The 288,358-nt window shown below is 39.6% G+C and overlaps 8 protein-coding genes and 1 long non-coding RNA gene across 16 annotated transcripts; 6 read left to right on the top strand and 3 right to left on the bottom strand.

The window, feature by feature from the left end:
• The first annotated feature begins 12,270 nt into the window (after positions 1-12,270).
• On the top strand, positions 12,271-18,126 carry si:dkey-19b23.8 (low density lipoprotein receptor adapter protein 1). Its single transcript, XM_039823201.1, has 3 exons — positions 12,271-12,591; positions 14,306-15,037; positions 16,368-18,126. Exons 1-3 carry the CDS (start codon positions 12,576-12,578, stop codon positions 16,451-16,453), a joined length of 834 nt encoding a protein of 277 aa, XP_039679135.1. The 5' UTR covers positions 12,271-12,575; the 3' UTR covers positions 16,454-18,126.
• Positions 18,127-18,332: 206 nt separating this feature from the next.
• On the bottom strand, positions 18,333-21,525 carry si:dkey-19b23.7. Its single transcript, XM_039823200.1, has 8 exons — positions 21,307-21,525; positions 20,821-20,892; positions 20,603-20,674; positions 20,284-20,483; positions 19,694-19,757; positions 19,442-19,607; positions 18,966-19,163; positions 18,333-18,789 (listed from the first exon to the last, which is right to left on the bottom strand). Exons 1-8 carry the CDS (start codon positions 21,319-21,321, stop codon positions 18,665-18,667), a joined length of 912 nt encoding a protein of 303 aa, XP_039679134.1. The 5' UTR covers positions 21,322-21,525; the 3' UTR covers positions 18,333-18,664.
• Positions 21,526-22,938: 1,413 nt separating this feature from the next.
• man2b2 (mannosidase, alpha, class 2B, member 2) lies at positions 22,939-29,072 on the bottom strand. The gene is given in 20 exon segments (XM_039823394.1): positions 22,939-23,249; positions 23,345-23,462; positions 23,593-23,705; positions 23,826-23,972; positions 24,059-24,251; positions 24,371-24,386; positions 24,388-24,476; positions 24,553-24,796; positions 24,884-25,075; positions 25,486-25,763; positions 25,978-26,114; positions 26,211-26,382; positions 26,532-26,722; positions 26,836-27,034; positions 27,185-27,362; positions 27,509-27,624; positions 27,867-28,039; positions 28,128-28,233; positions 28,531-28,677; positions 28,827-29,072. Coding segments are annotated over 20 exon segments (3,039 nt in total). The 5' UTR covers positions 28,953-29,072; the 3' UTR covers positions 22,939-23,145.
• A 47-nt stretch (positions 29,073-29,119) lies between these two features.
• Positions 29,120-30,586, top strand: smim20 (small integral membrane protein 20). The gene is made up of 3 exons (XM_039823395.1): positions 29,120-29,312; positions 29,917-29,973; positions 30,378-30,586. Exons 1-3 carry the CDS (start codon positions 29,204-29,206, stop codon positions 30,419-30,421), a joined length of 210 nt encoding a protein of 69 aa, XP_039679329.1. The 5' UTR covers positions 29,120-29,203; the 3' UTR covers positions 30,422-30,586.
• A 31,292-nt stretch (positions 30,587-61,878) lies between these two features.
• On the top strand, positions 61,879-118,771 carry rbpjb (recombination signal binding protein for immunoglobulin kappa J region b). 5 transcript variants are annotated; one of them, XR_005641649.1, is made up of 12 exons: positions 61,880-62,095; positions 96,253-96,291; positions 105,165-105,260; positions 108,876-109,041; positions 109,226-109,400; positions 110,126-110,263; positions 110,539-110,651; positions 111,364-111,504; positions 111,911-112,066; positions 112,188-112,291; positions 113,886-114,237; positions 116,343-116,457. XR_005641649.1 is itself a non-coding variant. In XM_039822623.1 (11 exons), the coding sequence occupies exons 1-11, from the start codon at positions 62,076-62,078 to the stop codon at positions 116,665-116,667; spliced, it is 1,473 nt and encodes a 490-aa protein (XP_039678557.1). In that variant the 5' UTR covers positions 61,879-62,075; the 3' UTR covers positions 116,668-118,771. The 5 variants fall into 5 exon arrangements, 4 of the variants coding, with proteins under 4 accessions (XP_039678557.1, XP_039678558.1, XP_039678559.1 ...); XM_039822623.1 differs by lacking the exon at positions 113,886-114,237 and having other exon boundaries at positions 61,879-62,095; positions 116,343-118,771; XM_039822624.1 differs by lacking the exons at positions 61,880-62,095; positions 113,886-114,237 and adding an exon at positions 92,601-92,619 and having other exon boundaries at positions 116,343-116,667.
• A 1,920-nt stretch (positions 118,772-120,691) lies between these two features.
• Positions 120,692-128,073, bottom strand: cckar (cholecystokinin A receptor). Its single transcript, XM_039822627.1, is given in 5 exon segments — positions 120,692-122,988; positions 123,794-123,921; positions 124,347-124,631; positions 126,971-127,226; positions 127,735-128,073. Coding segments are annotated over 5 exon segments (1,395 nt in total). The 5' UTR covers positions 127,862-128,073; the 3' UTR covers positions 120,692-122,389.
• Positions 128,074-129,941: 1,868 nt separating this feature from the next.
• tbc1d19 (TBC1 domain family, member 19) lies at positions 129,942-148,625 on the top strand. The gene is made up of 21 exons (XM_039821851.1): positions 129,942-130,153; positions 130,325-130,397; positions 130,531-130,576; positions 132,649-132,724; positions 132,904-132,978; positions 133,314-133,377; positions 134,411-134,457; positions 134,808-134,918; positions 135,051-135,123; positions 135,836-135,874; positions 137,958-137,989; positions 140,791-140,865; positions 141,199-141,261; positions 143,941-144,025; positions 144,225-144,269; positions 144,499-144,531; positions 144,686-144,795; positions 144,935-145,026; positions 146,245-146,360; positions 146,556-146,626; positions 147,495-148,625. The coding sequence occupies exons 1-21, from the start codon at positions 130,058-130,060 to the stop codon at positions 147,567-147,569; spliced, it is 1,497 nt and encodes a 498-aa protein (XP_039677785.1). The 5' UTR covers positions 129,942-130,057; the 3' UTR covers positions 147,570-148,625.
• A 3,932-nt stretch (positions 148,626-152,557) lies between these two features.
• stim2b (stromal interaction molecule 2b) lies at positions 152,558-195,883 on the top strand. Of its 2 annotated transcripts, none has more exons than XM_039823136.1 (12): positions 152,558-154,076; positions 175,854-175,984; positions 185,497-185,608; positions 187,529-187,640; positions 189,488-189,603; positions 189,782-189,959; positions 190,120-190,297; positions 190,748-190,909; positions 192,073-192,173; positions 192,888-193,126; positions 193,230-193,419; positions 194,591-195,883. In XM_039823136.1, exons 1-12 carry the CDS (start codon positions 153,944-153,946, stop codon positions 195,216-195,218), a joined length of 2,280 nt encoding a protein of 759 aa, XP_039679070.1. In that variant the 5' UTR covers positions 152,558-153,943; the 3' UTR covers positions 195,219-195,883. The 2 variants fall into 2 exon arrangements, with proteins under 2 accessions (XP_039679070.1, XP_039679069.1); XM_039823135.1 differs by having other exon boundaries at positions 152,559-154,076; positions 193,230-193,473.
• A 2,120-nt stretch (positions 195,884-198,003) lies between these two features.
• LOC120573415 lies at positions 198,004-200,882 on the top strand. Of its 3 annotated transcripts, none has more exons than XR_005641722.1 (4): positions 198,004-198,059; positions 198,380-198,530; positions 198,649-198,729; positions 200,627-200,882. It is a non-coding gene; the product is annotated as an uncharacterized LOC120573415 (long non-coding RNA). The 3 variants fall into 3 exon arrangements; XR_005641724.1 differs by lacking the exon at positions 198,004-198,059 and adding an exon at positions 198,096-198,226; XR_005641723.1 differs by lacking the exon at positions 198,649-198,729.
• The last annotated feature ends 87,476 nt before the right edge of the window (positions 200,883-288,358 follow it).

The raw sequence follows: 288,358 nt of genomic DNA, 5'->3' as shown, positions 1-288,358 counted from the left end.
ATATGGAGAAAATCAAATATCACGATAATTTTGATCAAATACCTTGATATCGATACTGCATGATATTGTAGTATTGACTATTGGTGCTTTCACAAAATATTTACACAATAAGATTTTAGATAAATAATCATCAGTAATGTGGATATAATGACTGAGTGGATATAGGCAAATAATAGAACAGTTACAACAGTCTGGGAAGTTCAGAAAATGACATCACTTAACTGTAATGCAGCCTTTAAAACCAGGAAAAGACAACACTTATGTCATATCACGATATTACGATATCCAAAATCTAAGACAATATCTAGTCTCATATCATGATATCGATATAATATCGATATATTGCCCAGCTCCAATATTAATACAACTTATTAATCCTTTACAATGGATGATTTATTATAAAGTAGTACCTTATACATTTTTAGGTTAGTGCCATCAACCAATTGCTGCCTATGACTAAGTCATATTGTGGCTTGATTTTTCTATAAAAAGAAGACACCCCTGATATATATATATATATATATATATATATATATATATATATATATATATATATATATATATATATATATTCTGTTTTGGGTGGTATGAACTATTTTTCCTACAAATTAAGTTATACTCTGGCCTAAGGGTGGCGCTGTCAGTCAGTCATTCGGTCTGTTCAACACTGAATTTATATTCTGGGAAGGATGATTTTTACCTGTGAAGTGCCACTGTTCGGTCAAAGTTTCCCCTTGACTTGTTACTTGTTGACCCCCTGATCTTTTACTGGGCCACCGTTTTGCCACATTTTCAGGCTACCCCTCCATGGCGTTTCCTCATGGTAATATTTACAGTAGTATTCTGTTTGCTCCATCTGCTCCATCCAACACTTCAGTTGTGTGGTGTGTAATTAACATTGCAGCCTCTAGGGGGCCCTACCAAGACTTTTGGTCTTGTTATGTCTCTGTGCAGATCAGATAAATATATGCACATCTGTGGGACCAGTAGTAAATATGGTTCACCTCCTCCATTGCTAAGGCTTAAATACTTTGTTCTCAGTAGCCAAATCATTTCATCATTCATCATTTCAGTAATACATAATACCATTGTATTCTAGAGAAGATCTTAACTCTTGAGTGGAGCTGCTATGATCTAAACACTGAGTTATTATTTCTAAACACAAGATTATTTTTTATTCATAATGAGCATGATACATACTGTAGGCCTCTGTGCGTCTGCATGGGGGGGGGATGGCTGTTTCATTATACTCTAAGATTTATTCGTTTTCCCATAGTTGTCACTACCGGAGAGGTTATATTTAGTTAAACTCACTGTGATGACGCCCACTGAATATGTCATCAAAGGGAATGAACCTAAGAATGATCTCAACCATAAGAATGATCTCATGCGTTTACAGTGTTCTCACACAGACATAAAAGTCCCCACCAACCAGAGTGCTAAGTTTGATGAACTGAAAATACATTGGGGAGAGGTATTTGCAAAGAAATTTACCACATGAATGAATCATTTGGTCACTATCGCTAAAGAACTACGTATATCTGAATGAAATTAATATAAAAGTAAGCAGTATATCTTAATGATATAACTAATGTGTCTTTCCTCGTGAAAGCCCGTCAAATAAATTTCCCTGACTCAGACATCCAGTTTGAGACAAAAAAAAGAAATTTTCTCATAAAAAGAGAAGCGGCTCTATCAAAATACCTCATTTATGACCTCATTGTTTGACACCAGCTGCTACATAATGAGCTTCAGCAGGCATGTCAGTAGACTTGACATGACATCACTCTGTGTTTGTCTGTTGGAAGCACGAGTATTATCACTAAATTATGACATTATGATACAATGATAATTATTCAGTTTCAGTCTGAAGACTTCATTGTTAGGAAGCCTATCCTTAATCAGTATAATTTGACATAAAAATTGAAAATTAATAAAATAAAACATAAATATTTTTGAAATTGTTTTTTGCTATTCTTTGCCTATTTGAAAGTAGCAAAGACAAACAGGAAACATGGTGTTCCCAGCTGATGTTAAATAATATTGATGTTGCTATTACATGTAATGCATCTTATACCTTGAGGCCACGGAGACGCTCTATAAAAACAATCTTTTAACTCCAAACTATGTTTTGAGACCCTTATTGAGAAGCCAAGGCAGTGACACCTGTCTTCAAACCAAACTATTACCCTTAGGATTAACATTTTCATTCACAGCTATTTAATAGAATAGCCTACAGCTTAAAGAATAGGAATAGTCAAAGCAAACTCAACCTGTAACCATATCACAGCAGACCATGATGCATTTTTATTGTTCAACAGTGTTTATGACCTACTTCTTGATGTATTTTCACAGTTATATCTCTTTATTAAGCCATGGAGCTCCAGTTGGAGATAATTTTCTCTATGGTGGTTAAAGAGTAGTGTAATGATTCTGAGTGAAACCAGACGACACAAAAACCACAGCTGGTTAAGCCATGTGTGAAGTCTGGTTTGAACAAATAATTGATGAAAGATTCAGCCGTTGAAAAATGTTTAGAATTACAAAAAACATGCTAATAACTCTACCTCACTGCCTTTGGTTATTTATGTGTTAATTATATACATAAATCACAGAATAAATAGAAGACTGTGTTGTGCTTGGGGCTAAAAATACATTTATAAGAGAATTTTGTCACAGTACACGGCATTCTGCAGAGCGGAGGGTGGGGAGGAAATGAACAGGGGAAGGGGGGTTTTGCTGGGCTGGCTTCAAATACTCCTGCCAGCTTTCTCCTGAAAAAATAAGGCTGTCTTCGAGGCTATTAATAGCTCCAGCAGGACGGTGTGGCTCTTTAAGACTGACTAACGGCTCCTTCATACGACGCAAGCAGAAAAACCAGAGCTTTGCCACCGTTTTCATCAGCCAGCCTCTATGGCGTTAGCTGATGACGTGCGTAAGACACCCCTGACAGTTTTTACAGACGCACTTGAGGACTCGCAGGCAGCTAGAAGCAGAAACACTGTAGACAGTATTAGTCAGTGGATTGTGAGTAAGAGAGAGTGGGGCCTCATACTAGGCTATGCACATCTGACAAATGCTACAAAAACCCAGAGAAAATGATTCTTGGTGTGCAAGTAAAGCACAATTCTAGTGTTTTTGTAAATTCTGTGATCTGCTGCTGGGACACAATGTATAAGTTGCCAGAGCGAGGGTGTCAGATGTTGAAAGCCCCAAAATACCCGATTACCCCAGGTTAACATCACTGATGATGTGCCAAAGTTCACCATATGTATCTCAAAATCAAAAATAATTTATCATATTTATTGTAAACCCCCTTAGCTTACAAGAATATTCGACATTTTTGGAAATACACTGATTCGCTTTCTTGCCAAGAGTGAGGTGAGACGATACTTCAGCCAGCAGCCGCTTAGCTTAGCATAGCATAGCATAGCATAGCATAGCATAGCATAGCATAGCATAGCATAAAGACTGGAATCAGGGGGAAACAGCTAGCCTAGCTCTTTCCGAAGGTAACCAAATCAGACTGCAAGTGCCTCTGAAACAAACAAAACAAATGAAAATGTTAAATCAAGTTAAAGCAATAAAAAAACGAAAGTGTAAAAAATTTGTTATGATTTGACAATTTCTTGGCCAGGAACTGTGACTTCCTGAAGTCTTGTTGTCACCGTGATCAACCAAAACCACCGTGAGAAAATGTGCTCGATTCTTAAGATAAATTAACAATTTAAAAACCCATTGGATTATCTGAAAAATGCTAATTTATATTTTATACCGGTATTTATATTGAATTTTTGGGTTTTAACTTGAGTATTTAGTTCAAATACATCATTTGACCTGAGTACTTTTTAATTTTGTCAAGCTATTGTTTCTCAGTTCACTGCTGGATTCAGTAGTCATCTCCTTCAGGGCTGGACAGGAAGCCATCTCCTCTTCCTGTTTAGTCTAGATTCTGATTGGTCCCTGAGCTCGAGCGCATTTCAACAACAAAGCAGTCAACACCACATTAATCAATTCCTAAATAGAGTTAAAAGTGTCAACAACCAAAGAAAATGCAGTGGAAAGAACTGAAATACAGTCAAAACAAAAGAGAAGTCGCTGCTGACATCTTCCCCCCCGCCCTCCTTCAGCTTCCATAATTTCCATTTTTGGACATTAGTTTGCTTTTTAATTAAGTACCCTCCATAACTACCTACTGTACCCAATTAGTGTACATGAATACAAAGCACAACCCAGCGCAGGGAAAGCATTGTGACAAGAGCTATTCAAGTAGCCTGACGCCTTCTTATCATGAATAGCTCACTCTGGGAATAAAGTGGCCTCAAGAGAAAACAAAAAAATAATATTTTTATTCAAGGATGTTACATAACTGCTTGATCCCTGTTTGGCATACAGTTTCCTGCTGCTGGCTGTAGTAATCACCTATTTCAAAGTTATTATCAGAATGACTTTAAAACTTGAAAATAAGTCTCATGAGTTAAGAAATTCCCCCAGAACCCTTCCTCCTGTCTGGCCTGCTCATGTTATTACACCTAAACCGCAACCAGTTAGCTCAGCCAGACAAAGAAAAAAAAGAAAGGAAATTAGCTCATCAGCAGACTGACGCAACCCTCGTGTAAAGATAACTAGAGGAGAAAAAAGCAAACGCTGTATGTCATACCCTCTGCCCCACTGGCCCATTAAAATGCCTTATTAGGACTTTTGCAGCTGGTTGTCAGGCTGACAACTACTTTTTGTTATCTTTTTTTTTATTTGGTCAGCCCTCATAACGTCCCTCAGACATTCTGAGTCATGTGATTCCTGTGGAGGTCTGGTCATTTGGCCACTTGCTCGTTATGGGACCTTGGCCAAGTGGGACGTGCTGTAGGAAATTAAACAATAACATTTTCGGTAAAGATAAATAGACAACTAGCTTTCCTGTAAGGAAAAGGCAGAAGTCAGTGTCCAGTTAAATATTCTTGGAAAAGGTACACTTCACTTTCTGAAAGCTATTGGAAAACAGCCCATGTGTGCTATCAATCTAGGATAAATTACAGAACTCAAATAAAAAGTGTTATTTATAGACCTCATATTTCTAATCCACTGATAACACCTAGGCCTACATCTTCCCTTTTTTATCCCAGGTCTGTGTGTTGGAAAAGATATTCTGTCCTGTTTTAGCAGCAGGGCAGGTGAAAACTGAGGTCAACTGAAGTTTGCAGACAACACAGTTTTACATGTAAACCTTGTGTACGTGCAAATAGTTTTAAAGCGTAATAATACTCCTACGAGCCTTCGGGCTGCTGGTCAAATGTTGAGCTGTCTCGCATATTTGCACACAGGTAAGCATACATATTAGCACTTCCTGATATAGACATTTTTAAACTTTAAAGATCCCATGGCATAAAAATTTCACTTTATGAGTTTTTTAACATTAATATGAGTTCCCCCAGCCTGCCTATGGTCCCCCAGTGGCTAGAAATGGCGATAGGTGTAAACCGAGCCCTGGGTATCCTGCTCTGCTTTGAGAAAATGAAAGCTCAGATGGGCCGATCTGGAATCTTGCTTGTTATGAGGTCATAAGGAGCAATGTTACCTCCCCTTTCTCTGCTTTGTCCGCCCAGAGAATTTGGCCCACCCATTAGAGAGACATCATGGATTTCAAACGAGCAAAGTGGCAGTTGGTCAAGGCCACACCCCCACCCTCCACCTTGCCCCCCACCCCCCGTTTCCTCCTCCTTAGTTACAGACACAGAAATGGCACATCCTAAGGAAAGCTCATTGTGGGACTGGCTCTAGAGGCTGTAATTCTGCACCAAGGCTGAATTTCGGGAAAGAAACTTCAGATACAGTATTAGGACCACTAAGGTCTATATAAAAGCATCCAAAGAGCACCATGTCATGGGACCTTTAAAAACATGAACTTTCTAAATGCGTCCCACTTTGTTTGTTGTTGCTGATACCAGTAGCTGACGAGAGGTTCAATTCAGAGTCAGGCAGTTCCCAAGTAATAAAAAGGTTCAATAGAAAGAAAAAACAGACTCAAAGATTTTAAAATCATGCTAGCAGCTCTGTGAGGCTGTATTTTGGGCACAGCTTTGAGCTAAATGCTAATGTTAGCATGCTAACATGCTCTCCACGTCAATGTTAATGGGATAATGTTTAGCATGAATAATGTTTAATATGTTCCCCTTCTTAGTTTAGCTTACTAGCATGCTAACATTTGGTAATAACAAGCACCATGCCGGATTCACGTCATATGGGATTAGTCTATATCCTTTATGTGACACTTCCGGGATTGCTCTGGTGCCGCAGGAAATTCCGCTAGATGCATGTATTTCTTTGTGTTGGGATTTTATATTCAGTGAATTAATGAGGACTATTGTTGACTGCTCCTCAGATATCTGCATGGTAAAGTGAAACAGTTAGTTAGACTATCTGTCCAATCTGAGTTTTCTCACGCACAACTATTTTGCAGAAGCTCTGTGCGGAGGTTAGCTCCGCCCATGACGATTCTGATTGGTTTAAAGAAATGCCAATAAACCAGAGCACGTTTACATCCCATCCCCGAATGCTATGTGGAGTAGCCAGACCCTTCTTCAGCGTGCTTTGGAGGAGGGTCTGGCAAAGCGAGACTATATGGGATAAATGGAAAGAAAAAATATCCCATGTTAACAGTCTGAACCACAAGTGGTGGAATAAGCCACACTTATTTCAAATTATTATAAATTCTGGATGAAACAACTGCATTGGATTGAATGGAAATGTATGATGATATTTTATTATCCATGCACATGTCCTAAAAATACACTTTCAGTATTTGATACCTATAAGGGTACATTTTTAATCACCTGTTTTATTTTTTCATCTCTGCGGCGCATACCTAGCCAACATTCTTTTATGTTCACATTCCGCAAACAGTAAACAAGGGGAGATACATCAGATCCACAACTTCCTATAGTTCCACAAAACCAGCAGCTTGTGAAATGTACGTAGTGTATCTAAACTCCAAGCACACAGAAGCACATAAGCTACTGTAGCAACATCCTGAGGAAATCGCCTCTCCTTTAAAGATTTACTGTAAAGAGACATCAAAGCTCCAGCTGCAGCCAAAAAATGGGATGTGTGTGTGAGCTTTAGAAGGGTTTTAAGGTGGCAATAATGCTCATGTAAAGATATAAAACCTCTCAGACTGGGAATTCACAATTTATGAGAATATCTAAGTTATCAAATGTAGCAGCCACCCATCTCTTCTCTTTCTCCTTCATCATCGTCATTTCCTCAGATTCGATTCTTTGAATTAAGGCGAATAACAGGAAAACCTGACTATGAAGCCAGCAGATACAATGAACCCCTACCAACGACGACTTCTCTCTGAGTAACTGAGCCATTTCCTTCTATGAAACCAGAGGCCCGTTGTACTTGTTCAGGAAGGTGTAACCAGGGAGCGGGTAAAGACTTTGATTTATATGACTGAATCCGGTAACTTTCACTAGAAGAGCAGCTATTGTAACTTGAGTGGATTCAACAAAACTCTTACGGTTTCACATAATACCAACATCCTGTATTATCTATATTCTTCATAACTCCAGTTAGGATATGTCATATTTCCGACACTGAACTTGTGATCCCACCAACTTACTGGAACTTCTGCATTGTTTTCTGTAGTACTTTGCCATGAAAAAGCTAAATTATGCTCACAATTGAGACATGTAACAGCTAAAAATTAACAGACAAAATTATGCAACACACCTATGCTGTGATTACGAGGCTTGAATTGGATGACTCTTTAACACACTTGTCATGCAGGACACTTCATACCATTGTCATACCACACAAAAAAAAGAACTCCTCCCATAGTGTTCTCTATTGTAGTAGATATTTGAGAACAGTGCAGAGTGCCCCATAAATCTGCAGTTACCATTCCTGTTTTCATATCTCCACGCCTTGTCCAACTTCCTCCTACAGGTAGACGCTCTGCTGGAACAGACTGTACAGGTGTGTGTTGTATTTGAGTAAATAACAACAAAAGTGACAAGTGACAAGAAATGAGGCTGGAAAATGACTTGCCAACATCATGTCTGACAGTTATAATCAGACATGATGTTGGCAAGATAAACCTTTATTGTTCCCCTGTGGATCAATAGAGATCTATCTTATTTGGCTCAAATGTGGCAGTTTGTAGAAGGACCATGGTTTGTACATAAATTACAATATTTTCTATTATTCTTTCAGTGTAATTTAATTTATTAAAAACCATTTAAAAATCTCACTTTAGGTGTGTCCTGGCCAAGAAAAGCAGCAGTAACAAGGAGTTACAGACAAACAACATAAGACGGTAACACAAGATATGCCACAAGGTCAGAATTAAACAGAAATCAAATCTTCAATAAAAACAATTCTAGAAACAACCTACCTGTCATCTTTAAACAACCCAAGAGCTGTCTAACCATAAAAATAAATAAGACCAATAACTTAATGACGCTAACATAGCCACATATATGTTTTATTATCGACTTCCAAAATGGCAGCTGTAAACATTTCAATTATTTCAATATTTTTATAATGTTTACTTTGCTTTATACATGGTGAAACATATTCTGAGTCTACTGTTTATTTGTTCAGTAGGTACGTTAAGAAGACTAAGAGACTACAGCCATGCTCTGTGAGGCTGTATACATCAATGGACCTTACTGTAAGCACACTGGCACTTATAGCTTAGCTTAAATGCTATGCTGACAATGCTAACGTGCTACTGTTTAGCAGGTATAATGTGAATGGTATATAGAATGGTATATTGTTCACAATCTAAATTTAGTGTGTTAGCATGCTAACAGTTTAGGACAAAGTACAGCCCATGGGGATATATTTTTTTCACACTAGCAACGTAGCTAAAACGTGATTGACAGCTCTGGTAATTATCATATGAAGGTAAAAGTTCATGACATTCTTTTTATAATAGCACTGGTTGTAATGGTGCCAGGCACAGATAGTGATGTGCTTTTTGCTTCAATAAGACTCGGAGATAGCGAACTGGAATGTTGCCTTCATTGTTGACAAGCTGCCTTCATTATTAACAAGCATAGCTACTGTAGATATCAGTAAATGCCAATGAAAATTGATTTACAGCAGTTTAGAAAAAAGGAACTGGGCATAAAACATTTCTAGCACGGACGGGTGGGAGCCTAGGGTCAGTTTACTTCCTAAATTGTATGTATTTGCTTTGCTTCCAACAATAGAAGTATTACATCCCTGTTTCACTTTTCAAGAAACTGTATGACAACCAAAACAGAGATCACAACCCTGTTAATGCTGGCAACTGTTCTAAGAAGCCAGATAACTCAATAAACCAGCTTCTTAGAACAACACCTCTGGTCTTTAAGTACACTAGAGGTGTAATAGCCTTTAGATCTGGGTCAGTTATTCCCTTTGTTTAGTATGAATTAGAAGCTAATCTCATCAACAAACGCTTAATTTTCCGCTCTCAGCGACTTGCTCCTGTCTTGTCAAAGGCACTCTGTGATCTTGTTCCTTGAAATCCCCAAATTTCCACCAAGCTCAGCTGTGAACAGTGTTGACTTTGACTATTCAAACAGCTGATTTGTCATTAAGTGTTGCTTTCTTAAACCCTCCATTTTCCTTCACCCTGCCTCTTGCTGTAGTCCGAGATTGTCTTTGTTTCCCCACAATGAATATAATTACCTCCTGAGAGGATTAGAACCTTGGTTGGTTTCATTCCCAAGTAGCAGTCGAGACATTTTAATTAATGGCTGCCAAATAGTTTCTGAACAATTGGGTGTGTCTGTAATAGCACCCACACCCACTGATACTAATGTCTTGTAGCTAATTGTCAAGTCTAAAAAAAGACTTTCTCTCTGATTCTGAAGGATTGACTTTTTAAAAATAATGGTTTATATAGCTGCAAATTCTTCTGCTCCATGAATATTTAACAAAACTACAGCCATTTGTGAGACTGTACTTAGGCACTGTGGTACTTTAAGCTAAATGCTAACATCAGCAAGCTCACATGCTCACAATGACATTGCTAAAATGCTGATATTTTTAGCAAGACAAGTTAAGATCTCAGCTTGATGATTGTGATAGATGAAAAGTCAAGGGTTAAACATAGTTATAACATTTCATCTTGATGGGAACATTAATATCTGTCCTAAATGTCATGGCATAATAGTTGTCGAGAAATGTCACTGAAAAACAAACCTCATGGTGACACTTTAGGAAAAGTCACAGGATCACTAAAGTTATTAGGATACATTGCCTGGGAACCATAAATATATGTACAAAATTTGGTGCAAATTTCATGGGGGGAAAAAAGAAAATTGAATGTCAATCCATCCAAATGGTGGTGCTAAAGGAAAAAAATCAGGGAGTCACCAAAGTCGGTTGGATTTATCCTCTAGGGAGCATCAAGTATGTACAAAATTTCACATCAATCTATCCAATAATTGTCGACCAACATTCCCATTCAGAGGGTCTTTAGCAAGATGCAATATTGCTAAAAAAACAAAAAGGGCTCTAGAGCTGCATCTACACTCCTGCCTGTGCCACAGTTTGGATGCTGACTCTGTTCTTGCTGCCTGTTGTGAGATACGTATAAAGGGTGGGTGCCTGTATGAGATGGTCCATTATGTCACCGGTGCCCCAAGAATAGTTCCAGTGTGTCCTGCTAGGCATGAGGCGAGTGTGACGTTCAGAACTTAACTGTTGTTGGGCCAAACCCAGAAGAAACAGGGGCCCTACTGTTTCCCCACATCAGGCACACCCAGCCAGACACACACCCAGCCAGACACACACACACACATACACACACACAGATACACACATGGAACCGTTTAAGGTTTTCCCTCTGCCACTGTTCAAAATGCCCCCAGAATAAACAGTTAAAGCAGATCTGAACCAGTGAGGCCAGTGATCCCCATTAGAGACGGGCTGTGACGCAATGTGAAGGCAATGAAAGGTACTGGGTTTCAGATGTTTCCTCTAAGCCTTGTGTTGGATATACTCACAGTAAGACTTTCAGTTGGTAGAGCATGATGCCATGGGCTTGTGACATGAAGACAACTACTTGTCGTAGCCTACATTTAAACATATTCATTAGTTATGTAAATGCAAAAATATAAAATGTTATCAAAATTCATTTAAACAAAGCTTTTTAATTAGTGCTGAATGATTAGTCAATTAATCAGTTGGTTGATTGACAGAGAATTAAATAACAACTTTGATAATCTGTTAATCATTTAAGTTATTTAAAAAAACAAATGTCAACGAATCGTCTTCTCTCACACTTATATCGCTGTATAGATCTACTTATTGGGTTTTGAAATGTTGATGGACAAAATCAGTTGTTTAAAGATGTCAGCTTGGGAAAATTTTGATGGCTATTTTTCAATATATTCAGTTGTTTTAATAGTCCGTAATAACTGTATTGATGGATTCATTGCCTTACTTCTTTCATTGAGGTATTTTAAATGCATTATGTGGACCCCATGAACTCCTGGGGATTTAAATAAATATGTGTATGTTAGATGAGCATTTACCAGTGTTTATTTTTACATGCTAAATGGTATTAAGTATCACCTCGCAGAAGTCAAAATCAGGCTGTGTTGCAGCTTTTGTTAAATGAAGGGTGATAAGTCAAAGACAATATGTTGTACACATTACTTAAAGTGGGCTAAATAAGACCACATATGTTTAAGACTCAATGTGCAGTCAAACATTGTTCAAACCCACGCAAATGTAATTCAAGTTCTAGTGGAGAGCCCAAAAAATACCAAACATGTCAGGCTGAATATTTTGGGGAAATTTTAAATGCTGCACAAGACGTCTAGAACATTTTAATTTTAAGGAACCATAAAAGCCAGTTGTCTTGTGTTTGAATATTTTACTCAGTGTAAACATCATTGCTTCAATGAAGAGCAAATACAGCACTATGCCATAATACTGTCACACAGTTTGAAATTAGTAGATTTTAATCTTAAACTATGATAAGGGGGAGTGTAAATATGTAGCCTACATAAACAAGGTATACCATAGGCCTACATTTCCCTTAAAACACCAATAGCAGTATAAAAACAAAATGATTGTTATATAATTGTTATCCATCCTGCCATGTAGCCTAATGCAAATCTCTCTTCTATTGTAAATCTTCACTTCTTTTCCCGTCAGACCTCCCTCTGCTCATACATCAACAAGCCCTCTCTCACTGCTCTGCTCGTCCACGTGTGTGACGAGCTCGCGCCTACGCTGTTTTAAAACGGTTGTCCCGCGAGCACCGATTCACTCAACTCATTGACGTCGAGCAGGGAGGGAACGGAGGGCATGATTCAGTGTGTACATGAACGCTCTCCGTCTGTATACGTCTCGTTTATTTGCGCACGAGGAACACTGAGCTTACGGAAAACCAGTTACCGGCAGTGCGCTTAATCGATTAATTGTTTATATATACCTTTTAATTGACAGTTAAACGGGTTTAGTGTGAACGTGCAGGACAGGAGACTTCCTCCTGCCCAGTGTATGTTTAAACAAAAAATATCACTGAACTCTGCGGTTCACCTGAGGCGCACGAGGACATCGTTTGCATGAAACTGTGGCCAGGTAAGACGCGCTTTTGAAAAGTTCGAAATCATCATTTCATTGATAATGGTAATATCGACAGAGAAATGTAGCTACCTGGTTTTCGACTGTGACAGTTTTACGTGACCCTTCGGTACTCGCCGAACAACACTCTTAAATCTGCCAATGTAAAGTTATCTCGCTCATTTCTGAGACTATACGTCGCACAGCACATTTCTTTGCGCTTAAGTAATCCCTTATATGATGGTTAATTCGGCATACAAGGAAGGAGAACATGACGTGAAGGATAAGCGTTTTAAAATGGTTTAATCTCAAGTTCTATCTTGTATGGTGCATCCTGAAATTAACAATAGAGCCTTAATATAACCTGTTAGCTGACATTTGCCTGTACCATATTTGTGTGTTTGCATCATATTAAGTATGGGGCAAGAATCTCTCCATGTTTGTTCTACAGAAAAAAAAAAGTGGTAAATACTGTATAAGCAGAAATGTTCTGTCCACTTCCAAAGGCTCCTTACAACAACATAATGGACTGTTTGGATGTGACAGCTCTTTGCACATGTTAGATTGAGTATAGTTGTTTATTCAAATCACATTTGAAATTATGCACATGAAGCCTTACCTGGATGTACATTTTGGTTGTATTTGTTTTGATTTTTATTTGTGTGTGTGTGTGTGTGTGTGTGTGTGTGTGTGTGTGTGTGTGTGTGTGTGTGTATGTGTGTGTGTGTGTGTGTGTGTGTGTGTGTGTGTGTGTGTGTGTGTGTGTGTGTGTGTGTGTGTGTGTCCAAGTGAAAGTGGTGTACATGTTTGTAACCCACACGTGTAACTGTATATGTGCATGCTCTGGGTTGGCCGAGTCTCTAGGTCAACTTGCATCTCTTTTGTGATGTGACAAACTCACAGAAGCATGCCATTGTTTGTAGGAGAAATATTTAGGAGGGGAATGCAAAGCTGTTTCCTGCACAGGGGGTTGATTAACAATGGCCGCCACCTCGGAACAGTCGGTGGTTCTCTCTTCCAACTCACTTCTGAGGAGCTAGGATGTTGAAAGAATGGCCAAGAAAAGAGAACAGGGAAAAAATAAAGTTTTAACACAATGGAGAACAGGCAGTTCTGTGGGTTTGTAGGATGGGAGACAATGGGAGGCTAGATGTGGACGTTGTATAAGACTGGAGTTGGCAAGGTCACAGAATTGTGCAGTAACTAAAAGCATGGTGAAATGAATGTTTGTAATACTTGGCACAGGTTTGACTTTGAACATGGCTATGTACCTGGGGTAACCGGTGTCACTTTTATGTGTTACGGTAACCTTTTAATTTATTTTGACATGTTTCCATTCATCAGTGTGTTTGCATGCCTCTTAAGGGTTCACTGCTTTAAGGACAAAGCCCAAACCAGACTGTAAATATTTAATGACTGGTGTCTGTGGTGAATGAATATTCCTCACATGCGTCACCTTCGTAACTGGTCCTGTTTGGTGGCCTTTTGTTTTTCCATGCTGCGGTACAAGGTGTGCTGACTGCATGTTTGTTTGTTTTTTTCCACATCATAGAGTTGAAAAGAACCATAAAAATGAAGAGTTGCTTTATATTGAGGAGATAACTCAATGTCAAAACAACCCATTTCTAAGAGAAACCCTGTCCTTGACCTTATTTAAATCGGAACAATCTGTTCCGCTTAATTATTCCTCTGCTAACTTAACTCAACATCACTGTCTTTTTTTTCATTTCAGATAAAAGCAGTGGATGCAACTGTGCTCCATTTATAGAAGAAAAGTGGAAGAGTGGGAGAGGCTCTGAAGAGGACCAGCTGACCACCGGCAGATACGCCTCAGCTAAAATTTCCTCCAAACCCAGCCTGAAACGTACCATGTCTCTCAGCACATTTCACCTCATGCAGACTCTTAAGAACTCTCCGGCTGCGCTACGTCGCCGCTTTCGCCGCGACCGCACAGAATCCTTATCCCACGGCGACCCTCTTTTTAAGGTCCACTACCTGGGCACAGAGAAAATCTTCTCCCTGGATCGAGAGCAGGCCCACGACGCTATTAGCCGCCTGCTGGAAGGTATCGCAAATGGGAAAAAGCTGAGCAAAGATCACGCCCTGGTGGTGCGCCCAAGGTACGTCGAGGTCAAGGAACTGAGTACAGGTCGGCAGCTAACTAAGACGTACCTGCAGGACATTGCGTACTGTGCCGCAGATGCCAACCGGCCCAATGTCTTTTTGTACATCTGCAAACATCAGGGGCAGCAGCTGCAGTGTCGAGTGTTCTGGTGCAGCCGTGCAGAGCGGGCACTAGACATGACGGCTTGTCTGGCACATTCTTTCCAGCGGGCACTGAGCGACTTGCAGGACGGCTCGGCCACGCTGCAGCCAGGAGAGGTGAAGGGGAAACGCGGAGAGGAGTCGCCCAAATCTGCCGCCATCTCAAAGAGCTCTACGCTGCCATCCAGTCTGGGAAAAGGTGAGACTTTACAAAACATGGAAATACTTGTTCAGCTTTCTTGTCCATTTTAATCAATGAGTTAGTTTACATCTAAAGGTGATGAATTAAAGATGGCTTCGCCACATCAGATCATGTGAATAGCACTAGAGTCAGAGGCCGCAGGTGTCGGTGCACGATCCGTTCTGCACATGCGCAAAACGTTCGCATGCGCTGTTGTACGAGGATTTACGACACTGCACGATCTGTTCCCCGCTTCCGGTCGACAGCCAAGCTAACGTTAGTTTAGGTAACAGTTAATTCGGCTAACCGCTAGCTGAGACAGCACGTAATAACTTTAAAAGACCCTCAAAATAAAACGTAAAAATAAACGTTAACATATATAACAGCTGTTACGTCAGTTGTACTTTGCTTGTGCTAATTTAAAATCCAATCACTCAACACTTGTCTTTATTGTTATTACTCTAAAGTCTTAATGTAGCTGTAGCCTGCTTTTCCCATTAAGTTTGACTTAACGTTATTTTAGACTGAATCTAGCTGTCAGCTAGCGGTTAGCTGAATTAGCTGTTAGCTAAACTAACGTTAGCTTCCTGTTGGAGGCTAGCCATAGGCTAGCGTGGAACAGATCGTGCAGGTCGTAAACAGTAATATCTTGCGCATGTGCAGAACGGATCGTGCAGGCAGAACGGATCGTGTACCGACAGCAGGGATGGCACTTAACTGCTACTCTGCTAAGCTAGGCTAATTCCCTTTTAGCTAGTGTAGTGTTACTTTTTTATTAGATTTACTGCCTTATTTATGTGGCATAATAATAAACTCAATTACTAAGATGTTTGGGCATTTTTCATTTAGAAAAATTAAATTAGCTGCCTTGGTTTTCTACTAGATTACGATTTTTCACCCTCAAATTAAAATTGTTTTTTATAGCAAAATAAGTTTAATATTTTTAACAGATGTCAAGAAGTTGATTTGACTTAATTTTAACGGAATATGTGGTTGTTGCATTTTGGCTTTGTAAGGCAGAATATTTCTTTGGTGTAAGATTTAAAGAACCATTTCCCTGATTCGTTGTCCTTAGCCTACATTCTGCTTTTGCTCTCAAAGTTTTTTTAGAAAGATAAGATTGCTTAAGGCACCATTGGCACAAGCACATTTAGTGAAAGTAATGAAAACCAAGTGCTGAAGTAGTTAATGAATTACCTCACAAGGGCACTTTAGAGTCTCAGTTGACAAACTAGTGAGGCTGGTTGGATGCTACTAATTAACATTTTAAACACCAGTGTTCACTTTTCATTTGCAGCTGCCAAGCTAACACCACTGACTCATCACTGATTGTGTCTTTTCTTTTCAGTTCGCTGGAAGAAGAGGGGCTCTGTGTCCCACAGCCCTCTCCGAGCCATCACGAGACGAGGATCTGCCTCAGACAGCTGGAACTGAACTTTTGAATTTTACCCTTTTTTAAACATGGGACCGCATTAACCTGATGACGACCTCAAAGATGACAGCACTGATCGGAGGGAGGGAGTGATTACGAGACAGAAGGACAAAGGGGATGAAGTGGGGAAAGTCCATATTTGGATGTATGAGGACTTGTGAGATGATGTTGCCATAATCGGTGAGCGTTTTGACTTGAAGGTTTTTGACGCAGCAAAGTTGTCCGTTGACTTTTGCAATTGTGGCGTCTAATGTAGCACAAAATGCTGTTGACTGCTGTCTTTGTTCACCTGCCAACAACTATGGTAGGACTCGTGACTGGCTGCAAGCCATTTGTGGACCAGACTGGATCATTTCCGTACTTTTTTTTTTTTGGGTTGGCTTATTTGTTTCTAAGTAGTCTACTTGATACTTAAGCCACCGAAGAGTTTAGTCTGTTGGAATAGGACAATTAAACCAACCATGATAGCAGCTGTTGGCCAAATGATCAACAGATGAAAGTCAAAAACTGGAAAAAGACAACAAGGTTTTTTTTTGTTTTGTTTTTAAGGCTGACTTTTATTTAACTGGCATTTGTGACAGGTTGTGATTATCATTTTATTGTTTTTAACCCTGTGGCACTACTAGGTTTCTCTTCCTTTTTTTAATTTTTTTTAATTTCTTTTTAAATTGAATGGACAAAACCACCCTTTTAATCTATGTTAGAGTTTTGGCAAAGATTACACAGATGCCAAGATAGAGAGGGGGAAAATGCAGGCGTGTCATACAAAGTAAAAATGATTAGTCTGTAATGAACATAAATGCAGTTAGTAATTTCTGAGCACTTTGTCAAATTTGACATCTGAACACATCAGTTTAATTCCAAATGTCTTACGTTTTTAAGAGGTCAGTAGCAGCAGCACCTGGATTGTAGATGGAAAAAATTGACCCTAGCAGAACGTGCAGAGTCGACAAAATCCTCCCCTCATCCTGCAAAAACAAAAAACAGATCCTATCTGTCCACTGCGATTCATTATTTGCATTTATGTGGGGTAAAGCACACTCTGCCATGACTTGCGTTTTGTTTGCGTCCGAACACTGGGAACGCTGTGTTCCCATGTGAAGCCTCTGTGTGGAATGCGCAGCCATGCACCTGCATTCCAATAGGAGGAGGAGGAAGGGGGGGGGGGGTTGTGAAAATGTCCAACCATGACTTTGCATATAGAGCAGCCTCTTCAGTAGATGCTACAGTGTGCTTCTTATGCTGAGCCCTCGACTTGTTCGCATTCCCAAAGCCATAAAAGGTGCCTCAACTACCTAAGTTAAAATGACGATTATAGGCATTGATACGTGCAGTATTGCATAACGTGCTCTCATGATGGTGATTTCTGTCTTATGGTTTACAAATGAGAGACTTGATGATTAGTGGTACACCCTGAGGCTACCATTCATTTTGTGTTTTCTGACCAAAACTAAGCTAGAAATGTTGCCTATTTTATTTTTTTAACCGGAAAGACGTTTTTGACTGATGTGCCACAAGGTTTTTATCAGTTAATTTTAACATTTTGTACTCGTGATGTGTTGTAATTACAAACGGCGCAGCCCCAATCTCAGAAAAGGGGTTCAAGTGCCTGCTCTATTTTATTGTACATATTTAATTATGTATTTTATGAAATATTAAAACCTTTTATACAACACTTGTTTGTCTACATGCTTTTTCATTCTGCTGTAATTTTCAAGAAGACTCATATTTAACCAGCTTCAACTTCTGCAGCTTTGACCCTGATAAATTATTCGGTTTTGCTCAACTTGTCAAAATGTTATATTTGGCCTGAAGCTGTTAAGAGGGTTTGTGGGAGAGCAGGATTGAAGAGTTTGGGGGTGGCAGGGAAAAACATTCAGAGAGGTCCTGGGATGTTTACTCTCAGTCATGTGAGTCATTTCCCAGGGTTATTTCTCCAGTGTTTTCACATTTTCAAAAACTCATGCATGTGACCACTGTTCAACTGTAGTAAATATACAGATACATCTCCAACTGGACTGTGTAGCCTTAAAAGAAATAGGTTTGTACAGTGTGTACTGTATGCTATATGAAAGCGACAAGACAAATAATTACTTAATACAGTCATTCTGATGACATTTCACACATTTAAACCTATTTTCTATCTTTATTTTTTTTATTTTTTCCTCTCTACAAGAAGTCCGTAAAAGTGGATCAAATACAAACAATTCAAGTCACTCCTCTCCAGAAGAGTCCTGCACTGTGGGACTACCGGCCAGCCCCGAGCTCTCCCTGTGTCGCTGTAACTCTAGCAGGGACTGGACGTGAAGACGCCTCAGAGGCTTGACCTCCTCGACCACTGAAAGGAGAAACCTAATGTCAAAAACAGTCACTGATACCTCAAAATTCAAATGTGGAAGGGCTATATGTTGGATTTCTTTGTAATGTAGCTAAACAGCATCACCTGCTGGTCCCAATAATAATCCTAATAGTGATGTACTGTGTAGTTCTCTAGGACTTTCCAAGATTTCCTACCTTTGTCATAGTGCAACTCGTCCCGGTTTCTGTAAACCACGTACATCTCCAGGAAGTTGAGGAGAGCGCCTGTGACGAGGAAGCGGTCAGGGAGGGGAAGACTTTTGATGTAACGCATGTCCAGGGCGAAGGGGTTGGAGGGAGACGGAATGGTGCACAGACACACCAGCTCACTGATGATGTCCCACACGCGGATCCCTAAAAGAAATCAACAATAACAGAACAGAAGACAGAAATGCATTTTATTTTTTATTTTATTGTACTAAACATTTGTAAAAGTCTAGCAGAGTATAGTAATGTCGAAGCACCTAGAGTTTTTTTTCCACACACCTAATCCACAACAAACCGTTTCTATGAAGGGTAAACTCAAGCAAAGACATCTGTGTCTGATTTAACTCATGGAAAGTGTAATTATTAAATCTCTGCAGGGAAACAATAGCTCTTTCATGTTCGGATTCCTCGCATTGTTTCCATACCTCCTGTCTGCCAGTCTGCGATGGACTTGAGTTTCATGGGCGTGTCCTTAACCATCGAATCGGTGCCTCCGATGTTGACCAGGCGCTCGTGATTAGAGCGTATCCAGGCGTAGGGGCGTCCGTACTTGACGTAGCCGGCCAGTAAAAACAGAGTGCAATTCACCTCCTGTTGAGGGACAAAGTCGAGGCCATGAGACTTGAGTGAGCAAGTTAGCGGTTGGAAGAGTAAGACTGGCCGAAGGTAGCACTTACAGGCACGGCTATCTCTCTTTCACTGGGAGAGGCTGGGAGGAGATGCTCCTCACTGCTGGGGTCCCTGAGGAGAGAGGTCAACCGATGTGTTTGTGTCTAAAGTCTGCCAGCAAGACATTAGATGGACATTAAAAACACTCTGCTTGTTTGTTTTTTTCAATCTCAATCTAATTTACAATCCTCTATAAAATTGAGAAAATCAGCTAATCCTTACATTTAAGAAGCTGTAATCACTTTGTTTCCCGCTTTTTTGTTGTTGTTGTTGCCGATCAACCAATTGATTTTCAGCACTTTAGTGACGTATTTATTCAAAGTGGAACCATTCTGCTTGTCATGCAAGATGGGCAACAGTAGTCAATTCTAGGCTACATAATTGCCATATCAAAGCATCATTATAGTGAGTATTTTGTTCTGTACAAAACTAAGAGGAAGTGATGCACCAATGGATGTCAACATGCTACTTTATCAAACTGTTTCCCAATTTCAGATTTGAAAACATTACAAATATGTCACAATCACCGTGAGCTTTCCCTGAAACTAAACACATATACAGGTTTCTATTTCCAGACACACAACGTGACATCAATCACCTGACAGTCTGTGGCTGTGTCTTGGTGGGTGTGTGCAACGGAGGGTCTTTTGGGCCTGGACGCTCCCCGGGCAGAGGAGAGCTGCTCCTGCTGTCCAAGCTGGGGGAGCTGCTGCTGGGGGAGACATCGCTGCTGTTACAGCTGCTGGTGGAGGAGTCGGAGGAGGCTCTGGAGACCACAAACCCTGGGGAACGCCAACCCTGCAGGACAGGACAGGTAGGGGGGAACAGGGTCATTCCTGCAGTCACTGATGATGATAAATACATGAGGACTACATGCAAGTGAGATGTACTGTATGTGTTTTTCTACAGAAACTAACCAGATCCTCATTAACGACTGTCAACAGCAACTCCTCTTTCCCTCTTAGCCAAGGCTGGAAGTATTTAAAGCCCTGCAACACAAACAAGATTATTTGCAAGAAATAGTTTGACCATGTTAACTGTGTGTGTGTTTGTGTGTGTGTGTGTGTGTGTGTGTGTGTGTGTGTGTGTGTGTGTGTGTGTGTGTGTGTGTGTAATCATCTGTGCATTCACTAACCTGTAATGATCCAAGTAAGGCCAGGTCACTTAGAAATCGCTGCAGTTTCCTCCTCTGCTCCCTCTCTCTCTTCTATTTACACATCACACAGACACAGTCACAGAGGATGTAAAAGGCAAGATACACATTAGCTAATTATATTAATATAACTAGTATAATTAGCTATATATATATATATATAACTTAATTTTTCTCAATTCTGATATAAAGATTCTTCCATCAGCCCCTCCCAGTCTAGTATCCTAGCAACACATGCAACGCCTCCTCACAGCATCCAGCATCTTGACAATAGTCGTTATATTAAACGATGCACAATATGGACAATGTAGAAATTGAGTGTAAAAAGGTGACATTACATGCAAGAAAATGCATCAGGCCGACTCGCTTTACATAGGCCTATAATCTTTCGATTATATCGATTAATCTTTTCGAATTCAAAATCCTGCAGCAGATAGAAGAGCACATTATGAAGGAAAGAGAACTCACGCTGCCGCTGCTCATCTTGTACCAAATTGCAAACAACGTCGTCTCGTTCACATGCGATCATGGCGTGCTATATGCAAATACTAAAACCTTACATTGTGCTGAATTATTTTCCTGGTCAGCTGCTATGGTGATACACAGACAGGCCGAGCCGGGGTTTTGTTCTCCTCGGGTGTTGTCTTTTTGATGGTCACTGTCGCAGCATGAAGTTGGTTTGGTTCTGGGGATGGGACGCCCCTAGCGGCCATGTTGGATGACTACCATTCAAAGCTTAAATCTGCAATAGCCTACTACTCAAAATCTGACCGCAAAAACGATGGTTTCACTTTGTTGCAAAGCAGCAAAATATAATTTACCATTTAAAGGTCCCATATTGTAAAAAGTGACATTCATGTCTTTTATAATTATAAAGCAGATCGAGGTGCTATAATACTGTTACAGTATCAAAACGCTCAAACCACGGAGAAATGCACACCCCATTTTCTGGTCTACATATCCCTGCCTCTGCTGAATTATTTTTATCCCTGGTTGGGACAAAATGCCCCCCCTCAAAGTGATCAATGCTACTTCACCAATAGACCATATATTATATACCTAATATAGAAGTATTTTAACTAAGTAAAGCACTGTAGCGTGAACACATTGCCATAAAAGATAAAATCTGAGTAGCAGTTGCTGGTTGTATTTAGCCGCTACAGAGCTCCGGGACGCCGGCTACCAGCGGCAGTTGTTTAGCCGCCAATAGGTGACTGTGAGTCGGCTACAGGCACCACCAGATGACGGTCTTTTCAGGGGCCGTGGTAGTAGAGTTTAGCCAAAGTGAGCGTCATGCGGCGATGATAGTTAAGTTTAGGCACTAAAACGACTTGTTAGGTTTAGGAAAAAGATTGTGGTTAAAACACTCCCGAGGAATGAACGAGCGTTTCCTTGGTAAAAGTATTTTGTTCTTGCCGCAACCTCGCTACCCGGCTTGAAAGCGTTGCGTTTTTTGTTTACATTTCATTGTTATTCATCGTTGTGAGATTATTTTCCATTGGATATTGGTAAGTGCATATTTAAGTGTTTTGGCATGGCTGGCCAAGTGGTACTATACCCATGGTATTGGAAGGGGGGGATTTAATTATTGCATGTTTTGTTGTACATGATCAAAAAACTGCCATTGCAGTCATTCCCCAGCTGCAATGATGATGCAGAGACTTCGAGACAGAGATGCGGAAGACCTGGAAACACCGACCAATCACAGCAGACTGGGCTTTTTTGGGAGGGTGGGCTTAAAGAGACAGGCTCTTATTAGCATAAGTATTGGGGACTTAACTCCTGGGAAAAAATAACTAATACATCTTCTTATAGTTGGATTAAACAACTGAGATAAAACATGTAAATTGATTAACTTTAGAAGTTCTATTAGTCTTTTTCTTTTCTTTTCCCCTGCTTCCAATTGTTATGCTAAGCTAAGAAATGCAATACATGGAGGTGAAAATTCCTGCACACCTGGCTAGGCAGGTTTCTAATCGAAATAATTTCGATTTTTTGGGGATTTCTCATCCATAATTTAATACAAACGCCCAATTTCAGAAATTCTTTAATGGGGTGTTGGTTGGCCAGTGTTAGTGAAATCAGACATTTGAACAAACATGACAAAAATAATCATTTTATTTAGTGAGAGTCAACAGGGAGTCAAAAAGAGAATGTGCACACCTAATCAACACATCAGTGCTTCTCAACAAACTGATGTTATGTGCAAAAAGAGCATTAATTAACAGTGTAGCAAAAAATCTAATCTTTAAAAGCATTGTCATATTATTTCTAAAGATTGGCTGTCTTCACAGAAGACAGTTCAACCTAAAAGTTCCTGGAGGCAAAGTGAATGAAGAAGGTCCTGATCTCTTTGGGTGAGATGGTCACAGTGAAAGCTTCATCTCCACAACTCCAACACCTTTTGTTGTCTTAGAGAAAACAAAACAAGGTATGTAAAAAGGATGAGGAAACTAGTATTGTACATCAGAATGTTTGCCAGTGCCAAAAACAAAGTATTTCTCACTTGTTTCTAAGGTATCTGCAGTCCTCCACTTCCACCTCTGCAGACTGGTGATATTCCAGGTTCCTGTGAGAGAACGCTCCTCCAGCAATTCTACTTCCCCTATGCCCTGCAGAACATCCTGTTCACACAGGACCATTGACCATTAAAAAGATTATTTCAATTCTTTTTTTTTTTATTATCGCAATGCAAGGCTTTCCTTTTGCAATACGGTGACATTATTATGTAGAAATTAAGTATTTTTGTTGCACCTTCAAGTTTATGGTGACTGGCTTCGAAAGCTCGGGGTCTTCTCCCTCCTCAAAGAGATGCATGATTCTCAACAGGACCCGATCGTAGTCTGGCTCTGAGTGCAAGTCCTTACCTAGATGCAAGTCATACAAAATGTTTTACACTTTTCAGAATTTAATTCCCAGGATGAACAAAAAGGTCTATCAATTAGCCTGAGAAAAAACTGCACAATATAACCACCAGTTTTTCTGACCTGAGTGAATGTGGCTGAGGTGAACATCATGATCAGAGCTGTAGTTCCATCCAGGAATACTGAGGCTGAGCAGGTGGAGGTTGGGTGGCAGGACCACTGAACGCACAGGAGACCTTCCTCTAGGGTTCTCCACCTTCAAGGGCCTCTCTAGGTGTGCAAGAGGGGAAAAAACAATTGTAACCGCTACAAACGAAAGAAAAAACAAATTGTTTCTGATGTCTTGCAGCCCTCACGTGGTTGGTCTATGGGCATGATGACAGGTCTGTGCTGCAGCTCTATTGCCTCCCTCTGGTAGAGCTTGGAGGTGGCACTGATGGAGCCCAGCATCATCCACAGGGTGGGCTTTATGACCGAGCTGTCGTTGAGGGTCAGGTTGTAGCCGAGGTTCCAGGGTAAGTTGTTCCAAAGACGACGATGGAGCATGACCTGGGGGACACAGGATGTTAACATGTGTTTCTGTTTGTGATTAAACACCAACTGAAAAGGGATTTATATATATATATATATATATATATATATATATATATATATATATATATATTTACCTCTAGTTGTCCGTTGGCTGGACACACCGTGGGCTCTGTCGCTGACGAGCACCAGTCTGCTTAAGTCATCCTCAATGTAGGCTGTCCGAACCATGGGGAAGTAGTTCTGCAAAATGCACATTATATATGGATTATTCTACATTCTCCAGTATTCTAATAATACCGGTTTTCTTTTGACTTACTCTTGCTAAAGTGTTATTAGTGAAATTCCTGTATGTCCTCTGCATAATCTGATAGCCATTGTCATCCGTGTACAGGGTCTGGTTGTTCTTTAAGGAGGAGCTGGTTCTGAGGATGACTTCTGTGTTGAGATGGAGGGGACCCAGCGAATAGGTCTGCTCCAGCCTATGACACTGCAGTCTTCTCCCAAAGCAATCTGGGACTCGGGTGGTGATGGAGTAGGTGTAGTCCTTATCACTTTCCTCTCTAAAAGATTCAATATATCAAATTTTAAGAGTGAATGTCACATTTAGGGTTCATTTTACTGCACTACAACCGGTTCATTTTCCCCACCTGTAGAAGAGCTGCCTGATCTCAGTCACAATCTTCCCAGGGATAATCTCCATTTCCACAGCCTTGTAGGCCCGCACAGCAGAACTGTTAGCGCTGAAGATGTAGTTATCAGAGATGGGCCCTGCTTTTACATCTCCGTTTGCGTGGTATTCCCAGAAATCCTGAGTCATCCTCACGGTCCTTTTTACTTGACTGTCAAGAATGACAGAGATCAAAGGGTTACACTGGCATGAGGGGAACAGTTTTTTTTTTTTCGAGCCACAAGATTGACAAGTGATAAATGGAACTAAAACAATATTTTCACTATGGAATTATCTGCTGATTATTTTATTGATTAACTCGTTAATCTTATGGTCTTTAAAGTGTCCGAAAATATTAAATAATGGCCATCGCAATTTCTAAAAGCGTGGATTTTCAAATTGCTTGTTTTGCCCAAAGGTTCGAAATCCAAATGTGTTCAGTTTAGTTTGAGAAGTTTGAACCAGTGATTTTTGCTTAAATATGACTTGTCTGTAAACGATACTTTAACTACTCCCTATGTTTAGTGAAAATACTACCTAAATATATCTGCATGGGGTGCAACATAATCTGTTCAATCTTACAGATCAGTGATGCTGTGCAGTAGATTTGTATCCTGGTCAAACATCAGCTTGTAACATTCATTCAGAACAGGCAGGAGCCTCCTCCCCGTTTTCAACCAGTCCCGGATGTTCCGTCTCTCGAACAAAACCCCTTTAGCTTTATAAGTCTGGCCACACTTGGACTTCCCAGAGCAAAGCTTCTCAGAGAACTTAATCAGGTATTTCCTGTGCTGAAGGCCTCCAAGTTCCACCATCATGAAAAGATCGTAGGTCACATTGGAATGTGCGGACTTCTGGATCTGTAAAAGACAGAAGAAGATATCTTTATGGTATATTATATAGATTTCCTCATGTCTCTACGTAATGGTACCATTACCATATGATTTACCATTTCTCACATTTCCAGTAACTGCCTCATGTAACTACTACAGTTCAGCAAAAGTTACATAGTTCGTCTTTAAAGACATAATTTGTTACCGTCAGTTTTCTTGAAAAAATAACAACAACAACCACCTGTGCAGGCACAGGTTGTCCATCATCATCAAAGACGGCCGCAGTGGGGAACTTTACAGTGATGTTGATGATAGTGGTGGTGTTCCAAGCTAATGGGTTGTAAGCGATGACATGTTGCTCCAAAGACTGATGAACACCTGGCATGAGGAGATTAAGGACTTAGTTAGTATTAGCTTTTACCTCAAAGCACATATGATAGCCTGCTAATGTAAGCTGCAGTCCCCTTCAAACACCTTTTCTGTGGTAGCGGCTGTCGAGGATGCTGGGTATGTTGAGGTTGTGCGGCAGTAGGAAGAGTGCAGCCAGAAGCTCATCCACTCCCATCGCGGCCTGCATGAGATGCTGCAGGTACATGTTTGCCACCTTGGGAGACTCCGTGCCAGTGATGCCATCATGGTGCTGGACCTAAATACACGCAGTGCATTTCAGGTGTTAAATTGGCTTGATCACAAACCAGTTTAATTTTGTAATCTTTATCATGTGTTTGAACATTGGCAGACACTACCTGCTAGCTTTATTTTCTGATTAAGGAGTCAAATATTTTGACAAATTACCTCTGAGACAGCCCAGCGAAGCGCCCTCAGTTTATCCAGGGCCCAGTCTTTAGCTACAGGTCCGTCAGGGAAGCTGATTCGGTACCGGGTGAAAAGAGTCTCTGCTGCCTGCAGCTGGGAGCTGGCCTGTCGTGCCACTCCTTTCAGAACATTTCTGGAGGCGTAAAACCCTGTCCATGCCTGGTGTGGTTCTAAGAAATAAATTGGCCACAGTAGATGATTTCAACAAGAAAATTGTGTTTCTTTGTCCTTTCATGTGAAGTAGGTGATGCTTTGTTTTATGTTTTAGAATACAGATTCTCACCAGTGGAATATGGCAGAAAATCTTCACTCCCACGGAGCTCCCAGACAAGCTCTGATTGGTAGATGGCTTGGAAGTATTCACTAAGAGTAGCATACTGGACTGTCACCCCAAACTCTTTGCTGTTCTGGTTGATGTACTTCATTAGAGGATCCATGTTGTTGAACTGGACAGATGAGTTGTAGAACTGTTTGTCACAGCCCTGAAACACGAGGACAGTGCAGGACATTTTAGTTACACGTTTATTTACTAGAGAACAAAAAAAGCAAGGGTTTGTCAAATAATTACAATAACTTTAAAAACTGATGCTTTGACATTCAATAAAAAGCATCACAAGTTTCTATTTACTCACCCATGGCCAGAGCACATGGTTCGTCCTAAACCACGCAGCCCTCTGCTTGATGTTCTCCACCATAGTCTTGGCGTAGGCTTGTACTGTATCCTTGGTGACGGGCAGGCTCATGTTAGGGTAAACTCCGTTTTTAGGGGGATCAGGGAACATGGCAACTCCATTCCAATAGAAACCAGAGCTGAGACGTAAGAACAGGTTTCCATTTGATGAAAAAAGTTTATCAATACAAATATGGATATGGAATAATGTTGATATTGAACTGAGTAAGTCAAGAGTTCAAGGCATTTCTGTCTGTTACCAATAAATAGTCTAAACATGGACTACCTGTTGGAGAATGGCAGTTGGGATGGGGTGCAATAGCTAAACTGGTCCATAGTGTGAGTGAAGATCTGCTGCTTCTCTTTTAGAGAGGGAGAACCTCTCCATACAAACTGTAGTTTCTGTACCAAAAAAATAGATAAACAACATGCTGTAACTATTATGTAACATTTTAAGGTTAGATTGACAATGCCAATTTATTTTTCTGATGAAAGTGTATAAGAACAGCTCCGAAAGAAATGTGTTCCTTGACTTGTCAATGTGATCTGTGGTGACGTTTGTACAATTTAGGAATTTTTAAACAGTATAACAGTATTCCCTTCACTGATGGCAGTAGTATTTGGACTGAAGCATCAACTAATACCTTGTTTTTCTGCATGGCGTCTTTGAGGTCGTAGTCAATGCGGGAGATGAGGTGGGCGTTGAACCCAGCCAGGGCAAAGAGGACTGGCGTGGTCGCAGAGGCTCCAAATGGATCCACGTGCCATGAAAACTGAGGACGCACCCCGAACGTCTCGTAGAGAAAACCATGACCCTCTGAGAAAGCACAGAGAAAAAAAAAGTCTACTACATACCTCATTCTCTCAAACTGACATTTACAGGGGCAGGAAATGTGTTGCGCTACCTGTCATTTGTAGTATCTCATCGTCTAGATCAGTTACAGCCTCGTCGTGCATCACTTGGCCCCCGATGATGAACTCAAGTCGACCGTCTTTTACAAGCTGTCGTACCTAGAAAGTCAACCAAGCCATATCACATGTTAAATTATAGTTACTGTGTATTTAAAGGGTCACTCCAACAATTTGGTCATGGGAAGACCAACTTAGCCTGTAAAAACAGGAACTAAAATCAGGATATCTTGGCCTCTGATGCACTCTTTTTGTAATATGTTTCTTGCAAGTGCCCTAACTTTATGAAAGTGCAATACAGGAGTATCCCTTTAAGAGAATCTTGTGTAAGTCATTTATCAAAACTATCTTGCATTATTTTATGTCAGTACGGAGTATTGACCCATCATGTGTCCTTACTTGTTTCTTATGGGAGTCTGTAGCCACAGTATCCCACCACAGTCGAAAGAACTCCTGCTCCACAGCGATGAACCTGCGGTCTGCAGCCTTTGACAGCTCCTCAGTCACAGTGGTGTACACATTGGCTGCGTAGGCGTGCATGCTCTCCTAGGGAGAATACACACTCATTTGCATGATATAAAATGAAAAATACACACACTCAGTGATTCGGTGACAGGAAACTGATAAACAACAGGCTGTACACTATATGCTTGTAAAGTTTGAAACCTTATAAAGAACATGGTGACAGAACCTACCTGAATAGTGTACACCCAGCCAACATCCATGTGACTGTGAGGAATTACAAATGTTTGAATTGGCTTGTTTTCTTCTGCTGAGTAACAGCAGCAAAGAAAACACACAACAACGACTAAAAATCTCATTTCTTTTTTTTTTTTAGCCCATCTAAGAAGAGAAGCGTTGGTTAAATAACTTCTCAAATCATCTTCACCCAGACTTCCTTATTATTGTTGTGCTGCAGCATGTGACTATTTCAGTACGGAAGCTCAGAAGAACCAAACTACCTTGACGCCGCCAGCCGCTTTTGGTTGACGCGTGTTTGGTGACCTTTTACACCGGAAACATTTTATGTAAACACTGCGTTCACTTGGAGGTGAGCCGATGCAGAAATAAAATGTCAAAAAACAAAAGAATAGCGTTGGTGTTTGGAGGCTTTGTAACGGCTGTTGCCGTTGCGTTTTACCCCATATTTTTCTACCCGCTCACGCATAAAGACGAGTACAGTAAGTAACATCTTTCCTAACATTTCACTTACACTATCAGACAGTTTACCAATGTCGTTTAGTATGTTGCTGCGTTTAAAGATGTTGTGCTAATTCTTTCCTGTTGCAGCTGTCGAACTGTTGCTTTACTTGGCAAAGGGGCAATACACTTTAATCTACATGAATTGTTTCGCTAAATGTGGCCAAAGTTAAAAGTGCCATCCACCTCGACTTGCAAGCACGCAATAGGAGTTTTAACTGGACACCCAGAGGTTTCCCTTCCACTTTTCCAAAACCATAAACATGTAGTTAAGCCAACTAAGACAAAGATAGAGCGGTGCCAGGAAAATCCATTCAGTTAAATAGTTGTGGTTCCAGTTTGTTTCTTTGTACAGCCAATCCACTTACTGGACAGTCTTTAATCTGAGCCAGTTCTGGCCAACACAGATGGAAAGCTACAGTCCGGACATGCAGTAGAATAATGTGGATACACTTATTCCAATGTTACTAACAGTGCAGACCCCCCCAAAAAGCAAACATGCTTTAATGTGAAAAATCTTGTTCATGACAGTGATTTTTACCATTAACATCTTCTGACAATACTGTACTCTTCTCTCTTTGCTAGGAGACGTCCAGAAGATGAACCGGGCAGGTGTGAACCAGGCAGATGTTCAACCCGTAGGTAAGAGCACATAGTAGATTTATGTACTAAGTTTCAGTTACTGGTATACTTTACAACGATTTATCAGGTCTTTCATACACAGATTGACTGGCTCAGTGCACTGCTATATTTCCTTTTTATTTTTTGTCTACTTGCCAACATATGTTGTTTGTTTTACTTAGGGAGCACCAGATGTAAGTAGTTTACAATATCAAGATAATATTAATAATCAGCTACAGTACTTCAAGTATGATAAATGGAAGTCTGATTTTAATTGCACATACAGTTGAAACAAGTGTAGAAAAGTGGAGTTACCACTCTATTATGTGTAATTCAGTGCCTTAACAGTTGTGTAATGTGGCAGTTACATACATGCTGACACTGTTTATTTTGTTCCATTTTAATATTTTTTTTTTTATCTAAAGGGGTGAAGATATGGTCTGATCCATTCAAGCCTGCAGGCAAATGATGACCAATGACAGCTAACCTTTCACTAATTCCACTGATGCTGATGAAGACTTTGAACGGAGAACGCCTGTTTGATGAGTGCTTGGTGTGCGCGTGAGTGAATGCTTTTGGATGTTAAGTGATTCCTTAAATCTTATGAATAAAATTTAAAGCTCTTATAACTAAATGGTTATTCTTTGAATTACTTGTTAATATAATATTTGCTTTAATGGGTAATGTGTTGTGATGACAGACAGAAAACAAAAATCTGCCTGTGATGGAGACTACCCAAGTAGCATAAGGTTTACTTTCTACCACAGTTCACCAACAGAAAATGCAAGACTAGGTAATGCTAGTTTTTGTCCACAAGGGGGTAGGGCATGCCTATCTGTTGCCCTGTCACTGGCCTGTGTAATGTTTTGTTTGTGCATCATAGATATTTTGGAAAACCTTTTTTTATTTTATTTTCATAAGCCTTGCTCTGGTATGCAGCCTGTAGGAAATTATAATCAAATGCAGTGGTTTGTTTACCCATCCTATTCACAATAATCTCTTTTGACATTTTATTTTGATTTAGTTGATATAAAAGTCATAAAAACGGTTCAGCAGATGAGGGACAATGTCCACTAATGTGCAGTATCATCTTCCAAAGTGGAAAAGGTAGAGACAGAGTTATTCCAGGACACATCACTCCGTATTATCCTCTCACTGTCACAGACAGGGTTTAACTGTTTCTCCGCTGTTTAAATGGAATGTTACTCTTGCTGTGTTTTGCCCATAGGCTGAAAAGACAGGTCGTCTTGTTCAAAATCCTACTCGATGTGATCCAGACTCCCTTTACGAATCCATGTGTGCTGTAAAAGCAGTGAATTCCAAAACTAAATTTTTTTTTTCCCCTGTACTTTTGTGGTTTCCTGACATTGACCAGCATCCCCTTTCAGAGTTTGGTCCATCAAAGTCCTTTTGGAGGAAAGATAGATTAAGAAAGAACTAAAGCATGTGTTTATGGTCCTTCAGAGATGGTGCATTTTTAAAGTTTCCCTTAAATCTTTCACAGTCCCCCTGTGTAGCCTGTACTTTCGGACATTAAGGACCGTTCGTGAGGCCTACTGCCAGCAAAACCGACTGCACGGGCCAGGAGCGGCCACTCTCCCTCTCAACCCCCCAATCAACAAGCCCCATTGTTTATGAGAGGTTGTTATTGTTGGGCAGCATTCAGAAACAAGAGAAAACTCAAGAGGCCGGCTGTGCAGAGGCGTCCAAAGTAAAGAGAGCAAGGGGTGAGGGGGTGGTTAAGGAAAAACGAAAAGCAGAAATTCCTCTCATTCCCCGCTGGTGTTTTCCAGATTCCTCAAGCGACAGCTTCTCGGCTGTGTGAGTGAAGTAAGCAACCAGAGGGGAAATTGAAGCGAACGGCGAGAGGAAGAGAACCACATTCTTGAGGGGACGCGTCACCTACACACAGAATAGAGAGACACTCAATATCTGTTACTTCGCCTGGCAAAGTATGTAACAGGTTGTGCAGCATGGCCTTTAGCTTTTAAGTCTTGCTTGGCCATGAATCAGTGTTTACATCACTGTGACATTTCATTTCAAACGCAAACTTGCTCCTTACGTCTGTCTTTTCAGAAGCAGGCCTCAAGTCTGCACCAGGCTTTTATGGCTCTTTGTTGTCAAGTCCTCTTTTTGTGGTCCTTGTCCCATTCAGCTGAATATGTAGATAGACACCCATCACTATAAAACATTCAATAGGGTCAGCGCGCACTATAAACCAACATGAACTCAACAATGTCGCCTCCGCAGCACTTTTACTATCCTACTATTAACCCGTCACACAAATCTCTCCCAGCTATTGAGGCGGTCTTTGAGCGGTTTGTCAGGTGGGTGTTCAAGAGCGGCAGATAATTGGCCAACGCTTCTAACTAATTGCCATGGGAACAAGGGTTGACAGACAGGCCACGGGGTTGGAGCAACAGCAGAGAGCATTCAGGAAGGGGTGGGATGTACACTAAAGTCAAATGTGGAAAAATAGAAACAGAAAATAAACAAGCATAAACAAGAAGTCTGCAGAGCTCTAAAGAGCCTCTTGATGACACACACTGTGATTGAAGTCCGAGAAATGTGGCATTCATTTCTATTTGAAGTGAATGAATTGGAAGTGTTACAGTTAAGGAGGATTTATTGTTCTTTTTTATGTTTATTTGCAAATACACAATGAGGTGCATGTAAACATTAAAGTGAGGGGGAATATATAACTATATAATTATTTCATAGTTTTATGGATCAATGTTTTGTTACACATTGCCCTCTAAAAGACAAAAAAGCAGTTTACTCTTGATTGACTTATACAGTGTATATCATAGATGATTCAAAACAATGAAAGTGAACATAAAAAACAGTCCATAGAGAGGTAATTCATTCATAGCTTAAAAAGATTTCATCAATTACAATAACATCAATATGCCCACATTATAACAACCAGCAAATACAAAATATCCATATGCGTATAATCATGCAGTATTTCTACAAAAGGATACAGATGTGCATCTGTCAAATAAAGGAAGAGCAAAGCTCAGTGTGAACACACGCTATTTGTCAGTACACAACATGGTCAAGTTTAAAACACCAGGATTTGCAAAACCAAAATAACAGGGTTTTAAATGAGAAACAAAAGGCTTCGTACACACATATGCAGTAGTACTCAACAAGACCTGTAAACAGATTTGATGAGTAAAATCAGTGTAACAAAACTAATGCCTAAGTGTGTATCCCTCAAAACCTAATGCATATCACTGAAACAATGACTACATTTCACCAAAGATGTCGCCAAAACTAGACTATCACTATTTTTTACTTAAAAACAAATTTAGCGCACACACACACACACACACACACACACACACACACACACACACACACACACACACACACACACACACACACACACACACACACACACACACACACACACATTTCTCCCACAAAACAAGCAAGAGTCTACATTTCACATCTTAAATATGCTGCTTAGCCTTGTAAAACAATGTACTGGAGTGCTGTCCACATTCTTGGGTCAGCAGGCGCACGGCTGTGGAAACAGATAGTATAAGTCTGAAGCAATGTCTAGGAAAAAAGGCTCCGGCCAGGTTCGCAGCAAGCAGGCCAGGCAAACTGCCCCAGTGACAGTGTGGTCTGGAGTGAGCTAGAGTTACACTTAGTATGTGTGTGAGTGTGTGTGTGCATGTGTCATTCAGGAAAGAAAGCAAAGAAGTTCAGCTAAGAGGAACCCAGTATCCCCTGGAGACTAAACTGTGGTTATGGAACTTACTGGAACTCCAAACATCGTGTGTGTGCTTTTGTATTATGTTCATATTTGCCCGAAGCAGGACCACAAATAGATAATTATGGTTTGTTTTAGGTTGCATCTCCGTTGCCCAGTCGTGAAGGCATTGCAGTTCGTTGCTGCGGTTTGTCAGTTCTTGTGCATAGAGAGCCAATGGATAAAGGGCAGATGATGCAATGATGGTTTGTCGGATCGCTCCTTGTTGCTGGCTGGTGTAATTTAGACCCTTACAGGAACTTTCAGTTAAAGTCTTTACAGCTATTTGGCTACCCAGCAATGCATGTGTGAAAACATTTTAATGCGTTTGTTTGCCTCTGTTTTTAGCTGAGCTCATTTTAACTTTCATCTAGTAATTAAGAGGTTACATTCGTAACATGATCATTTTCACAATATAAGAACAGTAATTCGCAGGATTCTTGTTTTTTAGTTTTTATTTAATTGACACGTTACTGGTGCTGAGCAATCCTTGCTGTTTTAGGTTAGCGTGCTAACATGTTGTTAGACATGCTAAAATCCTGACAGGCGAGACTACGAGCTACGTGGAGCACAAGGATTTTTCTATCTGAACTATGACCAGAACGCACACTTTTAACTTAACTATAACGAAAATTGAAATTGAAATTTGGTACTCACAGTCATGTTCCCCTCGGGATGAATTGTAATAACTGTAGTGATGCCTTAACTGTTCATCTAGCACTATCATCATGTTGAATATTTAATTTGTCCAATATTGCTTTATTACCAAATACCTGCAAAAATAATGACATTCCCATCAGCCTCAGTAGTGCTTTACGCTTTATGCTCATTAGCAAATGTTACCATGCTAACGAGCTAAACTAAGATGGGGAATGTATTAACCACTGTGCCAAGTACAGCCTCACAGAGGTACTAGCGTGGCTGTAGACAATAAGCATTTTGCTGAAATCTCTTGGCAAAAAGGCTGTAAATCACAGGACAAACAGAAAAGATGAATGTCGATCACGACTCCACATCACTTTGTCACAAAACATTACCGTTTTATCATTGTATGTTATTGCCTACACTTTATTTTTTTGCCTGTTATGCCAGCAAATCAATGATACACATACCTATCTGTTGCAACTTTTGTTTTTCACCACTTAAACAGGCGTTTTTTTGTTTCCTGTAGAAAATGAGGCCAGTGGAAAGAGATTCCACCATATATAGTAAATAATTACAGAATAGATCTACAGAAACACGTTAAAGGAACACCAAGTTGTCTCTACTGTGTTCATGGCTAAACTCAATGGGGCCGTCTTTCTTCACAGCTCTTCAGGCAGCCAGTGAATGTGATTAAGCAACACCTCTGAATGAGGTAGGAAATTCTCCAATGTGGCTTGAAGCGTGCCAAAAGGTTGTCGCTTGGCTTATGTCCACATATGGATCTGTAGAGGAAATGTTTAAGCAATTAGTCTGAGTTTAAGGTTGGAAAAAAAACAGTTATTATTCCCTCCATCTTTTTTGGTTTTCAATGGGGAGGAAAATCTTTGTTATGGACCGACCTCATCGGGCAGACCATCTTTTCCTCTTTTAACGTGTTGTCCCATGTTCCACATTCTATGGAACCAAAATGTTGAAACCACAATTACATTTGACTCAGGACTGTTTGATTAACAGAGTCCTACCAAACCACACACATGCATGCATGCATGCACGCACGCACACCCACTGATTGAAATATTATTGTCACCCATACTAAACACACGCCATTACAGCACCGCCGCCTGAGCCTCGTGCGAGCCTCGACCGTCAATCACGTTATATAGCAGGTTTCCGTTTTACAGTCCCATTACAATCTTTAAAATTTCTTATGCACTAAAATAGCAGCAAGGCTGTTGATTTAGGCAAGGTTACTGACAAAGAGGGCCAGAACTGTAAGCAATCATGCTGCTCTTCCAAACCTCTCTGAAAGGCTAAGAAAAGAGGGGAGCGGAGAGTGATTTATAAGGCACCTTAATACTTGACACGTTCATTCGTGAAAATAAGTCTGCGGCCTATCAAAGCCATTGCTTACATTAAAAACCCATGGAAAGCTCTTTTAAACAGCTTTTTTTTATACTCAGTGGGCCAGTTTTCATTCATATTTCCTGGCAAGGCACTTTACTCCCCCTCAGTCTGAGGGACTGTATCAAAATAAACAGTTTAACCCCAAGACAGCATTTAAAAATTATAATGCAGTGAACAATACGGAAGGTATGCAATTTCACAGAGCTGTTTAACAGCAGGAAGAGAGTAAAGATTGATAAAAATGTGTAATATTATGATCTAATATGACATACTGAGTTTAGTTGGACTCAATGTACCAGTGGGCTGAATGATTCACAGTGTTGAAAATACTTGCAATGCCTTGCTATTTTCATGCAGCTAGATGAACTGTATCCTGTTATTAGTGGGTTAGACACAGAGCGAATTAATTCAATAAGTCAAACCTATATCCTATGGCACAACAGCAGCTGTATAATGAAACTGCTTTAATGGATATTTATCAAGCGCAGTGGTGCATGATGAGTCATCTGTGGTGTGTACTTTCATTTTAGTGTAAATGGCGAGTGGGTGAGCGAAGACGTTGTGCTTCTGTGTTCCTCGTGGGATTTCATTAGGGCCTTGTGGATGACAACAGAATATATGACTTGGCTGCGGATGGGAATTCGGGGAAAGTCATGGAATTTTGGAAGCCTTGACGGAACACAGGCTGTCCGCTGTTGGCCCGTTCCCCACCGAGGAGGAGGAGGAATCCTGCTGCAGTGTGTGTTTGTGTGTGTGGTGGTGGGCCTTAAGGACATCCTCAGGGAGCTGACCCAGAACAATGACAGGTTTACAGCACAGCACCAGGCGGGCAGACTCACATGTGGCTAAAATCAAACAGAGACCAGGATCGCTCTGAGCGCAAGAGCAGATTTGACACAACCAGATCGTCTAGATGATTAGTAAGGCTGGTAATCTGTATTTCTGCCTTGCCAGGGAATCTACTGTATCTGTTCAATGCATCTACCTTCCTCACATAGTCAAAAAAAGGCTTTTAAGAAGAAAATCCATGAGGAATCACTCAGTCTCTTGTATTTTGGACCATACTGCCTTTTTTTTTTGCTGATGCACAGCATGCAACATTTTTCAAGAACTCCTTAAGATGTATCAATTTAAGATGGCAAAAACTTGCTGATATGATACCCAGAGCTGGAGACTTGAAACAAATGAGGACTTGACTTGGAACTGACTGCTGTGAGACTTGACTTACTTGAGACTTGGCCTCACCTGAGACTTTAAATCAAAAACCCAAGTGTCAAGTTTTGACCTAGTAAAATCTAGAAAATGTTTAAGTGTCATTTAAAGGGCCAGACATGAAAGACTTGCAACTGACTTCCATGTAGCCAATGAAGACTTGATGCTAATGATGTTAAGACAACTCGGGACTACAGGACTAAACTTGACTTATCTCGATTGACTTGGGGCTTGATCTCAAATGTCCTGTGACTTAATGTGAACCTAGTTTCACTATAACAATATTTGGGATTTGCCCTTAAGGACTTGAGAGCTGACCTTTGACTTGCTATAACAAGACAAGGCTTAACTTGAGTTTGCTCTAAATGAGTTAACTCGGTCCTATCTTGAATTAATAAATCAGACTTGCTATTATAAGACTTGAGACCTGACTTGGATTTGTTTCAAACTTGACTTGAGACCTACTATAACAAAACGTGAGACTTGATTTGAACTTGACCATAAGCACTTGAGACACTTTAAGACTCATCATCACAAAACTTCCTCTGACTTATCCCAAATGATTCTAGACTTGTACTTAAGGACATGAGACTTGGCTCAAGACTTGGTATTGCAAGACTTGAGATCTGAATTGGTCTCAAATGACTTGACGTGGACTTTTCTCAAAATTAATTGAGACTTAGACTTGGCTCAAATGAATCGTGATATGAATAGGACATGTCTGGACTTGATTACATTACAAGACTTGAGACTTGACTTGAAATAGTCTCAAATGACATGTCATTTGACATAAACTTGTCTGTTAGAACTTGAGACATGACTTGAGACTTGCCATTATAAGGCTTGAGACATGACTTTGACTTGTCTTGATACTTGTGACTTGACTAGGACAAAAGCAAATCTGACTGCTTGTCCGATTTTCGCAATATCCATATCCAAGTTGCTTAGGACAGCATCATAAATCTGAAGTTAAGACTGTGGAAATTGTGTTATCATATCCTTCTTGAATAGCTTTAAAGCCTTGGAAAGGATTTTCTTTCCACAACTGCTCAAGAACTTCATTATTTCCTACATTTGTTCGCCTCGGCTGTACGTGCAATGGAGGGTCAAAAATAAACCTTGGTCATGTCGTGTGCATAACCCTAAACCTAACCACAGGATTAAATAGCACCCATATGCACTGATGTCAGTTGGAAATTTGCAAAAACGATTGAATTGCATGCATAAACCTCATCCTCATATTCTGTCCGAAGGGTATACTTCTGCTATTTAATGCCATCCACACAAGAAAGCCACACCGACATGAAAGCAGAATCATATCCCACCTGAGCTTCAAATGATCTCTCCCTTTGGGCTATGAACTTACTTTGTGGTCTCCCTTTTCCCTGCTCCCTGCTCTCTTAGCCATCCATCCCTCCGGTGCTGCTCCATTCAGAGCGAGAGAGAACAAACCACATGTTTCAGGGAGGAATCCTGACCGGGCAGCATCCCAGACCAAAGTACCTCCAGCTCTCCTGCCCCATGGCATCACTTAGCTCTACCCTGTCATTAAGGACAGGGTTGGATGATTTGTGTTGGAACGCAGCCCTTTGTCCGCGTAGGATGGGTGCAGAAGGAGAAAGACAGGGAGTGAGGGGTGAGGGTGGAGGCGTGGGGGGAAATGATAGGGGAATGATGTCATCTCAGGTCGGTGCTGGAAGTGGGCCGAGACCTGTGGTGGCAGGAATGGTGTTGCCTTTGGGCTTTGGTGCAGGGAAAGACAGATGGAGATGGAATGATGTGGAATATGGTGTGTAATTTGGTATGTGTGTATCTGGATGCGTAAATATGTGTATTTTGTTTTGTTTTGCACTGTGCACGGAACTTTCAGTGTGTGTGTGTGTGTGTGGGGGGGGGTTTCTAGTCTGTGTGCGAAGGCATGTGGTCGGAAAAGTATAGGCTGTTTTATGTTGCGTTTTCTCTTTGTTTCAGTGTTTCTTTAGTGGGTGGATGGTTGAATGAATCATTTGGACAGAGGCTGAGGTATCAGAAAGAGTGGTTTGGCTTGGGGGTGAGGAGGGGGGCGAGGGTTGGGGGGGGAAGGGGGATGAAAGAAGGAAAACCAACTTGTACTTGTGGCTTCTGGATTCCTAATGCACACTACTGAACAGTGATGTCTGTCTCCCTCCTGCTACCTACTAGTATGTAGTGTGGAACATATCAGATACACCACAGACAGCAAGGACTGCAAGTAATTATCCAAAGTATTTCTGTACAAGTATAGTGCTGAGCTCGTATTTTGTTTTACTTTGCCTTAAAAGATAAGCTGGGTCTTGTTTTCATAGTTTTGTTTTGCCCATTATTCCTATCCGTGATAATAGCATTGTTACTCACGAGTTAATTGCTAAGATCTGGGAATGCAGCAACATTTCTAAAAAAGATATCAGCCAGGGCAAGAAACACAAACAGTCAGACGATAATAAAGGTTTTAAAACAAACCTCCAAGTTAGCCAGTCTTATTTGGAAGAGCAAATGAAGGTGAAAAGTGAAATTATTACCCAATATTATTACAGATGCTTCAGGTATGCTCACTTTCCATTTGTCATCCAAATAAAGTGTTTAGATTATCTAAAATGTATTCTTATTTATGTGATAAATATTATTAATGTCATGTTATATGTATGAAATAATGGCAAAAAAACTACGAAAGTGAGACTCAAGCTGAAATTATCCTCTTTATCTTATTTGATTCTCCGGTAGTATACTGGGTTGTTTTGCCTCTTTAGGCTTCAAAATATGATTCAAATGATATAGTATATTATATATAGTATAGTATAGTATAGTATTAACTCTTATATTATAACTCTTATATTATATTAAACTCTTTGATTTGGTATAACCTGTGGCAGGCATCACAGTTAGTCATTGTTTGAGGAGTCACAAGCATAAAAGGTTGAGAATCATTATATAAGAGCAAATATAAAATACTGTAGAGTACCAGGAGGAGTTACAGGATGGGATTGATGAACTTGCTAGAATGCGTTATAGTTTATAACATAACACTGCTACTTTTTATTATTATATTTAAGTTGTAGGCATTTACACTTTATCTTCTATTTCCCCTGCACTACATTTGTGGGCTGTGTATATTATGCCTACAGTTACAAGTTGCTTTTGCAGTGAAAACCCAACTTCAACAAAAAGATGATGCATCTTTTGACTGTTGGCCAGCTGTTAGAGCAAGCAATCAGATCAACCATAAATGGACCGCAGACATTTTAATGCCTTGTCGGATTTTTAATGGCTTTGAGATGAAAATAACTTTTTATCAACCGTGTTCTTTTCAATGTCATTCACATCAAACTAAAACCACTGAATTTTGAATGGAGGACTTTTATTCATTTGTTAAGCCATTCCACTGAGCCAATAGTTACATATGCACACTTCACATATTAACACATTCATTTCAATGTAAAGTGCTAAGGAAGCAGACTTGCTGTGCACTCTTTGTTATTTCACATATTTATTGCAACTTTTATTATCTCTGCCTCCAATAATATTTAGATGGAAGGGGACTGATAGAAGCAGAGTTCCAATAACAGAGATTAAGTGCTCTGGGGGTGATTGTGCAGCGTTTTTGAGGAGAGAGGCATCTGCCTAAGTAAACTCAGCCCAACAGTGAGGAATTGCGCTTTGGAACGTGGTGGTGTAACCGGAGCGCCGGTTTGGGAATAGCCCAAGGGAACTGAGCTCAGTTTTCCAAAAACCTCTATCTCCTGCGATATGTAGTGTGATTTGAGGAGAGGCAAGGATTGTGTGTGTGTGTGTGTGTGTGTGTGTGTGTGTGTGTGTGTGTGTGTGTGTGTGTGTGTGTGTGTGTGTGTGTGTGTGTGTGTTGTGTGTGTGTGTGTGTGTGTGTGTGTGTGTGTGTGTGTGTGTGTGTGTGTGTGTGTGTGTGTGCGTGCGTGCGTGTGTAAGTGGATGGAGGGCTTACAGAACGGCTAAGTCAGGAAAACAAGTCTCAGGAAACCCTATACATCACTCTGGCACCAACACAGACGTTCTTTCTTTCTCTTCCTCTTCCTCTCTCTCTCTCTCTCTCTCTCTCTCTCTTTCTCTCTCTCTCAGCAACTCCTGTCTTGCTGTATCTCACTCGCCCCTCTCCAACTGCCTGTACTGGAGAAAAGAGGAGTGAAAGCAACAGCAGTCAGCCCAATAACGGAACAAAAGCCACCCTTGACACTCGGTGCTTTTAAGAAAACAGCGATGACCTTCTTGGGAGTTGAAACCTTGTAATAGCAAGAATCTCTTTTTTCCTTTCTTTGCTGATTCTTGGTGCATATTTGAAACATCTATGTTTACATCTTCAAGAGAAAACTACATAAATATGACAATACAATAAAATATGACATTACAATATGACAATTAAATTACTCCTTGGCGCTTGAGATAAATAAAGATAAAGATTTGTTTTTCTAAAAGAAAATAAGGATAAATAGTCAAAATGGATAGTTTGGGGTTATAGGGTAACTAGGTATTTTTTCAACATATTTAGGGCCGGAGCGCTGACAGTGGCGAAGGCCCTATTGAAACTGAAGGAATTATTGTTTTTCCCGTCAAATGAATTGGCTTTTTGAGGGGCTTAACATATTCCAAAACTCACCAAATTTGGCGGTCGCATCAAGTCTGGTGACAATTTATGTATTTTAAGGGTTTCTGGAATAGGCGCACAAAAATGGCTCGCTAGCGCCCCCTAGAAAGTTAAAAAATGTAGCCCCTGCAGTGCATTTAACGTAGACTCACGAAACTTGGTACACATATGTAACATGTCAAGATGTACAAAACACTTCATTAGAACCATACCCTAAACCAAACAGTAAGTCTGCTATTTTGAATTGAAAGTTCGAAATTAGTGCGATTTTGGCCATTTCCACATGTCGTACTTTAACGAACTCCTCCTAGAGATTTCATCCGATCAACTTCAAACTCGGTCTGTGCCATCTTAAGATGTTAAAGATGAAAAGTTGTTAAAAGAAATACTTTTCGTCATAGGGCGTGGCAGTGGCGGGGCGGCCATTTTGTGCGTTTCGCCGCCGAAACAGGAAGTGGGTGTAACTCGAGTGTGCGTTGTCCAACTGGCTCGAAACTTTTTTTTTGTGTGATTGTTGCGGGCAAAAATCCTTGATTATGCGGCACGTTTTCTTAAAATATGCAATGGAATATGCGGGATATTTATGCAATTTTATGCGATGAAATTGCGGGAACTTGCAAAATATGCGGGAACTTGCAAAATATGCGGGAACTTGCAAAATATGCGGGAACTTGCAAAATATGCGGGAACTTGCAAAAACTGCGGTTTGATGAAAAAGAGAAGAAAAGGTGATTCCCCCAACACCCTGCTTTTTTTAAACTTAATTTCCAAAAATATTTTACAGATATTCAGTCATTGCAATAAGTAAACAAATAAGATACAAAAATATATACAAATAATATAATATTAAAGTAAAAATAAAAGTAATAGTCTAAACAGAGGGAAATAAAAGATACAAAAGAGACAGACTTTCAAAAATCGTTAATATAGACAGCAGGAGCACTTAAACAAAGAAATTTGAGTAGACATCAGATATTAACATAGGTTTCTTATTGGATACCAACTTAAGAGACTCAAAGTACATGTCAAATTCAACTTCCAACACCTGCTTTTCAATGATGTTCACGTCGAGTAATTACGTCACTTCATAACGTTCCCATGGCAACAGGGGAAAATAGATGCTCTTGTGTGAAGTAAATGCAACATTTTTTTTCTGCTACGATATATGTGACTTTTTTGCAATGAAAATGCGGGGATTATGAAATCATGCAAGCACCGCATATTTTGCGCGGAAATTGGCAATTTAATGCGGCGAAAGTGTGGCATATTTGAAAAAATGCGGCCCCCGCATGAATATGCGGACTTTGGCTGATTATGCATTGAATTATGCGATCGCATTATTGCGTTTTTCTGGAGGGACTGATTTACTTAAAGTCATAGCGCCCCCTAGTGGCAACAGGAAGTAGGTCTAAAAGTCATGGTGCTATACTTTAACAAACTCCTCCTAGAGATTTCATCCGATGGACTTCAAACTTGGTCTGTACCATCTCAACACCTTAAAGATGAAAAGTTATTAAAAGAAAAAAAATTCGTAAGATGGTGTGGGCGTGGCGTGGCGGCCATTTTGAGTGTTTAACGATGAACAAAGAAGTTGTTGTAACTTGAGTGTACGTTGTCGTATCTGCCCGAAATTTCTCACGTTTGACAAGGGTCCAGGCCTGAGGACACCTACAAGCCAAAACTGACTTTTGGTCATAGCGCCCCCCCCTGGCCACAGGAAATGCACCTTATATGACAAAGATCATCCGATTTACATGAAACTTATAATGTGTGGTCTACATGTGATACTGAGCCGCCCCCTATGCTTTAACCACGCCCACTTACTCAGGCCACGCCCCCTTTCATAACATTTGAACCGTTTAAGGTAGAGTCTTGTGTGAGGTATCATTGAAGTCAGCACAGAGTTCCTTTTTAATTGGTGATGGTTTGGCCCGCCCCCTATGTTCAAGCCACGCCTCCTTTCATAAATGCTGACCCATCTAAGGTAGAGTCTTGTGTAAGGTATCATTGAACTCAGCAGAGACTTCCTTCTTCATTGGTGATAGTTTGGCCTGCCCCCTATGTTTAAGCCACGCCCCCTTTCATAAATGCTGACCCATCTAAGGTAGAGTGTTGTGTGAGGTATCATTGAACTCAGTAGAGAGTTCCTTTTTAATTGGTGATGGTTTGACCCGCCCCCTATGCTTTAGCCACGCCCCTTTTCACAGCTAATGAACCGTATGACGTAGAGTCTTGTGTGAGGTATCGTTGAACTCAGCAGGGAATTCCCTTTTCATTGTTGACGATTTGCGGTGTCTGAGTGCCGTGCAAATGCACGGTCGCAAGGAGCGGCGTCCACCGGTAACCCCGACGCGCGCAGAGGCGCAAGGGCCCGTCCATCGCTGCTCGCAGCTTTAATTTCCTATGTTTTTGTGTGTAAGAGACTGATAGGAACAACAATCTTTGAAATTGGTCCAGTATTAACCGTGAACGTTGTAACCGGCAGCAACAGACCGGGCTACAATGTAACCCTATGAGGCAAATGTTCTGCGTCAGTTTGGTCCACTAAAAGGCTCAGATTATTATTCTAAGTGTCTGACAACATTATGGAAAGGATCCCTACAGATATAGACCTTTTTAAAAACCTCTTTGAGACCTTTCTGTTTAACCAGAAAAAGCTTTGAGGTCGCTAGCTCTAAACCCACCAGACTTCATTTAAAAGAACAGTACTTTTAGCGTGTATAGAGCCAACATATTTTCACATGTAAACTATGTGTTCATTTCAACCAAAACTAGAGTTGTGATGGTTGGAAAAGTGGAAAGACAGCCCAAAACGGCTTTTCATAGTTTTATTTTGTTTCTGTGTCAACTTTGAATGAAGTGTATTTTACGATACAAAAATTACTGTTTATTTAAATGGAGTCTGGTAGGTTTAGCGAACGCAATTTCACGGATGTTTTTATGTTTAAAAAAAGGATCTTATTCTTTAAAGGAACACACCGACTTATTGGGACTTTAGCTTATTCACCGTATCCCCCAGAGTTAGACAAGTCCATACCCTTCTCATCTCTGTGTGTGTTGTAACTCTGTCCGACGGCCCCACCGGTAGCTTAGCCTTAGCTTAGTGCTTCGCCTTCTGAGAATATAGTTCCCAGTATGTATATGGTTAGAAGATGGCTGTGTCTCATGTGACCTTGTTATTTGTACACGCTGTGACTATACAAATAACAACATGTAAATAGGAACATGTTGCCGTTATTTTGTCACTTATTCGGAGCAGTAGGCTAGATGGAACTGTTACCTCCAGGATCTGTGCTAGGCTAAGCTACCGGTGGGGGCGTCGGACAGAGTTACAACACGCACAGAGATGAGAAGGGTATGTATGGACTTATTTATCTCTGGGGGTTACGGTGAATAAGCTAAAGTCCCAATAAGTCAGCGTGTTCCTTTAACAGAAAGGTCCACCTCCTTAGAAATCCTTTCCATAATGTTGTCAGACCCAAGAATATTAATCTGAGCCTGTCGATGGTAAAACAAACACTTTTGTGAAGGTAAATAAGCTGCACGATTGCCCTATTAACTTACATTGTAAGCTGTTTTGCCGCTGCCAACTGCAGCGATCTCGCGTAATACCGGACCAATGTCAAAGATTGTTGTTCCCATCAGTCACTTAGACACAAAATCATAGGAAAATAGGGTACAGGTTGTAAAAAAAATGGTAGTTACCCTTTAAGTGTTAAAGCTGCAGTTAATCAATATTTTGTGTTTACAATGCATCAAATAACTATGTGTATGAGAAATGTATAGCTCGTAGTGACAAGCCCACAGAGAATAATCACCGCCTCATCTCTACAGAGCTAGCTTTTTTGTCCTAATTTATATGATACCCATCATGTGAATAGAAGCATTCAGGTGCATACAATGCCACAACCATTCCACTACTGGCTGCTGCAGTAGTGGGCCAATCACATGTCGCATTAGACCGAAGAACGCTTGCTGTGATTGGCTGCGAGTAAAACCATACAAATAGTCGTTTTTTTTTCTGGATCTGTGTACAAAAAGGATCAAATGCAGGTATCATTTTTCTGGAGAAGTTTCGATACTACTGGGTACTGGGTTATTTTTGTTGATACCTTAAAGGTGTTGAGGACCGATACCCAGCTCCATCTACTGCAGGTTTAACAATACACAGGGCTATATAGAGTATGACTTTTTAGCTTTTGAACAGGATTCTGACCTCTATTTGGTTCCATTTTCTTTTTCACTCTTTCTCAGATTTTCGCTTTTCTGGTATCCTGACTTATCTCTTCTCTCTTTTGCATACAAGTTCTCTCATCTCTCCATCAGTTCAATTAAAAGATGCTTTGTATGTCCTCAAACCAATAATGTATATCACATTAGCTATCTATCTTTGTCTTTCTTTGTCTCACCCTCTCTCGGCCTCTCAAGCACGTACACACTTCCCCTGCCTGCACTCCTTTATCTTATCCCTTTTCCACTATCCCTAAAGCCTGTCTCTGTCACCCCCCCCCCCTTTTCCTTTTTCAAAAACACTTTCCACTGCTGTTTCACTCTTTTCTCTGTCTCCCCCCTCTTTCATCATCTCTGGACCCCTCACTGCACCTCCCACAACAAACACACCTACTTATAACACACCCCAGTGATCTTTCTTTCATTTTTTCCATTTGTTTGCTTCCAACTCTTTTTCCTTTAAACCTCATTCTCCCTGTCTTTCTCTTTCTGTTGTTTCCTCTATCTATCATTATCAGCCTCTGTTTCCTTGTCCCTCTCAGCCTCCACCTTATCAACACGTCCTTTCTCTGCTCTCTCCCACAGTTCTTCCCCCTGTCTCCCTCTCCTCTCCTCTTCTCTTTCTCTAGCCTTCCCTTTCCAGCTCTCTCTGTGTCCTTGGTGTGTGTGGGGGCAGCGTGTGGTCAGGCCTGCAGGCATCAACTGCACAGGGCCACTGCCTCGGGCTTTGTGTGTTTTGTGTGTGTGTGTGTGTGTGTGTGTGTGTGTGTGTGTGTGTGTGTGTGTGTGATTGGCACAGTGCCCAGACCTACCTCCTGTGGTGAAACCCACTCCTTTTCTTCTTAGCTGCCTGGACTGTTGCCCAGACTGACCCAGATACAAGCATGCAAACACATTCACAGATAACCTGACATGCAGATGTGACGCATTAATACACACAGTAACACACACAGATTAGTCTCAGAGAGCAGAAAATCACTATTTCTATAACTCTTTCAGTTGGCTTCTATTAACAGTATATGCATGGATTCAGATGTTTCTGTTACTATTTGCCTCCTCTTGTAGATATGCATTGTGCCAACAGTGTGTGTTTATGTGTGTGTGTTTGAGAATGTATTGGCAGCCACTGTGTATGCATGTCACACACAATAGGCCTGACTTCCACCCACTCCCATTCTACAAATTGATGTGTATATCATTCAATTTACGATGTTTGCATTCGATTAACTTGTATATTTCCACACTAAAATAAATAACTAATGAAAATAAATAATCTGGAAGTAAGAAATGTACTGCACAAAACTACAAAAACGGGCAAATGTAAAGTGTGTAAGAGTGGATTTTTGTAAAAGTCAACAGGAACTGGTTAAGCGTTGACTTTAAACTGGATTCATAGGAGAAGCAGTTGGTGTTTTATCAGTCCTCTGGCACATCTTGCACAGCCGTGTCACTCTTTCCATGTCATGGTCAACTAGCGTGTGGCTGCTGGCCTCCGCCCTCTCATATCTGCTCCTTGGGGCCTTCGAGCCAGTCTCTAAAAAGCGAAAAGCTGTGTTATTTATTCTCACTGCCTGTTGCGGTCTTGGTGTTGCTTTTTTTTCTTCTTGTTTTTCCTCGTGTCCCCATCTTTTAATAACTCCATTCCCTCTTAATGACTCCCTACTCATTTATCCTTAGAGTAATAGATAGAAGAGTAATAGATAAAAAGACAGATGGATAGAAACATTGAGAGCTACCACAATTTGTCCCAGATCCTTTCCCCAGATGCAATGCAAACGAAGGCCACCGCCAGGCCAATAGCAACCCCGACCACTTGTTCCCTGACACTTGGATGCCAGCTCCTCTGTGGTTTCAGCCAATGAGCTCACCCCTATTGAAAATAACAACAGTGACATCACTGTTTTGGCCCATCGCAGCTCCCACCCAGTCAGGAGTCAGAGGTAACCCGCAGTGAAGGCAGAAAGAGGCTAAAAGTGAACGGAAAGAATAAGAGAAAGGGGGGAAAAGACTGGAAGATGGTTTTTATTTAAAGGTAATAATGTTGGTTTATAGTCTGAAGAAGGGGAAGGAGAGGGTGAGGCCGGATTGAGCACAGACAACGGAGACACATATACACGTTTATAAATAGATGCACATTTTTTTGTTGGCCTCAGCCTCGTGTTTTGGCTCCATCTTTGTCTATGTCTACCAGCGTTTAACTTCTGTTGGAGCGGTTTTGTTTCAGCGAGGTTTCATTTTAACCTTTATACCATACTGTCTGCCTGTCTTTCCCCCGCTTCTTTTTTCCCTCGAGGGTGATGCCAGCTGGTGTTCATGACACTGCCTCACGTTGATCTCCTGACCTTTCAACTTTGACCACTGTAAGAACCTCCCCCCCCTCACACACACACACACACACACACGCGCACACACACACACACACACACACACACACACACACACACACACACACACACACACACACACACGTACATACACACACATACACATACACACAGATATACATACACTCACACACACTCGATTTACTGGCCAGTTAGCTTCATTCATACCAACTGACACACATTTACATTTACATGAGAACACGTGCGCACAATAATTAATTATTTCTAATTAGCTTCTCTTTCTTTTGCATGGATGAATTTTCAACATGACAATATGGGAAAGAGGTCTATTTAACCATAAAGATCTGCAGCCAGATCTCACCATTGCAGGTACAGGAGTCAGAGTCAATGTTGGACTTAATTCATTTTATACAGAAGAAATCAGTGGCTCCAACTTCAATTCCTGCTGAAATTTATTCCATCTGAGTGGAGCAAAACATTGAAACCTCTTTTTCCCGAGCTTTTGCATTCGGGACCCTCCAGAATGAGACACTCCTGAATGAGGAGCATGAATTAGTTTTTTTGTTGTTGCTCTTTTATTTTGTTTGTTGTTTTTCATTGCATTTATTGCCGGAGGGAGATCAGTACCAGCTCATAGTAAGACCTGAAAACTGGATTGTAGATTACCAATGACCAAGTAGAAGCTACTGTATACAAAATGGTATCATCTGCATAAAAATTATGTTTTGAAAGTTTTACAGAGGAACAGATCTTTTTAATGTATAGATAGAATAGCAGACGGCATCAACAAATATGGAACTGTCCTACAAGAGGAAAGCATCTGTCGTTTCAGCAAGTGCCCCAAAACGACATATGTTTACGTTCCGCCCTCTAGCAGTCATAGTAATTGTGACGGGAGCAAAGGAGGAAATCAGCTGATGTTATTGTAGAACGACAACAGCCATGTAGGGAGGAAGTCAGGGTGGATGAATTAGTCAACAAAACACGGGACTTTGATACAGGAGACTGCTGTTTGTTTCCTGTTTCAAACTGACAGTCGGCATTCGTTATTGTCACCATGGCAATGAAGCTCTCTAAGCGAAGTAGTTATTTTAGCCCAAACCACTATCCTTCCCTGCACTTAACCAAGTCATTTTTGTGCCTAACCTTAACCAAAGCATTGTCGCATTATAAAACTGATTTTGTGATGGGGGCGTCAGATCAGAAAAGAGGGCATGCATTTTAGTAGTTTTTAGTTTAACTGAGATCTATTAGTAAGGTAGCTTCTAAACCAGGAAATCTCAGTGCCATCAAGACGAAATGAGCAAAGTATGTGAAGGAAATGTGTATGATCAACTGTATGAAATGCTTTGCTTAGCTCAACAAAGAGGCCAACACGGTGTTGTTTTTCTAAGCTGAATAACTTATTATAGCAGCTACTGGGTAAAAACTTGAACCACAATAATTCACAATGTTCCCCTCGTTGGGAGCACGTGGAAAATGTTCGGTCTTGGTATGCCCTGTGAGCATTTGAGATGATTTGAATCACCAGCCCTTGCGGTCACAACCTCACTTCATTAACCTTGAGAGGGTTAGTGTCACCCTTTTCTCCCTGTGATGTCATGTTCAGTGATGGGGCTCGGGAGGGGGCTCAAAGGGGATCTGTGTTTGTCTGTGTGTTCGTGTGTGTGTGTGTGTATGTGTGTGTGTGGACTTGGTGGTAGAAGGGAAGAGGAAGACAAGGGGGATCCTATTTGTTTGTTTTGCCCTCCAGACGTGTCCGCGAGCAGATTAAGGGATTTAGCTTGAGGGGGGAGGGGTGGGGCTTAAACTCCTCACCCATCTACATCCATGGTTGATGAATACATGAATACACACACAAATGCACTGAGGAGGTCAAAGAAATGAAGAAGTTTTGTTTTGTTTAAGATAAAAGCGACAGCAGTGGGAGATAATTGGATGGATGGAGGGATAGGTTAGACAAAATGATGAAGGGATGGTGGAAGGGGAAAGAAGACAAGAAGTCGTGTGTTGACACAGTGATACCTCTTCCAGCCATCTGATCTACTCTTGTTTGAGTGCTAATCCCTACCCTTAAGTAGCAACAGAATTAGGGACCCTAAATCTTGTAGCTTTGTCAGGTCTCGAACACAATGGCTGTATTAGAGAACAGAAGCTTGACTGTTAGCACGTAGAAACATGCTCCACTGTTCTACAGCGCCAAGGCAATTAATCATGTTTATTTTGGCATGATTTTAAAATATTATGCATTTAAGTTCAAATCCAAAAAGGACTTTTGTGAAAGCTAAGTACATTTTCTCAGCGTATTACACTTAAATACAATTCTTAGGTACTTTTACTTTACAGGAGTATTTTCATTTAATGGTACTTTATCCTTAAACTCCACCCCCTTTCAAAGAGCAATACAAAAACATATAATCAGTTTAAAAATAGGTTGCACCATTATAGATTGAACTATCCAATAGTATATAACGCTGGTAGTATTAGGTCCTCAACTAACCTGTTATTGCATATATAATAATAACACTATTAACATACATTTTTCTAATACTTATAGACTTTTAAGTCAAGTTTTGAATGCAGTACTTCTTCTTGATGACTGTTTTTTTACATTGTGGTATTGTTAAGTTTAGTAAAAGGTCTGAATACGTTTTATACCACTAAAAACAGATTCTTTTATGAAATAATTGATTAATGGAGCACAAGGTGATGTCTTTGAATAGGTTTTTTTTTCTTTCCAACAATCCAAAGAACAAAGATATAACATTATTATTTATTAATCAATTATCAAAATAGTTAATTTTGCATCTGAACACCACCTCCTAACACCAGCTTGCCACGTGTGCATATGCGTGTGTGCGTGTGTGTTTTTGTGTGTGTGTGTGTGTGTGTGTGTGTGTGTGTAATTTTGGTTGGGTTAAGAGGAAGGGGGTGGGGTTGAGGGGGGTGCAAACTGCAAACAAACGAATGAACGCCAAGCTCAAATTCAACCGCAGGTCGCCGAGGCTGGGCCCAGGGCCTACCGTGGTGTGGCTCTTTTGTAATGTATATCAAGTTCACCAAGGGCCTTTTCATCTGACAGGCCATTGTTAAGGGAGGCTAGCCGGCGTTCTACTCCCCTCTTAACCCCACCCATCCGACACAGGAGCAGGTTGGCTTGCAATTGTTTTATGGAAATGCATGCCGGCCTGGCCGGGTGTCTGCCAGGCGAGGACGGAGGGGAGGGGGGATACTGCATCTCTGTATGTGTGTGTGTGTGTGTGTGTGTGTGTGTGTGTGTGTGTGTGTGTGTGTGTGTGTGTGTGAGTGAGTGGGTGGGTGGGGGAGTGGGGGGAGATGTGACGCCGACCCCAGCAAACGCCCCTGACCCTGAGCAGATGGCGAGGCAGGGTCTCTCCGCTGAGCCAGAATTAATAGCGTGTGCCATGTCACATTGTCTGAGACGGGCCTGCTGAAAGCAACCCCCCCCGCCTCCCACTTCTATCCTGATTTTTGCATCCCCCTCTCTCCCCCTATCTCTCTCTTTCTCTCTCTTACCTACCTTTCTTTGACAGCTCTTTCGCCATTTCTCTCTGCTTCTATCCTTTTTTTTTCTTGTCTTCCCCCCTCCTCTTCTTCTGGGCCTTTTCTACCTCCTATACATCACATCACTTGTCTCTTCCTTCTCCCCCCCCCCCCTCCGCTGATCCCGCACTACACATCCACAATCTCCTCCAGCTTCCCCACAGAGTGCTTACCCTTCCAGGCACTCGTTTGCTCATTCAGTCACTCATTCATTTATTCACGTGCGCCTAATTCATCCTTCTTTTTAACAGACACTCATTCACAGGATTGCCCACTTGCCGAGGCTTTATTGGAGGACAATTAAGGCACCTGCATTTCTAAAGCTTCCCCGCTGAATGCCTGCCACCCCATTTCCTCACCCGTCTGTTCACACTACTACTACTGTTCACTCGCTCACTTGTTCTCGCATCCGGCCTTGCTCACCCGCTCATGTACAGAGTACAGAGAAATCAGAAAACACACCTCTTTTCATCAGTGTTGGTCTTCCATTTATACTAAGACCACAGAAACATTTTCAAAAATGCTCCCCAAAGTGGATACATCTGAAAATCCTGGTCTCACATTACAGTGTGGATGGGGAGTTTTTGTCAAGAGGTGATTTATGATCATCACGTGATGCATTTTTTTGTTTTTCTGTTGCACATGCTTGCAAAACATTTCCTCAAAATTGATGAAAAGCCACTTGGCGGAAATGTTACAAAAGTGCTGGTGCAAGCTCAAGTGGCCAAAATACAAAAACATAATACACCATATACAGTATATGATACACAACATGGGAAAGAAGGACTCTCCAGACTTTCTAAAGGACCACAATGGAAATAAGCGCTTGGGCTTTATTGTGTTTTTATCATTTTGACAAATGTACAAAGGCTGCTGTGCATTTATTATTTATATAATGTATATCATATATTTTTATATTGTCAATAAACAATTTCAATCAATCAATCAGACAAAAAATCTTGACTCAAGGCACCACTTACTGGCTATTTTTTAAAGCTTTCAATCTGACCGAGTTTGCTAGATTGTTATGGTAACAGTGGTGTAAACTACTGTTTTCAAGATCAACTTTCATACTGCATGTTTTAGTTTAGTGTAGTAAATGTAGGAGGTAGGAAAAATGTATCCATACAATCACATACAGGGTTTCCCACAGAAAATGTGTTAGTTAAGGTGGTAGGGTGGGGTTTGCCGTCAGAACAGCCTGCTTGTCTCAGAGGAAGTGTAACGTCAACAGCGACCGCTTTCGCCTCTCCATTAATATCATATCGCATCAAACGCTGTCTGCTTGAAGTTTTTAAAAACTGTAACCACACTTGAAACCGCTTTATCGGGCATTGCAGTGACTCACTCTGACTTCAACAAAACTGCAGAGTCGACCTAGTTTGCCCACACCTCCGCATGTGTGTGTGTCGGCGGTGTGGTTTGGAGTAATTTCACCCTAGGGTCCTTTGCACCATGACCTCGAGCCAAACACCCCCCCAGAAGCTTTTTTCACCTGGGTCGAACATTGGGAGAGTTAGCGTAGTGTAGCGTTATCAGCTGAATAGCTTAGCGCAGGGGCTAATGGACCCACATTTGTATCTCGTAAATGACCCCACTAATAATGCCCGAAATAATACCAAACGTCTACACTAGTACATATAGGTTATGTACTCATAAAACGATGGATTGGAAAGTTTGTAAGTACACCAGAAGGTTATGTAAATAACACTTGCCTGCTGGCTTCTGCTCTCTGTTGCTGCTGCTGTTGTTGTTGTTGCTGCTACCTGCAGTTAGACGAGTGCTTAGGGCCGTCTACAAATTACTACACCGAAAAGAGATACAACAAAAATATTTATTAATTTAATGATTAAATAAGGTAATGTCTCCAATATTTTTGTTGCATCTCTTTTCGGTGTTTGTGAAGCCCTAAACACTAGTCTTCAATAACAACAACAGCGAAGCATTAGGAAGCCAGGGCTTCGGTTGCAAATTTCCATCCATGTTTTATAATTACATAACCTAATACTAGTGTGAAACGTTGGTTAGCATTGAATGGTCATTAGACCTAAGCGTGGATTAGCCCTAACGTCATTCAACTGATACTCTACTAACCTCTCTAGACCAGGTGAAAAGTTTGGGTTGTTTGCCGAGGTCATGTTAGGTTGGAATACTCTGAACCATCACTTTAACTGCAAAGTGCTGTGGGAAACCCTGATATAAGTAAATAGCTTCAGTTTAAAGAGAAGCGGGGGGAAAAGGACAAAATGTGGATGCCAAAGAAAACTGTCATTAAGCATAATAGTTGAGCTGTTACCTGAGTATCAGAGGTAAAGAAATAAATAAGACTAAGAGTCTACAGCCATGCTAGTGGCTCTGTGAGACTGTACTTAAGCTAAATGCTAATGTCAGAATGCTGACAGATCTGGGCTGACATTCAAACATGGTCACAATGCCCATGCTAACATGCTGATATTTAGCAAGTATAATGTTTACCATGTTTACCATCTTAGTTTAACATGTTAGCATTATCGCTTTTGCTAATAGGCACTAAACACACAGTACAGCCAGGTCATAAAATAAAGTATTACCAAATTCCTGAGAGAAACATGAATGTCTGTCCCACATTTCATGGCAATCAACACAATAGTTATAATTTAATCTGGGCCAAAATGGTGTGGATGTGCACTATCTAGTCTGTGGGTGTGGATCCATCACAAATATTTGCAGGGCCTTCCTCTCTCCCTCTTTCTCTCCTGGAGCGGCAGGGTGGCTGCCAAGAGTGGATAAGAGGGTCAGGGGTATGTTCAATCTCACCCCTTCTCCTTGTTTCCATCCCCATGCTTATCACCAGTCCTTTTCCTGATTCCCCCCCCCCACCCCGGCCTCCTTTGACTCTATCGGCCTCCAGACAGACAGCCTGGGAGATGGAGGACGAGGAGGACGCAGAGGGTCACGGTCTTAGCGTTCAGGCACTTGGCCAAATAGTGTGTATGTGGGTGTGCATGTGTATGTGTATGTTGCACTGTATCACCTCTTCCCCTTTGCGTGTGTGTCATAGAATGTTTCCTATTTTTGCACGCACTGCAAAATGTTTGCTAGTGTGTAAATATATTTGTGTGTGTGTGCATGAGGAGAGAGAGAGTGTGGGCGTTAAGAAGGCAAAGGTCAAGGTTTTAGAGGCTCACTTGGCTGAGGCTCGTTCCCTCCAAACCCCCCACCAGCCAAACATGCTGCACTTAACAAAGTGAAGCTGCCTATCTAAACACTATCTCCTAAACAATTGCAATAGCAGCCCAGAATTTCATACAAATGTACAATATATCATGTTTTCCAAGTTCAGTACAGGAAAAAATGAAGGAATATTTTAATAGAATAGGTTAATAATAGCAGGAGCAATTATTAGTTTTCATTTCACTGAAACAATTTATTCTAGATGTCCTGTCCAGAAATTTCTTTGGGTTTGGGTTGAGCTGACCAAAGTACTTTGTACCCACTAATAACTGTCCATCAATCTTTTTGTCATGATATAACACAGCCTGTCACTCGCTCTTGTTAAAAAAACATTAACGTTCTGTATTGTAACATTATCAGGCTGCTTCTGCTATGAGCTTCGACTCTAGAAGTCTTAACTGACAAGGGCGGCAGGCCAAGCTAAACGAGTTATGCTCTTAGTTTACTGGATGTGAATATCCCAGGAGGGTTTTCACAAAGTGGAGAGCTTTACTTATGTTGGATAGTTCCATTGTTATGACATTTTGACCCTGTTCCTGATTAGTCTCTTAAGGGTTTGAATTTTGGAGGAGTCTTTGCTCTTTTTTTCTGGGACAAACCCCCTCTAAAAAACACTGGCTCCCGGCCTAGCCGACCGCAATACCAAATCTTTAGGCTCAGGAGATGATGTTTCAACCACATCCTGACAACAAACAAAATAACTTGTTGAGGTTAGAGGATTCTTGCAGCCTTTACTCCTTATATCTTCCATAAATCAGGCTTTGGATTCATGTGCATACAAAAGGGGTCAAGAGGAGATTTTGTTTGGGGCTGCATGCATCGACTCATATTTTCCGAGGTGGAACGTGGATGTCAGTCACAGTAACACACGTCCAATGAAGCACTCCAGAAGTGAAAGTGACTGCATGCATCACAGCTGAGTCACCAAAGAAAGCACCGATGGAGTCAAAACTACAAAGACAAATCAACTCAGATTTCCCCTTTGCGTGTTTTATGATTAACTTGACTCTTTTGTATCGCTCTCACTTGTCTGATGTTATTAAGGTTTGTGAGATGATTCTAAAAAAAACTAACTGACATAAACTAATGAATTTTGGTCATTTCAGCTCTCCGACTCATGCTGATTCATCCTGGGAGGGGTCAATGAGTGTGTTACAACACCTTGTTAAAAAAATGTTTTTGAGTTCCTGTGCTCTTTGGTTAACAGCTACACTTGAACAAATTTGATTTATGCTCAATACACTGCTTAAGGGAGTCTTAGTGGTAGCTGTTAGGGGATTGGAGAGCATTGCACATTTCTTTTCCGCACTAACATTCTCCCATCTGTACTGAGAATTGGAACCAGTTACCTTTAAGATGCCTGTTTGGCTTATTTTGTAGTGCTCCTAATGCTCCTATTTCCTGATAGAGCAAAATAGTGTTTTAGGACACTTTTTTAAAGGACGAGCTTGCTTATTTGTTGTTATTTCTTTACAAGAATCAATATTAATATTGTGTCTGTGCACTAAGTACAGACCTAAAGACAGGCATGGTTAGCTTTACATAAAGACTGGAAGCAGGGTGAAACAGCTAGCCTGGCTCTGTCTGAAGTTAAACAATTGGTGCTACCACACACAGTTTGGAGCCCAGGTTATGGTATAGGTCTCTGATCAGCCACAGTGGTACCAAACCTGGAAACCTCACGTATGACAAGACTCTGAGAGGCTGCGCACAATCACTGCACCCAGCTGTTGTTTGCCAAGAAATAGTAACTCAACATAACTCCAACTAAAATCACAAATTGTTGTTTATACGCTTCTGTTTGTGTGTGTGTATTACGTATGCTTCAGAGTTGTTAGCAGGCATTTATATTAACTTTGGACAGAGAGAGGCTAAGCAAAGCTAATCAGCTGCTGGATGGTTAGCCAAGCCCAGCATAGCATTACTTGCTTCATATTTACCAAACAGACACGAGCGTGGTATCAATCTTCTCATCTAGCACTTGGCAAGAAAGGAAATAAGCGTATTTCTCAAAATGTAAAACTATTCCTTTAACCTACAGATGTTAGGTCAGTCTCTTCTTCTCACTCTTGATGAAAGAGATCATTTTAATGATGATGCTAAAAGAAATCCTCATTATGTATTTTCAGGGCTTCCGTAGAACTCTGTAGATATTTGTATCTTCCAGTGAAATGTTACGATACAATGTGTTTCATATACAGCAAATCAAAATATACGGTTGGATGCCCACAAATGTGGGATTTCACTTCATTTAAGCCCACTGACATACATTAATTCCAAATAAATTCCGCTCTTATAATGTCACATCTTTCACGGGACAGTTTGCAAGCATAAATAAAGGCAACAAGCTGCTTTTATACTTTCCATAACATAATGCATTCAACAGCTCATGAGTTCTGCTTTTTTAATCAAAGTACAATACCCTGAGGCAAGCGCTGATTTAAAAAGATGGCGACAAGAAGCAAAGCCAAGTTGGTCCAGACCAGACCTGCACTCATATAACTTTTTATGAAAAGGCTTCCCCCTCGTGAAAACTAAAATGAAATCTGCTGTGTACAATCCTCAGCAGGACGATTTGAGAAGTGCTATAGTTGCAGAGCTGACATCTCTCCTCTGGTAACAGAAAAAAAATGCTGTTTTTTGCTTTTTGTATCTATCTGTGCTTGCTGTTTCTACTGATAACCATCGCACTAATGGATTTATGGGTCCTTGTGATTGTGTCGTCATGGCTGTAAAAGTCTATAATCTAGCTCTATTACAACAGTATGAAAGACTGTCAAAACCCACACACTGCATGTGGATTGATTGCTCCTGATTATAAATTGGTTGTGTTATCCGGCGAGCTGAGCTGATTATAAAGGCTTTCATTAAAAGCAATAAAGTATCTGTTTCTAAAAGTAGACTCTATAAAGCCACTACAAGTCAACAATATATTGCTTATTTTCCAATGTCATATACAGGCTATGTCACAGCTGTCAAATAGTGTGCCTCTGCTGTTCTCACCCAATATATTTGTGGCAGCTTGAACTCACTGTGAACCGTACAGGTCCAGAAAAGGGGAAACGTCTCTTTCCTCATACCTCCGATTCACCTCTTTTACAAAAGATTAGGGTTGCAAACAGGCGCTTTAGCTCCCTTGACAGTCTGCAAACTTATCATCCTGTCATTCTTTTTTTTCCCGGCTCTGTGATGTCTTTGGGACCTACTTGTAATGACAGTCATGTGATAAAAAAGTGGGAGGCTTTGAACAAAGAGCGAGAGGGGAGTAAAGGCGTGCCCATCTCGGATCGATCGTGCTCTCCATTTGTCAAGCTGTCTGCCCTCGTCCACCCCTGGGTTATCCCGTGGGGCTGGAGAGCAAGACAGATGGACATAACGGACGGATGGACACCCTTCCCTCGGCTGTGAACTCAGACTCACACGAGCCAGACTTGATTCATTTATCTTGTGATGTTCACTGAGAGAATATGATATCATGAAGTTGCTGCGTGGCTTGAAAAGTTAGTTTACTGCGTTAAATGTATGTAGGAGTTGCACGAGGTGTCACATTCTGATTTCCTGTCTCTGTCTGGCACCCAGCTGATCCACCATGTATCGTCTCATCTGTCCGCTTACCAGTCTAACATTTGACCCAGTGTCTCTTGACCCACCTTCTCTGTCTGTCACTCGTTCTCACTTTGATTGTGTGTCTGCTTATTTCAGGAAGTTTCACCACCCCCTGGTCGTATCAAATGACTTTGAGTCAAAGAGCTGCTAATCAGGAACCTCAAACTGCACTTCCCTAATTGGCTCGCTTTCTTCTTCGTTGTGTTTTTCACCCCTCAAATCTGCAGATAAAAATAATTTCTCTCTTTATTTTTTATAATAAGTGCTAGCAGTGCTTAGATTGATAAGCAGGATGTGAAAATTGCCTCGACCACAGAACAAAACTTGTTAATTCCACAGTTTGAGCTTAGCACTCAAAAGAAATGAATTATGAGGCTTTACTGTCAATCTTTGCAATCACAAAGTTGCTTCATACGGTGACCCCTTAACCTTTTTACAAACAAACAGCAGTGTTGGATAACAAACAATGCATTTGACAAAGTGACAGTATGTAGGCCAAATCTATATTGAGATAACACAGATGGGATGATCTACTGGTGAGGGCAGTTTCCACATGGGGACAAGAATCTTTCTATCTCAATCTCCCTTTCATTCTGATCCATGAGCTTAAGCAGTCAAGTGAGTGGATTTATAGACCTGAGGCTTATGGCTTAGTCATGATTGCTTGAATTGGCTGCATCTCAATTAAAATAAATGGTTTTTACTCCTAATGAGAGAATGGCACATGGGAGAAGATTGAGACAGCTGTAGAAACTCACTACTAGCTCATTGGTTGGAAAATAACTGGAATCTTTTTTCAAACAAATCTAGAAAAATCGTGTTGCCAGACGCAAAAGATATGCAAATGGTAGGGTCTCAAGGAAACTTTAAATCATTTGTTTGAGTGTTCTTTAAAGCGTGTTATAAGTTTTACAACAGCCAAAAAGGTCAAAGTTCAAATCCTGAATACCTCTGAATTTAAAAGTTAACACATTCTCAGTAAAGGGGCTGTTGTCCTTTCCCCTATTTCGCTCCCATTTTCTCTGAAAAGAACTTGCACTTGTGTAGCCTTTTTTTATTTTTTATAGTGTTCAGCTGTAAAACATTTGAGGAAACTTTATGCTTCCCCATTCAACTCTGAGGGTAACTGGAGGTTCTCCGCCGACTATAAAAAAAAGAGAGGGAAAGGAAAAATGGTTAGGGGCAGGATGAGGTCCTCGTCTCTGTGTCTTCATAGTGTAGGCCGCGGGCCAGGCACACTCTCAACCAAAACCTCATCCATGCAACTCTTTTCTCTTGATTTTTTCTCGTCCTCTTTCTTTCTGGCAGAAGAGTGAAGCTCCATAAAAATGAATTATGCATCTAAAAAATATGAAGTGTGTAGAGTGTACACTGGAGAAGATGGCATCTGCTACTTTATAGAGAGAAAGTGTCTGTGTGTGGATAGGTAGGCAAACATTCTTTTTTTAAGCATGCTTGATTTGTTCCTTTTCATATAAACTTAAAGGAACAGTTTGATGGTTTGTAAAGTATGCTTATAAGCTTTCCTGCCAAGAGTCTGTATGTTATGAAGCTGGAGCCAGCAGCCGGTTAGCTTAGCTTAGCACAAAGACAAAGGGAAACAGCTAGCATGGCTCTGTCCAAAGTTGATCAGCACCTTTTAAAGCTCACAAACTAATATGTTCAAGATTCAAGATTCCTTTTATTGTCATTCAGCAAAACACAGAAATGTAAAGCATGCACGAAATTACAAGCATGGCTCCTTTTAAAAACAACGATAAAAACAGGGTAATAAATAGAGCTCTGAATATATATAAAAAACAGAATAAATAATTTCCAGCAGATGATTTTGTACGTATAGGCTACGACTATGTGATGTATTGCGCTTGTAAATAAATAAATAGTATTACAATTTGCATAAAAGCACAGTTTAGTGGTGTTTAGTTGAGTTTATTAGTCTGATAGCAGCCGGGTAAAAGCTGTTTTTTCAGTCTTGTCGTGCTGCAACGTAGGTTGCAGTATCTCCTGCCTGAAGGCAAGAGGGAGAACAGGCTGTGACATGGGTGGGTGGAATCTTTTAGGTAACTGGTGGCTTCTTTCCCGTTTGTCTAATTTGTATAAAAATGGGACTGTAAAAACAACAGTTTCTGGTCTCATATAATTCTCGGCAAGAATGCGAATAAGCGTTTTTCCAAAAAATGTCCAACTCTTTTACAGTCTGGCCCAAATATTGCAAAAAAAACAAAAAAACAGCTTAGCTTGTAGTTTGAAATATTAAATGCATTTAAACATGGTGGCAACTCTGCCAACTATTTGTGTTGTATTTGTTGGTGTTGTTATTTATTCATTCAGCCAACAGCTGCTTTTCCATACAAAACAGCCTCAGGCAGATCACACACACAACATCTAACAAATGAGAGCATTGACTCGCCATCAGTGTGGTCTCAGAAGCCTTCCCTTTTTCTTTGAAGTTTGAAAAACACCCACAAGAAAAGTCACTTGTAAGGTGAACAAAGCTGCCACACCAATTAGGGACAACAAAACACAGACCTACATGAAGGTTTACGGCTCTCTGACCCCTCCCAGATAAACAAGAATGACCTGACTAGTTTGTGGTGGGGATGATATAAAGACACACTTTTGCAAATTGCACTCTGGCTGGGGGAGAAACTGAGGCAAACAGAAAGGCTAATAAAGCCCATGCCACATTTCCAAGCATGATCATTCTAAATAATAGCCTCCCTTGTACTTTGACTGAGGTTTTGGCTGTGAGGAGGGTGGTCATGGGGCTCCCCAATGTGATGGCAATGCACTAATCTGCCCTGTATGGCCCATTCACATGTGTTCACACCATTGTTTCCAGTTCTAAACAGGAACTGCAATGTTACCCTAGGGAATAGCAAATTTGGTGTGCAGCAAGAAACCCTTTAATTCCTAGTCTTATTTAAAGTCAGCGTGTCCTTGCAGTCTCATCCCCTCTCATGCTTGTTGTCTACTATTGTGAAGTATTGTAGAATAAAAAGGATATTTTAGCTGTAATTACATGCAGCTGTTAATGCTGAATACTGCAGAGACGCCATGAGGATGCATACTACAAAATCTGTGTGAGCCTGGGAAAACCGAGGGTTTCCTCACCACTAAACCGATCGGTGCAGTAATTTATTACCCGGTAAACACGTGGGAATAGTATTTCAGCACCACAAGATAAACAACTTATCCACTTCACGTACATCTCGCGATAGGGGACGCTCCCTCTATGCTCGCCTATTGTGAGAGTTTTCCAAGCCTCGCGTGATCTGTGAAGTTTCCCACGCCTGTTGTTGTGGCGTCTGCCCTTTTCGCTCACTCTCTCTCTCTCTATTGCTGCTACCCGCCGCCTCCCCTTTTTCTCTGTCTTCCTCACCCACCCCCTTTCTCTCCGTCTCCCTCGTCCCTACACCTCCAGTCTGCTTCTGTTGTCTCGGCGGATTGTTGGACTGTGGGAGAGAAAGGATATCGCGAGTATTGGAGTTTTGGTGAGAGTTTGTGGAAGATGGCGCCTGTTGTGACAGGGTGAGTCTGAGATTCGGGGCTGGCGGTGGGGTCCACCGTGGGGAGTGGAGTTGAAGAGAATACAAGTTATTACCATGAAACAGCTTAATTGTAATCCATGTGTTGTAGCCTGGGTATAATACAATGTTTTGACCACCGGTTTACTCGCTGGAAGTCGTTTCTTTGTCTCAATGTGTTTGCGTGCGAGTGTTTTTTTTTTTCTTTGACCAGTTAACGTTACTTGCCTGAGCCGACTGTTGCTGCAGTGTTTTGTGAGCTAGCCCCAGCTAAGCGATACTTCACCCTCGGTGGTCTTTTTCCCAGACAACGGCGAGCTGTAAGCTAGCAGGCTAACCAGCGAGCTAAACACAACCAGCGAGGCATGTTTTAGAAAAAATATTAACACGTATGCCGTCTCTTTCCCCCCGAGTGGCTTACGCTGAAAGCTGGTCCTGTATTTGTTTTCGAAACGTGCTCACCATTTAGCCGGGCAACACGTTTACGAACTGGATTCACGACTCAACACAGCTAGCTGTCCGATAATAGACATTAGCTAGCGGTATCTGACTGAAACACGTTGCGGCTTTGTGAGCAAGGCATCTCTTTTGGCAGTGTTTTTAAAATGTTAACTGCATTTGTGAGATAGTTTTCGCTTTACACGGCGTGCTTGCTGCAAATCTTTAAACTTAGCTAGAGCTACCGTACACAGTGACTAGCGTTTACTTTTACGACTTCAGCCCCCTGTAAGTGGACGACAGTGCTGGAAAATAGTATCTAACGTTGCTACTTACAGCGATCTGCATCTCTATAACATTAAGCAGGTTGCTAATGAAAACTCCAACCTAACACTGCAGTGCATCTAAGGACAAAATTCACCGATAAACACCCATTATAGTCATATGTGCTTAACCCTATTATCATTGCAAAAATGATCCTACTCTTTCAGTTACAACGAGCATTTGATTAAGTTTCTCATTTACAGTCTGGTGGTCATAAAAGTGACGTTTTTTGCCCCGAAGAACACCGAAATTATACCCCATGATGAGCTCTAAATGTTAGTTAACTAGCTGCTAGTCTTGAAATACTTTTTTGTCAAATTTAGTTTTTATCTCTGAGATGGATAGAATTCTAAACTATTTAACTAGGCTTGGTGCACCTTCAGTAAATGCTACTAAATAATACATCTGTGATAAGATGAGACTTGTGATGAGTGTTTGCTGTGCATGTTCATTTGGGGCTTTCCAGCAGACCTGAACTGATTTCAGTTGAAGGGGGGTGGGGGGAAGCAAGCTAGAGGGCAGGCGGGTCAGGTCTGGGTGGCTGGCCACCTGTCCAGATGATATCTCCAGATTCATGTGTGTTTGGCTGTGAGTGGGGGGTCAGTGTGTGTGTTAGGAAGATGGGTGGGTGGGTGCTTTGGTGAGAGGTTTAACAGAAAATTAAAGTGCCATAAGGAGTCTTTTTTGTTTTTGTTTTGCTGATGGCTGGCCATGTTCACAGTAACGGTTGGAGGCATCACAGAGCCTGACCACGGCCCCATGCCCCATGTACTGTTTGAATGGTTCTGGCTTTACACAGGGAGGGGCTCCACAACCACATGGTTGTTACTGGTATTATGACTCTCTTGTAAAAAGCATTACAGAGAGGCAGTGGTTGTATGTAAGTCTTTGAATTAGAAGTTGTAGGTGATACTGACTTCACTGTCCCTTCAGTTGTAACTTTATGTGTTGCACATAGAGACATTTCTATTGTGTTTCTGCCTAATTTAGTTTGCTGCTTGGAAATCTTTTTATTTGTATCTATTTTATTTTGTTCTTAACAATAGAAGATCATCAAGTTTGTGTCAACACCATTCGCACTGTGGTGTTTTATACTGGATGTGCATGATTGCAGATGGCAGTTGCAAAATTTGTCTGACAATACATTTTTGCTTTTATGAAACACTGCATTTGAGTGCATTTTATTTAATGTACAACTCCTGTAATTGCCAAAGAGTTAGCGCTTCGTAGTATGTATTATGAAACACATGATAGCTATGACACAATCCAAAATCTACTGTATATTTCAAGTATTAAAGGCTCACTCCCTGTAGGCTTTAAAAGGTGGTTGTGAAGAGAGTTGTAGTTTGCTGGGTGAAATTAAAGTGGTCTTTGCTTAGGTTTCTGGGTGCACAGCCACTGACATCACTCACTTAAGGCACCCTGCCATTCTCGCTCTAATTTACGCTACTCTCGTATAGGGATGTCACGAGAACCGGTACTTCTCTGGTAAATTCTGAAAAGTGACGGTACTCGTTTTTCTACATTACCGTAGGTACCGAGGGATGCAATTCTTCCGGACCTAATGGGGGCAGTATACACCTACAAGGGCTCTAGTCTGCTGCTAAACGGCACAGAAAACAGAATAGCACCTCATCTCCATGCACGTTGCCCGCTGACGGCTAGACTGCATTCAGCCTCTGGCTTTACTGTTACATTACATCTACAGCAACGGCTTCACCTAGAGCTCCCAACCAGAAAGTAAATCTGTTTCTCTGCCGTTGTCTGTCACAGCCTAGCGTTAGCTTCGATAACTGACATTAGCTAACTTAAGCGCTTGTTTTAGTGGCCTTGTGGCCTTGACCAACTGCCACTTTGCTTGTTTGAAATCCATGATGTCTCTCTCTCATGGGTGGGCCAAATTCTCTGGGCAGGCAAAGCAGAGAAAGGGGAGGTAACATTGCTACTTATGACCTCATAAGGAGCAAGATTCCAGATCGGCCCATCTGAGCTTTCATTTTCTCAAAGGCAGAGCAGATACCTAGGGCTCGGTTTACACCTATCACCATTTCTAGCCACTGGGGGACCATAGGCAGGCTGGGGGAACGCATATTAATGTTAAAAAACCTCAAAGTGACCTTTTCATGCCATGGGACCTTTAACAAGAATCATGAAATATCACTGGTATTGGTATCAATGACCTTTTTTTTTTTTCCCAAACACCGTGGTATCGACTTTGGTATCGAGTATCGTGTACTTTTGGTGGTATTGGTACCGACTACTAGATTTTTTTTGTTATTGTGACAGCCCTACTCTCGTAATGGACGTTGCCGTACGTTGCTTCTTCATCCGCAGTAAGCAAAAATCTATACCGTCCGAGCCCAAGTTGCTTTCATAATTTTCCCTCATTTTTTTTTTTTTCTCTCTCTGCCAGCAAAACTGATTGCGATATCTGAAAGAGCAGCACTGTTCACCTGGGATGTTAAAAGCATGAATCACTTATTTCAACACTGCTTTGCCTTTGCTGTGCCTCAGAGGGACGGGATTTCATTTTGCTAACCCCCCCGCCCCCCCTCCATCCCTTTTGACAACAAAAAAAAAAGAACGATTGAGTCTTTCAGGCCAAAAGCCAAGCGTCTCTGTGCTGGTGTAATGATACTACTGAGCCTTTCTTTGAGACACAAACCTTGTGTTCTTGCATTTCTTATTATGAGCAAATGAGCGTGCAGTTTGAGCTCTGCGGCTGTGTTGACGGTGATCAAGTGAGTGCATGTGGAAGGGAGAGTGAGTGTACCTAGACATAAAAGTTGATCTGTCTGTGTGTGTGCACGTGCATCCATTCCCCAGGGTCCTCTCCTCTTCCCTTTTATGAAAGGAAAGGTTCAGAGAGAGCAGCAGATGTCGAAGTGCTGACCTTTATGGTGGCAAAGGCTCAGACTAGAGTTAAAAGACATGCCGAGTTACCCCACCCCACTGCCCCTCAAAGCATCAGCCCCATGTCCTCACACACACACACACACACACACACACACACACACACACACACACACACACACACACACACACACACACACACACACACACACACACACACCACTACCTTAGCTGCAGCACTGATGTATAGGTTAACAACAGAGATGACACAAGCTACCTGATCTGTGTTGTCACCTCCAGTGTTCTGCGGCCTCCAAAGCTGCCCTATATCCACCCAGAGCTGTGAAAATCTTCAGTTGTGTGGTGTGTGTGTGTGTGTGGGGGGGTACAAGCCAAGAGGGAGCCGTACAGAAGTCGCAGGCAAAGCACCAAAGCAAATGTGCCACCGCCAGACATCTTTAGGGGGATTTATTCTTGTGCATACTGTAGCCTATTGTTTTGGAAGTTCATGCATATCCATTACTTCACATGATTGAAATATCCCCCCAAGCCTATAGTTCCATTTAGGGTTCAGATTCAACTTTTGGTCGAGTGATGATGGGCCTCTTAAAGCACCACACGCCCTGGTTGAGTCAGTGTCTTCATTCTCTTGTTTCCCTATTCAGTCTGTTTGTGTCAGTCTGTCTGTTTCAGGAGAACAACCACAGGAGACACCCAAGGGGATAGAAATGCACATTTTTGCGTAATTTGGCTTGGATTTCCGCCAGCTTGGCACTCCTGATTCTTGGTTCTCAGCCACATGCTTAAGTGTGCACAAACCAGATATACCATCATAGCATGTCCCTCCTGCTTATTCATAGCAAGTGGTTCCCTTTTGAGGGTCTTGCGTTACCTCATTTCTCCAAGCCCAGGCCCTGATAAGGGGGTTGGATTTCTCACACAAAAGCCACTTACTTGTGCAAGACTTGGAATGCGTTAGTCTGAGCTCATACTTTTTTTTTTTTTTAATCTGTGGCTCTTCCAAAAATCTTGCTGCTGTTTGCTTCGGCGAGGATGGGACGGAACATTCTGATGAAAATCTGAAACCAGTGTGGTTTTCAAAACAGCCCTGCCGTCATGTTTGATGGAGACCCAAGTCCTCTTGGAGTTGTTGTTGGCATCGGCGTCACTGCTTAGCTAACACGAGGCAAATGCAGTGGAAGTACGTACCTGTCCGCTGACTTGTTTTGGAGCGGCTTGTTGTCTTTCTCGCATTTACTCCCCTCTTCCAAGAGAATTTCCTCAGCCCCAGCATTCCCCTTTCCCCGCCCCTGTTCCTTTACTGTTTGTAGCGATTACAGCTTCGCCAAGGGAATGTTGGTTTCTACTGTGTCAGCAGTTTTTGCTCCCGCTGTCCCTCCACATTCAGGATGTTTCATTCAGAAAACATGAACTAATTCCCCCCTGTCTGACTCCTGTTTGCTTTCATTCGGCCTCAGTGAGCAAACTCTTACCTACTTCTTATGTTGGGGCAGCTGAAATTGAGAGGAAAAAATATTAACTCTATTGACACTTGTCTGTTTGTCCCTCTTTCTCCTTAGGGGTGACAGAGGGGGATCTGTAGTTTTGAAGTTGACTTTTAAAAGAGGACTTATGCTAGCCCTCTCATATATTTTACAATACTAGATTATGATGCGCTAAGCTTTCAGGAGAATTCACCAGAGAGCCATGCTTGGAGAGAGAAGCTTATTTTATTGGCCCAGGTCATTGTCAGCTGTGGTAGTGAGGGCTCCAAAGCATTGTTCAAGTGTCTCGCTGTTGTTAGATCGTTCTGTCTGTTCTCCGACAACCACTCTGGGCCGGTTCATCCATTCAGAGGAAGGTTACAAATATACACAGGATCTCCCATGTTGGGAAAGCCCCTAACAAAGCCACCTCCCACAGCTTAAAGCAACTGCCACTATTACTGTATTAGATGAGAAGGGAGTGGCAAGCAGTGAGCCTGCCTGTAGTAAACCTTCCTGAAAGAAATGTTGTTGTAGCGTTGGGACTGTTAGCATCATATCAAGTCTGCTGATAGCCACAGAGCAGTATTTCACTCATATCCTCTTTAGGCAAATGGCTCATGACTCTGATGTAAACATTCCTTTGCTGTTGATTGATCCTTGCAAGCCTTTTGAATTGACATTTTTACAGGACCCCATTGTCTTTGCTACAACTAAGTATACCAGTGCAGGTTTAGGAATAAGACTTGGTTTTTGGTTGGGACCATGTCAAACAAATTTGACATCAGACAGATTCTGTGTAATCTTTAGTAGGGCTGTGCAAATCGTATCCCGATATAGGTCATTTCATATCTTGATAACAAGATACATCACGCTATATAGCATGCTTTCTTGTAATTTAATAGATAAATACGAAATAAGCACATGGTAAAGCCTATTATTGTATACTCCTGTGTGAATGAAATACTTGACAATTAATGTACTGAGTATTTTCTCATTTTATGAAGAACGTTGTGCAAAATGAACATATGTGCTATATATTTATATATTTTTTTTTTTAGCAATGTTGTACAATTATGCACCAAAATGGACAGATACATTCAGCATGTCATGTTTTTAAACCCAAGTGTGTCATATTTCAAACCATGATTTCTGCAAGCCATCCTGCAGGGACACTGCTGTAGGCAAGTGATGGCAGCCCTGGGGTGACAGGCAGCCTACATCCCCCTCTGATAGAGAGATATGTTGGAGAAAGAGCCATAAGGGCACAAAAAGGAGTTATTAAGTGTCGAGAAAATATTGAAGGAAAAGAACAAAGCAAGAGAGCAAGAGGGGTTGGGATTCCAGGAAAGGCACACTGTTATCTCCAAATGTTTCTTTGCTTTGTCTGGTTGTTTAACTAAGGCTGCCGGAGAGTTTTACTGAAGAATCCGCCTGGTGGCATTCCTGTGGCTGTTGACGTCAGGAGGTTTTGGCCTTTGCTTAGGATCACAATGAAGTAATGGGCATGTGTGTCATTTTGTAGCACAGTCTATTGATTGTGGTTGAGAAAACAATGCCTTTTTTTTTCTTGAAGAGAGGGTTGTTCATGCTGTGGTTGATCATCTTGCACTTGTGGCTGCAGTCTGATGTTCTCTACCGTTGCCATCCTGTTGGAAGCACTGCTGAAGAATGTACGTGAGGTTTCACATGAGCTCATGGGAGGAAACCAACTTGTTTTCTTTATATCTACTGGGTTAGCCTGAAAAGTCACCAGCAAAGTCTCTCTATTTATCACCCTACTGGATTTATTAGAATTGGGCCTCAAATATTCTAACCTCAACCCCAACTCGCCAAAGTGTCTCGTAGACAATTTGCCACAATTCACCAGCTCACCTCCCTGCACGAGAATCTGACATATTGCACTTTATTATATTTTTAAGCATACTAGTTTCAAGACGTGTGTGTGTGTGTGTGTGGTTAAGATTCAGAAAACCATATCTTGTCTCTCACATCTAGTTAATGACAGAGAATATTATTTTTGGAAAAGATAGCATGTTTTAGAAGAGGAACAAGTAGCAGGAACAACAACAACCCCCTTCCTCATCATGACAACAGCACTGAAACCAGACAGTAGTCCTAAGCTGACAAAGTCATTGCTAAACTGCACATACACAAGAAAGCGTGCCATGGTCTCTACATTTGGCTTGGTTTGCTGAGGATCATCTCACAGCATGTTGGCTAAAGGTCTCTCTCTCTCTCTCTCTCTCTCTCTCTCTCTCTCTCTCTCTCTCTCTCTCTCTCTCTCTCTCTCTCTCTCTGTCTCTGTCAGAAATTCAATTGTTTTCTCTTGTTGCAATCTAGTCAGTCCTTTGGGTGGTTTTGAGGCAAGGGCAGGGCAAGACAGTGGTTAGTTTGCCTGAGGTGATAGATGTCCAGAGAGACTGCGCTTAATCTTGGATTCTAGATAGATGCAGTCACATTGTTGTAGAGCTGAAATGAGTAGCCATCTCATCGATTTGTCAATCGGCAGAAAATGAATCTGCAGATATTTTGATAAATGTTTACTCATTTCTATTATATATCAATCAAAATGTAAATCATTCTGTGGTTGCAGCTTTTCCATTGTGAAGTGTTGCTGATTATCTCTGTCTTGTGTCATTGTAAACTGAATATCTTTGGGGTTTGGGCTGTTCAGGATATTGTGAGTAAAAAAACAAAAAAAAAACATTGTTAGATTTAGAGCTGAAATGATTGGTTGGTTGCAGCATTGTTGCCTTTTGAATTGATATTCAGTATATTTATTTACACTCAGGCATGTGCCAGTTTGATAATTGTATGTTACAATTTCCTTGGCAAAATGTATTTATATTATATCTGTACTGTAAACCTTGTAGTGTGCAGATTGAGTCTGCAATGTGAGTAAAGTAACAAAGCCACAAGGCCACCCCACTGGTTAGATTATGAAGGAAAGTTCCTACTTTGTAAATCCCCCAAAAATGTATTCAGTATTCCAGAGGCTGCATGCTATGAAGCACCTGGGTGCTCAGCTTGTCATTGGCGAGTGAGAAATGCTGACCCTTCTGGGTTGTTTAAGTTTTGGTTAATCAAGACAAAAATACAAGAACTGTTCTGTGCAGTGTAATCAATGCCTGGTAAAGAATTCAGTAAGTAGGCAACAGGGTGGCATAGTTAGTAGGAGGACCACCTTTCAACAAGGAAACCTGTGATGACATGCATCTGCCTGCTGAAATGCTGAAACCCCACCAACTCCAGTGTGGCCTGTTTTTTTTTTTCCTGCATAGAGAAAGTTTTGGCGCCCCCCCAAAGAGGTTTTAGTCAGCGCCAAAGGAAAATCACTCCGACTGCTGTCTGTCCGCGGCGGGCTGCACTGCCGTCTATCAATTACCGTTTCATAACCTGTGAAAACGTCTCGTAGACGTGTTTAATAGTAGTCCGGTTCCGTGTTTTGGTACAGTTGGTTTTAACACCTGATGTGAGCCGTACAGGAGTACGCATGAAAAACACAGTTTCGACCGCTTTATCGGTATTGACCTGACTCCCTGCAGAGGTGGCGGAGGCCCGTTCAAGTAACATCGGCAGTTAAACTGTAGGCTTTTTCACGCTATGATGGTTAAATTAATCTGCGGTTCACATGCATGCCGAACTGTAGGGGCGGTCCGTTACACTACTGTATATTCAACATCTCTGACAATTTATTGATCAATATTTCAAAATGGAAAATATTACACTAACATTTTGTATTCATAACACTATTGTATTATTGTACAAATTAGCGACAACAGTAATAGCAGTTACCTTATGTAAGTCACAACTACAATTTTCAACTTGGGAGCAAAATGTGCTGCTTGTGAAAAAAGTTAGCATTATTGTTTTGTCCCAGGGCCCAAGGTGACATGTTTTAACTGCTCATTTTGTCCAACCAAAGAAATTGAATTATCTATCATAGGAGAAACAAACCGCAGAATCCTCACATTAGAGAAGCTGGAACCAGATAACGATTTAATCAGTTATCAAAAATACTTGAGTTTGAAATCCAAGACATTCCAATAAGGATCATTTGCAATTGAAACACAATGCAAACCACAAGTTCTGCATTTTACTTCAGTTACAGAAATAGTGATTGGCCACTCTTATCTTTGCAATGCAACACAGATAAAGAAAAATCCAAAACCCCATCCAAACCACGCTAAATAAGACTGAATTGTTTGTGTCCTGGATATTGCTTTCCTTTGCAAATCAATAAATGAGAATGTGAACCATTTTCTTTGTACTGCAGTAAATGTGTCTGAGCTTTGCAAGGCAAAGCTGCGCCAATGCATGCTTTAAAAAAGGGAGTCAATGACTGTTGACTCTTTGACTTGTGGTCAGCACTGCGTTTCAGTAGCAAATGTCTGCACGCGGGCTAAAGGCCCCGAGTTTGATCCTCAGAGCAGCCAGTGTGGTTATCAAATCCTTTACCAGAACCGCTACCTGCTCCCTCATCGACGGCTGTTCTGCACAAGAGCGTGAGCTACAGTATTGTTGCTGCGGTCGATCTCGACTCCTCACAATCCCTCCCCCTGGGTTCCCTCTTGTTCCAGCAGTGAGTCATCAGCTCAGCAGAGAGTGAGAAGGGGGAAAGGGCGGTTCATTCAGGGTTCAAGGCTCCCTTGCCTCTTCTCTTTTCTGACAGTTTCCCCGAGCACATGACCCTTCTCAACCCTAAACCCCAGCCGTCCTATGTGGGCTACAATCACACTTGTCACTTCACTGCAGTTTTTATGATTATGAATGTCTAATTTTGGGAGGTAACTTTGCTGCATGTCTTTGCAATTGGCCTGAAAATTTCTGTTCTGTGTCTCCTGTGGCTGTATACTTAAAACAGCCCACATGACTTTGTCTTCTTCTTTTTTACATTGCTAATGTGAGTAAGCAGACATGCAATCTGTAGGCTAGTCGGGACTTTTATCTTGTCCTCCAGGTACTTTTTGTTTGATTTTTCTAAAACTAAATACTGTGGTGGTTGGATTGTGACCTGGCTATGTACACTTTCAGTCCAATACAAACCTATCACTTCCATTTTTTGTGTGTGCAGGCATGTTTTTACTGTACCCTGGCAAGATTGAACAGTATACATCATGTTGAATTTATAGTAGTCCTAGAAGACAGTCTGTGCAGGTATACATTATTTTTCTTTTTTTAAATGTTTAAATAACAATCTGTTCAGGGCATAAATCTTTTCACTTCTAGTAAATGCAAAATTAGAATAGGACATTGAAAGATTTTGTTTACTTGCCAAAGTTGCAAGTGAAGAAAATTTCACTTACACGTAAACCACACACATATTTGGTATCGGACTATTATAGTGAAGAGATTCCTATGCTGTCTGTCTCTATAACCTGTCTGAGGTGTGATAATGCAGTGCTGCATACCTCTTGACTGTTTCCTCTATCATCTGTCTGCCTGAACAAAGAACAACAAGCCCACTCATGAATTCTAGCCTGAAAATGTGCCTTGACCAGTTTCATTTTTACATCCATTACAAGTATTTAGAGCTTGAGCTCCCTCAGACATAAGTGAAGTGAGTTAACCTTGTGTTCAGTAATTTTGTGTTCTCTATTGAATTTTTGAAATTGAGGCAAATCAGTTCAGTGATGACCTATGTAGATCCACTGCGACTGGTCAGAAGTGTCTGTGACTATCTCAATTTAGGACACGTTATCCGAGGACTGAATGGAGCCAGGTGGCATGCAGTATAGAGAAAACCGAGTCAGAGCTGCGGGATTCACAAAGGAGACTTCATTAAAGATAGAACAAGCATCAAGGGAGTGTGTGTGTCTGTGTCTGTCTGTCTGTCTGTCTGTCTGTCCAGGTTGGCTCCACAGCACACACTGGAAATTTCATTACTTTGTGTTCAGGACATATTGTGTGCACAAGTAATGTACTTGCTCAGTATGTTCCAACCTCTGCGCCAGATTACACTCGTTAATGTGTACAGTTGGTGTGCAAGCGATTGTACGTCTAGAAGTCTTATTGATAGTGTGCCAGGCCAAGACGAGGTTTAAAAAGTCTGTCCATATGGAGCATTGATGTTGGAGAGTGCGGTCAAGAAGGAGAGAGATGGAGGGAAGGAAAATGGAGAGAGAGAGAGAGAGAGAGAGAACGAGAACGAGGAGGCCTTTTCTGCCTCTGTCATTAAGCTCTCCCATGTCAAAGACAGATGGTGTGTGTGTGTGTGTGTGTGTGTGTGTGTGTGTGTGTGTGTGTGTGTGTGTGTGTGTGTGTGTGTGTGTGTGTGTACTTGCAAGTGCAGACTGATGCGACCCACCCAAACACACACACCATTGAGCCCTGCCCTTGATTGTGCCTCCAGCGGGGCGTCTCAGGGCAGCTACCAGACCTCTGCCATCTGCAGTCAGTCAGCCTTGAGGGTCGGACAGCTCATCAGCAGTCCGTTAACTCAGTCAACTTAAGTTCTCTCGGTTTCTGCTCATGCAACATTAAACTTTTATTTCTTATAAAAGATAATTTTCTGGCCTTTTGGGATTCTTCTGATCACATCATCCTTCATTCTTTCGTTTCATCTTGCCCTTCTCTCATTGCAATTTTTAGGTTTGCAACCAGAGTAGATTTTCAATGAAAACACACACTTACAGCAATGTTTGACTCATTTTCTGTCAGTGGTTTGCTCTCAAAATTAACATTTAAGCATTACTTTACATGTACGGCAATACTAAATATGGATTTAAATAAATTAGGTTGAAGTACACTAGATCGCTGAGGTACTATCTTTGCCTAACTTTGAGCTGGAAAAACTCAGAAAGCATGTAAATAGTGCCATCCACAAGAAAGCTAGTGCATTCCCCCTAAAATTCAAGGTAAACATGATAATTAATACTGAGCCAAATAGCAACAATCATGCAGTGTGCCTTTTAATTTAGTATTTGACCTACATATGTATTAAGAATGCTGCCGTTACTGTCATATCCAAGTAAGGTTTCTTTTTTTTTTTTTCAAATAATATTCTCTCTAAAGAAATCACTTTAACAAGCTCCAAAAATGTAAATTCAGTAAGAAATTGAACCTGCAAATTGGTCTTTAACTGATCATCCTCTGTTTCTTTGCATCCTTTTCTTCTCCCCTCATTGTGGATAGTTGTGGATGCTACATAGAAAGTTTGCTAACAGGCAAGCTTGTGAGAGTATTTGTATTGACTCTGCCCTCACCACTCCTAGCTGGCTGCTGCAGTTGTTGGCATGTGTTGTGGCACATGCCAGGCGGCGGTGCCAAGCACAGAGCGAGCCTCCAACTCGAGACGCGTATCTCCGTTGTCTTGGTCAGTTTCTGTCCACTCTTCTTTTCCTATTTACAGCTTTTTCATTATCCCTCCTGCCTCCTCCTCCTTCTCCTCCTCCTCCTCTTTGAAACACTTGTCAGGGGTTGACTTATAATATGACTTCAGTGCCCAAACTTGGCCGCCGTCACTGCAACAGTTTTTCTCAATGATTAAGTATGTGCTTGAAAGACGTGCGTAATACCCCTGCTGCAGGCCACACACAGCATGGCGTGTGTGTGTGTGTGTGTGTGTGTGTGTGTGTGTGTGTGTGTGTGTGTGTGTGTGTGTGTGTGTGTGTGTGTGTGTGTGTGTGTGTGTGTGTGTGTGTGTTAAAGGAAAAGACTGATGTTTATGCTTGGTGTGTGTTTTAACTGTGTACTGGGGCTGTGACATCAGTATGCAGGTATTTTTCAATCGGCAGCCAGCGGGCTTGAATATCAAATTTCTCTCACTTAGTCCCCTCCACACAAACGCATTCACTTGCTTGGTGAGACATGTTATTTCCACCCATTTTTCTCTGTCCGGTCTTGAAAGGTGTGAATACACGTCATGCACATCTAACTGCAGCAAGGAGCATAGTGTCTCAATCGCAGCCTGTTCTTGTCTTTCAAATAGTGCTAATTTTTGACAGGGCTTCACCAAATACAGCTTGCAGGCATGAGTTGGTACACAAGTCTTTTCTAAGCTCAATAACAGGTTTGCCTTGCCAACTCTAGCCCATAATTTTGCCTTTTATTTATTGTGTCTGGCGAATATCAATAAGCTTGTTGACAGGTGTCAGTTTATGTAGGCTGTACAATAGGAGGTTGTCAGTTTCCTCCTCTCACACGTCAACATGGATGCCTCCTGCACCTGACTGGATGAATGCACCACTTGCTAGAAGGCCATAGGTCTTTGTTTCTAAAAAAAATAAATAATTCATGCAGTTGCAGAGTCATACTTGATTTTTGAAAAAAATATTTTTAACACTTTGCTTTGGTTTAGCAGTATAATATCTGTGTTAGAACCGCTGATAGTACAGTTGTAGACAAATTGCTCAGCAAATGTTTAAAGGAGAGTGAACGACTGCAATTGAAATGACATTTTCCTGAGTAACTCTCTGTATAAGCACATTGTTTTCAGCTATAGTTACAGCACAGTTCATATATTTAGCGTTACTGAGACGGCCCGTGGCTATGGAGGCCAGTGGAAGCTGTGAGCGAGCATGGTGTTGATAATGAGGTGTACAGCCCCTTGGAGGAGTTGTGATATCTGCTATCAGCCCTCAGGCAGGGAAACCAGACACCTTTTTATAGGCCTAATCCCTCTTCCCATGCCTCCTCCTCTCCTTACTCTGCTGTTTGTGTGCACTGTCCTGGAGCTTGGTGTGTATGTGTTAACGCAAATGCATATACACAGTCAGATTTATGGTCTCATGTTCACCCAGAGCCTGTGTCGGAAAGCGCAGTTGAACCCCGCAGTTGAATACCTAAAAGTGTGTTTTAACAGTTTTTATGTTGTTATTTTTCAGTTGATGTAATATCTACATTAAATCCTAACATGTGCTTCTTTGTTGACAGTGTAGGCAGATGGAGCCTTGTGCATTTGCTTAGCACCTCATACCTCATTTGAAAAAGTAAATAAGTGGTTCAGTAGGTCACTGTTTGGTACCACATTTGCCTTAGTTTGAGCCCAAAATATCCCCAGTTGTTAGACTGTCAGACTATCATCGTTTGGTATCTGTGCGTTGTGTTTTGGTCTCCTGGGAAGTACTAGGTCTACAAAAGATAGCTGTATGTGTAGGGTTGGGCATTGTTTGGATTTTTACAATTCTGATTCCAATTCCGATTCTTCCTTTAGATACCGGTTCTTATCGATTCCGATTCTTTTGAGGGGTGGAGTTGAAACGGGTCACATGCCTATTTTCACAAATAAGAGGCACGTTTTATTTTTGATTGAGTGGTGATTTACAGTTTTACAGGACTTTTTCAATGTAAAATAAAGCCACACTAGAGCGCTGATTACTGTGCTCCAAGGCTGCAACACAACAAGCGAAACCAAAACTTATTTTTGTAACCGTCAAGTATCAAAAACTGAGGAGGACACGCTGTTGGATGCTGTCCTCTTCTCCTAGTCTTTCTTCAATGGAAATTGTCTGTTTATCTTATGACATATTGCAGTAGATTCCAATGAATCTTAACAGTTTTATTATTACGGGAAAAAAAAAAGGTGACGTTTTTTATTCTTGTCAACTCACTGTGATGCATAGATTATCATCGCTCTCTGGCCAGCATTTCCTTTAATCTCTCTTTCAGATATTTTGTAATCTAATATGTAGAGCATTTACTGCTGCTGTTGCTGAGCCACAACAGCATTTCACAAACAGGTTTACGGTATTACTAACACCCAGGTTGTTCGTTAGAAGTCACATATTTTTGAGCAACACAGAAAAGCCCAGTAACTTCACATTAGTTAGTAATTTAATGTCATCCGTGGTGCAGAATAATTAGGTTTTACCGTGATCAATCTCACCTTTTTTAAGAACAATCATTTTAATCCACTTCACATATTCCTTACATTTATATAGCTAGTGAACTTGAGGTAAGAACATGCAACAAGACAACCAGATAGGCACCAACTGTCAACCTTTTGTCAACTTTGCCTCTAAAATTGGCAACATGGCCTGTAGTTTCTAATGCTTAAGTTGTCAGTGGTGTTACAGTGCCTTATTTCCTGTGAGGGGAGAAATAGTTTCCTGCGTTATGTCTCCCAGTTCCCATGAAGAGGAGGGTTTCGTTTAGTGTTTAGTGTCTATGGGGAGATGAGTTTAGGGATTTATGCTCTGTGGTGATTGATCACTTCTCTTGCTTCTGGTACTTATAGTATTTGTTGCTGGAGAAATAAACATGGAGAAGGTTGAAGAAAGGATCAGCAGTCTTTTTTTGTTATGTTTTGAAGGACAGATTTGAATGTTGTGATCTTGCAAAGCTAGCTATTCTCAGTGATTCTCAAAGCTTATCTTCACCACAGTTGTCGCTCTTCATCAGTATAGATGTTCCAATACAATTATTTTTTTTCCCCTTCCCGATACCAATTGCGATACTGAAGTTGCGTATTGACCGATACGAGTACCAATCCGATACCAGTGCATTAAAAAAAGTATCTATATTGTAGAGCTGCACAATAGAGGATGGACACCCGAACCAAGCCCGACGGGACCTGGCGGTACCCGACAGGCCGGGCTGGGTTCAGACAGATATTTAGAAATTATGTTTGGGTTCGGGTTGGGCTCCGTCACATCAGCGCGATTAAGACATTGGACATTTTAAATAAACGGCTTATTATGTTGTGCGTGCTTGTGTTAACGTGCACTTGTTGCCCCGTGTGCGCTCATCTGTTGACATTTCCGAATGTTTTCCTACAGTTGCTCAATAAAATCTGGCTTTCCACACAAACAAATATAGGCTACATGTGTCATTAGTATGAGAAAATTTTTTGATTTGAACTGTGTCGGGTTTGGGTTGGGCTCGGACATAAATATCTTAATTCCTGTCAGGCTCGGGCCGGGTTCGGCTAATGCTCTATCGTACATGGGCCGGGCTAGGACAGAAAAATTTGTCCCGATCCGCCCTGTACTGAACAATATATCGTTTTTTTTATTGTCATTGCAATATCAACTGGCACAATACACACGAAAGGCTGTAACATATCGCGAAAGACACAGAGATTTTTTCTGTTAGTTGAAAGAAAATATCAGCAGATAACTGCACTTTATAATGTAAAGGATTGTTTTTTTTAGTAGTGCATTTTATATTCAGTTCAATGTCTAATAAAAGAATGTTGGAAATTATTACCTTTTTCATTTGTTTTAAATTCAACAAGCATTTGTTGTATTTTAGCAGAATACTGAAAACCGCAGAAACGTAGAACTGAATTCACTTTAATGTTTATTTATTTCAAGTACTATTACATGTCATTTACATATTACTATCATTATCGCGATATAAATAACGGTAACACATATTTTCCTCATATCGTGCAGCCCTACTATATTATTTTTTCACAGCTGTATACTACTAACCCTGTATGGATGTGATATGATTGCTATCCTTGTATGGCCTGGCTCAAGTTGAACCCTTTGTAGAACATTAACAAATGCATACAGAGAATGACTAGCAACAATTTTACCTATGGTGTATATAGTATAGTAATGCATAGCTCGCTAATATACATCACCTTCATCTAGTCTAGAACTATAGCTCAGTTCCTACTAGGGATGCATATTTTAAGATGTTTCTTAACTTGGTTATTGTCCAAATGTTAAATGTTAAACAAAATGTTGGTTTACCTAACCTGCAGAATATTGCTTCTTAAAGCTAATATTGTCTGATAACATTAATCTGGCCATATTGTTATTGAAAACTAAACTTTGCTCCCTTCTAATATATTGGCGATGAATCGGATATATGCCTGAGCAACAGAGTAAAAACTGTATGTGCGTTTGTGCACATTTTGCTGAGGACATGTCAGGGTGTGTATTTCGGTCTCTTCTGAGCCTTCGGGTGTTGATGTGTTTTTTTTTTCTTCCCAGCACTGTTTGGACTGTCAGTCACAGCTGTCAAACACATCCCCGCATGAACGGCAGGCTGGCTTCACACTCTCAATCAACCCCCTGTTGCGTGTGCATGTGTTGACGTGTGTTAACGTGTGTTTGTATGTTAGCATGGGAAGGTGGGTGGTCGATGCTCTATTCATAGCAACTGCCATCCTTCTATGTCACCAGTACCTCATATGTCATACTACCTGTCAAAGAACGATGAGAGAACCCCCCGCCCCAAGTTTTCCCTCGACGCTCCATGCAGGCAGAGGTTAATTGTTTTCCATTTCCAACATATCTGTGCATTGCAGATGCACTAGCATTTAACTGGATGAGTCTTCTGAAAAGTGACTAACCAATGAAAGCTATGCCTTAGTGCTACATCATAGAAATAGTTTGAGAATACAACAGACAGTTCCTGATTCACATTTCCAAATAATATAGCAGAATGGTCAGAGCGGTGCCCATTTTTATGCATATTGTTGCCATTGCAAAGAACTGTGACCGTTGTAGGTCTAGAGAGGTATTGATGATTGCTGGATTTAATTGCTTTCATATTTCTATTGGCAAGTCATCAAATTTATTTATTAAATAGATAAAATAGAGTTCTAAAACTAGTGAGTGTGGCATGCTTTACAGCACAGATGGCATGTGGTTTCACCAACTAACAACTTCACTAACAAATCGCCAATTTCAGTTCAATGTCCGTTTCTACTTCTGTGAGCTACATATAGTGTTAATTAGTTTGTCTTGCATAGCAAAGACAGGCTAAACATAAACCTTTCAGGAGTCACACCGTTAAACTTTAATTAATTTAAGCTTATTAACTTAATAACTTTGAACCAGAACTTTCAGTAATTGGATGAAGTAGCTTGTGGAAAATGTGTGTGTGTCTACAGCTGTTATTTCAATTAAATCAATGCATACCTATCATATCTGCTGCTATGCATATAATTATATATAATTATTTTTTAACCATGTATACTGAGCATCTTTTGCACAAAAACCTATTCCTATGAATTTAGTTTTTCCTTCTCTCATTTTCAGGTAGTAGTTTAAGTGTGTACTGGGCAGCTGTGTCTTTTAGGTTAATATGAGTATTATAGATATAGATCGGGATATCGCCAATGTTTGACTTCAGTAATTTCTCTGCAGGTGCATGCCAGATAACAGTTTTAAACAACAAAATTAAAGTAGTTTTGCACATTTTGATGAACAGTAAGCATATGCCAAGGTACATAGCTAAGGAGTTGTTACCTCATATGTATGTGCTGCAACATAACAAACTAAAGTATTTGTTGTGTTGTTGAGTGATTTTTCTTTTTTTGAAATTTCTAGTAGTGCTCTAGTCCTGACCGGTTGTAACATTTCGGTCTAAAACAGGGCTGTTGTCCAGGTCACCAAATCCGGTACAAGGTGGAAAATGTAATTGTATTTGAAAATTCATAAAGCTGCATGCACATTTCTAAATGTATTTTGTTGTTGATATAAAAACATTATCTACACACATAATTGTGGTTGTCATATTGCTGGCCAGTGCTGCTCGATTATGGAAATAAATCAATATTGAAATCACGATTATTTAACACGATTACTCATTGACTTTTGGAAAGATGTTGCAATTATTGAACTTAAAAAACAGTTTAAAAAAAGTTCAACAAATGAACAGTTTGAAAACACCTAGAACTGTGAAATTTCCCTAAATACTTTTCCCATTCAGAATACAAGACAATAAGCATTCTACTTGGAAAACGTAATGTGCAAAATAATCTTTTTACTGGATTATTCATTTTTTGTGATCATTAGGAGCTGAAATCGTGATTAACATTTTGATTAATTGCACAGCCCTATTGCTGGCTGCTATTTACATGTGTAACCAACCACTAACCAAAATTTTCAGATCGAATAAAGATATAAGGCAGTGCCTCCAGGATTTCGCTGCCTTTTCTTGTTTTAGATTGTTGCGGCCCAAAATGCCTGAATATGCGGCAGCTTTTGTAAAAAATTGCAATAAAAGTTTTGATGTCTTTTGTATTTTTGTTGGGAGAAAGTGAAAATTGCAAAAGAAAGTTGCGTTTTTTTGTTGTTGGTATACTTCTTTAAAAATAAAAGGAAACTTGTTTCGGTAAACTATTCTGGGCTGAGTTTTCCTAGTAACCTTACCACAAAGGCTCAGGATGCTGCAAATGTTGGTATAATATGAAAATGGGTGGTGGATTTAAGACAAAAACTTATAATTTATTGAATGAATCAAATTTGAACATGTGTGTCAGTGGCTTGTTGATCTTACATTGTTTGTTAATTTCCTATCCTGGCCTGGGCTGGGCTGGGACACACATTCATACGGTTTGATAAAGTACTTATTGGACTTTAACTTATCATTGCATTTACAATAACGAGCGTAGCTGTCCTCAATTTAGGTCATCGTGTATGTCTCATCTCCAATTTTTCCTGCATCCACCATGTGTGTTTCTGTGTGCACGCGCGGTGGGAACTGAGCAGTAGCCCCGCCCGCTGCAGAGAGCCGACAGGAAACAGCAGCAGCTTTCAGCGACTTTAGAGTAAAAACGGCATTTTTGTATGTATACAGGTTGGCAGGATGGTCTGAAATGTTATGCACGGTCTTTCGCTGTACGTTTTGTTGGTAAATGTGAGATGTTCGAGTCACACACGTCTTGTCTTCATAACCGAAACAAGGAAATGAATTTGGCGTACGTGTGTTACGTCAACCCGTTCTCACTCCAGCTTGGCCAGTGGCTCTCAGCGTCACATACTGACGCAAAGTCTGGCACGTGGTACTGCTTGGATTGGTTAAAGTCGCATGAAGGAGGTTATTAGTCAATTAGTCATTTGCGGTAAAGTTGTGGTGATTGGTCAAAATTGCGAGTCACACTGAATCCACGGTGAATGGTTGAATTTGCGTGAATTGTTGCGATCGCGACATTGCGAATTCCTGGAGGGACTGATAAGGCCTCAAAACTTTGAATTTAAAAAATGGAGAATGTTTATTAATCCTGATAAACTGAAGAAGAAAAGCCTCTTCCCCCCCTTTTCACTCTGCTAGGCCTCCCTTATGATTTCTAAATGACTGGATATCTGAGGCTTACTGTCAGCTCTGGTTCAGATTTGACAGATTTTATTTCTTTTCTTCTAAGAGATGCTCACTATGACTTAAGTGTTTGTGGTGTTCTGTGAAAGAGGGCTGAGGGGAGGTTGGGTGTGGAGTTTCACTTTGAGTCATATCTGCTGCTGGTTAGAGGTGTTGGGTTTTTAATAAGCTACCACAAAAATATGGTCTGTCACCCTCTGGCTGCTCTTGTGTTCAGACTTTGAGAAATTAAAGTGTCAGACATGCATATTTGTGGACATCTGCATGTTTACTCTGAATCGGCCAAATTGATTGAAAAATGTATTTTTGGGGAGTAGGTAGGCAAAATAAACCATTTATATTGGCAATATTAGAAAAATCTATTGCATGTTAAAATTGTCTTGGGAACTGATAATGATTACATCACATTTCTGGACTGGCATGCAGTTTGAAAGGTCATACCTGTATGTATGAAGTAAACCTCCTGAACGACAATAAATATTCAGTAGCCTATATTTCGACATTGTAATGCTCTCATACTTCCAGTAACATTACAAGCATTTTATTTCCCCCTCAGAATATTGTTGTTGGCAGGATGGAGGAGCTTTTATCAATTTTCCCATGGCTCTCAGGCTACAGTTTAGTTCCAAGTACTGTAGCCTGGAGAACAGTTTGGTTGGTGATAGTAATTCATCGGTGTCAAAGAGAAGCTGACAATCTCGGTTTGCAGAGTTGCATCACTGTCTCAGATGAATGTGTGCGTTCAGGCAAACAAACAGGTGACATGACTGCAGTGTGTGTGTGTGTGTGTGTGTGTGTGTGTGTGTGTGTGTGTGTGTGTGTGTGTGTGTGTGTGTGTGTGTGTGTTACTTCCACGTTCTACTTCTCTGATTTTTCTGTGTCTGAAACTTTCACCCAATGGCTAATGCTATCTGTTGTTCTGTTAGGACCCTCATTCTGTCAGTCACGAGCCAGTCAAGCCAGCAGACGAGGCAAAGCACAGTGCTTCTGCCAGACATAGTCCATACAATTAAATGGAAAAGAAATGCTGAATTCAGACAGTTACAGTTTTAAAATCTCTTCTTCACTGGAACTGCCTAGTTACCTTTAGTCTTTTTGAGAGAACATCAGAAAATATAATAGTGATAAACATGTACTTGTAGGCCTGTCGCAATATGCAATAAATCAATTAATCGCATGATAAATAAAAATGAGCTCGATCGTTTTTAAATGGAAATTATCGCGGCCGGAAAAATTTCCATTTTTATTTATTGTTTTTGATTGTGTTTGGTTTTTATTTCAGTGCATTTTTTATTAACGGAGACTGAGAGTCCATTTTATTTATTTAATTTTATTGCTTAAAGTGCCCATATTATGAAAAAATAACATTTTCTGGGATTTGGGGTGTTCTTTTGTGTCTCTGGTGCTTCCACACACATACAAACTTTGAAAAATATCCATCCATGCTGTTTTGAGTGAGATACGGTTTCTGAATGTGTCCTGCCTTCAGTCTCCTAGTGAGCTGTTCAAAATCGGCTCGGACTGTGACGTCACAGTCCGAAATGAGCTAGCTAACCACAACCGTTAGCTCGTTAGCATGCTAACCGTTAGCATTAGCATGCTAACGCTAATGCTAACGCTAGCATGCTACGTCGTTCTCAATAGCAAAATCTGCTACAACACACACAAGTTCACCATAATCTACAAAAGAACTACTTACATGTGTGCCCTCATTTAGAAGTCTCCCAGCTAATCCTGCCTTGTAACTGACTGAAGTTGTAGAAACAGCCTTTCTTTTACTGTCTCTAGAGTTAGCTAGCTGACATGCTCTACATCTGAGCTACTGAGCATGTGCGAGTGCAATCAAAGATAGTACAGAAGAAGAAGATGAAAAGAGGTCTCACTCTGTAGCTAAAACAGAAACCAGGTGAAAAAAGGATCTGCAGCAGTGAGAGAGAGCTGTGCAGTACAACAAAAATATGGTGTTTTTTGAAAATTAAACCATGTAAACCTATTCTGGTACAACCTTAAAATACAGTTATGAACCTGAAAATGAGCATAATATGGGCGCTTTAAATTGCATACAATAACAGGAATAGATGCTAATATTTTTAAGCACTGACTGCATTGGCCACCCTGCCCCTAAATTAGGTGGCCAAAGTTAATTTTTGGTGGCCTAAATGTAAATCTTTTTCATCCCTCTTCCCCTTCATGCCTCTGGCTTTCACACTGCATACACAAAGGCTGTTCACTAAGCCCAGGCACATGTGACTGTACAGAGCTTACAGCAGGGCTATTCAACTATACTGTACTGTTCTGGGGGACACATTTTCAGAAGACTGATCTGAGTGAAGTTTAGAAAGAATGAAGACTGCGGACATCGTTGGCATGGTCCGATGACGTCATCTACTTATATTAAGTAGTCATGGCAGGAGGTGCTGATTAAGAGAATTGGGCTGGTTTGTCTCCGCCAGCAGTTAAGTTTACCCACAGCTTTCGTTTTAGCTTGTTTTCTAAAAGAAAATTGCTATTTGCGTAGTAGCATGCTGTAATTGTGAAAAACACTGGACAATAGACTGCATGCAGACGTTAACGTTACCTTGTGTAACTTGTCTGCTCCGTGTTGTTTTTTTAAGCTTAAAATTATCCTAAACCTTCTGTCGTTTTCTCCGCCTGTCTCTTCTTTTAGCCCCTCACTGTTTTCGCTCTCTTCCTTCATTTTGTAATCTGTGCCGTCAGTCTTCACAGCATGTGTCAGCCTGTTGTGCGACAGTTATAATCATCCGTGTGGAAATACATCGGTATACTTCAAGGCAAAGAATTTAGCATCGAGGATTTTTAATAATCAAATTATTCGAGTTACTCGAGGAATCCTTTCAGCCCTACAATTTATCAAGGTAGTTACACTAGTTTGTAGATTTGATAAAATGATTAGTTGAGTAATTGTTAAATTGTTAACTCAACTGTTGGATCATTCTGACTGTCTGGTAGTGTTGTGCCAAAGCTTCAGCTTTCCTTATCTTTGCTCAGTTGGCAGTTTGCACTTTAAAAGACATAATGGTGACATCATAATGTAAATGTTTGTCCTGCTTTAATATTTGGGTCAATGACGTGACGCCCATTTTTTTGTGTCTATAAGGTTAAATTAAATTTAAATGTATTTAATTAAAAAAAAAAGCAAATTACGTTTTTTAGAGGCCATATTTTAAAGAGTTTGGTTTTAATTAATTTTAAGAGAATAATAGGCGATTAATGGCAAAAATGTCTAAGTGGTGTAACTGTCAAAACTTTGTACCAAAATGTTTATCTTGCTTAAAAAGGTCAAATTTCCCATTAACTACTTGGGCATTAACCTAAATTAAAGGTTATTATACATATTTACAATATATTTTAAAATTATGCTTATATTTATTTTAATAATTTAGGGAATCCTGTCAGTCATGCTAGCTTCCTGAAATGTCAAGTGGTGTAACTACCATTTAAGGTGCCATTTTGTTAAAATCAGCAAGAAGACCACATGACAGGAAGTTACATCAAGGACCCCTGATCAGCATAACTGCTGCATCACAAGGTTAATAACTCTCTGATAAATATAAGTTAATAAGACATTTTTAGTTTAAATTCAGTTCTTTAGTTCACATGTCAAATGGTATGACCCAAGTAAAACATTGAAAAACATTCTTTTGAATAAAAATTTGTATTTAGTGTAAAAACGATGTTTGATTATTTACACCAAGGCCATATGCTGATATGTGTCCATTATAATGCCTGACAAATTTGATTTTACATTGAAATGTCAAATGGTGTAACTGGTTACTCCTATTACAAGCCTCTCAATTCTTGGCCAATCTTTTCAAATATAACTAGTTCAGTTACTGTTCCAAGAGGTTATATGAACTTAATTACTATTTAGAACTATTTGTATGTGTTCATTGTTTGAATTTTTGGAGGTGGAGGTAATTTATCCAACCCTTAATTAAGATAGCTTATTTAGCTAGGCTAGGCTAAATCATTAGAGTGTAAGGCCTTAGTGTTTAAAAAAGTTTTACCCTTAAAATAAAATTCCTCATCATTCCTTTGCAATGTTACAATAATTTCTTAACAATTTAATAACATAGAATGAGGCAGTTGAACTGTGACCCCTAATGTGGTACAAGAACAGCAGCTTTAAAATACCTAAAACATTCAAGGATTATTTAATTTAAGTATAAAATGTTACTTAAATATTAAAAGTGCCATTGAAAAAATGCAGTTTCTCAAATCGAATTCAGATAAATGCACCAGAATAAGTTAAAGAGGTTTCCAGGTTAATAATTGCATTTAGAGGTTGTACCAGAATAGTTTTACATGGTTTAATTATCAAAAAACACCATATTTTTGTTGTACTGCACATTGCTGCAGCTCCTCTTTTCACCCTGTTTGTTGAGCTCTCTGTTTTAGCTACAGAGTGAGACATCTCACTTCTATTCCATCTTTGTTGGGAGTCGCACATGCGCAGTAGCTAGGTAAGGACTACTAACCAGTCAGAAGCAGAGTATGAGGGCGTGCCACGCTAGCAGCTAGGCGAGCATTATAACGTGTGTTACAAAGTGACCCACGTTCGTCTCTGAAGTAAAGGCTGGACTACAGTAGAGCTGTTTGGAGCAGTTTGTGAACAGTGTTTTCTGTTTGAGATGGTAAGTCCCTTTGGGGAGGACTTTGGGCTGGTTTGTGTCAAATGATGTAACCAGTATGTTTCTTGAAAAAATGATGCAGGTAAATTAATGTTTGATAAAATGTAATACTCTACTCCACTGTAGAAACAAATTTTTAAGACTTTTTACACAATTTGAGATTATTTAGAAAACAAATGTTTCCAGCACGTCTACCACTTGATATTGCAATAACAAATATAATTTAAATTTAGAAGTAATCCTAATAAAATCTATTTTTGGCTGAAATAGGAGTTATATTTGTATGAGTGCACTCACAAACAATGTAGTGGATGAAATATTAAATATTAATCATTCCTTTTGTGGTTACACCACTTGACATTTTAGGTCCATTTGGTCCTACCTTTGTTAAAAAAATTGTGAAAATCCTATTTCAAATGAAATAAAATGTACAATAACACAAAATATACATGTAACGAAACTCAAGGATGCCTTTTTCAAAGCTTTTTTAATTTTTCATCTGGCCAACCCTTATTCGTCATTGACCCAGTGTCCTCATGAAACAAGTTAACAACTTAAGACCCAAGTGCTAGTATTTTGGACACGGGCACAACACAACCGCCACTACGCTGTACCTCTGCAAGCCAACAGTGAGCTCACTCTCACTTCCCAGTGAAAGCCCAGAGTCCAGACATCCTCTTCCACTGCTTTACATCTACTGTTAATGGAACAACGGTCTGTCCCATCTTATACCAGTTCACTGGCCTTGGCACACATACCCATTAGTAACCATGCCAGGGTAAGCTAGCAAGTTGGCTTAGCAGCTTAATGGGCCTATCAGGTTCCTAAAAGGATATTGCCAAAGTAAAAAAAAAGGCCTCATTACAGGGTTCGTAAACACAAAGGGATAAGACAAGTTATGGAACTGGGTTTGATAGTTTACAAGTCTTGAGGCAGAGCGACTCAGCAGAGGTTTAGATTAGTGTGTGTGTGTGTGTGTGTGTGTGTGTGTGTGTGTGTGTGTGTGTGTGTGTGTGTGTGTGTGTGTGTGTGTGTGTGTGTGTGTGTGTGTGTGTGTGTGTGTGTGTGTGTGTGTGTGATAACTAAAATGCTTTATCCTATGGTGTTGACATTAATGACACTCTTCCATTATTTGGAGGCAGGTATGTTGGCATAGAGATATTCATATATATCCTTGTTGACAAATTAATTTCGATGCATCTGAATATTCAGCTTTGACTGGAAAGATGACCGTGAAGATAGGGGAAATTATGCTTTTACATGTTCAACTTCAACCAAACTACTGGAGTAGCTTGGTAGTTTCGTTAAATAGATAGAATGAACTTTGCGAATGATTGCTTCCCCATATTTTGTTTTTAAGTGGCAGAAATGCAGTCAATTCATCAGTTTCACAACTTCTGACATACATTTTAAAAGTGCAGTGGTAGGCAATGTCGAATGAAGAAGTTTCCAGTTTTGTATTATGCTTATTTTAGACATTTCCTTGACACTCTCAAGTGTTATGATATTCACTGTCAAAAAGACACCCTTAAAATGTGCTGCTTTTCCTTTTATTCTTTAGTACAAAACCGCCTTGAAATAAATATAAAATAAAACTACATCAATTAGTTCTACAGCCTTATGTTAGTCTGTCTTTCTCTCCACATTGAAACTGATAAATGTCACATATTGTGTATTGGCAAGAATATTACGGTACGTATCACGATATATGGGTCATGATTAAATATATTGCAATATATTTCGATACTGTACATAAGGCGATATATTGGGATTTTTTTAAAGTATAATTTTAGAAAAACTTATTTAAAAAAAAAAAGGACATGATGTTCATAAAAGTCAAAGAAGTTTACTTTAGGTAAACAATTCAGTACACAGAAAATCAAACTGCCAGTTTGGGATTGTGGTTCACAGGTTCTTAGTGAGCTAATGTTTATATGCTAAAGTAGGCCAAAGTTCAGCCATAGCTACATTGTTAGCTTCTAGTAAAAAGTAAGGCACAGTTGGGCACTGTTAGGCAAGGACACTAGTGGTGCGTCTCAGCATAGTCATCTAGCGGTAGGGGGTTTAAACACAACATAAATGTGAACCACTGTCTTACATGAATATTTTTGAGCGTTTAGAAAAAATTAAATAAATCAATATTGTCTTTTTGAAAATTGATACAGTATTGCAAAATAAAATATTGCGATACTCAAGTTTATCGATTTTTTTCTCTTCTTTTTTTTTTTCTTACACCCCTAGTGAGCTTAATGCTAATGTGTCCGGTCTTGCTGTTTATTTCTCATTCTAGTGAAAATACTAGGGCTGTCAGCATTAACGCGTTAATCGCAACGCGATTAAGGCCCGGGACACATTAACCCGATTATCGGCCGTGGGACAGTCTGGCGAGGTCAGCGACTCAAATCTGTCCGGTGTGTCCCGTGCTGTTGTCCGTCTGGGGGGCTGTCAGCGTTCATTTTGGCCGACCTGACATGTTCGGTCGGCAGCAGGGAAGTCGGGACTCACCCGGAAATGACGAGCGCAATAAGGTGACTACAGTCTCTCAAAATCTGATGAAAATCTTTTAAACTGACCTTTGTTGAGCTGAAATGAAGACAGATTCAGTAACTGCATGGCCTATTTCTCGCTTAAAATGTTTTCAGAAACACGTTTCAGTGAACTATTTTAGTACAATATGAGATCACATTCTGAACCGCCATGACAGTCTGGCTCTCAATATCGGAGAAAACAAACCCATGTGATGCGTTCGTCCAATCAGCTGCCGGTTTTCATTTCTTGGGCAACATTACAGATTAGCACCGCCTGCTGTTATGGAGATGTATTACGTCTCGTCTCTTCTCGTCTTTTTGGTGTGTTCTGTGGCAGTTTTTTGGACCTCGGGGACGCGACTGATCATATCGACGGGGTTTTCTGTCAACGGTCGCCCGTCGGCTATATGTGTCCCGGCCTTAAGGGCCGAGCATAACGCGTACATTTTTTTTTTATCTCATTATTCGCATGCTGTCATTTATAAATTTATTTTCACTTCACTCGGCTTCATGTCGTGCCTAACAGGCTACTATTTTGACCCTTTGCCGCACCTTTACTTATCACCAAGCTGTCATACTTCCTCCTAACACATCCTCCTGCTGCTGGCTGCAGGCATGATGGAGAAAAGCAGCAGCAACACAATTCTGAATGGCGCTTTTCATTTCCCAAAACTCCCGGACGGCTCGTAGACAAGTCGAAAGCCATAGGCACATTGTGTAAAACCATATTAAAATATCACCGAAGCACGTCAAGCTTGAGCTACCAGCTATGAGCTAAGCATAGTACAGTGACTCAGGTTGATGCTAGTGGGCTCAGGCAAAGCACTGTTTTTAGAGTGCTACTCGCTGAGCTGTTCTTGAAACCAAAGTGCAAACGCTGTCTCATCAACCGGTGCTCACTGGACGTCAGTGAGTAATCACAATTATTTATAAGTTACTGCACACTATATTGACTCTGGTAAGTAGGTTTGGGTACTGAAACGTGCCGACCTAAACGGTAGTAACGAGACCGACTAAGAACGAAAATGTATGTGCCTCATTTCGGTGCCTGACTTTACACTACGCCTGACAGCAGGTAACGTTAGCATACCTTTAGCTAGCAGCTGGATTAAACAGGGATAAATTGCTGACAGCTAACGTTAAACAGTGTAAAGTGTGACTGTATTTCATGTAGAGTATTCCAAAATCGGGACCTAACAGTCTGCTCTGCAGCGCAGCAGCTGCCATTGTCGAAATTAAACAACACAGACGGTGCGTTCACTTGCAGCTGCCGTTGTCGGAATTAAACAACACAGACTTAAAACAGGTAGCCTCGTGGTGCATTCAAAGTAATTGTAAAATATCATTTTCCCATCTGGTGGTTGTTTTTGTCGTTCAACAGCAATTTACTGGTGAAATAAATTATTGTTATAGTTATTACATTATTATTAAATCTTTAATGTTGACCATGGCCTTAACAATAAACAAGTTCCTGACTGTTGTTTAGTACCCTTCTTTTTTTTCTTTTGTTTACAGTAAATAAATAATAAACTAATACAAATCTTAAAGTAAAGTTCATAAAGTAACTTTCTTTGCATTCATTTGATTCCCTATCAAGATACACTGGTAAGAATTGCTTTCCATTATTATGTACTTAAAAACAGTTCTGAAATGCAAAATAATAGAATTGTAATCATGTGATAAAACATGCGATTAATCGCGATTAACTATAGAAATTCAGCGATTAATCGCGATTAAAAAAATTGATCGTTTGACAGCCCTAGAAAATACTATTATGTTGCCTGATTTCTTACCAGTGCTATTTGGCTGCAGTGTTTGGCACCCTCATTGTGTCCAGAGGAATCAGTGATAGTAAGCAGGAAGGGAAATTAGTCAGTTTGGAGAGCAAATCGGACGAAAGTCCTTCTTACAGAGCTTTGTTTTCCTCCATTAACCTCTGGTCTGATTTTAGTGTGTGTGTGTGTGTGTGTGTGTGTGTGTGTGTGTGTGTGTGTGTGTGTGTGTGTGTGTGTGTGTGTGTGTGTGTGTGTGTGTGTGTGTGTGTTAGAGGGAAAACAAAATCCGTTTTAGCGCTCAGTTTTCTGTTTTTGGTGCTGCAGAACACGCCAAAGGGCATCATTTGCAAAGAAATATAAATTGAGAAATTTTGTGTTAAAATGTTTAAAAACAACTGTTACAAAATGATATAGGAATACAATAACTTCAAAATTGTGATTAATGGACTAATTTTGATATTGAACTTTTGTGAACTTTGCCATCAAGCATGCGATTTCAGAGAGTCAAGCTTACCTGAAGAAATTGCAGATGCAAGAGTCAGTATGTCTTTGTTTTTTTCTTTGCAACTCTACCTATTGTGGTTTCCTGTGTTTAGTCCTCTTTTCTTGTTAGTGTTTGTGTCTCGAGCGAGTGTGTTAAAGTGAGCTCATGGAAGGGATATGTATATAACTAAACGGTGGTTTTTCACAGAACTTGCAACCCCAACTCTTCTGACCGCCTTCATCGGTCTTTTTACACATCACTTCTTCGCAGTAAGCCAGTCTTACTGTCTGCAATATAAAGTAGGCTACTTGAAGCTAGGTGAAATTATTGATGTGCATTTTGATACATGCACACTGTAGAAACACATAAAAGCATTACATCCAAAAATAGCAAGTAAATGCAGCCATGACTTTCATGTTTGTGTGCAGACATAGCTTCACCACCTCCTCCTTAGTCTCCTTGTGTTATCCACCTATAAATCCTTGCACTTCAACTCTGAGTAGATCCCATTCTTCCTCTCTCCACAACACGCCATCCACTTCTTCTTGCCTCGCCTTTTAATCTCACCCCACACTTCGCTTTCCCCGCAGTATCTTTTCCTCTATCGCTCCCTTTTTAAAGGGGCGCTGTGAGGTTTAGAAGGAGGGGAGGGGAAGGGAGAAGCCGTCTGGAATCCATTAGCTAGTTGAGGCATCAGTGTTTCACTGTGGGAACCTTATTGATTGCCCTCCTTTATAATTATTCCACCTCCACTCCCTCTTTCTGGCTCTTGCACCAATCATGCTTTCAGTTTATCTCGCTTTCTCCTGCCCTTTATCCCCTCATTGCCTTTTTTCCCATCGCCTTTTTGCTATTTTCATCCCTCTATTTTTTTGTGTGCGTCCTTTTTTTTATTTTTTTTTATTCTTCTTCAAATTCACACAGTGCCTGCGTGCCGAAACCCCTAACCAACCGAGTGACACACATCTGTGTGTTTATTGATTGCATGTAAGATGTATTGACATACTTATCAGCAGCATGCAACGCTACCGCATCCTGCACAAGGAGAAAATCTGACTCACTTACACTCTCTGTCTTGTAGACACATACATACACACACACACCTCTCTGTACAGTCACATCCACCTGCTGCATACATGTAGGCCTACCTCCACTTTATACCAGTCATGTACCATACGCTGCATGTAACTGTAGTGCCTTAATAGATCAGATGAACATAGGCAACAGTTTGATTTGATATCTTACCAGGTTTAGGGTCAATGTTGTCAATGTTTTTTTTGTCACAAAGGATTTAAAAACTGAACAGTCAGTGGTGCATTTCTGTAACAATTAAGGAACTGAAAACGTTTGCATATAGTCTGTAAGCAATCTGAAGAAAAAAAACAACCTTTGCAGTGTTATTTTCGCTGTACTACAAAGCTGTGTGCACTGAAGGAACATTATAGTGGTGCTGAAGAATGTGTCGTCTATGAGCGAGTATGGTCACATATCTGCAGTGATGTGCGCTCAGATAGTTTGTTATTGCTGCAGCAAGAGGCCGATTGAACGCTCTGGGAAAGACTTTCATCCGGGTATGTTTTTAACAAGCTCTAGTAATGCATGTGTTTGATAGGGGTGAATTTAGAGCTGCAACGATTAGAAAATGTATTAAAGAAAATAAGCCAAGCATCAGCTGTTTCTGGCTGTCAAATGTTACGATTTGATGCTTTTCTTTGTCATACATGACAAAAAACTGAATCGTTTAAAAGACATTTTTCACATTAATTGATTAATCAAAAAATAATCAGCAGATGAATTGATAATGAAAACGGTTAATTGCAGCCCTAATTTGATTTGATTCGGTTTATTGATGTCACATTTTAATTCCGATTTGAGTCCCAATTCATGAAATGGGGAAAACGAGGCACTATGTTCTGGCTCTGACCTTGATGAAGAGACGTCTGACCAAAGTAAAACAGCAGAGTAACGTGCAGAAGTATGCACCTTTTTTCTTTCAGAAAGTTAACCACAACAATTTGGAGGCATGTTAAAGTCTTCTGCCTGTATGGGAATAAAAATCGACGTCAGCTGTGAAATGTTGCAGGGTTTACAGCCTTTTTTACTATACGTGTGGTCTCAGCAGTGGTTTCCTTAACATGCTGACTGAGAGTTCATGTATGACTCAATCACAGTTCAGCCTCCTGGAAGCCTGATGAATCAGTAAAGTCGACTGTCCACTTTTAGGAAAGGGTCTTTGGAATGAGTGAAGGTATATGATGCTGTCATAATAGTGGGAAATGAATGATTAATTGGTGGTAATGTCATGAAGATCCAGCAAAATGAGCGGTTATGCGTGTGTCATCCTCCCAGTTTTGGATTTACATGACATAGATCAGCCCTTGCTTTCTTTAGATCTAAAGAGGGTCGGGGGGCCTCAATGCAAACCCTCCACCCGCTGCATGACGCACACTTTTACTGTCAAATAGGTTGATTTAAATACTTAGTGGAAAGTTGAACTAGGTTTCCTATGTGTCAAGTCGGGTAGCTGTACACCACGGAGAGGCTGCAGACTTTTTAGAAAACACCTGAACAGTGAGTTCCAAAAATGTCTTTTCGGGCAGCTGCAGGTCTTTTAAGTTTCCATCTAATAATATTTTATTTTAAAAGTTTTAATTAATTTGACAACCCTTTCATATAACGATGTGTTGTCAGCAGTGCTGAATGAGTAGACACTTGTTTGTGGTTGTCTCATTTTTAGACAAAAAAAAAGACTTTTGTCATGTCGGTGTCATAGACACATGTTCAGTTGGCAGCTCAGCACTGTGCCCTCTGCTTTTAATAATAATTTTTAAACATTTCAATTTAGTATATTCTGGCACACATCCCTGTGAATTTGCATACACATGTAAATGACTCAGTCTCCTTGTTAAAAAGAGAGCTTTTTACAACCAACTGCCCATTTTTAAAGCACTATGTCGTACCTCACATCTAGAATACAGAAGTGTTTACCCTGTTAAAACCCAGCGGTATCTACTTTTCAGAATGCTGCATGTTGCCTCAGACCAAGTGAAATCTGCCTTCGGCTATTCTGAACTATTGAACTGAAAGCAGCGTCAGGAAATTATCAATTCAGATGCATTTTTACGATTCAGATTAGCACACGTGAAGCCTAAAAGCTATTGTTATCAGTTTGTAGTGTTCCAGACTTAATGGATTTAGTGCCATGTGGTCAAACAATGAGGTCTGTATCACCCCCACATCTATGACTTATTAGACATTTAAAGCTGTAGGTTTTAAAATCTTATAACCAAGATAAGTATGTGTAGTCACTGTAATATCAAGCCTCCACTCCTTTATTGTTGGGTTTCATGTGGTGACACGCAGCCTGTTTTTTAATGTGCCATTGGCAAGTATTAGTTTGAGTAAAGTTCAGTGTCTTTTCACCTGCTTTAACCTGCCTGCTGACACCGACACGTCCTGCGACTTACCTTTATTTGAGCACTGTGCCACTACACACTGCGTGTGCGTGTCATTGTGTAATGCAGTGTTAACTAGGAGTGGACCGGTTCGCAGCTCAGTTCATATCACAGTTATGGTTTTCGGTTTTAACATGCCTTTCCTTTATTTATTTATTTATTTATTTATTTAGCAACATTTCCGGCTAAGAAAATAAGGAACATAAACACTTCTTCATTGCCAAAATTCTATTTAAAGAATAGGTTTTCTTATTAATGCAAACAAAAAAATGCAGCTTTGTTATTTTTTATATATATATACAAATGGCCCCATTATAGTAGACTAAGGCCATCAACATAAGGCCATCAACATAAAGTGAAGCATAAGCTCAAACAGCACAAGACTTTTTTTCTTTCTTTTTTTTTTTTTTAAAAACAGTAGCCTACAACATGTCAATTCTTAATGGAAAGATTAGTTTTCCACTTGACATTAAAGTGCAGTATTTAAAATACAATGAAAAGAAAAGTGCTTATCAAAAAAATTGCATTAAGTGCAACATAACCCAAACACACACTGTCCACTGTTTTCAAAACAACAGGGCAACTTTAAATCTTTAGTGCGTAACTTTTTGATATTATTGAACGTCCGTTATATTCAAGCCATTGCCAAATAAGTTGCTACAAAGCTAATTAAGACTATCAGCTCCACACAGCTCTCTTTGTATTTCTCAGTATGGCTATGTTCAGAAGATTGTGTTGTCCAGCGACTTTCCCGCGCAGAAGCTCGAGTGAAGATGATTACCTCTTCTGAAGAGTCCATCATGTTTTTTTTAAATCCTCCGTGTCCTTCTTGGCTATTTGCAACTGTGTGGAGGAGGGGGGGGGGGGGACGTGGCGCGATCACAGAAGGCTTGTATCATGTGGACGCGCCGACAGTGTTGTTGTCATTACTTAGAATTCCTCATGGGGGAGACAGAAACTACGCTCTATATAGCTTTAATCATATGCTGTAATTCCGCATCCTCCACAACTGCATATCTTTGGCGATAAACCCACCCGAACTGTGACTAGCGGACAAAACGGTTCAGATTTTTTACTTGAACCGTTCTATCCCTAGTGTTTACGCTGTGTGTTTTGTGGTTAATAACCAGCCCACTCATGTTTTATTCTCCCTTTGTCTTTGCAGGAAGTTCGGGGAGCGCCCTCAGCCACTGCGCCTAACGAGGTGAGTGTGCGCATACACGTTTAGACACTGAATGTATTCTTCCCTTAACTCCTTTTGTTGTTGTGGTGATATTTGTATGTCTACCTATGTGTACTACTCACCCCATTTCTGGTGGTGATGCAGAAAAAGTTAGAGCTACATCTGTAATGACCACAGAATAAATGTAGATGCCGATTTGCTGCATGTTGCCACGATAACGACAAAAACAACAGCACGTTAATGTACTAGGGATGTAACGGAATGAAAATTTAACCTCACGGTTATAGTGACCAAAATTATTACGGTTTTCGGTATTATCACGGTATTCTTAAAAGTGTGTTCAATATGTTCAGAAAGCACTGAAACAAGCTGAAATAGTTTCAAAAACAGTAACAGTGTTTATTATATTACAAAAATATAGGCAATAGGCTTGTAAAAACTATTGAAAACCGCTGTAGGGTGTCCGGTAAGAACTTGAACTGGAGATGTCTGACTTTGAGATCCAGGAAGATTTATTTACAACTCGAACATGAAGTCAACTATGAAGTTGTATTTGACATTACATGTGAAGTTGGATGTGGTTCTGAAATATAAGCAAATAATAATGCACATTAATAAGCATCTTACTTACTATGAACATTATTTACCAAAAACTAAATGTTATAGCCACCAGCATATAACAAGAAACAATACTAAGATTTACATTCATTTCTCTGTAATAATTAACATAAATGTAACATATTGCTCAGTAACACAAACCGTGAATAAGCCACATCTATTACAACACACATATCCATAACACAACCTGAATATCAACACGTGGCTGCACAAGTAATATTAAACAATCGGAACATCTGTCAGCTATGCGATAAGAAACAGCAACAGCAATATTGTCAAGGCGATAATCTCTCTCTCTCTCTCTCTCTCTCTCTCTCTCTCTCTCTCTCTCTCTCTCTCTCTCCCCCCCAAATAAATGTCACTTCGTAACACGGGCTAAACTTATCCACATTGTAGCAGGACACTTATTGAAAAATGAATAAGTAGCTTAAACGTTTCCACAGATAATGAGGCAGTAAAACTCATGACAGTTTAGCAAGCTACAGAATAGTTTAAACTTACATTCTGGGCTATGCACATCCCTTCAACAAGTCCGAAAACGGGAAAGGAATGATAAAGAAAAAAGTCCATTTACAGCCGCTGTTCTGTCCCCTTCTCCTGTCTGAGTGCGAGTGATTGGCAGGAGATCAAAGCGATGACTCACAGTGATTGGTCAATCATCTCAGGAGAGAGAGCAAGTGTTACTATGGCCTTTTTTACGAGGCTGATAAATGTCCTGACGGAGCGCTGTCATCTCCTCCCTCCGCCGTAATTCCAACTTCAAGAAACGCACTGTAGGCTACGCAGTGCGCCTGCTCGGCAACTTCAGGAGACTCGGGTGAAGCTGGGAACACGCGGTTTCCACACCGTGGTAATCCACCGTGATAATAATGGTATTTTAAATGAAAATGGTAATTGTTATCTTCAACATTTTTACCGTGGTGTACCGTTACACCGGTAATCATTACATCCCTATAATGTACCAAACAACAACGTTGCATGCGTAGTTTTACTGTGTGATTCTGGCCTGATCGTCCATACTTCCACCATTGGACAGCTGTTATCGGTTGACCCCCGCTGTATTACATCATTTTTGTTCTGCTATTGATTGTTCATGAGTTAGATCTCTGTAGTTTTTCACTCTCTGAGACATGCTTGTATATGCTTGTATTAAAAGCTCATTTTAACACAAGCAGTTGTTTGTAGGCAAGGACTTTCACTCTAAAACTCAAAGCCCTACGATGTGCCCTGCATTCAGCATAGCTTTGACTAGCAGCGCTGCAAGTTTTTGATTATTTTGTTCCTCTTATGTTTGTTCCAAGTCATTTGGAGCAACATTTGGTTGAACACATAATATTGATGGATGTTGTGGCTTGCTTCTGGGCGTGTGTGTGTGTGTGTGTGTGTGTGTGTGTGTGTGTGTGTGTGTGTGTGTGTGTGTGTGTGTGTGTGTGTGTGTGTGTGTGTGTGTGTGTGTGTGTGTGTGTGTGTGTGTGTGTGTGTGTGTGTGTGTGTGTGTGTGTGTGTGTGTGTGTGTGCACTTGTTAGCTTGTTGGTGTTTCTCATTGTTGCTGGGAATGGGTTTGCGTGTGTGTGTGCTTTTCCTTTGCACGTGGCTCTTGGTGGGGAAAATAAGGGGTTGCATACTGCCTGGAACTGCCGAGCATGGTTTTGGAAAAAAGAGGCCCCAGGACCTTTTGATGTGTCCCCTTCTTCATTCATGTGCTGCCAGTCCGCTGGCTTGCAATGGCCCTTCTATTTGATGGTTTGGATGGCCAGAAATATGACTGACACAAAACACTCTTAATCGAGCAGCTGAAAGGCTGAAAACACAACTCCTTTTAGTGTGTATGCATCTTTGTACCCCTGTGTATCATGGTGTTGTGTCTCTTTGTATCTGGCTCAGTGTCCTCATGTCTGCATGTTCACTCACACAGTCACACTCACTTGAAACAACAGCAGCCCCTACGATTTTTTTTGTCAGGCAGCAGCACGGACAGCTAAAATAGTGCATCGTTCTGCAGGGGCGTTTTTAGGGCAGCTAAAGCCCTGGGTCCTGTAGGGCCGCTCTGTCAGGAAGGCTACTCGACTGGAAATACAATACATGACACACATACACTGGAAATGAGCGCACACAGACGTGCACAATCATACACACATCTTAGACACACAGGTACACGTGCACAAATCTACACACAAACAGACGCAACACCACATTAACATATAGGCTGGATAAGCTGCCTCCTATGTTAGGGGAGCAGCCCCTTCGTGTGTGTGTGTGTGTGTGTGTGTGTGTGTGTGTGTGTGTGTGTGTGTGTGTGTGTGTGTGTGTGTGTGTGTGTGTGTGTGTGTGTGTGTGTGTGTGTGTGTGTGTGTGTGTGTGTGTGTGTGTGTGTGTGTGTTCTTTTACAGGGGGGTCTTGTGACAGTACCGCTCTGCTGTAGACGCTGTGGCAGATGTACAGGACAGATGCCTGTCTGCTCTGCTGCATCTGTAGCCTGGCTTAACCCAACCCCACACACACACACACACACACATGCCCAACCCCTGCAGTGCCTGCTGTTGAATGGATAAATTGAAGTGGCCATTACTCTAACTTCCTGTCTCTGATGAAATAGGGCATTGATTTCCCAGTTTGCAGTGTATATTTTTTATTAATTTCTCTCCTGTGCTCTCACACAGACACATTTTCTTTCTCTCTCTCTCTCTCTTTCTCTCTCTCTCTCTCTCTCTCTCTCTCTCTCTCCCTCTCCCTCCCTCCCTCCCTCCCTCCCCTGTCCTTAATATTTATATGCATGTTGATATTCTTTTTATGTATGTCTTTATGTTTGTCATTTTGTGTGTCTGCACACTACTCGCATAGGAAGTGGAGCTGTGCACTGGTCACTGTCTCTCTCATTTCTCCTTCCAATCTTTGGCTCTCAGAAAGACACCTAATCTCTATCTTGCTCTCTAAATGTCACTTCGTCTCATAAAATCTTGTTGCCAAAAATGTAAAATATGTTTAACCTTTTTGCAATGTTGCTCATTGCTGGAACTATTTCCATTTTTATTCATTCATTATTGTATCACTGTCCTTAATGACTTTTTACTAGTTACTACTCAAACATATCTTTGCACAAGCATACAAGACTATGCTTATTAGTAAATTCTGTGTAGATGATGAATTGGCTGGTTGTGCTGTGAATAGCCTTAGTCATTTTGACTACAGTTTATATGCCTACATTATACTCACCTGCATGTTATGCACTGGGAGTGTCATTTAAGTGATTGTTTTTCCCTCTTATATGCTTTTAATCTTTTGAGGTCTTGATTTCACCCTAAATTTCCCCACCTACATAAAAAAAATATTCCATCTGTATGACATTGTCATGTGCATATTAGGGGTGGCACGGTTCACAAAACCCACGGTTCGGTTCGTATCACGGTTTTAGGGTCATGGTTTTCGGTTCTGTACGGTTCTTGTTATTTTTTCTTTTAATCTTTAACACTCCAGAAATATACTTCAGCATATGATATATAGCTTAATTATCCACAATGTAGGATACAGTATTAAATAATGATATAGTTATATCATGTAATCATGCACAAACTTGACTTGACTTTAAGCACATTATTGGGACCATCTCTGAGGAAAGCTTGGTGAGATTTTGATACAGCAAGAGAGAAGACATTGATGATTTCAACAAGCTTTTCATTTATTTGGCAAAAAAAGGAGAATGTGTGTTGCCATCTACAGGAAATTATGTTCTTTTTTAGCCCATGAAGATTGAAATATTACAGAATATCAATTGAAATAACTTTCAACAACTTCAGTGTGGCTCTTACAAAAATGGTATCCTTTAAGCGAGGAACTCTTAAAGCTCCGTCTTTTGAATAAGTCAGAATACGTTAAACATAAAAAAAAGTTTACATTGTTAGTTAATTTCCTATCTTGGCCTGGGACACACATTCATACTGTTTGATAAAGTACTTATTGGACTTTAACTCGTAGCTGTCCTCAATTTAGGTCCTCCTGTACGTCTCATCCACCGTGTGTGTTTGTGTGTGTTTTGTGTGTGTGTGCGCGTCAGTTGCGGGGGGAACTGAAGAGCCCCGCCTGCTGCAGAGAGCCGGCACGATTGAAACTGCAGCCGCTTCAGCAACTTTAGAGTGAAAAACGTTACAGTCTACATTGATGATAAAATGTATACAGGTTGGCAGGACGGTCTGACATGTTTTGCACGGTCTTTCGCTGTACGTTTTGTTGGTAACTTGTCCACACCGCTTCTTTCGCGCGAAAGGGAAACACACTGTCTGAGGTCACATACGGGCACAAGGCTACATTGCGCATGCGTCGAACCGTGTGGCACACACGCGCTCCGAACCGAGACAAGCGGACCGAACGGTTTGTATGTTTTTTTTCATGAACCGTACCACCCCTAGGATACCATGATTTTTATGGCTGCAACATTATGTCTGATGGAAATATTTTAGAGCATCATTTTATACGCATTTGACCTATTTGGTATCTTTGTAATCCTTGGCTTCCCCACTAGAATTAAATCTAAAATTCTGCGGGTTTCAACAATGCTTGGCTACACAACACAAGTTTGTAAAGATGGACCCACCACTGGGTTTATATAATTCATTTGATCCCAGAGTATTCTGTTTCATTTGAGTGCTGCCACATGTGGGACATCTTTGTTATCTATTCAGGGGTTATTTATGGGTAGCTGTGAAGTGGATAGCAGGGCATTGCAGATGACAATACACGAAGAACCACTGTGAGTGAAAGCTTAGGCATATGGTGGAGCATTTCTGTCTTGATGGGGGAACCGTCTCTCCCCAATGTAGCCACAGTGGTCTGGAACTGTTTGGTGAGTAGTGAAACAGTGTTAACCACAAGCCAGGGCTGTCGCACGAAACCTAACCAACGCTATTGTGAGATTCTTGGGTCATAAGATAACTATGCATACACCAATGTATTTTGAATATTTACTCACTGTCTTGACCCGCATATAAGATGACATCGATTTAAGAGGCAGAGGTATGTGGCTGATTCAACTTTTAGCTTTTTGGGGGAAGTGATTAACAATGTAATATTTAGACTTTGCAAGGTGGTGTTCAAATACAGGGCATATCCAGCAGGGCAGTTTAGTTACCAGCACACTTGGAAATAAATGGGTTAGATTGTTTGCATATAAAGCTGAGTTTGGTTTTTCCTTATTATTAATCTGCTGCTTATTTTATGGATTCAGTGATTTATTGTTTGGTCTGTATAAAATATCTGAAAAATGCTGTTTATTTCCCTATAACGTATGGTACCATTTTAATACTGCTGGTTTTGTCTTAAAACTCAATTGTATTCATTGTACTGCCACATATGTCAAAGAAAAGCATCAAACCCTCATATTTGGGGATCTGGAAGGTCAAATTTGGCATTTTTAACTGCGTCAAGGTGCCCCAGTGTGTGTGTCTGTGTGTTGTTTATCTGGGATGTCACCCTTCTGGCAAATGTCGCCGGTCACAGGCATCATCAGAGGTGTCCAGTGACATGTGCTCTGCAGGTTTGAACTGTGTGTTCTCCATATAATCAATCATAGATGTGAGCTCAGGAGCCTCCCTTGGGTTATTGTGTCTGTATCGGAGTATGATACTGGTGAGTGTATCGTTCACTTTAGCCCCAGAGGGAAGATTAGGTCAATTAATGTAAACACTTTTTTTTCCCCCCTGGCTTGATTTAAGAAAAGAAACTAATTTTCTCGATGTCGTTCATAAATGGTATCAGACTGCATCAGATTGGTTAGATGGCCTCAAATGTTTGGAATTCTAGGATTGTACCTCCATCGTTATCGTTTTTCAGAGTAATTTAGAAAATATTGAATAAACAACAGAACATAATTTTATTTTGTGCGAGACTTAAAGGGGTGATAGAATGCAAAACTGAGTTTACCTTGTCATAGTTGAATTACGACAGTTCGGTGGGTAAAATAGGCATATATATATATATAGAACCTCAAAGTCCCATTGACACCTATTTCCTATGCAAATCTCACAATTTGAAACTACTGCTGAAAATGGGCGAATCTCAACAAAGCTCATAGTTGATGTCAACACGGTGGCTGTACCTTATTTGGCTCTAGTCTGTACCTTTGTCACGCCCCAACATTTACGTACAAACCACTGATCTGAGACCAGCTGGTCTTCTGAACCTAGGACGCGCAGATCTCAGAAATTTTTAAACATTGTTCGTCTACTATTTCATTACTAAATTCACTTCTGAGACTTTTTTATGTGAGAAATCAACTATGTAGAGCTCAAATATGGGCAGTTTTGCAAATTGGCAAATTTTCTACGACTGTGTCGGACTCGAGAAGCTCCACAGTCTGACGTGACAGCGGCCGGTGCCTGCTGACTCGCGGACAAGAGACGTTTATTACACACACATATCCATTGTAAGATTAACTGGAACCTGTGGTTTTTCAAAGTTAAAATACTCCACAAGAGATTGCGGGTGTAAGCTCGCTGACCGCGCTCTCACTCGCACACACCAGCCATTTAGCAGAAAGAGGGGAGGGAGAACAGCGAGCTGCCGGGCGTGGACCTCTGTCAGGGCAGCGGCATTTGGTAGTCCAATAACCCAGAAGCGGTGACTTTGCGCTGGGTATGGAGGTATGGCTGTGATGGAGCTCCAGCCAGCTCACAGCGGGGTCTGTGAAGGACGACAGGCCGGGCTGCACGTCAGACCGTGGAGCTCCTGAACTCCGGCGCAGTCTGACCAAATTTGCAACTAGCCATAAATTTTTGTAAAACGTCCCATATTTGAGCTCTATATGGCTGATTTCTCGCATTAAAAAGTCTCAGAAGTGAATTTAGTAATGAAATAGCAGATGAACAATGTATAAAGTGTGTGTGTGTGTGTGTGTGTGTGTGTGTGTGTGTGTGTGTGTGTGTGTGTGTGTGTGTGTGTGTGTGCTTCAACCAACCAATCAGTGCGCAGCTCATCTAAATATTCATGAGGATACCATAAGAAAAGCAGAAAAGCATTTTTCATCCAAGTTTCATCCAGGGCTTTTTCACAGGGTTGCATTAGGAACAGCAGCCGGGCCATTTTCAGCCCAACCAATGTTACGTATCCTATTAGGAGACCTTAAGGAACGGTGTGAAATACCCTATATAATCATTCTATCACCCCTTTTTAAATTACAGCTTTTATCCCGAAAAATAATTGTCTCATCACACAGTGAGGCGAGGAATTAAACGTTTCCCAGTCCATTATGAAATGGATGAACCAAAATCCCTCTCAGCCTTCCTCCTCCTCTTCTGTACCCCTGCTTCCACACACACACACACACACACACACACACACACACACACACACACACACACACACACACGCACACGCACACTGCGAGGGGCCCCTTGCTTTTCATAACAAAAGCCCTGTCCAACCCGAGCGTGCGGCCCAGCATTGCGTGGCAGAGTGGAAAGCTGTGTCTGAGTGGGAAGCCCTCTGAAGCACCCTGGCGTGTCAGGTGTCACTGACATCTGTGCATGTGCGCGGGTTGGGTCAGGGTGTGTTAATGTCCGTGCGTATGATGCGTCTTAACTGTGCATCTAAGCCTGATCTTTGACTTCTTGCTTTTCAGACCAGCATAAGCTCTACTGGTCTCCCAGATATTCAAATAATTTGAGGCTTGTTTGTGTAAAGGAGGTGTGGGAGGGTTTGGAGTTGACAGAAGTAATTGGAGCGCGGACCTTGCAACATTTTGACACGAGATGAGGAATCTTTGCTGGTGAGCTCAGCTCTGTTGTTTTTGTTTTTTCAGCTCTGGTGTTTTCTTTTTCCTTCTCTCTTTAACCCCCAACCCCTGCTCTTCCTTGTTTCCTCCTCTCCCCTCTCTTGTCCCTCATGCTCCTCACTGTCCCCCTGAGCCGGTCATTAACGTTTCAGCCCACCCCCACCTCAAACTGACCCAGCTGGGGGAGAACATAGCTTTTTTTGGCTAGCAGAATGTGCCGGCTTTCCAGAGGTCATTGCGAGTGTACTGTATGTGTGCATGTGTGTTTCTGTATGTTCTCATTCCATACTTCACACGTTTTTAATTTTATTTTTTACACTAAAGTGTTGCCTTTTTAAAACCTGCTCGACGATACACAGTGGAACCCCCACACATCAAGCCTTGAGGCTCCCTTTGCTTCAGCTTTAAGTTTCCACGCACCCAATATCCCCTCATCTGCTAGATCACAAAATGGCTTGTTAATGGACAACTTTCTCTCTCTTTTTTTCCTGTTTCCCTCTTTTCATCTTGCAGAGAAGCGATGAGGAATTACCTGAAGGAGCGAGGTGACCAAACTGTCATGATCCTGCACGCAAAAGTTGCACAGAAATCCTATGGCAATGAGAAAAGGTATGACCCTGGTATGATCAAAGTTACCTCAGGCCTTGATATTGGAAGTTGTTGGATTTGAGAAAATAAAGTAAGGCTGAGAATGTTTTTGAAGGTTTAACAGATAGATCACCATCAGTATGTGTAATCTCTCTGGCTGTCTGGGTAGGAGTAACACTTCACATTCAGAAGACGGATTTCCTTTCACTCTCGGAGGAATAGTTAATCATTTTGTGAAATTTGCTTTCTTGCTGAAAGTTAGAATAGAAAATTGACACCACTTTCATGTCTCTTCAATAAATTTGAAACTATAGCAAGCACTTACTTAACAAAAGGCAACAAAATCTATCTACCAGCACCTCTTAAGCTCACTAATTGACTAGGTATGCCTTATTGTTAATAACAAACTGAAATGTAGTTTTACAGGGAGTTAATTGCCAGACTATTTTTTGGCCGGCAGCAGGCTAGCTGTTTCCCCGTTTCCAGTCTTTATGCTAAGCTAAGCGGCTGCTGGCTGCAGCCTTAAGGCCCTGACACACCAAGCCGACGGCCGGGGACTAGTGGCAACGAAGGACTACTGTGATGTCGCCTCCCGTCGGCTGTCGTCGCCTTTGTCTTGGCCAAAAATTTGCAGTGGAACACACCACAGAGGCTACAGCCGGCAGCCAAGTACCATGTATGTGCTGCGTCTGCGTGAGAGGAAATAACTCTCCCAAAAAAAAGGGGCGTTTTATATATATGTCTCACTGCAATTTTGATTTCTTGTTGTTTTTTTCAAATAAGGGGTAAAAATTCACTTGTGAGAATGTGTCAACCTCTTATTATAAATGCTGTTTAACAAGCCTTTATACACACTGACCTATTGTTGAGGACACTGATTGCAAACAGCTAATCCTTAAAGGGTGTTATTGGCATCATGTAGAAACACAAGCTTGGCCGCCTTCATTGCATTCAGGCTAAGGGGTGAATGGAAACCACACATTCCAGCTTGCCTGCGCACAGTGTGGTTACCTGGACCTTTCTGACCTCCCATAGCAAAAGGTCAGAGGAGGAAATGAGTGGCGACCTCGTGTGTGAGGCCACGTTCAGGTGAAGGCCACAGAGAGGCGGAAGGAAAGGGCGCAGGGAGAGGGAGTTAGGGGCGATGGGAATATAGGGGAGATAAAAGGCTCTCGCTGGAATGTGCTGGTGAAACCATGAAGCATTTCGGTGTAACAGGTCTCAGAGGTATACGGTGCAACTTACCCTGTTGCTGTCTGTCTTTGTTTGCGATTTCCACGCAATTGCAGGGTGATCACTTTTTTTCTCTCCAACTCATCTTTTCTGCCTCAAACCCTTTCTGTAACTCTGCTCTCACCTTTTTACCTCTCACTCTCAAACTTTTTATAGCTTTTTCCTCCCCCCTCTCTCACTCATTATGCAACTCTCTTCAGCTCTCCATCCTCCGCCTGTTTTCTTGGCCCAAGCTGTAGCGCTGCTTGCTATCTCATCAGGCCTATCTCTTGGCAAATCAGCCGTTGCGGGCCAACTCTGAGACACCTCAGAGAGTTGGAGCACAACAGGAGAGAAAGATGGCGAAAGGTTGAGATTGAGATGAATTCCTCAGATAAATTGTAGCTGTCTTGTCCACTTAAAGTGACACTACTGAGGCAAATGGCAGTGAGAGGAACCATTCAACCACTCTTGTCACATGCACACTTGTACAGGTTCAGTGCTAGTGTTGCTGGATTGTGAGTTGCTCAATGCCGTGCCAATGCAAGACTGAAAACCACATATTTATAACCAGTAGAGCGTCCATCCGGATCACAAACAAGTGTCTGAATGAGTGTGCTCAGCTAAAGGGATTTCTGGTCGATGACAGTCACAGTACGTCTGTCTCGCACCTCTGATTACTTCTGTCTATATTGTAATAAGGGAGCCCAAGAAAGTGGGTGCACGGAGAATGCAAATGTGCTGTCTCCCTCTTTCTGTCTGCGCTTTTTATAGGAGGTGAAAGTAGACAAACACCCACAGAGACAGACAGTGGTGTTGCGAAATAGGTCCCTTTCCAGTTCCACACTGACGCACATGACTTTATTTGAGGTTATGCTGGTTCAGTAATGAGTTGATTTAACATTTTTGACAAGGCTTAAGTTGTCATTTTTCTTAATGAAGTTCTGTACTTGACGTTAGAAAGCATTTCAACGGAGAAGAGCAAAAAAACTACGAAATCCCGAAATGGAAAAAGTTACCTTTTTTCTTGAATAATTGTTTATATTTATTTCATCTGACTGCTCATGTTAACATCTGCTAAATTAGGCTTGAAAGCTTGAGGAAATAGTGCTTATTTCAATTGTATATAACAGTATGATGATGAAAGTTTCTGATAGTCTTGTTGAAGTTTAGCACAGGTCTGCCCTCTTCTGGTGTAAATTAAGAGATGCAGTTTGTCCTCTTTTATTTATTTTTTTGTTTCTCACATCCAGACTAAATTGCTGTCTTGTCCAGTGGTTGTGTCCTTGAAATGTACTTTTCAAAAATATTATTACGGTACTCTGATGTGTGTTTTTCTTTTTTAGGACAAATAATGTCAAAGTCCATCTTAAAGCCATGCAGATGTTATTTTTTCTTTTTCGTCCAGTCAAGTGGAAATAAAAACATACTTATATTTAAAGTAACGGACTAAAATACAAGTTACAGGGGCACAAATTGTTGCAAACATTTGGACCCATTCAGCTCAACAGGTAGCCACAGTGTTTTTTACATTGGCGGATGCTTAAAGGGATGGTTCGGAGTAATTTCACCCTAGGGTCCTTTACACCATGACCTCAGGCCAAACACTCCCCCAGAAGCTTTTTTCACCTGGGTCTAACATTGGGAGAGTAAGCGTAGAGTAGCATTATCAGCTGAATAGCTTAGTGCAGAGGCTAATGGATCCGAAGTGTCTCTTAACATTACCCCACTAATAATGCCTGAAATGATACCAAACGTCTACACTAGTACATATAGGTTATGCACTCATAAAACGATGGATTGTAAAGTTTGTAAGTACACCAGAAGTTTATGAACAGTTGCCTGCTCTCTTCTGCTAGCTGCTGCTGCTGCTGCTGTTACTACCGGGCAGTAAGACGAGTGCTTAGGGCCGTCTACAAATTACAACACTGAAAAGAGATACAACAAAAATATTTATTAATTTAATGATTAAATAAGGTAATGTCTCCAAACTTACCTCAATTATAACTTGTCTCCTGCTAGTTATTCTACAGCACTTACTTTAAAAAATAAGTTAAATTTATAAATATTTTTGTTGCATCTCTTTTCGGTGTTTATTTGTAGGGGTGCCAAGCCCTCGTACTGCGTCTTCGCAACAGCAAACAGAGCAGAAGCCAGCGGCAAGTGTTATTTACATAAAATACTGGTGGTACTTAAACTTTACAATCCAGCTTTATTAGTCAGCCAAACTCTGTAATGTTTCGAGATCGCCAGCATTCTTCAGCTTCTCAGTTTTTAGGTAATTGAAAGTTATGGCGAGTCATGTTGCAGAATGAAACTCTCAAACTCACTAAAGTGAACATCAATGAAGGAGAAAACAGCGCATTTTTCCGATGGTCTAAGGATTCGAGCCCAAAATTCATAAATATGTGTGCATGTGTCCAGGTTCTTCTGCCCTCCTCCCTGCGTTTACCTGATGGGTAGTGGCTGGAAGAAAAAGAAGGAACAGATGGAGCGAGACGGCTGCTCCGAGCAGGAGTCGCAGCCTTGTGCCTTCATCGGCATCGGCAACAGCGACCAAGAAATGCAACAGCTTAACTTAGAGGGAAAGGTACAACACACACACACACACACACACAGTGTGTAAAGAAAATATAGGACTGTGAACTGTGTTCTTGTGTCACTTTGTGTGTATATCTATTTTAAGAAAGGTTTCACAGAATTAATCATTTGCAGCAAGAAAAAAGAAAGATCTAATGTGTTGTGATTTCTGCCTCCCCACCATGTCCACCCAGAATTATTGCACTGCCAAAACCTTGTACATATCCGACTCCGACAAGAGAAAGCACTTCATGTTGTCTGTCAAGATGTTCTACGGCAACAGCACTGACATCGGTGTCTTCCTCAGCAAGAGGATCAAAGTCATCTCCAAGCCCTCCAAAAAGAAGCAGTCCCTCAAAAACGCTGACTGTAAGTTTGCATTTGTCTGTGTCTTAACGCACATTTTATTTGTCAGTTACTCGTGCCGGGGATACTGATGAGTTTTGATGGTCGTGTACACTAATCTCTTTTGTTTGTCAATAGCTGTGGTGTGTTGTAGTACAAAAATGATGCTGACATCTTTACTTTGTGGTTATATTCTTCAGTCAAATTTATGTTCTTGCGATAGATTTCACATCTGATAGCAGATTTAAGAAAAAGGATAAAAAGTGAAAGTGTAGCACAAAACAGAAAATTAGGCACTTAAAAGGCATAGAAACTCATTGAAAAAAAATAAACTATGGAAAGCACTTGCCCTTTTCAGCCTTTAAAATGTCAGTAATTTGTTTTTTTTATATTGCTGACTGATTTACTTATTTCACTATGGAATTTATTTAAATCTTATTTTATGTATTTTTATTTAATTTCTTTACTTTTTATTTATTTTAATTACTTTATTTGCTGAACATTTTTCCTATTGTTTTTAAACAGGTTATTATTATCATTATTATTTTTCTAACCACTAGAGGGCAGTGTAGCTTCACTTAAATGTGTCCAGTAACCCAGTTATGTCACAAGTAGCACACCTGTAGTGTACACATCACCTCTTCTGCTGAGATTATCACCCTGTTAGCACAGCTGACAGGGTAATGTAATGTTTGGGCTGTTATGTAACCGGGCCGTCTTTGTGTGTTCTTGTTCATGTTTGTCCACAGTGTGCATTGCATCAGGGACCAAGGTGGCACTGTTCAACCGGCTTCGGTCCCAAACGGTCAGCACGCGCTATCTACACGTGGAGGGCGGCAACTTTCACGCCAGCTCCCAGCAGTGGGGCGCCTTTTACATCCACCTGTGTAAGTCTCATTCAGCCAGAGCTGTTGCTGTAACACAAGCACAAACACATCACGTTAGAAGGGCTTTAAATCACACGGAGTTAAGTGAGGAATGTGGTTTGACAGCTTGTCACATTGTCTTCATGTAAAGTAACCCACGCTGTATTATAATAATTACACAGCTCATTCCTCATGGACAAAGAAAGAGATTGATTGAATGTGGGTTTGAGTATATAGAAAATGTTGAAGCTTTGCTGCAGCACTGACCTTTTTTGTCCTGCATGGTGCTTTTTCAGTGGATGACGAGGAGTCAGAAGGAGAAGAGTTCACTGTGAGAGACGGTTACATCCACTACGGCCAGACAGTCAAGCTGGTTTGCTCTGTCACTGGCATGGCCCTGCCCAGACTGGTAAAAAAAGAACAGAAATAGAAACTTTAATGATCCTAGCAGTGAATGTTGGTTCATTACATCATCAGCTAAGAGAATAAAATAAAGGGGGAAAAAAACCCAAATCATGCAAACCATTTAAAGGAATAATTTGAAACATTAGACCAACTTTTTTGGGGAAAATCTTTAACAAAGTTCTTTATGTTGTCAATACATTTGTTTCTTTTTTATTAAGATTACACAAAAAAGATACTTGTTAATTTCAGAATTTTGGTGCTGGTATTTGGATTTTGTAGCCAGGCTAGCTGTTCCCCCGTTTCCAGGCTTGGAGATGAGAGTGGTATCAATCTTCATCTTATATAACTTTTGTCAAAAAAGCGAATAAGTGTTTCCCAAAATGTCAAAAATATTAATTTAACATAAATATAAAAGTAACATGTTTGTCCAAAGAATGCTTTCCTGGCATTAATCTCATGTTCCTTTACAGTTAGTAGTGATTTAAAAAGGCACCTACTGAGCTTTCTTTTTGCCTTCCCTCTGTCCATCCATCTTTCTTGACTGTTTTTCTCCCACTATTCTGTCTTTTTCATTCCCTCATTCCTTGCTGACTTTCGTCCCTTGTTTTCCCTTTCCTGTCCTCCCCCCTGCTATGTTTCCATCCTTCCCTTTCCCCTCTCTCCATTCTCCCTTCTATCTTACAGTCGTCTAATCCCTCTCCTTCTTCTCCTGTCAGATCATCCGTAAAGTGGACAAGCAGACTGCGCTGCTGGACGCCGATGACCCCGTCTCCCAGCTCCACAAGTGTGCCTTCTACCTGAAGGACACAGAACGCATGTACCTGTGCCTTTCCCAAGAAAGGATCATCCAGTTTCAAGTTAGTAGCACTTTATTATATCTGACATCTCTTCACGTGGAGACATGAATCCATGGATGAGGTCACTTCACCCTCAAGCGCAATTAATCCTACACTGTTCACAGGATGATTGCTTTAGCATTCTGAAATAGGGTATTGGAAGTCAATTTGTGCTCAATTCTGCATCTATTTTTCGTCTTTATTATACGGTACGGGGATGTTCAAGAACAGGGTGCTATTTTGCTCTTTGAAGAAGAGTGTGCAGTCCACTCAGCTCTAGCATTACTACTTACTTTGAAGGTTGTAAAGATGGACCTTTTGATTGCTGTCTTGAGGAGAGTAGTCTTGATTGGATGTAACCGTCGGTGGTTATCTCTGCCCCTGATGTGCTTTGAGGTCATGTCTCCCCTTCTTCCCCTTCTGCCAGGCCACTCCATGCCCAAAGGAACCAAACAAGGAGATGATCAACGACGGCGCCTCCTGGACAATCATCAGCACAGACAAGGCTGAATACACTTTCTACGAGGGCATGGGCCCCGTCCACTCGCCTGTCACCCCTGTGCCTGTGGTAGAGAGCTTACAGGTACAAACTGAAGAGTCGTCCCCCCCACCCCCCCCACCCCACTTTCCTGAACATAAACACAGTGTAGCATGTGTTGAGTCCTATATCAGCGAGGTTACTAAATGATATTGTTTGTCTGCAGCTAAACGGTGGAGGCGATGTCGCCATGCTGGAGCTGACAGGACAGAACTTCACTCCAAATCTGCGGGTCTGGTTCGGAGACGTTGAGGCCGAGACCATGTACAGGTGTGTCTTTGCATCCATTTCCATTTTCTTAAAGGTACAAGTTACTTTACTCAGGTTCAGGTTACTTTATTTATACCCGTAGGTGAATTTGCTGCGCAGTTAAAAAGTGCAGGGCATCCAAAATACATAGAAAAGGAAAAACTAAATAAAATATTCTAAAAAACAATTAATGAATAAATAATAGACACACAAATACTAGCCTAATTACTAGCCTAATTCTAGGTAAATTTACTATGTACATTTGTATTGTTTCTTCCCCTGCCTCTGACTCTTTATTCACACTGTAATTCACCAGTCTACTTGAAGGACTCTTTCCATTTCTTGGCCAAAATGAGATCCATTGTCTCATTAGAATCTTTCTTTTTTCCTCATTAGCATAGAAATAGTCCATTATGACTAATTTGAGGATTTATTAGGCATCATACAGTCATAGAAAATGATTGAGTTTAGTTTCAATGAATATAATGAAGATATTAATAAGTTTGTAGTTTTATTTTAAATTCATAAAAGCTTTCAAAATGCTCTCTGTCAGACTTAATGCTGCAGATTCTATGAATGCATGATGGCCTAAATCTTATAAATCAAGTTGTGTACGGCATAATCCTTCTGCTTCAAACCTGTGGTTATTTTTGACAAGACCTTTTTAAAACCCCCCTTGGAAAATGCCTTAGCTTTCCCTCTGTCATGTTGAGTTTTATAGACGGATTACATTTTCTGTGTTTATCAGTACCACCCACCAAGCAATAGTGAGTCAGAGACGATGTGGGAACATGAAAGTCCAATATGACCACTGTCAGCGAAACAGTGGGACCTCCCTGACTGCAGTGCTTTTGACCTCTGAGATGTTATTGTTGCTTCATATATAATAAGAGTATCTGTTCTGCTGCATACATTTGGCCATTTGACAATTTGTCAACCGTCAGAATGTGGGCAATGTTGCAAATCAATTAACAGCTCTGCTTTATGGAAATATTGGATCTTTTAAGATGCCCCAAGCCTCTGAAGGTGAAGTCAGTTTCCCCAGGTGAAGTTTGAACACACGTTTAACTTGAAGTTACATTTGTAATGAATGTAATTTATGCCAATGGCGATTCAGCATCAACAATACCCGCACGTCTGTTATTGTTGGCCAAAAGTCAAATCGCTCCCTCGTGATTTGTAAGAGCATTCTGCCCTCTGATTAGTTTTGATTTTAGCAAAGACAAGAACAGCTTAATACAAAATATTAAAAACTGTCACGTTTGAATTCATAACGTTTACTGAGGGTTGCCGTCAGTGGCGTTACGTTACAACACACTACACATTGCTTGATCATTTGTGTTTGATTAGTTAAGCAGTAGGACTAATATAAAATCCACTTACTCTCATCTCATATCGCAGCAATAAGGCTTTACCAGGTAACATCCTTTACTGTCAAACTGGGAAAACAACAAATACAATGGGATTAAGTAGGCTAGTCTAAACATAACTGGTGTGTGCATGTGATACATTTTTCTGATTTTATATTTGGTATAGGCTACTTATTAGCTACATGGCCCTACAGTGTAATGTAATACAAGGATAACCAGAGCTTTTCACATCTCGACTTTTGCAGGCCAGAGTAGCTGGAGAGATTAGCTGAAGCCAAAAACTGAAAAGGAAAGCTAAGAGTGGGGATCTTGCGGTTGTTTTGCAAAGAAAATTGAGAAAAGTGCACAGGAGGAAGAGAAGGAGGGAAATGAAGAAGGCAGTAAAGTGCAGAGACCAGGAGGGTCAGAGCAGGAGAAGACCACAGAAGGAGATGGAGAAATAAGTGAAGGAGAAGAGGAAAAGGAAGAATGGACTGTGAGGGATGAAGAGGAGGCTGCAGATTCAGAGAGAGGGACAGAGGCAGGGAGCGATCAGGAGGAGGCAGAGGAAGATGACAGGGAGGAAGAGGGTAGGCCTGCAACTCCCTGGACCACATGGTATGTTTTAATTCTCCTTCCATATACATTGCAGTACAGTAGCATACCATGACATATCCCTCAGTAAAATGACATGTTTTCAGTTTTTGGCTATTTATATTCTGTTGTGTATGTTATAGGGTTAGATACGTATGTAAAGATTTACATATATAAATAGATTATCTAATGATGTTTTATAGTTTCTCTATCATAGAATTTGTTTGATCAGAATTACTGATCAAATAAGACACATTATATTCTATTTGCTATTCTATTCTAGTCAGTAGTTGCAGTAGATGCAAATGCAGAACGGGCTGAAACAATCACTGAAGCAGTTGGCATTTACATTGGCATATTATATTACATTAAATATTATCTTATCTAGCCAAGGTGGACCTAATTGTAACACCTCAAAATGCACACTTTTTGTTTTTTTAATCTTCTATTTATTTTGTATTTTTAGTTTCGTAGCATAAGAGCTCTTCATGCAACAAGTACTTTATTATCTTATCTTATTAGAGTACAAACACCTTACAAAGATATTGTGAATTAAATATGATTGTGGAGGATTATAATAAAATGTTTTATTAAATTCAGGTAACATTAAATGGTCAATAATTATTTTCTCTCCACATATATTTCTTCATTATATGGAAGTGAAGTTGGCATTCAATTTCATCCTAGGTGGTATTAAATTTTGGTGATTTTTGAATTTAGTGAATTTTCAGATTTAGTGTTTTCCTTTCAGAATTTTTTCCTACTTGGTAAGCTCAAACTATTTAAAACCACCTTGGATAATTAGAAAAATGTACACATTGTCACAAAGCTGAAAACGTGACAGTTTTTCCTCGCTAACGTTGACATTCTTGGAGATACATGGTTTTCATAATTCCCTCCAAATAATTTTTTTTATTAAAGTGCAGGGTTTGTTTCTTAAGGCCTTTTCACACCTGAAAGTCCGAACCAAGGTCCGGACCAAGGTTAATGCTTTACATCCTCTGCCCATACTTGTAATCGATTGGTTTGTAGACGGGCTTCCCCGTCCTCTCGTATCCTCTCTCTGGTGTCTGATTTTTTTTTTTCCCAGCTGACTGCTGCTCTCCCCATTCTTACGCTGCTCTTTTTGTTGCATTGTTGAGAAGCAAGACACAGGAATTTTAATTGGGTTTTAAAGGAGCGGCAGCATTTATTTAGAGACAAACCGAAACCTACACTGTACATTTACAGTGTAGGTTTCACTCACAGCCATCTTCTAACCCTAAACAAACCGGGAACTATATTCTCAGGCGGAAGAATATAATACTTGGGCGGAGTGATATGCTCGCAGCAAGCCTGTCTGAGAATATAGTTCCCGGGTTGGTTTAGGGTTAGAAGATGGCTGTGTCTCATGTTACGTTGTTTTTTGTACACGCTGTGACTCTACAAATCACAACATGTAAATAGGAACATGTTGGCGTTATTTTGTCACTTTTGTCACAATTCGGAGCAGTAGTTGGAACCAGTTACCTGCAGGATCTGTGCTGGGCTAAGCTAATGCTGGAGCCGTCAGACAGCTTTACAGCACGCACGGAGATGAGAAGGATATGTATCGACTTGTCTAATTCTGGGGGTTACGGTGAATAAGCTAAATTCCCAATAAGTCGGCGTGTTCCTTTAAAGGCGCTTTCCCGGTCTTATAACACGACGATAGCCTGCCAGAGCTTTCTGTATTTGGTCTGAAAGTCCGAACCATCCAACAAATGCGAACCAGACCATGGTTCAGTTTGATACGGACTCAGACTTCCTCTTTTGGGCGGAACAAATTTTGTCTGTTTGGTCCGGACCGTGGTCCGCGGGAGGTTTCGCACATGTAATTTTGGTTTGGATCAAACTGAAAAGTTTGAAAGTCCGTACCAAACGAGGTGTGAAAGCCCCCTTAGAGTCACTCATTTGGTAAAAGGTAGTTTTCTCCATTTTATCATCAATCGACCTGTAAAGAGAATCTTTCTTAGGGCTGCTACTAACGTTAACATAGTAGGTTTAAATGCAAATTGCAAAAAGTGACCCATGTCTCTGTATCCTAGACAGAATCTGATAACTCTAACATCACTCTGTGTGTTGTTTCCTGTCCACCAAACGCTGTACAGGTGTGCAGAGAGCATGCTGTGCGTGGTGCCCGACATCTCCGCCTTCCGCGAGGGCTGGCGCTGGGTGCGGCAGCCCGTCCAGGTGCCCGTCACGTTGGTTAGGAACGACGGCATCATCTATTCCACCACACTGACCTTCACCTACACGCCGGAGCCCGGGCCGCGGCCACACTGCAGTGCCGCCGGGGCCATCCTGCGGGCTGGAAACTCCAGCCTGCTCAGCAACAACAGCCAGGAGGCCGGCCCCGGCATCTACGGCCCCAACAGCACCTCCAACGCAGGAGTTACATCCTCATCCTCCACCGCCGCAGCTGTGGTCTCCTAACGCACACAGGGGGCCACTCAATACTATATGCCTTGAGAGCAAATGTACCACAAGGTATATAACGACTATGGGAAATAATAACAAAGACTGACTCACTCTAAAGTGCTGCGTATTAATTTTGGATACAAAGAAGCTGAAATGGAAAAATTGGTGGGAGAAAGTAGCAAACGCAGGGGGAAACTGAAGGAGTGACATCACAACGCTGTCAGCTAACGGGAATAAGCGAGAAGTGCTCCTTGAAACGCCCCCTCTCCTGTGGTTACTGTCGGGACCTGCCTATCCAGTTCTGGTGTTTTGGAATGAGTGAAATTCCTGCAGGCTCAGAGCACCAGCACCTTTCTACGGTTGTTAGAATGGAAACCACCACAACAATACATCCACCGTGTACAAACAAATCTCTTGAAAGGAAAGTATATTTTTGCTCCCAACCCCCTCCCACCACTTGTTTTATAATTATTCCTTTTTTTTATTTTGTGTTATTTTGCATCTATTTGTGGTTTCCTAAAGGGGGCTGGATGTATTGTTGTTGGAGGGAGCGCAAGGATGCAATGGGACACACCTAAAACGTGACGATAACATAGTTTTTATGGACCAAGGATCTTGTATAAGCTTTAGTAAAGGTACATTTTTCTCCATACCTTTTTTGTATTAAACATATAGTACACTTTTGTTACCAAATAGTTTCTATTCTTCCTTTGAGCTTGGGCTTTGTTTTCCCCCTTTGAGGTCCAAAATCACAACCTGTATGTTATTGCGACCTTACTACAAATGCCTGCTTTGTCAGTCCTTTGGATTGGACTTTTTTTTTTTTTTTTTGATACTCTTGCTTCTTCTGTTGGGAAAAAAAGAAATCTGAAGTTTGGGTTGTTTATTTGCTTAAGCGAAGGTTAATTATTATTATTATTTTTTTTAATAGGGGAATAACCTCAGAGGGCCTATGTTTTCTCATTTGGTTTTTATGAAGTCTTTAAAAAGAAAAGCTTTAAGCAACGCCTCTGCCTTGCCTGCAATACTCTATGTACGCTATGTCTCCTTTGGAAAGTATACACATCAGTACATCTCAACATGGAGCCATAGCAACATTTGCAGAATACATGAAAAACTAGACTTCCGTAGTTACAAAAACAAGTCAGTTTGTCATTTTCAAACTAATGTAACAAGCGTAGTCATTGACTTAAAAGGATAGCCTTAGTACTGTATATTCTTCCTGTGTACACAGTCCAACCGCTCACATATCTAATATCCTGTATCTGTTGCTCTATTGGTCACTGTTAACGTATCATAATGTAGTCAAACTTAAAACTGCAGCTAGCTAGATTTCTTCCAATGTGTGCTGTAGTTGTGGTGGCATTTAACTCCAGTGGTTTTCCAAAAAGACGGACACTTTTCAATTTGATGTGGCCTTACCGAGAACTTCAATTACAAAAAAAGTACTTCACCTTTTCTTATCTGCTTGTTTACTCACCTCTGAAGAACCTGTGCATAGCACAAAAACAAGCTAATGCCTCGCTTCTTGCCACAGGAGCTCTGCTGTTTTGAGCTCATTGCCGCGGCTCCAGAACCACCTTGTCATGCAAAGTAGCCTTCTGAAGGATCTGTCAGCCTTTGGCTTCTTTTGGGTGTTCCAAGTACAATAAGCCCGTTTTTTTATTCTCATGCGGTGCCCAGCACCTTTTCACTTTTGGTACAATGTCTCACGAGCGCTGTAAGCTCTTTTCAGCCTTCCTTTAAAAAAAAAAGAAAAAAAGAAAAAAAAAATCTCCTGTGGTTTATTATCTTTGCAGAAACAAGCCTGTGTACATACTCACTGTCCGAGTAGTTGCACTCATCTTCATCATCTGTGTCCATGGCGACCGCGTCTCCTGTAGGAGTATAAAGGCCTTCTAAATGTGTATTATTGAAGATGTGCATTTCCACAACAGAACAGCAATATTGTACAGGTCATTTCATCGTTTTTGTCTGCCTGAGCACTAGTTCACCAGCCAGCAAATATGTGTATGTGTGTGTGTGACTGTCCTATGTAGTTGCTGTAATGGAATATTGAGTCAGACTCGCTCCATTTCAAAGTGTGTTCCAACTGCTCTCCCAAAAAAAAAAAAAAAAACTGAGATTAATGGGGTGTTTCTGTCTTCCACCAGGATCCAAATGTCTAATAATTGTGGATAAACATTCAAAGGCAATACTTGTGATCTTAAGTATTACAGTACAACTGTATACATGTCCGGGGGGGGGGGGAACAACACTGTAACTTGAATGTCTGCTTAATGAAGTATTTCAGAATTTCCTTACAAACAAACCCTTGAAATAGGAACAAAAAAGGATTCGCTTGCTCCATCCTCATTGTAAAAAAGATTAAGTTATGCCCCCATTTCGCCACCCTGGCCCACCTGTCATTAATGTCAAATGTTTTATATTGTAATATTGATATTTTTTAAATTATTGGTACAAAGTCTCCCCTTGTCTTATGTCAAAAAGAAAAAGAAAAGTGCTTTATTGCCCGTGCTGCCTAGGTTGGCCTGGGAGTGAATTTTTTTTTTTTTTTTTTTCTTTTTTTTAAAGAGGCCACTTCCTGTCTGTCCTGGACTCGTGGAGGAGTTGGTGCTGCAGCGGCAGTGTAGCGTCCAAACCCAACATTTGCGCTCCTTCACACTGAACTCTTGTGCCGAGCTGCATGTCAACCTGAACCCTTTACTCTGCAGGATGGAGATCACAAAATCTGAACTGTAGATTTTTAACTTGAGTGGGTTTTTTTTTCTACTAGCTCTAAATTCAGCAAGTTTTTAACATAGCCTCTGCATTAGCATCACCCGCTCCCCCCCCACACAGCCCTCCTTCCCCCTCGAGCTTGGATATTTTTAGCTTTTTGTTTACATGCTGAATCACCTCTTACGGCTAACCACCCCTGGGTTCTCTACGTCTCCTCACGCGAGTCTGAACAGAGCAGCTTTGTCACATTAGCTCAAACTAATAAAGGGGGGTGATGCACGCTTTTAAAAATGTGTCGCCTAGACAATCGGAGCTGGTTTACAGTTTATTTCTCTCTCAACACGTTGAGAGATAGGGAGGATACAGAATGACTTGATAACATGCCTCACTCATAAAGGGGATGAACTATCAAAAGGGGTCAAAAAACAAATGTTACATGCCTTCTTAAAAAACGCACGCTGTATTAACCTGGCGACAGAGAAAAAAAAACGCCATCTCATTAGCGATGCTTTTACAAGATATCGTAACCGGTTTCTTTCTCTTGTGTGTCTGGTCATATTTGTTTTACTCTTCCAAAAGCAGCTGTCCTTGTGTTGGTTTGTTTTTTTGTTTTTTTATAATGAGATCTGAACAATGTATCCTCTAATATGCCAAATGTCTTTTATAATGTAGTTTTCATGCACTGCTAAACAAAACAGGGCAGAGTGAGAGGCAGCTTTAAACAAATAAAAAAAAAAAAAGGAGTGTGGAGCCCTTCTCTGTCGCACTCAGCCTTACTTCTCCTTAATACTATTTGGCTGTTTGCACTACAGAGCGCTAACCTTTCTTTTTCTCTCACACATTTCATTCTCACTCTTTACCGCTCATGTTTATGTGTGTACATTAGGACTTTTCCCCCCTCCCTTTAGTTTTTAACATGCAGCCTGTTATGCTTAGCTTTGCTACGGTTGGATCACTTTTTTGTTGTTGTCATTTCCCCCTCCTCTCCTTCTCCATGTCCTTTGACTCTCACTGTATCTGTGTATTATTCTAGTAAATGGTAAGCAGAGGTGTCATTGTGGTAGTATACTCAGTGCTCAAAAGGTTGCTGATGGTAGAAACCTGTGCCGTTTGTAACATTTAGCAATAACGTCAAAACAAAGGGGACGTTTTTCTTTTTTTTTTTGATAACATATGTTAGTTTTGTTTTTGTACATATTGCAGCTCCAGATCATGCTCAAATCTGTATGTCCTTAAAAGAAGAAGAAAAAAAACTAGAAAAAAAACTTGCAATATTGGCATAAAAATGAGAAATAAAAAAAGTGATATAAAATCTCCCTTTGTGTTATGTTTTTAATTGTCATCAGAAGCTTAAGCATGTACTTTAAAAAAGCAAAAACAAACACTTTACTCCAAATAATTCAGGTTTTAGCGGAAAGAAATGAATAACCCAGATGTGTGCATCTTCAGTGACAGCATCTCCCAGGGCTTTAGCACTCTACCAAGCCCACGTGGAGCTCTTATCCTTGGGAAGAAGTCCCAGCAGATTCCACCTTTTCTTTCATCCACTTGTCTGGGCCCTAATGTCCTCTGTTCTTTGGATCCACTTTTATTAAAGCCGTTAAAAGCTCCAAGTTACTCTGCCCCCAGCCTTTGCAGACGCATTTGCACACCGGGCACTCGAGGTCTTTATATGGTCAACCAGACGTTGGTTATTCGGAGATGGCTTGTGTGTCTGTACATTACCAAAAGAACACCGCACAGTCCCTAGAACCAATTTCAGATGTATATCAACCTGTAAAATCCCTGGTTACATTCAATTATGTGCAGGTTTAACAGGCCTTCCATCAAATTAGGCACATTATCATGCAAAAAAACAAAATGCCAAAATATCTCCATTAATGCATCAAACCCTTAAGTAAGAATGTATACAACAATATTAATATTGCAACATATTGATACAGTAAAACAAAATGGGAATAAGTTGCTACATAAACTATATGCTATATTTAATAGTATGAATCGGTGGAAATCAGGTGGGTAATGCCGGGAATTCGCTTTGAAGAGGAGGGGATACAGGTGTTCAAAGTCCCAGTAAATGATAAGGCCTCTCCAGTTGTAGTACACAGTACAACCCCTGTAGACACACATACACACACACACACACACACACACACACACACACACACAGTGGGTTAAGGACAAAAGCAGAACTATTTGTGACTGTTTCGAAGCTGCTGATTACCGTTTCATTGCAGTGTGACAGGCAGCTGCTGCTGAAGATGACAAATACAAGCCTGTTTACAAATATAAGTATGTTTTTTTTTTATGTTTCATGTATTAGCCGTTTGCCTACAAATCATAAATAGTTACATCACTGCTGACTATTTTGTGTTTACGATTCTTTTTACATGTATTTTCCCGACTTCTAGGCAATTGTCATCAACATTTTATTCAATTTAGGTGAAGGTGATCTTGGTGTGAACTGTTTTCATGACCGGTAAGTAAGAAAATATATAATTTTTTTGTAATTTGGACGAACTAATCCAATCGTGTAGTCTAATCCTTCTGGCACGGATTGTGCTTTTAGATATTTCTCACCTGGTGCACATAGTTCAAAACAATGAACTGTATGGAAAGACTATTTGGTCTCTGTAATGTGTTTAAAAAGGGTATATGGAGAGCGGTAATGAGATTAATTGGCATTGTGCTTCATAAAAACGCTCCCTTGCTATGTCTGACTTGAGGCCCTTCAAAGCTTTATAAGATCAGGCATTAGTCAGCCATCCAGGACGCTGCAAGCTTTAGGGAAACATCTGGCAGTGTTGATCTGCTGTGAGAGCACTGAATCTACTCCGCTGCTCCACAGTCATTACCTATTGCACGTTGCCATGTCACACTTGAAGCTAAAGCAGCATATCTGCTCATAAACTAGTCCTATAAGCACTGTGAGGGCTTTACGTTAAAACAACACAGCAGATTCCCTCCAAGTGTTTGCACTCAGGCCAGAGCTCACACACATACGCATCACTGCAGTTTAAGTCAGCTCACTCCAGGCTGATGCGCGGATGCCAGTGTAGGTGAAGCGTGTGCTGGCTCCGCTTGGCGGGGTATGACCATTCTGCTCAGCGGTCTTTGGCCCTGTTCTTAATCTGCCCACTTCCCCTTTAGCCACCCCACTTCCAGCTGACCTCCCCAAGCCGCCGCTCCCTCCACCGCTCCTCCTTAAGCAGCTGCAGCAGGTGAACGTGGCCAGCATGCCCTGGCGGAAGCGCTTGTTCATGAAGCAGTAAATGATGGGGTTGACGCAGGCCGAGGTGTAGGACAGCAGGTGGATGAAGGAGATGGGCGCCCCGGTCAGGCGGTAGGCCGAGCGCCGGTCGAAAGCCTGCCACGCGTTGACCACAAAGACGGGAGTCCAGCACAGGAAAAAGAGGAAGACGATGACCAGGAGCATGCGGATCACACGCTTCTTGGCCATCAGGTTGGCTGTAGAGCTGCTGCTGGACACACGGCCCACCATGGGCTTGCTGCTGGAGGTGCCTGTACTCACTGTGATGCTCTTCTTTTTAGACGGCTGCAGGTAACAGCCATCACTGTCACCGGGCTTGATGCTTCCAGTGCTGGATTGTCTTTCTGCCAGAGGAGAGAATATGAAAAGCAAAGACTGGAGTGTAAGAGTGCAGCGGTATAAAAATATGCAGGACGTGACCAGGAAAGTTGGGGTCATTTCTGCCACTTAAGACCTACAACGAGACAGGGCTGCATTTCCAAACGATTAGCACGTAAATGAGCATATTATATGTCAAGTTATAGAATAAATCTAGTGATATTCAATATTTTGTCAAATGTCAAATCAGGAAAAATGCTAATTCAACAACGAATTGATCCTACTTACAAGGATTGTCTGTGTAGCCAATCCTGACAGCTTATTTTTCTTGCCATAAACCTTCATTTCTTTTTCCAGAAACTATTTAATAAACATCGAAAAGCCAAAATATTACACTGGGTGCCATGTTCCATTCCTTTTGAGTACCTGGGACAGTGTTGTTTATTTTGACAAATTTCACAAACCTGCTGCTCACTTAAACACCAAATGTGAATCAATCCGCAGCTGAAAATAGTCCCAAAGAAATGTACAATGTTTTACTCCTGTTTGTGTAATGTTTGCTAAAATCTACAGTGCCCAGCTTTTTGGGGAATTATTTAGCCTTTTTGTTAAAACATGGAACTATATACTTCTGATGCGTTTTTAAAGATTTACATTTTCAGTAGAAATGCCACAGACGGATTTGGGAAGTCCTAAAGTATTGAGACTGATTTTGGTTTTGGTCTTTTCATGGAAATGATTTCGAGAAAATATGGCAAAATATAGAATAAGGCCAGCCTTATCCTTAAAAAGAAAATGCTTTGGATCACTTGCTATGTTTCATTTTCATACCTCTGCTAGATTTCCTGCTGGACATCTCAAACGTGATGCCGCGGAAGAGCTCCAGGCAAATGAGTCCATAGGCTGTCATCATGACGATCCCGGGGATTAGGAAGAGCAGCAGCAGCAGGGACACATACCTGCGAGGGACACATCGTAGGGGTAAGTATGCAAATGAGCAGTCAGTGTATCTTATTTAAATCAACACCAGAGTCAAAATGCTTTGCTAATATTACAGTCCCCTGCCTTTGAGTCTGGACTAATATCATCATGATAACATGACTGTTTATATTGTATTTAATGTGTAAGAAGTTGTTTTTTTTCATTCGGTCCCGAATGCTTTTATTTTGAAGGGTAAGCTCTGTGTCATGCCAGAAGATTTCCCCAAGTGGTCGTCTCTCACCAGCAGCACCAGACTGAGAAAATCAATACTGTAGAGGGTCCATCTGAAATTAGCAAATGGGCTACTTTAGCTGCCACACAATCGGAGCACATCTGAGTGTGAAGACACCGCGCTGGGACAGTAGAAGTACCAAGATCCCTAATGCACTTATTTTCAGCTCACCAGGACTGCTGGATGACATCGTTGGGCCACACCAGGCGGCACATGTGCCCGGTGCTGTTGTTGATGCGGGTGAAGGGCTTGAGGGTGCTAGAGATGGGGTACGGCAGCATCAGGATGAAGGACGCCACCCAGGTGGCAGTGATGACCTTGGCGGCGTGGGATTTGGTTTGCCACGCCCTGGAGGTCAGTGGGTTGCAAATGGCTTACATATCGATATAGATTAGCATGATTTTTGTAAGGAATAGTTCGACATTTTGGAAATGCAAATTAGATGAGAAGACTGATCTTACTCTCATGTCTGTACGGTAAATGTGACGTTACAGCCAGAAGACGGTCAGCTTATCTTAGCATACAGACTGGAAATGGCTCGCTCCAAAGGTACAAACAAGGCTGTAGCTTCCTACTAACAGAAAGACATGAGAGTGGTAACTTCTCATCAAACTCTCAGCAAGAAAGCAAATGAAGTGCATTTCCCAAAATGTCGAACTATTCCTTTAATTAGGTGACACATCCCTCCACCCTGGTCTCCCCCTGCCATGGCCCACATGTCACCTTGTTTACTTCAGTGCCTGTGATGCTATGGCACATTCATTTGACGTCCCATTAAATTTCATTGCTGAGCAGCCACAGGCACATCCTGCACTGCCTGTTACAGCGTTAACACACTCAGTAACAATAACAACAAGAACTATAAATACATTCAAATGATCGCTGTGTACAATGCGAGGGGAGTGACAAATACACAGATAAACACGGGGACAAATGAGGTAATAATTGTGGATGACAGCGCTCTGATCTCACTAAATGGAGCAACAGGAAGTATGGAGAAAAATGAAAATGAAATTTCCTAGTGGACCTGTAATTGGATGAGAATGAAATATTAGTAAAGGTGCGCCATCTGTAGGTAATGACTGCACATTATTACAAAGCTCCCAGCGGAGGCTTTCTGAGAGGTTAAATAAAAAGATTATGGAATTTATCACAATCAGAAAGCAAATTAAAGCCAAGAGGGAGGGAGTTGATTCACATCCTTGATGTGATTGACTGTCTGTGGCCTCTGCTGTTGATCGTGGGAGAAACAATGGAAGTAATTTAACTTGGGAATTGGCATAAAAATGGACAAGTAATCAGTGTTGTTGTTTCTAAATTTTGTGCTTGTAAAAAAAGAAAAGTCTGTCCACTGCCACAAATAAGCACACACTCGGCAGTATGATATTTAGAAGGAGTTTGCACAGGTGTAAAGCAGGCATTTTGGTGGCCGGGTTGGTTCAGTGGTAGAGCAGGCGCACATATACTGAGAGGTTTATGCCTTGACGCAAAGGTCCAGGATTCGAATACGACCTGTGACAAATTTTCTGCATGTCTTCCCCCTCTCTCTCTCCCCTTTCTCACCTAGCTGTCCTGTCAAAAATTAAAGGTGGAAAAGCCCAAAAGATAATCTTAAAAAGCAGGCATTTTGGATTGGTTGTGTCCTAATTTTGGTCATAATAACAAGATTATGTTTCTTTTCTGCACAACAACGAAGAGATGAAGAAAATAGCTTCAAAGGTATCCATAACTCCATGTTACGGGACAAATACCCATACATTCATGACCTCAGATTCAACGTGAGCGCAGTGAAACGTTCACCCTTCAGCAGATGAATGTAAAAACAGCCTTTCGTGGACATGCATGATTCTGCACAGTGAATCTCAAACATCTAAGTGACGTGACAATAAGCAAAACACATTTTTGAGTGTAAAAGTTGACTTTAAAGTTCCGTTGATAATGGCCCCAAAGTGATTGAGATTTGTACAGATTGAATTCTTCATTTCCAGTTGGTTTTATTACCCATGTCAATCATGAATATACATTTTTTTATTGTGACTCTGATTATAGACAATGTAATTATTCATGGGGGAGAATCTACTGTAAAATAAAACAGGAAAACAACAGCCTTATTGCACATAAAAACTCTATAGTAAATATAGTAGCAGGAAAAACTGTACTGGTCCTGCAAATATAGCCTCAGGTAAATCTACACTTTCTGACTAATTGTTTCCTTTTTGACTTGACTTTAGAGCTGTTTTAGCTCATTTTTAGCTCATTAAAGCACCAGGAGCATATGAACGGGGAAAGGAACCTTGTGCAGGACATGGCCTAAGATGACTTCAATTATCATCTCTTAGTTCAAAATACAGTTACCAGTGCGTAATAAAACACATTATTAACGCACGATGTATACAGAGTTGAATCGTTTTGCATCGGGCCCGACAGAAGTATTAGGAGATGGCAGAAATGGATTTGAATTAGAAGGCAACAGAGCACCAGTGCAAAACTGTTACACATTCAAATCAAACTTGGCTGCAAAATTTGAACTAATTTGGCAAATTCTGTATGTGTTAGTCATTTGCACAGTTGTTGTTGTTGTCAATGATAAATTGAGATATCACAATAAAATTTCTATCTGGATTTCAACAATATTTGGGTGATACGGTCAAACATTATGTAGAGACATTTGTCATGAAAGTTCATAAAATGGTATAACTTAATTGTGAAGGTAGATTTAAGACCACAAAAAGACAAGCATTAAGATACATCACAATTCAAAGACAACCAAAACAAACTTGATATCATAATTCTACTCACCCATGAAGTACATGACCAGCTTGCACATGCCGGTGCCGAAGACAAAGTCCCTCATGAGGTTGGGGATGAGGGTGAAGGGGATGCAGACCAGAGAAACCATCAGGTCGCTGATGGCCAGAGACAGCAGAAACAGGTTGGTGACGGTCCGCATGCGCCTGTTCCTCACCAGGACTGCGATGATGAGGCTGTTGCCCAGGACGCTGAGGAGGAAGATGAGGCTGTAGAGGACGATCCGCACCGTCTGGTTGATGTCTGAGAGGAGTGGGAGACACATGGGTGCACACACATAAAGTCTGGTCATGTCATTCTTAAAATTTGTGGTATTTTGATTCACCCTCTCTCTCTCTCTCTCTCTCTCTCTCTCTCTCTCTCTCTCTCTCTCTCTCTCTCTCTCTCTCTCTCTCATTTAAACCCTAAATAACTAATATTGTCATTCCTATCTAGTGACTGTGTACAGCCAGTATCTCTTGGAGTATTACCATAATAAGCCTTAATGGATTTTATCCGCATAAATGTACGAGCTGTGTGCCATTTAATCCAGGGCACACTTTATTAGCTTTGTGAAGTCCCTGAGCCATATGCGTAATGCGCACTGACGCAAAACATGCCCATAGCAGTCGCTCTTTTGGCACAAACTAGAGACAGTGTGTTGCATTTGGAATACAAATAACATCATCAATTCATGAATACAATTATCTACTATTGGGCAGGATGTTCTACAGCATGTGATAGTTAAAAAATATGAATACATTTACTGTACCTTGAGGTTCGGGTGAAGGTTCCTGCTCGCTCTCGCACTCCGAAATGTTCTTGATCCCAAAATTACATAAAATCTTGTTCAGGTCAGTTGAATTCATGAGCATGTCGTGTATTGTAAATGTCTCCATTTCGCATTCTCTCCTGTAGCCTCAAGTCAAATCAGTCATATGAACAGCATTCGTCATGCTCTCGCAAAAAAAAAAGAAAATGAAGGATGAGTTTTATTACAATTGTAGCTATATTTCCTGTCAGCCAATTAAAAAAAAGAAAGAAATCAGAAAAATAATACTATTGCTCTCTACAAGTTTCCGTGCGCTCCCAGTCTGGTGCGATGCGCTCCACTCGTGGCCAGCTTCTGACAAAGTGTGCGACGGGTCGCATTCTTGAGTGCTCAGCCCGCCTTTTGGGTCTGTGCAAGTCAGCATCTCTTTTTTTTTTTTTTTTTTTTTTTTTAAAACATAACACTGAGTCATAAATCATTGCAGTAATAGTAGGCTAGGTAATACAGTAGCCTATCTGCATTAAGCATTATTCTTGCTTCTTTATTAATACCTCTAATATATCTAATTTCCCGGATAATTTATAAGTGAGGAAATACTGAAGCCAAAAATTCAAGGTGCATAACTGGAATAACTTAATTTAAAATGTCCGGGGCCAGGAGGGTTCTGTGCTTCATCTACTGTAAGGCTATATATATGTCCACGCTTCCTTGTCACATTTCAAAGCATGATATTGAGCCTGGCATTTTATGTGAACATGTCAGCAGCAATATGGAAGCTCGTTGACTCGTGCTGTAATTGTTGTGATGGGTGGAGAGACGCGCTATCATTAGTCTATAGCTAGTGCCCCAAACAACAACGCCATTGCCATTGGAATGAGTCACATATTGAGCTTTAGTGACTATTGTCTTACTCCGTGAAAGAGACAAGAAATTATTAGCACATCAATGTTATTATGAACTGAAAGCCTTGGTAGTGAAGCTGTTCAAGAAACAATAGGTGACATTTTTAAAGGCTGTTGTTAATCAAATACAAGAGATAAGTGGCTCTTAGTGACACAAGTAAGTCCATGTCACAATGTAACATGGTTCAGCAGTCTTTGGACATCACTGTGATATTAGTAAGAAAACACTATTTTCACAACAGAAACACCTTAATTGCATTTGCCTGGGTGGGAATACAAGCACACACTGTAATTGCTCTAATTCACCTCTACCAAACTGAAGCAATAAGTGGCTTTTTGTGGTAATTTCCAGTTATGCTCCATACAAAAAATGCACTTGTGGAATTCATGTAGGCTAATGTCAGAAACACACATGTGGGCTACCTGTATCATGTGACTCTCTACTAAAACCACGTTATTGTAATCACACTTGAGTCTTTACTTAAGTAGCAATGGCCTACCAGAATGTAAATATATTCCATACAAGTAAAAATCCTGCATTCAAAATCTCATTTATAAAAGTAGAGGTATTATCAGATAAATGTAGCACTACTCAAAGTATCAAAAGTTTAAACATTCAATCTGCATCTCTTTGTGTCAGAGAAATTATTCTAGTTCTCTTTGCAGAGTCGATGGTGTGATGAATCAAATCTCTTACTTCATGCAGCATGGTTAGAAGACCTGAACCTGTCGTTCTCTCCAGACAGAGAGTGAATACAGATAGGCTGATCAGTACCTGACTCTCATCTGACAACCTCACAACTCACACATATAATCACAGGCTTCACCAAAATCAATACTGTACATTGAGTACTAAATCTAAATGTTTATTTCCCACATAAAGTTTATAATTGTATATTATGTTATTGAACTGTAAATACTGATGCATTCAGCAACATTTTATTGATTGTGGTATAGTTGGTTGAGGTGGAGCTATATTAACTACATTATAAGATTATGGGTAGTTTGATTATAAAATGTGTTGTAATCTGATCATACAATTACTATACTAAATGTAGTGAGGTAAAAAGTGCAATATTTCCATCTGAAATGTGGTGGATTAAAAGTGTAAATACTCAAGTAGGCCTATCTGAAAACGGTGAATACTTCCATACATGTACTTAGTTACATCCACCACTAAAATGTATGTTTTAAATGTGGTATTATTTATGAAACTGAAGTTTACGTATTTCACTGTCGGAACAGAGATTTTTCATCTCGGAACCAAAGTGTCTGGTTCTTGTTTCCCCTACACGCGCACTGACCGACCGTCCTCAGTTGCTAAGTAACCTCTGCAGGGGGCGGCTGCCGCATCGCCGGATGCTGCTATTGTACAAGGGATCAAACTGTGCCGTTTCAGACGCAAAACTTTGCTAAGGAGGATGGAAGAGGGCTCCGAGTTATCTCTGACCATCGCTCAGATCGTGCAGCGGCTCAAAGGAAGCCATTTACACTCTCAGATAGAGAGACAAGCCAAAGTGAGTGATGCAACTAGCTAGCATGTGGCTAACGAGCAGGTTGCTGTCATTCTCAGTGTCGTGAGCAGTTTGCAATTAATAGTTCTAGTTTATCTTAATGTAAGAATACAGAAGCTACATAGCTAATAAAATGTCTAACTTTTTTTGTATTCTTTCCAAATTGTTATGTAGGAGTGTTTACATCAACCTGAGATAAAATTGGAGTCCCTTAAAGAGGACGTACGCAGTTTTCTCAAAACATCAGGTGGGTAGCTATGCATTCTTCTGTAGCACATACACATACACTGCCACCGCATATTGCCTATTGCAATACAAATAACAGCTTTTAACAACTTTTGTCTTTCTGTATGGTGATAACGTATTTGAATGTTTTACAGGATGGGAAAGGCAGCTACAGAATGCAGTGTACAGAGAGCTGCATGTGTAAGTTACATTCAAGGGTTATTTGTGTGAAGCAATGGCATACACAAACATTATTAACATTAACTATATTTTATTACTGTAGACTGTCAACATTTGCACTCAGGTCTGTATACTCAGTTCTTTTCCTTGTGTATTCCAGTAGACAAAATAAGGGACACCTCATGCTATTCTTATTATATATAGTTCTTATTTGATATATATTTGTTATTATTACGTTTTCATCACTATTGTGTTGTCCTATTATTTCTGTTAAGTTTGTATTCTGTATAATAGGTTGCAATTTTAACATAATTTAGATGAAAGCTTCAAATAAGCCCATTGGGGTTTCTGCCACTCCCTGCACTGTACATTATGCTGTTTGTTTTATTTTTCATTTTAAATTGTACAAAATCTTAAACTGTCTAAACTAAACTAGTTCCTCATTGTGTGTGGGTAGCTTCTAGCTTGTCAGATATGGAGCAAATGGACCAATTCTTGATGCAGTCTATTAATAACACCCCTGCTTATTAGTCCTAATGCATGTGCAGGAAATCATCTTCACTGCAGCTGGTGGGTAAAAATGTCTGTAACACCTTTAGGACCTTAGCATATTTTGAATGTAAAACACACCTATGTGTTTAACCTGAATCATAATATTGTGCACTAATAGAAAAAGAGAGGCCTAAAGATTCTCAAGTTTGACACTTAACGTTTACTATTATTCTGGGGTCTAAGAGCAACATAGATAACAAGTGAAAGCGAATGCACACACACACACACACACACACACACACACACACACACACACACACACACACACACACACACACACACACACACACACACACACACACACACACACATCTTAAGAGCTACCAGGTCCTCTGGATGATACATGGATGTTTCTAAAGTTGAGTATGTGCAACTACATCCATGATACTCCATGAAACACAAGTGTTTATTGTAATAGTTCATTTGATCTCTAGCATCAGGTGAAAGTGCTTGTGAAGATGCACTTGACAAACATCCCACCGGGGAGGTGAAGCATTATTATATGCTAGAAAAAGTCTTTATTTTTTGCATATACTGCACATTGTTTACACAGGTTGGCTCAGCCAAAGAGAGTGGGCTATGTGTAAGAATTATGATAAAGCTTCTAAGTATCAAACACTGGGTAAACATGCAGATTGTGTGCATTGTGTTGAGTTTTGGGTATTATAGATTATTTGGATGCAAAGTTGCCTGGCACCAATTATTGTGCAAATATTTGTACCTCACGTTGTTATCTGTCCCTGCAGCAGTTCAGCATCTTCCTGACATTATTTCTTGTTTTTGTCTCCTTCCCCTTTCAGTATTATTGGCTTCATATGTTCACTTGAACTATGTTCATCAAGCGATCACTGCTAATTACTCTATAATAATCCATATTTATGGGCCCTTTTAGTTCTTTTTAGTAATCTTGATTAGATTCAAATAGCTGAATATATGTAAAACTCTTTGAACTTCAATAAACAGCTAAACAGAAAAGTGTTCAACTGTGAAAAGTGTTCAACTGTGTACTTCAACTGTGCTCTCTTAACTTTGAGGGTAAACCTACCCTCCTGCTCTCTTGAGGCTCAGACTGAAACATAGGACGCTTAATGCTTTTCTTTTAAAGGATGATATAACTTTGACTAATACCTCCTTCTTTTGGCCATTACTCAGCCCTATGTGCTCTTATAGGTGTTTAGATTAGATTGAATGTTGTTTAACGCACTTGGACCTTGAGTCATTCAATATGCCCTGAGCATGCTTAGTTGGAAAAGCCATGAGACGTGCTGCATCTGGTGGAGATGCGTTCTGACTCATCTGAACTTAATGCACAGGACACTAATGGTGACTGACTGCCTGTTTTTAAGAAAAATCTCAATATTTTATTTGCTTTTTGTTTGACAGTTTACTTCTGTCAAGGACTTAAAGTATATCATTGTTTGTGTTCACAGTGGCTTCAATCCCTCAAAAACACAATGGCATTTTTCTGTATTTACTTAATCAATTCTTCTTCTATTGTACTGTAACGCTCTTCGCCCCCCTCTCTTGTTTGCTTATTCTAGCCAGCTGCCCCCGAGCCATCCCGCGGCTCCTCCAGAGCATCTCAAAGAGCCGCTGGCCTACATGCGCAAGGCACAGGTCAGTCTGTCTCCTCTTATCTCCGTCACTCCTCACTTGTTCTTCTACCTCTTTGACTGTTTTCTTTTTATTGCCTGCCGATTTCAGAGAAGTAGCGCTTGTTTTTTTATCACCTAGGTATTTGTAACATGGTATCTCAAGCCAAATAATTCTGTGTGTGTGTGTGCTCTCTTACATAGGCCAGCTGGGAGAAGCGTGTCCTCAAAAGCCTGAACAGCATGAGTACAGAGCTTGGAGTGCCTCTGGCTCGCATGGTATCTAAAATATTATTAAGTAACTAACATAGATTAATTACATTACTTAATTCAAGTTCTATGCAAAGGCCTTCCATTTTGCATAATGCAAAAAGCATATTTTAGCCTATATAATGTTTGGACAAGAGCTAGTCAGAAAAAAGTTAGCAATGCTTCTGTAGCTGTAGACTGGTAATTAGCAGGCACTGCTGTTTGAAATCAGTTTTATTATTTGGTTCTGTGCCCACACAATTGTATTTATGACCACATTTCAGATTTGACATTTCCAAGATTGGTTCTGTTTTGGCTGTATGGCATTTGTTTGTTGAAATCTCCTCTTTCCGCCCACTCCGCAGAGGCCCCCAGTGGAGCAGAAGGAACTCACCAACAAATGGAACGAGATGGGCACAGATGAACCAGGTCTCTAGACATTACCCAGGGGTTTGGCCCCTGAGCAATCTGCCTTTTATGAAAGATTAGTGTTGATGCGTCTGTGCGCTGGTGCATCAGTCAGACACTGGTGTATCAGCTTAACACATCTCTGAACCAGATTTACCACTTCCATGTTTGCACTTTAGCTGGTATTTATCCAGGGTTCTCTTAGGGACTGGGCTTGACTCTGCAACATCTGAAAAGTATATAATATGGTTTCCAGATGTTGATTCTGGTGTTCTGTCTTCTTCTTGCCTATATCAGGCTTCAAAGATTGAAATCACAGCCTTTGGGCTTAAGTGTGTGTTAAAAGTACATTTGTAGGAGGAATGCTTGCAGTTTATTGATATTTATTTTTTGCAGATAAAAACAGTATTAGCATTTAGTCTCAGACAACAATGAAAACCTCTCAAGGAACCAACCATTTGCACTTCAAGCCAGTACTTTTACAAAGAACACGTAATCTTGTGTCCTAACAATGCTATCACAGCTCACTGCCATTTAATAACATTTAGGATGTCCCGTCCCCTGGCTATAAACACTTTGGATTGGGAATATAGAAGCTGTCCAGACTCTTGGACGGAGCTGCAATAATGAGCAGCACCCCTCCTTCTGTCCAAACCTTAATGTGCCCTCGTTCTAGGGATTTCACAGCACTTGAAATTACTTACCACGCTACAAAGACAGCGCATGGAAGTCCCACTTAAAACTGGCTGAAATGTGCCTCAGCTGTCCTCTACCGTTCTTTTCACTTTTGTAGAAGCATCCAAATTTAAGTTGATTGTCACAAATGCGTTCTGAAGTATATTCAAGTTCAAGTGGATTAAATGGACTTCATGGTTGGATTAATTTGTGTAGTCTAGGATTTACAGCTCCTAAACCTATTCTGGAATAGCATATATGTAAACATTGTGTCCATGTATCAGCTGGAAGCACCACTTATACAGGGTCCTCTGTACAGTAAGTGGTACTGTCAACTAATGTATTGTAGAGATACATTAATGCCTTTGTGTCTCTTCAGATTTAACTCGATTTAGGCCTGTATATGCCCCTAAAGACTTTCTGGAGGTAAGCAGATTTCTTGCAGCTCAGAGTATTAGTGGTTACACATGACTTGAAGGTATCGACATAAGAGTGACATGACATATGAACGAGTCATAAACCTTATAAACATGTATAAACGTTTATGACATAACGCTTCTTTTAGTAAGTGTCATTCGGTTTTTGTCATGACAAGTTAGGGTTAGGGTTCATGTGTTCATGACACTGTCATGTCACTCTTATGTAGATACCTTCAAGTCAAGTGTTACCGTATTATTATTCAGTGTAGTTTATTTAAGTTAAAGAAGAACTGTAATTTTAAGAAAAAAAATGAATTCCTTTTATGGTACATTTGTATATTATTGCTTTCTACCCAGGTGTTAATCAGCTTGCAGAACCCGAATCATGATAGCAGCGAGGACGTCAGTGTCAGGAGCCACTGGGGTCTCATCCAGGTTCCCCTCAATGTCAGGGACATCCCACAGCTGGTACGGACACATGTGGATGTCTGGTTCATTGTGATTGCTCATCTGTGTGTATCTATCTGCTGCCCCAGAAAATGCACAATGGATTTGAAATCAACGTATGTGATCTGTTTGTTTTTTGTGTTAAACTCTTAGAGACAAGCCTACTCAGAGCTGAACCTGACCTCTGGGCAGTTGGGGATTGATGACCATGCACACATCCATCCAGGTATTCACAAAAAGTGCAAATACACTTCTTCATGTGCAATCATAGTTAAAGGAATAGTTTGACATTTGGGGAAATACACTTAGATATTTTCTTTCTGAGAGGTAGATTAGAAGATGATACCACTCACATCTCTGAGTGGGGTATTGATCGTCTCATGTAACTGTTGGCAAGAAAGCAAATGGCCATATATTCTTAAATGGTTTCGGCATCTTGTCAGCATGACACGTAGCATGCAGGACAATGTGTAGCTGAACAATTTCCAGTTGTGATACTGGTTTAGACATTGGGCAGCTTAAATGGCTATTCATAGTATTTAACCTTTAGAGGACTTTTTGTCCTATCATTTTTGTTGCATATAATATATGGTTGATAATTTAAAAAAAGATGTCCATTCAGCAGCTTTTTAATATCAAGCCTAAACATATTTGTTCTGCAGTAATTAATCAGGAATAACAAAAAAAAGTGTTTACCTAATGAACACTGGGGTTTAATGGTGTGTATACCACTCTGGCCTCTCCTGTCTGGGTTTTCTCAAACAATATCTCTGTTAAGTCCAGATATTGACATTGTCACAGCCTGGTGTTTAGGCTTTAAATAGAATTGTATCCACCGTCTCTGTGTTTGTAAATCAAGGCGATAGCATTAGTTTGAAAAACTGAGCCACTGCCAGGTGATTGTTAATGCATCTGTTTTGTTCTGTCTTTCTGTGCAGACTTGTTTGAAAACGAGTATGTTCAAATGGGGAAAAAAGGTCAGTGTTTGGTTCTTGGATTTAAATTGTTTCCAAATGTATTTCTGTAAATGATTCCCTGTTATTTTAATTATTTAATTGCGGTATTTAAATGCATACATGTGGGACATTTTCTCTAAAAATTGATATTAAAGGTGCTCTAAGTGATGTTGGGAGATGTTATTCTTGTTGACGTTCAAAGTATTTTCAAACAAAAAGAGACGAGCTTGCCCCTCCCTCCTCCCCATCCCGTCCCCTCCCCCTCCCTTCCGTGCTTCAGCGAACTAACCCCCCCCAGCCCCCACCCCAAATCCTTCTTGTCGGTTATTGGAACACGGTTTGTTTTGTTTTTGTGGTCCAGGTCTGCCAGTTTGTTTTTGTTGGCGTTTGTGTTGAGCCTGGGCTGTCTACAGAGACCGCATTTTTTTACAGTGTGTTCAGGGGACCGGCAGCTCGCGGATAGTGAGGAGAGGTTTGCTGTATGTGACAAAAAAATGTTGTAGCCTAAAAAACGAGTGACATCGCTTAGAGTACCTTTAATTAAGTACAAATACTAGACCTGCAAGCAGGTATACCAAGCAACCGACGCAACTCGTAACCAAAAGCACCAACCAGAGGCTTCCAGGAGTATTAATACATCATCATTATTCATTAATCATCATTATTGCTGATTTAGTCCCCTCCCTTTAACTCAATATTAAGTTAAGGAACCTGAGGCTACAGTTGCAGCCTAGAGTCTGCCTTCTGTTTTGTAGTTTTTGTGTTTTATATTTGTACTTACTTCAGACCATTACAGATGTGGTTGTAGTCTTTTTCTGGAGATCAGTGTCAACAAATGTAAACATATCCAAATATATATGAATAATCTTTTAAAAAGAATGAAACCTGAAAGAGAGAGGTGAATAGTTTTTATAGGCACTGCTATAAAGATGTTGTGAAGATACATTAGTTGCATATAGAGTGCATGAAAGAATACATCTTTAGAAATATCAGTGTGACTCACTCACTAACCACCACGTATGTCAGCTCCTGGCATTAATGAATCCTCCTCTTCGCTGTCTCAGGTGAAGTAATCGGCACAAAAGATGTCTTATCTCATTGCCCTGCTATGAATCCAGTGTAAACACCAACCTTATTATGGACACCAATCAGACATCAATTGACAAGAGCCTTAAAAACACAAGCTGTATTTTATATACACAGCCACAAAGCCCTGGCCCACTGTTTCACCATAGGTTGACTGTGTGTTGGCTCCCGAGCTCTGACTTGTAGCCCCGGCCAAATGTTAAGCACACTCAAAAAGGAAATTTAAGAGCCGTGAAGTATGTCCGTTTATCTTATGACTGGCCGGCACCTTAATTCAAGGGCTTTGTGTTTTTGGCTACTGTCACAACAGAGATTTAGGGTAGAATGGAGATGTGGGAGAGGTTGTTTTCCAGCACATGCCTGTAATAATTACCATTATTGGAATGTCTGTTTTGAGTTTTTATGTTATGTACAGAGGAATATGATTAATCAGTGTTATGACATATTTGTAGTAGTTTTCACAATTTATCTTATGTTTTTTTGGATCCCTGTTGAAAGACGTTTTATTTCTGTCCTAATGGAGGTCATCCCTGAAAACAAACCTCGTAACAGTTTTAGCGTTGTTGTTGTCCGGTCATTCAAGACGTTCAGGTGTTCATTTTCCCAGCTGCTGTTTGTACATATTATGTAATTCTGCCAGCAAATCATGAGGCTTTCTAATAATTCTTATTGGTCAGATGCATTCTTGGTTGGCAAGTCAAATGTATTCAAATACATTTAATATAATTGATTTTATGTGTTTATGAATTTAATTAATTTGAACTTAATTATTTCTATATTATGTTAACTAATGCATGTATTTCAACTCAATTCATGTTAATTACATTTAATAAAGTGCATGTATTATTTGTTTTTACTTTATATAAAAAAAGATTTAATTTCACTTCATTTTATTAATTTGTGTGATTTTTTTTTTTTTCTTTTAGCATTTGCATGGAGAAAACATCTGTCCATGTATTTCTGCCTCATGCACCCCTGTTCTCTTTCGTGTCTAACTTTTTGTCTCTTTTTGTTCCAGTGGTGTTGGAGCAGGACAGTGCAGCAGCAGCAGTTTTTTTTTTATTAGGGGGGGGGGGGGGGGGTGGGGGGGGGGGGGGGGGGGGGGGGGGGGTTTTTTTTTTTTTTTTTTGTATATATATATATATATATATATATATATATATATATATATATATATATATATATATATATATATATATATATATATATATATACAGTACAGGCCAAAAGTTTGGACACACCTTCTCATTCAATGTGTTTCTTTATTTTCATGACTATTTACATTGTAGATTCTCACTGAAGGCATCGAAACTATGAATGAACACATATGGAATTATGTACTTAACAAAAAAGTGTGAAATAACTGAAAACATGTCTTATATTTTAGATTCTTCAAAGTAGCCACCCTTTGCTTTTTTGATAACTCTGCAAACCCTTGGTGTTCTCTCAATGAGCTTCATGAGGTAGACACCTGAAATGGTTTTCACTTCACAGGTGTGCTTTTTCAGGGTTAATTAGTGGAATTTGTTCCCTTATTAATAAAAAAAGCAAAGGGTGGCTACTTTGAAGAATCTAAAATATGACATGTTTTCAGTTATTTCACAATTTTTTGTTAAGTACATAATTCTATATGTGTTCATTCATAGTTTTGATGCCTTCAGTGAGAATCTACAATGTAAATAGTCATGAAAATAAAAAGGAAACGCATTGAATGAGAAGGTGTGTCCAAACTTTTGGCCTGTTCTGTATATACACACACACACACACACACACACACACACACACACAGCAGAGTGGCATCCTAAGGGGTGTACCCTGAAGTGAGATTAGTGGGTGAGCGAGGTATGTTGAGCATAAAGCCAGAGTGTCACAAAGGTGGCTTTCTTTTAACCTGGCTACATCACCATGGTAACTTATGCTGCACGGCTAACCTGGTCCAGGGAAGGTCATATTCAGAGTTTCGGATTGAAATCGGCTAAAAAGTGCCTTTTACTAATCACCTCCTTTGTAAATTTCGCTCTATAGTCAATAGTGAATCTATGAGTGATACAGATTCTCAGCTGAGGGAATACATTATAAATGCAAGCTTGTTGAGCTGTAATGTTACAATAGTAATAAAACCGCAGAAAAATACAGAGCCTGAGGATGAAAGCCCGAGTTGACAAAGCAAGCTGATAACCACCTTTGTGGTACCCGTTATCTCTGACTCAAGACTTTGTCGAGCCAGCTAACCCTAAGAAAGCCTGGCTCTGTCGAACTTGTTTTGTGGTACACGCCTCTAGTGGCGGCTGTCAGCTGTCAGTGTTTGTTATAAAGCAGCCGTGCACACACAGCTGCAGTGATTCCCAAACAGCATGTTTACTACAAGGTGAAGTCTTCACAGTTAATGGTCAGATCTTTTTTGGGCTTCTTGTGTATTTTTTTCAGTGGAGAATTCTAATTGGACTGTTACTTTTATATTCTGGGATTTACCCTGTACAGTAAAAACCAACATAGACAGCAACTGACCTGCAAAATAGTCTGTGTATTAACCCCTTGTCCTGTTTATCTTAGCTTTGTCTTAGCTGTGGCTTGTCCTGTGTGAACGAATGCTAAAATAATCAAATGCTGGCGATTTAGCACAGTTAGCCCAAACAGAGCAGCTGCCTGCCTGTGTGGCAAAGTGCTGTGTAAACGCTGGAGTCCAGAATCCCCCGTTGAGGCCAAGTCGATAAAACAATGCTTGTCATGGGAAGATTGATTTCTGAGGGAGACTTACTGAGGTCTGGAGAGTGTTAGCATGACTCTGGACAGCTCAAGGGCAAACAGATTAAACAGTCAGAGTTGGCTAAGGACAGTATGTGCGTTGCTTCTGTTTTTTTGAGTAGTGCACAATTGTGTAACCTGAATCTTGTTAATTGCTTAAGATGACCGACTATTGCTTTACAAACACCAAAATAACTAATGTGAGGTTCTTTGTCTGTTTATCCAACACAAAAAACAATTATTGCTATTTAGGTTAAATACACGTAAAATAACTTTGAATGAGTTCATAAAGTTTTTATTTTTTTATTTTTAAAGATTATTTTTTGGGGCTTTTCCCTTTATTAGATAGTGGATAGACAGGAAAGTGGGGAGAGAGACAGGGGATGACACGCAGAAAAGGTCCACAAGTCGGATACGAACCCGGGCCGCTGCAAAGGACTCTGCCTACATTGGTCACACACTCTACTGGGTGAGCTAGAGGCCGCCCTGAGTTCATCAGGTTTTGTCAGAGAAGACCTAGTCTGGGTGGTGTCACTATTCTCTGCCATCTCGCCTCATTATAGGTAGATTTTATTCTCTACGAATTGCAGTAGTGAACTGCCGTGACCCTTATTTCCAATATATATAATCACTTTCAACTGTTTTAGCAGAACTTATTTTCAATCTTCCACTGATGCTGTCCATATTCCCATAATGGTTTCAGTTTTCTACCTCAGCTGTCAAAATGACCATCTCTGTTTCTGTTCTCCTCACATCCGCAGCGCTGATCTGACCTGTCTTAAACCGGAGACACGTTTGAGTTTAACCATGTGTTCGGAAACAAGATACGCATCCATTAAGCTTGGTTTAATCCTTCTGTCATCGCCGTCAAATACATAAACTTGATTTAACAGTATTCGTTAAGAGGGTGATCTTTTACATACAATATTTATCAGACTGACATTTACTTCATCCAGACAATCACATTATAGGATTAACACCAACTCTGTAAACAAACATTTGTCAGCAATTTAATTCATCAACAAGACCACACATACAGGGCTCTGGATATAATATTCATGCAAGTTATTGCACACATAAATCATGTTGGACCTCTGCCGTTCTAGGATGTGATGCATTATGAACAGCTGACGGCTGGAGTTATACAGCATGACCTGCTGGTGGACAACCTCATCTATAAGGTACACTCCTCTACACTGTCACTGTTTATGATAATGAAGCTGCATAGCCAAGATGTTACAGTAAATTAAAAACACACTGAAAGCTTTGGTTTTCTAGTGAATTTGAGTCCCATCACCAAGTCATTTGTCCTGCGTAACATTAACTTTAATACCAAGGTTGTTCCCTGGAAATATTTTCTGATACACAAAGTCTCTGTATATATATTTATTGTACCTACTGCTTTCTTTTTCTTTACTAATATTAGTGAAATTATATGTTAGCTGTAACATTTACATTTACAATCTTCTTCGACATTTGAGATCAAATTTAATTCCAAATCCCCTGCCCACCAGGATGTGAAGCTCACTGCCAGTAATGACGACTACTACTTTGTGTTTGAAGATTTCCTCTATCAGGTAGGGTCTGCTCTCTCACAGGTCAGCTCTTCATTTCTAATTACTTACCATAGTAGTACTCTTGCCCTTTATACTTCTGTTTCAATTTTAAAGTGTTGTCTATAACATCAAATATCCATAATAAAATAGGCAACAATCACCTTTATCTCAACTGAGTCCTCGTCAAACCAGTGAGGAGAGCACACATACAAAAATCTCTCATTTTAAATTACTAAAACTGTTCTAACTAAGCACATAATTGTTTGTTTTCAGAACCTTAAATACACAAAGCACGTAACCTTGACTCTTAAGCTTTAACTTTGACTATTTTTTATAAGAGTAATAGCTCTTTATCACCTCTATTTAAGAAGTCAGCATTTCAACATAGTTACATGGGCTCCTACAAATTATTAAATTAAACCACTGGCTATTCAAAACTAAACATCTTCATTCCACTAAATAAGAACTTAAGCATCGCCCATGATTTATTTGTCACGGTCATGTAAGAACAGTTACTGCATGACAGCATTCCACTTCGCCTAAAGTTACCTATTCATCCCAGGCGAGGGTACGGCCTGTGATCTTTAGCTTCCCTGGCAGTCATTGCTCTGTTTGCCTTTGGTGCTGATAGCGAGCATATAAGCATATATACTCGGCAACCAGTTTATTCAGCAGCTGTTAATATGTCATGCTCCTTGGCGTGGCTAACCGATGAGTACACAGGTGTAGCAAGAACAAAGCTCCGTTATCACGGTCAATATTAACTGATGGGAAACTCTCTAGGCAGTGAAAGAATCCACTCAATGTTGTGTGAGCGTGGATTCACACAAGTTATGCTGAGGAAAGTATAGGAAGCTTAAAGAAGTGCAATTTCCCATCCCAATGTTTAAAGAGATGTCACATTGTGGAAGTTTATGAGTGTAAATTTATGGTTCATTAAAATAAATACCTTTCATTGCAGGATATACTGTAGATGGTCTCTACTGATTAGGTACCTCTACAAGAGTTTAGAGTTTATACAAAATATATAAAACATATACTGAGCTATTCATTCAACTAATGATTTTTAAAGATGAACATTTATTCAACTTTGTGCTGCCTCCCAGTATACAATCTATCACAGACAATTTTGACGGTAGACCACCCTGTTTTTTGTACCCAGCAACTAGCTCAGACAAAAGGCAGCCTGGATTCACGTGCTATTGTCCTCATTTGCCGTTGTCATGCCTCTGCCCCGGCGACAGCCGTGTCCGGAGACATTATGTCTTCGGGTTGTCTGTCCATCCGTACGATTCGTCCCATTCTTGTGAACTCGATATATCTCAGGATCCCCTGGAGGGAATTTCTTTACATTTGGCACAGGCGTACACTTAGAATCAAGGATGAACTGATTAGATTTTGGAGGTCAAAGGTTTTTGGTCATAACTCAAGAATTCATACACTAATTATGACAAGATTTTACACAAATGTCTAATAGGATAAAATGATGAAGTGGTTACTGTTATATCCAAAAGGTCAAATGTTAAAGGTCCCATGACGGTGCTCTTTGGATGCTTTTATATAGGCCTTAGTGGTCCCCTAATACTGTATCTGAAGTCTCTTTTCTGAAATTCAGCCTTGGTGCAGAATTACAGCCACTGTAGCCAGTCCCACAATGAGCTTTCCTTAGGATGTGCCATTTCTGTGTCTGTAGCTTTAAATGCTATTGAGGAGGAGAGATGGGGGGCAAGGTGGAGGGTGGGGGTGTGGCCTTGACCAACTGCCACTTTGCTTGTTTGAAATCCATGATGTCTCTCTCTTTCTCATGGGTGGGCCAAATTCTCTGGGCGGGCAAAGCAGAGAAAGGGGAGGTAACCTTCCTCCTTATGACCTCATAAGGAGCAAGATTCCAGATCGGCCCATCTGAGCTTTCATTTTCTCAAAGGCAGAGCAGGATACCCAGGGTCCGGTTTACACCTATCGCCATTTCTAGCCACTGGGGGACCATAGGCAGGCTGGGGGAACTCATATTAATGTTAAAAAAACTCATAAAGTGAAATCTTCATGCCATGGGACCTTTAACTTCACTGTGATAGCATAATGTTCTACAAAAACACTTTTCTGGCCATTATTCAACACCATAACTCAGGAACAGAATGGGAGACATTTGTTCCGATACTGAATTGGTGACAGTAATCCTAGGTGCCCACCTTGAAACCGTGGTGATTGTAAAGATCTACCGGGTTGAAGATGTGTGTGAAGCATCCATTGTTTTGCCAAAAAAATACACTATTATTTGAGTCTGGATGGACATGGATGTAAACTACAACCTGACTGGTTGGTGGAGGTATACAACTGCAAGGCGGTAATTTTAGTTTTCAGTAGTCTCCTATTAATAAACTCTGGAAATGAAATCAATTCTCAAAAAGGCACATAAATTGGACCGTAATGGAAAGGGCTCCCACTTATAGGGTCATTTTGTGAAACAAGCTGTTACCCGAGGCTCTACCACTGGCTCCAGGTGTGCTGATTTAATAGATTTTTTTACCCAAAAGGAAGGGCAAGGCTGCTCAAGGCCAGAGCAAAAAACAAGTGTATTAACTACATGTCTCCTTTATCCCCTGTCGTCAGGCAAGGATAATATTACATATTGTGCAAGTAATCCATGCATACATGTGTGTGTGGGTGTGAGCATGTAATACCAAGCCTGTGTGTTTGCAGGTGTTGCTGTGTTTCTCCCGAGACACCGCCGTCTTGGAGCACTTCAAATACAACAGTGCCACTCCTCCCAAATCCTTCATCCAGGGTGAGATGATGTGGTCTTCACCAAGGACACACACGCTTAGACACATCATCACATTAACTCACAGGAGTGCCACTTAACTCAAATGACCTAATGCAACGTATCTGCACACAGATACCTGTGCATGTGCATGGCAGTAGTGATTAGGAAACCCTGTGCTATAAGTCCAGTTTAGTGATTGATCTGTGTGTCTGTCTAATAGGTAAAGGAGGAGATGAGGAGTGTGCTGTTGTTTATCCTCCCAACGGTGAGCCTGCAGCCTTTACATCCACATCATATTATTTTATAAAGGAAACAACAAAAATACAATATTTTATTATTATTCTTTATTATTATCTTATTCACATATACTATTTTGGTCATCGTTGAAAGTTTTGAATGAAGACAAAACTACAGTATATGCTGCTTATCTACATTGCTAATACAATACATGTTTGTGTATTAACTGCTCTGACTGAAAACTCTAATTTGCACAGGTGTAATCCCTTTTCATGGGTTTTCAATGTATGGTGAGTACATTTTGCAGTTAGTTCTCACACATAACTTGCAGGAGCAACACTGCAGGAGCAGGATATAACGTGTGTGTTTGTGTGTTTGTGTGTGTGTGTGTGTGTGTGTATGTGCGTGCGTGCGGATGTGCGTGGATGTACCTTTGTCCCACAGTGGCACCTTTGTGTTTCTTGTACAACGAGCCATCCAAGCTGTACAGTGTATTCAGGGAAATGTACATCCGCTACTTCTTCAGATTACACTCCATCTCCTCCTCTCCTTCGGTAATTGATTATGTTTTTATGTGATTATGTTTTTTTGTAACTACTGCAAATTGTCAAGATCAAAAAATTCTGTTTGTGTATTAATGCCTGTACATCTTATCTTCATGCATATGCTAAACTTGTGCACGTGTTTCTGCAGGGGATTGTGTCTTTGTGCCTGCAGTTTGAGCGGCTGCTCCAGTCCCACCTGCCTCAGCTCTTCTACCACCTTCGACAGATTGGGGCGCAGCCGTAAGTAGCCTGCACACACCGCTTCATCCCCCTGTCTATGTGGCCCTGTGTTGCTCAACAGTTGAATGACAAACTTAAAAAGAGTAATTCATCCACATACAGTACATGAACTATCTTTCCACTCGAAACAATGATACATGCAGTGGTGGAAGAAGTATTCAGATCCTTTACTTCAGTGAAAGTACTAATACCACACTATGAAAAGATTCTGGTACAAGTAAAAGTCCTACATTGAAAATGTTACTCAAGTAAAAGTATCAAAGTATCATCAGGAAAATGTACTTAAAGTATTGAAAGTAAAAGTACTTGATGCAGAAAAATCCTCACATTTGAGAAGCTGGAAACGATCCAAACAGTTCTGTCAATCAACTAAGTGTTTAATTGGCTAATCAGTTCAGCTGTAAGTGTAGGCCTGTATATTGTTGGGTAGTTTAATTTAAAATAAAATATAATATGTTATAACTACATGTGTTTTGTATGCAAAAATCTTAATTTGTAAAGTAACTAGTAACTAATGCTGTCAGATTAATGTAGTGGAGTCAAAAGTACAATATTTCCCCCTCTGAAATGTAGCGGAGTAGAAGTAGAAAGTGGCATGAAAAGAAAAGACTCAAGTAAAGTACAAGTACCTCAAATTTGTACTCAAGTACATTACTTGAGTAAATATAGTTAGTTACATTCCACCACTGGATACGTGTGACAATGGTACAGTATTTGTGTTGCTATTCTGTATTCTTTCATTGTATTTTAGGGCATACCTTTCCTAAAGTGAAATCTTTACGTGACCAATTTGTATCGCCATGGCAACTTACTATCTTGAATGACTTGTTCTTCCTGCACATGTGCTTGTCCGCAGTGATACATCTAAGAGACTTACCCTTCATGAAGAATGTTCAGTATGCTTGTTTTTGTAACAGCATTTCTTCCATCAGCTCCATTGAAATCATATATTCATCTTCCATCCTTTACACAGCAACTCAAGTTTTTTCTTTCTTTCCCATTTGTGATAACTATCTGTCTATTTCTATCCAGGTTCTTAAAACTAATATTTCTGTGTTTTGCTGTTGATTAGAATAGTAGGCACATACACCTTGCACGCACGTCTTATTTCTGTAATAAGCTGCTGCCATCTTGTGGTTAATTACTGGAATCACAATTTCCTAATAAAAATAAACCACCTATTCATGGATCCTTAAGATGCAATGGTTTTGCCCCCAGGTTGCGCATAGCCTTTAAGTGGATGGTACGTGCCTTTTCTGGCTATCTGTCTACTGACCAGCTGCTTCTTCTCTGGGACCGAATCCTGGGTTACGATTCACTGGAGGTAGTTGCAGGTAAGAGTGGTTGCATTCATAGTTGGCTACAAACTCTGCAGTAATAGCCTTGATATTTGTACGGACATTATTATAATCTTCCATATCCCTTTACTTTATACTATATTTATCTTATTTCCTTATTTCCCCATATGCCATCCTCTACTTCTACATGTCCGTTGCTCCCCCATACACACAAACGCACACCTCCTCCAGTCCTAGCAGCCGCTGTGTTTGCTTTCCGTGCTGAGAACCTGATGGAAGTGACGTCACTGGCCTCAGCTGAGGTATGCTCGTCTCACAGTAGACTTGTGTGTGTGCGTTTGAAACTCTAGTCTTCTCCTGGTCCCCCACATACTCCTGCAAAGCTGTAAATAACTGTTGATGACCAGCCAGTACCAGTAACCCAGTCTTCTGCATGCACGTCTGAAAAAATGGCTGGCTGGACACTTAAGAACCCCTTACCCTCTTAACCCTCCCTATGTGCCATCCTGCCAACACTCCCTCAGTCATCTGCTATTGGACAAGCCTTAACTGATGCCATCTTTTTACGCAGAATCGTGTTAATAACTTTAAAGTTAATATCTAATGTGTTAATAGCTAAATGAGTGCATCCTCGTTTAGCTTCCGCACTGTCACTTGTTTTGCATTATTATAGTAACCAGTAATGTTATTCTTGTGCATGCCTGGTTTGTATACCGCGCCCACTCCCATACTGTGGTCCCACTATCATATAACGAAACGAAAAGAGTAAACCACACGATAAGTCGCCTCACTCGCTCCCCCATCCTCCCCTTCCCCTGAGGGTGAAAGTGTTAAACTACAATATGACGCATGGGGCGGCAGGCTGATCTGCTTCTCTAAGGTGCTGGCCGGCACTATTTGCTTGCTCATTTACCACCTGCCCCAGCGGATAGAAGATATCATAACATACTGCTCCTAATCTTATATTTAGAACCTCAGACCAGTGTTGAAATATTAAACCCTCTCTCCAAACATGATAGTGTCCCTAAATTTTAATCTCCCACCGGTGAGGGTGTGCTTTATAGCCCTTCTCATGGGCTTAGTGGGCGAAGGTATGATTGCTTTGGTCAGGAGGGGTGTGAATTTAGATGACAATTCTTATTTGTGTTTTGTTTGACATACACACTGCAGGCTGTCCTCGCTGACCTTTCAACTCTGAAAGTCATGCCGCTCATCCAGATCTTTCTATTTGCCACCGCCATCTGAGGAGCATGGAAACTACAGGAATATGAGTCGTGGTGCGTACATACCAATTGGAGCATAAAGAGACACTCCAAAAATGCCACTTTGCAATGCCATAACCACACCAACACTATAAATCATCATCATTAGAGTGTGGGATATCAAGAAATAATGAACCTACACACATTACAGACTTCATCTTGCACTAGTTCAAGCAAAAAGCCAAACCCCTTTTTAGCATGAATGCACCATACATAGGCAATACCTGCTATTATGTCATTAGATATTTAACAATCAGTTTAATTTGTCACATGAAATTGTATGAGGTACAATTCCAGTGAAATGATATCCCATCAGCTCCTTCAACTTGTGCATGATTAATCATATTATTTAGTATGTGTAAGTATAGCCTACAAACCAGTAAGGTTAAGCTAACCTCCCTAAGCCATATGCTCTTCAGGAAAGACGATACGCACAGCAGTGCTTGGATCAGTTGAGAAGCTCATTAGAAGACCAGTTGCATAAAACAGTAATTGTATCGCAATAGCAGCATGCAAAAGAGAACAACAATATCTCCAAGCTTGGCTAATGAAGTGTTAATTAGCTCTTGCAATTTACTCTGCTCTGTAGCTCCTGCTTGTTATAACACTATTAGATAATGCTGTTGCTGATGAATAAGGAGATTGGAAGCAAGTAGCGTGCGCCACTGTGTTGACAGAAATAGTCAAGCTGGAATTATATGTAACTTGAAAGCTGCTGTGTATACACATAATTTATTGTATTTATGAAGAAATTGCATATTACTGCTTAAGGGACATTAAGCACCTCCATTGCCAGTATTTTTTTCATTATGAACATTTATTTAAAATGATGCATTTAATTCCTAAATATATTCACCTATTTTGTTGTTTTAAAAACAGTGTATTTCACCTTTAATTTTAATGCAGTCAAATCACATTTTCTATATTATTAACAGTATTCTTTGTCAGTCAATGCCTATGTCTTTCAACACATTTAATGTTCATTGCGACCTCAAATAACACAATTTGAAAAAATTGAAATAAATTTTTTTTAAATCGCTTCCTTGGGTTATTGAATAAAGCTTTAAAAGGCTTAGTCCTTGGAATGTTTGGCAGCTTTTTAGTCGTTCTTGCTTCAGTACTTTGCTGCCCGATCTTTCCTGCTCCTTAATTGGATATTTCTTTCAGTTTGTGTGACAGTGTAAATATTTGGACGTGGCGTACTATATTTTCCAAGCTCACCTTAGGGCAGAAAAGGTGAGTGACACGTAGCAGCCTTGAGGGACTTGACATTCTGAACCCCCATGCCCCCCTCCACTCACCCTCCTCCTACATGTGTGTGCATGTGCTCAATTCCTCCCTCGTTGTTGGCTGCCTTCCTCCCTGCAGCCCCCTCTGCGGGCTCGTATCGAATTATGCTGTTCTTCTCTTTCGTCTCTCCCTGCTACATCTGCCACCTGTTTACTAGGGCACTTATGCTGACTCTTTTATCATGCACCTCCTTTGGCCCCCAGAAGTCTGTTCCTCCTGAGACAACTATTACCTGCTGTGTAGTTCACTCAAAGGTTCCTCCTAGTGGCTGATGTGTTGCATTGCAGGTTAACTGTCAGGTTAGCCATTGCTGAAAGATTTCTCGTTGAAAGCCGTATCGAGTACGGTGAGCTTACTAATAGAAAAAAGGGGTGAATCTCCCACAAATTGCAACAGAAAATCTGATTAATGTATATTAATCTTAAAAGTCTCCTCTATAACATATAAAAAGTCCTAAGAAATCCAAGTGGTGGAAAGTATTTAAAAATACAAAAAATCGGTGATGCTAATTTCCCATTGCAGCCCATGTTATGGGGAGACACTACAGGTGAATAGGGAAAATATTTTAACTAACAGATACTGTATCTCCATAAAACTTCCCCAGTTGAATACTTACATTAAGATAATAATGTTTGTATTACAAGTTTTCTGAACTTTTATGTTTCATTATGTAAATGAGGCATTGTCTAATTAAATATGTGCTAATTTGCATAAATAATGGTGTTTCAGTATTTTTCAACTTGGACCCTATTTTCCCATGCATTGGTGTCTAAGTAGTCTATATCCTCAACGTTCCACTTCCGGGATTGCTCCGGTGCCGCAGGAGATTCCGCCGGATGGATGTATTTTCCACGATGTCCGTTTCCTTCGGCTTTCTTTGTGTTGGAATTTTAAACTCCGGTGGATTTATGTGGATTATGGTTACCTGCTCCTCAGATCTCAGCAGGGTAAATCCAGACAGCTAGCTAGACTATCTGTCCAATCTGAGTTTTCTCACGCATGACTAAAACAACCTTTGAACGTACATATTCCACCAAAACAAGTTCCTTTCCGAGGCTATTTTGTAGCGGCTCCGTGCTGACGATTTTGATTGGTTTAAAGAAATGCCATTAAACCAGAGCATGTTTTTCTCCTATCCCGGAATGCTATGTGGACTAGCCAGACCCTCTGCACTGTGAAGGAAGGTCTGGCAAAGCGAGACTAGTGTCTAAGTGACTAATGCGAACCAAAATCTTTGACATCTTTTGAAATCTGTGGTCCAGTATTGAATGAGAACACTGTAACCAACAGCCACGAACTCGGTTGCAATGTAAAATGCACACCGTTGGTTTGCGTTCACTAAAATTGCTGTTTTTGCCACTGATGGGCTCAGATTATTTTACTAAGTCTGACAACATTATGGAAAGGATCCCTACAGAGATAGACCTTATTGTTAAAGAGTAAGATACTTTTTTTTTTTTTTAACATAAAACTTCCCCAATCCCACCAGACTCCATGTAAATAAACAGTACTTTTAGCATGTATAGAGCCAACATAAATTCACATGTAAATGGGTGAATTTTATTTCTATCAAACCAGAGTGGTGATTCTTGGAATAGTGGAAAGATGAAGCAATACAGCTATTGATAGTTTAATTTTTGTTTCTGTGAACTTTGAATGACGTCTTTTTTACGATGATAAAAGTACTGTTTATTATTTACATGAAGTCTGGTGGATTTGGCGATGGTGATATCGGGGCTGTTTTATGTTAAACAAAAAGGATCTTACTCTTTAACAAAAAGGTCTATCTCTGTAGGGATCCTTTCCATAATGTTGTCAGACACTGAGTCTGTCAGTGGCAAAAACAGCCCTTTTAGTGGACGCAAACTGACGATGCGCATTTTACATTGCAGCCCAGTTTGTGGCTGCTGGTTACAGCGTTCTCACTCAATACTGGACTACAGATTTCAAAAGATTTAAAAAATGTCAAAGATTTTGGTTCACATTAGTCACTTAGACACCAATGCATGGGAAAATAGGGTCCAAGTTGAAAAATACTGAAACTCCATTATTTAGGCAGATTTGCAGATATTTAATTAGACAATGCCTCATTTGCATAATGAAACATAAAAGTTCCGGGAAAAAAAACCCGTCTTAATGTAAGTATTCAACTGGAGAAGTTTCATGCTTATATCTGTTAGTTCAAATATTTCCCCTATTCACCTGTAGTGTCTCCCCATAACATGGGCTGCAATGGGAAATAGGCATCACCAATTTCAGTATTTTTTAATACTTTCCACCACTTAGATTTCTTAGGACTTTTTATATGTTATAGAGAAGACTTTTATGAGACTTGATCAGTTGAAAGAGTTTTTGTTGCAATTTGTGTGGGGTCATGTTGCATAATGCCTGTACTATAAGTGTTTGAACAACTATGAGGTTAGATTTTTCAACCAAAATTGAATATTACAAAGAAATAGCCCTATGCTATACCCCTGTCCCAGTTGTGTTTAAACAGATTACAATTACATACCAATAAAGATTTATCCCAAAATACAATGTATTTGAGGGTATAAGAACAGATTAAGAAAAAATCCTAAGAATTCAATTTGAGCAAACTGTGAAAACAATCCTTCTCCTGTGCAAGCTAAATACGGTATGTTAAGTTGAAGTTCATTTATTTTAGTGCTTTCTCAGAAGCATGTGTCGGAGTCGACCTCAAGTAGTTCGGTATGCAACAACATAAAGCAGAAGCCAAACGAGCACAGCCCACTACTCTTTTTTTCTTTTTAAGATTATTTTTGGGCTTTTCCGCCTTTATTTGACAGGACAGCTAGGTGAGAAAGTGGGGAGAGAGAGAAGGGGAAGACATGCAGGAAATCTAACTATAGTTATTATTAGTAGTCTGTTGTTGGGTGGGGGCATATATTTGCTATTATTATCAATATTGGTATGATTAAAGGTGGTAGTAGTAGTGGTAATGGTAGTATGGGGTGGATTATAGGGGACTTTTTTAAGGGCTAATAAGTGGCAGCAGATGGCTTCAAAGTTAAAGGTCCCATGGCATGAAAATTTCAGTTTATGAGGTTTTTTAACATTAATATGCATTCCCCCAGCCTGCCTGTGGTCCCCCAGTGGCTAGAAATGGTGATAGGTGTAAACCGAGCCCTGGGTATCCTGCTCTGCCTTTGAGAAAATGAAAGCTCAGATGGGCCGATCTGGAAGGTTACCTCCCCTTTCTCTGCTTTGCCCGCCCAGAGAATTTGGCCTTCCCATGAGAAAGAGAGACATGGCTTTCAAACGAGCAAAGTGGCAGTTGGTCAAGGCCACCCCCCTCTCTCCTCCTCAATAGCTACAGACACAGAAATGGCACATACTAAGGAAAGCTCATTGTGGGACTGGCTCTAGTGGCTACAATTCTGCACCAAAGCTGAATTATGTGAAAGAGACTTCAGATACACTATTAGGGGACCACTAAGGTCTATATAAAAACATCCAAAGAGCACCATGTCATGGGACCTTTAATAGCATGGCTTAATCAAGATAATTAATACTAAAAAACAACAACGATATTAACCTTTAACAGGAATTTATTTACCGGGCTGAGCGTCTTCAAAATAGACAAAAAAGTGCTGTCTGGACCAGCCAATCACGTTCTGCCATGTTGGGATATTCGAGCCAATGAGAGCGCTTATCTAGGATGAAAACTTGCATGCCCCGGTCCCCGGAGTGTGGAAGTGAAGAACAGTAAAGCGGGTATCATCCTTACATACTGTCTATGGTATCATCCATCCTCCGCGTCACCATGACAAGAAAAAAACCCGGAAAAAAACCCGCTATGTTTTTGAGTGAGGATTCCTATCCATTCTACGGAGGCGGTTCAAGACTTCCTCCTAGCTCGGCTAAAAACACCAAAATCACCCGGCGGCAGCCGTGAGTTGTGTCACCCATTACCACCACATGAAACCCTGGGTAGGAAGTGATGCTCCGCTGAAAAATGATCTGAAATCAAAAAGAAATCCCTCCGCTTTTATGTCTTTCTCGCGGCAGTAGTCGTGGCCAAATTAAAAGCCATCTCTCCCCCCCCCCCTCCCTCCCTTTCCTGATGCCAACGCATTTTACATACCGACTTCCGCCCCGCTCGGCTTTCCCTCCCCAGTCTGCATCGGTCGGCGAGCAGCTGATATGACAGGAGGATACAGTATCACACACGAGCCGTGAAAAGCTGACTTAAAAACTTCATTTAGAAAGTAGGCGGATGTCGTGTGCGGTTGATATAGGTCGGGAAAGGATTAGGGGAAACGGAGGAAGAAGAAGCCGATGTATTTTTTGATGAGATGGGATTTGCTACTTTCGTGTGAAGAGGCGGACCTATGAGACGCTGCGAGTTCAATATGCTGAAGCTGTACCCGGTGTTTGTATACTGTACGTGGAAGTACAGAGACTATTTTCTTCCAAGTCACAGGCCTACGTAAGGATTTAATACAGCACTTGATATTCGTTCTGGCTCACAGATATCCACGGTAGAAAAACTACTACCATTTGGTTTTTTTGTTTTGGATAAGGGAATTCCTTAAGATAGTCTGCATGTGTTTTGCTCCTTTGGTGTCTATTCACTACAAGGTCTTTTTTGTTAGATATTATATATATTTGAAATCGATATAAATAAGATATGGGGGACTGGCTTGTCGTAGCTCGCAACAGTCACCCCTCTGAAACAGACAGTAAACCCATTAGAGGCTAGTCCTTTTGTAAGGGGGTCTTATTTCGAAGTTGTCTTTGACCCACGATGAACTATTATTTTGTAGGTCTTTTTGGGGGGTTTTCTGACCGCATTGACTGCTCCTGTTTTAGCTTTTAGCGGGTGGGTTTGCAAACTAATCTACTGCGGGGTTTTTCTTTAAGTTGGTGCATTTTTCCAGGTGTCTCTTTTTCTCGTGATACCTCATACTTGTACTGCTTAAAAGACAGCTTTTTTTTGACTGGCTATTGCAGTTTTTTCCAGTCTGACATTTTTTTTCTGGATTGCCCCAGTCATCCCTAGTCCCACGGAAACGAATAACTCGCCTTTCACCTCATTTTCCCACCATGAGTTACATCCACAAGGTATTGAATGTTTTGCTACGTGGACTCGTCATCTATGCGGTACTGGGCTTGGAGTGCACTTACTCGAATGATCTTCCCAGCCACTCGTCTGATGCTGCAAATGTAGCCATCACAGGTAAGCGCAGTCCAGTGTCTCCATAGTATAACCCCCCCTTCTTTCCCCCCCAGTGGTTTTCTCTGGGAAAGCCGAGGAATCTCCTGCGCAGGGGATTAATGGAAAGTGATGCATTTTATGTCGACAGTCACCTTTTTTCCACCTCCGCTCCCCCTCTGTACTGTACATTGCTGAGCAACGCATGACATGACAGGAATGCAGGATGCATCCCCACTGAGGATATTTACTATAATGATGCCCTTCATGTGTCACTTAGGAGGCTGTAGAGGGTAAACCTACATCTATGACACATGCGATGTAGTAAGTAGGCTAGTATCAAATTAATACTATAAGATGATGTTTCCCTTCTAACAAAGAAAGGCCACCTAAATGCTCTCTGTATACATTAGTAGGTATTTTGCTGATCGTTGCCAGAAGACCACAGGTTACCCTCTGAAATTGTGCTATTGAGAGGAGGATTTCCATATATTTGCATCTTGTTATAACTAGGCAATAACGATTCGTGAAGCAGGCATTGTACATGATAGTTGCCTTAACCTATGATAGAAAATTTGCAAAAACGTGATATTATTTGATTATTTAACAGGAACAATACAGATAAACATTACATAGAGGAAAGCTTTGCAACATTTAATGTATGAAAGGCACCTAGCTGAAGCCATATGCTAAATTTAGGTTAAAGCAACTAAATGATTCAGGATAAAAACATGATAACAGATAAACCAGACTGTCCATGTGTGAATGTACATATGCACATGCATGCTATTGGCATATAAGTGTGAATGTATATATGTAGGCATACAGTACATGTACAGTGTGTGACCAGTGGATCCATTCAATTTTTGTGTCTTTGTTATTGTATAAGCCCTAGTTTTACTTGTATATTGAAAACTATATTTAGTGCAAGGCTACTTTAACCCCCCTAACTGAATTGGATAATATCAGAGATCTTGACATAACGCCATGCTGATGTTAGTAGGCTAATGTCTCTTAGTTGTTATTTTATGTTATTGAAAATGTGGATAATTTCCTTTAATATTCTTTGAGATTCTGCTTTTAAGATGAAAACCACCTGCTTTTATCCACTCAGAGACGACCTCAGTCTCACTAACACAGACAGTGTAATTCAACACCAAACAATACTCAAGGTATCTGTAATCACTGGTGGACATGTAACTGGAGAGAACATTCATATAAATATGAACTGGACAGTTTGTTAGAACTCTGCTCCCTCTGTTAATGTAACTCCAAACTATAACTACTTGGACAATTGAGGAATTTTTGTACGTATTAAACAAACATATAAGTATGTGTTAACTAGGGAGCATTACATGTGCTGTTAGGAATATGAGATAAGAGGGGTATCAATCATCTCATAAACAACAGTTATGATCTCCCCTCCATATATGGCCACCTGTTATTATGTGATTAAAACAATTCAATGCTCAAGTCAACTGAACCATCTCCGTGACAGCTGAACAAACTCCACCCACTGCTGAATGCAACTCAGGGTGGCTTATCAAGCATGAGTCAAATAAGTTGTCACTGAGCTACAGCTACATTTAAACTGCAAATTTCAAGTTTATTTAATGACTCTTTTGCACTTTGGGCTGTTTGCACAAATACTAAATTATGTCTGAGTTGTACTGCTAACGTTGACATATGCATATGCACATATGGCCATGTCAGTCGAGGTCTACAGTATATAGACTCATCTATATATTTATGTTCATCAACACATCTACCATCTACCACCTGCCTGTCTGTTAAGGCTGCCGGAGAAAGTAATAAACCTAGTCCCAGACAGCTGTTAAGCATTCATGACTGTTTACAACTGTTAAGCAGCTCTTGAAAATAAACCAGGGATGTATAATATATTAATGAATGAGGAAAAAGCACATTTGCCCTTTTACATAACAACTGCTTGACAGTGTAAACATGGGCCATGAGACAATGTCTTCATGTGAACAATGTAGTGCAGTGGATGCAGGGATAGTTGTGACTTAATTCAGCGTCAGTAAACATGACCGCAGCGTTACCCATTTCCCAGCCGGCTCCGTGGAAAGGTCAGCTGCCTTCTCACTGGTCTTGGCGTCAGGCGAGGAAAACACAAGTCTGTCTGTGTGTGTCTGTGTTCATGTAGCTCCTGTAAATGCAGTTTCCTTTATAGATTAACAGCTGCTTAAGTGGATCTTCAATTGGGTTTGTGTTGCTACTTAAGTGTCTTTTAATCTTGGTGTAAAGGTGTGATGCATTTTTCAAATCTCCTTCAAAATGGGTTGAAAAGCTTTAAAGCAAGACTAACATTTGAAAGAGGATATATCACATTGTTAAAAAAAAAAGTTGAATGCATAGGGAATGAAACGCACAAATGAATACACAAAGGGGTTTTGTTGCTACCGCCTTAGTTGGTACTAGTATGACCAGTAGCTTATGGCGGCTAATTCAAGCTAACTTTATGTAACTGTTGCTGTATAACTGCTGTGAGTTTGCTGACTCTTCTCCGCTTGTGCTACTGTTATACCCCTTTCACACCAAGAGCTCAACCAGGGTTGACTCTGTGTTTGAAAGGGTTAACCCACAATCGCGACCCAGGTCCAACGCCGGTCGATTTCAAAGTGAATTGCGCACAACGACCAGGGCCGCTAACAACCATTGTGGGGCAAACTATGTCATTGGTTTGAAAAAACACTTACCCTAGGATATTTACACACACACACACACGCACACGCACGCACACACACACACACATACTGTAATTGCCACTAGGGGTGTCCCCGACTAAGAATTTACATAGTCGAATCGTCAAGTCGTTCCTATCGTCGACTGATCGTCAAATCGTGGGGTGGGGGGGGGCTTGACATTAATAAGTGGTGCAAGGGTATGGAAGATTAATTGAAAATAGTTTGGATCACACGCTCACATGTCAAGCAGTCAGCAGCTAGCCCCCGGTGGCGAGAAGTGGAGTGCACAGAGCAAACGCTGTTTTCTCAGTGTTAAGCTGTTATGTGAGAGACTCACTCGCAGGTTTTTTTTAGGGGTGCGTATTATGCGGGTGGTGGCGGTACTGGTAAAAAGTGAGTGTGAGGGTACTCATGTGGACAGCACAACTTGCCACACTTTAGATTTTCTTTTCCCAGACATTTTTAGTTTAATCTGTCCATGGAGTGGTTGGATTTATACACTCACTTTAAAAAGATTTATTTAAAAGTTTCTTTCTTTTTAATTTTTAATTTACAGAATTAAATGTTGATGTATATCATAATAGGCTGTATATTAACTTCTTGGGAAAAAAAACGGTAGTTCTATGTAAAATCACACATTGAGCACCCCCATATAGCCAAAATGGCATGATCCTCGTTTCATAACGCCTCTGCAAAGATTTGACTGTGAAATTGGCAGTTGAATCATGCTCCTTCGACCGAAGCATCGAATATTCGACTATTTGGGGTCAGCCCTAATTGCCCCACACATTCTGTAGTAGTGAAAATATTCCTTGCCCTGGTAAATGAGGTTAGAGACAAGGCTTTTGTTATATAAGTAGTTTAGGGTTCAAAGCTGCCATTTAGCATGCTGTGAGTGTGTGTGTGTGTGTGTGGGGGGGGGGTTAACATTTGGTGGGTCAGGCAGCTCCCCTGTGATTTAGGATCTTCAAAAGAGGGCCAGAGTTGGTTGGGATTTTGTTTCAGAAATAAAGCGGAGGATGATGATGGAGGAGGATTACATAATGTGCAATTTGTCACATTTGAGCAGAGCACCCTTGACAAGAAATGTGTAATGTCAGAGTTCCCCACCATGTCTGAAAAATGTAGACATTTGAATATGAAATGTTAAATTTAAACACCAATATGGCTAAACACTAATCCTTTCGGAGATTACTATGTCGTATTAGTTTTTCTGTCAGATAATTGTGCCAGTTAATATTTGTCGGTAATTATTGCAGCTGCAACCAGCTGTCGTCATATTGAGCATCAACATCCTATTGTGGCCTAGAATGTAATTAAAAAAACAGAAGATTAACAGATTACCTGGCTGATTTTGTATTGCAGGATCTACCTTTACAAAGCTGAATCAGGTACTGATGTAGTAATTGATTTTGGTGTTACACAAAATTTGAATTGAATGTCGAGGTGTAGAGTTGTTTTTGTGCTGGTGTTAAACTCATTTCCCAGTCAGTTTGAGTTGAAGTAATGTGACATGTTTCAGGTCTTTGTCTTAAAGTGCTCATATTATGCTTTTTGGCTTTTTCCCTTTCCTTTATTATGTATATCTTTTTTGTGCACATTATAGGTTTACCAAGTGAAAAAGCCTCCCCAAAGGGACTTACCATCTCCAACAGAAAACACTGTTCACAAACTGCTCCAAACAGATCTATTGTAGTCCAGCCTTTACGTCCGTGATGAACATGCGTCACTTTGTAACACACGTTATAATGCTCGCCTAGCTGCTAGCGTGGCACGCCCTCATACTCTGCCTCTGACTGGCTAGTAGTCCTTACCTAGCTAATGCGTATGTGCGACTCCCACCAAAGATGGTACAGAAGTGAGATGCCTCACTCTGTACCTAAAAGAGAGAGCTCAACACACAGGGTGAAAAGAGGAGCTGCAGCAATGTGCAGTACAATAAAAATATGGTGTTATTTGAAAATTAAACCATGTAAACCTATTCTGGCACAACCTGTAAATACAATTATGAACCTGAAAATGAGCATAATATGAGCACTTTAACAACAAAAACTTGTTCCTCATTGTGTGACTTTTTAACTGTGTAGGGTTCCTGCATTAATTGTAAATTTACTTGCATGCACTGCAGTTTTTTTTCTTAACATAGACCAAGTACAGAGTAGATGTTAACAATAGGAATCATAAATCATTTCCATACACCCTGAGGAAGAAAATGGTGTTTTTCTGCAAAAAGAGAAAGGCATTTGTAAAGGGGATTGGTTGAGTCGCAATGTGAACGTGGTCTTCTCCCGTTTTAATGGTGTACTTAGCTTGTTTGGCGTTTCAACAAACAAAGCCCTTCCCTCTGACTGCAGAGAACATCCAGTTCTCAAGTAATGTGCTTGCTGGATGATAGTCGTCTCAGATACAACTATCATTAGCATAAGCTTTACATAACTTACAAATACAGAAACTTGCTGCTGTGGGTTAAATTACACAGACTCAAAAGCAGTAAAGCAAACTCTCTTTGCGTGTGATCTCTCACACTCTATTTCACACGTATTTTATAAATCTTTTGCTCAGATTTCATTCAGATATTGTCCAAGTTTGGAGAGAATTCGGATATTGCTTTGTTTATATGGCTAAATCAGAGGTGACATTGGCTATCTCAGAGCAAAGTGACTGCATAAATAAAGGGATTTGTTTGGAAAGGAGGTTCAACATTTGCCTCTCTCGCCAGTGCTTGCTTAAGTACTGCAGGGTGCACATGCATTTGCATTTTATGATACTTCTGTCGCTGCTGGCTGGCCCATGTTCTATCAAAGTAACACTCACACTTGAGAAAAGCCAGGCTTTCTTCCTACTGCGGTGTTGGAGCCTCAGAGCTCTGGGTTCGCTCTGGGGGCTAATAGAGAGAGTTTCAGAGTGAACGTGGAGCGAGTTATAATGTCCTGGTTCTGTGGAGTACAGCTCAACAGGCAAAGCCATTTCCTTTCCCTGACTAGAACAGACTGTTCTGGAGGGTTCCCCATGAGCCAAAAAGAAAAAAGGACCCTAATACGCTCCATAGCTTTAGCAACTTTCAGCTCATTTTGGTTTACGGACAGCATCTTTAATGTTTTTGGTTCAATCTCTCCACTCCACTCAACCTTAGCAGGCAGCTAGTTTTTTTGTGCGTGCAAAAAACTCTAAACAAAACCCACTGTACACTACCAGCCCAGAAACAAACTGCAAAGTTAGCGACTAGCTGGTGAACATAATGGAGCATTTAGCAGCTTTAAGGACAGTGATTTCCCTCAGGAGTTGACAGAGCTAAAAAAGCAGAGTTAATATTGGACCTACAGTACTGTCACTAGGTGGCAACAAACATGGCTGTAAATGAATGATAATGTTGCTCTGCTGGATGGGTAAAAAGGCAATCAATTTGATTAATTCACGTTTTGTCTTTTTCAGCTTGTTTCTGCTGCACCAAAGTGGCCAAAAATCAATTAAATACTGCTTTAATGCAAAATCCATATACAGGTCAAGTTATAGATCATTAATAACCTCAAACGAAAGGCCGGCGCCGCATCGCCGCACTGACGCTACTCAGTTGCCCAGTCGACTTCCCCCAGAAGTGGACAGCTGCCGCCCATCTCAATCAGGGGCTTTAGGGTTGTGATCCAACCTAATGAGGCCCGTTACGAAACAGAACAGACTGGTGTATTTATAAAGTTTTCCATGTGCATTTTCCATCATGCTCCCTGTTGTGGGTGCTGCTGACATTGACGCGCCAAGTTCAGAGTGTTCCTTATCATTACCGAGATCTGTCACAGCGACATCGGGCCAGTCTGACTTTCAACTAGGCTCACCGGTGAGATAATGGTCCCACGGTCACAAGCCATGGCAGAGAGCAGGGGATCGGAGTGGAACTCACCAACAAGCTCTGACGCAGTCAATGACCTGATTCACTGGCATGGAGGCATTGTTAAGTCGTTAATCCCCATTGAGGAGCTATTGTTCCTTTGTTATCCATATATTTTTCAATACATCCGAAGAAACATTAGCTACCTAATTTTAAAATTTTGTTTATGATAATTACAGTCAGGCCATTTTTCTTCGCTGTATTACTGTCAAATAACCTAAACGCTGAGACAAATCCTTGTTTTACATTCTTGAATCTCTAATGCACACACCAATATGTTCTTGATATATGATAACGGGATATAGATATATCTATATGTTTTGGGATATAGGTATTATAAGCATACAACACTAAGCAGCCAGTAAGCTGATTCACTCATGCAGAAAGCGCCTCAGTAAGAGATGTAGGTCACTGTACTCAGCTGTACGGTGTTTCCTGTTGTGAGTGGCCGACAGTAGCAGAACCCTCTGCCCTCAGTCAGCCCAGAAGGGACTATTGTTGTCCCACTCTGCCACACTTAAAGGTGTTGATCCTCCAGCTGGCAGTGCATGGGCATTTGGCTGGGTCAGCCCTTTGTGACGGATGCACACAAGCTGGCAACACTGTATGCCAATAGGCAGGAAAAAGCACAAAAACATACAGTGATATGTATGGTCTAGGTTCCATTGGCTGTTCTCAGTTTAATGAGGTACAAACATAGAGCTCAACAGTCCCGCCCACAGCGGGTTCCGGAAGAAAAAATACAATACACTTTTTCCATTGACAATTGGAGTATAAGCCATAAAATCGTAACTGTCGATGGTAGACTTAAAACCAGCTACGACATGACTAAGCGATTGTATATGCTCATATAAATGCCAAAAGTTCATGGGGCATCAACCTTGTTTTGAGATAAATGTCTTTTATTTGCGATGTCTTGGATAAATACTCCATTACCCACAATCCTGAACAATCCCACAATCCCACAGTGATGCCTCTCATTGGTGGAACTCATGCTGGTGAGGAGGGGGAGCTGCCGGGAGCTTCCTGCACGATCCGTCATGCGCATGCCCAAGATGATAATCCTGTTGTACGAAGATTTACGACACAGCACGAATCACGATCTGTTCCATGCTTCTGTCGTTAGCCTCCACATGGAAGCTAATGTTAGTTTGGCTAACAGCTAATTCGGCTAACCGCTAGCTGACAACTTGATTCAGTCTAAAATAGCGTTAACTCAAACTAAACACTTGGTAAATCAGGCTACAGCTGACGTAACAGCTGTTATTTATTTTAATGGTTATTTTCAGGTTTTATTTTGAGGGTCTTTTAAAGTTATTACATGCTGTCTCAGCTAGCGGCTAGCCGAATTAGCTGTTAGCTAAACTAACGTAGCTTCCTTTATTCAGTGGTGCGCGGTGGTTTATGGGATGAGTAGTTCCTTAATTAGAAATTAATGGGAAATTTACTTCCGGAATCCAAGGTCTCTCGGAGGAGGGGTTGGACTGTTGAGCTCTATAGTAGTGCTGAAACGGATAACATTAATCATCAAGTCATTTTTTAAGGAAGAATGCTAAACATTTGCTTTTTTTTAGCTTCTCAAATCTGCTACGTTTCTTATACATATCATTAAAAATTAGTTTTGCACCATCGGTCCGACACACAATTTGAAGATGTCCCTTTTGGGTTATGTAAACTTTGATGGCTGTTTTTCAGACATTTTATAGACACACAATGAATGGATCTATTGCAATGATCGATCACTGTTGCATCCCTAAAACATAGAAAGAAAAGGCGGATAGGGGTCACCGCCTCGTCCTGTTATGAGAGTGGGATCCTGCTGTGATAATACCCATCACCTTAACACAGGAAGATGCCAATGCCATGCCCTTCACAGGAGTCTAAAATTGTCACTGTGGCTTTCTCACTTTGCATGTCATTTCCTGGCTAATCACATGTAGTTAGTGTGCATCAGTTTTTTCAGTTCTGCAAGCTAAATCTTACATTTTATTCGTTGAGTTTCGCTAGATTAAACATAGAAATGTTTACTCCAATCTCTTTTTGTTTTCCAGTGTGAGACTACCTGTGGAAGACTATTTAGAAATGAGAAAGGTGAACAGATGTTATGTCCACAGCCGATTCTCCATTCATTTTCAGCTGATTCTCCATTCATTTTAAGGCAAATGGATATTTCATATATATATATATATATATATATATATATATATATATATATATATATATTTGAGTGGGATTCAAAGTTAGATAGTGGACATGAGGAGTAGTCCCCTCTGATTTCAGGGACTTTCCCTTGGCAGAGGGCACGTGATGTGGTGGCCTGGGCAAGAGGGGCAAAGAGCGGTGTGGATTTCTTTGGTATGCTGTCCCCTCTCAAGTCTGTTTCCACCAACATTCGTGCTCTGACCTGCCCTCATAACAATATACAAGTAGAGACCAAACATAACAGGGAGAATCCAATGTAAAGCAAATGTTATTCAATATAGAAAACTCGAGAAGAGCAGCATAAGGATGCATACCTATGTGCCTTTTCTTCTGCTTATTTCCACTGCAAGGCCAAAAAAAAGTCAGTTAATACAGTTTTATGATATAGTTTTCAGGGTTGTTTTCTATTCGATTGAATGGTTAGGGGGATTTGTGGTGAGTTGACTGCTAATCCTTCTTAGTGCTGCTAACAGTAGCATGTTCGGACCAACAGGTGGGTTTTCAGTAACCTCCCCTTGATCTGGTCCGAAATGGGCCCAGTTTGTATTACACATCAAAGGACCTGAAAGCAGCCACTTGACTTTCATTTTGGATTAGGAATTCTGTCTGCACATGATTTGTTTCTGCTGTGTTTCACATCAGAGACGGTAGCTTATGTTTTGATGTAAGATGCAGGCAGTTGGTAACATTTAGAAGTACCTTATTGCCATGGGAATTGCATCACTTTTATAAACTCAGCTGCTTTCTTTTCTCCAGATTTGATAGGCGTCTTTATTTGGAATAACTCCTAGAATAGACGATGCTATTGTCTGAAGTGTCTGAAGCACTAATGCTTAGCTTTTAGACTGGCGTCCATATTTAGGAGCACCAAGTTAAAAAAAGACATCAGAATCCTGTCAAGCAGGAAGGTTGAAAGACATACACAGGAAGCTGGCAGAGAGACAAACCCGCTGTCTGCCACAAATCATCTGACTGAGAGTTCACATTCAAATACAGCGATTAGTGTCCATAACCGAATTGTCTTTTATTGCCACTTTTCGCAATTAAACTAAAAACGTGTCCTTGCCCACTGAGCAAACAAAGACATAGGCTTGTTCTGTGAAACCTTATAGGTTTAAAGTTAATAGTGATAGTTTGAACAGGCTGTTCTCACTGTTCCTTTCTTTCATATAAGTGTCATTTCAAATATTTCTCTTTCATGGCCATGCAGAGGTCTGAGCTGTGGATTTTTGAATCTTAAACAATGCTCCGGTAATCCAACGAGATGTGAACGTTAGTAATAATAAATCGTACATAGAGCAAGAGCAGTGTACAGTATTTTGTTATCGTTTACTGCTCTTCTTCTACCTGCTTCTTCTGAAGGTGAATATATTTTTTTGTCGTGCAACTAATGAGATCAGGCTTCTTTTACAACAATGTACTTGTAATATGATCCTTCATATTTGAAAGATCGGTGTGGTTAAAACTGCAGTCCGTTGTCACATGCAACACATCTATTGATGCACAACAGAACTTATAGCCTATACTATATATATATATATATATATATATATATATATATATATATATATATATATATATATATATATATATATATAATATGTAAAGTTTGCAGTATTTAAAAGAAAATTAAAGCTGCTCAAATTTACTAAATTGCAGCTAATCTAAAATTTCAAGGCAGAATAAAATCAAGTTAATTAGTCTAATCTGCCTTAAATGCAAGAAGCAGAGGTATCTGAGAAGTTCAAGTTTGAATTTTTCATCCTAAATGTGGTTGGCTGAATTTATCTACTTCATTTCGAGCAGCACAATTTTTTTTTATTCACCTGTCCTTTACATCAGAATTACTAGACTATTGAAGTCTAGGCAATTTTTTCTTCTGAATTTGTAAGCCCTAAATTCAAGCACCCTAAAGTAAAATTGCTTACTGGAAATATTCAAACAGGGGAATTCAAACAACATACAATAAAATCAAGGTGCTTTTCAAAGTAAAAAATGTCAATGCTAAGCCCTTTCACACATGTGGCATACAACAGGAGTTTGTCCGTGTCAGATGCGTTCGACCTGCTTCTTTACCCTCAGATGTTTGTTTTCTTCTAGTTTTGCTTGAACGGTATGAAACGTCTTCAACGCGCTCAACTGAATTTTCACACTTTCGGCTCAATCGGAGATTACACAGACTTCGTACTAGGGAGCTGGCAGGGTAATGATAAATTAAAACTTTTAAGATTCAAATCATTACAGCTATTATTCTATTCCATACACATCTTGTTTTGTTTTACTATTTTCCTTCTTTTATTTGTTTAACCAATTTGTGTCAGGGAAAATGGGGTACCAAGCCTTAAAAGAGATTCTTCTCTCTAGTGGGAAAGTCTTAACCTTAGCTTTCCTGTCCTAAGGCCATGACGACACAGATGAAGAACTCTTAGGCTGGCTGCACACTGGCTGCGTGGCGTGAGAGTGGCGTTTCTGTTGCGTGTCAGTTGCGTGGTGGCTGCGTAGCGTTTTCTATGTCTTTGCACACCAGAAACGTGGCTGACGCGGCGCTGCTGCTGCTAGCCTTGTCTGTACACATGTATGTTTCCCATTGATAAATATATGCTGATTTGATTACAGCAAAAACAACGTCGTGCAATATTTGAAAATCGATAATTTTTTTTTTTTTTTAAATTACATTTATATCTGCATTTCTGTCGAAACCAAGAGACTTTCAAACATCAGAATGTCATTTATTAAATGTATTTGTGTCAAAACGACATATAAACATCTTTTTGTATTCTATTTTGCCTGGAAACACGTGAAAAATAGGCATCGGTTCTATTTCTAGCATGCACGGGTTTTCTGAGACGTGCGTGTCACGCACGCAGTGTGCAAGCTCTAACCTGTTAAAATGGGAGCCAAAATAAAAACGGACACGCCACGCAGCTGACACGCTCACGCCACATCCAGGCTGCATCTTCCGTGTACTTGTGTGCAGACTAAAATAATTTATTTTGCCTTGTCATCACGGACGTTCACGAGTTGTGCAAGAACATTGAATCCCGTTACTACATGGCCAAAGCACGTGGGGTTCTCATCAAGCTTTTCATTGTTCATTGTTAACTTTTAAAGTCTAGCATGTGATCTCAGGCGCCTGCCCCTGGTCTCTTCCATAGACATTCAATCCAATAACCTTATTTCCAGAGGAGCGCGTCGAAGGCCAAGCGAGCACATTAAACAAGTGCTCGGCCTCTTCTTGTCTTTTCGTCCTCTCTCCTCCTGCTTTTCTTCCTCAGGCCAGCCGCAGACATCACACATCTTGTGTTTGGTTCTGTTATTGAACATTCCTGGGACGCCCGGGAGCAAAGAGCGTCTCCTTTTCTGGAAGTTTTTAGATCGCACTTGGTGGGCCTCCACACGTTTTGCTCTAGTTGTCCCCCCTAGTTTGAGCTGTGACCTAAGCAGAGGATTACTGGTACTCATTAAGGTGCTTTAGAAGGGTAAGGGATACCCTGTTGTAGTGGAAATGACTAAGTTCAAAAAGGTCAAGGACAAAGCACTCCATATCCCCTGTTGAATCAAAGATAGGGAAGTAGAAGGCTTTTTTTCTGTTTAGGGTAGATTCACTGCAAACTTGAATGTGCCCTGTGGAGTTTTTTTTGTAAACACAAAAGGTTCTGTTTACACTCATTGTTTTTCTCAAACAAAAAGGGCGATGTACTCTGCAGTTGCCTGAGGTGATCCAGCCCCACCTATATTGTCCATAACCCATTTGCTTCTCACATTTAGAAAATTGCGACAGACAGACTACAGTTCAGGGTGGATAAGGTTTAGTTGAGACATGTCAAACGTCTGAAGCTTAGACACATGTAAGCTTTTCAAGAATATGTTTTGGCTGGAAATGGGACTCTGTCTTTGTGTAGGTGGCTGTTGAGAAATATGAATGCATGTTGTTTAAAAAAAAGGTTTTGACTCATCCACTAATTACGCGTATTTGTGTAGCACTGCTTTTAGTGTTTGCTTATTGATGTTTTTGCAGTTACACATTCTTCTGACATGCCTTAGGCCACCTTTGGGAGTTAAGCTTTGGATATACTCGCGCGTGACACCCTGCACGGGCTTCCGTAGATGGCGCGCACGCGCGCTACGAGGATGCACGGATCGGTTTATGCTCAACGCATTGTTCGTTGCAGTATTCTCTGAAAGAGGGCGTATAAACAAAATAATCTAGATGTAGTAGAGAAGAAGACATCAGAAGTAAAGGAATGCGGGCAACAGTAGTAAACCCATCCTTTATAAACACAGATGTGCCGCGAAACATTACATTTTTCTACTCTAATCATTAACGTGACTGTTGTTTATCTCCAAATTGAAATGACTGTCTGCCTGTAACGCTGTTAAGAACACTCTTCCCATGAAGACGTTTTTTTTTTTTAGCTTTGACAAAACGATCCCTCATGTTTTTCCACACTCTCCAGCAAAATGCCTCTTCTTTTCCCAGTGTGGTGTCTCTCTTTGACCACATATTTAAGGCTGTTTGACTCTCTGTGGTCTGTACATGAATCACACAGATGTTTGTACAAGCGAACCTGCTCCGCCAGTCTTTCCCAACTGAACTGAAAGTGCAGCGCGTGCTCATAGTTAAAATTTTTTAGAGGTGCACAACCACGCACTGCAACAGCTTGCGGAGCTTTCGCGCTGGAAACAACAGCTGTGATGACATAATTTATTTTTATTTAGATTATTATTTGGCCATTTCTGCCTTTAATGATAGGAAAGCAATAAAAGGGGGAGAGAGAGAGGGAAGACAGGAACAGGAAATCATCCCAAGTCGGACTCGAACCCCGGACCTTCTGTGTCGAGGCATGAACCTCTGTATATGTGCGCCCGCTCTACCGACTGAGCTATCCTGGCCACGAGAAAACCCGTTGTTTTATTTTCGATAAGATAAGATACGATTTTTTTCCCCTGCTGCTGGCCAACTTTATTAAAGCCACCTTGAGCTTCGTCTTGTGTCACTCCGTTGAGTAACAAACCTAAATGAGAGAGGTCAATTTTTAAATGTACGGTCATGACACGTCTGTTTTAACAGCTTGTGCAAACTGAGAGTAACATACAAGCAACTTTCTGTATCTTGTTTCTTCCTCTTCAACTAACTACCTCTCTCTCTCTCTCTCTCTCTCTCTCTCTCATAACTCTCTACACTAGCTGGTGGCATTTGTAGGTGGCTGATGATATTTGTGTCTTATTAATGGCTGCTGATGAACTGAAATGGTAGACTCTCCAGAAGCTTTATTTACTTGCCTTTAATACTGACCCCGTCAGTTTGACTTATGACACTACCATATGGGCGTTAGTTGCAGGGGATACGTATGGTACACGTTGACATCACATTCCTCTCCCTCCCCCCACTTTCACACCATTTGGAGCATTTCATTGGTGTATTGAATTTAATGTTATTAGAATTTTTAACTTTATTTACAAGACATACCTGACGTATGACTTTTACGTAATCACAAGACTGGGTCAGACATGTGAGTTGCCCCAGAGCAAAGCTTGTAACTAATTCATGGCGGCTGAGGGCATCAATACAATGCAGGAATTTATAAGAATGGCATTCATATCTCACTTATCCATATGGTAAATGCATGCATCATACATGCAGGAAAGCTGATATGAGTTTGGCAAGGTGACAGTGGATCTAATGAACTGCTGACATGGCTGACACACGGCATTTCTCAAAGTCAAAGAAGGATCCTTCAAAGCCTGATTTTCGAGCATGCTACGTCATCGGACTGTTCCAATGTCGAGGATCCTCCGAATTCCACCAAGGACTGAGGCCTTCGTTCGGAGAATTTCCAAGGATGCATATATGTTTTCTCCACTGTGTGATAATATACTGTTTGACATCCAAGCAGGAGGTCGCCTAAACTTGTAGCCACTGTGTTGTTACATCATGGAGAAGAGTCAGCAAGTGAATAATGAAACCAGAAGAAAAAGGTTCAAGGCCCAGTGACTCCAGGCTGCAAGTGTCCATGAGTCCACAGTTCTATCTCTGACTTGCCTGTACAAAACAAGACAAAACAAACATTTTCTTCAGAGATCAATTAGCATAACACTCTTATCTGTGTTCAACTCACGGATGTATGATAAGACCAACTGAGCTTTTATTATTTTTATTTTTTAAAGATAATTTTTTTGGCTTTTATTGCCTTTATTTATAGGACAGATTAAGCCAGAAAAGTGGGAGAGAGAGGGGGATGACATGCAGTAAAGGGCCGCAAGTCAGAACCGAACCAGCGGCAGCAGCGACAGGGACTGTACATGGGGCGCACGCTCAACCAGGTGAGCTAACCATGTGCCCAGCTGACCTATATTATTAACTATACAACAAGTAGATCTGACCAGGCAATCTAATTGGTCAACTAGACATTTCGAACATGCTCAAATCTAATAGCACACCATGCGCATCACAAAAAATATTAGTCCGTCAACATTCCAGAGTTGAATCAAAAACTATTTCTTGAAACGTTTTTGTTCACGAAAATAAATCCCGAACCACAGTGGAGAACACAGAAGCTCTCCAACACATTTATATCAATGTGATTTATCAGATTAAATGAGTTAGTCTTATTATACAGCGCTCTGGAGTTATCGGAAATGTTTGGATCACATCAGCTGTGCCGGTGACATGGCGCTATGTTAAAAATATGTTAAAAATAAAAAAAGCTGCCTACACACGAGCTAAGCAGTTTTGTGTTTATATGTGCAATATTCATTTAGTTTGGGAAATCCTGCAAAGCTAACGTTAGCTTAAGTTGGCCTGCTGACTCAGCAGGGACTAGAACTCCTACCTGTTGTTTTGTTATTTTTATGAGCAAATTGCCTCCCACAATATGAATATAGTTTATTACCTTTATTTTGTTGGTAACCTTTGTATAATTGCAATATTACAGTGATGACGCCTCGGTCCTGACCGCATCAATGACAAAGCACACCCTTGCCTGTAATATTTCTTAATTGACCTATTGGTTAGTAACGCTGAGACATTACCGTATGTTAATGGTAACGTTTTTTGCATGTACAGACTGTAGGAGAACTACACTAGAAATATCGTTTTTTCGATATGCCGTTTGGCATTGCCGTTTGGCAAAATTCACACATTTTACAAGTCAAGTACGTCTGTCTGGCATCTGGTGTCCCAATCAGAAGATAATGTGTTTCCCAGGATGTTTGAAGGCAAAATTGGTTCTAAGTTTGCCCTGCAAGCTAATGCTCGCTAATATTTCTTGAAAGCCAGGGTACCTACCCTGAGGAAGCTGCAATACATTTATTTTAAATGTTATTTGGTGACAGGAAATATATTTAAGGTACCTTTCGATCGTATGCGACATAGAGTTGAATTTAACAGGTTCTTGACGTAATTTAATCAATTTGTTTTCAAATTAACAAAAAATCATTTTCATATGATCACAGTGTTAGGCCTTACATGTGGGTGACACAGTTTTGAGCAACTTATCACTCAGCATCTGATGTGGCTCTTTCATCGCTATTTAATTTATTTGACAAGGCAACCTCCTGGCTAAACTTGACCTAATTAAGCCTCCTCCACAGAAGACACAAACTGTTTGACCCCAGCCGGCTACTAGCAGCTTGTCTGAGAGTATCTGACACTGACACTGTCAGAAGGCTGAAATACGAAGAGGTGAAACTCTTCTGTGTGTAAGCGAGGTCACTCTCATCTGTTTTAGCATGTGGAGTGTTTACTGACATGTTCTCTAGTCTGCTTCTGCATTACTTCATCCTTGTCTGCACGTTGAGTCTGCCGCCACCTGTACTGCCATTCAGCACCATCTTAGACACTCAAGAGCAGTGACGGACTGGCCATCTGGAATTTGGGCAAATGCCAGAAGGGCCGCCCCCCCTATCGACCCCTACGGGCCACTACTGATCATTTATCTTTGGTTAATTTTGATAAGTTAATTTATGCATGCAGCCACAAATATTCAAGATTTTATTGTGGCGAGGTGCATGGAAAGATTCACTCGGAAGGCAGAGTTACTAATTTCCAAGCTAGGTTATTGACAAAAATAGGGCCGGTGTGTTGCAAATGCCAGGGCCGTTTTTTTATCCCAGTCCATCACTGCTCAAAAGTGTGCATGAATAGGCACTGTATACGCGTGCACATGTCTTTGATATGCCGTCTGTGTCAGTACTAGAGAGAGAGCATCTTGAGCAGTTTGCAGGTAAGAAGAGGCTACTTCGGCCCTCTTGGCTCCCCCAGAGTTGCATATCAAGCCCATCATATCCTGCTATTGGTATGCAATTGGCCTTTGTAGTTTTTAGCAAATGTTACTCAAACTGGAGTAGATATTGCATTTGTTGGGAACTATTTAGTATTTGGGAGTAAATAGGACAATGTATGTAAGATCGACTCAAAATAAACTAAATAAAATCCTTATTGAAGGAACATGTCACCCAGTGCAACAGTTTGGCTCATTGATGTGTTGTTATTGGAGGCCTATGGCACAGAGAAATACTTAGAAGTTCATTATTCTGGAGTTTTTATGGACCAAATACAGTCCTGTCATACTGCTGATCTAAGTTGAATAAGAGCACATATGGAAATTTAGACTGCAAAAAAACAAATTTTACTCCCATACTGTCAATTCAAATTACCACATCAAACCTACATAATAAAATGTTTATCTGACTTCGTAAATATGTCGTTGTCTAACAATATAAACGCAGGACACACCCAGAATGCAGTGGGGTTAGCGCGCTACGTCAGCTATATAAACATGATGTCCATGTGTCTCAAGGAATCAGGTTCAAGGAAGTCCCCAAAACTGTCATCTTTTTTTTTGTGTGATGTGTGTTTTTAAAGACAAGGCAGTGTTACCTCTGATTGTTGAGCTTTTATATCCAACTGGGAGCTGTGTTAAAAATAACCCAGTGCTTTCCAATTTTGTCATCTTTTGGGACTACTTCTACCGGCTGTTTTGATTTTGCATGCGTCCCCCTGGAATGCTCGGGGTCACCGATGGCCACTTCCTGTCGCATGGTTCCTCATTGTAGTGCTCGCAATTCTCCCTTAACATACTCAAACATACTCAAAAATAGGACACCTGGGAAGGAAAGGCTTTTGCTGTCATATTTCTGAATTGCACACTAGGTGGCCTAGCCTAAATACTGTCAGTGAATGACAGCATTTTTTTTCTTTCTTTTATCTTAGAGTTATCTTTTCCTCTATGAGCTTCACACGAAGTTGGTTCTTGAAGGGTTCTGCACACACGAGGAACATATTTAGGCCACCAGTAAAGAAAGAAATGACAATATAAAAAAGATTAACAACATCAAAGAAAGTTGTTTGTAACCAATTCTGATGTCTCCTCAAAACAAAGAAAGTTAAAGTTGGATTTACAATCGGATATGCAGCCAGCCGTGTGTGTGTGTGTGTGTGTGTGTGTGTGTGTGAAAAAGTAAAGTGTTTGAGTTTTGTGCCTGTTTAAATAACCAAACAGCCAAATAGATAAGCATGATATGCAAACAGGCTTGCACTGACAAGCTAAGCAAATGCATAATGTAACTTGTTCTCAAGCATCAGGTGCAGAGGTTGACAAACACTGCTAAAATAAGGCTTATCTGAGAAAGAGACTTGTGTTCATAATCTTTCATGTCACTGTTCCACATTTTCATCTGGTGTGGTTAGCTTAAAGAGGCAAAAAAAAAAGTGTTTGTGGTTGTTTTGTGCCTCAATGTTTCACTGTTTTTGTAGTGCACAGTGTTTAGAGGAAGTATGGTATGTGCGCTTATACACCAGCCAGTTTGGTAGAAGTTAGTGTGGTCATACCAGGAAGTGGCTGGTGATTTTCTAATTGCAGCAGCTTAGTCAAAACACACAAAACACAAGTTAAATTTTTTGTTCAGTGCCACACACATCATGTTGACAGCAGGAGATTTTAAAGCCACTGTGGTTTCATCCAGCCTAACCAACCTATACTGTAAATATAAGTAAAAACAAGTGATCACTATGTTATCCAACCTCTGGCACTGTATCGATGTGAGGCTCTGTCCAGGTGCAGCCCTATGCCAACGCTGGTTTCCTTATTTGACATGGACATCCTCCCCAGGGTCCACTCCTCCAAACTTAGCCCGGGCACACGTCCAATCATATGTCTCCTTTTGCTTCTTCTGCAGATTGCAAAGTGGCAACTCTATAACTAACTTGTCAAGTCTTGTTTCAGTAAACAGATCCTACATCAAAACCCACAGAAAGTTCCACATGGTTGCCTATACACTCTACTGTACATGCTTATGGATTTTATTTTATTTTTTTACATGCATCCAAAATAGTCATGAATTGTTTGCAACTTTCTTTGCAGTATTTGAGAGTAATGGAAGTATTTTATTATGTACTTTTCAAATATAAAAGGAATAGTTTGATATACTTACAGTTTTTTACATACACTTTTGTCTGTGTGTATGTGTAGCTAGAACCAGGAGATGATTAACCTATCTTAGCACAAAGACTGAAACAGGTAAACAGCTAGCCTGGATCTGTTTTAAAGGTTAGAAAAACAACAACCAATAACTCATTGTTTTACTTTTGCTTTTGTATGGGTTAAACAACCAAGATATAATGTATTAATAAGTGAGCTTTAGAATTGCTGGTGGCCATTTTTTTAACGTATAGATAGAGCCACGCTAGCTGTTTACCCTTGTTTCCTGTCTTTATGCTAAGCTAAGGTAACCGGCACTAGCTTCATATTTACCATACAGACACAAGATTTCTATTAATCTTCTCATTTAACTCTCGGCAAGAAAGTGAAAAGTGTATTTCCTCAAAATGTCAAACTTTTAAACTGATGTGTTGACGGCATGAGATTATTTGTACATTTTCTGCATTTTTCTTTTTGAGCATTCAGAAAATGTATGGGGCATTTGTAGATTTTGATTTCTTTGAGTTTGTGCAGTTGTATTTTGTGCATCCAAAAGTGTGCATCCAATTTGATTTTCTAATTGTCCCTTGGTTTGCATTTTTGGCATTTTCTGATGGCTTTTCTATTGTCCAGATAGCTCCTCTGATTGAGAAAAACTGCTGATTGCCAAAGCCTGATCCATGTGTTTGGGTGTCTGTGGCTATCTAATTGTTATTTGAGTGTTGTGTCTCCCTCTGCTACTTTGTGGCTTTGTGTTTGGTCTGAAACTGTTGCCAAACAGGGATCATCATTATTTGTTGGGCTTGGATAAGGCCTTGGCACTACTTGGATTGACATTAAACAAGCGGTTATAGGTTTAAGAAATACTTTCTGTCATGTTGTATGCAGTTTATGGACTGATGTATGTAAGATTGTGACCTAAATCTTTTTAAAATGGGATTTTGAGATTGTGTATCTGTATACGTGTGTGTTTGTGTATGACCCTCTGTCTTTGTGGCTGTTCAATCTGTCTCTGTGTGTGGTTTGTGGCTCCATTGAGACGGTTTGGCACCTGGCCAGCTCAAACTGTCCATGGCTTGGAACGTTGAAAGTAATGGGCTCATTTCCCCAGTGGGACTGAAGGGGGGACTGAATAAAAACAAGAGGGGGATGCCTTGGGACGCTGCAGGAATGACAACAGCACACGAGTGTCCAGCAGGAGCACTGAGTGGACTTCTGACGTGAAAAGATGCTTTATATTTTGTTGTCAGCATTTAAGATAGTAGTGATAACAGCCACAACTGGAATCGCCTTAATCCGATGCACAAAAACACTGTCTTTACAAATTAAATATTCAAAGAGCTAAGCTCAAATGACTGAGGGACTCAGTGGTCCAAATTTCAGGTTCAAGTGCAGGCCCTTGTGAGATATTAGACAGTGTAGACAGTAGACGCTTGATTTGGAGCTACAGTTTCAGAGGAGTATGACTCCCAGGAGCAGTGATTTAAAACAAATTTGTCCTTATTTCAAAACACACAAGGAATGTGTGTTTTGCATGCTTTTTAATAAATGCCTGGAGGGCAGGTGTGGTCAACCCCTTAGAGGCAGGCGGAGCAAGGTTAGCACAAATTGCCTGTAAGAATTACATAGAGGAGGAAAACGAGTGTGTGCGTTAATTAGAGGTGTGAATCTTCACTGATCTCCCGATTCGATGCGATTATGATTATCATGTCAGCGATTCAATTTGATTCGATATCTCGATGCATCACGATGCGTCAAATACATTTTTCTATTAAAGCCATGTAGGATATTTAATTCATAGCTTTTCAAGCTTCAAAAACAAAACATTCTGCGGTGCTCTAATACTAAATACATTGGATACATAAAACTACAGCACTGAGCACATGGCACTTCCTGAATGTGCAAAACATAACAGAATATGTACACAGAAATGTTGTTAAGCCTACATTAAATTGTAAACAGAAATAATCGATTATGAGCCTGCCGATTATCGATGCAGCATCGTCCATGTCCACGATTCGATGCATTGATTATTTGTTTAATTTCAGCACCTCTAGTGTTAATATTCTTTTAAGATGTTTCTTTCTCCTTCTGCTGTTTTATAACCTGTCAGCAAATCACTCTAAAAGCTGCATCTCAAAGTGACTGACATTCAAGACACCTGGCATTTAGATGTCATTAAAACAAATTTGTATTATTGATTCATTTGCAGATTGTTTTTATTAATTGATTTATAGTTTTGCATTTTGTCTGTAAAACACCAGAAAACTGTGAACATTTGCCCATCATATTTCTTTATATTCATGCTACAAAATATGTGCAAAACACAACCTCATGAAACTGCAATGGATGCATAATTATCCTTTGCTCTTTTAAGTTGGCTGGTACCATCTCAGATTAAGCTATGTATAGTTTATATACAGCTATAACTTAAAGCGACACAACAATGGGGAAGTGCTGTAATTTCTTTTCTGTTTGTCCCTGACACAGTAATTGGACATGTAATCATTGTCTAAACTTCTTTGGGCTGCTTGTTAGGCTTCACCTGACCCTTTACCTCTGACCTAAACCTTTTTGTCCCCCGTAGACCCCTGTGTCATAGTGATGCCGCCATGCATGGGCGAGGACGACCGCTTCAGTCTGGAGGCACTGCGGCACATCCACAAACAGCTGGACGACGACAATGACGGGGGAATAGAGGTCAACGAGAGTGTGGAGGTGAGCTTTGTGAATTAACATTTTGGATTTGCGGTGTTAAGGTGGCACTCAGGTTCACCGTGCCGCCTGAAGACTTGTGACAAAAGTCACCTTTAACCTTGTCACCCGGGTTGTAAACAACCTGGGGTCAGGGGGGTCAAAACCTATGCAAATGTCATAATTATTAATTATATTTATTGTTTAAGGTATGGATGTTACAAAATGTTGCTTAGCACCGCCCAAGACAATTGTGATTGGTTTAAATAAATGTCAATATTACCCAGAGCATGTTTTTCTCTCATCCCGGAATGATGTGTGGACTAGCCAGACCCTCATCCACAGCGCTGTGGAGGTAGGTCTGGCAATGCGATTTGACCACAGGCTACCAGCATTTTGTAGGACATTAGGTTAACCAAACCAAACTGCTTTTTGAATGTCTCTAGTATTAAAACAAGAATATGTGTCTGTCACTTTTGAAAGTGAATGACTACATACAAGTGAATATTTCGTTTAACACTGAGTCACAGCTTGTGGCAGTGTGTCAGGCTTTGTAGATGCCCTAAAAGTTATATACATTTCAATATTGAGCAGTTAGACATCAGAGGACACAGCCAAATTGGTGTTAAACCTTTTTGAAAATAAGTGACTAATCATCAGAAACACACAGAGATCCTTGGCGGCATTTTTACTGACATGATGCTATAATATGAACCATAAAATGTTTATCTGTTTATTTGGATTTTTAATTTCTATGCACATTCAAATATGTACATGATCACATGACAATCCTGCCCTTTGCGATGCATAACTAATATCATGAGGCAAAGGCCTTCATTTGAGATTTTGTGCTTTTCATACAAACCTAAAGCACTTAAAGACCCATTAAGTTGTTGTAAAATCCTTGCTCGTGGTGTGTGTGTGTGTGTGTGTGTGTGTGTGTGTGTGTGTGTGTGTGTGCGTGTGTGTGCGCGCGCGCGCGTGTGCGCGTGTATACGGACAGTGTGGAGAGACGAGGGACAGGTTTCTGTGAGTGACTAAAGGGATAGAACTGATATCTGAGAGCACTCTGACCTGCTGTGGCCTCTGCATTTCTTGGTCAATCAACGACCTCTTACATTAAAAAGAAACCCCTCGAGAACATGTTCATCTTCTGTGTATGTGTGTGTGTGGCTGTGTGTGTGGCTATGTTGGCAGGAGTCATTTTTAACTGGCTGAGAAGTGCTGGTGTTTGAAACAGTTATACCCTACAGGCCTTCTTTGGCCCCTCATTAAAGGGCTGGCCGCTGTATGAGTCGTGTCTAAAGACCCCTGAGGGCTGCAGTGTTAGAACTAGGCCCCAGCACACATGAGTGTGATCTTGAGCATCTGTGCATATCACTAATGCCTGTATGTACTGTACTGTATAGGAGTGTGTTACACATTGCCCCCTACTCTGTTTTCACCCTTTGTCTTTATATGGGCAATAAGCCGTGTCTGTTTCTTTCCAGCAGTTGTTTTTGGCCGCTGCTCATTACTGAGGATTTCAAGGCTTCTTTTTTGGGCTCCGGCTGCGGACGGAGCAGGGTTTCATAACATGATGGATGCTCCTTTCACCAAATTAGTGGCTGTCTATCAGACATTGTTGTGTGACCGGGAGCGTGGCACTGAAACAAGTGGATTTTCACTGTCAGGTTAATTGATATTAAGTGAAAAGGGTTGATGGTTTTAAGTCTCACACTTTTGCAGGAGCTGTATACAGGGCTGTCTGGGTTGTGATAAAGTTGCATGAAGGGCAGCCATTTAATTTGTCACTTAACAAATGACTTAAAACTTAAATAATTCTCAAATTCACAATCTTTTTGCAGCTTTAAATCAAATAAATACCAACTGAAATTATGTTCCAGGCTTTCTGGCCTAAACAATGTCAACTGAATTTCCATAAAAATGTCAGAAGGTCAGGTTTAGTTTAACTGGGGTTTGATCCCTCGCTCCTTCTGTCCACATGCCGAAATGTCCACAAGCAAGACACCAAACCCCAAAATGTATTTGCATAAGGGGCAAAACAAATGGACCAATTTACTGTCGGTTTCATTCCAATGACCATCTTTTCCTGGCAGCGATGACTTGAAAGCAGTGACACAGTTTTATGAGGAAGTGTGGGGTCGTCACCCCACTCGCCCCTCTGCCACAGCCAACAAAGATCTCACTGGCACTTCTTGCCTTTCCCTTCTCTTATTCTGCCCCCTTCACACCATTATGCCAACATTTGAGAGGATGACTAAGATGAGAGGATACACATATTTGTAATGTTATAGCCTTGGTCAGGATATTCAGTTTTTCATGACATGCATTTCAGAGATTATTATGCTGATGGTAAAGATGACATGTCAGTGATGATATATGGTGACAATGACACCAGCATGTTAAGCAGTAAAGGAAATTACATATACCGGTAAATATTTTGCACAAAATATAAGAAAAAAGTCTGATTTGATGGCGGGTGAAAAAGAACAACACATTGGCATGTTGTGCTTACACAACCCCCTTAGTCGAGGTCTTAAAGTGATGGTTCGGAGTAATTTCACCCTAGGCACCCTTTGCACCATGACCTCGAGCCTCGAACCTGCTGCTGTTACTACTGCTGTAAGAGTGCTTAGGGCCGTCTACAAATTACAACACCGAAAAGAGATGCAACAAAAATATTTATTAATTTAATGATTAAATAAGGTAATGTCTCCAAACTTACCTCAATTATAACTTGTCTCCTGTTAGTTATACTACAGCACTTACTTTAAAAAATAAGTTAAATTAATAAATATTTTTGTTGCATCTCTTTTCGGTGTTGTAATTTGTAGACGTCCCTAAGCACCGTCTTCACAGCACAACAATAAACAGCACAAAGCAGACAACACAGCAGGCAGCAAGTGTTATTTACATAAACTTCTGGTGTACTTACAAACTTTACAATCCATCGTTTTATGAGTGCATAACCTATTTGTACTAGTGTAGAAGTTTGGTATCATTTTGGGCATTATTAGTGGGGTAATGTACAAGAGACACTCTCGGATCCAATAGCCCCTGCGCTAAGCTATTCAGCTGATAACGCTAACTCGTCCAATGTTAGACCCAGGTGAAAAAAGCTTCTGGGGGGGGTGTTTGGTTCGAGGTCATGGTGCAAAGGACCTTAGGGTGAAATTACTCCGAACCATCACTTTAACTGGAAGATTTTACTTGCCATAAAGGAGCATATTTCAGCTAACATGAGCATAAGTTTGTTTTTGCAATGTAATTTTGAAATACAGCTTACTGTAACCAAGTGGCCTTATCAGTGTTACCTGGTAGCACTGAAGCGTACAATTTGTTTTACCATTAAAAGTCTTCTGTAACTTAACAACAATCAGTGTTGCCAAGTTACAGGGAAATTAACCCTCACAGACATATTAATACCCATGTTTCACAGTTTATATCTCCACACACAGATAAAACATACACACAGATAATTTAGAGGTTGCTGAGTCATTGTTACGAGATGCACTGGTCACCGCAGCATCTACCTGTAGCATGTAACCACGGTTCCCAATCATATACATTTGTACACTGACTTTTTGTGTATTAACAACTTCACCACTGGCTCGTGTGGTTAGTTATAATGGAACACCCACACAAAAAGAGTAGCTATTAACTTAAACATATTAACACTCTGCAGTGGTAAGGCTAAAAAGTACCTCAGTTCTCTATACAATTACTGTATTGTATAGATGATGATTACTGTACATGAGTTATCAGTCAGGACATAGCACAAAAAAGGCTTTGGCTGCTTTTGAAGTTGATATTTGTGTCGTGGCAGAACACAAATAGCTCTCTAGTGAAGCAAACAATAGATTTTTGTCAGAATCAGTCAAAGTTGATTTTTAGTTGCACCTAGCAATTTTACCAGCATTGCCATACACTCTCATGATTATATACCATATTTGAAGTTGTTTGAAATTAAGTGTATGCATAATCTGTACCCAGAAGTTTCCCAGACAGAGATTTTGGGCCCGTGTTTCAGATCAAAACTTTCAAATCTTTCTCTCCTGCCTATCTTCATTAGCCTAAATAAATACAAACCAGAAGCTTGGACCTCTTGGCGACGTGTATTTATAGTCTCAAAATTAATCACTTTTTTACTTCCAAAAGCATCTGTAACTTGACTACCGTGGAAGAATTTAATTGGGAATCAAATACAGCTGTAATCCTGTTGAACATAATCCTGCCTCTGATTAATCTATGAGTCTGGGCGTCGCCTTGGGTTTTGATTGACGTCCGAAGGTCTGTTGCTGAGCATAGTCACTGGGGACAGCAGGTGCACGTCCTCTCCTCGGGGTGTCTGGGCTGCGTGCTGCCCGTCTGCCAAGGAGGCGCTCAGCTGGATCGTGTTCCTTCACTTTGAAATTGCAAGAACCCAACCCATGTCACAACAGGGGGCGATGGCCCTGCTTCTCTGTGGTGTGTGTACTTTATTAGTTCTTGACAGGCCATGCATAACAACTTTGTGAAAGAAAAATTAGGCTTGCATGCGAGTTCTACATCTGTTCGAGCCTACTGTATATATAACTTACTGTTTAGTTGCGTATGAACAGAAGAAACTTGAGGAGGCTAATTGACCGTCTAGGTTGTATCTATAGAAAGGAGGTTCAAGATGGGGTTTGTTGACTTGTCTGGGAATGTTTCAAGTTACAATCAAGTTACCCAAAAATACATTTCTTTTTCTCTAAAGGCCCTGACACACCACCACGGAGACGGTTGGCTGTTGGTGGACTTGTGGGTCCAAGTTGGGCCGTCGGTGAACGTCTGTCGCCCTAGTTCTTACTGTGTGTCTCATCGGCTTTTTTTTGTCAGATTCAACATGTTGAATTGGCGTTGGAACTGAGAAAGTGTTACAGCTTTTTGTAATTTAGACCTTCGAAAGTGATACAGTCAGACATTTATTGATTTTTTTTATTATTTATCTTGAATAAACAGTATGTTGTAATAGAAAAAAAGGAAACAAAACACAAAGATAAAAACACAAACAGACAAATCAGCTTCCACCAAAGAAAAACAAAAGATAAGTTCGAGAAGGAGCAGGCGGAAGCATAATGCTTATATAGTCCTGCCCCTACTTCACAAAAGCATATTATTACAGATCAATCAAATAGATAAGATATGCATATAAAGGATACAAAATTGTAGGTCATACAGCACTTACAACAACATACAACTATACACTTACATTACATTTAAATTCCTATATTTAGGTCTCCTCTTTTCTGTATTGGTCAAGTATTGTTTTCTTTAATCTGTTTTTGAACGGTATAATATTATGGCTCTGTTGGATTCATTGTTCAGTCTATTCTACAAGGTCACCCTACAAACTGAAATACACGTCTCTCACACATCTGCCTCTCTGAGAAGAACTTCCTAAAATCAGGAGTTGATTTTGTGTCACAAAAACAGGTAGTTTTAAAATGTCTAAAAACAGAACACATGTTATGCAAAGACACCCACTTAGATCTTGGGCAAAGTAACAAAGGCTTCACTGGAAAACCAGGAAAAGCACGAGGAAGATCTTAACATACGAGTGATGGCTTCACAATTGAGTCTGCCCAGCTGTCATGTGTGATAAATCAGTTATGCTCCAAGTAGTTCACACATTTCATAAATCATAACACAGCATACTTTTTGTCCCAAATTTATAACAGATTGATAATAATTAATCAATCTAATAACCAAATGCCTGCAGTTTCACAGGGTTTGATTAATGTTGAGGTGTGCTGTTGAGTAAAAGAAAATAATTTCCTGTTCATGATGGATGTAATAACTTTCAGTAAATTAGATGAGTAGATGTAGACAGATGGACTGATGCAGTAGATATCAGGGGTGAATAGAGTCGCATTCAACTGTTGGAGAGAGCAGAGGCTCATGGGAAGAGTCTTGAACTCAGCCAGCTCCCCGCGATCTGGAATCTGATTGAAACAAATATGTCTTTGTTTGCTGCTGTGTGTGTCTGACCATGTGTCATACACTGTCTGTGCTAGGCCTCTGTCTGTATAATATATGTGTACGTATTATTGTCTTTTCAGGACTGACTGTTGGTCTTGACTATTGTCACTCTGTCTCTATCATACAAAGTGTAAACACAATCTTGATACCACTTTTCTTGCAGGAATTTCTTCTCCCTTTGACATTTCAGTAGGCTACACACCATGGCCGTAATTATCACAGCTATCACGCTAAACTCTTAGCCACAAAGACCACAAGGCTCCCAGACAAAGACCTATCTTTCTATGTGTGGCTCACCACATATTTAATGACTCCATAAAGCATCACAAAGCTGTCTTTGACCATATGCAAAGCTGTTTCACCAGTCTGCCCGCAATTAGTTTTATAATAAGATGGCAGCACTTGAACTAATTACATTCACTTTGAATACTCTCAGTATTTTTTTTAGGTCAAGTAATCTGTATTTAACAAGTGCAAAAAGGTGTACTTGGATCATTTGTACCTTATCTGTTACACAGTATGTCTTTAATTAAGTCAGATTGTTGTTTTCTTGTTGGATTTCAAACAAGAAAACCTGTGGAGAAGTAATAATTAACTAAAATATTAAATATTTACCAAATTTACCCCAGTTAACTTGAGATGAGATTACAAATGTTCTAATATCTGAGAATAAAATGAAGACATTGAAATAATTAACAAATATACATAGACATTTAAAACTTTTTCAAAAAAATAGGTTTCTTTAATGGCCATAAAGAGACCTTTTTATTCATCAAGCCTTTTCTATTCTTGTTCATGTGCTCTGGCAAAGTTTGCATCTTTGCCAGCAGTTATTCATTTCTCATAAAGTACAGTGAGCATTAAAGGCTTTGCAAGACATTTGTTTGTACTAGTATTGCACACATTGTGGTCCCTCCAATGACTCAGCATTTGGTTTCTTTAGTTGGTTCCTGGCTTTAAGTCAGTGACTCATTTGCATTTGTATTGAGTAAGAAGAAGGAGAAAACACTGTGCAAAGTTTTCATGCCTCTCAGAGTATTTTGTCGACCACTGATGTAGTAAAAGAGCTTTTCAGACCCTAAAAAATCTTTTGACGTGGGTGATCACAGGGTACAACTAAGGATTATTTTAGGTCAGTCAGTCTACCAATATGTTCCAAACTAAAATATCTAAACAACTATTGTATGGATTGCCATGAAACTTAGTGAACATATTCCCCCTCATAAATTTGGTGATCTCTTAACTTTTCACTCATCAGGACGCAATTTCAATTTGACCATTACTTGATGACAAAATACCTGTTAGTGTGAATTGGTAAATGTTAGCATGCTAACATGCTAAACTAAACTGGTGAACATGGCACATAGCGAGTTGGCATTGTCAAGCAGCGCTGTGCCTAAGTACAGTACAGTTTTGAGAGAAATAAAAAAAACTACAGATTATTTTGTTCACAAAATTATCACCAACACACAATTGTCTCCTACCCAAAGAAACAATTTGATATAGGGATTCAAAAGTTTAGTTGTGGACCCATGTTCCGTATGAATTGCCTCACACATACGTGACTGGCTCCAGTATCCTGCGTCACACACCTGGTTTGTTTGTGAAGGTTAAATTGGACTACTGATAAAAAACACTTTACATCTCCGGTTGGAACTCCCTTATGCCACAACCTGGAGATTCCGATTCAGCCAAATGCAGGAAGAGGTCTCGTGGCATTGACACATCCAGGCATATCTTATACCGACATTTGAACTAGCACATACATTTTCACCCTTTTACAATGTCCACTAATCATTTTTAATGTAATGTACGCCAGATTTTGTGTTCACAAAGCATTGGGTGCACAGTTTTTTCTTCACTCTTAAGTATCACCCCTTCCCATCTCTTGAACATGTGTTGAGAATGTGAGTGCATGTGCCAGAAGTGACATTTACAGAGGACATTTTCAAACTCCTCTTGATCACAGCGAGATTTGTTTTTTAGTTTGTTCAGTGCTCCAAACATTTGTTGCCTCTCAACTCCAGACTGCCATTATGTATTCAATGTCATACTCACAGCTCTCCTTTCAGACTCTCTGTATACATAGCATTGATGTGTGAACATACTGGTGGATTTTGAAAATGACATGCATGTCATGATGAATGCAGTTGTCCACGATGTATCTTCAAATGCTTTTAGGACTATTTCAAAGGGATTTGGTCTAGTCAAGCATTAATGATAACGTCTGTCTCAAAGCGCAGGCACATGACATTTTTCAAGCTGTGTTGGAATCTGGGTGTGCTGATCTATCAAGTCAGATGTGAAAGTCATTGATCTGTAACCATTGTGATTCACGATGATGTGAAATGTCAAAACACCCTTAGCTGCAGCTACAACAGTCACTCTTACATGATTTAAACTACTGTAGTCTCTCTGTGTTGCTGATGAGTTTTCTCCTCTAACAGCTCTGAGCTTGTAGAACCCTTTTGTTTGCTGCTGAGTCTGACATGAACAGGCAGTACATGCTAGCACTACATACAGCACATTCAGCTCCCCACTGATCACAACTAAGGTTGAAAACTCAGGAACTTTTAACTCCTCTGTAAATTTACGCATTTGCTTAGGCATATTAACTAGTGATTCTACCAGCTAAGCTCTTCTCTGTGTCCCTTAGCAACATTCAAAATATGTATTATATTTATATTAGATTTTTGCAAGCAACTTCAGCATAGTTTATCTACCAGTAGTCCATGGAATAAACTAACAGATTTGGGTAGGTTTAATGTAAGTATTAAGACATTTTTAGGAATTTCGTTGGATTAATAATTTAGGCTTTGAAAAGAGCATATCCTCAGATAAAAGGAGGTACATTTAAGGAATAGTTGAACATTTTTGGGAATATGCTTGTTTGCTTTACTTGTTAATTTAAGGGGTACTTGTAGAGGTAATATCTTCTTTTATTTAATCAAGGAAACAAAAGCGTACACATACACATTCTTTCCCTTGTTGTTAATGCTGCTGCTTTTCTGGTAATTCTTTGGTGGGTTTGATTGCTATGGCTTTCTCTGTAGGGGCAATTAGTTCTGAACTACCAAAGGAGGACAGCCGGAAACGCACACACATTCACACACAGGTGGAAGTGGTGCCTCCGTCATAGGTCTCTTTCTCTTTTCAAAGTCCCTAAAAGGAAGAAAGGAGAGTGAAAAAGAACGTGTGTGTGTGTGTGTGTGTGTGTGTGTGTGTGTGTGTGTGTGTGTGTGTGTGTGTGTGTGTGTGTGTGTGTGTGTGTGTGTGTGTGTGTGTGTGTGTGTGTGTGTGTGTGTGTGTGTGTGTGTGTGTGTGATCCAAAGCCAGACTTTGAGGCAAAGCTTATCCTCTACAGCTCTCTGTCAAAACCACACATGGACATACACAGACAAGCGCAGCCGTCTGCATCTCCCCCAGAGTTCTTAGGATAAAACACTCATGTTAAAATGCTGCAAACCAAAAAAGTTGTGATGTTTCTATAAAGCCTAGAAAACTCAATCCGATCTCTCTTTATTTTCTAGTTTATAATAGAAGACATGAAGCAGCAGCAAACCAACAAACACAGCAACCTGCACCGTGAAGACCAGCACATCACTGTGGAGGAGCTGTGGAAGGGCTGGAAGACCTCTGAAGGTAAAGCAAGAGAAGTAGAATAGACTTTACTGTCATTACACAAGCTTGTGTACAACAAAATTTGCTGTGCCGTGCCTGAATATAAAAGTACAAAGTAATAAATACACAAATAAATACTCTAAGATACATTCGTGCACAGTCCTCCCAGTCAATAAATATACAAACAAATTTTTAAAAGCATGTAAACAGTATAGCACGGGTTGTATTATTGCGCATTCAGTTCATGACACCAAGGTGGGGAAATGTTTGATTTTGTTCAGTTCAATGATGGCTCTTGGATAAAAACTGTCCAAGTGTCTCTGCCCCACGGTCACGAACACAAATGCTTCTACATTTTCTGTCCTACATATAAGATGATACAAGAGAAAATAAAAAAATAAAAATGATAAAGAATAACAAACATACATAAAATATAAACTAAATTCCCAGTACCCCAATTACAAGTTTTGTTTGTTGGGAGAATTATTTATTCACAGCTGTCCCATCTTACCTTCCCCAGGCAGCATAAAGCGCAAGGGACACACATTACTACATAAATATACCAGACGACTAGCCTGACAAGCCAGACCCACATCAAGATGTTGGGTCTGGGAACTCACCATTGACAGGGCTCAATCTGAGGGGCGGGATAAACGGTTGTCTGTCAAATTCCCACTGCACGCAATACAGTACAATACAACCAACCAGAGCAACGAAGAAGGTAGCGGAGCTAGTTGATAGATTAAACGTTTGCCGTATCCGGTCGGCAAAACTCAGCAGCAGGTAAGTCATCCTCTTGATACGGTGGTTTCATAAGCCATCTTCCTTGACGATCCCTTTGACAGGATCCTTGTCAGCACCGAAAGTGACTCACCAATTCTCTAAAAGCTTAAGTGAACTTTTGCTTCAAGGGCTGCAGGAGAATGTCAACAATGATGTACACTCAAGGTCATATTGCTCCGCAGAATGTAACGAAATAATTTAGTGATATAAAAATATAAGTAAGCAGACGGTCATTTATGGTTAAGGGCTTATTTATTCAAGGGAACCATCTGTGATTCCGAGTAAATGATAATTCAGTTACTGCTGTTATTATAATTATTCGAAAGCTTGTGGCAAGTGCTTTTAATTTTATTTTTGCTCAAACAAACTTCCCCTGTAAATGGCACAATGAAGCTTGTAGATTTAATTATATTATTGCAATTAATACATCTTCAAAAAGTTGTTTCCCCCACGCTCCTCTCCTTCTCCTGTTTGAATTTCAGATGGGGACAGCATTTGACCCAAAGTCCTCTTCTTCTTTTTTAAACACATATGTGGTTTATCTTCAAACACCCCTCAAACACAGTACTTTAGGTACTTTTTAAGATTAAGATTTTACACCAAAAAACATACGCTTGTGACAGTGTACAGAAGGTTAAACCAGTGGTCAATGTGTTGTAAGAGGATTACCAAAGAGTTCTTCCCCTCTAAATGTCTCAGATGGTTTCATTTGAGTAACTGTTCAAAGAGGTACAACTTGACAATATTTCATAAAAGCAAAGATTAAAGAAAGCTCCCAAAACAAGTATAAATTTGTTTATCTCATGACCTTTGGAAGGGGTCCGACGCCTAGGTTGGGAACCAATGGATACAACTGCCTAATGGTATATAAAGTAGCTAAAACTAGCTCCACCTTGACCAGATACAACAGCAATATTCTGCTTAAGCAATGATGCATTTGTTAACCTACCTAATGATAAAAAATATATATGTAATGTATCAGTCACAGGGACTTTTACTTGTTTTATTGGTACTTGTACTGAAGTAAAGGACCTTATTATTTCTTCCACCACTATTTATTCTTAAACGTCTGTTACTCTCTTGATAAAATGCATCAGCTAAGTGCTTGACATCAAAGTAATGATGTTAATCGTTTCCCTTTTCTGTCTCCTGATTCAGTCCACAACTGGACCGTGGATCACACAGTGCAGTGGCTGAAGGAGTCGGTGGAGCTGCCGCAGTATGAAAAGCACTTCCGGGACTTCCGGGTCACGGGGAACACTTTACCTCGGTTCGTACCGCTTACCTCACACAATTCCCTCTTCTCACTTCTCAGTTTGTACATCCTCGATTCCTTTCCTCGCCTCCTCTCTTTGCGTCTTAGTCCCTCCTGCCTGAGATGTAAGCGGAGGAGGCAAAGGAAGAGACCTTAGGAGAGAGGAGTCAAGGCCACAGGCATTTAACGAAATGAGACATCTGTGCTTAGGAGCCGTCATTTTAAAGCAATGTCAATTAAATATGATGTCTGGCACAGCTGATGGTTTGTATATTCCAGCTGTGTGTGACGCCTCTTTTATCAACACGGGTGCCGAAAAGACTTCCGCAATGGCTATACCTGTGCATCCTCGCTCATAGCTCCTCTCTCCTCGAGATGCATTTATGCATAATCCTTCAAGATGGCGCCCGGAGATCGATTTCTGGGTCACAGGCAGGAGGACGGAGGAAAAGAGGAGGCACAAAATAGAGACATTAGAAGAGCCTAATGTCTTACTCACTTCATCGCTTACAGGAGCAGTGCATCCCTGTTCTCCTTCAGTGACGCTGATAATAAGATAACTATTCATTATAATTGTTCTGCATTTTAATGGCAGATGTTACAAGTGCTTCATGTCATTTCGTTGCCTCTAAATGAGATGTTTTGCTTCGCTGTTGGCGAGCAGCGAAGTGTGTTTATGAGCAGCAACACTGTTATGATCTCTGTTACAATACCCAAAGGCACCTTCAGTTTTCATTACTCTGTTTAATGCTGCCCACTGCTGGTCATAAAAGGAAACACACGGGGAAAAAGACAGGTAGATTGCTCACCTCAGTGTCTTCGTTCCTCTATTGTTGTATTAGAAAAGGTTTCTTACTGCTTGTAGACATTGTAGGCCAGATCACTTGTCGTCACATTGCAATCTGTAAATGTATTTTTTTCTTTTCCCCAGAGTGATGTGCTTGACTTTTCCTGCCCTCTGTATAGTTAATCCTAATGTCTTAGTTTAGTCTTTCAAAGCTTGCAGAATATAGCCAAAATTCCTAGTAAAGATGAAATTAAGTTAACAAAGTAATCTCAGTGCTGACATCACATGTGACCCGCTGCAAACTGCATGTGCGGCATGAGTAGACAGAGGGGTGGGCGGTGGGGTTATTGAGGGGTTTCATGTTACGCCACAGTGCCCATTGGCGCTGACTCATGAAGTGATGTCAGAGCAAGGGGGTACAGTTTCCACAGGCTGCCATGTTGTCTGAGCCTTTAAGATGGTGGTGGTGGTGGTGAGACGTCAATGAAAACACTTGGTGAACAGCAGTAAAGAATGTATTCTTATATAATTCATTCATCAATCACGGATCTTTTTATTGAGCTGACCGTACTCTTGCAGTTCCAAAAGTGTTTGCTCTTTAACCACCTTTCCAATTTCAGCAGCGGAGAACACTTTTTCTCTTGTGTTTTAGTGTCAAAACAGACTGGCATCAGGTCTTTTTTAGCTGCACCTTCTACAAATCAGATCACTCGCCTCGTTAATACCCTAATAAATTGGAACATTTTCAGTAGGCTTAGTAAATGCTCCCCTATAACTGCAAAACGTTAATCATCATATAAATACTGATACATTGGTATTACTGATATGAGTTCCTATAATGTTTTATTCAGTCTGCAACCTTTAACACCATCCACAATGTTTATCATTACATAAGGTTACAACCCTGCGCTAAAGTTAAAAGAAGTTCTGTCACAACACATTCAAAAATGCTAATTGTTACAGACAAATACTTAGGACAAATCTAATGCACACTATACACTAAATTGTTCAAATCTGACTGTGTTGGAAGTCACTCAGTATTCAATGCAGATTTTTGTTTTTCTCCATGTTTCAGAATAGCGGCAAATGAACCGTCGTTTATGTCGATGCAGCTGAAGATATTAGACCAGCGGCATAAACAAAAACTAAACCTAAAGGCACTAGATGCAGTGCTTTTTGGCCCTCCTCTCCGTAAGTATGCAATGTATTTCAAAACCAAAAACATATCAATTAGACCATTGCTATTCATGAATAACAGCTTGGACATTTGTTGTGCCCATACTCTCAATTTGTGCAGCCAGAACAATTACATGAAACAGCATTTGCTAAAAATCCACCTATCGTGTCCCGTTCCTCTGTCCCTCCGCAGGTCCACAGCATAACTTGATGAAAGACTTTGTCCTGATGGTCTCCATAGTGATTGGTGTCGGGGGCTGCTGGTTTGCCTATGTGCAGAACAAGTGCAGCAAGGTACACATTTCTCAGATGATGAAGGATCTGGAGAGCCTGCAAAATGCTGAGCAAAGCCTGTTAGACCTACAGAGCCGGTAAGAGAAGCTAACGTTTCAGATGTGCACATATATAATGAGATAGGGAAAGAAATGGAGCTTAGATTTTCACTTTCTTAGCTTCTCCACCCTGTGTAGAAATTCTGCGTGTTAACATTTGACTAAATCTACATTTTGTCTTTTTCCTCTCATCTCCCAGGCTGGAAAAGGCTCAGGAGGAGAACCGGACGGTGGCCGTAGAGAAGCAGAACCTCGAGCAGAAGATGAGGGATGAGATCAATGGGGCCAAAACGGAGGCTCACAGGCTTCGAGAGCTGCGAGAGGGCGCTGAATGTGAACTCAGCCGGCTCAAATATGCTGAGGAAGAGCTAGTACAGGTAGGGCTTCCCAGACTGCCTATTGCCCCTGAATGCCTCTGGGAAAACAGATGTATTGTTATTCAAATTTTAAAATGCACCATATCTCCATATTCTACTGAAATGGCCAGTATATTCACTGTATATGAATGTAAATGTGTTCATTACTGCTGCTAGAACACCTTGAAATAAAAAGATACATTTCATATTCTTCTTGTTAAATTCCACAAAATACCTCCTTTGCGTAACCACAAGATGTTTCCATTTCTCATCACATAAAAAATACAGCAACTTTATGTCGGAGAGAGTTTCTCTCTGTAATGAGTTCTTGACTCGCAGACGAGCCAGCGTTGGACTCCTTTTTACACAGTGAATGCAGTTCATTTGAAATGCGCCCCCACAATGATCTCGTGGGAAAAGTTTTAAAATATTTGACAGGGAATTTAACCCGACGCTGTTGCTCCTGTGTAGGTGCGAAAGGCCCTAAAGCGAGCAGAGAAGGAGATGCATTCGGAGCGCTCGGTGCCTGAAGCTCTCCAGAAGTGGCTCCAGCTCACACATGAGGTGGAGGTCCAATACTACAACATCAAGAAACAGAATGCTGAGTTTCAGCTGTGCATCGCCAAAGACGAGGTAACTTAATTTATTGATTTATGTATTACAACATAGGATTATAAAGCAGGTAGGGTTGGTTAGCAATGTTTTACACATCACACAAGGTGTTGAGCTTCATGTGATTTGTGATGTTCAGCATGATCATGGAAATTACCCTGTGAAAGGAGGTCAAGCAGAGAATTTTACTGTATTTAAATTTGAATTGTGGAATGAATGTATTTGATTTCAGGTACTTTGTAAATGTTAATAAAATTGTGTGAAATCGAAAAAGATCACCTTACCTTAGGTTTGACTTTTCTAAGACACATATCCATAGCTGTAGGAGACTTTTATGTCCTGGGTGTTGACTGGCAGGAGACAATTTAATATAAAAAGCTGCCAAAATTTAGACCCTACCCTCATCGCTTTCACAAACTAAAGTACACAGAGTGGTGCCTTGCTCATCTCTTTTTGTCTCCACGTGGTAAAAGAGCACTGAATCATGTTTACTGGTACTATTAAGTGCTGGGCTGCAGGGAGAGCTCAGCACATTAGTCTGCTCTCTTGTAGACAGCCAGCATTGTTTAAAAGCAGTGTAATAGCAGTAAAAGTAGTGTAAAATATTACTAGTGTAATATTTTGGCTGGTCAACTGAAGAGAAGGGGTGGATCCAGTCTTCAGCTGAACACCTAAAATGCAGAAATGGAGACAAAGGAAGTTGAATGTGAATCAGGACATTTAAAATTTGTTTTAATCACATTTCAAGCCATTGGATTCATTTTCAAGTATGATTTCAAACATATTTTTTCTAATTCAACAGTTAAACATAAGCATGATAAATATAACTATGTTCTTCTGGCATTGACAGCAGAATTAATATAGTGAATGGTTCCATTTTTCTAATTAGTTTTTTTAATGTGGCCAAATTAAGTTTATTTTTCTTACTTTCTGGCCAAACTCGATTAACTTGGGCTGCAAATTCACATCAAACCTTCAAGTTGGGGTGGACTAAAAAACAGATTGCTTTTTTGATTAATGAGTTGACATCAGCCACGTTTCTGTTTGTTGTGACCTGAAATCAGGCCTGTTGAAGAGCTGTTTACAAACCTGAGAGCCTCATTAGTCCGGGTTACGGAAGAATTCTTTGGGGCCATGCCAGTCTGACTAATAATAGATAAATGTTTTGTGGGTTTTTTAATTAGGCAGAGAAAATAAAGAAGAAAAGAGGTTCTGTGTTCGGAACCCTTCATGTAGCTCACAGCTCATCACTGGATGAGGTGGACCACAAGATACTAGAAGCAAAGTAAGAAACACACACACACACACAGACACACACACACAATGTTCAGATGTCATGTTCAGGATATTTACGATGATCAATATGTCACTAAGCACAGCAGCTGTAGTGTTGTTTGCAGTGTGTATTACTTTTAGATGTATATGAATATATGGCATGTACTAGTCAGAATCTGCTGATAGATCAAATGAGGCTAAGGTGCCATTTTACAGCAAATTTGCTTTGTTTGTTCAGAGCTTAATTCTTTAGTACTCACCTTATTAGAAAAAAACCCAAGCAGTGACAATATCTGACTGTGTTATGTCAAGTTCACACATTTGACCACATAATGCTTTTACATTTTTTAGGTAGACACCCAAACCTTTATTCCTGATATATTTAATAAAGTCTTGTATAATCCATGCTCTGGCACTGAGATAAATAATTCCTTTGTGTTTTTAAAGCCAAGGAAAAGGAATTACATTAAAGAGAGAACAAAGTTGAATCTTCTGCATGACTACTTCAATAGGCACAAGTCCAATATCCTAATATAACCAGCAGACTTGTTTGCCAAAACTGTCTAAATCCTGACGAATCAAAGCAAAGATGGCTTCTTGCTGGGTCTGAAACAGGGAGTGATCCTGTTTCAGACCCAGCAAGAAGCCGTCTTTGCTAATGTTTGCTCGATACAAGTGTATCGAGCAACTTTTCCTCACTCACTAGTGTTTTTTTTTTTTTTAGGAAAGCCTTGTCAGAGGTAACAGCGTGCCTGAGGGAGCGGCTGCACCGCTGGCAGCAGATTGAGAAGCTTTGCAACTTCCCTGTGGTCAATAACTCGGGGCTGCCGAGCCTGACGGCCAGCCTCTACTCAGACCACAGCTGGGTGGTCATGCCGCGAGTCTCGGTGCCTCCCTACCCCATCGCAGGAGGAGTGGATGATCTGGACGAGGACACGCCTCCCATCATTCCACAGTTTACATGTGAGTGAGACGCCAGAGGATTTTGCGACTGCATGAATTAATACAGAAAAATGTAGTGAAATAAAATGATATCACTGTTTTCTCTTCCTTGACTTTTCCCCAGCGGCCACAATGATCCGGCCCTCGCTGAACCGCAGCAGCAGCCTGTGTCGTTCCCGCCGGAGCCTGCTGAGCTCTCCGCAGTCCTCAATGATGTCCCCAGACCCCGACCTGCTGTCCATGGCCAGCTCGTCCCTCTCCTATCGCCACGAGGCAGACGACGAACACATCCTGTTCAGCTCGGATAGGAGGGGGTATGTAGCGGTGGCCGGAACGCCGCGGAATGGTTTTACAGTTTGGACTCACAGGTGTTTTATTCAGACACTCACACTGATGCTTTACGCTTGGGGGTTAAACAGCGCCATTTGTTACCGGGTGCCATCTAGTATGTGGAGGATGCATGAATTACCTCTACTGGAACCTGCACCATAATTAGTTGATGTCTAACATAATTAATTAGCAAGATCTTGCGAATGCAGGATCTTCTGTCCACTTTAATTCCTGCAGTTTGTCCCCAATTTGCCTTACTAATGTGTCAGTAAAGACTAAACCCCAAGAAAACTCAAAAAGTTTTCGTGCATGACAAATGGTAGTCAGTAACTAACGAAAAAACATTTAGCAAAACAAAAAAAACTGCCAGATTTTTAATCGTTTTAAATGTGTAACTTTGAGGACTTGAGCACCGACAGGATACGTTTTAGTTTGGCATTATGAAATAAGAAGCTCTTGGGAATTGATGCCCAAACTACTTACTGTAGTAAAGCGCTAGGATATAAGCATTAATATTACATAATGCAATAATGGGACAAACTATAATTTCAGCCTCTCAATATTGAGAAATGTCACAGAATCTTGGTACTTTCTAACAAATTTAGTTTGCTTTGGGACCAACTATCTACTGCCCTCTGTGCATTGTGTACAGTATGTCATCTCCAAGTTCTCATTAAGTACGGATCAAACAGGAGACTATACCGCACATGGCACCCTCATTATATCCCCAGAGACCAACCAGTGCTCCTGTGCTGTAAAAAAAAATTAACTTAATTAAATTGAAAAACTTTTTTGTTTAATAGTTTATGGTAATTTGATTGAGGGGAGAACGTGTTAGAAGTAGACACAGACACTAGGCCCCTCTACAAGAAAGGGACACAAAATTGCAGCCTCTCCTTCTGTTTATATTGTGCTTAAGTTGTACAAATTCACAGTTGAAATTAAATTCACATGATGATTTTTCAGATTTTGCTCCTTGGTGAGCTGTAAAAAAAAAATCCACTCGGAATGGAGGTCCACACTGACCTTCATGCCAAATTAGCTGCATTTTGAAAACTTTAAAAAAACCTTTTTATTATTTAGGAAACTATGGATCGCTCTCATTTGTTCGCCTGTCTGAGTTGTGACCGTGGTATGTCTGTACTCCTCTCTCAGGGAATCGGCTCAGGAGGGCAGCTCCGACACAGACTCTCTCAACTCCTCCATGGGCCGAAAGCAGCTGCACAACCCCTGCACACCGGGCTCGGACACCCTGTACCGCAAGATCTCCCGCGAGGAGCTGCTGCTGTTCAGCCAGAGTTCGGAGCTTTCTGCGTCAAACCCCGCCACGTCCCACACTAGCAGCAGCAGCAGCAGCAGCAGTCTCAGGGACTCCACGCCTCCTCCTCCCACTCCAGCCCCCACCCCCTCTGGCCCACCCTCCACCTCGCCTTCCCCGGCCTTGGAGCACCACCCGTTTGCACAAAGAGGCTCGCCCGACCTCACCCGCATTATACCCGAGTCCCAAAGTCTAACCTTCTCACAGGGGAGCGTCACCTCTCCCACGGGTAAGGGCATGTACAACGGCATCCTGGAGAAGTCCTACAGCTACGGCCAGCTGCCCGCGAGCATGCTGCCCAATGTGGGGCGTAACACGTCCCTTACCTCCTTGGACTCGGAGGGCCGGAGCGTGGGAAGGGAAACCAAGCTCCAGAGCACCTCCTCCCAGGACTCCAGCGACAATGGAGAGAAAATCAAGCGCTCCTCCTCTAAAATCAAAAGCTTATTTAAGAAGAAAAAGTAAAACCTGCAGAGTGAGATAGTGTATGAGAGAGAAAAATTAAATATAAAGAGTTGTTTTAGCCCTAATACTAAAAAATGGACATCACTGTAAGCTAAAACATTGAATTTTCTCTCATATTTTCTTCTTTTTGTCATCAAAGATGGAATGTAGCTCAGTCTGTGTGCCGTTAAACGCCTCAGACTGGTAGCCTTATTTTTCAATAATGCCTTTTTATTTAGTTCACTTGTAGCCTCACAGGGAAACCTGCATAGGTCAATGAAAGGTCAAAGGTCATGATAGTTGTCATCCGAACAGCCAAAACACATGACCTGTTCACTGTTTTCTATTCATTTTGGTTTGAACCAAAAAGTCACTGTGTGTAAGGGTCTAAAGGTGAAGGCCATAAATGTGTATTGTTTAGTACAGAATGATTTTTGCTGTTCCTACTGAAAGTATTTAAAACACACTTTCAGCAGTGACAGCATCACATGCATATCACCAAGAAAAACTGGTCATAAGATTTCTTAAAAACACAATTTCGACAATTTCTTTCCAAAGTGTCCTAACTAATCCTCTCCGTTCAAATTATGGATTGCATCTTGCGAAGTGTTTAAGGTCCCTAACTCATGTACTTGATTAATTTCCCTTGAAGAAAAAAAAAAAATCTGCTAAGTTTGTTGCACTACTGCTTTCCTGGTATTTTGGGAAAGAGCCGCTGCTTGCGGAGTACATATTGAATAAAGATATAGAGATGAGAGAAATACATGGGCAGCGACAGTGGAGATGCAGCACATAATGCCAGAGCCAAAATTATCTGATGCATCTTCAGTGCCACTACTTATTGATCTTTCAATATATAAAAAAAAAAATATATATATATATATACTTTGTTTTCACACGATTATGTTATTATATATGTTTTTGAATAGATTTATATTGGTGGGGGTTCCTACTGTATGAACTGATCTTTACTGAAAAAAGTTTATTGAATATGCAGATTTAACCCACACCAGTGATTTCCCCTGTAATCTAGCTGTCCCTTAATACTTGATTTACTGTGTCCTGTAGCCATACCAACATACCATTTCCATTCTTTGTCTTAAATACCCTGTCTCCTTGTAACATTTGGTGTCACTACCAGATTTTGGTCAAATTCTTTGTGCAAATAATTCTTTTTGTGGTTGGAGTGCCATGTTAATGCCGCATTTAAGGATACACGAGTGCCAGGAAGTAAGACAGCCTCTGCTGTACGGTGACTATGTGGCCTCTACTATCTTTGCCTCATGTTTTTTCTTTTATTTTATTTTTTAAAAGACAAACACTAAGGATTATCTGTTCATTAATGGAACTATTTGATCCAGATCTGGTTGATACACCAACACCTGCCCCCCCTACCACACACTAAGCTCGAAGCAGACCCATGCAATACGGCCCCCGTTTCTGTTCCTCACCTCTGGGCCCGCACCGAGCGCACTGATGTCAAGAGCTCTTGCTTCACACTGTGATTTCTGCCTTTTTCCCTTCATCCTGGACCTGGCGACACGATGAAATGTCAGGGTGCGGTGCCGTGTAATGCGAGGTGTGTCTGGGTGACAGGACGACCCGAGGATCCAGTGGCTTCTGTTTATATATATATATATATATATATATATATATAATATAAGATTGTGGCAATACAGCACACAACGAAGGAAATAGGATACAAAACTGCAAGACGAGGATATATGAATGTTTACGAGACATTAGGGTTTTTTTGCAAACATTTTGTGTGTGAATATTTGTATATTGTAGAAGAATTAATAAAAAAAAAAAGAGGAGGGCTTTGGAGATGTTTCAGAGTCATGTTTGCTGGTTGTTTCATAGTTCTATATATTTGGAAACAAGCAGTTTTTTTTTGGAGTTAATAATTCATTAACTTCTCTATGTAATTGTCACTGAGCAAATGAATCTCTAAACTTGAGCCGTGACTTGTTTCCTACAGAAAGCCCTCCTGGCCCTCCATTTGGAGCCCACAGTCCTCTTCACAGCAGAGCGCAGAAGTGTGGGGGGAAACATTCTGACACCCCATTTGTCTTGGGAGTGGGGAAACGGTGATACACAGGAAAAAGGCATGCATGATTGCTTTATCAATATAAAGTGAACGTGATGAAACTAGAGTTGATGGTTCATCAATTCGGTACACTAGGAGGGGAGCGGGACCGTCTGCCGGTGATGAATGTGTTGTTGGGGCACTACTGTACACAGCTACAGCCTTTCCCACCGGCCAACCTTATTGGCCACCACCTCATAGTTGCAGTTACTGCATTGGCCACATGGTGTCAGCAGCGCATCAAGGGAAAGCAACCACGTGAGCCACTCCCTGCGAGTGAAAAGCTACAGTGTCAGTGGATGTTCGATTAAAAGACTGACCGACCAGAATCAGACTTGTTTTTAAAGATTATAGTAAGAGCTCTCATGGACGTAGAATTAGCCAAAAACATCATCTTGTTTCCCCGCTGCCCCTTTGAAAATTGACTTCCTTTAAGCACACATAACCTTAAATAATACACCCTCATATCCAAATCACAGATATCCATCCCAGTTAATCAAATATACATGAACAAATTATCCAACATTGCAAAAATATGTAGGCTATTCAATTAGTTCGTTTACTTCAAAAGCTTTACATTTTGAAATACAGGTAACACTACATCAAAGGTACATTCCCCAGCAACACGTGAACCAAATCAGGAACTAATTGCTAATTAGGGTGAAGTCCAGCCGCACCATTGAGATGGCCGCACCAATATTTTTCGTCTCTTCCACAAGCTGCTCTGTTACGCTGGCTCCAGGTGGTATAATCATGTACACCCCCTACATTTGGTGAGTTCAAAAACGTTTGTCAACTGTCTTTTTTTTATTTAGCATTTTGTGTTGGGTTTTCCCTTTCGTCATGGAGAAATCCCTTTAGAGTACCAACTCCATCAAGTGGCTGCTCAGCTCAATGTCCGCTACTTCTCAACAGAAACTTTATTTCCATTGTGTTATTGGTAGGCTACTGTATGCAAAATACGTTGCATTTCATGTTGCTTCATATTATTGCTGTATCAAGGCCACAACATTTTGACATGTCTGTGTGAATCTGTACTGTAATTCATTTTTACAAATACTTACACAGCATGTTTTTTTTTATTTTTATTTAGGCACCTGGGGTGTCATGATGGTGTTCACCTTCGTGAGAACTATGGGATGGACATACTGGCATATTTGATATGGCAGACGTCATAGGCTACTGGATCATAGGAAGCCAGCATCGCACCTGCCGCCCTTCCACATTTTCCTGTTAAGCTCCAGGTGATTAGGCTACTGCTGTGATTTAAGGTTATTGTTATTACCATGTACCCAGTCATATTCTTTCATCGTCAAATCAAGAGCTCAGTGTTTCCATTTTCTTACCTATTTTGCATACAAGATACAAGACAGGAGGTGTCTGGATCGTCAGTGATGGTTACCAGCACATTTGGCAAAAAAGATGTTTATTGAGATTTTCCAGGTAGATTTCTTGCAAAGATATATTCTCATCCTTTTTTATTTTTACACAAATTCTGCATTTGTTTTTCACAAGTTATCGTCCAACATTGTTTAGTTTTGGTCACAGGATGTAATACCATCTTTCATGACTGTTAAAAAGTTAACATTTCTGCCCCAAAGTGATGATACACTGACATCATGCATCATGTAGGCATATGTATGACTTTTTTACAGCATATTTTTATCACAACTATGACTTTTTTCTGACATACTATTACTTTTTATGAATTATTTCTGACATGCTGACTTTTTTCCGACAAACTATATACCATGACTTTTTATGACTTATTTTTGAAAAAATCATAGTATAGTATGTCGAAAAAAGGCATAGTATAGCATGTTGAAAAAGTCACTAAAACATATATGTTGAAAAAAGTAATAGTATAGTATGTCGAAAAAAGTCACAAAAACGTCTAGTATAATATGTTCAAAAAGTCATATTAGTGTGTCAAAAAAGCACAGGAGTACATGTACTGAGAAAAAAAAATGCAGGTTAGCATCGAACCAGAAGATCATAGAGCAGTAAAGTGGAAAGTATTCACAGCGTATACACAGAAGAAAATATAATACAAACAGTATGTGGAATAGACAGTAAGGGGTGTAAATACACTGGATATATACAGTATGAGCAGCATGAACAGAATTACTGTAACAGTGTGTCAAAGCTGTCACCAAAGTGCAGAGTTCAGCAAAGTAAACGGGAGGAACCTAATCCTAAAATATGTTATTGTATAGTATCTGTCAGAAAAAAGTCATATATTATGTTGAAAAAAAGTCAATGTATATGAAAAAAAGTGGTAAAAAAGTCATAAGTGGAGAATAGTATGTCGAAAAAAGTCACAAATAACGTCAGTATAGTATGTCGAAAAAAGTCACAAAAACGTCATAGTATAGTGTGTCGGAAAAACGTCATAGTATAGTATGTCAAAACAAGTCACAAAAACGCCATAGACAAAAAAAAGTCTTAGTATATTGAAAAACGTCATAGTATAGTGTGTCGGAAAAAGTCACAATATAGTATGTTGAAAAAAGTCACAAAAAACGTCATAGTATAGTGTGTTGGAAAAACGTCATAGTATAGTATGTCAAAAGAAGTCACAAAAAACATCAGTATAGTATGTTGAATAAAAAGTCATTGTATAGTATGTCGAAAAAAGTCACCAAAATATCATAGTATGTCGAAAAAAGTCACAAAAAAATATCATAGTATGTCGAAAAAAGTCACAAAAGCGCCATAGTATAGTATGTTGAAAAAATTCACATAAACATCATAGTATAGTATGGTGAAAAAAGTCACCAAAACGTCATAGTATAGCATATTGAACAAGTCACCAAAACATAATAGTATAGAATGTCGAAAAAAGTCACAAAAACATCAAAGTATAGTATGTCGAAAAAAGTCACAAAAAAGTCATAGTAAAGTATGTCGATAAAAAATCATAGAATAGTATGTCGGAAAAAGTCACAAAAACACCATAGTATAGTATGTTGAAAAAAGTAAACTATAGTTTAATGTAAGAGTGAGATGGAAAAGATATTTTGTTAAATGTGTGCACTTTTCCTGTGAGTCACTCAATGACAATCTCAAATGTAAAAAAAAGTTACAAAAACATCATAGTATAGTATGTCGAATAAAAGTCACAAAAACATCATAGTATAGTATTGAAAAAAAGTCACAAAAATGTCATGGTATAGTATGTCAAAAAAAGTCATAGTATGTTGAAAAAAGTCACAAAAATGTCATGGTATAGTATGTCGAAGAAAAGTCATAGTATAGTATGCCAAAAAAAGTCACAAAAACATAATTTTGCCCGGTGTTTGAGTATGTTTTTTCGTTGTTTTGTTTATAAACACACCAGTTTTTGCACTTCAAAAGCTTCCTGCCCATCTTCCTCAAAACGCCCCACCACCTCATTGTCCTTGGCATGAGGTGGGTGGTTTGACATTTGGTGGCAGTGGTGGGATTTTTTTCGTCTCTGAGGCTGGAGAACCTGAAGAAGCTAAGTCGCTCCAACAGCGTGAAGAAGACCATGCAAAGCGACCAAGGGGCCATGGAGGACAGCAGCCATTCCAAGATTTGAAGACAGAGATGATATTAAACAATATTTAACATTTGAGCAGTTAACCACTTATTAACCACAGATGTTTTAGTTTAGTTGCTTCTTAATCATTTGACATTTGTTTGGTTTATGGGTTCATAGGATTTTGCTATGGTTCTGCCTGTGATATGGGGGGTAGATACGCTACTCACCAGCTTAATCAAGGAGAGTGTATGCAGGTTTGCCTGATTAGGTCCTGAGGGGCTGGACAATAGGTAAGATAGTTCTGCAAAGAATGACATTTTTATAATATTTGGGATGCGTATTGTTGTGGGTGCACATATATTTATAAATAGTAATGTCAGCAGTATCTGATCTATCTATATGTAAGGGTATTTTCAGAAACAGAGAGTTAATGTTGCTTTCTCAGATTAGCTCACCCTATAATAACCTGTGCAGGTGGTAGGGTCCAATTAGGTGAGGGTGAGTTAAAAGAGGTTTGTATGGTATGACTGTTAACTATATTACAGTATGTCGAATAAAGTCACAAAAAACGTCATAGTATAGTATGCTGAAAAAAATCATAGAATAGTATATTGAAAAATAATCGTAGTATAGTATGTCCGAAAGAGTGATAAAAGTCATAGTATAGTATGTCAAAAACAGTCATAGTATAGTATTTTGAAAAAAAGTCATAGTACAGTATGTCGGAAAAAGTGATAAAAGAGGCATAGTATAGCATGTCAAAAAAAGTGATAAAAGAGTCATAGTATAGTATGTCGAAAAAAGTGATAAAACCCAGGGCTTCTTCAAACAAACGTTTTGTCTTTGTATTGTACATATATTGATGTGTATTTTGATATCAAAGAGTTTAGTATAGTATGTCAAAAAAGGTGATAAAAGAGTCATAGTATAGCATGTCAAAAACGTTCATAGTATAGTATGTCGAAAAAAGTGATAAAAAGTCATAGTATAGTATGTTGAAAAAAGTCATATTATAGTATGTCGAAAAAGAGTGATAAAAGAGTCATACTATAGCATGTCGAGAAAAGTGATAAAAAGTCATAGTATAGTATGTCAAAAAAGGTCCTAGTATGGTATGTTGAAAAAAGTCATAGTATAGTATGTCGAAAAAGTGATAAAAGACATAGTATAGTATGTCGAAAAAAGTGATAAAAGAGTCATAGTATAGTATGTTGAAAAAAGTCATAGTATAATATATCGAAAAAAGTGATATAGGAGTCATAGTATAGCATTTTGGAAAAAGGAGATAAAAGGGTCATAGTATAGCATGTTGAAAAAAGTGATAAAAGAGTCATAGTATAGCATGTCGAAAAAAGTCATATTATAGTATTTTGAAAAAAAGTCATAGTACAGCATGTCGAAAAATGTGATGAAAGAGGCATAGTATAGCATGTCGAAAAAAATGATAGTCATAGTATAGTATGTCGAAAAAAGTGATAAAAGAGTCATAGTATAGTATGTCGAAAAAAGTCATAGTATAGCATGTCGAAAAAAGTGATAAAAGAGTCATAGTATAGTGTCAAAAAAAGTGATATAGGAATCATAGTATAGCATGTCGAAAAAAAGTGATAAAAGGGTCATAGTATAGTATGTCAAAAAAACTCATACTATAGCATGTCAAAAAAAGTGATAAAAGAGTCATAGTATAGCATGTCGAAAAAAGTGATAAAAGACAGTATAGTATGTTGAAACAAGTCATAGTATAGTATGTCGAAAAAAGTGATAAAAGAGTCAGTGTATAGTATGTTGAAAAAAGTCATAGTATGTAGAAAAAAAGTGATAAAAGTTATAGTATAGTATGTCAAAAAAAGTGATAAAAGTCATAGTATAGCATGTCGAAAAAAGTGATAAGAGTCATAGTATAGTATGTCAATAAAAGTGATATGAGAGTCATAGTATAGCATGTCGAAAAAAGTTATAAAAGAGTCATAGTATAGTATGTTGAAAAAAGTCATAGTATAGCATGTCGAAAACAGTCATAGTATAGTATTTTGAAAAAAAGTCATTGTACAGTAAGTCGAAAAAAGTGTTAAAAGAGTCATACTATAGCATGTCGAAAAAAGTGATAAAAAGTCATAGTATAGTATGTCAAAAAAGTTCATAGTATAGTATGTTGAAAAAAGTCATAGTATAGTATGTCGAAAAAAGTCATAAAACAGTCATAGTATAGCATGTCAATTAAAGTGATAAAATAGTCATACTATAGCATGTCGAAAAAAGTGATAAAAAGTCGTACTATAGTATGTCAAAAACGTTCATAGTATAGTATGTCGAAAAAAGTGATAAAAGAGTCATACTATAGCATGTTGAAAAAAGGGATAAAAGAGTCATAGTATAGTATATTGAAAATAGTCATAGTATAGTATGTCAACAAAAGTGATAAAACAGTCATAGTATAGCATGTCAATTAAAGTGATAAAAGAGTCATAGTCTAGCATGTCAAAAAATGTCATAGTAAGCATGTTGAAAAAAGTGATAAAAGAGTCATAGTATAGTATGTCGAAAAAAGTGATAAAACAGTCATAGTATAGTATGTAAAAAAAACGGTCATAGTATAGTATGTCGAAAAAAGTGATAAAGAGTCATAGTATAGTATGTCAATAAAAGTGATAAAAGAGTCATAGTATAGCATGTCGAAAAAAGTGATAAAAGAGTCATGGTATAGCATGTCGAAAAAAGTGATAAAAAGTCATAGTATAGCATGTAAAAACGGTCATAGTATAGTATGTCGAAAAAAAGTGATAAAAGAGTCATGGTATAGCATGTCGAAAAAAGAAAAAAACCGTCATAGTATAGCATGTTGAAAAAAGTGATAAAAGAGTCATAGTATAGCATGTCGAAAAAAGTCATACTATAGCATGTTGAAAAAAGTGATAAAAGAGTCATAGTATAGTATGTCAACAAAAGTGAAAGAGGTCATAGTATAGTATGTCGAAAAAAGTGATAAAACAGTCATAGTATAGCATGTCGAAAAGAGTGATAAAAGAGTCATAGTATAGCATGTCAAAAAGAGTGATAAAAGAGTCATAGTATAGTATGTCGAGAAAAGTCATAGTATAGCATGTCGAAAAAAGTGATAAAAGAGTCACAGTATAGTATGTCGAAAAAGAGTCTTAGTATAGCATGTTGAAAAAAGTGATAAAAGAGTCAGTATAGCATGTCGAAAAAAGTGATAAAAGAGTGATAGTATGTCAAAAAAAGTAATACGATAGCATGTTGAAAAAAGTGATGGAGTCATAGTATAGTATGTCAAAAAAAGTCATAGTATTGTATGTCGAAAAAAGTGATAAAAGAGATCATAGTATAGTATGTCGAAAAAGTCATAGTATAGCATGTCGAAAAGGAATCATAGTATAGTATGTCAATAAAGTGTAATGAGTCATAGTATAGCATGTCAAAAAGAGAGTGATAAAAGAGTCATAGTATAGCATGTCGAAAAAAGTCATAGTATAGTATGTTGAAAAAAGTCATAGTATAGTATGTCGAAAAAGTGATAAAACCCAGGGCTTCTTTAAACAAACGTTTTGTCTTTGTATTGTACATATATTGATGTGTATTTTGATATCAAAGAGTCTAGTATAGCATGTCAAAAAAAGTGATAAAAGAGTCATAGTATAGCATGTCGAAAAAAGTCATACTATAGCATGTTGAAAAAAGTGATAAAAAGAGTCATGTTATATAGCATGTCGAAAAAGTGATAAAAAGAGTTATAGTATAGCATGTCGAGAAAAAAGTCATAGTATAGTATGTTGAAAAAAGTCATAGTATAGTATGTCGAAAAAAGTGATGAAACCCAGGGCTTCTTTAAACAAACGTTTTGTCTTTGTATTGTACATATATTGATGTGTATTTTGATATCAAAGAGTTTAGTATAGCATGTCAAAAAAAGTGATAAAAGAGTCATAGTATAGCATGTCGAAAAAAGTGATAAAAGAGTCATAGTATAGTATGTCAAAAATGTTCATAGTATAGTATGTCGAAAAAAGTGATAAAAGAGTCATAGTATAGTATGTCAATTAAAGTGATAAAAGAGTCATAGTATAGCATGTCGAAAAAAGTGATAAAAGAGTCGTAGTATAGTATGTCGAAAAGAGTGATAAAGTCATACTATAGCATGTTGAAAAAAGTGATAAAAGAGTCATAGTATTGTATGTTGAAAATAGTCATAGTATATAGTATTTCAACAAAAGTGATAAAAAATTCATAGTATAGCATGTTGAAAAAAGTCATAGTATAGTATGTCGAAAAAAGTCATAGTATAGTATGTCGAAAAAAGTGATGAAAGAGTCATAGTATAGTATGTTGAAAAAAGTCATAGTATAGCATGTCGAAAACAGTCATAGTATAGTATTTTGAAAAAAAGTAATTGTACAGTAAGTCGAAAAAAGTTATAAAAGAGTCATAGTATAGTATGTCGAAAAAGAGTCTTAGTATAGCATGTCGAAAAAAGTGATAAGAGTCAGTATAGCATGTCGAAAAAAGTGATAAAAGAGTGATAGTATGTCGAAAAAAGTCATACGATAGCATGTTGAAAAAAGTGATGGAGTCATAGTATAGTATGTCGAAAAAAGTCATAGTATTGTATGTCGAAAAAAGTGATAAAAGAGTCATAGTACAGTATGTCGAAAAAAGTGATAAAAGAGTCATAGTATAGTATGTCGAAAAAAGTCATAGTATAGCATGTCGAAAAAAGTGACAAGAGTCATAGTATAGTATTTCAATAAAAGTGATAAAAGAGTCATAGTATAGCATGTCAAAAAGAGTGATAAAAGAGTCATAGTATAGTATGTCGAGAAAAGTCATAGTATAGCATGTCGAAAAAGTGATAAAAGAGTCACAGTATAGCATGTCGAAAAACGTGATAAAAGAGTCATAGTATAGTATGTCAAAAAAAGTGTTAAAAGAGTCATGGTATAGCATGTCGAAAAAAGAAAAAACAGTCATAGTATAGCATGTCGAAAAAAGTGATAAAAGAGTCATATTATAGCATGTCGAAAAAAGTCATACTATAGCATGTTGAAAAAAGTGATAAAAGAGTCATAGTATAGTATGTCAACAAAAGTGATAAAAGAGTCATAGTATAGTATGTTGAAAATAGTCATAGTATAGTATGTCAACAAAAGTGATAAACGAGTCATAGTATAGTATGTCGAAAAAAGTGATAAAACATAGTATAGCGTGTCGAAAAAAGTGATAAAAGAGTCATACTATAGCATGTCGAAAAAAGTGATAAAAAGTCATAGTATAGTATGTCAAAGCGGTTCATAGTATAGTATGTCGAAAAAAGTGATAGAGTCACAGTATGGTATGCCAGTTGTAAAGAGTCGGTATAGCATGAAGCGAAATTAAAGAGAGTCAGTATAGTATGTCGAAAAAAGTCATAAAAGAGTCATAATGGTATGTCGAGAAAAGTCATAGTATAGCATGTCGAAAAAAGTGATAAAAGAGTGATAGTATAGCATGTCGAAAAAAGTCATAAAAGAGTCATAGTAGAGCATGTCGAAAAGAGTGATAAAAGAGTCATACTATAGCATGTCGAAAAAAGTGATAAAAAGTCATAGTATAGCATGTCAAAAACGTTCATAGTATAGTATGTCGAAAAAAGTGATAAAAGAGTCATAGTATAGTATGTCAATTAAAGTGATAAAAGAGTCATAGTATGTCGAAAAAGCGATCATAGTATAGCATGAAAAGTGATAAAAGAGTCATAGTTATAGCATGTTGAAAAAAGTCATAGTATAGTATGTTGAAAAAAGTCATAGTATAGTATGTCGAAAAAGTGATAAAACCCAGGGCTTCTTTAAACAAACGTTTTGTCTTTGTATTGTACATATATTGATGTGTATTTTGATATCAAAGAGTCTAGTATAGCATGTTGAAAAAAGTGATAAAGGAGTCATAGTATAGCATGTCGAAAGAAGTGATAAAAGAGTTATAGCATGTCGAAAAATGTCATAGTATAGTATGTCAAAAAAAGTGTTAAAAGAGTCATGGTATAGCATGTCGAAAAAAGAAAAAACAGTCATAGTATAGCATGTCGAAAAAAGTCATACTATAGCATGTTGAAAAAAGTGATAAAAGAGTCATAGTATAGTATGTCGAAAAAAGTGATAAGGGATTATAGTATAGCATGTCGAGAAAAATGTCATGAGTATAGTATGTCAAAAAAGTGTTAAAAGTCATGGTATAGCATGTCGAAAAAACAGTCATAGTTATAGCGTCGAAAAAAGTGATAAAAGAGTCATATAATAGCATGTCGAAAAAAGTCATACTATAGCATGTTGAAAAAAGTGATAAAAGAGTCATAGTATAGTATGTCAACAAAAGTGATAAAAGAGTCATAGTATAGTATGTTGAAAATAGTCATAGTATAGTATGTCAACAAAAGTGATAAAAGAGTCATAGTATAGTATGTCGAAAAAAGTGATAAAACAGATAGTATAGCATGTCGAAGAGTGATAAAAGACTCATACTATAGCATGTCGAAAAAAGTGATAAAAGGTCATAGAATAGTTATGTTGAAAAAAGTGATAGTAAAGTATGTTGAGAAAAGTGAGAAAACCAGGGCTTCTTTAAAACAAACGTTTTATGTGGTATTGTACATATATTGATGTGTATTTTGATATCAGAGTTTGGTATAGTGTGTGTCAAAAAAAAGTGATAAAAATGTCATAGTATAGCATGTCGAAAAGAGTGATAAAAGTAATAAAGCCATGGTATAGTATGTCAAAAAGGTCATGATTATAGTATGTCGAAAAAAGTGATAAAACCCAGGGCTTCTTTAAACAAACGTTTTGTCTTTGTATTGTACACATATTGATGTGTATTTTGATATCAAAGGTTTAGTATTGTATGTCAAAAAGTTATAAAAAGAGTCATGAGTATAGCATGTCGAAAAAGTCATAGTACAGTATGTCGAAAAAGTGATAAAACAGTCATAGTATAGCATGTCGAAAGAGTGATAAAAGAGTCATAGTATAGCATGTCAAAAGAGTGATAAAAAGTCATAGTATAGTATGTCGAGAAAGTCATAGTATTGTCGAAAAAGGTGATAAAAAGAGTCACAGTATAGTATGTCGAAAAAGAGTCTTAGTATAGCATGTTGAAAAAGTGATAAAAGAGTCAATTATAGCATGTCGAAAAAAGTGATAAAAGAGTTGAAAGTATGTCAAAAAGAAATGTACGATAGCATGTTGAAAAAGTGATGGAGTCATAGTTATGGTATGTCGAAAAAAGGTCATAGTATTGTATGTCGAAAAAGTGTTAAAGGAGTCATAGTATAGTATGTCGAAAAAAGTCATAGTATAGCATGTCGAAAAGTAATAAAGGTCATAGTTATAGTATGTCAATAAAGTGATAAAGTCATAGTATAGCATGTCAAAAGAGTGTAAAGAGTCATAGTATAGTATGTCAAAGTAAAGAATAAAGTCATAGGTATAGCATGTCGAAAAAGTGATAAAAGAGTCATATTATATCGAAAAAGTCATAATCTATAGCATGTTGAAAAAAGTGATAAAAGAGTCATAGTATAGTATGTCAAAAAGTGATAAAAGAGTCATAGTATAGTATGTTGAAAATAGTCATAGTATAGTATGTCAACAAAAGTGATAAAAGAGTCATAGTATAGTATGTCGAAAAAAGTGATAAAACAGATAGTATAGCATGTCGAAAAGAGTGATAAAAGACTCATACTATAGCATGTCGAAAAAAGTGATAAAAAGGTCATAGAATAGTATGTTGAAAAAAGTGATAGTAAAGTATGTTGAGAAAAGTGAGAAAACCCAGGGCTTCTTTAAACAAACGTTTTATGTCGTTGTATTGTACATATATTGATGTGTATTTTGATATCAGAGTTTAGTATAGTGTGTCAAAAACAAGTGATAAAAATGTCATAGTATAGCATGTCGAAAAGAGTGATAAAATATCATAGTATAGTATGTCAAAAAAGGTCATAGTATAGTATGTCGAAAAAAGTGATAAAACCCAGGGCTTCTTTAAACAAACGTTTTGTCTTTGTATTGTACACATATTGATGTGTATTTTGATATCAAAGAGTTTAGTATTGTATGTCAAAAAAAGTTATAAAAGAGTCATAGTATAGCATGTCGAAAAAAGTCATAGTACAGTATGTCGAAAAAAGTGATAAAACAGTCATAGTATAGCATGTCGAAAAGAGTGATAAAAGAGTCATAGTATAGCATGTCAAAAAGAGTGATAAAAGAGTCATAGTATAGTATGTCGAGAAAAGTCATAGTATAGCATGTCGAAAAAAGTGATAAAAGAGTCACAGTATAGTATGTCGAAAAAGAGTCTTAGTATAGCATGTTGAAAAAAGTGATAAAAGAGTCAGTATAGCATGTCGAAAAAAGTGATAAAAGAGTGAAAGTATGTCAAAAAAAGTAATACGATAGCATGTTGAAAAAAGTGATGGAGTCATAGTATAGTATGTCGAAAAAAGTCATAGTATTGTATGTCGAAAAAAGTGATAAAAGAGTCATAGTACAGTATGTCGAAAAAAGTCATAGTATAGCATGTCGAAAAAAGTGACAAAAGAGTCATAGTATAGTATGTCAATAAAAGTGATAAGAGTCATAGTATAGCATGTCAAAAAGAGTGATAAAAGAGTCATAGTATAGTATGTCAAAAAAAGTGTTAAAAGAGTCATGGTATAGCATGTCGAAAAAAGAAAAAACAGTCATAGTATAGCATGTCGAAAAAAGTGATAAAAGAGTCATATTATAGCATGTCGAAAAAAGTCATACTACAGCATGTTGAAAAAAGTGATAAAAGAGTCATAGTATAGTATGTTGAAAATAGTCATAGTATAGTATGTCAACAAAAGTGATAAAAGAGTCATAGTATAGTATGTCGAAAAAAGTGATAAAACAGATAGTATAGCATGTCGAAAAGAGTGATAAAAGACTCATACTATAGCATGTCGAAAAAAGTGATAAAAAGGTCATAGAATAGTATGTTGAAAAAAGTGATAGTATAGTATGTTGAAAAAAGTGATCAAACCCAGGGCTTCTTTAAACAAACGTTTTATGTCGTTGTATTGTACATATATTGATGTGTATTTTGATATCAAAGAGTTTAGTATAGTATGTCAAAAACAAGTGATAAAAATGTCATAGCATAGCATGTCGAAAAGAGTGATAAAAGAGTCATACTATAGCATGTCGAAAAAAGTGATAAAATATCATAGTATAGTATGTCAAAAAAGGTCATAGTATAGTATGTCGAAAAAAGTGATAAAACCCAGGGCTTCTTTAAACAAACGTTTTGTCTTTGTATTGTACACATATTGATGTGTATTTTGATATCAAAGAGTTTAGTATTGTATGTCAAAAAAGGTTATAAAAGGGGTCATAGTATAGCAGTGAAGTCGAAAAAAAGGTACAGTATGTCGAAAAAGTGATAAAATCTAGTCCTTAATTATAGCATGTCGAAAAGAGTGATAAAAGCTAGTATAGCATGACAAAAAGAGTGATAAAAGAGTCATAGTATAGTATCGAGATAAGTCATAGTATAGCATGTCGAAAAAGTGATAAAAGAGTCACAGTATAGTTAATGTAGAAAAAGAGTCTTGAGTATAGCATGTTGAAAAAAGTGATAAAAGAGTCAGTATAGCATGTCGAAAAAAGTGATAAAAGAGTGATAGTATGTCGAAAAAAGTAATACGATAGCATGTTGAAAAAAGTGATGGAGTCATAGTATAGTATGTCGAAAAAAGTCATAGTATTGTATGTCGAAAAAAGTGATAAAAGAGTCATAGTACAGTATGTTGAAAAAAGTCATAGTATAGCATGTCGAAAAAAGTGACAAAAGAGTCATAGTATAGTATGTCAATAAAAGTGATAAAAGAGTCATAGTATAGCATGTCAAAAAGAGTGATAAAAGAGTCATAGTATAGTATGTCGAGAAAAGTCATAGTATAGCATGTCGAAAAAAGTGATAAAAGAGTCACAGTATAGTATGTCAAAAAAAGTGATAAAAGAGTCATATTATAGCATGTCGAAAAAAGTCATACTACAGCATGTTGAAAAAAGTGATAAAAGAGTCATAGTATAGTATGTTGAAAATAGTCATAGTATAGTATGTCAACAAAAGTGATAAAAGAGTCATAGTATAGTATGTCGAAAAAAGTGATAAAACAGATAGTATAGCATGTCGAAAAGAGTGATAAAAGACTCATACTATAGCATGTCGAAAAAAGTGATAAAAAGGTCATAGAATAGTATGTTGAAAAAAGTGATCAAACCCAGGGCTTCTTTAAACAAACGTTTTATGTTGTTGTATTGTACATATATTGATGTGTATTTTGATATCAAAGAGTTTAGTATAGTATGTCAAAAACAAGTGATAAAAATGTCATAGTATAGCATGTCGAAAAGAGTGATAAAAGAGTCATAATATAGCATGTCGAAAAAAGTGATAAAATATCATAGTATAGTATGTCAAAAAAGGTCATAGTATAGTATGTCGAAAAAAGTGATAAAACCCAGGGCTTCTTTAAACAAACGTTTTGTCTTTGTATTGTACACATATTGATGTGTATTTTGATATCAAAGAGTTTAGTATTGTATGTCAAAAAAAGTTATAAAAGAGTCATAGTATAGCATGTCGAAAAGAGTGATAAAAGAGTCATAGTATAGCATGTCGAAAAAAGTCATACTATAGCATGTTGAAAAAAGTGATAAGAGTCAGTATAGTATGTTGAAAATAGTCATAGTATAGTATGTCAACAAAAGTTATAAAAGAGTCATAGTATAGCATGTCGAAAAAAGTGATAAAAAGTCATACTATAGCATGTTGAAAAAAGTGATAAAAGAGTCATAGTCTAGCATGTCAAAAAATGTCATAGTAAGCATGTCGAAAAAAGTCATAGTATAGTATGTCGAAAAAAGTGATCAAACAGTCATAGTATAGCATGTCGAAAAGAGTGATAAAGGAGTCATACTATAGCATGTTGAAAAAAGTGTCAAAAAAGTTCATAGTATAGTATGTTGAAAAAAGTCATAGTATAGTATGTCGAAAAAAGTGATAAAACAGTCATAGTATAGCATGTCGAAAAGAGTGATAAAAGAGTCATAGTATAGCATGTCGAAAAAAGTCATACTATAGCATGTTGAAAAAAGTGATAAGTGTCAGTATAGTATGTTGAAAATAGTCATAGTATAGTATGTCAACAAAAGTGATAAAAGAGTCATAGTCTAGCATGTCAAAAAATGTCATAGTAAGCATGTCGAAAAAAGTCATAGTATAGTATGTCGAAAAAAGTGATCAAACAGTCATAGTATAGCATGTCGAAAAGAGTGATAAAGGAGTATGTCTATAGCATGTCGAAAAAAGTGATAAAAAGTCATAGTATAGTATGTCAAAAAAGGTCATAGTATAGTATGTTGAAAAAAGTCATAGTATAGTATGTCGAAAAAAGTGATGAAACCCAGGGCTTCTTTAAACAAACGTTTTGTCTTTGTATTGTACATATATTGATGTGTATTTTGATATCAAAGAGTTTAGTATAGCATGTCAAAAAAGTGATAAAAGAGTCATAGTATAGCATGTCGAAAAAAGTGATAAGTCATAGTATAGTATGTCAAAACGTTCATAGTATAGTATGTCGAAAAAAGTGATAAAAGAGTCATAGTATAGTATGTCAATTAAAGTGATAAAAGAGTCATAGTATAGCATGTCGAAAAAAGTGATAAAAGAGTCGTAGTATAGTATGTCGAAAAGAGTGATAAAGTCATACTATAGCATGTTGAAAAAAGTGATAAAAGAGTCATAGTATTGTATGTTGAAAATAGTCATAGTATATAGTATGTCAACAAAAGTGATAAAAAAGTCATAGTATAGCATGTCGAAAAATGTCATAGTATAGTATGTTGAAAAAGTCATAGTATAGTATGTCGAAAAAAGTGATAAAAGAGTCATAGTATAGTATGTTGAAAAAAGTGATTAAAGAGTCATAGTAGAGCATGTCGAAAAGAGTGATAAAAGAGTCATACTATAGCATGTCGAAAAAAGTGATAAAAAGTCATAGTATAGTATGTCAAAAACGGTCATAGTATAGTATGTCGAAAAAAGTGATGAAAGAGTCATAGTATAGTATGTCAATTAAAGTGATAAAAGAGTCATAGTATAGCATGTCGAAAAAAGAAAAAAAAACGTCATAGTATAGCATGTCAAAAAAGTGATAAAAGAGTCATAGTATAGCATGTCGAAAAAAGTCATAGTATAGTATGTTGAAAAAAGTCATAGTATAGTATGTCGAAAAAGTGATAAAACCCAGGGCTTCTTTAAACAAACGTTTTGTCTTTGTATTGTACATATATTGATGTGTATTTTGATATCAAAGAGTCTAGTATAGCATGTCAAAAAAAGTGATAAAAGAGTCATAGTATAGCATGTCGAAAAAAGTCATACTATAGCATGTTGAAAAAAGTGATAAAAGAGTCATAGTATAGCATGTCGAAAAAAGTGATAAAAGAGTTATAGTATAGCATGTCGAAAAAAGTCATAGTATAGTATGTTGAAAAAAGTCATAGTATAGTATGTCGAAAAAAGTGATGAAACCCAGGGCTTCTTTAAACAAACGTTTTGTCTTTGTATTGTACATATATTGATGTGTATTTTGATATCAAAGAGTTTAGTATAGCATGTCAAAAAAAGTGATAGAGTCATAGTATAGCATGTCGAAAAAAGTGATAAGTCATAGTATAGTATGTCAAAAACGTTCATAGTATAGTATGTCGAAAAAAGTGATAAAAGAGTCATAGTATAGTATGTCAATTAAAGTGATAAAAGAGTCATAGTATAGCATGTCGAAAAAAGTGATAAAAGAGTCGTAGTATAGTATGTCGAAAAGAGTGATAAAGTCATACTATAGCATGTTGAAAAAAGTGATAAAAGAGTCATAGTATTGTATGTTGAAAATAGTCATAGTATATAGTATGTCAACAAAAGTGATAAAAAAGTCATAGTATAGCATGTCGAAAAAAGTCAGAGTATAGTATGTTGAAAAAAGTCATAGTATAGTATGTCGAAAAAAGTCATAGTATAGTATGTCGAAAAAAGTGATGAAAGAGTCATAGTATAGTATGTCGAAAAAAGTGATAAAAGAGTCATAGTATAGCATGTCGAAAAAAGTCATACTATAGCATGTTGAAAAAAGTGATAAAAGAGTCATAGTATAGCATGTCGAAAAAAGTGATAAAAAGTCATAGTATAGTATGTCAAAAACGTTCATAGTGTAGTATGTCGAAAAAAGTGATAAAAGAGTCATAGTATAGTATGTCAATTAAAGTGATAAAAGAGTCATAGTATAGCATGTTGAAAAAAGTCATAGTATGTTGAAAAAGTCATAGTATAGTATGTTGAAAAAAGTGATAAAAGAGTCATAGTATAGTATGTTGAAAAAAGTGATAAAAGAGTCATAGTAGAGTATGTCGAAAAGAGTGATAAAAGAGTCATACTATAGCATGTCGAAAAAAGTGATAAAAAGTCATAGTATAGTATGTCAAAAACGGTCATAGTATAGTATGTCAATTAAAGTGATAAAAGAGTCATAGTATAGTATGTCGAAAAAAGTGATAAAAGAGTCATAGTATAGCATGTCAAAAAAGTGATATGAGAGTCATAGTACAGCATGTCGAAAAAAGTTATAAAAGAGTCATAGTATAGTATGTTGAAAAAAGTCATAGTATAGCATGTCGAAAACAGTCATAGTATAGTATTTTGAAAAAAAGTCATTGTACAGTAAGTCGAAAAAAGTTATAAAAGAGTCTTAGTATAGCATGTCGAAAAAAGTGATAAAAGAGTCAGTATAGCATGTCGAAAAAAGTGATAAAAGAGTGATAGTATGTCGAAAAAAGTCATACGATAGCATGTTGAAAAAAGTGATGGAGTCATAGTATAGTATGTCGAAAAAAGTCATAGTATTGTATGTCGAAAAAAGTGATAAAAGAGTCATAGTACAGTATGTCGAAAAAAGTGATAAAAGAGTCATAGTATAGTATGTCGAAAAAAGTCATAGTATAGCATGTCGAGAAAAGTGACAAAAGAGTCATAGTATAGTATGTCAATAAAAGTGATAAAAGAGTCATAGTATAGCATGTCAAAAAGAGTGATAAAAGAGTCATAGTATAGTATGTCAATAAAAGTGATAAAAGAGTCATAGTATAGCATGTCGAAAAAAGTGATAAAAGAGTCACTGTATAGCATGTCGAAAAACGTGATAAGAGTCATAGTATAGTATGTCAAAAAAAGTGGTAAAAGAGTCATGGTATAGTATGTCGAAAAAAGAAAAAACAGTCATAGTATAGCATGTCGAAAAAAGGGATAAAAGAGTCATATTATAGCATGTCGAAAAAAGTCATACTATAGCATGTTGAAAAAAGTGATAAAAGAGTCATAGTATAGTATGTTGAAAATAGTCATAGTATAGTATGTCAACAAAAGTGATAAAAGAGTCATAGTATAGTATGTCGAAAAAAGTGATAAAACAGATAGTATAGCATGTCGAAAAAAGTGATAAAAAGGTCATAGAATAGTATGTTGAAAAAAGTGATAGTATAGTATGTTGAAAGAAGTGATAAAACCCAGGGCTTCTTTAAACAAACGTTTTATGTCGTTGTATTGTACATATATTGATGTGCATTTTGATATCAAAGAGTTTAGTATAGTATGTCAAAAACAAGTGATAAAAATGTCATAGTATAGCATGTCGAAAAGAGTGATAAAAGAGTCATACTATAGCATGTCGAAAAAAGTGATAAAATATCATAGTATAGTATGTCAAAAAAGGTCATAGTATAGTATGTCGAAAAAAGTGATAAAACCCAGGGCTTCTTTAAACAAACGTTTTGTCTTTGTATTGTACACATATTGATGTGTATTTTGATATCAAAGAGTTTAGTATTGTATGTCAAGAAAAGTTATAAAAGAGTCATAGTATAGCATGTCAATTAAAGTGATAAAAGAGTCATAGTATAGTATGTTGAAAAGAGTCATAGTATAGTATGTCGAAAAAAGTGATAAAACAGTCATAGTATAGCATGTCGAAAAAAGTGATAAAAAGGTTATAGAATAGTATGTTGAAAAAAGTAATAGTATAGTATGTCGAAAAAAGTGATAAAACCCAGGGCTTCTTTAAATAAACGTTTTATGTCTTTGTATTGTACATATATTGATGTGTTTTTTGATATCAAAGAGTTTAGTATAGTATGTCAAAAACAAGTGATAAGAGTCATAGTATAGCATGTCGAAACAAGTGATAAAAGAGTCATAGTATAGCATGTCGAAAAAAGTGATAAAAGAGTCATAGTATAGTATGTCGAATAAAGTGGTAAAAGAGTCATGGTATAGCATGTCGAAAAAAGAAAAAAACAGTCATAGTATAGCATGTCGAAAAAAGTGATAAAACAGTCATAGTATAGCATGTCGAAAAGAGTGATAAAAAAGTCATACTATAGCATGTCGAAAAAAGTGATAAAACCAAGGGCTTCTTTAAACAAACGTTTTGTCTTTGTATTATACATATATTGATGTGTATTTTTATATCAAAGAGTCGTCGAAAAAAGTGATAAAAGAGTCATAGTATAGTATGTCAATAAAAGTGATAAAAGAGTCATAGTATAGTATGTCAAAAAAAGTGTTAAAAGAATCATGGTATAGCATGTCGAAAAAAGAAAAAAACAGTCATAGTATAGCATGTCGAAAAAAGTGATAAAAGAGTCATAGTATAGCATGTTGAAAAAAGTCAAACTATAGCATGTTGAAAAAAGTGATAAAAGAGTCATAGTATCGTATGTCGAAAAAAGTGATAAAACAGTCATAGTATAGCATGTCGAAAAGAGTGATAAAAGAGTCATACTATAGCATGTCGAAAAAAGTGATAAAAAGGTCATAGAATAGTATGTCGAAAAAAGTGATAAAACCCAGGGCTTCTTTAAACAAAGTTTTATGTCTTTGTACTTTACATATATTGATGTGTATTTTGATATCAAAGAGTTTAGTATAGTATGTCAAAAACAAGTGATAAAAGAGTCATAGTATAGTATGTCGAAAAAAGTCATAGTATAGCATGTCGAAAAAAGTGATAAGAGTCATAGTATAGTATGTCGAAAAAAGTGGTAAAAGAGTCAGTATAGCATGTCGAAAAAAGTCACAGTATAGTATGTCGAAAAAAGTGGAAAAAGAGTCAGTATAGCATGTCGAAAAAAGTGATGAAAGAGTCAGTATAGTATGTCAAAAAAAGTCATAGTATAGTATGTCGAAAAAAGTCATAAAAGAGTCATAGTATAGTATGTCGAATTAGGTCATAGTATAGCATGTCGAAAAAAGTGATAAAAGAGTGATAGTATAGCATGTCGAAAAAAGTGATAAAAAGTCATAGTATAGTATGTCAAAAACGGTCATAGTATAGTATGTCGAAAAAAGTGATAAAAGAGTCATGGTATAGTATGTCAACAAAAGTGATAAAAGAGTCATAGTATAGCATGTCGAAAAAAGTCATACTATAGCATGTTGAAGAAAGTGATAAGAGTCATAGTATAGTATGTCGAAAAAAGTGATAAAACCCAGGGCTTCTTTAAACAAAGGTTTTATGTCTTTGTATTGTAAATATATTGATGTGTATTTTGATATCAAAGAGTTTAGTATAGTATATCAAAAACAAGTGATAAAAGAGTCATAGTCTAGCATGTCGAAAAAAGTGATAAAAGAGTCATAGTATAGTAAGTCGAAAAAAGTCATAGTATAGCATGTCGAAAAAAGTGGTAAAAGAGTCATGGAATAGCATGTTGAAAAAACAAAAAAACAGTCATAGGATAGCATGTTGAAAAAAGTGATAAAAGAGTCAGTATAGCATATCGAAAAAAGTCATAGTATAGCATGTCGAAAAAAGTGATAAAAGAGTGATAGTATAGCATGTCGAAAAAAGTGATAATAGAGTCATAGTATAGTATATCAAAAAAAGTCACAAAAAACGTCATAGTAAAGTATGTCGAAAAAAGTCATAGTATAGTATGTCGGAAAAAGTCATAAAAGAGTCATAGTACAGTATGTCGAAAAAAGTGATAAAAGAGTCATAGTATAGTATGTCGAATTAAGTCATAGTATAGCATGTCGAAAAGAGTGATAAAAGAGTCATACTATAGCATGTCGAAAAAAGTGATAAAAAGTAATAGTATAGTATGTCGAAAAAAGTCATAGTATAGTATGTTGAAAAAAGTGATAAAAGAGTCATAGTATAGTATGTCGAAAATGTCACCAAAACATCATAGTATAGTATGTTGGAAAAAGTTACAAAAAAGTCATAGTATTGTATGTCGAAAAAAAATCATAGAATAGTATGTCGACAAAAGTCACAAATAACGTCAGTATAGTATGTTGAATAAAAGGTCATTGTATAGTATGTTGAAAATGTCAGCAAAACATCATAGTATAGTATGTCGAAAAAAGTCTTAGTATAGTATATTAAAAAATTCACATAAACGTCATAGTAAAGTATGTCGAAAAAAGTCATAGTATAGTATGTCGGAAAAAGTCACAAAAAAGTCATAGTATATATAGTATGTTGAAAAAAGTCACAAAAACGTAATTCAATCAGGAGAGACTTTGTTTGCAGATATGCAAAGATTTATTGATATATGCATTAATGAACGTACAGTCTTTGGAGATTAGACTCCATTGTTATGAAATGATATTTTTAATAGGGGTAGAAATCCAAAACATAATCCCCCGATGGAGTCTAGTCACCGATGGTGGTGTGAGGAGCCCGAAGACCAACCGAGGAGCCGACGGCAGCGACTGCCGGAGGAGGACCCAGGAGCCGTGCATGAAGAGACCGGAAGAGCAAGGGGAGGAGGAAGGTTTTGCTCTACCTGAAATGACGAGCAGCAGAGAGAGACAGGTGTAAAACAGGGATGTCGTGCTGTGATTGGCTCATGAAATTCATGGCCGCTTCCGATTGGTTAAAATTAAAGTGACCACCTCTACCAGCTGATCAGTTAGAAAAGAGAGAAAGTGATTAAGTTTAGAAGTCTTCCAGAAAGAATTACCGCTGTGCTCCATTAGTATTTTATGTCGAAAAAAAGTCACAAAAACGTCATAGTAAAGTATGTCGAAAAAAGTCATAGTATAGCATGTCGAAAAAAGTGATAAAAGAGTCATAGTATGTCAAAAAAAGTCATAGTATAGCATGTCGAAATAAGTGATAAAAGAGTCATAGTATAGTATGTCAAAAAAAGTGATAAAACCCAGGGCTTCTTTAAACAAATGTTTTGTCTTTGTATTGTACATATATTGATGTGTATTTTGATATCAAAGAGTTTAGTATAGTATGTCAAAAAAGCGATAAAAGAGTCATAGTATAGAATGTTGAAAAAAGTCATAGTACAGTATGTTGAAAAAAGTGATAAAACAGTCATAGTATAGCATGTCGAAAAAAGTCATAGTATAGTATGTCAAACAAAAATCATAGAATAGAATGTCGAAAAAAAGTCCCAAAAACAACATAGTACAGTATGTCAAAAAAGTGGAAAAAAGTCAGTCGAAAAAACTGGAAAAAATACTAATAGTAAACCCCCCGAATGTGCCATCGTCAATAACCCTCAATCAGCAGGACACCGCAGGGAATCGAACCCTGTCCCACTGGGAGTACCAATTACCAGTGCCTTTTGCTTTTTGAGGTCACACTGGGGCGGCTGTGGCTAAGTGGTAGAGAGGTCGCCTGCCAATCGGAAGGTTGGTGGTTTGATCCCTGGCCCTGCAGTTCCATGCCGAAGTGTCCTTGGGCAAGACACTGAACCCCGAGTTACCCCCGATGCTGTGCCGTCGGAGTGTAAATGTGTGTGAATGTTTATCTGATGAGCAGGTGGCACCTTTTACGGCAGCCTCGGCCACAGTGTATGAATGGTGAACGGTTCCTGTACTATGTTAAAAGCGCTTTGAGTAGTCGTTAAGACTAGAAAAAGCGCTATTTAAAAACCATTTACATTTAATTTACACACAGAACACACACCTCATTCGGATGGCAGTAAAGGTGTGCTGCGGCTTCGGGCCCTGGTCCTCATAGTATGTCAAAAAACGTTGAAAAAAACCCATCAAAGTATAATATTTTTTCTGGTTGGGATGATGGCGCTGTAGACCTACAGAGTACAGACGAGTGAGAAGAGAATGGTGCAGTTACTGGGAATGCCGAGTGCAGTCATGCTTCTTCCAGACCAGGCAGAGAAATGTTTCCTGCTGAACAGCAGCGACACCTTCTATCTGCAACACCAGTTTCACTTGATTCTTCGCACTGAAACGCATCATAGTAACATATTTTAATTAAGAAATTGTCAGCATTGATAACATACGCAGTGACAACTCAAAAGCATTGCAGTGGAAAAGCACACATTGCGCCCTCCGTTTAACTGTTCCAGGTGTTTGATTGCTAAACGCATGAAAATATATCTTAAACCATTTTATTTGGCAAGTGACCATGGTATGGCTTAAGTTTTGGCCTCCCTGTCCATTAATTCCTGATGATGAAGACCTTGTATGCCATTCACCTTTACATAATCTAATGATAAGACACTGTATCTGTTTATTACATACATATTAGTTACTATTTGTTTCTCCCCATATTTAAAAGTGGTGCATGCCTCAGTATACATTTCTTACTCGTTCCTTTACTAGTGTTGCATAACTGGTACTGAATAATGAATTGTGACACTGCAGTGCCACAGTCTCAAAACTATTCAATCTGCAACCAAACACTGTGCTCTGATTCTTGAGCAGAACATTTAAAACTGCATCCAGCTGCTCTCGTGTTGTGCTGTTATACCTATGTTCCTCTTCTCTGCTTCGTCTCTTTCCTCACCGGAGCATTGCAGGTTGGGGACACGCTGTGGATATTTATGGCCCCTGAACAACACCGCAGTGTTGTAATTGGCCCCACAATGAACGAATGCTCGGAAAAAAAGGAGCCGTGTAGGAGCACAAAGTGATGCAATGCTCTGGCTGAAGATGGCAGATCATCCCCTTAATGATTGCTGGCAGAAAAGGCATCGAATAGACAGAGGGGCTTAAAGGCACACATACGTAAAGTGAGTGTGCACCAGTGAGGCTTTTATCCAACCTGCTAATGTGCTTCATCTCTCCCTCCTCAGTCTACCGCTCTACCAAAATCACCCCCTCTCCTTTCTTCATCCCCATCACTCAACACCCTCTCTCGTTTGGATCCCATTCCCTTGCAATGTAGCTAATGGGTTTATTAGTGTGGTTAATGCACTGTGACCTACTGGGGCTTGATGTCTACCTTTTTTTCCTTAAAAAGGGAAGCTGTACAGGAATTCGGTATAAAAAGAGCAACACTAAAGAAACAGGGAAATATCAATTTATAAACAAAATCATGACAAAAAAATTAAATAAACCCAGAGAAATGCCGAAGCTGTAAGTGCTAATGTGCACATTTCGACCATTACAATAAACCATGGTAAAGAGTTCAGGGTTTTTCCTGCATAGAGAAAGTTTTCCAATATGTAGGTTAAACACGCCCATCGAGTCCTACCGTGGTGTATCGCTGCCACCATGACTCAAAAAAAAAAAAATAATAAAACACCCTCAGTTTCTTGATATACAGTAAAGAGAAAATGTTCTTGCTTTTAAGAGATCCTTTACATTTTGCAAGAAGATGTTTTTCACTTTTTTTTTATTTGCGCATAAAAACAACAGTGGAAATGCTGAAGCAGGTTTGTTTGCTAAGGTGGAAAAGTTGTGTGGAGCAATGAGAAAACTAAAGCCCCGTTTACATGAAGGGAAGACGCAGATATTTTCCTACGGTTTGGCCTCTCATTTATACGAAAACCCTGTTTTTATTAACATTGTGGTTTTCTACAATTTTAAGCACTTTTGTCGTCGTTGTAACCAAATGAAGAAGTTGTACACATAGCGCTGTATACTGCTACCTATAGGCATGTCGCTACAGTCTTATTAGGAGTTAAATACCGCCTGATTAGTTATTTTGTAGCTTGTGCAGCTGAAATTGGCTATAGACGCTCGGTTGCTATATGACAACAATGGCTTTAAGCCGAGTCTTGAGCAGAAAGCAGAGCAGTAGCCTAACGTTAACGTTAATCAAAACGTAATTTTCATGTATCAAACTGTGAAATATATTTGTGTAATATGTCCATAACTGGGTGAATAGAATCCTAAATGTTACTAAAAATGTTACAAAAATCAATTTTTTATCCGACTTGTAGTATTGTGTGACAAAAAGAACACAACAACCCGCGGTTATTCGTTTTTCGACATGGATGTGACGTTACACTTGAGCTACTAGTCGCGATTACTAGACAAAAAGAACGCACCATTAAGCAGCGAAGCAAGTGCATTCTGGGATTTGGTGTCTTTCATCCACACGAGCCAAAAACACATTTTCTTGATTTTCTCGGCCAAGAAGCCACCAATTTCTAAAAAGAATTCACATTTCTACTACATAAGTGACCCAAATTAAAGATATATTCATCTTTCCAATGGTGAAATATCCCTTTAAAACACAAATACTTTGGTCATATTTCTACTATTTAAGCCTCTGCTTGCAAACATTTTCTTTGCTCTTCTCCTGCTCCTGTGTACATCCAGCCAGCCCCAACTGTAGTGTCTCAACTGAGTCGTAATTGTAGTGTTTTGCCGGTCACCTATTATGCTTGATAATTACAGTCAAGCACTTTGAGTGACACCAAGGTAACAAAGTGAGCATCAACCAAAAATCTAAAACATCTTCTAACAAGGGAGTATTCTAACAGGTGTCAGCTTTTTCTCTGAGGCAATTACCTTGTTGTTCTCGTCAACACTGTGTCAGAGACATGATGAAGTCCAAACAGTTGGTGCTGAGCTACGCTGAGGTCTAACAGATGTGACATGCCAGTGATTGACTGACTATGACACCTATTCGATTAACAAGGACACCTCCACTTAAAGAGTTTGGAAAGAAATGCCAGCGGGCGAAGCCTTGAGAGACTAGTTTGGTTTTATTTGACCTAAAGGGCATTTACAGTGAAGGTAATGGCAGGGTAAGATTACGTGTTTTAGAACAGCCTGCATTACATGTTTCTTGTTCCGGATACTAAAAGGTGTAGTAAGCAATGGTAATCCAATACAACTGTTGTGAAATTATCAAATATCTCCTCCAGTATTCCTACACAGCCCTGGCTTTGTAAATGAAAACAAAAAGGTGCACAAGAGCCACAAAACACTTTTCCACTGCTCCCAACTGGCTGGCTTTACAGCAGTAGCGACAGTTTGCTTAAATATCTATCACTCAAGTTTAAACTCAAAGTGATTAACGACTGGTGACCTCTTCCTTTTTTCATTGTACAAACCAGCAATTTAATGGGCATTCATTAAAAGACACACACAAAAACTGGTAGTTAACTGGACTACAGCTACAATGAGTGCAAAAAAAATGTTATCCAAAAGAAAAACATTCAATAGCTGCTCTACTGTCCATTTGTAGAACATATACAGTCTATAAAAGGAATATTGCCATTAAGAAGAAGAATTCTTTCAATCCATAGGCTTTTGTCTTAACTGAATGCTGAATGAAATATAAACCAACATTAAGGCTAGAGTTTTTGTAATTCTTCTGTTGAAATAGGTTTTCTGCCAAATGATTGGTGGAAATTTAAGCTGTAATTTTCTGCCAGATGTAATTAAAAATGATTCTATATTACCTTCCAAAAAGGCACTGTATGGCTCAAACCTTGAGTGGGAGTTCAGAACTTGACAGTACTGTAACTCTGTGACATTGCTGCAGTGACCTGGATCCCATTATCAGCCCGGCTGACACAAGTCGCTGCTGTGATACGCAAAGTGAGTCTACAGTAGGGGTTTAGTTTAATTTACTTTAGTTGATGAAACACAGTGAAACAAGACAGAAGATAAAACGAGAACAAAAGTACGATAAAAATAAAAATTTGAGCAGATGAGATAAAGACCCAAATTTGCTTAATAAAAATTCCCTCTTAATCATTTTAAATTTCTGCAGGGCTCGAGGTTTATTGAGCACTTATCAGGTGATGAGCACTTTCTGGCAATTACTGAACTGTCCAAATCCGAGTGTATAACATATCCAAAATTTCTGCAAATCACATCCGACCTCGGTTTGCACTTCTCAAAAAGTATTTGAATTTCTTTGACAGCAGGAGATCAGAGTGGGTGAGAGGAGGGATATAAAAATTGAAAGAGGAGAGAGAAACACACAGGATGAAAGAATTGCAACAAGTGAATCAGCAGGGTGCCAAGGTCACCCAAATGTGAGAGCGGTTGACTTATCGATAGACAACACCGTAGCGGATTGTGTGAAAGAGTGAAAAGCTGAAAATGAAAGACTAAAAAAAGGTACCATATAAGAGTTGATGGAAAAGATAAATTTATGGAACAGAAAATAAACATGACCAGCTATTAAGCTGATCCTTACTTTCTTAGTCCCCATTGAACTCCACCAAAAAACATCACTCTGTCCTCTCCTGTACTCATAACTTTCTCCCTGACTCCTATTTTTTTTTTATAAGTCTAAGAAATCCAATAATTTCTATATGTGTCAAACCTCAAGCCTGATCTCTCAAACAAAGGCGGGCGAATTTGATTTGAGTGAATTCAGGAGCTTTGTGCCGATGAATAAAACATTGCTTCTCCTTGATGTTACCCGGACTTATCAAGTCAGATTCCCCCTTTGAGCTCTGTGGTGACAGTGCAGGAACCCCTGCGCAGGATGAAACAGAAAAGATGAAGTTTCTACTGTATATCTTCAGCTTTGGCGCATGAATGCGAAGATGTAGGCTATACAGGTATGTGCAACACAAAGACATGATAGACTGACATATGATCAGTTTTGGATGAATAATGCACTCAATGACAAAAAAAAAAAAAAAGATTATCTTTGATTTCATCTCATCGGTATTGTACAACGATATGTAAGGATTACAAAGATTACATGGGAGTTATACGATATATACATTTTCCTTAATCCACAGTTTCACTTGCAGGCTCACTGTGAGTAGAAGAAGACTGTGTGTGACATTCATACATATTTAAGTGTGCTGGAAGCTGTGGTGGTCAAATTAGTAATTGAAATAGGATTTACTTTTTCTTAAAGTAATCAATCAAAAGTGGAATGAAAAGCTTTGGGCCCAGAAATTCAAAATAGAACACCCACGTAGAATTATTAAAAATATTTTTTTTTCATTACCTGTCCAGCCTATTTGTCAGTGCTGTGGTACTGTACATGAAGGCGGTTAAATTGCTCTAGGATGTAAAGCAACAACATAATAGTAAATAATATTCACACTCGATCTCTTTCCATTTCACCCCCTATTTTTCCAAAATCCTCCAAAATGGACTATAATTGTTTAAACGTCTAACGCATATTGAAGAGATAGATATAAGGAAGATAATAGATGAAACACAAGACGTTTAGATGGGGAAAAGTATCACGCAAAATCAGCAAACACTAAACACTATCGGAGTTAATTTCAAAACTTTAATAAAAAGGTGTTTTTAGTAGGGATGCCCCGATTGATCGACCGTTGATCATTATCAGTTGATATTTACTAAAAACGTGATCGGGCGCTCGGCATTCACCCCTTCTAGCTGCCGATAAACTACTACACACATTTAGTTAAACACTCGGCCGAGAACAACAACCGCATGCCTGTGCCCGATTGCAGCTGTGCAATGTATTCTGATAGTGTCGCTGGGACTTTGAAGAAGCAGGGTTTCCACCTCTCAAAAGCTCACGAAAATCTTTTAAACTGATGGTTGTCGATCTGAAATGAAGACAGATTCAGCAACTGCATAGCCTATTTTTTGAATAAAATTGTTTTCAGAAACACATTCCGGTTAACTATTTTCGTAAAATAAGAGATTGTATTCCAAACGAGCCGCCATTATGGTCTGTTTTGAAATCCGGGAAGCGACACGTTATCTCTGCAGCGTTTCAGTAAATGCTTTTCTAGTTTTGAAGAACCAGAATAATAAGAATCAAGAAGCATGGACAATAAAGCGTTAAGACAGCCTTGATTTTCATACCAACTCATTCATAAGATAAACTGATAAACATGCTGTGAAACTACCTAATCCAAAGATCCAAATATCTAGCTTTACCACACAGTAAACTAGCAGAAACAAGTTTAGCTAACCTAGTTGAGATACAGCAGATAATGGCTTTAAAATCACACCAAGCAACATTAAGATGAATATCTGCATCAAAATACAGTGCCTATATGCCACTCAAGAGATGTTGAAACTCTCCTCTCTCAGTAGATGGCAGACTTGCCCTGTGCAGGTTAGGCTCAGATAACACACTGAACTTGCTGCTGGTATGTCTGCCTACCATATTCACACCACCTGTGTGTGTGTGTGTGTGTGTGTGTGTGTGTGTGTGTGTGTGTGTGTGTGTGTGTGTGTGTGTGTGTGTGTGTGTGTGTGTGTGTGTCTCCATAATATAAATGCAAAAGAAGGGATGGACAGAGAAAGAGGTCAACATTTTTGTGTAATATTTATTTTTCAAGTGTTGGATTTATGAAGCATGCATGCAGCTTGGAAAGTGTCCTACACTTCCCCCATGGGGGGGGGGGGGTTGTTAATTCCATCCACATTATCAAAAAACTCAAAATGTGTGTTCACCTTGATAACAGTTGGGTTTTCCTACATTTGGACATCATCCACTCGGTGCAACTTTCTTGATTATATTGCTTTCAGAACATAGGAGCATCTACATACTATAAATAGTCTTGATAATCAGCATTTATGCCATTTGCTAACTGCAGCATAAGTCATAGTGACTTTGCTGCTCAGTCGTCCTGATTAAGACAACACAATCAAATCAAGTGAACATAGACATTTGGCACAAATCAAATTATCCCAGTGATTAGCTGGCCGTGAATGCTCCAAGGAGTAAACAAACAAGCTCAAACTTAATATCTATGACAGATTTACATTTAAATAGTATACAAACAGTAGATTAATAGAATACATTCTGTAGTGTAAAAAATGAAGGGTGTAGTGTTAAGATGCAACAAAAGCATACTGTACTATCGCATGTACTTAGCTTGTACATGTACTGGTATTTAGCGTGTCATCAAGGAAATTTAAAGGAGAACCTCAATACAACAATTTCCAAAATGCAACTGTCAATTTCTGGTTTCACCGGTGTACGAGGCTAAACCGGTTGGATTTTATGCTAACCGGTTGAACCAGCATTTTTCACTATGACACTTGGCAAATTAAAAAGTAGCAAACATTAGCCACCTGGGCCGACCCTGTCACGGCACTAAACTTGTATTGCAAGCAGTGTTGGGCAGTAGCATTACTTGTTTAACTACGTTTCAATGGCATCGCTGCTTACTGAATCAAATAGCTTTTCAGTAGCACAGCTCTTTTATTGATTAAGTAGTGCGGTAGCGTCCACACAAGACACATTTGCCCGTGCATTCTGAAGCTTAAACACAGCGGTCTGGAATAAAACTACTGAGGATCACTAAAGCCACCCCCAAGCATGGACGTGTAACGTTACATGGATGTATAAAAATATAGCTCCAATGTAGAGAACTACCATTGCCATGTTGATGCAGCTTATAACTTGCTTTATTTATTAACTATTAACATTAGCTTCAGTGTGATGAAGCTTTATTTACTGCAGAATTACTGGCAACGTTAGCTTAGCTCACTAAAACTTTCCAATAGCTTGCCCAACATTGGTAATAAGGAATATGACAGCATGAATATCATAATGTTTATTTATAAATGAAATAACGGAGCCGCTAGCTTCTGAGAACAATTTACTGTGGTGGGAGGGGGAAAGGCGCACATTGTGTTTGTTTACTAGAACGTTTGTGTTTTTTTAGAGTGACGAGATGATCTATGGTTATGGATGAGTTAGTCTCAAAGATATCTAAAACTGCGATTTCAAGCCGACAAAAGAAGTGATCTGAAAAAGACGAGTAAAGTGTAAACACCTAAACCAAAGAGGTTATTATAGGCTCAATGCAGGTAAAGAGGTGATGACTTAGAGTTGCATTACCACCACCATGTGGTCTATAGTCACTACGCACTCATTAAGGGCTTTCTCATCAGTCTCACTTGGGAGTGGCTGAGTCAAGTGAAAAAAAATAAAATTAAAATTCGGTATACCAGTCCAGTCCTGTGTTTGGCTTGATATCAAAATTAAAAGTTTTTACACAAAGCCTTTTCAATAGTGTTTTACATTACATCCCCCCTTCTTCATACATGCCTACTTCCTTTAAAGCCCATGAAAACTTTAAATCTTATTTCTTAAACATTTTTATATCATTAAGTAGCCATGACTAAATAAGCAACAATCCGTTATAAATTAAAAACATATTTATAAAGAGTTAACACTCAAATACTCAAAAAATTTATGTTAAATTTGTTTCATCAAGGACTGTGAATGTGACTTAATCAGATTTGATTGACAGTAACCAGAACAGTTCTAACTTTGGCAGAAAAAAAAGGTGTGGTTAGGTAGGTAGCCATTATTCGCAGTTAGAACTGATTAAGCAAATACATTTTCAGAGCCTTTAATCCCCAAATCTACACGGTGTAACGCAGGGGTTCCTGTTACAACTGTTTTCACAGGCTGTGTAGTACTCCTTGTGATGAGCAAACTGAATTTCAAGTGTAAAATTTACAGAGTGCCCCTTTAAAAGTAAAAAAATGCTGCGAGATTGAAAAATTATTACAAATTATAATTCTAGTTCTATGAACACAGACAGCACCCTTTGACTCATAAGCCCAATTCGCACGGGATAAGTATTATCTAGGGACCTCGTGTGAATTATAAATTACCCACCCACGTCTGATTTTCATCTGCCGCATTCGAACGGGATAAGCAAAGCCTGTGATTTTACTCAAATTTACTGACATTAAGCAACAGCAGAAACATGGGTTTGGGTAGCTCTGCTACGTGCGTTTGTGTGTGGTCAGATCTCGAGGACACACAATCTCCATCGGGTAGTCAGTCATCGTCCGAACTGCGGCCTCTCCTTTTTCCCTTTCTCTCACTTTTTTCTCCGGGTGGTGTCAAGCAGGGTCCGGTTAGATGGATAAAACAAAACATTTCACCAGGTTAAAACCTATTAGCTCAAGCTTTACGGTTGATTTATTTGTAACATTAACCTCTAATTATGAAGTGAGCCCCCTCGCTTGATTGTGCATTATTTTTGATAAGCTATATCTTGGAGCATAGGCGCCGATACTGTGGGTGCTCCAGAGCTCGAGCACCCACGGAAAATACTGAGCACCCACGTGTGCCAGACTGCCAGTAGGCTACATTCATTTAAAATTAAACATTGGAGTTGGCGCTAAGTGGAGCGGTGGCATCGATTCTTAATTTCCCACGAAGCTGATCACGGTTACGTGTCAGTTACATTTTCATCTCCAATCTTATCTGCATTTGTGAGAAGTGGCGCTATCCTTTATTATCGAGTTAATAGGCGTGTGTGTTTGTGTCGGCCGCTGTCCATTTCCTAAGGTTCTGAAATGCAAACATTTTTTGACTACTTTTTTTTTTTTTTTTAAAAAAGGTCTTGTCGTTATCTCTAGATGTATGATAAAGAAATACTTACCGCATGCTGCTATACATGTCATCCATCGCCATCTAATCATTCTTTTTGTCTTCGCACTTGTGGTGGTTTTCATCTTTCTCTTTCTGCAAATTGTATATGATGTATAGCGACATGACCCAGCACCCAAAACACTGTCAAAACACTCCAACGCACCCTCCATTCTTCGCGAAAGATGGATAAAAAGGCGCAAAAGAAGGAAATAGGTACCTTGAAAAAACAAAAAAGCCCCGCCAAATCCTGGACAAATCAGAGATGGCGATATGCATGGGACTAATATTATCACAGGACCTCCGTTTTCGGCAAAAATATGGTAGGTCATTTGCGGGGGAATTATTACTTTACAAATTACAGACATGACCGATTTGCACGGGATTAAGATCACAGACAACCTCTGCAATTATTACAAATGACTGGAGGTCACCAGGTAATACTTATCGCGTGCGAATAGGGCTAAAGTCTGTGTTTACTATACAGGGTTACGTTTTGGCGCTCTACATACTGTGTGTGTGTGTGTGTGTGTTTAAGTACACACCAGTATTTTTCAGGGTGCACACCTGAAAATGAGTTCCACTCACACAAATCAGAATTTCTTACTGTAGCCTGTGAAGTGAAAAATGAAAACACCCCACTCCTGACCAATCATCTTGTTTAACATTTCCTTTGACTGCGCTGTGATTGGGTACCGCTGGCACCAAAAGACTGCACCACACTTGAAGGCTGTGTGAAAAATGGGAGAAGTGTTCTACTTTTCATGAACTCATGAACTTGTAAGGCAATCGAGGAATTCATGTTAGCATTGGGGCCTGTACTGCAGAATATTTTTGAATAATCCAATGAGAGTAGAAAGCTTTCTGTATGGCTCAGTTGGTAAAGCGTGACACTAGCAGGGTTAGTGGTTTGATTCCCTCCGTGGCCATGCGTGATAAAACTGTACGCACACATGGTTCCAAGAGGTGATAAAAGCACACACCAAATGGTATGTGTCGTGAATGCTAATCTTTACTGAAATAGCAATCCATGGATGAATTTCAGTTTGGTGTCAGTGTCTTGACTTGCACAGCAACTGTAGATCAATGTAGGTATAATGCAACATCGACCCTTGTTCAAGGTAAAATATCAGCCCTATTAGTCTTGTCAAAAATACAGCTGCTCCACAGTCCATTCATGCACCATTCAGTGGAGACAGAGAATGATAGAACAAAAAAAATAAATAAAGCAAGTGTGGCTTGAGACACAAAAATTAAAAGTGCAAGAGGAGAAATTAGGGGGTGATGTGGTTGAGCAGCGGTGTAAAGGTAATGTTTAAAGGAAGAAAAGAAAAAAAAAAAAAACTTGACTGAGTATTGTGGTTTAAGATTGAAGACGTGCAAGAATGTGTGAATGAATGATGAGAAATAAGATGAAGAATGGTCTTTTGAAAAAGACAGACATTAATGAAGACCATTATAAATGTCAAATTACCTTTTTAAGGCGAATAATAGGAAAGAAGAGGTCTAAGATCAGACTTTCTTCTTCTATTCACAGCATGTTAATGGCAGGAAAGACACAAGAACAAAAAGGTAGAGAGCAGAGCTCCCTTATAATGCTCCCTCAAGTATTACACACCCATCCCCAAGGAAGTGTCTGCCCTACAGTCTCTGAACCACATAGTGCCTGCTACAATACGAATATGTGCCTTAAGTAATGCAGATACCAATGCACAACACTGTTTATAAGATTTGGTACATGTGCTTTACTGTGTGCATACCCGATGCATTCAGCTCTTATGCATGGCCATCCATTTACTGTATAAGTTCAGCTAATATGTTTATATATGTCTGGGTTTATAGTTTTGAGCTTGTTACCATGTTCGCACTGTGTTAACGCACCCGCTCTCCATTATTCCTATAAAGTCCTTAAATCATTCAGGAAGCCTATTCAATTTCAAAAGTGAGAACCACTAAGGTAATTTATGGGCTCGTGTTCGACCCGCTGAGGATTTCTACATCCGGCTTCTTCCTGTGCTTAACATCGGCGATTCAGATTACCAGTTGTCACAAAAACACAAAAAAGCATTTAGAGCCAATGAAATCAGTGTATTAATTAAAATTGCAACACATTGTCTGTGTGTGTGTTGTCAACCTTCAGACACACCTTATTTATTTATTTGTCCTATTTAGATGATAAATGAGTAGGCTTCGATACCTCTGACATTACAATCAATGCCAGAAAAAGTCTACATTCATGATTTGGTAATCATAAATAAAAAGGATAAAACAAATGCTAGAAATAAACTGCAGATACTACTGAACTGGTGAAGCCATTTAAATGAGTGGTAAAACATCGAGTGGTGAGTTTCATTTCTACTTGACAGTACTGCATGGATGAAATACACACACACACACACACACACACACACACACACACACACACACACACACACACACACACACACACACACACACACACACACACACACACACACACACACACACACACACACACACACACACACTTGATGAAAGACAACATCTTCATAACTTGGACCACTGGATTGTCAAAGACAACAAGCAAACAACTGGATATTTCCTTTTCTTGGTTTATCTAGGCTGCTTTTGCAAAATAAAATGCTGTTTCGCAATTTGTGTCCTGACACTAGACAAGCCTTACATTAGTGCTTTGTGTTGCAGAGTCCTCAAACTCTGTGTGGACATGGCTTTGCAAAAGGGCTTTGACTCTGAACTTTGTTATTTGAATATTAAAAAAAATAATGATATTCTAACGAATATTAGACAGCCCTTAATATTCGAACTCGTTATGGGCATTATTTTTTGTAAATGTGTTTGCTTGTAAACGTTTTCAATTCAGATTCCGAGGCTTTTTCCACACATTTCAAAATGTAACTACCCGCCGCGGCGCACGTCGCTCGGCCGTGGCTTGCATTTCCTTGTTCTCCTTGTCCATAAACAACGTGAAATCAAGGAGAGGGTTAACTTTTCCTGCAACAGATGTCTCACCGTGGTCAGAAAGAACAAGGGAGACACTTTGTTCCTCTCACTATGACTAGAGTCGCTACTCACTCTGAAGCTACCAGTAATCACTATCACACTACACACACACACACACACACACACACACACACGCCGGCTCGATGCACACACCAGCGCACAAGTATAAACATCAGACCACTTGCGTAGGCTACGGTGAAAGCTCCGAACTTCCTGTCGAAAGCATACGGTTTGTGTTTAATCCAGGGTCTGACTTGTAATTTTTTTTTTAAACAATCGCGGCAGTGGGTTTTTCTTCTGAAAACATCATTGCCTGTCTATTGACATTGACTTATACACTGCCCTCCGGTGGACAGAACATCTACAACTTAAGTTTGATAAAAATATAGGTCTTACTGAAGGCATTTAATGGTCAAAATATTAATAAATATTCAAATATATTCGAATATTAATAAACAAAAGAACTTCAAATATGATTTTTGGGCAAAAGTCAAAGCCCTACTTTGCAATAACCAGCCATCCCTGTTTGCCTGAGTCTATTCAGCCCCTCTGTCCACCACAACATCCTCCCTGGTGGAATCTGCTTGACTTGCAGCAGCCACTCTCTTACCTCCTTTGCAAAGTCCCCTCAACAGCATATTGTAGTTCATACAATAATGGCTGAACTGTGGAAAGTGTGGAGGAAAATGTTGTTGTCTATTAAATATTCAACACTAGCATTCACCTCTACAGCCAGTTTGACATATTTGGAAATAAGCAGAGCTGCTTGCCTATATTCCAGCCTGTTCTGAGGGAGTCCAATATAAAGCCCTGTTCTGACAGAGGAGATACCAATCCAAAGCTACCCATATTCTTTAATTACCAGACTTTGGACTTGAGTTTGGATGTAATTTTGATCCTGGAATCAAAAAGATCCAATTTGAGTCCTGACACTATTTCTTTTACAGTATCTTGTAAACTTCACTACAAGTTGTTTAAGTGAACTGAGAACACTCACTCACTTTTCCACTAGTACAACCTCTGACCAACCAGTCACATATCTCCTTTTCTGCTATATTTGAACAGCTTGTTCACGCTCTGTTCAGAAACAGCTACCAAATACCATATAAAGATAAAGATTCAACAAATCATAAAAAAGGTTCAGTTATAAAAGGCGAAATAAAAGGTAGTGTCGATACAGCTATCGGTCATCAAACAATGTTTATGCCAGATGGCAACAGGAGACAACAAAGGCAGTTTTCAAAGAACATCTAATGAGTGAAATTCGTTGAGGATATGTTTACTTGAGACAAAAGAAAAAAGATTTAGAGAGTTGTTGGTCCATCTGCAAAACTTTACATGCCTGAAACTTGATTTATAAATCCCTTAAGGGGTTAGGTCTTAAGGCGTCAGTATATGTCATACAAAGTGCTTATTTGCTATTTTGTTTTATTTTTTTTGACATTCCGGAGAAAAATAAAGCACTTGGGTGAGCTGGAGGAAAATCATGCAATTTTGACGTTTTATACACTGCACCAGTTATGTTAATAAGGTTGTGCTGGTAATCTGAAAGTAGTTGTACAAGAACACTTTGAAGAGGACAAGAGACCGAGAAAATGACAAGACACAGAACCCACACACAGAACGCAGGTCACAGCAGGGTACAGTAGCCATCTAATGGTACAAGACAGGCCAAGACAGATTACACAGAACACAAAATGATCTATTGCACCCCCATACTTCTTTAAAAAGTCATTTTCAAGAGGCACCACCTTAAAAAAAACTTATGTGGAACACAGAGCTTAGTTACTTAGCTGTGTTTAGAGGTGGGAGCAGTAGTGTAACAAATCGTTCACCGTTTTAGATTATGGCCCATCAATGTCACTAATTCTCACGGTAACCAATGGCAAGGACAAATAATAAAGGCAAACTGGGCCACCTACAAACATGATTGAATCAGGTTGTTTCTGTGGTGGCAGACGCTCTTCATTTTCTCCTTAAAATAGGGTGCAAACAATAATTCATTTCTACTTGTTTGAGCAATGTTAAAAATAGATTTCAGGACAAAAATGATACTAAGAGTCTACACCTATGCTAGCAGCATGCTAACTTTGAGCTAAATGCTAACATCAGTGTGCCAACATCTTGACAATGCTAATGAATGCTAGTGTTTAGCAGGTATAACATTTACTGTGTTCAGGATATTAGTTTAGTGTGCTAGCATTTGCTAATTATCACTACATTAAAATACAACTGAGGCTGATGGGAAATGCAGTTTAGTAGGGGTTTGGACCAAATGTAATTAAGTTTAAAAGGCTTTACTGTGCATCCAGTAAAGCCTTAAACAGCTATAACTCTGCTAGCATAAAATGCAAAGCATGGGAGTGTTTTCAGTACACCACAGCAAAATTAGCTGTGATAAGATATTATCATATGCATGATATACAGCATGACAGCAAAAACCCAGAGTGTGACTTGTGTTTTGTAAATCAAGCTAGAAACAAGCTACTCTGCAACCGAGCTGACTGAGCAAATATCAAATAGCTCTAAATACTGCTGTTGTCAGAGGAAACATCAATATGGAGCACAACTAAAAGAAAACACAAACTGGAGAAACACTGCGAAAAATAAATGGGTAACAAATGAACGCAGCTAAGTGGAAGAACCAAGCAGCACGAGAAAAAGATGGAGTCCACGGCAGACAGAGAGCAATGAGAAGATAAAGAACAATGAGACGAAACAGATAAAGAGAGCGCGGGTGGGTAGGGTGGGTCTCATGACAAAGAGGGATGGCAGCAGTAGTGAAAGAACAAAGTTTGTCCACGAGAGAAAGAGAGGATGGGACGATGAGAAAGCAAGTGTGCAAGTACAAGAAATACATATATCATTCTGAGGGAACAGAGAGAAATAGATAGAGGACTATTTAACCTGGTACAATGCTGCTCTCCAGTGAAGGCGGTTGACATTTATCAAGCAGCATACTGAATGAACACTAGCTACTGATCATACTGTGACATCCCTCTATGGACCTTCAAGATAAAGGAAGGTCGTAGCGTTAATAAAGGTAGTCACGTTAATGAAGAACATTGTTACTGTAGCAGCCCGTTAGCATTTGTGAGGCTACACCGATGCACTTGATAATACGGAGGTACACTGTTACAATAACAAAGGCACATCGCGGTGCCATTAGATGATGCAAAGCACTCAACACCAGATTCAACCAAAATCACTTAATATCTGAGCAGAAATGCCATCAAATACATATTTACCATACACATAGGTTAGTGGTATCGATCTCCTCATGTAAAACAAAGCACATTTCTCAAAATGTTGAACTAATCCTTTCAACAGCACCCAGCATTTTGACATGAATGAGTTCCATTTCAATTTGTGAAAACTTGTATAGTTTGGAAAAGAAAACAAAGAAAGAAAAATGTCAACCCTAACAATTGTAGACTTGGGATGTCATGGTGAGGAAATTTTCCCACTGGGTAATAAACTCGTGACAACACAAATGTTACCAATTACACTGCAAACACACCACAGCTGTGCCTCTCTGACTGAGCAGAGCAGACATTTTCACAGGGGCGCTGATATGCAATAATTTAATAAATGGGTTTTATTTCTATACAAAAAAAGAGCAAGCAAGACGACGGTAGGGGTGGTGGGAAAGTTATATAATCAGCGTACCGATATGCCCAGACACCAAGTAACAGCGGTAACACCGACCCCCGCGGCAAGCCCATTGTACACCATTACAAAATGCCAACTTGTGGCTTACATTCTTTTTACTGAATGATGCATTTTTAAATCATACTTTTCCCAAAACAGTTACAATCTCAGAAGAAAAATGACGTTTTATAACAGTGTGTAGAAGAGGCAAACCTTTCTCATGTGACCTACTTTGAAGTGTATTTGGAGCACATTGCAGAATGCTACGACTTTTTATTTTTTATTAAAACTGTTTTTAGAACAATTCAATCAGCGATTTCCACCCGGTATAATTAGGATCATGTTTCTGGGGAGAAAGGAAGTGTCAAGCAGATGACCTTTCAGTTATGGGATGGCCTCTGGTGGTCAGACAGGATTCTTATTACATTTTTAGACAAAATGTGAGTGGGAAATGTTGATTCCTGTTATTTTTCATTTTTCCCCCCCTCTGTTCAATGGTCTCATTGACTTGCTTATTCCAAACATATGGCCACAGGGACCTAATTTAGGGAGACCCAGCTCTTTCTCCAAGTTTAAAACGGTAACTTTAAGGTAATGGTCACACATGAAATAAATGCATGGGCTCCTCTACAAAGTCTGAAACCCAAGGGCTTACTCACAGCTAAAAAATAAATGCATGGGCTCCTCTATATAGTCTGAAACCCAAGGGCTTACTCACAGCTATTTTTGTTCATTGTCTGTACTATTAACATATGTACACAAGGGTGTCATTTCCACTGGGGATGAGTTATAGTTTCAGGTTGATTTACTCACTAAAACTCACTCTCTGCAAACTATGTCCTCTATTACTATTCAGCTGCAAAAATCCAGATAAGAGAAGAGCAGCTAAAAATTGTTGATATGCTCATCGTTGGCATTGCCTTACCCTGCACTCAAAACACGGTTATCATAACCCTGTACTATTAACAATAACATAAATGAGCAGCAGTGAATCTCTTGCAGACTTTTTCACCCTGGCTTTGTATCTACATACATGCAGCCCTACCTTATTGGTGGAGGTTGTTGAGACTGTATGCAGCCAGAAAGGAATACCTGCAGACACTACTGAAAAAGTCACCTCCTCTCTCTACATGTTTTGGGGGGTAAAACACGTTTTCATTTAAAGTTAATATTCTAAAAAAAAAAAAAAAAAAAAAAAAATGCTATAAGTGGGCATTTATCATGGAAACAGTTAGGCACTAAAGCCCATTGTTCTTTGTAGTAAAGATGCAAATACTATATTTTCCATATGTACTAGCTATTTCATTCTAACTTCATTGTTACCCAGTGTTTCTTTGCTGTTGGGGGATGGTAGCACAAAAAGGGGAATATTGTACCAAATACAGTAATTTTGAGATATCCACCAACTGAGTGTTTATAATCAAAGTATTAGTAAATTATTTCATAACCTCTCTTTTGTCAGTCACTCATGTGTTCTGGTAGGGGGAAGGGTTAGACTGTCACAAGTGCTTGATAATAACTCATCTTACTGCCTCCCTATATAATTACACCTGGCAGTTACAATGAAGGTTAAAAGTATGAGTAAGTATCAAAAATAGGTTTTAAAAACTTTGAAAAAGGATTTGTTAGAACTAAAAAAGCTTTTCGACTGTAGCCAACCAATGTCTCTCATTTGTAATAATAAATGCATCTTCTTCCTCCTCCTCATCGTCAATTACCTCTTTGTTCATCATCAGTGATCTTTTAAAAAAAAAATAAAAAAAATAAAAGTACACATCAGTTAGTCCAACCACAATAATAGCTGAGGACACATGTGGGTGTGACTGACAGAAAAGGAGGGGAGCTGAGTCCTCTCATTCGGTTGTATACGTCTTACATAGCAGAGGTTTCTCCAAGAGCAATTAAAGAGCAAGTGGACTGTGACATATTCTGATTATCTCTGACAATATCTTACTGGTAGCTACTCCAAACACTGACAACTTATCAAATGGCTCTATTCATTAGCCTGCTTCCAAGTACCAAAAACATAATTTCCACTGATTCAAGAATCCTTCATTGAGACTTTGATTATATCCTTACAAATTATGTTGTCAGAGGTTAAAATAATAATTACTGGGTTTGACTTCTATAGTTACGGCAGGTGTGTGCGGGGTTACAGGGATAGGACCCAAATGCAGAAGGCTAGCATACTGTTTTAGTTTAGGAATTTATTGCCAAAGTGAAAGTATATTTAACAAATTTCAAAGACTTCAAATTGCAGACACTAGAAAGCAAAAGCAGGAAGCAAAACAACCAACTAACTAAAGTCCTTATGACATCGATAGCCTTTTTTTTATCCAGCAATGTGCTGAATGTCGACCTTGTAATACTAAGGTTTGTAGCCGTCATATCTAGAATACAAAGAATTCTACTGCTTTTTAATAAAATTTAAGTTTCTTCGTTACTAATTAGCTTTAAAATAGTATTCTCTTTTAAATGTTGCCAATTAGCTGATATATTTCTGCTTTAGTAAAAGGATTTATTTACTTTCATTAGGGAATTTCACTTGTACAGTGCTTGTGACATATTTTTAAAGAACAGGTGGAAACTCTGAAAATTGGTTTCAAATCTGATTTTGTGATCTATGATCCTGGGGAAATTGAAAATCGTTTGGCAAGCGGTAACATACACAGTATACAAAACATAAGATCACCTTTCTAATATTGACTTGCAGACCCTTTTTGCACAGTTGACTTGAGGCTTAAAAAAATGTCATTAAATCACCTTTCATTTGTTATTAAGGAGATAAATGGATCTGATAGATTAAATAAATGAAGAATGGCAACGTTACTGGAAATGCGTTGTATTCTTAAACTAAATCCTTGTTTTTCATTTAACTTTCCAGACGCACTAAACAACATCACAAACTAATACAAGTTCTAACCAGTTCAAGGCAGTGCACCTGATATACCGCAGGACCACAGTTAACACTGAAAGCACTGAAATAGAAATTTTCACAGCAATAAGTAGACAACTGTAACCAACATGTGGGCCCAGCCTTCCCGAGCAGGAATGAGTTTAAGTCCCTTACTGGCCGACTGTGCTGTCTCATTTTTTGATAGCAGTGTTATCCACACTCACTTACCCTTTCTCTTAGGCACTGCAGTGCCTTAGGGACTCAGCTCGTTTTGTGTGTTTACCAATTCCCACAACCTAGCCAAGACTCTAGGGGCCTCTCTTGGAAATTACATTCCATAAGGTCCCCAAGACTATTTAGCCGGCTGGGTGGTAATAATTGCAGGGCAGGACAAATCTAAGGACGTGCAACTTTGCACACACAGTATATGTATGGATGCTGGATGAAACTGATTTAAAACGTAATAGGTATATCCAATTGTACGTTTATTCCTGTGATTTCATACTACCAAAGCTATAGAGATTCAGATTAGCGTATTTAGTAAAGTAAGTTTAGTGAAATTAATGTTGAACCGTAATTTATGTTTGTTTTTTTTTCCACTTGGGGGCAGCAGAAAACCAGCAGTAAACAACTGGCATATCCTCACCTTTTATTAAGTTGATAAGGCGAACTTGCTTCCAAACTTGTCACCCACCCTTCAAGCCGATACAAAGGAGCATTCTGTTAGAAATGGTGTAGAATGGCATCTGGAAATAAAAGATACAAATGACAAGTTAATAAATAAATGTATACAATAAGAACATTGCAAAAAGTAAGGTTCTGGCCTCTCCACCTTAACACACTAAAATGGATAAAAGAGCAATTATAACAATTAAAAACAGTTAAGAGTAGAAAATAAAATCAAGCTAAAATAGCATAAGCTAGGTTAAAAAAAAAAGAATAAAAGAATAAAAGTTAGAACAGCAGTGTAAAAAATTAATAAGTACGTAAAGGCAGCGTCAAACAGAAAAGAGTTCAGCATTCACTTACCGAAAGTTGCAGAAGACATGCAGTTTTCTGAGTTTGTTCCAGATATGCGGTGCATAAAAAACAATAAATGAGTAATAGTAATTACTTTCGCTATCAGTCATTACTTTAGCTACAAACACCCCGTACTCAACGGTAAGGTAGTTGGGTAAGTAATAACGATCACACAGGCTGGGACATGCACCGTGCGCCAAATTTGTGCTGTCGGTAGATGCTCAGTTCTCTTAATACATCCATGTGCTCAAGTCAGATCATACATGTATAGATCTAGGTTTAAGGTGAGATGCTAGAATGTCACCGAAAGTCAACACGGGCATACTGCGCAAGACGTCAACAGCAAACACGATACAACAGACGTTATTTGAAACCTGCTACAACAAACGCAGAAATAAATTACATTACAATGCTACGCTAACGCTAAGTTACATGAAGACGTGACTCGGCCATGTTGCATGACTGTATGGGACTCACCTCAAGTGCTCTCTCGAAGATCTCCCCTACCAGCTAGCTTACATTTGCTAACTGTTAGCCATGTGTTGTGGCGGTAACTGCTGTATTTGGGACATGATCTCACAACCACTTAACAAGAACACAAATATGTTCCAACTTGCGAATGCACCATGTCCACATCACAAAACAAGCACTCCCCAGTTCGTAATCCGTTCACTGTGCATCGACAGCCGATCAGGTGCAACATGGTTCAGTCCATTACTGCCACTGCTAGGGGTGATGTGGAATGGTCCAAATCGCGGCAGAAACTTATTTGTTTCTTTTTTTAAATTCGCATTATAGCGTGGTGTTTCTCGCCTCCTGATGAATGTCGGTCAAATTTTGAAATGTTTTTCAGTTCTGTTTGTTATGCACACAAAATCCACCTGTTGGTCAAAGTTTAGGAAATAATGTATTTACTCATCCAGCAGCAGACAAAGAGTAGCCTAACATTTACATTTATTTAGGGTTATGTGTCTGGCCATGTAAGTCCAATATTCACTCTCTTTTTAGCTTTGTTTTGGTCTACCCCAACTCCTGAGAGACATTTTTGGCTGGTCCACTAGGTTCACCAGCGTCTAAATTTGTCTAACTTGGTGCTGTGCAGGTAGCTTAGGCCTACAGTGGGTTTATCCAGGTATTTTGCTGAAAACAGCTGCCTGCTGCATCTGATTATAACTGAGCCTGAATCAGACATTAGTTTTGAGCTGAAAAACCAAAACGATGAGCTAAAACGTGTCATAGAGTTGAGGGGAACTGCAGAGTCGGGTGAAAATTCTCTGTAGGTTTGTCACTACAAGCAACTCAAGTCATTTGATCCATTGTTTACATAAAAAAGTATTGATAAGAGCAGCTTTAATGTGAAATTTTGAATTTATACATTTACATTACCATTTACAAAACTATCAGACTTATAAGAAGCACTGACCTGATACCCTGCATTTGTAAGGCTGAATATGTTTCTCCACCCAAATGTAGACAGTTGAATGGCCAACTTAATCTTTGGACTCCACCACATTTCTTCACATGAAATGCCAAACGTCTGTCTATTTGACCTATCTCCCCGCTCTGCAAAATTCAATGACTGACTGACTGCAAGAGCCGAAGGTAAAGAAAGAGTGTCAGGAGAGGGAGGGGAGAGGCTGATAGAGCGAAAGGCCATTATTAGACTCATTCTGCATTTTTTTGGTGGGGAGCGACTCTGGAAATTGGAATTGTGTGACCTGCCAACGACCGATAGGAGCCCTTTCAGTGAAATAAATAAACCAAAAATAAATAGATAACTCTGGTTATTTTTTAAATTAAAACAATCAATCAAAGGGAGAGGGAGAAAAAAAGCAGGCAGAAGGTGCTGAGACTGGCCATTAAGACAGTGGTGGGGTTGTTATTTCTGCACCTGTGGAAGGGCAAAGCTCAGGCATGTGAGCAAAGCTGAATATGAATGCAGTCAGACATACTGGAAACTAGCCATTATCAGCTACCAACACATACAAAGTGCACTAGTTGTTGGGGGAGCTTTTTTAATCTTGACACAGTAAATGTCTCCACTCACTGAGACATGTCATGCTGAAGCCATACATCATAAATTATGCGCAACAGCTCAATGCAAGCTTTATTTGTATTCTTTACCTAACTCAGCTTATGAGATTTCTTGTCATATTTGCTCACTAATATGTGGCCATTTTCAAATGAGCAACACAACACTGATGCAAGAATCGACATTGGATTTTAAACAAGGTTTACTGGAATACCTTTAAGCTTTCCTCTGTAGAAAATTTGTAATATGGACAGGCTGAAGGATGGTGGGATCAATTTTACCAGATAAAGCTACATCTACTTTGCTGTAATGGAGTCCCATGTGTGACCTTATCACCCTGTCACACATTCGCCATAACAAGGCGGTTGATGTTATTGTAAACAACTGATATTGTTAGTCCCCTCAGCCTCCTGTCCTTTCCACACAGCGCAGGTCTAATTAAGGCTGGATTTAGATGGTGGCATTTGGGTTTGTGTGGGCTGAACGATGCTTTCTGGTAAATGACCACATTAACGTGATGATTCCTCTCTCTGTCTTACCCCCTACCACATCTTCTCGTCCTCCTCTCCCTCCATCTCTGCACTCTTTCTATTTTCCACCATGGCTGTGATACAGCCAGTGATCCATGCAGATGTGCGGGGCCCCCACACTGCAGCCTGTCTAATTGTTATCATATTTTGTCATCTGCGGCCTGTTATTTTAGCCATCGGTTAGGGATGCATATAAATACCCTCTGACGTTTATTGAATGCCAAAGGCCACTGGGCGGCTGATTGATTTTGACCCCTTTTCCATGATGTCAGAATGTGATTTGTTGCCACATCATGGCAATCTTAAAAAGCTATTTTCCCCGCCAGTGGAAATACTAACTATCACTCTGAGAGGAAAGTGCGACTCGTATAACTCCAGAATTAAGATTAATGGGCATTTTAGGAAGCCTGCCAGAAACTATGAAGATATTTTTTTGGATACATTTAAAGTAGAAAAGGGAATGTCACAGACGGCAATAATTAATAGATTTTGGGTAAAACTTTGGAGAAATGGCAAGGCCTTAGTATTTCCAAAGGTGTGTGTTCAAGCATATAATAATGCAGAGCTGGGGCTTGCAGCACATCACATAGTAGCCTACTGTAAATTAATATCCAGAGTTGTGTGCTTATCTTTCCATATATACTTTCCTGATTAACATTAGAATATTTAATCAAGTGAATGTAAATATCAGTCATCCACCTTTGAGACATCTTTAGGGTCAATGTTCATAACCTGAACCAAAAATATCCACTGATGCAACAGAACTAATGTTAGGCAGACACTGTATGGATTAAGCCCAATTTTGACCTTCTGCAAACTTTAAAATCGGGCAATTCTGCCACATTAACTGTAGTTTTACATTCAGTTTGTGGGACACAACACCGCACAATCAATGATGGGGCTGATGGATGACTGGATTGATTTCTGGCATGTCAGATATTTGCATTTGCAGGACAATTTTATCCTTTTTTCTTCTTGTTTTACATTTAATGTATGATCTCCTAGCCATATTGTTTGAATAAAGCTTTGATAGAATTGTCAATGAACAAAAACCAAGTCTACATTTAGTGTGAACAACCACGTTGCAACAGGTCCACTGATCCGCAAAGTGTGAGCATAGAAGCGTACGTAAAAACATGTAGCGTGATAGTAACACAACCAACAAGAACAGAAGCCGAGAGTGATGCAAGGAGAGCCAACAAGTCATGTCACCTGGGTGACACAGGGCCCAATCCTGCGGCTATCGGCGATGCATGGGAGTAGAGCGCGAGCGGAGTGATATTCAGCAGAGCGGTCTGGAGCTTACCTTTGAAAATATCATTAAGGCCAATCAATTGTGCAGCACAGTGACAAACATAAGACACCACAAACTCAGGCAAGCTATTACCTGCTCATTCTCTGTCTTATCACTTCTTTCTGCAGACGGCAATATAAGAAGACCAAATGACATTTTAGAACACAGATTAATGAGCACAGGAGTGTCGAAAGAAGTGAAGACGCGCGACAGAGACCAAGCATGTAATGACTGACCTTAAATTCAGTGGCATCCAAAAGGTAGACCTGTGTGTGTGTCTGTGTGTGTGTGTGTGTGTGTGTGTGTGTGTGTGAGAGTGTCTGGGCGTTCCAAGTAGCCTTCAAACTTTATTTACCATCTGCCATGGTTTTCCAAAGGCATTAATGTCAGCTGTGGTTCAGTGTTTTTATAGCTGTAATTGAATGACTGATATGTGGAATATACAATAAATCCTTTTACTAAAATTCACTCTGACCTTTATTGAAATATAAGATCTTCACAGCGCACGCAGGACCACTGATACATATCCAGAATAGACTGCTTTCTGCAGTTTATTTTATCTGTATTGTGGGACACCAGGATCATCAACATTTTAATAGTCACGCACTGTCTGCCGATGATCACAACACCTACAAACTGCTTCTTTGTGTGCATGCTCTGATGGCTAAATCATTCGCACACTGCTGAATGCTTTTTTGCACTGCATTAATTAAGATTAATACTTAATTAAAGAGTTTTAAGACACTGCATTTAAGCACATGCCTGCTGCATGCAGTTGAAAACACATAAGTGGGAAATAAAGTGGGAAGTGTCAGCTGGCGTTGCTTTGCTCTACTAGCTCAGTAGCATCCCCAGTTGGCTTGCTAATACAGAGAGCTAAACTCCCACCCTCCACCGATTGGCAGCTTGAACATTTTTTGACAGCTCAAAATCTTTGCTATGATGTCATGAAAGACATAACCCACATTACCACTTTTACACTTCTGTAGTCTTAGTTATGTGAAAGTACAACACCAGAGAAAGGTATTATAAAGATATTTAAGATTTGTGATTTGGGTTTTAACCCAAATCACAAACCTTTTTTCAATTTTAACTAGTCGTTTTGGTGCCTACACTTAACTGTCACATTGCCGTTTCACAGCCATCTTTTTATGGCTAAACTTACTTTCATGACCACTGTCACGGTGATTGCTGCCCGCATCACAGCAAACTGTGGCTAAAACGTCCCATGTGACCGGTCACTGTAACTGTCACATGACCAGCCGTAATTTTGTAAGATCCCATACGTGCATAAGTTTTCGTACAATATCATATAAACCCATTTATGAGAATGCGTTGAGTTTTTCAGCTAAGTCTGTGTGCACGGACTAAGCAGTGGTAAAAAAAATAAATAAAATATGACAGCCAGTAATATTCTGATTTTAAAATTCGTATCCAGCCTTGTGTCTGAATCATTGTTTCCTCAGATAGTCGGCTCTAGCAGAGCACACTTCTTTCATAGCTCCAGAAAAATGGGCCCAGCATCTACCTGTATCCAGTGTAGGTACGATCCGAGAGCCTTCTCTGGGGTACAGAGGAAGATGAGAGACAGCCCCATTGTGCTTTGGAGTCTCTCTTCTAACTGTAATAAGACAGAAACTCTTATACTCTGTGTAGCAGGATGAAAATAGACACTTTCCCCCTCTCCCTCTTCCCTCAGCCAACGACACAGCTGCACAATGTCTTGGGTATAGGAGTATGGGATTTGAAAACCTATATCTGCTCTGTGAGACAGAACTGGATCCCGCTCTTCTTTTGTGTTTCGCTCGCTCTAGTAATACATTTTGCATGTGGGACTGAGGGGAGCGCTGCTTACTGAGCGAGCCTCGGCAGGCTGCGTGCTGCGCCAAGAGAGGGCGGCCGGGGCTGCTATTAAATAGCACCACAGTGGTTCTCAGGCTGCTCGGGAAGGAGAAGGCATTTCTGTGGGAGGTGATTGGTGGTCGAGGAGATTGACCACGTGCAATCTGTTCAGCACAGCCACGCTGGAGGTGCAAGCCGAAGCCTTGTTTGGTATTCAAAGCAGCGGGCTTTAATGCATTGATCCATGAAGGGACAGGCTACACAGACAGAGTAGCACATGACTATAAATCCACAGCCAGCAAGCTATTAGGTGGTAATAACACTGACCGAAGAGGTGCATATGTCTACATACAAAGAACCTCTGGACAGGATACGTGTGCGTTTGTATTCTAAGCCTTAAACACGGGTACAAGCACAAGTGCAACCTGCATGCATAAACATATGCTATACTGCTTGCTTCTGACTGCACACTAGCATGCACGCACGCACGCACGCACACTCAAGAGCAAAGGGATAATGGGGTCTCTTGTTTTAATGGTGGGGGGCTCTTATTTGTGCTGCTGTAAAATTAAATACTTTGTTGTGTGTGAATGTGTTAAAGATTCATGAGAAAACCTGCATTCCACTGCTTGCTCTGCTGGTTCCAACTGACATCCCTCCCACACAATCTCTCTCTTTGCTACTATCTGACACACACTTGCCATAATCACAACCCTTCTTCTTCTTCTGTTCTCTCTCTCTTACACGTATGCACGCACACAAGTCCACCTTTCAAAAACAGAAGCCCGGAGAGGGAGAGGTGATAGAAGAAGGTCAAAATATTCTGTGTGATCCTGCCTTGAAATCTTTACCCTCCATTCAGCCTCCCACGGGATCATGGGAAATAAATGACAGCCCTTTTCTTTGAGAATGATCGAAGGCGTTGTCAACGCTTCGGATGGTGAGGGGAGAGTTCTGTGGTCCATGGATTAGTGTGCCAGGCTGGGCGTCTTAGTTTATGAGTGGCGAGGAAAAATGCCTAATTCTTTGGCCACAAATTACCTCCTTGCTCCCCTCTCCTCCCAGTTATGCCGGTCTCGCTGGATTTATTGCATCCAGCTAGCACCTGACGCCAAGAATTTACTTAGGAGGGCTCAGTTTCTCTCTCTGGCTCAGTTAAAAAAAAGGTTTGAGTACAGTGTGTGTGTGTGGAGAAAGACAAACTGTAGACAGACAACAGATGATACAGATGTACTTACACGTGGTCAAAGATACACAGATCCTACTTACAGCTGCTTATATTTAACCCTATACACTGTGAGAATAATAAACAATCCAAACATGCTCTTTGTATTTACATGCAGGACCTGTACTCTTCTTGTATTGTGCTTTCTGCCTGTGCTGAGATCATTTTTCAAACACAATTTAGTAGTTCCAGAGTAGGAACGGAGATGGAGGCATAAAAAATAAACACGGTGGGTTGATATGTCATCACACTGCAGGTCCATCTTTATTGTTACAGGTCTGCGTGAGTGTAAGTGCTTAAGTTGTGTTGGGAACTGACTTAATCAGCCAATTAACATGCACCGAATTAGAAATAAAAAAAGCCATATAAAATTGCATAGATTGGCTGAATTACTCCCATAACCTGCTCAATCCATTTAGGTATACTACTTTACCTTGCTGGGGTAACCAAGCTTGTTGCTATGGACACCACTCAATGTTAATAAAAGTTACCTCTTTAGATTGATTCTTTACATTGGTGACATCAAAGGGTAGGCAGCTGCAGTGGAGTCAAACCTCTGTATGGAGCAAGCTATGGTCAGGTCAATTAAGAGTTTCCGAATGGATTCCAACTTTCTTTGGCCTTTTCAAGCTTATGTCTATTTCTTGGCAACTCCAAGCACTCCGCCGGCATATTATGCGGCTACATTTCTGCACCCATTGTTTTTTATGTAAGCCCACACAACTGCGGGATATGCCAATGCCCTATGTCCAAGCATTGACACAAGCCAAGTACCCAGTTTGACTACATTTGCTCCCCAGATCAGCATATACCAGCTTCTGTTCATTGACTTCTTTTGTTTTTTAGGACGCTTCCAGTGTGAACAATAGGCAGGCATCAAATGGTGACACACCCTTCGTATTGTTTCATTTTTCTTTTTAGATGGACTTGGATTTGTAGAACATGTTTTGAAGACCTCTATTGTTAAGCCTATAATTTTCCTCTGCTTTCAAGACATGTCTTTTATAATAAAGTAAAAAAAAAAGGCAATATAGTGTATTTACACTAGAGTTAAGTTTACCTGAATTAAATTACATTTTAATCCCATGTGTGACACTTACACCTGGGTGGATTTACACCTGCCAATCAAGTTAAAAAGTCAAACACAATGGTACATACTCCCGTACTGACATTGTTTCCTCCGACATACAATGCTATTTCTACGTGATGAATTGCACAAGTTAATAGATGACTTTCAAATTGTTCTTCCAATTTCCAAACAATTACAGCATTTTGCAGCACTACGGGGGCTTGTACATAATAAACGCTGCAGGCAATTTGCAAGAAACCACTGCAGAACCAATCAGACATGTTTGAAGTCACAATCACACAAATGTCATGAAGAGAGGTGATGATCCCACAGGTGTCTGTGTGCTATCTTCTCCGTTGTCAGCAGACAGGCTCTGCTCCATTGCGTTTTGTCATGCACACTGACCCTCTTTGGCTTCCCCTGAAGCCTCACACTCAGCCCTGCTCCTCTGGACACTAGAAGGCTTCCGTATGTTTGTCTCATCCCTCTTTCCGTCAGACAGACACAAGTGATGAACCATGTTTAAAGCTTGTGATGTGTCCTCTGCAAGCAATTACATTTTTTCTTTAACCATTTTTAATGTTAGAAAAAACACTCATCCATGCTGAGATTAGGGGGAGGTGCTGACAAATGGATAAAAGTACTAATAAAAATAAATGAGAGCTGCACCGTTTTCATTGCTCCCAGTATGTTTATTAAAACTCTTCTTTCACTCTATGAACGCACAGGGAGTCTGTGCGACACAGCGGCAGCTGTCTCTTTCTTTCAGCCCCCGAAACTATGCTACCTTCAATCAAACGACACAAAAGCAGACAGTAAAAAGGATAAAGTCAGAGATGGAAATCCATTCTTCATTCACTATGCACAGCCTGTAGACAGGGGAGTGGCTTGACTTCAGTTCAAGGATTCTCTGCAGACGGCTTGTGAGTAGTTGCTCCATTTTTCCATCCATAATCCTCATCTTTCTATTAGGAGTCTAACAATTTATTAAGATTAAATGAAACTTTAATGATCCCTGTCGGGAAAATGGGTCGATGCACTAGGAAAAGGATAAAATAAAGTGACTAGAGAACACACTGAATATTATACATCATGTGGATAACAATCGAACACATAGAACATCGCATTTAAGAAACAATGTTTGATTGCCATGCCTGACTGAAACTTGTGGCACAAGATAACTTAATTTAAATTGTGTGCCCTGAATCTGGGTGTGTTTTTAGAAAATATATACGATTCTGAATAAAGAAAAAAAAAAAATACAATTGTACAATTTATTTAGTAGTTTTTCTTATTTTAGGTTGACTTGCTTTAAAAAATCACTTATCTATTAGGTCTCCCTTCAGACTTCAGATAATGCATGCTACAAGTCATGACTTTAATTTCAAAATGCTTTCAGAGCAACTCAGGATAAAACAAAATGTATTGCTTGTTTCTCAAGATAAGGTTAACAAAATGCCTCAGCAGTGATCAATCTCATTACAAATACCACAACAGCAATCATATTCACACTGCATCAATAAAAACATGTCCAGGAATACTGTACGTAGGAATGGCGGACTCTGCCACTAACAATGAAAACTACTGTGTAGAGAAGTAATTGCAAAATGTCCAATTTACTTTGCCCCCGAGTTTGATCCACTAATCACGATGGATTTTGTTGCAAACTCTTTTTTGGGCTTTATTGCCTTTATTTATAGGACAGATTAAGTCAGGAAAGTGGGAGAGAGAGCGGGATGACACGCTGCAAAGGGGCCACAGGTCGGACCCGAACCCACGGCTGCTGTGACAAAGACTGAGCCTCTGTACGTGGGGCGCACGCTCAACCAGGTGAGCTAACCAGGCACCCCTGGTTCTTTCAATTCTGGTGTGACCAGGCCGCAGTGATAGAAAGAACAGTATTATCGCTACTGAGATGAAGAAAAAGTGATGCAAAGAGATCTAGGAATAGAGACCCCCCAAAGTACATGGAAAGACATAAAGTAGACTTTATTGATCATATCTATCAATCTGCACCCATCTGTCCCTCCAGCACCACCTGCACCTTCCCCTTGCAAACCTCTTCAGTGCCTGCTCATCCCTATCACACGGCTCCATCAGACGCCAACCACCGCTCCAGCGAGAAGCCATGCAACCATCCAAGTGAACATAATCAATTCCGCCTTCGATGGAGCACAATGCGACCGTTACAGCGCCTCACACGGCCATCCATCCTGCTGCTGTTCACCTCAGCAGCAGCCGGCTGTGCCACACAGATGGGCCTCTGCTCTGCCATGAAATGAGCTTGATTTGTGCCTGTACATGTGTGCTGTACATACTGTGTATGGATGTGTTTTTGACGCACAATAGTGGCAGGTGAAGGTGATGACTATGTGTGATATATTCAGGAGTCACCACGAGACAAACTTGTGTGGTTTCGCGTTCCAGTCTGTCAAACTGAAGGTCGCTCTGCCGTCTGGTTGTGTCAGTCACTTGCAATGCCACTAAAGGATAACAAGGATCATTTTGGATGTTTTTTGCAAGTTGCTTTGGTTTCCAGTTTGTCTTCATGCAGTCAGCATAGTGGGAGAAATCAGGGCTCGTTTTCTTCCCTTCAGAAGAAACTGCTTGATGCAATTTCATGCTGCTACTACCACAGCTTTTAAATTTCCTGAGCTGGATAATCTATCACAGTAAATTTGCTTTTGTTCAAACGTCCCTATTATTTGTATTTCATTGTGGCCAAATTGATTGTATTTATATCAGAGACTGCACATTGGACCAGATGTTATTTTAGGCTCACTGACTGAAAAGAAAAGCTAAAAAAGTATTCCAGTCACAATGTACAGTATAGAAGTTTTTCCCCATTTACTGACATTTCTTGTGATTACAATTTGCTGGTTGCTTTCAATCTTCTAAACTCAAAGTATAAAACAGAAGTCTTCACTAGCACAAAATTGGGAAAAGACATTCCCAAAAGAAATTAATGTCAAATGTTATTTTGCCGAAACTTTGACTTATGACCAAATACCAAAACTAATGAAATTCCCATCAGCATCATCTGTAGGGGTGGGGGGGGAAAATCGATACAGCATAGTATTGCGATATTTTCCGTGGCAATACTGTATCGATACACAGACGCCAAGTATCAACCTTTTATTATATACAGTATGTGTGGGTCAGTTTGTCTGCTTGACAATCCCATTTTGCAGCAATGAAATTGAAGTGAGATGAACATACAGAAAAAAATATCTTTTTAGATAAAACAGATGTTGACAAAGTTTCTTTTTGGGGACATAATTTGATATTGTGAAAAATTTGAAGTTAGAAAAAAGGTAATAACTTGCAATATATCGCAGAATATTGCAATATGTTTAAAATCGCAATAATATCGTATCATGACATAAGTATCGTGATGATATCATATCGTGAGGCCTCTGGTGATTCCCACCCCTAATCAGCTGTACTTTGTGTGTAGTGCAATGAGTATGCTAAAACAGTAAACTAAGATGGTGACCACAGTATTACCTGCTAAACATCTGCTTTTCACATTGTCATTTTGAACATGTTATCATGCTGACGTTAGCTCAAAGCATTGCCAAGCCTAAGTTCAGCCTCACGAAGCCTTCACAAACAAATAAACGAGTGGAGAAACGTGAGGTGCTTCCTAGAGGGCATGGCTGAATGGTTTGAGGAGTATGAAAACGATGTGAATCATATTTGGCCTTCAGAGTCAGTAGTTGTAAGAAATGCAAAAAAAAATAGTACACAGTGGATTCTCAAGGAAAATGTCTTTCCTGACCCTTGCTATACACATAACCACTGGCACCATCTATGGGGGGGAATTGGGTTACATGTTTCAGGTTTATAAAAAATAACCTTTTGTTATATTACATCTGTCAAAAAAAAAAAGTCACATTCCTCTGCTCCGCCTGGTACTCCTAATGGCATAAGGAAAACAACCAATCAGAGCCGAGGTGTCAATGACAGCTTGTGAACACCAATCAAACTGTAGAAATTAGGTAGCACTGATCAAATATGAATCAAGATTCTGTTACTGCATTGCTTATTTTGTTTAACGGTGTTTTAAGATTAGGCAATGGTTAGGGTTAGGGTTAAGGTTATGGTAAGGGTTAGGGTTAAGGTTAAGGTTAGGTGCCTTGAAGTCAACGGTCACAGCGCTGCCTGGAAGGAGACGTTGGGGGCTTAAAACACCATTGAGCGCCTATTTTTCACCTCAAATGTTTTTGAAATATATTTTACGGTACTGTTTAGCTGTAAAATAAGAAAGTTTGGTCTGGCCGTTTGGGGTTTTGACTTGACTGTTTTCAACATGGCGGCCTGGTCACAGACTCTCATTGCTTATCACATTCACTAGCTACTTTCACCAGCTTTAATCACAGAGCTCTCCCCGTCAGGACGCGCTGACAGTTTGGGAATCCTGTAGAGAGTTTTCCACAGAGGAAACATATTTTTGTCTAGGACTTTGAACAGAAATGATTTTCAATTTTTAGTTTTGAACCAAACAAACTGTCAAATCATGTTGCTCATCACAACCACACATCTGCCTGTAAGCTAATTTAATAAAAAAGGTGGAACTTCAGGCAACATTATTTATGGTCAGCCTTGTTTAAAAAAAAATCTAGCCTGGGACTCTGTGTTTAAAATGCAGACACCGGGTGAAAGACAGAAACAGGCAGTACTGAGGGAGTTACATTTTAAGTTATTCACAATTTTTAGTGGAGCTGTGTTTTTTCAATGTGTCCGTCTCCGAAACACCTGTTGAGAAGAAGCTATGAAATTAATCAAAACGACATGTTATTTTACAGTCTGATGCTGGATGCACAACATTTAACCAGCTGATCTGCCGTGCGTAGTTGTACTGTAGCTTGAAAGTGTGCGACTGCAGAATGAACTGATAGCCTACCTGCTGTCTTCACCAGTGTAATGGAAAGGCTTTCAGAACAGTACTAAGGCACACCAGAGAACACAAGGTTTGATATTTACATGTCAGAAAGAACCCTTCCTAGTGCCTGCAAGCAATTATGGCAATAATAACTACCCAAAACAGCCCAATCTCGGTTGAAGCAGTCTCCTCACGACATACGTTACAACGTTACCTTACTCCCCCACCCCACCACCAAGTTGGCGTCCATTCACAATCATATTGACATTTGCGTACACACCACTCGCTCTTGTCCACTTGTGGCACTGCTGACACATATCTGAGACCTGTCACTTACACACCAGATATCCTCTCCACACGTAAAGCAGCGGTGTACCGTACGATCATTTCCAGAACCGCAGTAGACTCTCCACTCCGGGAAGGAGGAAGGTCTGTCACAATTTTCTGAGGAGCAGGGAGTGCTGTGCAGTTATTTCTCTGCCCAGAAACTGATATATATAATTACAGTGGAGAAAACATAGGGTGAAATAGTGGGGTAGTTGACAGGTCAATGTTTTACTCTGAACAGTTGCTGTCAGAGAGCAGTGAAACAAGGCGTGGTGCAAATAAGCACAGTGAAAATTAGTCGCCAGGATGCACTTTTTGGGTGTTTGAGGAGAGAAAACTTACAAATCTTACAAAAGAAGAGACAAAAAGACAGAGGGATATAAGAATAAATGCGAGAAATGTGTGCTTTGAGAATATTTGTGGATTAAATGGAAAACAAAAACTGCAAAAAGACCTTGTAAAAACATTAGGAGAGAAAAAAAATACATACAGATACAAATACATTTTTACAAATTTAAATAAAATCATATATATTTTTTTCAACGTGGGTCTTTTCTGGAAATGCAGACCGCTAAAAAACTATGTATATCGGATCAAGCAAAGTTTTCTATATAAATTTAAAGCGGTTATAATCAATATTTTTTTTAATTAACAGTGGATATGACTACTTGTGTGCGAATGGTATCGCTTGTAATTACAAACCTCAACAGAATCATCACTCGACTCTGCTGTTCCCCTCAGCTCTATGGAGCTACATATATAGGGTCTTTAAGCTCAGTGTTTCGGTTTTCCATCTTGCAAGCTTACTGTTTTGGTTCACTCTTACAGCTCTAATCAGTAGGGCTGGGCGATATAGAGAAAATCAAATATCACGATATTCTTGACCAAATACCTAGATGTTGCTATTGCGACGATATTGTACGGTTGACTATTGGTGCTTGAACAAAATGTTATTTACACAATGAGATTTTTCATAAATAATCTCCAGAAATGATTTAATGTCTTAGTGGGTAAAGGTAATAGAACAGCTAGAACACTCTGGTAAGTTCAGAAAAGTACATCACTTTACTGTAATGCAGCCTGTAAAACCAGGAAAAGACAACACTTAACATATTACCATATTACGATATCTAAAAACTAAGACACGCGGCACGTACGTGATTATGGAAGGCTTGTGTCATGTGGATGCAACAACAATTGTGTTGTCATTACCTAGAATTCCTCATGGGGGCGACAGAAACTACGCACTATATCTTTAAATTAGGTACTGTCTGAAACTCTTACAGTACACTTACGCAAGCTCATGCTGTCATTTCACCACCACATTAAATATTCATGACAGTCTTGCAAAAAGTCAACCATTTGTTAAATATAGCAGAGGCTGAAGCTCCCAGACATATGACTTTAAAGTGCTTTTGTTTTCACAGAAGACATTACATGGGCTTACACCAACATATTATCTGACCTCATTGTTCCCTTGGTATCCTCGTGTGCCCTCAGATTGCAGTCTGCTGGTTACCTGACTAACACAAGAGGAAATCAGCAGGCAGCAGAGTGTTTTCCAACCGAGCCCCCTCTCTCTGGAATTTAGTCTGTCTCGTGTAATTAGAGAAGCAAATTCTGCGGAAGCCTTAAAATCCAGACTTACAATTTATCTATTTTCATATCCTGGCAAGGAAGTTTTACAGTTTCTTTTTCTACCTCACACAGTATTTATATAGAAATCTACTGTTGGGAGCCTAGTAACTGTTGCCTCCTGGTTACTGCTTCTCCACTATGCTATATTTGTCTGTATGAGTGTGCACGTGGCTCAATGTATTTGTTTGTGTGTGTGTGTGTGTGTGTGTGGCGCTCTGCTAATATGTGTTAGGCTTGACACAATTGTGTTGGCAGTGAATACAGATGCTCCAGGTACTGTATCCACACCTGTATCCAAAAGGTCTTTGTCATGACATGTTTAAATTTATATTATACCGTACATGCATGTTTTCTAAATACATTGTCTAAGAAACTGTCCGTTTTATGGTTTTAACCTTTCACCTACTGACAAAGAGGCTATGGAGGTTTGGCAGATGAAAAACTAAATCTCTTATTACTATAATAGGACATCTCGGAGCTACCCTGTCCCCTAAAAAGTACATTTATATACCAGTAAATGGTTTTGCCTAATACATAAAGGAGGATATTAAATTGCTGTCTTTTGTTCTCTGGCAACTTTTTTGCCAGTGCGTGAACTGCTATGCTCTTGTGCACTGCATGAAAGTCAAAATGGGGAGGTCAGAGTGGATGGTGGGTGTAAAAAACAAAGGACTTTGACCTCAGAAACTGGAGTCTGTGTCCTGTTTGTGGTTAGGTTCAGGCTACTAAAACATGTTGAATAAAGTAAGTAGAAATATTGTGGATATGGTTATATTTCATCCTGTCTCATGTCACTGTTTTTCAGTATGCCTTTTATAACCTTAACCAAGTGCTATAAATTTACTTTGCAGACTAAATGAGCCTTCGGTCTACATTCGATTGGTCAGTGTCTGGCTAGTCCACACAGCATTCTGGGATGGGAGAAAAATGTGCTGTGGTTTATTGGCATTTCTTTAAATTAATCACAATTGTCTTGGGCGGCACTAAGCGCCGAGCAGAGCTACGGTGCCGCTGCAAAATAGCCTCGGGAAGGAACTTGTTTTGGTGGAATGTGTGTACATTCAAAGGTTGTTTTAGTCGTGCAACAGAAAACTCAGATTGGACAGATAGTCTAGCTAACTGTCTGGATTTACCATGCAGAAATCTGAGGAGCAGTTAACCATAGTCTTCCACTTTAAAATTACAACACAAAGAAAGCGGAAGGAAACGAGACATCAAAAAATGGACATCTGAAAATAGTGACATGAAGCGCAATTTCCGGCAGAACGAGAGCAATCCCAGAAGTGGAACGTTGTGGTGTGATGACAAAGGTGTTGACTAGAACTTCATTGTCATAGCATCTACAGGTACAGGCGCGTGGCTCACGTGAAAATAGACCTGGCGCGTAACTTCAGCAGAGCGAAGAGCTGCTTCACGCATGCTTCAGGGACGTGCTGTGGTGCGGCTGGTGGAATATCAAGCGTTGGCTTCAATGGCCATGATTGCTTGCGGGGACCGCAGCGCCTCTGGAACGCAGCGCAGACGCGTCTGGTGGAAAATACCGGTAAGACCTTCTTGTCACCGGAACAGAAAGCTCTCAGCACGACTTATTCTGCTGTATAAAGGTCTACTTCCTCCCACTGTGCTTCAAGACAGCTGCTTTTTCCGTACTCGCGAGCGACAGCTCTTTCACAACTCCCTGAAAGAAAGTCAACATGGAGATATGTGACATTTTCAACAGTTTTACTGCATAATTACTTTTAGTTTGTTGCTGAAAGCTGCTGCCACATCTTTAACAATGCTATTTTATCTCTGGTTGCTTACATTTTGAAGTCCTGATGTGGTATCCATATCACAACCAGCATGTTTAGCTCATGGGTGTATTAAGAGGTTTAGCTGCACAGAGGCAGATAAATGCCTGCTCAGCTCAACTGTGATTTGTCAAAGCAATTTACGTTTCGGTGGGAGTCTACTCCTCTTCAACAAGCCAAATTATCCAAACAGTGAGACTCCATTTTTAAATAGATTATGTCTAAGTACACTCCTCGACATACAGAAGGTTAAAGAATGCAGTGGTGCTCACGGTTAGCATTACCGTTAGCATTTGTCTCACAGATTTCTTACACTGGATAGACAAATGTAAAAGCTCAGGTTAGCAAAATGCTATATAAAAAAACTATATATATAAAAAAAAAAAAAATAAATCATACTTTGAGGTGTCTGATTAGCGTGAATCCTCGTGTTGTGGCCACGTTTAAAAGTTTGGTTGGAGGTGTGATAAGGTATAAGGAAGGAATGATTTTAGTTTGAGGCCGGTGACTGCCATTCATTTCTTCCAGCCCTTGTGTGCTAAAGGTATGTATTAAAGATAAGTGGCTTAGCCTGATTACCATTTAATAACTAAGAGGTGTCATAATTAAATTTCCATCAATCACGGTACTCTGCCTCTAACAAATGTCTGAATCATCTGAATCATTATGCAAATTAATAAGTAATATTCTCAGAATAAATTGGTCTATTAACCAGTGGTACATGCTCTATCTGGTGCAGCTCAGTGGCGCTGGGTTGTGTGTGTGTGTGTGTGTGTGTGTGTGTGTGTGTGTGTGTGTGGCCTGCGTGTGTGTTTATAACACACCCATGTGTGTCATGTAATTGCAGCGAGTACACTTTAGGTTTTTCTTCTTCTTCAGAAACAGGCCTACGTCGCCACGCTTCAGGCTCGTTGTGCCAGTGAGCTGTGGATGTCTTACATGAGGGAAAAAAAGAAACGCAGGCGAAATAAGTAACAGTGAGAAACATGGCCCTCTGCAACCTTCACATTATGAAAAAAGCTAAGAAAAAAAAAATCTGCTGTGCAAAACAGCTTCAGTCATTAAAGCTGGAAAGTTAGAACACAGTTATTAGAGCTGAGAAACTTTTGACGCCGCTGACTGAGGCTTCAGGAGCATGAAGGAAGGAAGAGGAGACAGAGAAAATAGGGCACGAAAATATCAATATGAGATATGAACGATGGTGGGTGCTTGCTCCCTTTAAAACGCTGGTGGCGGGAGCTACTCAATATTCATCGATTAGAGATGCTGCGTCGGCGGGAGAGAGAGCTGACGCGTAGTGAGAACGCTCCTCATCGAGTTCCTCTTCTTTTTCTAACCCCGCGAATTAGTTCTTTTGTCTACAAGGCAATTTATGTCGGAGATAAAAACAGCCTGTGGTTAATCCAGATCCCAACGGCGCCTTTTGCCTTTGTTTTTTGTTTTGATTTGTCTCTGCTTATGCACGGGGTGTAAATTAAGGTAAACTCGCAGTCAGCCTGACCCTGATTGGTTCCACTCTTCAGCTAAGGGTGCCTGGTAAAAAAAGTAAGTGTTGAAAGACAAAGCAGAGAGGAGGATGTCTGAGCTGCTTCCTGCATTCTCAATAACTTAGCGTCTTCTCTTGCTATGGCAGGTGAAGGTACCGCTACATCTCAGGTGATCAGCTCTGTTTCTTTGCCACACCCTTACTGTCTGTCTTGTCTCTTTCTCTTTTTCAAGGGCCTCTCTAGTCCACGCAAATACTAATATAAAGCACCCATATTCAAACATCTTCCACATCTAAAATTTCCATTACACACAGCATGTAGCCTCGCCAAGAGAAACGGAATTTAGCTTTGTCTCCCTTTGATTATCGCTGGATGTTAGCTCTCTATCTGTGGTCACCAGCTATGCTCCTCAGCTGCCTTTTCTTTAGCAATCGGCTGCTTTCCTTCATTAAAAGGCACCTTTAACACACAACATAGTACTATTACAAGTACTAGAAGAAGTGTACAGGAATATGCATGTACAAAAACACACACACACACACACACACACACACACACACACACACACACACGCGACGCACACACTGCGCTTAGCTGTCTGTCTTTCACTTTTCCTCGTCTTATCAGTCGCGTTTCAAAAATAAAGAATCTCAGCTTTCACATGAAAGGAAGGACTTTCACACCTTCCACCTGCTTCTTCCCTCTCTCCGGCTCACTCACTCAGCATTATCTCTCTCGATTGCACTCATGCCATCTGCAAGATTAATTGATCAAAAAGGCTGAGAATGTTCCTCGATGTTTGCTTGATTGAATTTGGGACAGCCGGAGCCTTCATATTTTTCACCCCAGCATCCCGCGCCCCTCTAACACTTTCACACACTCCTCGTCTGTCTCGTCCTCGCTCTGGTTCTGCCCGTTTCATTGTCCCTCTCTCTTTTATATCCCTCTCCATTTTAACAGCTACACACTTGGTAATATCCCAGATAGTATATCACGCAGAAAGAAAAAAGACATTCATGTGGCAAGGGAAAAACGGATTCACTCCAAGCCTACAAGAAAAAAGAAAATAAATCGAGCTGAATGGACTGTAGGGAAAGTTGAAGATCTTAAACTTGAGGCAAACCCTTCAGAGAAATATTTTTGTGTGTCCATTAATGGGTTGTGCCACATTACAGGCTGCTTGTTGTTTCCCGTGGAGCATGCACAGGGAACCCCTCTGGCCAATCAAAATGCCAATAAAAAGACCTAGAATCAAGCAAGGGCTGGGACACCCATGTGCTTTTGTATTGGCATGTGCATTTAAGCATACACTACTTCTTTTTTTACAGCATGTCATTGCAAATGTGCCTGCATGTGTGGTCATACTTTGTTAAACTATTGTTTTCTGCGAGATAACCCTGCTGTGAGCATCCATGTAGCACAAGGCTTTGATACCAAACAGCAGCCTTGCATCAAGTGGACTTGAGAGCGAGCATCATGCTGGGCTGGCTGAGTGAGCTATAGACACACAGAGTCAAACATACTTAGATCACAATTTACATTAACGAGTGAGAAGGTGGTGATTTTGGTGTTCAAGGCAAGGACAAGTGGCTGTTCTGGAGGGTGAACGTGTGCCAACACTACGCCACTCTGATCTTATTTAATGCATAACCTCGTTCATGTTCTCTTGGGAATTGGAATTGAAAGCATGAAGTGCTCAGGTATGAGGTGAATTCCTCTACTAAGGTTCACTTTGATATCTGAATTGTGTATGTTCACTCTCTTTTTCAAATACTGGGATTAAATGCCAATTGCTGATGCTCTTTTTCACCACTGCCCTGCACAGCACGTTTTCACACCCAGCACAGTAAGTTTGAAGTTTTTTTTCAGGCCCATAATGGGCTTATATTTAAAGTTTGTTAACATTTATTTTAATTTAGGTGCAGCCCAGGAATACGGAGTCGGTTTCACAAGTAATCTGCTCCACTGTTGGGATGCTTGAACGTGTCTTGGGAGGGTCTTTAAGTTGTAATCAGTGGATTTTACAACACCCTTGGTCACCGTTGTAACAGCAAAGTGCAGTTTTATACTAACAGACCCTCATTGAGCAGCTACTTTGTCAGAAATACAACAGAAGAGCAACTGGTGTTTACAGTGCAGCCAAACAAACTCACTAAAGAAATTAGTCAACAATAAATTACAGCATTAACATCACAGCATTAATATAACACAGCTCTGACATGGTGTAAAGAGAGTGAATAGTAAACAGCGAGATCTCATTGTGCTGATTACTACATGCATGCAACGTTTTCATGTGAATCTCTCATGCTTCGGTAGACACTGAATCCAGTGTGGGAATGGCGCACAGTGCCACTACCTATAAAAACTTTGATATGGAGAGGTAATAACTGAATGTAAATACAGTAAAGTATCAAAAATGGGGTCTGATTTAATGAAAATCTTAAGGATGTAATGTACTGTATATACTTGCTAATTTTTACACAGTGCTTTATACTATTGTAGAGTTTTGTAGTGTTTTAAATGAATGCCAGTCCATCCACAGTTCTTACACCTTCTGTTCCTAACTTTTTTACCTTATGACACACACTAAATATTAACTCATAAGTTTGGATGACAATATTAAATATGGGAAAGAAACATAAATATTTATACCAGTATAGGTGATAAAACATTTTCTTAATTTTGGTTCATGTTGCACAAATAGAGCAAGGAGATATGCCATTTCTGGCTGTCTACTTTGTTTGGCTCACCCCTATTTCACAGCTCCCGCAAGCAATCGCAGCCATTCAAGTCAATGCTTGATATTCTACCAGCCGCGCCACGGCGCGTCCCAGAAGCGTGCGTGAAGCGGCTCTCCGCTCCGCTAAAGATACGCGCCAGGTCTATTTTCACGCGAGCCGCGGGGCATTCAGACAGCCGGGCAGGAAGTGAAACAGCGAGAGGATCCATTTACCAAAAGACACCCCCCAATATGGTTAATGTCTCCTCTACAACACCACGGACAACGAGAGATTCATCTTGGAGGTGGAAAAACATAATAGACACCACAGATCAAGGACAACACCAGAAAAGAGAAGGCATGGAGTTTAATTACAGGAGTGTTTGGAGTGAAAGGTAGATACTAGCTTAATAAACACGTGATTGTTCTGTAAAGTACAATCAAATCTGTTAATCGGGCAGCAAGATGCTCCACTTCTGAGACATTCCTGGTGTGGTATGGCGAGAGGCGGAGGACGGAACAAAAACCGGAACGCAGCACAGACATGCCCATTGGAGAGGAGGGAAGATTTTTTTTTTTTTATCGTGCAACAAACTGAATATTTTTGTAATCCAGTCCTTTTTTAGGATTCTAAAAAAAATCCTTCACAGCGATAAGTATTGATAAACAAGCTCTCTTTTTTCAAAGATTAATGGGCTCTCTACCTTAAAGGTGCAATATGTAATATATTTACTGTAACAAATCCAAAAATGACCCCAATCATCAGATATTAAGGAAACATGCTAAGTTGAAATACTATCTTTTCTGACAACAATGCTAATGCCAGTATTTTCTGTAATTGAGAAGAAAAAAAAGTTAGAATAGGCTATAACAAGAATAAAGTCACTATATTTCAGAAAATAATCTATACCTGCACCATAGTCTGCTGTGCATTAAGCGATTGCTCTGCTGATATGGTAGATCTCAGACCTTCTGACAGACACAGAGCCCTGTTTGGGTCTCTGGTCTCTGAATGAGACAAATAGTTTAGCTAGAGAAGTGGCTTTACGCTGCTAAATATCGGAGGTGGAAAACCGAAACTACTGCAGAAATACACGGAGCACAAACACAACACATCTGCCGCAGCATTTCCACAGCTGAGCACATCCATAAACCTGAAGCTGCCCTGCATTATACAGAGAGAGTGGACACTAAGCAGGTCTGCTTCAGAGCGCCGTGTGTTTGAGTCTGAACCGTAGACTGGAAAAGTCATGTCACAGGGACTTAAAACTAAATCATTAGTATTGCGCTCCTAAACTTTGTGTTAATGGCATCAATGTATTAGACTGATTTGGCTAGGATTCCTCCGAAACCACCTTTCGTAGAGACGGTTGCTAGGTGATAGCAACAAATACAGCGCGGTCGGACCCCGCACGTAGCTGCCCGTTCTATTCGCCTCGGAAGAATAAACTGGACAAAGTTACATTCGGGGCTACACTCAAAACATTCGGGGCTGAAGCCCTGGCAAAATTGGCTGACGCCGCTCCTGGTGTAAACCACAACATTTTAGCGTCCCGACAGGGTTTTGTCAGGACTCAGGACACGCAATTCAAAATCAAACCGGGACGTTTGGTCACCCTAGCTTTGGAGTAAAGTCTGGCTGTGTGAGACAAGCATATAGCAACATTGTTGTGGATGCTGCGGTCTCAGCCTGGCAACCTCCGTGATTTTTTAGTCTGGGGAGGAGGGGGCGGGGGAGACGACTCTCTCCAGTATTTTGAATTTGTACTGCAGTAACTATTTTAAACACTGTCAGTATTACATATTGCACCTTTAAATGTAATGTGAGAGGCACAAACGGAGCTAGCCTTAGGTCGCATTAATACCACAGAGAAACACATGACACCCTAAAGTTAGTAGCAAACGTCTTTGACCTCATGCCCTGAAACAATAAGTGATGAGCCTTTGCTGTGCCTGATTATTGAATTTAACATGATTATTTAATAGCAATGTCAATATTTCTTAACCACAAAACTTGCCGGAAAAAAGGGCCGAGACAATCCTGCTCAATCATTGTTAGCGGAGCAGAATTAGAATTTGTCGATGACACCTTGCCTCTAACTTTCTGTAAAACTTGCTTGTTCTGACATTCTACACCGAGCTGTCTAACATCATGGGAATAACGTATGCAAATTTTGATTTAGTTTGTTGTTTCCTTTCAAGTCTTGCCAATAAAAGTGCCATGGTGCTGACAGAACAAAAGCAAAATATGGGGCGTATCAAAGAAAGCGAAAATGTATATAGTCAGGGCGTCAATTTGCAAGAGACATTCAACGCGCGGTCTTCAACACTCATTTGCACACACGACTGTGAAGACATTCTCTATCAAGCAGCTTTGACATTGCTGAAGAGGGAAAAATACGGCCTTATCTTCATGAACATGCCAACCCGGCTTGACAGTGATCATGAGAAACAAAGAAGATTGGAGATGTTGAAGAAAAATAGTCCTGAAATAAGCCTACAGGTCTGCTACCGATATTGATATAGCTACTGTGAAGAGAGCAAACATACACACAGGAGGCTTAGAGACAGAATGAGGGTCGTGCAAAAAAAAAAAAAAGGAAGACGCTAACACTCAGAGATCAATAAGAAGTGTGTATTTGTGTATGTCTGTGCACATGAAAAGAAGAAGAGACAGACGGAGAGAGAGAGAGAGAGAGAGAGAGAGAGAAATGCAATCAGTGAGAGTATGAGGTTTCTCCAGAGTGAGGATTTGGGTCATTTGAAAGAATACGGCTGAATCAGCAACACTGCCGCCACCGCTGAACTTAATCTACTGAATAGTCCTGCAGGCGGGAGACTGAGCGAGGAAGAGAGGAACGGAGTGAGGATGTCAAATGGGAAGAGAAGGAAAAAGAGAGGAAGGCAGAGGAGAGGATGAAACAAAAGGAGAGAGAAAGGAGGGAGGGAGATGGAGCGATAGATACAGGCGAGAAGATGGGAGCGGCTGAGAAGAAGAGAGATGGGGAGAGACAGAGGAGGCGAAAAGCAGTGGGTGAGAGATTTATCAGAAGAGACGGTAGGAGCGGGAGGGGAGATGGGAAGAGAGGAGGTAGGGAAAGCAAAAGAGAGAGAGATGGGGGAGGAAGGTGGAGAGAGGAAGGGAGGGAGGGGAAGAGACATGGGAGCCAAACAAGAGGGAGATCGAGAAAGCGCACCCACTGTCTGCCGGCTACTGCTGCTCACTCGTGGATTGTTCTCCCCACCAGATTAACGAGAAAAGGGGTTGAGAAGTCTGCACCCTCCACCCACCGTCCTCCACCACTGCTCCTCCGCTCATCCTCGAAGGGGTGCTGTGCTGCTTATTTTTATCTCCTGACATTAACCCCATTTCTTTCTGTCTTTTTTTTTTTTTTGCTATATCCCACCCAGCATTTGTTCTTTGATTTAACACACATACACAGAAACACTAATTGTTTTTTTTTTAAGTGTTAATCGACCCCGGATCACATAGCATCATGTTCATTGCTCTTGAAGCATGTTGCACTGCATCCCTGGTCATGCATTGCTATCAGACAGAAGCATCCGTAAACATTTGTTTTATGGGAAGAATGTGGAAAATACTAACTCACCGGATGAATTTTCTTAGCGACTTAAAAGAAAAGAAAAGAAGGAAACATGCTATATGAGTGGGACTGTGCCATCTTTGATTTTACACGGCTTGTATTGACTCTAAAATGTCTCTCTCTCACCTCTCTGTCAGAGTAAATCATGTCTTTACATCAACCCGACACTAAGTCACTAAGAAGATTGGCTTTTCCTCCAGGGTGTGTTTGTGTTCAATATTCTTCCAGTAAATCTTTTTTATAAGTGACTGAAATGTTTGGGTTCCCTCTAATAGCCATACAGAAACCAAAATACTTGCTGCGATACGACTTTTAAGGGGGTAGCCAGTTAGTTCATGGACTTAAATATCACAATACAAACATAAAATATCCCTTTGCAGGATCAGATTAAAAGATTCGGTCCAAACTGTTTTTCATATACAAGCATGGGCGTTCAGGTGGCGTACTGTCTACATCCAGTTCACAGTATGTCTTATATTTGCTTCCCTGCTTTATTCATACCATTTTTTTTGCATTTCTTCTGACATTTCTGCTGATATAGTCACTTCATGACAGTATTATGTCTAGTTATGAGTTTAAGTACATAACAGATCCTCATGCTCATCGAGCCAGTGTTTCATCTTAAGACGTTTCTAAGTGTCAACCTACAGCAATCATTATTTACTCAATCCAAAAGTCAGATGCATATAAAAGTATACAGAGTCACTCAACGGAGTGCAAAGTAATTAATGACATTTATTGACCTTTATTACCAAAGTGAAATACAAAAACATTAAAATATACAATTTTACAACCACAGTCACACAATTAAAAACTATCATGTGCTCAATTGTTCCCCCTTCCTAAAACCAACCCCCCCCCCCCCACACCAACAAAGCTATGCACTCAAAATCCTTATATCTCCCAACACACACACACACACACACACACACACACACACACACACACACACACACACACACACACACACACACACACACACACACACACACACCTTCCATTGGCTGGCTGAGGCGCACACACACACCTCATAAATGTGTGCAATTTTGTTGTGACAGTAACAATGCTTTTGTCAAACTCGAAAAGGTTTGAGGATTTTTACATGTAATAAGATGAAGATCTGAGTTGAGTGTAATACATTTTTTTAGACGAGGACAGCATTATGAATGATTTTAAAAAGTAAGCAAACATTCAAATGCATTATCACATTTTCAAAATTTTAAATATTGTATTTAGTGATTATTTTGCAGTGGTGATATTGACGTGTTTTTTATCATGGATCTTAAGGGCTGTTTTATATAATGATTCAAGTGGTCTTAAGGCTGTCTTACCTGCTTGAGACCAACTTGTCATGCAATACATAAAGTGTGGAACAATCATTGCACTTAAGTAGGTATTTGATGCCTCAATGGTAAGAGAGTTTCTTATATGTCTTAAATTTATAAGGTTACATTTCAGTGTACTACTCAGTTTTTTAACATGTTTTTTAAAGGTAAGAGTTGGCTCCAGGGTGACACCCAAATATTTGAATTCGTCCACATTTTTAATTATATGCCCATTTACTAAGACCTCAGGACATTCCTTAAGTTTGTGAGTGTACAGCACAGTATCATCTGCATACATTATTAAATCAATATCATTACATACTAGTGGAAGGTCATTTATATATATACTAAAAAGAAGCGGTCCTAAGATTGACCCTTGCGGGACCCCCATGGTACATCTTTTCAGTGGGGATAATGTATTGTTCATCCGCACGCACTGATGTCGTCCACTCAGGTAAGATTTGAACCAGTTTTGTGTGCTTATTGAAAAATTGTAGTTTGCCAATTTGCTTATTAGTATCTCATAATTAACCGTATCAAAATTGATACGGTTTTGATAGAAGTGCCACATGTATAGCCTGCTTAGCCTATACCCATCTCTCCCTATAGCTTTGGCTTTTCCCCAAATGTACCACCCACTGGAGACTCTTCAGATGCAACAATGTATCAATTTACTAACTGTGACAAATGTAAGGTTTACACCGGCATGTAGTTGAGGCAAACAGTTGGCCAGGTTTCTGTAGCAATCCAGGTTTTTGTACCAATATGGGCTGGATGATGAGTTAAGAAATCTCATTTCATAGCAAGGTAATCATTAAATCAATGCAGCAACGGTCAACCCTCTGAAGGTACAACACGTCGTGATATGCGGCGGGGAAATTGTACTTAATTAACCCTAAGCCCTAATGAATCATCGGTGTTTTGTGGTATGTAATTCCCTATGTTGCATTTCATTTCATTCAAATGTCAGTATGTGGACTTACATACTGCCAGCCACATACCTCGTTGTGTTTTAATTTGGGGTAAAAAAGTAAACCACATTTGAAAAATAGTGCTAACTGGCTTATTGGATCTGTACTCTATTAAAGAATATCTCCAAAAATTGGTAAAAAGCAAGACTGCCATATTTCAGAATGGAACCTGACATGACAACAACACGAATCAGGGCCAGATCCAATCATACCTCCAGCTGGATAAACACAAACTTCACAAATATATTCTATTCTGCTTTCAACAAATTGGATGGAGATTTGCCATCTAAAACCCAGCTCATGAACACCAATATCCCCTCTCTCTCTCTCTTTCTCTGCATTCAGTGCTGTGTCCTCACCACTAGATGGCAGACATGCTATGCGCTGCTGCCGAACGTCCCTCTCCTTGGCTGAGCCTAATGGCATGTGGCGGCTGGTGCCTGTGAGTAATGCCGCAGGAAAATGCGTTCCATAGCCTATTGTTCTTATTGGAAAAGAGGAGGAAGAGAGGAGAGGGATACACAAAAAACAAACAAGTTAAAAGAGAAGATAGAGAGAGGAAGAGAAAAGAGTGACACCAGTTGTGCGCTGTGGGTGAGGGTTGTGCGGTCCAATCTTCTGACAGGAGGGTGGGGATGGTTACTGGGAGATACAGAGGCAGAAAATGCTCTGCTGATGTAGTTGGTGTATTTAACACTTGTGCAGACACGCAGAGACACAAATAAAATACGTGATCAGCTCAGAGAGGCAGAATGGTCTTTCTATGTATGAAAATGTATTCATTTTTACTGCTTTAATGCACAAATGTATTTGCATTACGGGGTAAAAGTGATTCTGAAAGCTGACTGACTGAAATTGGACCATGCTGCTGTATCTGTTCCTACTAATGGAATTGTTACACTTGGCTCAATACACAAATCAATGTCCAGGTTAAGACTTTTCTCCGATCTTTAATGAGCACAGGAGTGGCTCTGAAGAAATGTTCAAACGCAAATTTTCCTCATTTGTGTTACTTTTGAATTATAGGCATAGCTGGATGCCGAGCAACACAAAACTGCCTCCCTAAATTTCCAAAAATAAACAGGACGTCTCCTGTGAAGCTAATGGGCTGCAATCAGCCTGAGTTAATGACAGAGAGCCAAGAATATATTTAACAAATATTTGAGACATAACCTTAAAATGTACAAATGAACACAAGGAGGTAAACAGCAAAAAAGTAAATAAAGCTGCATTTAAACTAATTAGATTCCTGCTGATTGATTCTTCCCATTACACTGTATTGGACCGGGGCCTCCAGGAGGCGAGTGAATCAATCAGCATGAAGGCTGCATGTAACATCTCTGACTGCAGTCTCACAAACAGCAGGGCTCCGTTTGTGATTTTGAGGGGGTACAGTACACAGTGTGATAACGCAGCATGGAATCTGCCCAATGCCCGCAAGAACACTGTGAAAACTAGAAGAAATGTATAGATCATCTAAAGAGAAGTTAGAGAGTCTGTTGACGTCTATAGCCATATTTATGTGATTAAATCTAAAGCAAAACCTTACTAGTTTAAGTTTTTAAACAACTTTGTTAATTATTCCTTCTTTTACTCTTTAATATATGTAACTGTCTGATATATCAGATTAAAGTCAACTTTGGTGCATTTCATTTTCATCTCTAACATTGGATCATCTTAAAGCGCCCATATTATGCTCATTTTCAGGTTCATAATTGTATTTTAAGGTTGTACCAGAATAAGTTTACATGGTTTAATTTTCAAAAAACACCATATTTTTGTTGCACTGCACAGCTCTCTCTCACTGCTGCAGATCCTCTTTTCACCTGGTTTCTGTTTTAGCTACAGAGTGAGACCTCTTTTCTTCTTCTTCTGTACTATCTTTGATTGCACTCGCACATGCGCAGTAGCTCAGATGTAGATCATGTCAGCTAGCTAGCTCCATAGACAGTAAAAGAAAGGCTGTTTCTCCAACTTCGGTCAGTTACAAGGCAGGATTAGCTGGGAGACTTCTAAATGAGGGCGCACATGTAAGTAGTTCTTTTGTTGATTATGGTGAACTTGTGTGTGTTGTAGCAGTGCTTTGCTATTGAGAATGAGGTAGCATGCTAGTGTTAACATGCTAACGCTACGAGCTAACGGTTGCGGTTAGCCAGCTTGTTTCGGCTTGTGACGTCACAAGCCATGCCGATTTTTAACAGCTCACCCAGAGACTGAAGGCAGGACACATTCAGAAACCGTATCTCACTCAAAACAGCATGGATGGATTTTTTTCAAAGTTTGTATGCGTGTGGAAGCACCAGAGACACAAAAGAACACCCCAAATCCCAGAAAAAGTGTTTTTTTCATAATATGGGCACTTTAAAACACATTAAATATACCATAGAGCCTAGTGTGGTTTTGATCTTAAAACACAAATATATGCAGCCATCACCCACAGACAGATTGCAGGACCCCAGGAAGAACAGCTTCTAGCTTAGGCTGAAGCTAATGGCGATCCAAATAAAACAAACTTACCCTGATACCAACCCACACATATACACTATAACATGTCAGCACTGTGGAGAAGAGAGAGAAAGGGGTACTTGTTTGTCAATGCCAAACCTAATCATGTAAAATACCCCCCCCCCACACACACACTTTCTCAAAACCTACCTCATGCCCCCCTCTACCTCATTTACACAACCTCTTCTCCCTTTACTCTGCTTTTTTATTCCCTAATGTCAAATTAGATGAAAAGCAAAACACTTTTGTTTGCTTAAAAAGAAAAAGAAAACAAAGAAGGCAGGGTTCTGCTGGTGGTGTGATTAATGGGCAAGGCTTGATTTCTAGATCTTTATATCCTCCCGAAAAGCTTCTGAATACTGGTACAGCAGAGGGAAAGGCAGGAAGCAGTCTTGCTAGAATTTACTTTCTCTCATCTCCCCACTGCTGGTTGAATAGGGGTTCCCCATTAAAGTGCTTGTGACCTTTGGAAGAGAGGAGCAGGGGTTTGATTGGGCTTTTTTGTCAAATTGGGAACACAATGAGCACAGGCACAGTGAGGGCCCATTTACTTTTTGTGAGGCAGAGAGCTGTGGTGCCCACACTGCTAGTGCTATGAGTTGTCAGCTGCAGCATTGGGGTATTTTTGGACAGATACTGTATATAATAAACATAATAATAATAATAATAATAATAATAATGGCCAAGTAAGTGTGAACACATACAGGGAATTTGACACCGGCGTTTTTATTATCTATGGCTGTGCTTGTGTGTTGGGTGGAATAACAATGATTATATTATTCTCTGGAGTAATGGAATTACACTGCATATACATATTGCTAGCCAGGGCAATTGCTGTATTAAAGAAATAATACTATGAATTTCAGTTTTAAAAAAGGTGCTATAAGTAGCATTTTAAAGCAGCAATAATTTATTTGTTTGCGCACTTGGGGGCAGCAGAACAAGCTGTAAACCACCAAATTGACATATTATTGTCTTCTAAAGTTGTTGCTGGCGAACAGTTGCTTATTTACACATACAGCAGAAATGAAACAACGTTAGGATTTATTTAGAGTCATGTCACTTTGTTCTCCTTTTAACTCTGTTTTGGTCTCCACCAACTCCTATGGGAAATATCTGGCTTGTTTGGCTTTGTCTGCTCTGTAGAGCTGACCTGTCGAGTGATAATCTCTAGGAGTGACCTCTGTCATATTACATGTGGTTATTTAATCTATTGTTAAAATAAATATATTGAGTAGAAGGCCTAGGGCTTTCGCGATAACAGCAATATTGCAATACTGTGCTATTGACAAGCAAACCTAAGGGGATGGCAAGCATTTTTTTTCTTCTTTTTTCATTAGATTATATGCATCAGTACCATATGTACATATGCGCTAATACAGCATGTTGAGAACCACCCTAAATCACCGCAAGGGAAATTCCTTCACCGTGACAGCCTTATTGAGTAGTGCAGCATTAACTTCGGCAGGTTATTAACATATTTTAGTAGCATTTACATTTGTGTGGCATCAGCTTGGATTGTGTATGAAATTAAACTGTAAGAAGGTGTCGTTACTCCGCAAATAGTGGCTTTAATATACTAAGATAGATACTAGGATAATAAGACTAAGCTACCAATGGTCTTTACAACAACTGACATGCCATTTATGTGTAAAAATGCTACATATAGCACCTAATATGCACTTTGTCAAACCACTGGATTTATTGTCTCTGACTCTCTCTGAGTGCTTTAGATGTTTCAAAATGGCTTTCTCCATTTATATGTGCATAATCTCAAAGTCTCTTCTTTTCTGATTTTATTCTTCACTCACAAGACCTGTCATCCTGAAATCCACTTAAAGCAGTTCCTTGTCAAAGGAAATCAGAAAAAACGACATGGAAAAGTAATCAACACTCAGCAACCATGCATCCATCTGCCCTCTCTTCTTTTGTACCACTATTTTTATTGCCCTATCTCAATTTCTCTCTCTTTCTTTGTCTTGTTACTTCACACCCGTGGGACTGTGTAAGTGCCTGAGCCAGATGTAGAATTCTACTGTCCCTGTCCTCACATCTGTGTAGAGATAAATGCACATTCACCACCACCGTCTTTCTGGGCTTAGTTACATGATAGATACAAAACCAGACGCACACACATTTGTTTGTCAGATTCAAGTAAACATAATGGATCCATATATCTGGAAAAGCCTGGAATAAGGAAAACAATGGCATGAGAAGGAGATAGAAATAATATGAGTAAGGCCCTGTTCAGACCCGGCATTAACATGCATCTTGGGTAATCGGATCACAAGTGGACAGCTCTAAGTACGTCAGTTTACACCTGGCGTTAGAAGGTGTCTCCACATGCATCTTGAGTGACCACTCTCGGATCTCATTTCCCCGCTCTATATGCAAATAAACACGTACGTCCTTTCCGTTTGCAAAGACCAAATGCGTTGTTTTTAACCAGTGGGAGGTAGCAATGCACTTTGCGTGCCTAGTCTGTCTGAAATTTAAAAAATAAATCAAAATACAGACTGGGTTTATTCCTTGGCGTGTTCCATGCAAACTAAATTGCCCAAGATGTTTCATGCACTCATAATATATCTCTATGGGCTTTTCGAAATTTTCAGACATCATTGACAAAGACAGCTTAGGCGATTTAAGAATGCTACGTGTACGCAGAGGCCATCAGTTGATAAGGATGTGGCCGAAGACACATTTGCACACTGCTAAAAGAATGTGACCATATGAATATGGTCGGAGGGATCAGATCTCATGTTAATGTCAGGTCTGAACATGGCCAAAGTGTTTGTCAAAGGGGATGTAGAAAGCAAACAAGGAGGTGTGAGTGTACATATGTACAGCAACATGGAGCGTAGTGTTGTAAGACAAGTATTGCAACTACAGAGAGGGAAAGCATACTAGAAAGAGCAACAGATAAAAAGAGGGAGGTATGGCAAAGACGCAGTGTAAGAGAACAGACAGATCTGCTATGGTAAGTAAGACTGCTCATAGTCTTGGCAGACTTATTGCTACATTTATAACTTACTTAAACACCTCTCTGTTTGGGCTGCCATCATCTAACGTGTAGGCTAAGGCACAGAAATTCTTACCCTGGTGTCCAAGTGCTACCTTTGAGTGGAACCCCCTCCGTGCACTTTCCTCTATTCCTCAGTTTTAGGCAATTCAATTATATTCTAATAGAGTTTATCAAGACTGAAAGCGAGAAAGGATGATGGATGATGAAGTTGATGACGATGATAATTCACCCACCATGTTGGCGACAGGGGGGTGAATGTGGTACATCCAGAGGAGTGATCATGCCCACTTTTCTAAATAGAAAAGACCGTTCTATTGTTTTTGTGTGAGCATGTGCATGTAACTTTATCTAGCTCATGCTTTTAAACACCAGATCAGCTAACAGTGTAACCGTGACTGTGTTTAATAAATGAAGCGTCATATCTATTTCAAATACACACAGACACATGTGTTGATCTGAAGCGACATTGACTTTAATAGCCACTTAAAATGTCTTTATTATTTTAAAGCACTTTATGAGTTGCCCCTGGCAAGGGGGAGTACAGTGTGAGATTCGACTTAAATTACGGCAACAAAAGCTGTTGCAGACTCGTTTATGTCCCTCCACCTCCTCCCCTTGTGCCATTTGCAGGTTTCCGGATAATTCTGGTTTATTGCAACTTAAAGTGGTCTGCCAGAGATTTAGTATTGCACTTCCATAAAACTGTGGGAGACGGAATAAAAAAATCAATTGTCAAGATCGCAGTAAGAGAGGCAGACATGCCCTGACTTTTAGTCCAGAGTCGAGCTTAAAAAATGCTTTATCCTACAATTGCCATAATGCAACTCTTTTTTTTTACTAGATCCTCATGTGATGCCTTCATCTGTCAAACTCTACAATCCCAGTTTGTGTTTTGTATAAAAGTCTTAAGCCTGATGACATCATCAGGGTTATTTTTCTTAAATTTGATGAAGCTCCTTCAGAACCACAGAAGAAATTATACAACTGCTTTTACAGGTTGAATAGTAATCTCCACAACAATTAAACTGGCATTTTATGTGTGAAATGGTTGGAGTCCTATCTTGTATGCATTTGGAAAGGAAAGGAAAAGCCAACAGCGATGTGATGTTGTAAACATCCATCACAGTTTACAGACCAACTTTCTGTTTTAGCTTTGACCTACTGTACTTATCTTATTATATGTACAGTTATATACACAGTTCTGTGTATTGAGGGGCATTTCAGGTTTACTCACTCTCAGGGATTTAGATAATCTGACTTGTCTTGTTTACAGCCATTTCTGATTGTCTGGCAATCCTCAGTTTTTTGACGTCCCTCACTCGTCTGTGTCACCCAACAGAGATGCCTCAATTTTATTGAATTTTATCAATTCACAGAAACTAAGGATGGTACGGTTCACAAAACCCATGGTTCGGTTCGTATCACGGTTTTAGGGTCACGGTTTTCGGTTCTGTACGGTTCTTGTTATTTTTTATTTAATCTTTAAACTCCAGAATATACTTCAGGATATATAGCTAAAATTAGCATATTGAATGCATGTTGCACAATACATTCACACAGTGGCAGTTCTATATATTGTTTTATTTCATCATAGGTAACATGAAATCCCAAATGTTCCCACACACCAGACTATAAACGACGCTGGCGCATCCTCCAACTCCGGGCAGCCTCTCTCCCACTTGACATTTCTGCATGTGACGTGACGTGACGTGACCTGCAGCGGCAGCAGCACCCCACTCCACTTGAGGAGTGGTCGGCTCGGTGTCTCTCAAAACCCGACGAAAATCTTTTAAACTGACCTTTGTCGATCTGAAATGAAGACAACTGCACGGCCTATTTCTCACTTAAAATGTTATCAGAAACACATTTCGGTGAACTATTTTCGTAAAATACGAGATCGTATTCTGAACGAGCCGCCATTAAAGTCTGTTTTGAAATTTGGGAGCAGCAAGACCCATGTGACGCGATCGTCCAATCAGCTGCCATGGGTTGCGTTCGTCAAACTCATCCCGCTCGTCATTTCCAGTAAGTGTTTTAACATAGGTGTCGAAAGTGGCCACTACGGCAGTAAGTGGTTAGTGCACATTAACAGTGGACTGACGAACCGTGCGGCACACACACGCTCCGAACAGAGACTAGCGAAACGAGTGGTTCGGATGTTTTTTCATGAACCGTACCACCCCTAACAGAAACCCTGCATTTGTTTTTTTCTGACACTTAATTAAGTCGTTCAAATCTCACAAATCTCCTGCGGTCTATATGTAGCGAACCCATTACTGGTATCTATAATGACTAATCAAGGCCCCCAGTTTCGCAATGGCCTTTTCCGTTTCAATATAGGCATGTACATCAATAAATGAATATATATAAAAACAATGCCATTTTCTTCTTTTATACTCCTTATGGAATCTGCTTAAATCAAATTTTTTTTTTACAGTACATTTCTGATGTTGCTCAGCCCGATGAAGATAATAGCTGCTGCTGACGGACATACAGTTGCTTCTGAGGAAGGCGAACGTGGCTCTGACGTCTCACTTTTCAGGTTGATTCCCAGTCACTGTGGCAATTTCCCCTGTAACTATGTTTCAGCCTATGCGTTGGTGAGTGTGATGTTATCATAACCTATAGCAATCATGGGCAAAACAAAATAAGACCCAAGCTGTATATGGAATTATGCTTCATTAGTCGAAACAAGCACTCCAGGCTAAAAAGAAAAAGAAAAAAAGGCACCTTGAATATATTCAATGTTATTCACTCTGGATGCCTTATGTGCAACTACAAAGAACCCACAATGAAGACACACACTTACTTATAGGCACTTGTAGGTAACCATACCTGTACAAACATTCACACCATCACATCATTAACACTTACACAACACACCAGGCCAGAAGGCAATTTCCAGCTCCGCATTTTGCCACATCTCTCGGGGTTTTGCATCATCTTCTGACTCTTTTTCTCTCCACAAGCTGATGTGTTTTAAAGACCTATAAGTCGCCACCAGTCATGGGGATGCACCACAAATCAATGAGAAGTCTATCCACCATGGGAAAGAGCCACACAAAGAGAGAGAGAACAATTCAGACGTGCTGTCTTAGTAAACACAGGTAGTCTAACCCGGTCATGACCTTCCATCAAATCTGTATTTTGAATGCGCCTCATGTTTACCTTTAATGCATGACTAAAAAGCTGCTGATGCAGTAAAATGCTGCCTACAGGTCGTTACAATGTGAAGACACTTTCTTATTCTGATGGTTCATTTATTTATTTTTTTTTATTTTAATTTTTTTTTAAAAAGGAGACTTTTCATTAGAAGTCTAGCACAACAAATTCACGTGTCTAAACTGGAGACAGAGGAAGATTACCTCCATCGTGCCACAAGCAAGGGGAGAGAAATCTCACAGACACATCCGTACACTTATCAGCTCCAAAATGACACAATGCTGGTACCAGGGGGACTTAAATATTAATTCCCAGCCTGGTGAATATAAAAATAAATCCTTTTGCTAATCGTGCCGGGAGATGCTCGACGGCGGTAAAAAGGTTTTGTGTAAATTACTAAAAGATTAGTTCCTTCGCTGGTTTATCTACAGGTCCAAACCACAGAGGTGCATTCCTCAAGCACCTAAAATTCCTCTCTAACTTCCAGACAGGAAGTATAAGGATTTATTGTGTGTGTGTGTGCGCGTGTACTGTAAATGTCCCAGGAGCTTCTTTGAAATCCTGTGATTGTCTCTGGCGAAACAAGATAGTGGTGGTGCTTTGAAGGTGCAAAGCTGTGACAGGTTGGTATTACCTGCGCGAGATATCGCGACGCGGGAAGTTTTGGCCAGACGGACGTTTGTCACATATGACGAGGAGATTTTTTTTCATGGGATTAGAGCGCATTAGCCAAGGTGGGTGCCAGTCAAAACACACCCAGTTGTATTTACTTATTTATTCTTAATCTTTGGCAGGAAATAAACATTTATAGCAAAACAAATTTAAGCTTCTCTCTTTGTCACGTAGCTACAACCCATAAACACTGATTACTGGCCCATTTAGTGGACATTTGGCTTTGAACTTGGAGATGAAAAAAGTAGAGGTATATTTTGTATCACACACTCAGCAAAAATGTTAAAGCACCTTAGCAGATTACCCCATGCTTAAGGCCCTCCTTGGATATGATAATATACTGAGGGGCCATTGAACAATGTGATTAATAATGAAATAGCCTATTTGCCAGGATGAGACAGTTATAATATCCCAGTAAAAGCCTAAACAGCCTTCACAACCGACCAGCACAGTTCTAAGTAAAAACTACTACACTTAAATATATAGCCTTCCTCGTGCTCTTTGTGTAAAAACCTCAGGACAGACTTCTTGAGCTGATCAATTAAAAGCTTATTGATCTGTTACGGAGGCGGCGGGAGAGATAGTGGCAGGAACGTAGGAATTACTTTGCCCACATGAAGCCTTTTCCAATCCCACCTCCTCAATGTTAAATACACAGGAGAAGATCCAATTACGTCACTGAGGATGCTTTAAAGCCGTGTATATGCGTCATGGTGTGTTACTGTGCTCACATGTGATATTTTAGAAATGCATGGTCAAGGTGATGTGAATGAAAGGACAGTAGTTCAGAATGAAAGTGTTGATGGTGAAAGAACAACACCTTCTCAAAGCATCTTCTCTGTGAAATCTGTACATTTTTTCCAGAGAATTAACCATGAAAGAGCTATATTTCCACGCACAGGCATGCATTGTTTACTGTTAATCAGTATCATATAGATTACCGTTACTTGTGCACAGACGGACACGGAGTGTGCACACTTCTTATAGATGTCTCTTTTAGATACGGCTAAAGAGCTTAGGCCTACACACCTTTCTTTCAACCTCTTCATCCCTTGATTTTTCTCGTATTTCCTTTCTCACCCATCTCAAGCACAAACAGAACCCCGGAGCTTAATTTACAATAGAAGACTACTTCATTTGAATGTCTTTGATGTCTTTACTCAAATTAAGTATCTGATCCCAATCCCCTGGACACATCCACGTGGGCGTATCGGTGTAACAAACCAACCACTAGCATCCCATCCAACCACAAGCTTCCTTTTCATTGTGTTCCTCACCTACAATTCGTACGCCATCCCCTCTTCATACGCATCACCAATCTATCCTTCACCAATTCTTTTCATTTACAGTTTTAACAAGCAAGCTTACGCGCTTCATCATCCGGTTAATTTATGGAGATGGGGTCTCGGGCTCAGTCCCCATTGTGGCCACGTGTCCTTGACATGTTGCTGAACTTGCCTTTGGCCTGCAAAGGCTTAAGGAAATGTAGAGAGATGGGCATTGTGGAGAGCCAAACCAATGGTTTTAGTTTTTCTTAAAGTGGCTATATGTAACATTCAGTTTGTGTTGTGTTTGTGCGACTGCTGTCGTAAAGGTCTTTTCTTTATGGTGCTTTATTACCCACTGTAGAATACTGAGTTAGCAGGAGGTCATATAGTCGCAATGGATATTTTGCTCAGACAGAAAATCATTCATTTACAATAAGAGAATATGTTACAGATGCCTCGTTGCATTTCAAGCGTTGCATACTGTAACTTAGCCTACTTTGGCTGTATCTTAAAAGGAACACAACGACTTATTGGGACTTTAGCTTATTCACCGTATGCCCCAGAGTTAGATAAGTCCATACATACCCTCCTCATCTCCATGCGTGTCGTAACTCTGTCCGACGCCCCCACCACTAGCCTATCTTAGCACAGATCCTGGAGGTAACTGGGTCCAACTAGCCTACTGCTTTACATTTTCCTATTTACATGTTGCGATTTGTATAGTCAAAGCCTGTACAAATAACAAGGTCACATGAGACACAGCCATTTTCTAACCGTATACATACTGGGAACTATATTCTCAGAAGGCGAAGCACTGCTACTTGGGCAGAGTGATTAGCGCAACACCTGAAAAGCACCGTTGTTACTCTCTGCTCCTCACCACGGCGCTTCTCAGGTGCTGCGTGCAAATCATTCCGCCCAAGTAGCAGAAGTAGCAGTGCTTCCCCTTCTGAGAATATAGTTCCCATTTTGTATACGGTTAGAAGATGGCTGTGTCTCATGTGACCTTGTTATTTGTACATGCTGTGACTATACAAATCACAACATATAAATAAGAAAATGTTGGCGTTATTTTGTCACTTATTGGGACCAGTAAGCTAGATGGAGCCGGTTACCTCCAGGATCTGTACTAAGCAAGGCTAGCGCTGGGGGCGTCAGAGTTACGACACGAAGGGTATGTATGGACTTATCTAACTCTGGGGGATACGGTGAATAAGCTAAAGTCCCAATAAGTCGGCGTGTTCCTTTAAGCTAAACCGGGTATCACTGTCACTTATCATGAGTCAAAGCATTAAGAGATTGTTGTAGCAACCAACGTAATAATAACTTAGATTAATATAGCGCATTTCATGAAACCCAAGGACGCTTTACACAAGTACAGGGGGACAAGGGAAAAGAAAATAGTAGGCCAACACAAACACGGTCTAAATGGAAGGGGGATGTAATTAATGTCAACTACTGGCGTACAACCACATCGTGCATTGTAAAGTTATTTTATGAATTAAATAGACATATTAAATACCTGAAGGCCAATTTGGTGACATTTTTGAATAATTTACAATCCCGTAATTTTCTCCATCTGTTGAAAGCCTGAACGAGATTGACTCGGTTTTGCCGGTTGTCTTCTTTTCTGTTATGGCCCTGCCCCAGTATCAGCCATAACTACAGCACATAACTTCTGAAATACAATTAAAATACATTAGGTCTACATAAAGACATCTCCTGCTACCTTTTACCTGGCTGGATACACTAACCCTGGCTTTTCCGGTGATACACCGATATCTGTGACCCGTCAGAATGTGTACTGTAGAGCCGTCAAATCATTTTGTGACTTCGCGGGAAAAATTGGACCTGGGCAGAGGCATTAATAAAAACTATATAAAACTAGCCGTCTTTTCACTGTTAGTCTCGTTTGCTGTTATGATCATCAGATGGAACATTACACAGTTTCAGAAACGTTTACAAGTTACGTATAGTAGCCTTAACTACAAATCCTGACAATGTGCCTCCAAAATCCAGTTGCAGCCTAACATGGGGATTAGAGCTAATTTACTGTGAACAAAAAGAACAATAGAAAAGGGGAGCTGAAATGTGCAGATTAAATAAACAAATGCACTGGTATTTTCTAGGTGCTTGAGGTGCATGCATTGCTGGAGTGGCACAGAGTGAGAGTAAATATACACATGCTCACACATCCAGTCTCAGCACCATCTTGTGCCTTATTGGGGCTAATCCTGTGCGTACACCCTGACAGGCTTACAGATGCCCCCGTAGACTCCACCAGCACTGCCGAACACACAGAGCCTTGCTGAAGTGCTCTGTTCAGAGCATGAGCATGCAGTAAAATGTGTTAAAATGACCAACATGTGCAAACAAGCTGGCAGCCAGCAGCCCCAGAAGTACTAATTATGATGATAAGGGAGTGGGAAAACGCTGAGGCATATTAAATGGCATGTGTTGCACAAAAACATAGTACTCTGCTGTTAAGTCATTTGTTAGCATAGTGTGAAAAAGTCATTTGATTCTAAGTTACCATGGTAAGTCTGTAATCCCAAAATCACACAGATTTGAAACAAGTGATGGGTTGATAGTTTTAACACTCTTTCTTGCCCAGAATTGGATGATAAGATCAATACCACTTTCATGTCTCTGTTGTAAATATAAAGCTACTGATAGCAGCCTGTTAGCTTAGCTTAACACAACGACTGAAAACAGACAAACAGCTAGCCTGACTCTGTCCTCCAAAGCTTACTAATTAACATGTTATATCTTGGTTGTTTAATCCATAAAATTTTTATGATTGTTTTTTTGCCAGACTATTTCTAAGCTAATGGGCTGGCGCTAGCTACATAGTTAGCGTACAGCTATGAGAGTGGTATCTATCTTCTCACCTATCTCTTTGCAAGAAAGCAAAAAAATATGAATTTCCAAAAAGTCAAAATATTCCTTTAAGCTGGTCAATGTCAGTTTTAAAAGAAGAATTCTGAATTTCTTTAAAGCTTAATGAAAAAAAAAAATCCTTGAAGGTTCACACTTTTGATTCAAATATTAGATAAGTTGAGATCTAAAACATAATTTATTTGTGAACGTGCTACAAAAAGGACACAATATCTCAGAGAGATATTCTTAAGTCAGTCTAGGTCCGTAATCAAAGAAAAATAAAAAAAGAAAGAATTTCCGTGACCCCTTGTGTGATTTTCACCTCAACTGTCATCTGTAAATGAAAAAAAATCTCACCCCAGGTTTACTTTTTCTGCCACAACCTTCTTAACCTTTAAGAATGTACACAAGGCGCCCTCTCTGAAGTGTTCATTTATTGTGATTGTGTTTGAAGTGTTGAGGTTAAATGGGGTGGAAGGGGGTCAGCATCAAGTAAGCCTTTAAAGGATGCGACACGTTGAAGTGTCTTATCATAAACACTCCTTCTGTGCCTTGATTATTCCTCAGGGCCGTTGATACTGAACCTAGTCTTTGACTGGAAATCGAACACGATTTACAGTAACATGGACTTAGCATATCTCCTCTCTTTAGATCATGTGGAAAGTGTTAAAATCTCTGAAGAGGATACCAGACCCATACTGACTGCAAACACAAAGCACTGTCACCATAGCAGCCATTTTATGCACTTTAGTTTGTCGTTTGCTTCTATATTTCCCTATTCGCATACCTGATAAAGAAAAGCAGCCCTCTGGCGCTGCATTCGTTAGAGGCAGAGATTTCTGGAGTTTAGTTTGGATGTTGTCTGGTCTTACTTTGCTTGTTTACCTCTGAGGACAAAGGGGAGGCTGATAATGTGGCAGCAGAGTCATGGCCGCTGGCCCTTTTTGATGAGGAGAAAGGTCTGTTTGACTAATTACCCTGGTGGTCAGACCACTTGTTTTTCCAATGCCACATGTTTACGTCTTCTCTCTCTCACTCAGGTTATTTTTCTCCTCGGCTCCTGGGCACACGCGCTGAGCCATGACATCTGCCGCTGATATTTGCATTTGAATTAGCGCTCAGAATCACTACGTATTGATTTCCTGCAATTACCTTTCTTTTCTTCCTAGTTTCACCATTTGTTAAATTGTATTTTACTCATTTCATGGAGTCATTCCCTGTTCTCCCTTTCTCCATTTTCTTAGGCTCCTGAGTTTGGGCTGGGCGTTTACCTTTACCAAAAGTGAGTAATGCACAAACCATTCTTTGACATGAAATCCATAATCTGCAAAATTGATCGAATAAGTCGTAAATGCATCAATCACCAGGGAGTTATTGATGGCTATTGCATTGGTCTATAGGGGAGGGAGAGAACAAAATACTATATTTATACTGGAATAGTGTGATCACTCCCAAGAGCATATATAGAGCCCTGCAAATTATCTATAAAATCCTCACTTTCATATGAAGAACACATGAATGTCTGAAAAGTTGGGCCTCATGTTGGGTCATTGTTGTATTTTTTTACCCTAAATCTTTCTTTTTCCTGTGAGGCTTGTTCGTACGAAAGTTCAGTCTTAAATTGCTTGTTTGAACCTGATGAATGCCACCTGTTCATGACTAGGTGGATGTGTTTGTGAGATTTGAGAGTTAGCATAATCTACACCCCCAAATTGCTATTTAAGGCCACCTGTTCCGCTCCATTTTGTGGACAAGTTTCATTTAAAGAACAGTTTTCATTTAGCATTACGTTTACTTTAGCCATTTGTTTTTACTTATTGGATAATTTTGGTAACATATCGAAGAGTAAGGCATTATAAAAAAAACATTCTGCCCGTGCCAGCTCTCCTATAACACTTGTATGTGTCGCTTAAGAATGTATTTGTTTGTATGAGAGGCCCATTCTCAGTGATGTGCACACAAAAGAGAGTGGGTATTTTTCATTTTCAGAGGAGAAAGATGGCCTTATTGTGCAATACTGTATTTCATACAAAATACAGCCATAGCAACTTGGAAAGGCCACATGACATTGGAGCTCCTCTCCACCACAGACAACTGCATTATTATGCCCTAAATTGAAATGACTGTTGCTATTCTCTGGGCACACAAACCCATCCTGGCCATGGCATGGCCATTTTCAAGAGTTGGGTTCCATCTTGTCTCCTGATGAAGAGCTTTGTATGGACCACCTGCGCTCGGGGTCTGGGCAAGTAAAACTCTGATTGCAAGGTGGATGGAGCACATATGCAGCCAGGGAAGCGGCACCACGCCGGGGCTAAGTGGCACTTTAACATGCGACTCATCCTGGGGTCTGGCTGTCCACCTAGACACAGGGCACAGCCATGATCCAAGAGATAAGCTTGTTGAAGGACGAAGAGAAGCAAACAAACCAAAGACTAAAGCACATGGTGGGGAACAGGAAAGAGATTAAATGTGTCTAATGACGATAAAATCAAGACAGATTTTCTTTCCTCTTCTTTTTAAGTGTTTCTCTTTGAAACACTGTGATTAAGCTTTCATATCAGACCAAAGCTATGCAGGGACTGCTTGTCTTTGGATGGTTGTACGTGTGTTTATGTGTGATGGGACAGATGGTGTCTGTGGGGGTGGTGAATGATAAAGTGCGTATCAACTCAGTAAAGATAGTATTAGCTGGGAGAGCTGCAGGTGGCTCATCATGATGTTTGCCCGCTAAACTGCTGACTTATGTCCCAGGGTTAAAAGAGACAATTTGTATCTACTGGTGATTGGGAGGTACTTTTGTATGCTCTCTCCCTGCCTCTCACTCTTCTCTTTCCAGTCCCTCCAGAAAAACGCGATAATGCGATTGCATAATTCAATGCATAATCAGCCAAAGTCTGCATATTAATGCGGGGGCCACATTTTTTTCAAATACGCCGCACTTTCGCCGCAGAAATTGAAGATTTCCGCGCAAAATATGCGGGGCTTGCATGATTTCATAATCCCCGCATTTTCGTTGCAAAAAAGTCACATATATATCTTAGCAGAAAGTTGAAAAATGTTGCATTTACTTAACACAAGAGCAGCCATTTTCCCATTGCTATGGGAACGTTATGAAGTGACATAATTACGCGACTTGAACATCATCGAAAAGCAGGGTGTTGGGGGAATCACTTTTTTTTTCTCTTTTTCACCAAACCGCAGTTTTTGCAAGTTCTCCCAATTTCATCGCATAAAATTGCATAAATATCCCGCATATTCCATCGTATTTTTTAAGAAAATGTGCTGCATAATCAAAGATTTTTGCCCGCAACAATCACAAAAAAACTCCGCATTTTTCTGGAAGGACTGTCTTTCTATATATTGGCACTTACCCACTGCTAGTACCAGCGCTACTATACTCGGCTCGGCCGCGGTGCCCCATCCTACAGTCATAGCGGCGCCGCAGGAAATGACCGTGACCTAACGCGACACAGAATGTCGAAGGTGTGTTGTTTTTGACTCTCGGCACGTGGCTGTTGCCACAGCCAGAAGACACATTTTGTTTCAAAAGAAGCTGGAGGCAGCAAAAAAAATAAACACTGCTGGCTAAACTATTTAAAAGTGGCGGGTTTGTTCAGGACACCCCCGTCTGTCGCTAGCAATGGTGACGCAGTGATTAGTGACGATCCGACCAATCAGTAGTCTGCAGGTTTTCACGTCACCTTTTGGTATCGCCTCAGCTTGCTTGGAACCTCGACAGATAGGTGATACTAAAAAAAGTACCTGCTGGTAGGTACCAGGGACTTCTTTTCATAATGGAAAACCAAAAAAGGCGAGTAGAGTCTAGGCGAGTCGAGCAGGTACCATGTAATGGAAAAACGCCATATTTAAGAGTAAGCTCTATGTCTAAACTCTGGTCCTATCAGTTGTTTTTGAGACATGCAGCTGCACTGTCTATTGATCGGACATAAAAAGTGGACTTTCGACCGACTTGTGGGTGAGTAAATGATGACAAAAATGTTAAAATAGCCGACTAATAAAATGAAAAAGCAGCTCATTGGGAGGCATGCATTCATCCATTTTCTAGTTTTAAAAATATTAATCATGTTTGATATAAGGCTTCCTTGTGAACAAAGTGTGGAAATGATGAAAAAATAGAAGTTACAGTATCTAAAGAACTAAAGCAGGGTTCTCATACTCAAATTACCTGAATGCCACAGGCCAGGCTGCTTGCTACAGTGGGGGCTGCTTAAACACTGGGCAGAATAAACACAGTGTTTTTTAATGAATGGAAATTATTTTGAACTCAGCACATCCTGTGCGTCATACTGCACTGCATGGTTAATACAATAATGCTTCTCGGAATAGTTTTCCTGGAAAATGGCAGCGTTCTCCTTGTTCAGTCAGACACACTTACATCAAGGAATTGATCATTTGGCGGAGAAGGCTCTGCTCTTTGTGCGAGACCTCAAAGAATCTTAGCAGGAACGAGGATTCTGCTGGCGAACTAATCCCCCCCTTGGCATACACAAGGAAGGAGGAAGTTGGGGTGGTGGAGGGAACAGCAGCAGCAAAAGAATGCTGATTTGTCTCAGAATATGGAAAGCAAACCCCAAGAACACATTTAATTTATTCAACAACCGCTGAAAGAAATGCTGAATGAGAGATTGTATTGAGTTACAGAAGCTAGTTAGCCAAAGGCTAGCCCAGACGTGATGTCATCATGACTTTGGCTCTCTATTATGCATTGTTATAGCATTGCTAGAAAATAAATGATTACTCTTAAACCAAAGAATGAAAAAAAAAAAAAAAAAAAAAAAAACTATAGTCACTGGATGGTATGTAAAAATACATTCTAAACATGTGGGAGGCTGAGTGAAATTGTCTTGTGGGCCGGATCTGGCCCCTAGGTAAGTAGTGCGAGACCCTGAAGCTAAAATGTCCACTGCTAAGGCAGATAGGCTTTGCCAGGGGCTAAGGTGACAGTCACATGTAAAAAGAAGCTATGCACATCTGGATCTGTGAACTGTATTTGATTACATTCAAGATTTCTGTCACACAACGTCTTCAGGCATACAACGCTAGAGTGTGTGGAAGTTCTTTTTTTCACAGTATTTACCATTTAAAACAGTGGAAAACTGGGCATGAATTAGTCAATAATCAATAACAGCATTGCAACCGGCAAAGCTACTTACATTGGTTCCAATAATTGTTAACAAATGGATTTGTTGCAATTTTTTAAAGTTTTTTTTTTTCCACCTTTTTCCAATACCAACAAATTTGTTGTTAAAACAGTGAATAATTCTAAGAAATATTTGCATCTTGATCCCCCGACTCATTCACAGAACAGGACTTCAGAGCTTTATAGATGGAATGGTGATGAAGGGAACCAGACCGAAGGCCTCCATGTGGCTACCTGCTGTTACTGTAAATAGGTTGGGGGGTCTATGACCTGAATGATAAAGAGAATTCCTTATGAATCTCAACACGGAACTCCAAATGTGGCAAGGCCGATACAGGACAGGACAGGCAGCGTGGGAGGCTTATACGGAATACCAAAGCTTCAGTGAATTCAAGTGATGAAGGAAAAAAAAAAATCCACAAAATGTACCATATTTAAATAACAATGCATGTCGCATAGTTCTTTGCTTTAAAAAGAAAAATAAGTGGGAGGTAATGTACTCTATATCAAGTCTTAGAGGGTCATGATTTTTCACTTGACCCTTTATTTTAGCCCTTGCATCTAACCATTAGAACGGTTACATAATACAAGTCCAGTCGTGGTTTTGGCTGTGTGGAAGAAGTCAAAAGTCAGCTCAGCACTGGCAGAGGTTGCTGGAGAATCCTCAAAATTCTAAACTATTTCTTGCCAACACAGTGAACTTGTGTCAGTCCTAAGACTTTCAGACAGTGGTGTATCTGTGGTACATGCAAGCTTTTAGCATCAAGACCAAGATCAAAAGCACACCGGTGTAACGTAAGTACAATGGATTAATTATGTATTCATATCTACATTACTGTATTTTCATCCCCCCCCCTCCTTTTGGTCCAAGCTGCGAGGACTGCTTTGCTTTTCATTCCGCATACATAGTGTCTCCTCAAAAGATATTGTATCTGAACACTACAAGAACATTGCTCAAAGAAAATAATTACTCTAACTGACCGCACCAAAGTTACAGTTAACATGCCTGCTGGCCTTGCATGTGCACGTATTCATCGCGCACACGGCAGAATGGAAATGAAGTTGCCCTTATGCCGTCAAACTGCATTTGATGGCTCCAGGTATATTGTGAACATTTTCTGGTTTGCGGAGGCAATTTGCTCTCGATTACATGAGTGGGAGTAAATTAAATAAATGTCCAACCAATATTATGAGGGAGAGAGAAGAGAGCTAGAGAATGGAGTGGCCTATGCATGAATAGATGCCCGAGAAAGTAGATGTTGGAAGATACATTTATATAACCTGGGTGGGAAAAAAATATACAGCAGTGAGCTAGAAGAGGGGCGAAAGGAAAAGGAGCGGAAGATTAAGTAATTATCCTTTCAAACCTAATTTGAGGTGCTGTTTGAAATTAACCTATGCAAATAAAGTGGCTACATCACATCGAGGACCACAGTGACTCAAACTCTACAGGAACAAGATTGGTTTTCACATCTTATCACAATACTATCAAATGTAAATGCTGAACTGTAGTAAAAATGTTCATGCATTTGAGGAACATTTTTCCATATCATGTGAATCAGGTCAAATTGCAAGTTGGTATGTTACTTTTTTTCCCTCACAAATAATAGCTCTGGATATGGCTGATCGTTGATAAAGACCAGGTAAAAGACATTGTGGGCTGGTGAAATTACTTATACTGTAGTGGCTCAAAAGGTAAATTATTTCATAATGTACATTTCCACCGCACTAATTCCATCAGTACAACAACAAAGTAATTTCTCAGAAATATAGTTCTCATTCACATATTACATTTAATTCAATTCATCATTGCCAAGTTTTTTTTAATAACCAGTGTTAAGATGCCATCAATGAAACGTCTTGCTAGTTTTCATATTTTAAGATTACCGGGTTGGGGATTATATACCTCGAGCCACAGGAAGGGGTTTCATGTAAAACATCCTTGCAATAAGTGCTTGACAGTTTGACACTTTGTTGACAGTAGCTTAACACAGATTTACAAAAAGTTGCAAATCTAAATGAATGCTAACGTTGCTTCTTGTCTGTAGGATGGTTAAAAAGGGATCATCCCTTTGTTCCGAGGGTGTGTCTCTTAATATAAACTAACATTGTAAATTATAAAAAAAAAAAAAAAAAAAAAAAAAAAGAAAAAAAAATTGGTAAGGGCTTCCTCTTTGCATATTCCATTTCACTATATATTAGCTATTAACATATTCGTATGTTTATTCTTAAACTATTTCTTATTCCATTTTCTTTCCTTCCTTTGCTCTATTGCCTTCGTCTTCCATTATTTCTGTACTCCTTCCGCCATTGCATTATTCCATATTTGCTTCCTTTCTTTGTTCCATTCAATTCTGTGTGCTTCTGCCTCCATTCCATTTTCATTCCTCCATCCATTTTCTACCTTCCATATATTCATGCACTACTTTCCTTCTATTCCCTTTCATACATCTACCTACCATTATTTCTTCATTTATTATATTTCTATGTATTTTTGTGTTGCATATATATATAATATATATATATATATAATACATATATATATTACATATATTTTTTATATAATATATTTCTACATTCATATATAATACATATATTATATATATAACATAAAATATAACAAAATAAAAAAAAACAATAATTATAAATATATATATACATATATACATATATAATATATATATATATATATATTATACATATATTATACATATATATATATATACATACATACATATTATATAATATATTATATATCATATATTATATAACATATATATATATAAATATATATATATACATATATATATATATTATATATATATATATATATATATATATATATATATATATATATATATTATATATATATATATATAATATATATATATATATATATATAAAATGAATCCTGGACTGTAAGAT

This window comes from Perca fluviatilis, chromosome 14 (genome assembly GCF_010015445.1).
Source record: "Perca fluviatilis chromosome 14, GENO_Pfluv_1.0, whole genome shotgun sequence".
In the NCBI taxonomy this organism is placed as follows: Eukaryota; Metazoa; Chordata; class Actinopteri; order Perciformes; family Percidae; genus Perca; species Perca fluviatilis.
Note: the sequence above shows the minus strand (reverse complement) of the source record. Positions and strands in the feature narration are given on the sequence as shown.

Coding starts and splice junctions, on each gene's coding strand:
- si:dkey-19b23.7 (XM_039823200.1), bottom strand. Junction 20,675..20,820: donor CCTTACTTGGATCATTACAG/GTTAGTGAATGC, acceptor TTTGTGTTGCAG/GGCTTTAAATACTTCCAGCC. Junction 19,608..19,693: donor AAAGAGAGATAGCCGTGCCT/GTAAGTGCTACC, acceptor GTCCCTCAACAG/GAGGTGAATTGCACTCTGTT.
- rbpjb (XM_039822623.1), top strand. CDS start 62,076: ATGGCGCCTGTTGTGACAGG. Junction 110,652..111,363: donor GCATGGCCCTGCCCAGACTG/GTAAAAAAAGAA, acceptor TTCTCCTGTCAG/ATCATCCGTAAAGTGGACAA. Junction 112,292..116,342: donor GAGGCCGAGACCATGTACAG/GTGTGTCTTTGC, acceptor AACGCTGTACAG/GTGTGCAGAGAGCATGCTGT.
- smim20 (XM_039823395.1), top strand. CDS start 29,204: ATGTCAAAAAACAAAAGAATAGCGTTGGTGTTTGGAGGCTTTGTAACG. Junction 29,313..29,916: donor CACGCATAAAGACGAGTACA/GTAAGTAACATC, acceptor TCTCTTTGCTAG/GAGACGTCCAGAAGATGAAC. Junction 29,974..30,377: donor GGCAGATGTTCAACCCGTAG/GTAAGAGCACAT, acceptor TTTTATCTAAAG/GGGTGAAGATATGGTCTGAT.
- si:dkey-19b23.8 (XM_039823201.1), top strand. Junction 15,038..16,367: donor GCCATCCAGTCTGGGAAAAG/GTGAGACTTTAC, acceptor TTTTCTTTTCAG/TTCGCTGGAAGAAGAGGGGC.
- tbc1d19 (XM_039821851.1), top strand. CDS start 130,058: ATGGAAGAGGGCTCCGAGTTATCTCTGACCATCGCTCAGATCGTGCAG. Junction 140,866..141,198: donor TGGACAACCTCATCTATAAG/GTACACTCCTCT, acceptor CCTGCCCACCAG/GATGTGAAGCTCACTGCCAG. Junction 141,262..143,940: donor TTGAAGATTTCCTCTATCAG/GTAGGGTCTGCT, acceptor GTGTGTTTGCAG/GTGTTGCTGTGTTTCTCCCG.
- stim2b (XM_039823135.1), top strand. CDS start 153,944: ATGAGTTACATCCACAAGGTATTGAATGTTTTGCTACGTGGACTCGTC. Junction 190,298..190,747: donor CTGAGGAAGAGCTAGTACAG/GTAGGGCTTCCC, acceptor GCTCCTGTGTAG/GTGCGAAAGGCCCTAAAGCG. Junction 193,127..193,229: donor CATCATTCCACAGTTTACAT/GTGAGTGAGACG, acceptor ACTTTTCCCCAG/CGGCCACAATGATCCGGCCC.